This window comes from Argopecten irradians, chromosome 11 (assembly GCF_041381155.1).
Source record: "Argopecten irradians isolate NY chromosome 11, Ai_NY, whole genome shotgun sequence".
Classification (NCBI taxonomy): Eukaryota; Metazoa; Mollusca; class Bivalvia; order Pectinida; family Pectinidae; genus Argopecten; species Argopecten irradians.
In genome coordinates, this window is record NC_091144.1 from 28,785,902 (window position 1) to 29,030,970 (window position 245,069).

The following is a 245,069-nucleotide window of genomic DNA, read 5'->3' on the forward strand; positions in this document are numbered from 1 at the left end:
TGATCACTTGATGACAGTAAGTCAAATGGCTCAATCAGGTTACTACCACCCCTATTTGTACATGACCTGTTCTATCTGTAATTATAAAGACAGTCTTTGGGGCCAGAAACTTTAAAAAGACATTGTTTTTAAGCAGGATTGGGTTCTCATGTTACCATAGATATGAGCTAGTTATCCAGTTGTCAGGAAGATCAATCGGTCTCAATAGACAAACTGGCTCCACAAATTGGTTAATTGTCTTTCGAAGAAATGTCTTAAGACAGCAGATTTTAAAAACCTATAAATTATTAGCATTTGTGATAATATGTTTGTGTCTCCTTTCATTATTAATTCACCAGCAATTTTGAAAGGCTGGTTCTTCTGTAATCAAATATGAATCCATATCCATTGTTTTTTTTGTAGATATAGAATACTCAAATTAGGTTTTATCATAGCATATTCCACTAAGGAAGTGCCAAAATAAAATGTCTGTTGCAATATAAGTCCATAGGGAAATGATTGTTTGACAATTCTGACCACAAAACATCAATTGCTAAATAAATTTGAAAGGCTTGATTATATTGACTTTTATTTGACTAGAAATTAATACATTTTTTTGTCCTCATTTATCAATTTCAAATCAATCTCCTAAGAGTATTTCAAATCTATAGATCTCCTAAGAGTTATTATTCGGTATTATACATCCATTGGCTTTGTTCTCTAATACAAAGGAAAACAAGTTAGATCCTCTATCCTAAGGCAAAGATGCATCATGTCTGTGATGAATTTCAGCACAAGTATTCTTCACAATAGGTTTTGATTCCTTTTCAGCAATAGATGATGATTAGTTGTCAGGATCAATAAATGTTAAGAACAGTTCTTCAGACTTGACCAATCTGAAAGATTAATTAAAACAGAATGTTGTGTATAGCAAAGCATGCAATTATAGTTATGTAACAATACCATTGCATAAGCCATACTTTCCAATCTGAACAAAATGTTTAGAAATAATGAAACTGCAATTTTCACAATGGCTCTTCAAAAATCAGATCACTGAATTAAAAAGGAGTTGCTCAAAGATTTTATAGTTTGAAGTCACAATTAATATTGAATGTCTGGGTTTTGGTTCACTTGAGACTTAACATCATGTATTCTTCATAACAGCTACAGCAGTTTTACAGATTCCCAAATCTAGTGAGTGCTTTTCAGATTATACATTTTAGATATGTTTATGGATTAAGTCTATGGATTAGGTGAAACTAATAGGTCTAATGTTAAACCTCATAGGGGAGAATGGAGAAGATTGAGATATGATTGGTGATAAAGGAATCTCGTGCATCCAGGGCATGGTCTCTTTGAAATTTTTTAATTTCCTGTCAGTTAAGAAAAACCTATGTTGAACTCAAATACAATATACATTTTCATGAATTAAAAATAATTGTAAATTTATCTAAACAAATATACAATTTCTTCTTTAAATCTCTGTCCAGCCCTCTTTATTTGTCACAATCAGATTACATTTCCGTCTCTGAAATCGTAAGTAAGTTCTTTGTAGAGATCAGCAGTAATTGTATGCTATCAAGTGACACCAGTGTTTGTCAATTTGGAACCTTTAAAAGCTCTAAGGTTACTGACCAACCCCTTGAAACCCTATCAAAGTCAACCCTATAGACCGTTCAGATGGTGACGTGAATTCCAATGGTACTAAGTTTAATTGACATTTGAAACAGTTTCTTAGTCCCTCCCCCCCACGGTATTTCTTGACAAGTTTTGTCTTTGTGTAATTTTTCTCCCAATTATATACATTTCCATCATTGTTGAATTCTTTTAAGACATTTCTAACTGTATACAAATTTTTTCACTTATTTGATTCTTGTATACTGTGTTAATGTAACAGTTTTTGTAAGAATACATTCTAAGTTTTAGGTTTCTTGTTTCGTACGCCATTCCCTTCATTGGTTTGTTCAATGAAATTTGAGAATTGTTGCTTTTCATCAAGATAGAGAAACCCATTTTTCTTACTTTGTAAAGAACATGTCATATCAAAATGTTTCAAGCAGAGAACCAAATTAGGATTTTGGTTATTTTTCTAGATTGTGTAGAATGGGTGCTAAAATTGAAAAGTTATGAAGGTTATTTTAGAACCAGATATCATTCTAACTTTACTAAATCATATGAAGGGCGTACATCTCAATAGGAATCAATCACTTTTGGCAAGTTCTGTTACCACTAAGGTGTTCTTGGTATGTATAGTCTCAAACTTTATTGCAATTACTAGTTAAAAAACTGAAATTTTACTGATTTACTGCCTTCAGGACTTTGCCTATTACTGGTGTTGTCTCACTGACTGTGGGCGTTATCATGAATTGAAGGTTGAGTAAAAAAGAGTGAGGACAATATTCATATGTTAATTAATTACCTGCCAGATGTTTGCGTGGGTTCTAAAATTTTAACTTTGAACTCTCACATTAACCTTGATTATATACCTGACAGTAGTGTACAGCACAAATATCATGGTCAAAGAAATAAATGTCATTTTCATTATGACATTAGACATTTAAGTGTGGAAATTAATTACACGCATATGACGAAAACAGTTTTTTTTTCATTGGTATTAAAAAATAAAAAATATTAGAAGACGGAAATGGTATGATTTCTTTCTCGTTGAGGAGTGAAGGTTAATTTCTTCCCCTCAGTTTGTAATTAAGGCTACTTAGAGCCCTGACATCATAGTAAGTAAGAACCACATGTCGACGTAGAATGCCAAGAACGCAATGTTCCTAGCATAAGCTGTAAACAGCTGTAGAAATATTTACTACAGATAGTTTATATGTATGTCAATGAGGTGTTTGGTGGGGGCGAGGAATTTCTTTAATTTACACAGGAGTAGAAAGGTTATCATAGGATTACTATGTTATTTCAACACCCACAATTTTGTCAGTACGTCAGAGTTTTTATTGTTCATTTCGCAATACACCAGTTGTTGGTTTCAATTAAGTCATGGAGTGTGTTGAAAAAATAAAAACTGGGAGGGTCATATTTAAATTTTTATATTTATTTGAATATCTATTATCTGATTATAGAGATTTCTAGGATAAAAATTAAGTCTCTCCCAGCAAATAAAGAGTTCCTGAATATTTGATATACAGAAATATAAAACCAAGTGAATGAAGCTAACACAGGACCATGACACAATATATATTCACATAGATTCCAAACTATAACTAAGATAAGACCAATCAGATATCTGAAATTTCATAAGTGCAATTCACAGTCAAATATACAGTATCTGTAAGGACTGTTGGAAGACCACCCAAAGGACAAAGAAAAGCTGATATATATAACCAAGTGGTTTTTAAACATTATATGTCAAATTGGTCATTTCAGTCCCTTAAGAAAGTGGTCTTATGGAGCAGGTGGTCATTATACAGAGGTGGTCAGTAAGACAGGTTATGCTAATATAGCGTATGATAACATGTAGGAAATTGTTGAAATTAGATTACAAGTGAATTTAAAATGAAGAATCATCAAGCAAATTGCATATGCCACATCTATATCATAATTAGATTATATATTTGATTGATAAGTTTTAAATCAAACTTTGACAGTAAAGTTTACCACATTGCAGAAATTGACATGATTAATGATAGTTCTCATGCATGTTAGAAATATCATCAAGTTTACATTGTGATGCTTAAAAAAAACACTGCATTAATTACTTACTGTTTCTTATATCATATTCTATCAGCAATAAGCCCCCACTAAAAATAAGTCCTCACTCATCAATAAGCCCCACTCAACAATAGAATAAGCCCCCACTCAACAATGAGTCCCCACTCAGCAATAAGCCCCACTCGACAATAAGTCCCCACTCAAAAATACTTCCCCCCACTCAACAATAAGTCCCCACTCAGCAATGACAGCCCCTGCTCAACAATAAGCCCCCATTCAGCATTAAGCGCCCACTCAGCAATAACTCCCCACTCAACAATAAGCCCCCACTCAGCATTAAGCCCCCACTCAGCAATTAGCCCTAACTCAACAATAAGCCCTTACTCAGCAATAACCCCCAACTCAGCAATAAGCCCCCACTCAACAATAAGCCCCCACTCAACAATAACCCCTCACTCAACAATAACCCCTCACTCAGCAATAAGCCCCCACTCAACAATAAGCCCCCACTCAACAATAACCCCTCACTCAACAATAACCCCTCACTCAGCAATAAGCCCCCACTCAACAATAAGCGCCTACTCAACATTAAGCCCCCACTCAGCAATAAGCCCCCACTCAGTAATAACCCCCACTCAACAATAAGCCCCCATTCAACATTAACCCCATTCAACATTAACCCCTCACTCAACAATAAGCCCCCACTCAACAATAACCCCTCACTCAACATTAAACCCCCACTCAACAATAACCCCTCACTGAACATTAAGCCCCCACTCAACAATAAGTCCCCACTCAGCAATTCTTGTTTTTATGTCCTGTTAATAGCCAGGGTCATATAAGGACGTGCCAGGTTTAATGGTTGAGAAAAACCAGAGTACCAGAGAAATACCACCAACCAGCAGTGACAGTACCTGACAACTGCCCCACTTCAGGTTCAAACTCATGACCCAGAGGTACAGGGCTGTGATATGCTGATCTTAACAACTTAGTGAGCCACCACTGCCACGATAGCAATACAAGTATTGAGATAGGGGAAGTAATTTAGTCTATGATGTGATTAGAATTATATACTGTTTGCTGAAATATTTTTGCTGAAGTATATCTGGATAGAAAAAGGATTTACAATGATTAAACGAGAATTCTGTAATGAATTTCTCACAAGAACAGAAGGAATGTGAAGGTTGAACCAAAAAATATGATGAGAATTTTCGAAAACCAACGAAAGAAGTTTATTGCTAGGTATTGTTAATATATTCCGAATACATGCTGATTTTGCCAGAAAATATATATCAGGGCTGGGACCCCTCTGAAAGAAAATTCCTTCCTCAAATTGTTTCACATTGAAAACATTTGTTTTATTATGCTCAATGTCTTTCAGGTTATATAACAAACAGATATCTCATTACCGCATTCTTTACCATAGTAATTTTCCTATCGTGATTCTGAAGCTGTATAAATACATACACAGTGCATGAGGAATAACCAAGTTCTCTGTTTGTATAGATTTTTATATAATATCTCTCTGATGAAGTGTTCTATAGCAGTGTTTACTGTCTTATGTTATATTCAGGATTTACGTTTGGCTTCATCAGTACAACGATTTTCTGTTGTAATGAGATGAGAATGGTTCAGATTCTTAGCACATGTATTTTAGACTCAAATGTTTAGAGGACTTAGAGTTTTGACTTTGTTCACTACTCAAATTTTTTAGTTAGTTAGTAAGTTGATAATAGCCCAAGATTATAACTCTATACTTTTTTGACAGATAATGTTCTGTCAAAATGTCTTAAACTGGTGTCAGGACCAGAGTATCAATCTCAGACTAGTATGTTAATAGTTTATTGCTTACATCACTTCCAAACATTAGAAAGCTCAAATTTTGAAGTTGTATTAAAAAAACATATGTTTGCTACCTACATGACTCTGCCTATTGCTAGACAATGTCTTAATATGCTGCTGTATAAAGTTTGTGCTCTAATTACGATAACAAACTAGTTTTCTGGCTTTGGGCATTCTTTTTGAACATTTTTTAGAGAACTGTGTGCCTGGTCCTAAAATTGTGTATAGAATGAAATAAGAGTAAAGAAAAGATGTTGTGGCCAATTTATGTTTCAAACTCAGGACCTCCAAACAAAAGGAGGATATAATCAGGATGCTTTACCACTTGAGCTACATACTTTCAATGTCATCACCAAACAAACCAATCCAGAATTGTTAAAACTGTCTATAATTTTCAACTTGCCACACACATGGTTCAGCAAGGAGCAACTATTTTGGAGGTCCTATTTACTTCAAATTCCAGTAGATGTGTAATTATAGCGTAATCCTTTCCTATTATAGACTGGCATTGTTATTGGTACATACTGTAGATTAGTATTACTTTCTAACAAATTGAATAAGTCCATCTGTGACCTATAAGAAAAAGATTTTCTGAAAGATAACTTAGTTATACAGTTGAGGTACAATGGTGACCTAGGTTGAACACTAACTGGACAAATTAGGTGTCCTTTTATAACCTCTCAGACTGTTTAGACTGAGGACGATGTTTATACACAATTACAACAGACAGATTTAATCTACATGGGTAAGCATGGGAAATAAAACAACAAGCAAAGCCTGATGTCCGGCAACAAACACCAGAGGCCATGATATTTATGTTACCAATGCTTTCTTTTACAAGTTTGAATGTTTTGAATTCAATTGATTTCTCACAACACTGGAGGCAGTGAATTTTTGTCTGATGCTTAGTGACTATACATTTCCTGTACTGACCATCCGTTTGTCATGAGTGACCGACATGTGGTCAGGTTTGACCTTACACACGATTTGTTCTATTTGTAGAAGGTATATTTATCCACATTTCTGGGCTAGCACACCTGAATACATCTGTGATCTACTTGAGTCAACAGCACTCTATATTCATAGCTTTTCTTTATATTTAAGTGTTGTGGGATCAGAATGGGTTGACCAGCTCATTTGATAAAGCATTTGCTGTTTGAATGTCCCAGGTTCGAAGCCTTGTCTGGTTTCTTTATTTTCTTATCTCCTGCTATAAAACTTGAGGTGGAATTAAATACCCACGATGATGGTATAGGGTTTTGTGTGTCTTTAAGAGCAATGACTTCGAAAAATGAGCGACTTGAGTGTAGCAGGATTGGACTGAGAATTAGTCATTGTAGACCAGTTAGCTCAATGGGTAGGCTATCATATTTGGAGGTCCCGAGTTCGAACCCTGGTCAGGTGACTACACTTGCTCCATTCCTGTTGCATCAATAAAACTCTCACTTTACTATGATTTGCTATCCCATCATCCCATCATACCTATATAACTTGTTTTGTACATCTCATTTTGGTTCCTCCTCTAAGATGTAAATGGGATTGCAGTCCGGTTGTTTTTACTCAAAAGTTATTGAGTTGCAGTGGCTAAATTGTTAAGGTATTCCGACACATTGCTACTAGTCCTCTACCTCAGGGCTTCGAGTTTCAGTATCCTGTGTAGTGAAGTTGACAAATACTGACTGTAGGTCTGTGGTTTTCTCCAGGTTCTCTGTAGCTTTTCTTCACTTCTTGATCAACCTGAAACACTCTTAAAGGACCTACTAATACGATATGGGATATGATATGACATTTTTTTCTAAGGTAATCCCTTGTATTCTTCCCTATTCACATACTCTTGAACACACATTTTATTCAACACCTGAGTGCCTTTTCCCCAACCCGACTCCACCCAATCGATTAGCAATTCTGTCCCAGTATTCATCCCAGAGAGAGTTATACCCTCACTGGTACATAGAGTTGAACATGAACACAATCTGCACTTTTAATGTACATGTGTTATTGTGCAAAATTCAAAGAAAATTTGGATGCTTTGAAGCTAGCTAATTCTGTAATCAGATTGAGAAATATATACAGGAAGACCCATTTGATGCATGAAAAGATAGGACCTTCTAAGAATTGTGAATGACATGAAAAACTTTGTTAATGTTGAAGGAATTAATATTCAAGTACATTATGTAGTTACAAAATGCTAATTTTTTTTTTCCAAAATTGTTATATGCACTTAATAACGTTCATTTAATAATCAAGTCAATTGGAATGACTTGAGTTGGGGTTGAGATTATAAATTAGAAAAAATAAAATTTACTAAAAAAAGACTCAGTTTGAGTTGAGTTAATGAGAAACTTTCTATCCATGCAGTTATTCATACATGGAATATTATTACTTAAATAATCATTCATGATTACATTTCATTGACTCCTATGACATTTCAGATTGTGGGTCAAGGTCATTTAGGTGAACAAAGAGACACGGTAGCCACTAGACCAGTGTGATTTCTATGCTGGATGCCAATAGCCAAGCTAAGCTAGAGTTGCGGATGTGCTGTGTGTTTTTTTTTTTTTTTTTTTTTTTTTTTAGGGGGGTATACTTCAGTGGGATAATACAATAAAATGGGTAAGAGTTTACACTATCACAAAGAGACACATCATACACATACTATAGCCTCCCAAAATATACAGATATTCTCATGAACACATTGGATACAACATAAGGCATAAATAAAATAACCAACCAACTTGTAGAGTTCTTTAGAAGGGATGGATTAAAGGAAGAGAAGACACTATCAGACAAACAAACTGACGCCACACCTTAGGATTTACGTCCAAATTGTACTGTAATGCACCAGACGAACCAATAACAATGCGTATATGTTTGTAGGGATTAATGGTCATCCCGAGCTCTATAGACATTGTGTAGGCAGAGAATGTGTAAATATACAGAACTGCACCTGTATAGGGATCTAAGGTACATTTACCATTCACAGGATGATCCAATTGACTATCTGTAGATCTTATAATGTATCGTAAACACACATGGTCAGCTACAGGCCACTGCCCCACGGGAGGGGGCAATGTTAAACCTTCATCTGTTCTCAAAGTTTATTACTCTTTAGTAATCTGTAGGTAATATGGCTGAAGGCTATCAAATGGACTATAGTTGTGGTCTGTTTCGGGGATTCTCCTGTTCTTTATTTCCTTCCAAGATCAGTTTGATTTAAGAATGCCTAGTTGAAAGTTTCAGTAACTTGTATCAATTAGCCATTGTTAAATGGTAGCACACAGGTGTTAATATGGAACAAAATTAAATTCTGTTGAAAACATCCACACAAGCAAGTGTCAGTTTGTAGTAAATAGTTCTTCAGAATCTGAGAAACAAACTGGTCTTTGCTTACTTGTTTGTGACTTTAGATAAGTCACTGTGCCCTTTTTGCTCCAGATGACATGTCGTTGTATCCTCAATGTGTTGAATGAAGTAACCATCAAAAACAATAGGATCCAAAAATCAATCAGTCAGTTGGTGATAAAACTAATCGGCATTTACCAGGTATGATAATTGTCTGAAAAATCAAACTTTTACAATGTCAATGAATAGCAACTTCTTATGCACTGCTCTTGTCTTTAGTAATCAAAAAATTATTTTATCACAGCTCATTTTAGTCCGAGACAAAATATTTACAAGTTAAAGCTAACAATTCATGAAACAGAATCAGTTCAAAATCAAAGAAAACTGCACTGATGCTGTGCACCATGTAGATTTTATCTTTCTGGAAGCTAATTAACACATTACATAAATTGAAATGAGATCCTGCAACTGTAGTTAGAATTTAATGTGCTCATATTGCTCTTTAACAGTAGCGCTGATTAATTTTAACACTAACTACGAATTTTGGGAACTTGTCCAATGATTATCTTTGGTATATTTCCTGTGTCTCTGACTTACATATACTAATGATGATTCATATAGTGGGGAAATGGCTCAATTCTATATTAACTTAGAATAAATAATTTATTTCAAATTTATTTTAAAGTAGTCAAATTTTTTTTTGGATGCAAATAGACTATATTTTTTAGGATTTCTTTTTCTTTTCAAAATTGGTAGTTTTTTTATTTTTTTTTTAATCATGCACATGCAAAATAAAGAAAAGAATCTGCTTCAGACAAATAATATATTCAGGAGCTTATGGTTGGAACTATTGTATCAATTCCAATTTTCAAATTGGTCTTTAAAAATTGTAATCCCAAAAACTTTGATATTGATCTGCTGTTTTAATTTTGGTTCATTCTGGAATCATTTTACACCAAGTTTAAGTTTCCACATACCAGTCACCACATGGCCTAGATTTAAAAACTTTTCAAGTAAAAAATGTCAATTTTGTTTTACATTTTTAAGTTACATAATAATAAAGATTTTGAGTGAAGTCTGTGCATTCTGTTTCAAGAGATCAAGCTAATAATAAGGTCAATGTACATGTACAGTGTACACTAAAACTGCATTCATTGATATATATTTCTTTTCACTATTTACCCTTAAATTCATATCTGTCAGAAACTATATGAATTGTTTTTCCTTACAAGAATAATATCTGCTATCATATTTATGAAAATACAGATAAGGCATCCTGTTTTTTTGGCATATGGTTGCCACTCGCTGGGAAAAATTACAAATACAGTCAAATGATCAATGAAAGTGGTAAAGTGCAGGGAATACTTAAAGGTCATTTATTCAATGGCAGCATTTTCTTCATTTCAAAAATCAGATAATTTGCTTCCTGCTTAAATTTACATTACTTTTTTTACCAAAATTACCATGAATATTCTGGTGTATTTTGAGTAACTTTTGCACGTCCTTGAAAAGGTATTCAAGCATACAGTATCCATCTGTATACATGATTATCAACACATATCTAACACAGAAATGTACAGTGAGATGTTTCTCCGTGTAAATAGAACCTACTGCAGCTGCTGGGATGTAGACCGAGATGAAGAATAAGTATTGGAAGAGAATTTTTGTGTAATTGTGGACATAACTTCATTGTGCGTAGACATTTTGTTAACAGACGTTGTAAACAGGTGTCAGATAAGAGAGGTAGACCGGTAAGTGAGATACATTAACGAATATGAAACTTTGTTTAATCTGTACCATTAGCTTTATTCCCCGCTGCACCTAAATTTTTAAGTTACGGTTACATTCTTAATTAGCTAAACGAACCTAAATTTTGTGTACTGTTGTCTCTTGCATGGCATTTCATTGACACACATAAAAATATTGCATTATATTTTTAGCATACTTTTCTTTAATATAACTATACATGATTTTGGTAAGTTAATAAAGCTTCTGACATTTTTGAATGTAACATAATATCTTACTACAAAATCGTAAATTCAATGATCACTTGGCAATGCTATCTCGGAGATGCAAGCAAGCAAACCTTAGGAACAACATTCGAATGGCACCTTTTGACCTTTGCTGCTTGTTTGAACATAATTTCTGTTGAGTGTATCGTAAGTGAAGACAAATTAGATATATCAATTTCTCCAACTGCAATAGTACACTTTGAAACTTTTTAGAAATTAATTCCTGCACAAGTGTATATCGGTTTGTATTCATCTAAATTACAGAATTTCTACAGAATCTTGTTTCAGTTCCAAAAAATGCTTTTTGTGAAATGTCATTTTTTTCCTGATGATACACGGAAATTGGGTTGTTTATAGGCTGCAACCAGAAATGAATACGTGCATCTCCTAATTTCAACTGAACGTGAATTCTATAATAACTTTAACAATAATTTCCATAAATGCAAACACCCTTGGAGAATGTTGGAAAGCAAAGTTGGTAAATGAATCATGCATTTTTGTTGTGTAAATGAAATTCTTAGATGCTGGAAATGTGTTAGTTGATGTATAGCTTTTGATAAAAAGATACGTCTCAGAAATGTTTGCTCTAAAAATCATCAATTTCAAACAAATTTTAAACATTTGTTCATAGTGAAGAAAATGAAAATTGTTGTCAAGACTGTTATAAATAATTGTACATCCTGTTTATGATAAAAATTTGGAATTTTTCAGTTTTAATAAAAACATACTCAACTGATAAGGCAAGCCATTAGGTATTTTCTTCCTTTCGAAACCGATTACTTTTATAAAGTGAAATCTTGACACTTAATTTCACAGTATGGTTTTTAATGATTCAGCGACTGCCACTTCCATAGGCTGCACTTAAAATTAGAACGGAAAGTTCACATCCGCTAAGAGGGAGGCGCCTCGAAATATTTTAAGGAAGTGGTATGGAAAGACTTAATTTGTTTTGTTAATAACACATGGCTGAGTACAGATTGGTATCATTGTGAGTGAAGAAAGAGTATGTAAAACAATGTGTTAGTAAAATACAGTACAACTAAAGAATTGTCAGTCTAACAGTTATGATGTTTAGTAACTTTCATTTGGATTATGTATATTTGGGAAGTATTGTAAATGTATTACAACATTTAACAGGGTAATGGTGGTAAAAGATCCTCTGGAGTGAGGGAATCTAGGGAACACTTGCCCTTCTTTTTTGGAAAGATTACCACAGCCAACCATCTCTGGTACGCGAGTTGTCAGGTACTGACCCATGGTCGGTGGCTTTCCTCCACCAATAAACCTGGTACATCCTTTCATGACCCTGGCTGTTTATAAGATGTTAAATTAATAAAAATCTGTTTACTTCTATGAAACAAGATTCTTAACTGTTGCATCTTATTTCGCATATTGTACAGAAAAATATACTGTGGCCACATAAAGACACATATTTTGGTGTTCAGGGTTTAATTTTTAACAGTTAAACACATGCCAGGTTTTAAAGGTGCAAAAAAAAGCAAATAAAAGCAGGTAAAAAAGCTCTTGCCTTTGGTCAGTACTTCACAACTGGCCCTCGACCTTCAGGGTTTTGAACTCTTGAGCATTCAGGGGGACTACTAATGTTAGATTATCAGGACAGTCCTTAATCCATCCTATAGAGCTATGAGCTCTTTTCTTTTACTGAATCAAACTGATCCGCAAATTAAACTAAAATGAAGCAGAAAGTGTTTTCAATCAATAAAAAAAGAGATATGCAAAAACATGCAAGATTTGCTTAATTGCTTATACAATAAGTATACCATGAAAAAACCTGATACAAAAAATTTGTATTGTTACAGTTGATTAATAGCTTTTGTTGACCACCACAACTCCACAGTAATTGAAAATAGACATTTTTTTTCATTACACAAACAAAAAGCTGAAACCTGACCTAAACAATATATCAAACCCATTTGTTTCTCTTTGTATGTTCCTTATTGGGTTTTTAGATAACCACAAACCCGTTCAGGTAAATGGATTTGGGGTTAATCTCCTGGTCGTGCTCCCTATTAAAGTTTACCTGTCAGTTGGTAAACATCGGAAATCCTTAACAATTCAAGGACATTTCAGGGCGAAAATCCCTCATCACTTTAATTCCCTACTTTCTATGTAAATCAGAAGGTTTAGTTTAAATTCAAAATTACCGGAATAAATTTAAAATTCTATGGAGAGTTAAAGTTATATTCCATATAGCATTAAACTTTTTTTTATTTTGTGTATTCAGGGATTTATTTGGAATATTTCAGGGCAGTTTTGACCAGTTAATGACCCATATCTTTTATATTGTAAAGCTGGCGGAACTGCTATTGAGTTAATACCTGATACCCTGATTCTGATCTTTTGTCATGGTATTGATGCCACAATTCAAATAGCAACATTCTCGGTTGTTTATTGTCCAAACAAAATGTATTCAGTTTGGCTTTTTCACAGGGTGTTTACATTATTATGGGCTGACAGGTAAAAAACATTAACCTGCCAGTCTCGTATCCAAATCCTTGCTGACGAGCTGCCACCAATATTGAATAAGTGATGTTTTGAATGTTAACATTTATCATTGGTGGAAGTACCTGTTCCCAGAGGTAATTTAACAAAAATGATTGAAAAAGTCATACCTGTATGAGAAAGAAAAGCATAGATTCTTATGGGGATTTTTCTCCAGTGTTAATGATTGTTTCCTTTTTTTCTTTAAAAAGCAACAAAAACACTAAAAACCTAAACATCTAGGTCGAAAAAGCATTTAAGTTTGCAGAAGGTTTTGAGCTGATAAGTTTACAAAACTGTGACATTTATATCTCTTAACAGAAAAATTTACAGTTATTTTTCTCTAAAGTTTTTAGCACTTTAAATGAGGAAAAGGGTTCCTGTGTTAGCTAATTAACAAGTAACCCAATGGCCAAAGTTTACACCTCAAAGACTCTTTAAATCAATTGATCTCAAATAAATTTGCATATTAGCATCACCAGCGGGGTTATAAAGACCACCACAGTCTCTCAAACGTTTGTATGCTAGTTAGGTTGAAGTTTTAACAAAGAAGCTTCTAATTTTGTCCGAATTAATTTAGAATTGAATTAGAATTGCATATTTTCATTTCAGAGTTCAAAGAAATCAAATATGAAAATTTTGACTTAAATTTTATGTGGATGAAATATTCATTTGATAGCAATAAGGCTTGAAATTGCATAACAAGTTTAGTAACACAACTGTTTATAGGCTTTTGTGGTATTTTTCTGCCTTTTTTTTTAAAACTCGCAGGAAATTGAATTCCTAATCAATACCGTAACTTCACAATTAAGATTCTTGGATAGACAGAGGCAGATTTATGTGAAGATGGGACAGCAAATTCTAGCACTTTTATAGCGTGCACCAGATGGGAAAAATTAAAATTACAGTAACTTTAAAACATAGACTTTGTTGTGAATGTCAAATGAGACCGAGGGGGGGATGAGGGGAAGGGGGGATGGGAGTAGGAGGCGGATGGAAGGATGTGGATGGTGCTTGTAAAAGGTAACATTGTGTTTCAACGTAAATTTTCAGCTAAAGTTTCTCTCAAAACTCACTTTATTCACAGTCTTATTGACTCTAAATAAAAGGCAAACCTTTTCATTGCTTTCAAAGGTTTAAGAAAAAGACATCAAATTATACTGATAAGTTATAAAAAGGTATTTATTTCACATTTGAATAAAAACCTTATTGGATTATTACAAGCTGTCTATGATACTCACAAGTGGATTTATTGAAAAAATCTTTTTGTAAAGATATATTTAATTAAATCATTTAATTCAAATGAAATGGTAATGTCTATTAGATGTGGTCGACAAGCACAAACAGTTGGTGTCCTCGGATTGTTTTGAACCTTGAATAAAGATAACGAAAGCATTATTTGCATGGTCATTTTCATACCTGATCAAAAATGATCATTCAGGTGGAAATTTGAGTCAGCTGTGCTATTTTTAAGTATAACTTATCAATTAATCATTAAAAACTTTGGTTCTTTGTTAAATTTTTTTATTTTATGCATGCATTGAATGAACTTTTATTTCTGAGGTTCAATTTTTCAACCTAACAAGACTTTGTTCCTCATAGGAAATGCTATTTTCATGGATTATTGAAAAAAAAATTCTAAAAGTTTCCGGATTTGCAAACAAATCTATAACTTATTTTAGCACCTCATGAATGCAACACCGCAGGATATATTTATATAGGAATGGAATCAATGTTAAATAAAGATCTAATCTTTTTTTATGAATGAAACAGTCAAAATTTGAAGGTATTACTTAAAAACAATTTTCTGGTTGATTTATAGCCGTTTTATCCGACACCTAGGGTGCCGTTAGCCCTCCAAGATTTTCTTGGTTTCATGATGTTCGGAGATAAGGAAGCACCTTGTACATCACGCTTACACAGAGATACACCCGAGCCACTTTAAATGTGTCTTCACCCCATCCTTCGCTCAGATGTATACGTAAGATTAAAACGTTTTTAAGATTATAGCTTTTTGGTGCAGATTAAGGTGACTGATACTAAGTGTAGAGTAACAAGACATATTGAGGTTTATAAACATGTATTTACATTTTCACTGCAACCCTGCTATGTATGCAGTTGGCTGTGTTCAGTGGATGCACTGCCAGCCTTTTCTTTTGACGTCATTATCATTGTGACATCAAAATTGTCTTGTCGGCGATCATGGGAAACGGTTGTTCCAATATTTGACAATGTATATATTATAATATAAAAAAATTAAACCCAAAAACTTTGCTTCAGTACTTTTGCCATTCTTAACAAAACAATGTCGTCACAAATAGCGCAACATCACAATGTATACATGTTTATATAACAATAACATGAAGTTGCTCCAATATTTGACATATAAATGTCAATATAGTGACACATTTATTCATTATCGGTACAAAATCTCCTGAAAGGATCTTATAAAAACATTATTGAATATAAAGACATGCATTTATGAGAGGATGAATTCCAGCTGGACAACAGCTGAAATTCAACATAAAGCACTAAATATAGTGTGTTTCATTAAATTTGCCATTGTCTAGTTGACATTCATCCTCTCGTTGCCAGCTGAAGGCAGTTCAGTCTTTAGATACAACACTTATTGGATGTTGTATGTGTTATTTGAGGGATGAAAAGTTTCAAAAATATATATTGTGAAAAAAAAGTGACAGCTTCATTTTCTTACAGCTAGAATTAGGGTTCATATCTCTTTGACGGCCAATTCCAGTATTAATTGCAATATTGATAACGAATTTGAAAATATTCCATTCGCAATTATATAATTGGAGTTGGCATTCCTATAGATTAGAAAAGGTGAGTAGTGTGATGGAATCAGAGTTATATGCTAGTGTTAATGCTATGAAAAAACACCCAACCCCCCCACCCCGTATCTCTCTTTCTACCCTCTCTCTCTCTTTCTCTTGTTGATCTGAAATTGGTGAAGGCCATTATATATGATTTCTTATAATTTTTATATATGTTGTTGATTTAGTGACATGTTTATCATCAGTTTATATTCTTGTCAGTATATAATATTATTATAAGACAAACATAAAAAGTTATGAATAGGAAAATGTATTAAAAGACAGTGATCGAATCTACAAAATCTGTCAATCACTTGTAACATAGAAATTATCTGTATGTATCTGGTATATTCTATACTATTTATCTGGTGTAGCTATTGTTCGGGTTAGGAGGCAATGCCAGATATTGTGTGAAAATCTCTCATAAAAACACATTTTCCTCACTAGATGCTGCCAAAATCTGTGCTTGAACTGTAGAATTTTGATTGGTCGCTTTTTTGACCTTGACCTGTGTATAATAAAATGCATTCAATCTCCATGGGATCATTAAGTGCACATATACACAGCACTATTTACATGTCTGTAAAATCCAGTGCCAGCATTTTGTCATTTTTTACAGATATCGGAATTGATTAATCAAAAGTGAATGAATATTTAGATAAAAAAAGCAATGTGTCTTATCGCTGATCTGTTACTACCAATTACCTTCGTAAGTTTTGAAATGGAAAAGAAACAGAATTGGATAGGAGACAGTTTTGTTATACTGCTAGTTATATTATCTGATCTTTGGGGCTGAAAATTTAAAACTCTTTACAAAAATGTAGCCATCAAAAGTTGTCATTTTTATCTCAGATGGAATCATCACACTATGAGCTAATGAATCAAAGTACCTCTTTTTGTTCAATTTTTTATCGAAGATTGCATCCTGACAAAAAAAAAGGCCAAGCAAACTAGTTTCTAGTTTTGTGTCCTCTACAGTCCATTGGACATCCAAGAATAAAAAGGTCAAACAAAGTAGTTCTTAGTTTTGTGTCCTCAACAGTTCATTGGACAATAATTTATCATCGGAGAATAAAAAGGCCAAGCAAAGTAGTAAGTAGTTGTGTGTCATCTTACAGTCAACAAGGCATTGGAGAATGAAAAAGGCCAAGTTAAGTAGTTTCTACTTGTGTGATAGGTATTGTGTGATAGGTATTGGTGAATTAACATTTCTTTAGTTTGGTTTCCCAAATTCTGAGATATTAAAAACATTCTTTTTCACTTTTTGCTCTGATATATATGAACAATCAGAAAAAGAGATTCAAAAGAATAAAAAATGCATAGAATTATCATTTTGATGCACTTCTAATTTCTAAAATGTTGAAATATGAACAGCTAAGGTCATTTTTTGATATCTCATTTTTAAAAGAAAGAAGAAAGCTGTAAACCTGGAGAAATATTACTAGCTTAGATTTAGTTACATGCCATTACTGCCCATCATAGGATTCAAACTGGAAACCCAGGGGTGGAGGGATACTGGTTATATAGGAACACCTTAACCACTCAGCTACAAGGTCTCCTTGAAGAACTTAGGAAGCATATATGATTGAAAAATGTGGAATTGATCAAGTTGTCATTTAGTTATATAACAAACTACATACCATCTCAGATTTCAGGATATAGATAAGATATGCTTTACTTTTCCGGGATCAGTCAAGGGATCAGTCAATACGATAAATAACACATCTGGTACGACAAGTAACACACAACACCATTAGACCTGCTGATATATAGAGCTGTTCTCATACCAAACAAATCACTTGAAACTAATTTAGATCATGACAACAGTAAGAAAACTTAAAGAAATACCTCTTGCTCAGTTTTGTTTCCAAAAACTTAAGCTAACTGTTGGTCAGTGGTTTTTCAATTTGTACTGTGGCTTTCCTGCAGGCAGGATGTAAAGTAAACAAACAAATTTCAGTATCAAATTAACCTTATATTGATATTGGTCCTGTTAATGTGTTTCTAGATTTTTAAACAAACGTCTTTGTTAATGAGTTCACTGATTAAGGCATGTTGATCCATCAACCTTAGTGAAACTGAAATAGAAGGTGCATGTAGAAGTTTCGTTCATTCTCATATCTGAAAATTGGTAGCCCTTCATCCCAGTTTGCTACAAGCCTGATAACAGAAGTTTTTAAAAGTAAAAGGCATGAATGAATAAACCATAAATATATCCATGAGACCAAGAAAGTAGGTCAAGGTTATTGATTTGAAATATTTAGATATTCCTGCTTTATAGCAGTTTAGTCTGTTGATGTTTCATTTAATGGTAATTATAGAGCATAATACACCAATGTATTCCACTTAAAATGTCTAAGTTGTGTGCATGCTTACCTTCACTTTTTAGCTGTTGTTTTAAATAAATTTTAAATTTAATAACTGTTTATCTTTAGATCATGTTATAAATATGTTCTTTCATCTTTCGTGTAAGAGTGTTCTTTTAATAGGTATGATTAAATGGTTACATAATTTTAGACTGATGTTTTATATCAAGTCTACAATCTATGAGCCAATACTCAGACAGATTTATAATATAAAAGACTTTCTGTTCTTTTCCTCCCGTTGTTATTTTCTTTAAGTGACATTTCAATCTCAGAATCTTAAGTAAACATTTGAATTTTCACTGACCGAGTTTTTGTCTCATGATCTGCCACTGCGCTGGAGTGAAGCCCACAGTTGCCTTGTAGTAGCTGGTGGCTAGCTTGGTAACGAGTATACAGTAAAAACTACCGAAGCAGTCACCTTTGTATAGCAACCATCTGCTTAATAAGACCATTTTCAAATGGATAATTTAGATACACATTGACCAGTGTATTAAGACCACTTTTAGTAGTTATATATACAGTAGTCTTTAATAGACAGGTTTCCGCATGTAAAAGGAGCGGGTCGGTGTGACTTGTAAATAGTGTTAAATACGGTCTCTATTTCTCAGCTGACGGAGCATGCTTCTTTGGCTCAGTCTCTGTCTCTCAGCTGACGGAGCATGCTTCTTTGGCTCAGTCGGTAGAGCCGTAGATTTCCACGCCGGAGACCCGGGTTCGATTCCTGGTCGGGGCACTCAACAGGAATGTGTATTTTCCCTGTTCTTCTACACGCATAATATTTAACATATAAGGCCTGAAATGTCTGCCTACATTTGAGAGCCATATAGATGTAAACTGTTTTCATATAGCTACAGTGTTGTGTGGAGAATTTGTTTCCAATGGAAACAGACAATTTAATTCAGACAATGAACAATACACATTAGGTTATGTAAGGCCTTTGAAAATGTTCCATGTTCTATGAGGTTAGTGTATGAATGTCAAAGGTCATTGACATCAAAGTACACTTTAAAATGTCAGATATCAAACTTAATGAGGAATGAACTGAACATGAAACAATTCATTCAAAGTCTGTGCTTTGTTACTAAATTACACAAAACGAGAGTCTCTACGTGCATGTATTGCAACATCCGGCCTAAAACTTCCATATGTAATTTTGTAAATATAATCTGTGCAGCATGGATGTGACTTGAAAACAGGACAAAATTAATTGATGATATATTAATTCGTACCAATATAACAAATATGATTAAATTGATGAGAAATGTGATTTATGTCTTAAACTAAAGGTTTGTGTGTGGGCGTGAAAAAATATGATTATACAACATAAGATAATGTGATAGAGTCTTAAACAAATGGTTCATGTGTAGATGGGACTGTGGTACTGCATTGAACTATATACATGAAACCTTGTAAAGTATTTTTTTCAAGAAAGACCAAGTACAGGAATCGTGAAATATGGAAGTTATCAAAGGAGAACATGTGCTAGCTCTTTGGGAGGGGGAGGGGAACAAGAGGAAGGGATTTAGTCTATGGAGGAAGGAGGAGGGAGAGGGGGAAATGAAGATGGCAATAAGAAGTTAAGCCAACAATAATTCACAGTTCCTAGTCAGTTTATCTACAAATGAATTAAGAATGCATCATAAAAAATAAACATAATTTTTTATGGAAATATTTAATTCCTGTTAATCTTTTTTGTGATACACTACGTCTGGTTTGTTTTGTAGGATTGCTTCATATTTGTCAGTCAGAATACATCGCATACAAAGGTTGTAAAGCAAACCAATATCTGAGAGAAATTCTATGAAATTGACAAACATAAAAAGTCAAGATGTTGGGGGACACTTTATGGAAACTATTAAATACTATTTAAAAACAGTTGTTCCGGAAGAGTACATGTTGATGTCAATAAGAAGGTTGATCTTACACTTCCTGTTTTCCTTATTATGCCACTTGAAAAGATTTTATTGAGGCCAGAGTACTAATGAAAAGTGAACCGAGCACTCTGAACTGTAGAACATATTAAAGCTTAAAATGACCTAGATTTCAATTGAGATACTCAGGCTGATGAAGTATAAAAAAAAGTGAAAGAGAGAAAAAGTCTAATGAAGATATTCAAATACGAAGAAGATTGCTTATTATTTCTAATGTGCAATCACACTGTCAATAAGAAAGCAATACTGTAGTTGACAATTAAAACATACATGTATTTGTTTGGTTTAAATCCAAGAAAAATCATGCAGCCATCAAAAGAAAATTTCTTCTACCAAAGGTGAGATGACAATGTACTGATGTCCTTGTGTTCATCCTGCTCATACCTATATGTCTTTAACAAAAAAGCATCTGGTACAAATTATAGAATTTCAAATCCATTTTTATTTTCAATTTCTCTCAATACCAATATGAGTCTTATTTCAGTTTTTGTGGGTACCCCCAGGTTTATGTGTGATATATGACAGCTATGGTAATTCATGGCATGCTTAAGAATGACAGTTATTCCAAATGAGGTATTGTTTGTCTTAAGGTCAAGGTCTAAAAACCTGAAGTGCTGACAAGCATATGATTTGACATGCATGTTTTATAAACAAATTTGGCACTTCCTTAATACCTGATGGAAAGAAAACAGAATTATGACTCAAGATATTTCTAGAGTTCATCGTAAAGGTGATAGTTTTCGTATTCAGTTTTTACAGAAACCCTTCAGATGAAATCCTATCATATAACCTATAGATTAACCCTACACTTCCGCAAATCTTTCATTGGACGAATTAATCTTCTGTCAGATTTTGACATGAACGAGTCGTCAACAGACTTAATTATGACGCCACTACCTTCAAAGATTCAAAAATGTATACTCTATACATTGGATTATATAATTATCACCAATGTAAACTTTCCTCGATGAAAAACAATCTAGAAATAGCTTCAGCTCAGAAATACGAACAAAGTTCCAGATGTTTTCTTCGGTTATAGAACACTTAGTATATACCATTAATGTCTTCCGTCAAGCATCAACGTTTTCTGCTATAAACTTCTTCAGAGAAATGAAAAGTTCATAATTTTAGAGGCTGCTGTAGCAGAGTGGCTAAGGTTTCAAACGCTCTACCACTAAGTCTCAATTTCTGGTTACAGAACCACTTGTGCAGTACCACATGTGGCAACTTGCTATATTGACCTTGGCGTTGTGATTTTTCTCATGGTACTTCGGCTTTCCTCTACTATCAAGCAAATCATGGTGCATTTTGAAATTACCTTGACTGCAACTAGACAGGGAATGAATACAAAATAAACCCCTTCATTTACACTTTCATAAAAAAGTACACTTTTTAAAACACGTTCATGCATGCATATTCTCCAGGTTTCACAAACTAGAAAACTGTATAAATACCACTGCTTATTACAAGCATATGTTTCATGAGAGGTTTTTTTTCTCTCTAGAACGAAATCTAAGCTTACCCACAGACAGCACATTTCTGAGAGATCCACTTATTTTGACACAAACCGACCAAAACTTCTTTGAAACTCTATCTTCATATGAGAATTCGTAAATATGGTTTGCATTGCCAGATTTATATGTATTACATATAGTCTCTTGTGTCGGATTCTATTTGTGCTGTAGTGAATCTGACTAGTTGGTTTTTTGTTCTGTTTGTTTAGATGGTAGGCCAGCTTGTAAGTGTTTCTTTGCATTTCTTGCCATCTTCTAAAAATTTCCAAGGTTCCAAATTCGACATTTGTTACAGAAAACCGTTATATACATGGTGCTTTTAGTGCTATTGTTTTTTGAATAGGAAAGTTCAGCACATATTCATACAAATGTAGCAATATCTTTATAAGACATTTAAATTGATTCAAATTGACCAAAGATAACTGGTAACTTTGAATCATAATTTTTCAGTCTTTCAGAAAATATGAAGTTGACCTTTCCAAAGGCACTTGTACTTTCTGATTAGATGAAGTTGACCTTTCCGAATTAGATAGACCATGCATTTGGATTTTCTGAAGTGATGAAGTTTACCTTTCTGATAGCAGATCATTTCGATTTTTTGAAGACAAACTCTTTGGATCCTAGTAAGACAGAAAGCTTTACCTTGAGTTAAATTAAAGGCAAAAAGTGTAATCCCTTTGAAGGCGGAATGCTCTAATTCATCTTTAAAAAACTCCATTGTATTTCTTAAGGCAATAAGAAAATAGGTCTGTGTTAAACTGATTACACATTGATATTCCTTTTGAAGACAGACAATTATAATCCTACAGAAGACTGATGGTTGTAGTCCATCTGAAAACAAAAAAGTTGCAAACCTTCCAAAGACAGACAGTTGGAGTCCTTTAGAAGACAGATGGTTGGAGTCCTTTAGAAGACAGATGGTTGTAGTCTATCTGAAAGGATAAGGTTTTAGTACTTTTACAGGTTAACAGTTGCAATTGTTCTGAAGACAGATTGTTTCAGTCTTTTTAAAAAAAAGAAAACTGTAAAAGCCCTCTGAAGACCAACAGTTGCAATCCTTTGGAAGAGATACTTTGTGTTTTGGTAAAGAAGTCCTTTTTATTTGTGGATGGTCATCTTTAATAAGTTGATAGATAGGCGTTATCCTTAACTAATCTATATATCAATTGAGTTAGTATTGCTTAAGGTGCATTAAATGGAGAGCTATTTGTTGATAGAAGAACCTATATTCCATATACCAGGTGTATGTCTGCAGATGAGAATACCTTTTTTTCCCATACTTCACATGGATATCCCGTGGTTGCTAAGGGAAAGATATCTCTATCTTACATAGGGGGGGGGGGGGGTGTTAAGAAACCTCACATGCGCTAGACAATAATGGGACATCATCAATACATGTGGTGTAGCCGCAGCATGCATTGTCGATGACGTCATAAGTTTTAATGCATAATGACGTTCCTGTGATCATGATGCGATAAAAAGCGATGAAAAAACAAGATTTTCATAATTTTTTCTAATAAGTAAGGGAGAAAAAGAATCAAACATGGTCTTGAACCCTCGATAACAGGGATATCTCAACCTTCACGAAAGATTTTGGTCATGAACCCTCGACAAGCCTCGGGTTGACCAGCCAAACTCTTTGACTTGGGTTGAGATATCCCTGTCCACTTGACAGAGCCATGTAAGATTCTATCAATCCCAAGCAGTTCATACACAGCTAAAAGGACATTTAACCTTTAATAAAAGGAGGACTATAAAAGAACAAAATCATTAAGATGATAAGAATAAAAACTTAAACTTTATTTTCGATAACCCAAGTACAAAACATAGACACTAATTTGTTTTACAATGGGATGGCAAGGACAAAAGACATAAAAATCACAGGATATGAAGAGCTCTTCATCTGGCTCAGAATTCGGTCGGCTGTGGATGATAATACCTAAACAGTATATAATCCGTAGATTATCATTATATCATAGCTCTGAGCTCTCGGGGAACCCATCAAGTACCATACCTACGAGTTTGTTACCGGGGTGTGGAAATATATAAAAAGTTTTTCCATTTAGTTTGTGCTTACAACTCATTAACACATGAAGATAGAGAGTTTAAGAGGTCTGGTAAGGTATAATGGCTAAAACAGTGATAGAGAAAGCCCAGGCCACTTGAAACACTGACGCTACATGATCCAAAACTTCCAAACTACACAGACCAGTGCAAACAGCTTACTTTCCAGGGTTTTATAAGGCGTTTACATGGTTTTATGGTGGAGTTTACGTTTTTACAAAGTTTTGAATGAGTTCTTATGGATAATGATGTAGAATTAAAAGCAGTTTTAATGTTTTAGACATATCCACAAGATACAATGTGATCTTACAGATATATAAAGATTGTATCCTACCTGTAAACAACAATTTATTGGATTTAGGTTCACTTTGTTTTGCATAACATGAAAGTGCTTTCATTATTTACAGAAAAAACTTCATTTTTATTGATTCAATGAAGGAATAACCGACAATATGAAAAGTATTCAATATTTAAAAAAAAATCCCTTTTATTCCTTGCAATGAAGGATAAAATAACAATATTGTTGGCCTTGAAATGTTTCTTAACAGAAGGAATCAGATTGTTTTACTTCCTAAGTTCCATAGGATCTGTTTTACAACAACAGCCGTATGCATAATTTGATTTCCGATAAATAATACCACATGGACCTTGCGTAATTTTCTCTACACAAAGGATACTCTAGCTCTTTGGTGTTTCATCAATAGTAGGGTCAGATGATTGTTAGTTTATAAGGTACTGATGGGCTTCATCATCTCTTTTCCTCAATCAATTGTTCCCACATGTACCCCTACCAAAATTTGTCCAGAAATCCTTCCGCATTTACGCATTGTAATTACCAAAAGAACAATTTTATCATACTATCTTGAAGATTTAAATTGATCAAAATATTATTAAATCATAACATTTGTTTGGTTTTTCATTCTCATTAATTTATATTCTAAATAAGTAATCCTTTATACCTTGAAATTGAAGAAAACATTGTGTTTATCATTTGTAAACCTAACTAGACTTTAGGAGATGTTCAGAAAAAAACTCTAAGGCTTGTTTGAAGTTAGAAAATGTTCTTTATTCAGGTATAATACACATAAAAAAAAACGTAATCAAAAGAAAGGCTTTCCTCTGGCTACTTTGTATTATCATCTTGTATTTACATTGAGTTGAAAACACAGAGAAAGACTTGCTCTTGTAGATTCTAGTCTTAGGTACCCCATGTAATCTTACCTGTTATATTCTTCAAAGTAAGCATAACTTATCAATACAGAGGTTTCGAGATCCCAAAACAATGTGAGTAAAGTACAATTTACCATCAGTTAGTCTCACCTTCCATAGATTATGACGTCACAAAACTCACATCAAAAGATGACGTCACAATCACTGGAATTATGGGACTAATCAACAGTAAATTGTGCTTTACCCTAGTCGTTTTGGGATCTCAAAACCACGCTATTGTGCAAAAGGGGTCGCGATGATATGTAGAATGAAAAATATCACTACAATGTTAGTAAATGTACTAGAATAAGATAATAATAGGCGCTGAAATGTTAAATATTCTATAAACGGCTTGTTGAAATATTCTGGATTTCCTCAACCTTCACAAATAAACCATCATCTTTTAGCCATTAACATTCCCCTTCATGATGCAGGTGTGTATAGAAATAAAATCCCTATTTGGCATTTTTTTCATTTAAAACACTTTCAAAAAGAAAAAAAAATAGATTGAAGAGTAACCTTGGGCCGATGTTTCCCTACTGAGCTGTTGCCATGACAACCTTTATGATGTATTCAGTGGACATTGTATGTTAACAGTAATTGTGTGTGTCAGTCATTGACCTTCCATCAGAATTTGGACACTTTCATTATCACCGGGTGTTATAGCTTTCTTTATTGGCAAAGGTTGGGGATATTAAGGTGGAGATAACTCTTGAGGATCAAGGACTTCCCAAAATTACCTTCTTTTCTCGTGAAGTAGCGGCCACGGAATGTTAAAGACTAGTATTAATGACTTCAAATGTTCGCTTTGTTGTTCATGGTATCATATTTTTCTAGTGACAAAACTGGGCCCTTGTTCAAATCTAATCCTTAATCTTGCATTGAGCTTTCATATGTAACCAATAATATTTTGAAAGTTTCCATTTAGTTAAGAAATTAAAAGAAGAATTCATGAAAGGGGCAAAAGCAGTTCTTCCATGGTGAAATATCATATCTTCAATTTTGAAAACATTATTTAAAGCTGAGCATTGATCATCTAAAAACTGTAAGGTAAGGAGTAAAAACATACTAAAACATACTACTGTAGTTCAGTTTATAAGTTCTGCAGTTCTTCCATGGTGAAATATCATAATTTTAAGGAAAGATAATAATTTCTCAAAGGTCTTGTTGGAGCACAGATTTTTTATAAACATGGAAAACCTACAATCCATATGACCTACTAAGACTTGTCCTTGTTATAGGATAGTAAGTGCTTTTTGGTTTATTGGCAATTCTCAGTTTTCTTGAACTCTGATCCTAAAGTCCTTTGGGATATAATGAACACTTACGCTGCTCATCTCCAGGACTTCTAAGGTCCTCCAAGACTTCATAGGTATACCAAGAGGTGTTAACTCTATTCTACATTCCATTTCCTCATCAACAAAGTGGCCTTGACCTAATTGGACAAAACTGAGATCCAAGGTACCTTAAGGTCAAAAGCTTATACACAGTTAATTTACAGTAGAACTTTAGAACTTTTTACACAGTTAATTTACAGTAGAACTTTTTAGATCACAAAAGCATCATGTTTTTGTAACATTGGATTATTTTGGTTCTTTTGACTTACCTGGCATACAGTTAATAATTTTCATTATTGTGGAATGAAAAATGTGGAATAGAAATCTCAGACAACAATTTTTATCTTATAGGATTTTCCTCTGACCCGCCTACATTTGTAAGTGTAAAATGATATGGCAGAATATTCAAATAAAGGAGTCAGAATGTGTGACTATGGAGACCAGTGTGTTTAAAATGCTTTGCTATTGATCAAATTGTACAGGTTTAGGAGGTAGACAAAAGCTAGAATACCTTAATAAAAACCACAGACCTACAGTCAGTACACGGTAACTGTCCCAAGTAAGCTTCAAACTCAAACCCAAGAGGTGGGGGACAAGAAAAAATATGTTGGAGCAGGAATCTTACCCACTGGAGCACAGTTAAATGTCCCCGGATAACACAACTGCAGCATCAGTGCATACTCCTAGTCTGCTTTAATCATGCTCATAATATAGCACCACAGCTACTCAACTCTAAAATATTTTTATTTGTTTTAAAAACTCTTTACTTTGGAATGCTATAGGTTTGTCCCTAGTGCCATGCATGTTTCATCGCTCCCATTGGCCACTTTTGTTCATAATGCAGTGTGTACCCCAAGGTTCTTACTTCTGTAACAGTTCGCATCTGCCATCATTAAAATTCTCAGTTTAAGATAGGAAGTCTGTTTTTTGTTAATTTTACAAACAACCACATATTTTTGTTGATGTCACTTTTTTGGGGGGAGATGAAGAACCCAAGGTTTTTGCTCTTTCATTGCAGTCTTTGTGTAAACTGGTGGTGTATTTCAGCTAATATTTCAAATTATGCACAAGATTTGAGTCTTGATTGAATTTTTTTGTTATTTCAAGAACAATCTGCCATATTTCATGTCCGCGAGAGTGAAATTCTTTTTGTAGGGGGAAGAATACTTTTTATGAAGAATTAGTTCAATATAGCTCAAGAGAATTTTTTAGGAAAATCTTGGATCCAGATTTCTTTCTATGAGCCTGGAGAGTATTTAAAACTATTGTATAAATTTTTCCATTTATAGCTTCTAATGTCATATCATTAAAGCAAGGACGATATCAAGTTGATGCTGTCGTCATTTGGATAACATTTCCATCACTTAATCTCTGCCATTTGTTTATATAAGTACAAGACATTTGTGAGGTATTTTTTTTCAATTCAAGTGCCTTTGCAGACGTTGCATCATGTAAAAACTGGACCTCGCTTCCTACCATTTAGTGCACTGCATGCTGTTCTATCTCAAATGGTAATATGCTTAGACACTCTCAACAGCTTGATAAAATAGTAGCAAATGGATTTCAAGTTTGAAATTGGCTCTTTTTACTTTTCTCAACAATGATAAATTTGCAAAATACATGTAGTGTATATAATTATTGCTTTATTAGTCATTTTGAGATGAATGCTTCATCAATGTGTTAACCACAATTCAAAATTTCATTTATATCTATGGATCTTTAAACCATGCCTAAATGATGTTTTATGGGTATGTAACCAGCAATCAATGCTTCATTAATCTTAAAGCCACACTATACATAACTAGCAACAAAAAATCAAGTTAGGATTCGACCCCGATATTGTCAGCAATTATAGATGAAGTTGAAATTAAGTTATATCAAAGAATATTTATAATGATTTCTTAATAACTTTGGTTCAGCAGTTGTTGAATGTCAGTACTTGTAAACATGCCTTCATTTTAAACTGGTTGCCGTTGAAGTTATGGAAAGTTCTTGACTTGTTCTCAGAAGAGTTCAGACAGACGTTACATATAGTTACGGTAGTCACATGATTGTTCTCGGCAACGACGTTACAATGTCGACTAACTTTGGCTTGTTTGACGAAATGGGACCCACCTAGCGATGTTCAATATTTATTCGATTTTTATCAAAAGTTGCCGAATCATTATCACTCAACTTGACTTTGATTTAGACCTGTCTCTGCATGATTTACAACAGGATTTTTTTTTCAACATTCTTCTAAATCATGAAGAAAATAAGACCGATACAAATATTGGGACTTTTAAGTTAATAATCGTTACCACCATCAATCAAGAATTTATAGCCCATATTCTATTAATCTTATCATTATAAATCCATTGCTCCATTAATTTGTAGGCCATTAAATGATATTCCATTAATCTGGTATTGATAACCCATGAAGCTCCATTTTAACATTACATCATCAATCCATGACTTATTAATCTGTTAACCATTAATCCATGTTCTGCTAATTTGTTATTTTATAATCCATGCTCATTTTATCTGTTAGCCATTAATTTGTTTTAAGTTAATGTAGAGATTTGTTAATATTTCAAGTGAGCTTGCATGAACCTGTTCTTTAGAACAGTAACATCAATATCTGATAATAATTCACTCTGCGAATGAGGTTGTATTTTGATTTATAGATATGCAAATATGCATCTTATGCAATATATTGTTTTAATTGATATATTGGTTAATATGATTTAAGTGGTATTGTTAATTAACTCAATATTTGCTGAGATATTGTTTATAGTGGATCACATGTGCAGGCTTTTCTTCATAGGCTACAGGTGTCAGGGGAGATCAATTTTACAAAGGAGACAAAGTGACAAGAATGACATATATAGGTCACAAAACAGCCATATGTGATATTAGTCAATATATTTATCATTAATTTTTTGAGAGAAAATATAAGATTTAATTTTACTCGAAGATGTTAATATTTATCCAGAGTTATAATGTCTAGAGACAACTTTCATCCAACATCTAAAAATCTTTACAACACACAGCACTGCCATTGTTAGACATGAATAGAGGATTACTCCAGCCAGTGCTTTCCTTCAGCGGATGCGTATTTTGATATAAAATATTAAAAAAATCAAAGACAAACTTGCAACTTTAAATATGATAATAAACATTTTAATGAGATTTTAATGAATTCTAATTCAAAATTACGATATTGTAATGTTAAAAATAAGCTTTAATGATTCCACATAGTGCACAGTCTCTGCAGACACTTGAAGCTTTAATTTAAAACAGAATTGGAGAGTTGTTGGGGAAGAGGGAGGAGAAAGTTTTAGCTAAGACAAACAGCTGTTCATACAAATGGCTGATGTTTACAGGACAAGTGTGCTGGCACCATCCCTCATGTGGCACACAGGAAACGGGATTGTCAGCATGGTAGAAAAGTGAGACTGGTCTGGGTAGAGAACCCCATGTGGCACACAGGAAACGGGATTGTCAGCATGGTAGAAAAGTGAGACTGGACTGAGTAGAGAACCTCATGTGGCACACAGGAAACAGGATTGTCAGCATGGTAGAAAAGTGAGACTGGACTGAGTAGAGAACCCCATGTGGCACACAGGAAACAGGATTGTCAGCATGGTAGAAAAGTAGGACTGGTCTGGGTACTGTGAGTAGCCACCTGCGGCAACTTAAAACAACAGGATTATCAGGATGGAAGGAAATTAGGACTGAGTTGAACATGTGGTAATAGAATAATAGAACTGCCAGAATTTTGGAAAATATAGTTAAGATTAGCTACATTTAACTGATGCACACAGAAAACCAGAATTGCTAATATGTTTGAAAGAATGGATGGGACATATTATATAATAACTATATGAAAACTTGGATGGTCAGCATACTAGAAAATCTCTATATTTATCACACAGGAGACATGCATTGGTGGTAATTGCTTCTCAATGTAAAATTGACTTTCAATACAAAGAAGAGACAAAAATTATGAATTAAGCAATGATGATAACCCTCACGGTGGTTGAATAATTCTTCTGTTACATTTTCCATGATCTTTTTAATGATTGTGTATTCTGTATTCCCTGTCCTTTTTTAAGATCACCTATACATATTTGTGGTAAAGGCTTGTTAGATCTAGTTTCACACCATGCCTGCCTAGCTGCCATAAGTTTCCTTCCACTGTAAACTCGACAAACTTACAGTAAACAATGTTCCTTAAGAATTGCTGCCAGAAATCTCTACTAAAAACTTTCACCAGTCGTTTTTTTTCCTGGTGATGTTATTACCAGGCAAAAACTTGAATGATCAGCGAATACAACTCTCTATTGTTCAATGTATACTACAATAATACTACTTCTTTTTTCTTAATGATTTTTGGGGGAAAAAATTACCAAAATCTCTATAATTTGAGTCGTGTATGTCACACTCTGTATTGAATTATCATTTGGTATTCTCAGGATTTGTAGTATACCCATTAAGAGAACAAAGTGACATGTGAATGAAATTAGGTCAGGTACAAGCTTCACCAGACTCACGGAGTTATGGCCCTTTGTAGACTTTATGTATAGGGGTTCATAGGGCACATGTAATAAATTGTTATGCTGTCATTTAAGCAGCATCTGCATTTTCCTTGCAACTACCACAGTCTGCCCTTATTTAACAATGTTAAAAGTAGCACATGATAAAAATAAAAACAGCAAAGACACCAACAGCCAAAAAAGCAGCCAGAATGTGTGCTTACTAGGTCAAATAAGGTAAGAAGTTCCTATGGACCTGTAGATTTAGAATTCAAATTGAATTTAAAGCTGATTTTAGTAGGAATAGCTTATAAATTATATTGAAACTGGATATTTCTGCATTATTTCTCCAAGAAAACCTGCCTATATATAAACTATGAATCAATAGATTTTATATTTTCATAGAAATGAGATAGAGACATAGCTATTTAATGAGGTTTCATATGGTAAACAGTTCTTAAACATGTACAGGTGATATATTTACATATTCTCCATGCTTTCTAACTGTCATAATTCATTTTTACTTACAGGTCACATGTGCCCACATTCAAATGGGAAAAACATGTAGTAAGTTTAAATATTAAATAATAAGTAAATATTATTCATGAATTCAGAATTTCATGTCAGTTTCAATGACGTTAATTTGAATCAGTGTGGCAGCATGGCTTGTTATGACGAGCTGGATTTGAGTGACAAAAACAGTTTTGAGTGACGGAACCATCCTAGGGGTCAGAGGTCATAAAAGGTCACTCATAATGAAGATAAGTGTTCTAAGGCTGGCCAGTTGAACTTTGTCGTGAATTATTCATAAATGTCACTCAAATTTATTTTGTATTCTATCCTTACAACTAGGGAAATCCACAGTGGTTTCTTTCACTGTATTTTGGTATCCAAATGACTGTACAAAGGATTGCATTTATATCAGAACTTTTAAAAGTCCCTACTATACTGTGCTTCAATCTTTGTGCTAATAAAGCATCATTGTTTGTATACTTCCTTACTTATGAATATTGTTCTGACAGATCTCTGGGATCACTTACTTGTCTAACATGGAATGAAGGGAGGTGGTATATTAATACATTGGCTCGCCAGCCACTAGTTCTTTATCTCTCACCGTGGACATAACTTGACCAAAGATATGAAACATGGAATACCTGTATCACCTTATGCTGATAATTGCAGCGCAGTGGCATTTGTTAATGTGACCTTGATATGTTTTAGGTGTCACCTTAATCATGTTTTAAATTGACAGTAATTTGCAATGCCATGCATGTTATAAGGTCACTTATAACATTTTCAAACATCCATATGCAAATAGGTATATGCCAAGGTGATAACATTGATCCCCATACTTTTGAGTCATTACAGAACAGTCATACAAATATTTCACAAAGAAAATAAATTTGGTTGCAGCTTTAATTATCATTCAAACTTTTTTTTTCTCAGTTTTGTTGAATATATAACCATGGAATATTAAATCTTCTCAAAACCTGTCAGTATAATTAATAAAAGTGTCAGATGTAAAGAGAGATAATCTTTTCAGCATACACTTTGATTTGGTTCCATTTATGCATAGTGTGTTTGGAAAATCAATGTCAGAAGATGGTTCATTTTATCCCCATTTTCACTGAAAATTTCCTTTTTGCTCTCTTAAAGAACTGTAACAGATTTCAATGAAATTTGGTCAGTAAGATGTATAATGGGATTATCGAGGCCATACTGCTTACTAGCATCATTCTTGCGTGATTATACATATTAATGATGAATTCCAAATCTAAAAGCTTTGAAATGAGGGATATTACAAATTCCTCGAATTTGCATGATGGAATTGAAAAAGAAACTTTTTTTGTGTACTTTTCCTCTGTGTCAGTACAGGATTATTCTGAGCTAAATTCGTCCACTTATACCAATGGAGAGCGGATATATTGTCTTTCCATGTTATGTTTAGTTTCTGCACCTAGAACCTCCTGTCCATGGAGAGTCTTATAATTAGGAAGTACAAGGGATATGCATTATGGGATAGCGCCACACTCCGCTCTAGAATTATCTCTTCAAGTGTCCTATCATTTCTGTGCAATGGAATTTGCACAAGATGCCTCGAGATTTGTTTAAAAAGAACACTTGCATCGTTAAACAGTCGGCGGAATCATCAATGTGGAATCTGCTCTTAAAAAGGTTCAAAATCTAAATTTACAAGATTTTGCTTCAATCATTTCCGGAGTTAAAGCTCTGAACTTATTTTTGCTTGTGCGTAAATTTGCATTTACAATTATTTGATGCAGTGAAACTGACAAAGATATATATATTCTGTCAAAAAAGAACATAACAAACTCGTTTATAGCTATTGAGCTAAATAATATATGCATTACTTTATACATATTGATATTTCAAAAGTTTTTAATTTAACTTATACATCTGTACTTAAGACTCTTAGTTTCTGGGTTTCGCTTTCTTCAAAGGTATGTATCTTGGGCATTCATCGTCATGTGACTTCAACTATTGCACACAAAAACCTTTAATAGTCAACAGAATTAGAAACAGTTCATGATGAAAAAATGCTCTATACTTCACTATCTGTAGTTTTAATCAATTTCTTAATTCGTTGAAATGACACATTTTATAAATTTGATACATTAACATGAAATATATATATATATATACCTACATATAAGTGTAGTCCTTTTCCCCAAAATCCAGAACTAAAATAGGTTACATTGATTAAGTGTGATAGCTATTCAAGCTTGACACCCTCTGGAAAACTGCAGAATTAATTTGATGTGTCAAATTAAGCTTTTACTTCTTATCGTTTTATAAACTTTATACGAAACTAATTACAAGGATAGGATGTTTCCAGTAGGATTTATTAGAACGGAATTAACATAGCTTTGCTGTTCATGGTGGTGAAATCACTGGTCTGTACTGGTTTGAACTGTTCCTACCAGTCAACATTTACTCTAGGTTTTAAATAAGTGACAAGCAGAAATACTAGATTTAATTATGATATTGATGTGGAAAATTGTCTTTAATCTTGGTATTAAAAATTATGAAATAGAAAGGTTGAAAAATTATCAAAACTGAGGCTTAATGTATCATGCTATTTATTTCGAAATGGCCTTTAATCTTGGTATTGAAGGTTATAAAATAGTAAGGTTGAAAGATTTTCAAAACTGAAGCTTGTATTATTATATTTATCTGGAAATTGCTTTTAATCTTGGTATAGAAAATTATGGGAAAGAGAGTTGTATGATTATTGTACATGTATATCCTTTGTTTAAATATATAAATAAGGATAAAGCAATTTAATAGAAAAAAAAATTGACACAGGCTAAAAGTATGTATGAAAACATACAAGATAAAAACAATTGTCACTAACATTATACTAGTAGTCATAAATATTAAGATTAGTAATAAGCTACAGGTATGCTTTATAAGAAGTATATCACCTTCAACTTTACAGTGACCTTGACATTGAATTATAGTCTTTGAAGTCAACATTGATCTGTTGGACCTAGAGAAAGCTGTTAAGGTTTATATGTGACCATCTGTGTTTTCATAAATCTTATATTTCATTGATTTGATAGGAAAAAAGACAGAAATTTGTAATTGTTGCTGGAGTGTGCAAGACTCCTTTTCTAAAGCTTACACTTGATAAATGTAGTTGTTTACAGTAGAAATTCTTCATAACTTCTTTACCTGTACAAGGAGGAGAAGGGGATGTTACTATCCCACAGCTGACCTAAACACCCACAGATACATGTATCAGGGAGGGGGAGGGGATGTTATTATACCCCGGCTGACCTATATAACACCCCACAGATACCTGTACGAGGAGGGGGAGGGGATGTTATTATACCCCGGCTGACCTATATAACACCCCACAGATACCTGTACCAGGGAGGGGGAGGGGATGTTATTATACCCCGGCTGACCTATATAACACCCCACAGATACCTGTAGAGGGAGGGGGAGGGGATGTTATATCCCCGGCTGACCTATATAACACCCCACAGATACCTGTACCAGGGAGGGGGGAGGGATGTTATTATACCCCGGCTGACCTATATAACACCCCACAGATACATGTACCAGGGAGGGAGGGATGTTATTATACCCCGGCTGACCTATATAACACCCCACAGATACCTGTACGAGGGAGGGGGAGGGGATGTTATTATACCCCGGCTGACCTATATAACACACCCACAGATACCTGTACGAGGGAGGGGGGGGAGGGATGTTATTATACCCCGGCTGACCTATATAACACCCCACAGATACCTGTACGAGGGAGGGGGAGGGATGTTATTATACCCGGCTGACCTATATAACACCCACAGATACCTGTACGAGGGAGGGGGGGAGGGATGTTATTATACCCCGGCTGACCTATATAACACCCCACAGATACATGTACCAGGAGGGGAGGGATGTTATATACCCCGGCTGACCTATATAACACCCCACAGATACATGTACCAGGGAGGGGAGGGATGTACTACCTATATATGTACAGGAGGGGAGGAGTTATTATACCCCGGCTGACCTATATAACACCCCACAGATACCTGTACGAGGGAGGGGGAGGGATGTTATTATACCCCGGCTGACCTATATAACACCCACAGATACATGTACAGGGTGGGGGAGGGGATGTTATTATACCCCGGCTGACCTATATAACACCCCACAGATACATGTACCAGGGAGGGGGAGGGGATGTTATTATACCCCGGCTGACCTATATAACACCCCACAGATACCTGTACCAGGGAGGGGGAGGGGATGTTATTATACCCCGGCTGACCTATATAACACCCCACAGATACATGTACCAGGGAGGGGGAGGGATGTTATTATACCCCGGCTGACCTATATAAAACCCCACAGATACTGTACGAGGGAGGGGGAGGGATGTTATTATACCCCGGCTGACCTATATAACACCCCACAGATACCTGTACGAGGGAGGGGGGGGATGTTATTATACCCCGGCTGACCTATATAACACCCCACAGATACCATGCCAGATACTGGAGGGAGGGGAGGGGATGTTATTATACCCCCGGCTGACCTATATAACACCCCACAGATACATGAGGGAGGGGGGGAGGGGATGTTATTATACCCACGGCTGACCTATATAACATCCCACAGATACCTGTACAGGGAGGGGGAGGGGATGTTATTATACCCCGGCTGACCTATATAACATCCCACAGATACCTGTAAGGGAGGGGAGGGATGTTTTATACCCCGGGACTATATACACCCACAGATACTGTACCAGGGGGGAGGGATGTTATTATACCCCGGCTGACCTATATAACACCCCACAGATACCTGTAAGAGGAGGGGGAGGGGATGTTATTATCCCCGGCTGACCTATATAACACCCCACAGATACCTGTACCAGGGAGGGGGAGGGATGTTATTATACCCTGGCTGACCTATATAACACCCCACAGATACATGTACCAGGGAGGGGGAGGGATGTTATTTTACCCGACTGACCTATATAACATCCCACAGATACCTGTATGAGGGAGGGGGGAGGGATATTTTTATACCCTGACTGACCTATATAACATCCACATATACCCGTATGAGGGAGGGGATGTTAGTATCCCAACCCTGACCTATATATCATCCCACAGATACCTATATGAGGGAGGGGGAGGAAATGTTATTATACCCTGACTGACCTATATAAAATCCCAATATATACCACGTACGAGGGAGGGGATGTTAGTATCCCAAACCCTGACCTATTAATATCATCCCACAGATACCTGTATGATGAAGGGAGGAGGGGATGTTATTATCCCACCGCTGACCTATATAACATCCTGAACTCCCAGATACCTGTACAATTTTTGACAGATGGTAATGATTTCTTGTCTCTACACTTACTACAGCTGATCTCATTACTACTAGTAGTATAAAACCTGATGGATTTGACCTTCATATAGATATATCATATAGACGTATAGTAGATACCTGTAGATTACCTCCTATATAATCCTTTGCCCAGTACTAGACCCAGCTGTGAATAGGTGCCTATAAACTTGATTCAATTTAAGTTGTTAGTACACACAAATATTTGCTGAGTAATCAAAGCATTCCTTTATTAATGTCCAACATGTTTAAAAATAAAATGCAGGAAAATATCAGGATGTTATGTGCATCATATCATGGATAAGTAGAAATCATTGGATCTGCTGCTGGAATGCAGAGAAAAGTCCTGCTGCGATCAGGATCAGGAAGAGTGTTTGTACTATGAGGGTCATTTTTACGTTGTTTGCTGCCAAAAGCTGTCAGGACAAATTATACATGTGCTTACCTGTTAAATGGTTTAGACGTTCAGTTATTGCTCACTTGGACGTCTAGTCAGTTTTCAAAGGTCACAGCCAGTTGGTGGTCAGTTATCCACGGTCATTTTGTGTCGGTTTTCTAGGTCATAGTCATTTTGTTTCAGTTGTCCAAGGTCATGGTCAGTTTGTGGTCATTTGTACAAAGCCATGGCAATTTGTTGTAAGTTTTCCAAGGTCATTGACATTTTATATTTGTATGTGCAAGGTCATAGCCAGTTTTTGGTCAGTTGTTCAAGGTCATGGCCATTTGATATCAGTTTTCCAAGGTCATTGCAAGTTTATGGTCAGCTTTTTAAGTCATGGCCACGTCATTGGTCAGCTTTGAAGGTCACAGATAAATTGAGATCAACTTTCGCATGTCATTATCTGTTTATACAGGTCAGCTTTTCAAGGTTTTATACATTTGGTATGATCAAGACCAAGCTTTCTTTAGTATGACAATTTCGTAATTTATTTAGGTCAGTCAAGGATTATGAATATATGAAATGAACCACAAAGTCTGATAGGCTATGACTATTTTAAGGCTTTGTTGAAGTATATATAGAAATGTGACAAATCTAATGATTTATTTTATTTGTTATAAAGTGAGCATGACAAAAAGCATTACTAATAGAATGGCATGTTAATTATTTCTAATAATACAACATAGGCCTCAGATACATTTCACAATGTACCAATTTCTTGTATCCATTGCATATCAGGTTTATATTACCATATACAAAATGTTACTTTCAAATAATTAGGATGTAATTTAATGTATATTTGAACTATTAATATAATGCATTCTAGACAAACTCAAACAAGAAAGATCAGCTCTGCAGGTATTATGAAAACATTCTTAGACCTTTGTAAGTTTTGGCTTAGCCAATCAGAAATAATGTCATTTGCAATCTTTGATTGGTTTAGAGTCTACTCTCCTATTAGTCTGTTTCATTACATTAAGGCCTGGTATTTGTGTGCAAAGTTTAATCCATTGATGATGGCAAGTTTGTATGCCTTATATTTTATTGTAGTCTTGGCCTCATTGTGAAATATATTCTGATAAGTCATCCTTGTGCTGGACCATCAATATATATATATATATATATATACCCTGTATATATCATTGTGTGTGTGTTCCTTACTAATTCTCCTTACGAAAGCATTACAAAAGTTAAGGAAAGTCCCATAACATAAAATTTTATTGTAAACTTCTAAAATGCTTTTCTATGACAAATTTTGAATTAAGGGATTTCCTTAAAGTTAAGAAACGTCGATGAAACTGGAGCCAGGTCACCTGTAACAAGCTGACAAACATCATATTTACAGTCTGAGCCGACAATGTCTTGAAGAGTTGAATGATAAGGGCTAATGAGAACAAGTCCTGGTGATGTTTATGTGGGATTCTCCACTGGTTTATTTCTGTCAGATATGGAGATCTGACCCCGTTCAGTTAGGGGACAAGTTAACCCAGCGTCTCTATCATCATCTTCTGTCTCTATAGAAATGTTCTTGGTCATCATAATATTGTTCTAACTCTTGAACAAATGCAGAAAGTCTTAGCAACAGAAGGTTTCCATCAAAGTTTCCTATAAATACTAGTAATATTAGGGTTTAATTTTTCGGATGGTTTATTTTCAATATATTAACATTCTATTAACATCCAGGGTCATGTAAGGAGGTCTTAGGTTTGTTGGTGGAGGAAAACCGGAGTACGCTGCAAATTCCTCACATGGGATTCAAACTCACAACCCATGTCAAGACATCTTAACCACTCGGCCACCACGGCCCCTTTATTACCACAATTTGCAAAATCTCAACACTATTTGTAATTTAAGAAAGAAAGAAAGAAAGAAAGAAAGAAAAAAGAAAGAAAAAGAAAGAAAGAAAGAAGAAAGAAAGAGCAAATCAGTCAATGTTTACTAAAAGATAACTTTTTCAAGAACAATTTATGCAGAAGGCACTTTTGGTAACTTCTTCAAGAAAGTACTCAACAAATCAAAAGGCGTTCTTCAACTCATCCGATGAGAACTTTACCAAATCAGCCAAGGATCAAAACACCAACATCTTCAATAAGCTAAAAAAAACATGATTAATGCTTTCTTTTATTATTCCAATTAGCTCACAAAAAAACACCTTATTGGACTTGTTTCATAAAATGATACTCTTTTAAGTTATATCAAAGATCATGCAAGGTACTCAGGACATGTATTTCTAGCATGACACAAAATGTAGCCCATGTCATGCATAACTAGGTGATGTTTACGTAGTTATAAACTTAGACAATAAACAGAATGCTGTAGTACATTAGAGTACCATAGAAGGATGGACAGCTGTCAAACTAAATTTGGTAACAAGAAACTATTGTTCCTCTTGTGTTTTATGATGTTTCAGCTATAAAAATAAAATTTATTCCAACAAAACTGTAAGGTTGTCGCTTGAATCTGTGATCTAACCACAAAAAAGTATAGCCTTACTTCCTGTGTCTTTTTTTTTTTTTTATTTCTGAGAGCTATAATATTTACTTTACAAGTATTTGCCACGATATGAAACACATAAACTCTGTAGATGTGTGAATGGTACCATTAAGAGCCCAGTTAGATAAAAAGGAAAAGATAACATAGATGGTGCAGATCTATGAATGAAACTACTGCATACAGCTGTATATTTTGTCCTTCTTAGATTTCTTAACAAATATTTAGGCTCAAAAGTTCAGAAATCAAAAGGAAAAGACAGTCTAAATTGGATATCAAATTACATTAGTTTGAATAAAATCTATAAGGAACAAAATAAAAACAGAATTGCTTTATTCTGTATTTGTATATTACAAAGTTATCTGTCCTTACAGATAGGTTTTGATTGTTGAGTCATGCTTTGACGAGTGTCACATTTTCAGAGAAATTTAAAAGAATTTTGCTGCATTTCTGGTGATCTACATGCAGTCATTATAATGATATTGGTCTCAAAATAACATTGTAATTGTTTTTGTGTGTGGAAAAATTCATTAATACATATTTATTTCAATTATTGTTTATGAAAATATAACCAGTCAAGAAATAAAAAAAAAAAACATATTCAAATGAACACCTGAGAATTCCACTTAACTGACTGAAGGTTGTGAACTTTGGTTCAAGTACCGAATGGCAGGTGCCAATTACAAGACCATTTCATCTGACAAGTCAAATTCTCATTTTAAGATCATAATTTGTAAGTTTGACATTAATACATGTTCTTTAATTCTCAAATATCTGATATATTTTTCTCACATACTGTATCAATTACTATAGAATCTGTTTCTGTTGATTGATAATATCATTTTGTTGCATTTGCATTCTACAAAAGAATTGACGGGCAGTATTTCAGCAGTTTCCTTCCAATTCTTTAAACAGGAAATGTGCTACTGATTTTAGCATAAGTAATGAAATAGTTGACAGACATACAGTATTCTTCCTGCAGTTTAAAATCCCTCCAATTCTTTACACAGGATATAGTACCAATTTTCAGCATACATATAATGAAAAGCCAGGCTTGTTGGTGTATTTTGGCGCCATTTAGAAGTGATGGACATTTCAAATTAGTGTTAATCTGTAGATATTTTCCGCTATAAACGGAAATGTCAGAGGAAGTTTGCTCTATACACATTGGATAAATGACCTCTTGTTGACCTTGGCACATATGTCACATGGTCAGCTACCTGTAAATCCTCCCTGCCACATCCTGTTGCCAAGGGCAACCATTTTGTATCCAAGCAACAGTGCTTCTGCAATAATGAGTCCAGTGTCATGTTGCATATAGTTATTCATAGCAATATATATAATCATAAATAAAAGCATCTTAAGACAGTGTTTCTGTGTCAAGTTGCCAGTAATAATGTATTAAGAAATAACAAATAGAGAATTTTTGTGTGATCTCGGGGATTATTTAACACCTGGGGCTACTAAGAGTGTCGTCAGAGCAATAAAATACAGAGATACATCTATACTGGAGAGGCGGGACCTGGAGGGAAGAACAGGATTTTGTTGAAGGGGTCAGGAAAAAAAACTTATTAAATACTGTTGACATGTAAATGAATTGGGTTTATAATCCAGGAAGCGATATATTTCAGGTGTCAAATTCATCTACTGGTTTTTATTCTACTGTATCTACAGTGAACTTGAAAGTGTTGTGAGAGCTCAAGCTAAGGCCATAACAGTTTGGTAAAATTTAGAAGCATGTAAAATTAATAAAATCTTATATACATGCATTTATGTTGAAAATAATATTGATTGTTAATATTACTGTATGGTGACAAATCAGAAAGTTTGTCATAAAATAGTGCGAAACAGTAATGACTTTCATTTTGGATGTGGTGATACGTATCAACTATCAAGTATGAAATTGAAAGCATTTATAAGCAGCTTAAAGGCATGGAATTATGTGGTTTTCTTGTAGTGTTTAACCGTTTCTTTTTAGTGAAAAATGTCGATAAGTTATATTTCCTGCTCAACATTACCCATCATATCATTAGAACATCTGTTGCTTTGTTATGAAGTGTTTTTGGGTTTTTTTCCTTGACCTTCGTGACATTGCATCACTTACAGGTGTTTAGTAAATACTAGCAACCAATTTTCTCCTTTTTACCTTCAATTCTATAATAGAAATAAAATGGCCTTGCCAATGCTAAATTCCAAAGCTCCATATTTTTACTCTTTAAGTTTCAATGCAGTTCAAAAGAGCGGAAGCGTGAGATAATTTTTAAAAACTTTTGCACGGTCATTTATCTTTTTGTCACGGCGAGTGACATCAAAAGATCATAATCATCAAAAAGACGGATATTGTATTAACACACTGAATATTCAATATTCCATACCACAAAAATGGCTATGATATATATGACTGGGTTTTTCCCAAACATTGCATTAACAGCTTTATAACTTGCAAAGATCTTAAAAGTGATTCGCTCAATTTTGCTCTCTCATCATTTTTCACTTATTCAGAAAAAATGACAATGAAAAGAGAAAAAATATTATCATGCAAGTTCAAAGTAATGATTCATAACTTATAAAAAAGTAAAAATAAAATAAAAACCAGATTTTTAAGCTAATCGTACAAAACAACAGATGCATTCGAGTCTGTGTTGTCAGTGTTACGGTGAAGAATTCAGTTCTTTCCCTTATCCTTATTGGTATATAGAGCATATTTCTATTATGAGCTAGGCCTTTTGTGATGGTTATAAAGCTTTCAGAATGGGGAGATATTGTAAAGTGAAGGTGTCGGCCAACTTAAAACAGGATGTGTGTGTTATTTAGAGGTTTTCGTTCTGTTGTGTTCTTTCTGTGTGAAATGATATATTACCTTGTAAAAATCTATCTGCTGCTACTGGATATGACATGGCCTGTTGACTCTGTAATCATGAAGGATGACATCATGTGTACTGTGGTATGATAAAAAGATAATCTAAAACAATTAGCTGGAGGTGTTACCTGTTCGCTAGACATTATTATTAAACTTCTTTTCTCAATAAAAAATTACTTACAAATTCAATCACTCACCTATGCACTCACTGTATTCATCACCCATACCTATTCACTAACTCACTAAAACACTTACATACTCACTTCATAATCATACACTCACTCACATCACTCACCCACTCACTTGCACACTCACTCACTCACTCATTCACTCACTCACTCATTCACTCACTCACTCACTCACTCACTCACTCACTCACTTGCTTCACATTCACTCATGACTTACTCACTTTATTCACTCACTCACTAAACTCACTTACTCACATAACTCGCTCACTTTCACTCTCCACTCACACAATTTACTCACTCACTCACTCACTCACTCACTCAATGAATCAATCAGTCAATCAATTAATCAATCATTTGCTGACTCGGGTGTTCACTCACTCACTTACTGTCTCCTTCATATGATTGTTCACTTACCCACTCAATCAATTACTTATTTCTACTTCAGTTGTACACTCACTCACTCACTCACTCACTTATTTACCCAATGCTCCATAGCTCTATTGCTTTTTCATTCGTTTACTTACTCATTCAAACCACAACGTACTACTCAGCTTGCATCTATATACTTGAATGCTTACTGAGAGACTCATTCACAGCTCACTCATTCTCTATTTGATAGCGTTGAAAGACGACTAGCTGATTAAATGAAACTCACTGTACAATATGTGTCACTAATATATTATCAGCTCTCTTAAATTACTTTTATTTAATTGAATCGGTATCATTTTACACCTGAATATCAAACACTTTATTTTTATCTCTCACTTCTAGAAATAAGTCAGGACAGAAATAACAACAAATCAAGAAATTGATTGTTACAAAATATTTTTTATTGCTCATTGGCATTGTGAAGGCTGAAATTTGCTACAAATATCTTTCAGAAATCCTTTTAAAATTCCATTGCATGCATAAATTAATGTCTTAATTTATGGATTTTTTAAATCCATAAATGTTCAAGAAACTATTAATTCTATTTAGTTTATTGAGATTGAATATCTCCAACTGCATTCCAATACCTATTTCAGTGTTGACTTCATTGAAGCCTCTACCAGATGTCTTCTTTTCAAACATTTTTTCTCATTCGAAATGTCAAAACATTCCTTTCAGTGCCCAGGTATCAGACAGGGTTCTAATCTGCCCCTTTATCTGTTAGTGGTTCGCTTTGGCCCCCAAACTCATTCTTTGTCATTGTTTGTCCCCAGTACCCGTGACCCTACTTTGTCCCCTTAACCACATCAAATCTATACCCCACTACGCTCACCCCCATCAAATACCATTTCACGTCGGCTCAACAGTCTGTCAACAGTCATGTAATTCTTTACTTGTCAGCTTCTAGCGTTATCCAAAAAAATACTCATATCAATGTTTATGACTGCTCAAGGGTGCATGACTTCAATTTTATCAAAATTTTTCTGATAAAAAATTGACATTTTTTCAAATTCTTGTAAATATCTAAAAGATGAAAATAAAAGTTACCGTTACCATACAAAAAAATGAGAATCCTAACATTCTCAATTTTTTTTTATTTAATCATTTGTTTTGTAAGTTAATATTTTAGGTCTTTCCTCTTATTGTTTTATTTCATGCAGTGGTATTGTTGCTTTTTAAGGCAGTCTTATTTGAGAAATTGATAATTTAATAAATATTTAAAAAAAAAAAAAAAAAAAAAAAAAATGAAATATTATCAACAAGAAATGACTTCATGCAGTTGCCATGTAAGTTAACCAGACATGGAATTAAAGGGTTTAAGTCAGACCCTTATCAGCCTGGATGACTCCTAGCGTACCTGTATGTGTACCCGAGGTCTGAAAACTAAGAGGCCACGCTATAGTAATCGACAATGCACCACAAGTGTCAGTGTCAACATTATTTCCGTGACAACAGGGGAAGGCCACCCCTCTCCAAAATCTGTAAGCACAGCCCCACACAATCTGATTGGTCGATCACTTATGCACAAAATAGGGTCAGATTTTGTTCCGATTTAAAATTCTGACATAGCAACAAATAATATCTGTAAACCATGCTCTACGCTTTTGATTAAGATCTTCAGGGCGAGTCAGGGATATTTAAATCTCTACTTTTATAGTGTTACACAATTATTTGACATAAAATCGTCAAGGTAACATTTGAAAGCTTAAAATCTTTATCTATTTAAATAGTTTCTCAAAAATATTTGTGTAGTGTATCAACTTTCGTGACGAATGCCGTACTCTTTTATAGTTCCAAATAGCAGGTGTTATGTAACTGTATTTAGACGAATAGTTTCAAATTTAAAACGGGACTCTAGCGGTTTTACACCTGACACTGGTACTGATAGGACACATATTTGATTTAAAAAGGGTTTTTTAAGTCTGGGGTGTTTTTCTTACAAAAGGTTTCGTGTATATTGGCCTTGCGTTGTCTAACAATAATCTGAACCACCTTCAAAAGTGTGACGAAGGCATAAGTGACGATTTTAAAAATTGTGATACTGTGAATTAAATCTCCAAATTAGTACAATGCAGATCTTGTTCACTATACATGCAGATCTATTAAATGCTCCTATATGATTAAGGCATAAAAATGTACATGATGCTGCTTCAAGTCGTATAAGGGTACATTTGTACTGTAAATGTGAACATTTTCGTGTGCTTAATATTTTCGCTTAGTCATGAAGCTTTCAAATTGATAGCAGTGTATACATTTTACGTCATGTTTATCGAATGAAGTTTTTCACATGTTCTTGCAGATAATACTGTACTTAGATTTAAATACCTTAAAACGAAAGTGAAATAAGCCAGAATTTCAACACAAAAATAATTCCTTTTTTTAACCATAGGCAAAATTAATAAATTTGATGATCTTCTTTTCAAGCTTTTCTGATCTTTCTGTTTGCCTATATTGATCTCACTTCTGAAGAAAACTATGTTGGCCGACACAATTTGCTTGCAATAAAAGTTTGAAAGTTCTTGGTGATATAACTTTAAATGGTTATTGCATTATTTTCACTCTAAATAGCTTACAAATAAAGTCTTTCTGCAATTCATTGGGATCCCCATTGGTCATTGAAAATGAAGAGTTCAGTACTTATGTTCCAAAATGGCACCGTTCTTTGGCACAGTGATTATAACAAAGAACTTCAAATTCTAGACAACCAAAATGATGAATCTTTGTTTTATTGTTAATTAACAAACTTCAATAATCTGCTACACAAAAAGACAGGTGTTTTGATTTTTTCATCTTGTTTGTCTGTTTTCAGAATCTAGAAACTTTGATGCCATTGTTTTGTATTTTCTATTGGATATATGGTTCTTTGTAAAAGCACCTAGGTTTTCCCCGAATTGAGTTGTGAATCTAGATTTACAGAGCAGTATTCAAGTTATTGAATTAACTAGGAGTGTCTATATCTGTAGTCAGGTAAACTCAGGTGAAACACAGGTGTATATACCTATACACTTGTGACTTGGTAACATATCTAAATATCAGAGTTTTGTGGCTCCATAGGGAGCTAGCTAAGCCTCACACACAGCTCCTCGAGTACCTGGCCGAGTACCTGCCTGGTGCTGATACCTGGGCAGCATACACCTGGGATGGTTTTGACACAGGTAAAACAACCTGACCCAGTGTCTGTATAGGAATTCATGTTTACCCCTTCTATAAAGTACTGTTATAATCCACCCATTGTCCCCTGGAAACCAGCTGATGAAGTATATGGAAAGGACATGAGGCCTTGCAGAAGGGAAATTTTATTTTCACATTTAAAAATTTTAAAATTTTAAATAACACTTAAAATGATCAAATTTTTTAAATCTTTTTTTTATGGTTTAGAATTATCTTTAATAAGTATGAAGAAATATATTTGATTTTTTATCTAATATTGCCTTGCTAATTGATTTTAAATGTAAATTTGTACCCCATTTGATAGCCTCTTTTACAGGTAAAACTGTCTCACTCAAATAAATTCAAAATCCATCTGTGTTGATAAAAGAGAAGAATACATGCCAGTGAATAGACCCAACACCGTATAAAGTTTCTAGTTTGTTATCTTAATAACACACCTTTACACTTATAATTTACAGTTTTAACTCCTCAATTACTGCAGTTTGAATATATTTCTGAAATATCCATTTTTCTGCTATTTCCCCATAAATATACATTTTTATTTAAAAAAAGATACTTTTTAATATGCCATATTTTATAGAAAGCTATAAATTATTTTAAGGGCAATTATTTTCAGTTAACAAGACTCAGCTGATCCGTTACAGTGTATTTGTCTAAATCCCACATCATTGATAATAAAGCACATCTTCATCACAATTGATTGATTGAGAGACACTATAAATGGATTCTAAATGAAAATAAAATCTAATTTCAACAAAACTAGGTTTTTTTGTAAAGGAAAGACAATATTTGTGTTACCGATTTTTGATACAAAGAAAGTTCAGGAACTTTCAACTCTGTGACCCTCTGGTAAAGTCAGTAAATCTTTTTCTCTGCTGAGGATATCCATTCATCATATCTTAATGCCTCAAACTTAAAACAGATGAAAAAACCTTGCCTTGTGAACTTTCAAAAATTGGATCAAATATGTGGTATATGATATATATGGCCATATGTCATTTCAAGGGGAGACTACTTGTTGAAATATTTCACTTAATTATAATCAGTTAAGGTATGTTATGGTACTTTAGAGTTTTCATCATATATTAACTTTTATTACAGAAATTTAAGCAAGTTAATCCATTGGTGATTATACCCACTGAGCTAATGAACTATGGTTTATTTAGCAAATTAATTATTTGTCGTAAATTTTAAAGAGATTGTCATTCATATAAGTTAATATTACCCCATAATTAAATTGCTCATAATGTATTTTTCTATCATTCTCAAGAAAAAAACACAAATCTAGCTATATGTATTGTTAATGTTAATGCAATCTTTATATAATATTGCAGAAAGAGGCCCCTGAAAATGATGGATAAAACACTTCCATGAACTAGGAAGGGGAGACAACTTGTAAAGGGTGACAATTCTGCATACAGACATTGTCTTCATGGTGGGTGATCAAGGAACTGATACATATGGGGAATCCTGGCTTAATTGTGATAGTTTTATTAACAAACTTCCTTCAATATTATATGCATATGCAAGAGGTAATGCCATGCATCACAAACTGTTCTGTGTATCACTGTTTAGAATATCTATAAACAAATAATTATATCTTTATGGAATTAACTGATACAGCATGTCTTGCATGCCTGTGCACATGTTGATGGATGTTGACCAGACCAATTACTCACACCATAAGGTTCCTTCTCCAACAACTCACCAAGTCAATCTGAATCTGTAAGTCGATACTGTTTACTATAGAAATCCCTAAGGTCTTTTTAGGGAAGATTTGTACACAGAAACCCTAAGTAATATAATCAGCTACACTTTCTAGTAATTGATCTGCCTGAATTAAGGATCACTGATGTCTCCCGTATTGACAGCTTACAGAATCACAATATCAATAACCAAAACCCATTTTTTTCTTCTAATAATTAAGGATATAAAAACACATTATTTATATATTTGAATGGAAGCATAGATGATGATCGGAGTATATTAAATCAAACTTTTTCATGACTATTTTAATTTTGGAAGATTCTTCTTAACATCACAACAAGTCATGAATTAAACCAACAAGGCTTTGAATGGTGATGATTCTGATCAATCAAGAATTAATTAGAAGATATTTAATTAAAGAGAAATCCCTCTTTACTAATGTGAACCAACAAAGATTTAATCTAGAGCAGCCTTAGTGATATAGCTTTGAAATTAAATGCAAATATTTTGAAGCAAGTATATGAATGAAGTCAAATTTTTTTCTTGGAAACTTCATTATTGAGTGTTTCAAATTATATGTATTTAAATATTTGTTGCAGTTAAGATTCATCGGTGTGCATCCCTCGAAACTTTCATATGTCTTTTAAATCATCCATGATTTATCCATGTAACAGTGGCCTCAACTTTCCAAAGCAATTTATATTAATTTAATTACTAAACAAAAAGAAAAAATCAAAACCCATTAGAAATTAATATACATGTGAATATATGAGTTAACTAATAAGAAAGTCAGAAGTGCCTAAAAGTTGCTAAAATTTACGAGGATAAGCTTTTTGCATAATTATCCCCATTTTTGTGGATGAAGAAATCTGTCAGAACTCGGTAAGATTCTAGTGAAATTTAGGGTTTGAGAGCCAGGGGCTATTGACTCTGTATAAGGGGCCAGCTGGCAGCCATTTGTCTGGGTTGACAGTAGGAAATGGGACTGTCCTTTAGGGTTAGAGAGGATATTATGTTGGATCACATCCTGTAAAACAGCACAGGAAGTTTGTGACAAGTAACCAACAGTTGCTCTCTTACCTCTCAACAATTGTTTATATAATATACTTACTTTCCTGACTAAATATTGTTCTATTTTTTGTGTGTGGTGTATTTTTGTTTTAACTTAATTGCTGTTAAGATATTGTAACTATTTTTAAAGATTTTTTTTACCATTTTCAAGATGGCACTGAATGGTCATTCTTCATTGTCAGTTGAATTTTAATTTCTAAAATGTTTATGTTAGAAAGCTAATTCTTGATTGAAGTAAGATGTTTTTAAAAGATTTTTTTCACTACCTTTTTTTATTAATTCCAATTACTGTTTTTTGCTGGATTTTTTTTTTTTTTTTTTCGTTGTTCTGCCAAGCAAACCAAACAAATCTTTATTCTGCAATTGATTTGTTTATATTTTCCTTTATTTTTTTCCATTCCAATAAATTCATTGTAAATAATTTCATATGATATAATATTGATGAGATTTTTAATACTAAATTATCCCCCTTGTTTGAAGGAATGTGCTTCAGATTGAGACAAAAATTAACAAAAAGCCAAACGTTTGTGACGGCAAGAACATAATGGAAACATTATAACTGCATATTTAAGCAACATTTGACACATACACCAAATGTAGTAAAGCCTCAATGGAGCCATTTCTAATTAAAATCGAAAAATTTGTGAAAAGATTTTTCTAGAGACTCAGGTTGGCCAGTCTACAAAATAAGGCTTGTAAGGGGGGGGGGGGTATTCCAGAGATCCAATAAAACTAAATCAATCCTATGCTGATAAGATGGAAGCATTAAATTGGGTAACTGGATATGAAATATCAGGTAGCCACCAGGGGCAGGTAATATTAACTCATACAGCTGTACTCCACAGTCAGATGTATCTTTACTGGAAACATCATCTGATGCAGCATCCAGCCTGGAAAGTTGTATAATATACAGCAGAAGGTCTAATACCTCAGCCTCTCTTACAGTAATCACTGGTATATATATCTTCATTACCTTTTTACATAATCTGTTATTCTTATCAAGGGCCACATCATGAGATGATTAATTATGTCAGCATCTGCAGCCCTGGACCAGCTAGGGGTCTGTAGGATGAGGCGGTATGGATCCCTGTGGAGGTATCAGTGAGGGGTGGCTATGATGAGGCTGCCTGTATCCCTATGGGGTGTATTAGTGAGATATGTGATGCAATGTCAATTAACACACTATCATATGATACCCCATCACCTTGAGTAAGCCACTTCAGCTCCCCCCCCCTAAACTCGGTCTCCGCCATCCCCCACCCCCCATCTATCATTTATCATACCTAAACCCCTATTATAATATATAGAGACTTCTTCCGTTAGTAAGAAACAGAGCTGAGGCCTATATGTTTTCATACAGTTGAATCTAGTAACAACCATCAACCCTCTGTTCTAAACGAGCAATTCAATTCTTATTTGACTATTAACAATTTAAACATTGTACCAAAAAACGGAACGGATTTGTGACGGAAAATTCATCCAAGCAAAATGGAAAAAATGTCAATGTTTTTCATAGTGATCTTTACATATTTTATCATGACAATTATTTAAGACTGATTTCTAAATGCACTTTATGATCTCATGAACCTCATAAGTAAAGGTGTTGAGAGGTATTCTGGTGCTAATAGCACTTACTAGTGCTTTATATGATTTCTAAGTAAAGGTGTTGAGAGGTATTCTGGTGCTAATAGCACTTACTAGTGCTTTATATGATTTCTAAGTAAAGGTGTTGAGAGGTATTCTGGTGCTAATAGCACTTACTAGTGCTTTATATGATTTCTAAGTCATGTTTGAAACCTAAATTGGAAAGATGCCGGGTACTGATTGTAGGGCAGTGGTTGTTCTCCGAGTACTCCAGCTTTCTTCCACCTTCTTATCCTACCACATCCTCTATATGAACCTGAATGTAAATGAATGTGAAACAACCACAAACCATTTAGCGTTATAAGGAAAATATCATGTTTAAACCTCCACACCAATGTCACCAAATAAAGTATTAATTTCATGTGTGGAAAAAACAGAAATTGTTGGTAGATTATTATCGCATTGCGGTACCTAGGCTAAGAGCATTCCTTGTTTGAGGTCAAAAGTTAATTAATTATTTGGATCAAACACAGGTATGAACTTGATCCATTAATGATTATATATCAAAAATTATTGCTCGTTACAAAACTATACATGATATTAATTATTAATTCTGTGTGGTGAATGTGTTGCTATGAATTTAATTAGCATTCATGTAAATCCATAAGAAATTTGTCAGTCAAATTATCAATCATGTTTTATGAGAATTTTGACAAGTTAACGATCAACTGTTGACAGGGGATCTGATCCGAATATTTTTCAATCTTGACTTTGATGACAAAACGATAGAAATCTATGCCTCAGTTGTATTTTTAACTGCTTCAAACCGTGATCCAATACATCTATATTATTCACTGAACGTGTTACATAATTTATGATAATTATATTCACATGTAAAATTCATTAATCAGCAATATTTGCACATTGTACCACTATATTATTACGTTGCAGACAGGATTTCACATTGAATTTTTTTATCTTATTCATCTGAAATTCCCGGGGCTAACAGAGAAAGTAATTGCTATCAAATTATTAAGGCATTCAGGTGAGATGTGCTGTGAGATATGCCTGCATCACTACATGTGTGTATACGAGCCCCCTGCGTATGATGACAGTTTTATCTGTTTATCTCCGGGATATCTGATTTTCCACAGGTGATTATGTGCCGATTTAATACCTTTATACACATTTGTTTCCCTTAATGCCTTTTTTTTGCTCCCAAATTTTGCCATGCTTTCGAATATTAATAAGACCTCATATACAAAGAATTATAAAGAATTAATATCTTGGAACTTTTTTTATATAAATTAATCCCTTGTAACATTAATGTTTTATTTAATTCTTAAATTAAACAATTTTATTGCAGACAATTTGAAGGTTGTTGACCCATCCCTTTAAGTCATAATACTGATCTATTAGTCTTTATATATGCCTTATAAGTACAAGTTACCTGTGTTAATTATTCCATCTTTGCTTATTACAGAGTTATCACCCTAGCAGATAGGTATCGCTTGTGACATGATTACTCCATTGAGTAAAAATACCATTGTTTTGCTGTTTGTTTGTTGTTGGGTTTTTTTCAAAAAATAATGATGTTATACTAAAAAGAAACATTGCATAAAAATCAAATACTTACCTTCAAGAGCACATAACTCTGTAATACACAAAATTTTGTTATTTATGCAAAAAGGTCTCACTCTTCTGAAACACCTGGTCTATATTTTCTATCATTGATTTTGATTTGCTTGATTGTTGATAGTTTAGCTCTGTTGTCTCCTACAAGCATGTATATAGATATAGTAGTGAAAGCTACAATAGTACAAGTTTAAACTCCAAAACCATTTGCATTCAAGATGGCCACACATCCTGTTTTAATGACATTCATAACTTCGTGTGACAACTTTGATGAGTATAAATGTGTAGGGCATCATTAGATGTGCTGCCACTTCAAATCTTTAAATGAGTACCGATGCACATAACTCTGACGTTAAACATGAAAAATTGGTTTGATTAGTTTATCGTCCTATTAACAATAGGTTTAGATGGTGGAAGAAAAACCAGAGTACTCAGAGAAAACCACTGACCAACTGCCCCAAGGGGATTCAAATGGGTCACAGTTATTTGAACTTGAACTCCAGTTTTGCATTGCCATTTAAATCTGATAGTGGAAAAAAATATCATGGCCCAATTTCTTAAACATTTATTTAACTTCATGAACTCTTTAATCTCAAATTCTCTTTAGGAAACCATTATAGAAGTTGAAAAAATATTATAATGCTTTTCTTAAAAAAAGATTCAGCATCAAGTTCAGGAATTTTTTTAAACAAAAGGAACTTTTATGAAACTTGGGTCACGGCTGTTAATAGTTTATGAGATTATGAGGTCTAGGACCTCATTGGTCAATAGGTCACTGTGCCAGTTTAAGTCTGCATGAATAGCAGAAATTTAAGTACATATGTATGTATTAAAAATATTAGTTTAAAAACAGTATATGATTTATAAAATCAACAAAAGGTCAAGTTAAGGTCAAACTTGACCTCTGGTCTCTTGACTTGATGACCCTGTATGAGACCCACTTGACATCACATTATACATATTAATCATATAAATACATAGATATTAGAAAGTCATGCATTGCTGTAAAGTATGAGCCCTGCAGGACTCCACAACAATAGCCCTCTGTCCCTGTATACTGTTATAATGTTACTTATAACACCTCTCGTCCAGGAGTGTCACGTTCCCCTACAGGTAAGTTGTGCTGACACTAAACCCCTATATCTAGTTTCAGGACTTAGATATTGAAATATTAACCTTTCATTTGTTAATATTGATCTATCAAATATAATAGGGCAGGTACTTGGGTGATAAATCTACACCAGCTGATTTGAAAGATAATATTTGTCAACTGTTCTTAAGGGATTAAAATATGACACCAGTTTGTTAGCATTTTGATATAAAACTAGCTAATTGTTTTCATATGTCATAATTTTGTTACATCATAAACCATTTACACTGCGGTTTTGAAATATATTTGAAATATACAGTAATCATAATATTGTAACAGGGGGAAAATGTAAGAAAAACTTTGATTGAAAGACGAAACTCTATATGGATAAGGGAAAAGTGGTCTCTATAATATATGTAGCCCATTGGTATTTATACACAGGTCAAATTGTGTTATAGATGGCCATTGTGGGTGGGGGCAGGGGCTTAGAAAATGGTCTTAATAATCAGGTGGTCTTTATACAGAGGTAATCGCTAATTAAGATTTATTTTATTTTGAATTATGTCCTGTAAAACAGCATAGGTCATTTAGCCGGTAGATGAAAGCCGGAGTACCAGGAGAAAAACACTGACCTATACAAATCAGCACCTAGCAACTGCCTCACATGGGTTTCACAAACATGGCTTGACCAAACTTGTGACCCTCTATAGTCACAAGAAAGATACTCTAATGGGACCTTAGGATACAAAAAAAAAACTTAATTGAAATTGGACAGTGCCAACATTTTGACGGTGCTCGTTTGACCATCCCAAGTAGCCATTTTGTCTGCTTTACAGGAAACGCTTCCCTCAATTCAAAGGAAGTGTCTACCACCTAGTAATACAAACAACACTTTGAGTTTACAGTTAACAGGTAATCAGTTAGCACCACACATGTCACTGAAGATGTGCCATAGAGGAAAACTGTTATCTGTAATTGAAAAATGATGTATTGTAAAGAACTATAGTTATAAAGAAAAAGATTAGCAGATGTCAGCACTAGGAAATAGATAATTATCTGCATCCAGTGACCATTTACACCTAGAGTTATCTGCCCTTGGTGGTCAGTTTGTGAGTCCTTTAAGATGAAGCTCTAATGAGTTGTTAATTTTCAGGAGGAAATTGACCATTGACACATTATTTTGATGTCAGGGATGTTGTCTTTGATCATCAGTACTCTTTGGATAATCCGTTCTCAGAAAACATTTTGCGTAAAAAGGAAAAATCTAACTAAACCATCTTTCAAGTATTCTATGCTGAATTAAACAAATTACCGACAACTTACAATGCAGTTATACCAGGATATAAAATATTGTGAAAATTACTCTGAGAAAATAAATACAACAATAGAGTTCTTCAAATGTCCCAACAGTTTACCACAGGTATGCCACCCATCTTTTGGTCATGATTTTGAAACTTGGTCAGCTGCTATGTACTGACCATAGGTCAATTGTCCTAGTCAAAAACCTTTCAATTCCTTATAAAAGTTATTAAATGACCTTGTGTCTCAGGGGATGAAATATATAAACTGAATTACCATAAGTTGTTAAGTGAAACTAAAACGAAAATATGGCACATAGTTATCTACCCTTGATGTCCTAACAGGAAGTTGTTTATTTAGTTCATAAATCTCGAAGAAAACAAATTACATATGTACTTGATAAAACAAATTGTTCAACAACTAACACAGGATAGTCTTATGATATATAACACTTATTAAAATTGATATGCATGAAGTGTGTTAAAACATCTGCTACCAAGAGTTATCTGCCCTTGAGGTTCTCAACAGGAAACAAACAATTCACACAGTTCAAAGAGCATAAGATAGAACCAAAAATTATCTCCTATGAACAAGTATTTAAACAAATGTGCCTTGCTCTCCGTTGAGTTACTGAGAGTGGAAGCTGATGAGACTAAAGAGGGCAGTTGATACATCTGATATAAGTCAATACACAGTCCCCCCCCCCCCCCCCCCCCCCCCAACCAACCACATCCTTTTTATGTATAGACTTTGATTCGGTACCATTTGTATACAGTTGTACTCTGTGGATGGCTTTAATGAAGCTGAAGCCTTTGTATAAACACAAAGATAAATACAAGAACAGTTCAACTAGCTTCCTCTTCGGGGTTCTTCCGAGTTTGGAACTCTTTGGTGTGAAGAAAACAAGATTGTAAACATGTGTTTCATATTTTCTGATGTCTGATTATTTGCTAACTAAAATTTGTTTTGTTTGAAATTTCCTTACTCATTCTCCAATGAAGCATCTAATTTGTATGACACAATTTTAACAAAGTGTTGTGCCGGCGTAAAATATGGTTTTCATTTAGATTTCTGGTTAGTTTTCCTGTATGAATCCTTTTATGAATGAAAAAATAATCTTATATGATGTGGAAGAAGGATATTGTATGTATATTAAATTAAAGCAATGCCTGTAAATGGCACACAATGAGATCTTGTTTTAATTACATGTAGATGGTGCTTGGATAATAATACATCAATATCGGTGCAGATGGTTGCTGTCTTTGACTCGATCAGCTTCCGGATTGGATCAAGGAAATATCCACCCCCATTTATTTGAAGATTTTCATAAAATAGAACTATAATATGTACACAGAGAGCCCTTCCCTGTCTGGTGCAAAGTGTGGTCAATTATTACAGTACTACTGAAAGATATAAACATGCCAGGGGGATTTTGGTACATGAATACATGTAAGCTTTGCATGTCGGCCCAATTAATGGAAGAGCATGTTATATGCATGCAGATATTAAAATATAGATCTTACATCAAAGGTAAATACTAATCTATTTTGATTCAACGAAAAGGCCTTTGAAGTCAGTAACTGATTATTTGGTTTTTCCTAAAGGAATTTCTTATTGAAAATGAATGCTTTTTCTACAGTTTGATTTATTATTGAAATTTAGACTATTATTCTTTAGAAAATGAAACCGTTTAAAATTCAAAGCTCTTCCAAAAAATTATCAGAATTGGTAAAAATTTTATTAGACAAAAGTTTAAACTGGCTTGTCTATTGACATTTGTTAAATTGATCATGATGACAAGAAAATGGTTGTGTATGTTACAAATGGTGAGAGATCAAGAAAGCTCCCAACATAAATAAAATCTTTTCTGTAGGAAGGGTTTGTCTGGTGTGGGTGTGTTTTGGCGCTCCTCGCCAGCTAGCCCCTGGCAGCAACACTACAGGATGAGAGAGGGCCAGGGGTGTGACGAGAAGCATATGGGCAACTTCATTATACTTGTATAACAACTGTTTTCTGTCCAGGCATAACATACTAAGGATGTACAATTCAGATGGGATATTGCTCCAATCTATGAAGAAAAATTATAAGCAACAGATATATTTACACATTGACCACTCCTTGGTTCTATTTTGGATTCTAAGGGTCAGAAAGGCATACCGAGATCAATTTCCACACTCCTGCCCGGCTTTCCAGAAAGTCATTACCACATTACATATTATATTTGTAAGATGGACTAGATTTATATTATTAAGTATTTCCTGTAAATTTGATGCGGTTTCTCCAATGTGTCAATCTGTTTCCGGAAAAGGAAATCAGAAAGATTTTCATTCTTGTTAACAACTCTTCAGCCTTGTGTTTAAGTGACCACTTGTATTGTGTTTAGCTATATATTTGATTATATTTGTAAGATTTTCTCATTCTGGACTTAAAATACCTTATTAGATTTTCAGAAAATATTTTCATTCTTGAAAGCAACTCCTCAGGTGTCTATCTTTAAATAATGACTTATAGCTTGTGTTTATACATGCAGCTATATATATTTGATGATACTTGTCAAGTTTTCTTATTTTGGACTTAAGATTTCTTATTACATTTTCAGTCTCTAAGTCCAAGATTCCTTGTCCAAAAAGCTGCTAAATCCACGTTTCCTGGTCTGAAATTTTTGTTTATTTTTGAGATCTTAGTTTAAAGTCACCCATTCAAACTCTACACCTTTCTACCCAAGGTTGTTGCTATTTGTTGATCTAAGGCTCATGGTCATTCCAGGGGTCAATTCCAGCCTCAAGCCAATAGAATCCCTGTTCAGTTATTCCAACGCACCTTTCTTTAATTAAATCAATTTCTATCAGGTGCCATGATTTCAAATCAAATTTATCTCCTGAAAACATGGTAATTAAATTACATGTAAATCTCCCTTTTTCTAGTTCAAAAGCATCCCTTGATAAAATTTTGATAAGATTTTGTAATTTAAAATCTTTAATTTCATTGTATCTTAATTTTGATTTTTTTTGAGATTTTACAGCAAATATTGAATGTTCTGAAGTTTTTAAATCAGCTTTCAAACAAAACAAGAAAATTATATTGCAATTTTTTTCTTTTTAGTTTATTAATAATATGTATCTTTAATGGATATCGTCATATTTTTTTTTTAACTGATTAAGTTCTAGTTAAATTACTAATAATATAAGGTTTGGCTTGCTGGCACAGTACTTTTCTTCAAAGCCATTCTACTCATTAAAGAATTGCTAACTGAAAAATGACAAGAATATTTGTGACAGATCCCTTTTAAAGGTTAGATTCACCAAAACTTCTGACAATTCAAAAGAAGCATTAAACTTTATGAGGTCTGCTCTTTCTTTAATATAATGTTATTTCTTATTTCCTCTAATATGTCCAAGAAAGCAATTATAACTTTATTTAATTAAGAATTTAATGCCTAAAATTTCCTCTGTACTTCTGGAGTAAAACAATTTTATTAATTATTGTTTTTCTCAAATGAAACTTATACAGAAAATTAGTTTGGTTGATGTGACTAGAGGCTATTAATCATGTCTGTGCTAGTTCACTTTAAATATGACTATAACACTGGTAGGAATGACAAGTGACTGCGGATTTGACATGTAGTTTCTGCAGAATGACCCCAACTTTGTTAGGTTGACAGGATGAATATTTTGCCATTATTTGACCAGTATGGTTTACTTTATCAGTAGTATGAAATTTATCATTCTTTATCAAAATATACATACATAAAGTTAATTGATGTCACTGATACAACAGTAACTTACTTGTATATAATAAAAAATAATATCCATTTAAATAACAGTTATCTCTAACTATTCAGAGAAAAATCTCAAGTTGACCATTACAAAATATAATTGTTTTTCTGTTGTCTACTTAGCTATTGTGGCTCATTTTTTACCCATAACAGTTGAGGGACTCTATCGTAGCTAAAGGCAACAGACTTTTACCTGACACCTTGACAAATTATACCTAAGGACATAAAGGTGCTAGGTAATGTGAAGATCAGGAAATGAGATTTTAATCTCACCATTAATTAAAACTTAAGAGAAAAAATTATTTTGGATGTCTCCTAAGTAGAAACCAATTCAATTGCACTTGGAATTTTCTTGACAAGAATCTTCCTGACATTAATTATTTGATTGTTTTAAAAACAATTATATAAATGAGACTTAAGAATTTGTAGAGTATTTGAAATCTAACTTGTATATACATGTATATGTAGAGTGGATAAATTATTTAAAAAAAATAAGCAAATAAATAAAAAATGATAACAATGTTGACAATTTTTTAATGAAACCATAAGCAGTAATTGTTTGTTTCCTTCGGAAATTGTTCATGCAAAATCTTCAACTTTTCTCTTTTTTTTTATTTCTAAAGAAAATTATCCCTAATCCACTTATTGTAATTTAGACACCTATGGTGATTTTACAAAAACCCTTGTCAGACTGTGACAATGCCATCTACAAATAACTGTATTTTTCAATTAGGAAGTTAACACGTTTTTATTGAATGCTATCATACCGAACATCCTGTGTTCAGAAAATAGCTGTAGGACTTTTTTAAGCGAAGCATAGTGACGTCACGAGAAATCTTTTGATCCCAAGTTTGAAAGTCTGTCACGTGATCCCTCCCCATACACACACCGATAGGCTAGAAAGTTGGATGCTTCAGTTGTGATACGGAGAAGTAGAGTGCGCACTGTTATGGGGATTTTAAAAAGTGTTTTGGGAATATTAACAACGTGATTTACACATATATTTGGGATTTACGAAAGTTTAAGGTAAGCATTTGTAACTTTTATAAGTTTAAATACGCAGAAATAAATAGATATCTTGGAAATTAAAGGGACGCTAATGTGATATAAGCCTACTGGAATACCCGAATGGCTGGGCGACGAACCATGTGGCTAAGAGTAAGAAGTTGTAGGGGGTTATCGTCCCAGGCAAATTCCTGGCAAGTTTGTCTCTCTATTATCATATAACGTTTGACAACAAATTAGATTAAAATCTCGTCTATTTCTACAGTTAAGTATGTTTCGTTGAAAAATCTGTAGTTTCGCAGGGTGCGTGCTTGCTATTTGTTTACAAGTTTGTGTGCATGTTTCAGGCATAGAATTTATGAATACCTGTTGTCGCGGAACGTTTGAATAGTCTGTTTCTTTTAAGAATTCAAAAATTATCGTTGTTAGTAACAAACATATCTCTGTAATATAATCTAGTATGTCGATATTTTACACAAAATTAGCAACAAAATTAAAAAAAAACCTTTTAATATCCCATCCAATTATTTTCGCATAGGCAGGTGCGCGTTTCGTATGAAATAAACACTCTGCAGCGTTGAGCTTATTCCCTACTGACATACGATATTTCCTCTCGATAAACTAAAGCCAAGACATAGCTTATGATGAAAGTTATATTCTGTCCCTCCGCACCCCTTGACACAAAATGGGGCTCGTGTGACTGTGATCGACTTTTTGTTATGCTGATAAGGCTTCAGGTATGCGGTACGCGTTTGCACGTTCGACCTGTCAAACGATATGAATAAAATTTAGCATCAGTTTATGTCTGAATTAATTGTCGCCGGTTTATAAGCGATTCGTGATTAACTTATCATGGTATCTTGTTTAATTTCAATATTTTTCATGGGCTATCATACTTGCGAAAGGCCCTTGACACCGTACAAATTCCCGCGTTTTTCGCGACTGACCATCACCCCAGGGCATCCAGGTGACCGATTAAATAGAGATTAAAACGACAAGCATTGGTCAACTGGTCAATGATTGGCTCCAAAGGATTTTGTGATCTTTTGTTTGGACAAGATTACCTGCAGACTGACCATTAGTGTCTTGATAATTAGGACTATTTACCTGTAAGAAAGTGGTCAATTACACACCTAGGTAAAGTAAAAGTCAATCACTAGCCAGGGAGCTTTACTCGGTGGCCAGAATCACAGGTAACACTACAGGTATTGATAAGAGATAAATATAAGTGGGCTTGTTAAGTTGTTTTTGATACTTTATTATTTCATTATATTGTTTAGTTGCAAAATGTCTTGTAATAATTGATAATTTATTTTAGTTCCTGGTATAATTACAGCATGCAGAGTTGGTTATATCCACTTAGAAAAGTCAGGACTTATCCTGTAAAAAGGATAAAAACTTTATTCTTGAAAAAGAAATTATGTATTTATCAAATTGTGTAATTGTTTTCATTAGTTTTATATTTTGTAGATTTTTTTTGGCGCAAAAAGTAATTGGATCATTTAATTGAGTAGACATTTTTTTAATTTTGTCTAATACATCATTTGTTTAAATTATTATTAATATAACTATTAATTGGCTAAAGGAAATGTTTTTGTTGACCAATAATTCAACAGATTCAATGAAAATTTGAGACATAAGATAACTTTGCTAATGACATGAAAAGATCGAAATTAATACTTTTGATCTTAAAAAGAGTAAAATTGCTTAAAAGACAGAAGACTATAAAATTCCCTCCAAAATATCCAAGATGTCAGATGTTTTAGATTACACTGACCAGTAGTTTCCCTGACCCTATTTTGGACAATTGTATGGGAGTCGGTAGGCCCTTTATGTTGGCCACATCAAGTGGTCAATCCCAGCTGTTTAGGGTCATTCTCGCCTGTATGTTAAAAATTCTGTTCTCAGGGGTCTAGATTTCCATGTGGGGTTGACTTCCAACTTGACTGTGTATTTTAGCCAATCCCAAACTACATCCATGTGGAGTCCCTATGACCCACATCAGATCTATATCATATAAATTAAGATAAATTACCTTTTAGATTTTCCCTTGGTACATATTTTGCTACACAAACGCATGCTTTTCAGTTAAAATTTTAATTCTAACCATCAAATATAGCAAAGAGATATTTCCAGTAGTTATTGTTGCTGTGAATTCTTCTGACAAATAGATATCTTAAAAGCAATTAGTATTTTTGCTTATATTTGATATCACATTGCAATATCTCCATTTAACTTGATAAAAAAAAGTTGTTTACTGTCTAAAGTTTAAAAACTACAATAAAGGATAAATTTGTCATATAAATCAGTTTTAAATGTGAAGTTATCTCGGCCACACAAAACCATTCAGCTCGTTGGATCTCAGCATTCACTTCAGTGCCAGTAAGACAGAATTTGTTTATCAGTGTAGAATGTAAATTGGCAAATTAAATTAGCACTGTGAAACAGTATAGACAGAATCCTTAGCCTTGACTACATACACCTTTAAAAAGTGATTAAATAGTGTGTTATCCAAGTTTATCAGGATCATCAACAGATTACAGACATAGAAGTATACCCCCAACACAGTGCAGGAATTTTCCCAGTGAAGATCAGGAAAAAAATACTCAACCCTCCCCATGAATGGAGGTTGAAGTTGCTTTAGTGCTATAGTGTAAAATCTGTTACGACAAAGTAGATCATGTGGAATAATCTCGACATCTAATTTTCATCATCCTTTATCCATTTCTGATCTGAATAGTTTTACTATGGTCATGTGTATGAGAAGTTTCGCGAGATTTATTGATGTTTTTTGATGGCTACCTTGAGTGACAGATGTAACATCAGGATACAGATTTAACTCTACTACCAATGTACTATTATAAGACTTACTCACATACTCCTATAGCTACAACTGATTTATACACATGAAACTTCCAGATAAAAGGAAACAGATCTTTATGATTACCTTTTTTTTTCTCACCAACACAGCGCCGCGAGTAACTCAATAATGGTGTGTCTCTAGTATGACACTTCTGTGTGGCACAATGAGTCATCCTTTCTGTTTCATTTAATGGTCAGAGAAGTAGTAATTGTAAATTACTTTACATTGTTAATTGGTTGAAATTAGGCATATAATTATTTATCTTGTTCGGAGAATTGATTTTCTGTCTAGCTCCCATTACAAGTAACCCAGGGGTGAAGTATTTCATATTGGATTTGGCCTATTGATTATTGATGACAAAGTGTGATGTGACCTATATCAGCTAGTGGTATTTTTCTACTGGAGCTCAGTCTGGGATTCAAGGGAGCAAAGTTGAATTTATCACTACTCTCGCGGTTTCATAGTACTACAGCAATGTTGTGAGCTGTTTGGACGATTTCAATGGTAAAAATTGTATAGCTGAAAAAAACGCTTTGATTAGCAACATAATGTTGTATAGGAAATTACTTCTTTAAAGAGGTGAGTTTTTGCTTGAGGTATCTTCACGGAGTTTCAAATTATTTTATATATATCCTGTACTTTTTAAACATTTATGAAACAAATGAGGTGCAGATATTTAAATTCCTTTATTATCCTGCATATTTGTCAAAAATAATTATATGTTTAAGATCATTATAACAAACGGTTTATAGTCTCCATTCAGTATAGTGTTTCAATTTTAAAGTCAGTTCATATGCTTATCAAAAGATGTTTTCATTTAAGTCATTTTTGAAGACTTTATAAGGTTAAAATTGAATTTCAGGATGTCTATTCACTTTATGTGCATTTCCTGTCTGCTATAAACAAAAGAAAATACTTAACAAAAAACCTTTTTAAAGCGTGCGGAAGTTTTACAAACTGCTTTATTTGTTTACACAGATATTGTAAATTCATTAGACAAATTTGTCCAAGTTTTGATTTTTATGATAGCAGTTATTGATTTGCTATGTGAATTTCAGTTTTGTTTCGAAAGCTCCATTACATTAACCCTGGGGACAAGTATTCTAAAATATTGATTGGCTATTGATTTGATACAGAGTGTGACTATAGCTTGATTTTTACTGGGCACTGGGATCAGGAATCAAGTGATTTAACACTCCGCGTCTTCTAGTACTACAGCAATGTTGTGAGCTGTTTGGACGATTTTCAATGGTAAAAATTGTATAGCTGAAAAAAAACGTTTTGATTAGCAACATAATGTTGTATAGGAAATTATTTCTTTAAAGAGGTGAGTTTTTGCTTGAGGTATCTTCACGGAGTTTCAAATTATTTTATATATATCCTGTACTTTTTAAACATTTATGAAACAAATGAGGTGCAGATATTTCAATTCCTTTATTATAATATAATGCATATTTGTCAAAAAATAATTTTATGTTTAAGATCATTATAACAAACGGTTTATAGTCTTTGATTCAGTATAATGTTTCAATTTTAAAGTCAGTTCATATGCTTATCAAAAAATGTTTTCATTTAAGTCATTTTTGAAGACTTTATAAGGTTAAAATTTAATTTCAGGATGTCTATTCACTTTATGTGCATTTATAAGGTTAAAATTTAATTTCAGGATGTCTATTCACTTTATGTGCATTTCCTGTCTGCTATAAACAAAAGAAAATACTTAACAAAAAACCTTTTTAAAGCGTGCGGAAGTTTTACAAACTGCTTTATTTGTTTACACAGATATTGTAAATTCATTAGACAAATTTGTCCAAGTTTTAATTTTTATGATAGCAGTTATTGATTTGCTATGAGAAATTCAGTTTTGGTTTCGAAAGCATCAAGTGACAACGTTAACTAAAAAGATTTATCTTCAGTTCATACATATTTTTATTATTACAAATATCCCAGAATGTTAAAAACCTTATTATTTGACTACACCTTAAGGAGACTGACTGAGCTATTTTACTTTAGCTGATATGTTTGTCATGAAATATTGCATCACAACAAAGGAATCTGAAGTAATACTATTAACTTCAGAATTTCATAACCTTTGATCACATTGATTTTATATTTGAATTTGTCTGATACCTAGACAAGACAAAGAAATTTTAGCATGTACGTTACTACGTTGTATTTTGGAATATAACCGAAAGTATTACAGGGGAGTGAAAATAAGATGTACTTCTGGTTTGTTGCCAAACCTAGGGACAGTACAGGACGAAAGGGGGGAAATCAATCACCTTAAAAGAGTACATGTAATCATTGATGATGATGTAATTCTTCAGAATGAAAATTATCAGGTGGATATATTGCCATCACGAGAGACATCATTTAGATATATATAGAAGTAATAACCATTGTTTTGGTGACATTAAATGATGCCATAAGCATGAAGTCATCACTATGACAACATCATTTGTTGTCATGGAGTTATCACTATGACAACTGACATCAATTTGGTGGCATCATCTTTGTTGTCATGCATGGAGACATCATTTTGGTGACATAGTTGTTGTCACGTAAACTTTGCAAGAATACAGTAAACAAGGTACCAAAGTCCTTGGTGACACCATTAATGGTTGTCATGGATACATTACTATGGTACATGACATCATCATTTGTTGTACAGTATAGAAGATGACCTTGGTGACATTTGAATACATCATTGTCTTAGTCACACCACTTTAGAATAAAGTTAGTGTTTACCACACTAACATCACAGATGTAGAAATTTTGATATTCTTGCACATGTATATAGTATAAATATAAGTATCTTAATAAAAGCTGGTAAGTTTGTTTTCAGCCACAAGTCATTCTAAATTTGACCAGCCCTATAATTAAAGATATTTGGTTCAGTAAGTGACACTATGTGTGGTGAAGCAAGCATCAATCTAAACATTTTTTTATACACTCTAGTAAATGTGTTGCCATGCTGGAATGTCTTCGGTCAAGTGTACAGTTGGGTACAACCATATGTTAGAATTACTCACACCTCATACTTACACACCCCCAGTAGTACACTTAACCAGCTCTCTCATCATAGCTGACATGGGATTTACCAACAACTCTATTTCGCCTAGTATACGATCATTAGGCCTAGGATGGTGGTTCTTTAATTATGTAATTATTCATTTTGACACAGAGGTCATATAATGTCGGTAAATTCCGTTGGACAATTAGGTAGCCTTAAGCCGCTATATTTTTTCCTGTGCATGTGTAAATCAACTCTTGTGATTTAGCTGCTCATTAGTTGGTGCAAAGTACTCAATTAAATGCCTTTAATTGATCTGATCATTACTCCTTATATTGCAGGTCATTCCTGGGCATTGTGATACAATTCGAAATGAGAAATATTTATATTCTGTAAGCACGGATCGTTTTCTAAAAAAGGACTTAACCCCTCGCATAAAGGAGATAGGTTTAGATTTTAAATTAAAAAAAGAATTAAATCATCTATCTAAATTTTGGTGTGTGTATTCAAATATAGTTGTTGATGTGGAAGTTTTCATTGATTCGTCATCATCGGAGTTTGACAAATAACAATCATGAACCGGCGTGGTAGAACTGCTTCGACGGACAGAATTTTTCTTCTTCTCTAGATTCTGGAAATATTGGATACACAGCTGATTTCGTGGAGTCAATAAAGACGGGAAAGGATGTGAAGCGAACGCAATGATTAACTGTGTTTTTATCACAGAGGAGGAACGTATGAGCCTAATACTGAAATAGTGTCAATTCGTGGTCAATGGGCACAACAGCTTTGTATATTCTGGTAGAGATATTGGTATTGGGAATATGCAGTGGCAGACAACAACAACCAACAAAACCCAGTAATTATCAATTATCATCTAATTGTACAATTGGCTGGCAATTTCGTTAGGCTATATTATATGCACAACATTCAACTGAAGAAAAAATACCCTTGCATTACTATGCCCCCAAAAAAAAAATACAGCCTTGACCCAACAAGCACCCAGAAACATGTTCCCAAAGCCCCCCAATACACACAGCCAGCAGCACCCCATGATCAATGTCCGAACCAATATCCACATATTGTCTGTTGTGTTCATCTTTAATATATTTTTAATGTTTTTACTGTGCTAAAATCAAAAGTCATTGAACATGTTGAAGGGACAGATAGTTTCTCACAATTGAATTTATTCAATATGCATGTTAACCAAAGTTTCCAGATTTTTCAGTTTCCTCTCGATATTTCTTAACTGTATACATTATTGTCAGCCAATTTTGCTTTGAGAAGCCCTGCCCTGATATTCCATAGATGATGTAGATTCTAGAGCATGCTTTAGGGACAGAGAGGTCAGAAGTGTAGAGAAGTTCTTCAGAATCCAGCTGTCATGTAACTTCTTAGTAGTGTATTGTCACTCGTGCATATACACCAACTCCTAAGTCAAAGATTCAACAAGTATGCAAATTATTGCTGGAGATCGTATCACAAAAGCCACATATTTGTATTGTAAAGTCTCTGAATGCTTTGGTAATTACATACAAATTTTCGTATCCCAAGATTTGGAAGGCACATTTTTGCTTACATATTTTTGGAATACCTGAGGTTCTGTGTTATCTTTCTATACCCGATGAACAAGCAGGAACGGGGACAAAGTGTAAGACAAGTTATGTACAGCACAGGCCAAGACTGAAACAAAATATCGCCATCGAACCTATCTAACAAATGGGAGTTAATGCTGAAAATAGCTTAATGTGACTTGTCACCAGAAACGCTTATCTGTACTGAAGTGTATATATGGTAAAGTTTGTATTCACATGGGTCAAAACAAAGGTGTGTGTAGGTATTCGGGGCTGGTCACGCTCTGCCGAACATCCCGAATACCAAGACACCCCTTCAATGGTACAATATTACACTAAGGACGAGGATCATCTCCATCTCATACGCTTCTCTCTATAGCCAACACACAAAGACTTCAACACAATCTTTTAAGGAGCACCTCGTTTTTGTCCGTTTCTGCTCTGTTTAGTTTCCTCGACAACAATGGACTTATTTGTCATGGACATGTCTAAAGTAAAATTTGAATTAGTGATTTTCAATGCGTACCTTAGCAACTGAAATTTAAACATGAATAGATACACGTAGCCGGATCAGGTGACCCATATCTCTTTTAACGAGTCCTTTAAACGCAATCCACAGCTTTGTGCATACTTCCACCATGAAACAGTCTCAAAAGTCTGAAAAAAGATCCTTTATAAAAGTTTTAAAGCTCAAACGATAATATTTGGAGTAACACACAAAGATGTTGTTTTATTGAAATACCCATACTTGTGAAAAACTCCCACATTTGGTAACAAACGATCATGAATGGAGGGGGATGCAGTCAAACCCTCGATAATTTTGGTAGATATATCCCACATTTGCATCCAAGTCAAATATGTTCCACATTTTCAAGTCACATAAACTTCCTTTAAGGAGATCTTTTTACTCCATCAAAACTCAAAACTTTTAAAATGGTGACCCGATCAGTGAAGAACTCGAACATATATATCCTGTGTTGGAGAAAAGATTTGATAGATACACTCCGTTTCCAGGTGCGTTTCATTAGTATTAAACATGTTGGGCGGTTTCGTATGCATGCATTTCTTTACATTTCTTAAATTTCTTGATATTTGAGCCAGATTTATGGTTTCGGCATCAACATGTGCACAGCTATGTAGTAAACGTTTTATACACATTGCTAGATTTATATTCATGAATTTTATGTTAAACCGACCGACGTAGTATACACTATAAAAATAATTTCATTCCAGAACATGTTACAATGGAGATTCAAAGTCATTTAGATGTTTTGTTGTTATGATGATATAAGAACAAAATACCTGAAAAACAAAAAGAGTACCTCATTAGAGTTCTTGTGTGTTGTTTCCAAAATGTTAATAGTAACAAATTAAAAAAAATTAACCAAAGAAATAGAAAAGAGGAGGAAAGAAAATAGAACTATGATTTTTGATCAAAAAGGAGTTTACTTCAGTATGCATTGCAATATTGCCCTTTTGTCGTTTTCTGAATTTTTCATCTCAAAGATATATACGATCTCCAGATTTCATTGTTTTCTCTTCCTGTTGTAGCATTGATAGAAGTTCTGCAATTCTTTTGAGTAGTATACATGTGAACCAAATAACCACCTAATTTACTACAGCATAAATCGGGAATTAATTCAAGAAAAACTTCCTATTGGATCAAAAGCATGCCTTTTACTAGATCCTGAATCTCAGAGGGAAAATCCAGATAAAGTTAGACACTAATTTGAATATTAGACGATATTTTGTGAGAAGTAATAACAAAGGCAAGGCCTTGTGTTCCCACAAAGGTTTGTAGCGGTTTTCATCAAGGCTTCTGTTTGGGGGTGTATCAGTCTGTGGAAAAGAGGAAGGAAGTCTACAGAAACAAGTCCCTTTAAGCGATTCTAGACTACCAATACACAAGCTTAATAACTTCTAGCCCGCTTTACAGAATTACTTATAAAACAGCTATACCAGGAAAAAATCCTTTCTTAGAAAGTTTACCAAATTGTAATTAGTTTTTGTTTTATTCAAGTCATGCACATGATTGATATTGGTTACAATATATATGATTCAAATATAGGTAATGGTTTTATGTATTATTTACTGAAATTACCTTTTTTTGACATTGATTATCTATTTTGAAAGGCCCACCAGAACTTGAGGACGCGAACAAAACGAATGACCTGAAAGTATATGAAGGAGATAAAGCACGATTACGATGTACTGTGAAAGGACACCCGCGCCCCTGGATTAGATGGACCAGGAATAACCAAAGCGTCTCTCCAAAACTAGAACCTAGGTATATATCTCAATTTTCTATGATAATCTCTAAAACACATCTATTCTTGGAATTTCTTGATTTCCTTCAATTCAGAACAATTGTGAAATTGTTTCAAAAATAGTTTGTTGTCAAGCAACTGAAGACTCGAGTCATGCTCATAAACCTGAGCACCAGTTAGTTTTTGTCTAAACTCAAAAGTCTAAGTTTAAATAAATAGTGAATTTTTATAAGATTTTTTACCAGATTTTTATCAAATTTTTCACAGTGGCTATAGCTCTCGACCACAATGAATTCAAATTCCATTTAGGAGCTTTCGTGTTGTTAACAAACTCTAATTTTCTATTTTACGTACCTAGTACACACACATAGTGATGCCCTTCCTCATAATGTCTGTATACTAAAAGCACTTTACAGTTTTGAGTAAGAATGGAGAAAAACACACTTTTGATAATTAAGATTTAAGATATAATGATTTTCACTACTTTTCGTTACAGGTACAAATTCAATAGAAACGCCCTTGTTATTGATAAAGTTCATCGTAACGACTCCGCAGTGTTTTCCTGTTACGCATGGAACCGTCACGGCAACGTCTCTACAAGTTTTTCTTTAACAGTTATCACAGGTATGGTATAGTACTGTGTGGGGTGTCCATGCTTTCATCAGGTGTGGTATATGGAATCAAAATTATTCAGATACATAAATATTCAAACCTGCCTAAGCGACCACCATTGTATAAAGACCATTTGCTGAATAAGACCAATGTCTCAGGGTACCAAATGGTCAATTTCTACACAATTTGTCCCGTGTATGAAGACCACTTGGCTATACAGACCATCTGCATTTCAACTGAAAGAGGTCTTATGATTACTGGTATCTTAAAACTTCATGGAATAACTTTTTTGCAACCGCTCCATGTCCATGATTGGTAAAAAGTTAAACAAGATCATATTACTGTTGTGATGTCTATCACCAAACATATCCTTTCTTATTGAGATGACTTAAAATTAACAGAAGTTCTAATCTGATCTTAAGTTAGGATCTAATAGGAAAACTCTGTGTCTGCTCAATTCATGTATCACATATTTCTGGAGGGTTTTTTTTAACTTAAAAAATTCAATTGACGAAAAGATAAAGCTGGGTGGTAAGACTTTGCCTCTAATATTTAAATATAGCATCAGTGAACTGAATCAAGGGGGAATTATCAAGTGTCAAAGTCCATAATGAAAGGAAATAAGATAACTGTATCAGCAAAGGTTGAGACACGAGACCGTGTGGGCTTGACTAGTAAAGAAATAACCACACGTTGACTACAGCAACACCATTCGATTTAACTCGGCAGCCGTCAGGCCAGTTACATTCAATTACAGCATCAAAACTCATTTCCCTTCATAGTATAGCGATACTCACAGTCTGCTGTAATTTTCTATTGTTTGAAGGTTTTTACAAAATTGGTTGGGAATGAGAGCAAAGTCTATATGTAACAAGTATATGGGTATCTAATGTTTTTTTCGGCTCCACATTGATAGTAGAAGGTCGAGCAAGGACAGTGCAAGTCATCTCTGGTTTTTATCACCGATTTTAGTGAACATAAAGCCCTGTCAGTTTGTTTAAACCTTGTATGCAGTTCCATTTAATAATAAATTCTCACATGCAAATCATGAGTGTGGAGATAAAAATGCAATTTAATTTGAAAATAGTTTTAAAAAGAATTTGTATCCAATACATTAAAACTGACCCAGAAGAAATATGAATTAATACATTTAAACTATCACTTTTCACTAAAATTATTCAATAGTGACGTCAAATAGTATATTAATACTTATATTAATAGGGTGAAGAATCATCTTCAATACTGTTGATATATATAAACCGAAGGACAGAGATAGTGTTAATATATGAATGGAGTTCTTTAGAACTTGCATATATGAACTAGTGATAATTTTAATGCAGGAATAATATTATATGAAAAGCATGATTTATAATACATTTTAAGTTAAAGATATGAATTTAAATTAAAGGTTATGTTAGAATTTTAATGAAGAGATGATAATTCTGCTGAAACTTGATAAACATGATCGTTTCTGTCGTAGCTTTTACAAGTTTCAGCATAATTTACACTTCAGGAGTTACCATAAAAAGAAAACTTGGAAGTGGATTTAAATTTTTTTTAAATTTGAGCCATTAGAAAAGTATTTTTTGTCACATTAATATGGAAAATTCTGATTTTGTCCTGATGTCTTAAAAACCTGGTTTAATTTATACCCAAGTAAAAAGTTGACACTAAAATCAAAATCAGACAATGAAGGTTGTAACCATTACATATTTTACAAAGGGCTATAAATGGAAGCTTTTAAACAGGAAGTTGAGATCATCTGTACCGAGATGTTTCTGCCTCACCCAGCCTCGGTTCACAGACTTTCATAACTCATTATAAACATTTGTTTACAGTGTGAACCCATTTGTTAGGCTCTAGTCTGTTTGGAGCCTGGTAAATTAGGCTCTGCCATATCCTAAATGTGATATGAAAGGTGGACTGTCCACTAGAAGTGTGAAGGACTTTATAAGCCTGTTTTAAGACTATAGATCTGAAAATGCAGGGTGTCACCTACAAATTACTGTAGGCCCTTTGTAGAGATGAGTGATAGTTTGGTCCTCAAAGGATGGCAGAATTTAATCAACTTTAATCCCTGTTAATGTCTGACATGGTCGTTAGGCGTGATTCAGTCATAATATCAGAAAAAGTGTTCATTTGAAGTATTTTAGGCGTATCAAACAATTAAACTTGTAGTTGTATATCAAACAATGACACTGTTGGTCAGTGTTATTGTACCCAGGAAGACATCTACACAGGAATACATTACAAACCTGTCTATAATGAACAAAGCGAACATGGTCTTTACAGCCAAATGGTCTTTTGACTATTTTGGGAACACGAAAAAGTGGTCTTATCAAGCAGATGGTTGCAAAGGCAGGTGTATTTCAGAATAAATATTCAGTGATAAACAAGTATAACATTTAGGGCCATGCACAATGCATACCTATCCTCATTAAAGGGTACTCTTATCATACTTACTGTAGTTTTTCATTTTGAAGGTTAACAAAAATGTTTTTGATTTTGCAGAGGAAGAAGAAGAGCCCGCGGAACAGTCGTATGCCTTCTCAAAATGTAACAAAAAGGAAGAAGGTACATATACAGTTGTAGCTGTAATAATAACAGTTTAGCTAAACTTGAGGTCCTATTATCACGGAGGTCCTGTAATCGGTCTATGTACCGAGAAGATGAGTATTTAAACTGTTTGTAGAAACAACACGCATAGGGAACAGGTAGTGAGGTCTGATCTAAAGATGATGATCTTTCCTAGGAGGTGTATTTGTTTTCTTTAGATTGCGATACTCCTCCTGTAATTATTTCACCAGAGTCAGTAAGTGGCTCCAGTCTCCCTCCCCAATATCTCGTTAGCTGTATCGTTGAGTGTCTGCTGAGAAAAAATCTCTTCTCTCCCAATTATCTATAGATTATTGCCAGTTTCTGAATCACATTTGTGGTAAAAGTAAGTTATAATAGTCAAAAGAATATAGGTCCCTAGTCGGAATCTCCACCACAATTATTTTAAAAAACATATTGGGAAGGAAAAGATCTCAGAGTGTATATTTCTGCTGGGCTCACCCGATATCTTGAACGAGATGTATCGGGAGCATTTGTCTTGATAAGGTACCATAGAATTGTATAAGGTGTCATCATTAAGGTCTGACAATTTTGTTAGAATTCGCCCTTGTTAATGATAAAGAGCAAGGGTTACATAGAAGAGATTCAAATCTTGATACTTCGCAGTTGGTGTAGCCTAGGGTGTATGATACGTCACATGCAACATAGTTTTACAATGGCCTAAATTTAGAGGCCAATCTAGGCACATGGTGTAGAGAAAAATTATCCATTAGGTAGATAAGCATTATCTCTGAATTTCTGATGTAAAAAATGACATCACACAAAACCGTGATATAAATTACATGCAGATGTGTTCTCGTTGACTTTGCAACATTTTAAGTTTTAACTACAAGCCCATTTTTTTGGCCATACATGTAATATAATTGAGATGAATACAAAACAATTTTACTGATGTAATATCTATTTCACAAATATACTACAGTGATATCTGAAATGTATGTTTTATAATGGAGATATATGAGATGGATGACATTCAATTATATAGCCATTTTTCAACATTATGGTTTTACATACAATAATGTAAAGGATCTGTTAAAAGGATTAGGAAAGCAGCCCCAATTCTGTATGATTGAAATGACTGGGATTTCCCGACAAATGAAACTTTATATTATGTAGTTATTCTTAGGTCAAGTTATTTGACCTTTAGATGTTAAAATTTAGGTTACACCATTGGGTTACATTATGAATGTAGACTTGTGTGACAAATGAATATAAATACAGTATTGTATCCAGTTTTTTGACAAAGATAAGATTCGATATTTAAACTAGTCCATATAGTAATGAAGGAATACAAACATGACATGCAATCAAGTCTTGACAATCATTTAAAGCACCTTATGTGAACTTATCTGGTATTTTGTACTTATCTACTGTAATTTGATTAAAATCACAAAAGAATCAGGAGTTTAAGTTGAAAACGAAAATTTAAAGTCCTGTTTTTCAAGGCTTGATTTAACACCCAACCTTGAGAAGCGGAGGGTCGTAGCGTCCTTTTCAATCTGCTTTATACTGAGATAGTTGTTTAGTGATATTGTTTGTCGTAAATAGCCACCGGTTTGTAGAATTTAGTACAAACAAATGCAGTGATAAGAGAGTATGTTCTGGACGGTAAGGAGGGGAAGATTTTCTCAGCAGATTAGGATTAGATCAAGGAGAGGAGTAGGTTATTGAGGTGAAGGATTTTCTAGAGACAGCTAAACAATGCCTAAAATATCATTTTACACACACTTCTTAAAGATAGATTAAAGTATGCAGACAAACAAATCCACATTTAACTTTTAGCTTGGTTCTCATAAAAAAAAAATGAAAATACTGTCTTTGTCATAATACCAATCTCTAGCTTGTGAGAGATTCTCCAATTCAAAATTTTAAAAATGTTAAATGGTTTAAATGATCATATTAAATTGATTATCCAGAAGCATTAAGGTCCTCCTCTTTCATATTTTCACATCTGTTGATTCTATTAATTTTGTTCTTGATTTCCTTAATTTTACTCCCTATATAGTTTCACTGACAAATCTGAAAGGATGAAACAGCTGTATGGTTCATTTCAATGTCTGTATTCATCCTTTCCAAATGTCATTTACACTATGCTATTCTTTTTTCTAATAAGTCTGGACAGTCATAATTTGTTTGGAGAAAATATAAAGAAAAAGCCCTGGTTTTATCATTTGTTATAGCTGTATGTGTGATGTATTGAAATGGTCCAGCTGGTTTTTCCCTCTCAACGAGGAGCCGGTGTGTGACTCATTATAACTCCAACACAGTTTGAGTTTAGAAGACATCTAAACCTTTCAAAACAACTTGACAGTTGTCACGAGAAACACAATCTTCAAGGAGTGGCCTGTGGTCTCGAAAATATTTCTCTTCACAAACAATTGTCCCAGTTGCTATAGCAATTTTGTAGTCATGGTATTTAATCAGGTAAACTCCACAAACTTAATAAATTACTCAGCCCTCACTACCTGACACAGGTATTTTATCTCAGAGAAAAATCTTTAATTAATTGAACATTAATAGTTAACGCTGAAAGTGTAAAAGTTTTTAAGTCCAAATAAAAATTGTGTGTAACGCACATTTGGTTTTAATTCTTAAGTACCCTCATAGATTAATGCTAAATCTACAGATTTATGGGATTAAGCTAAAAATAACTATAATATAACTGATTTGAGGGGGAAAATCTTGATTTTCACATGATGCAATAAAATTCAATTTTAGCAGGTAGAAATTTCACACTCTATAACTACAGGGTTATAATTATTATACCTGTGTATGATTCAGCAGTTTGTTTATAGAATAAAACTTTAAGGACCACGACAATGTCCTGTGAAATCACTAAAATATCATGCCCACCAAAATTAGCCCCAGTATGGTACCTTCTGGACAAGTGTTTGGTAGAGGGTGAAAAGTCATATATAAGTGGGAAATCAAGATGTCAGGTTTCAATTGAGCGTGCTTGACCATATAGCTCTGGTCCAGATATATGTCAAAGGTGAAATGAGCCACATGTGGTGTAGTAGCCCTGTGTTACTTTATCAGAAATCGGTTCTTTGTGTGTATGTGTGAAGTGTGTACCCTGTTCACCCATATGACCCCCCACCCCTCTGTTATTCCCCTACTCCTCTCCCTGCCTCTCCCCTTAACTCCTCTACCCAGCTTCCCACAGCCCCTCTAGGGAGTCAGTAAGTATATACAACATCACAGTAGGGGCCAGGGGGCTGGAGTGTCACAGTAAAGCTTCCAGCCCACACTGATTTGTACCATATGGAATCTGGAGAAGTTTGGAGTCACAAACACTTAGGATGCACCGGGATTCCTCCCAGTCCCGGTTACAGAGTCTTCAAGCATCAGTGCAAAACTTTTAATATGAAAAGTGATGAGGTACAATATTTCATATTTACTGCCCAAGTTTTTTTGGCAATTTTTTAAAATTTTGACACGAGGAGTGAGGTACAACATTTTATATTCACTGCCCAAGATTACTTTAAAATATTTCTAAAGATATATGTAGCTGGAATAAGATGAAAACATTTCTGAAATAAATAGACACTGGGAACTTCTTATTAGGCTTTTCGGTATAATTACCTAATTGCATCTGGTTGAATAGTTTTCTTTGTATAATCCAAGTTCACATCTCGTATATGTTAGTCATGTTTTAACTAAGTGGTCTCAAAGATCTGTTTTAATATAACATGAACAATGAGTCAGCTTTATACATCGTTTTAGTTTTATTAACATGTGTTTGTGTGTCATTCCCAGTAGTAGATGTTAACTCTTCTCTGGGCGAGCTGAAAAGTTGAAACTGGTACACGCATGAAATATGAATATTTTCATTTAACAGAAGACCAAATAGACTCCAGCAAATTTCTTCAATTCTTTTATAAATATATATTATAAATCACCCCGTCCTACCCCACGTGCACACCACCGCCAATCTCCAATTCCAATATCCTATCATCACAATCACACAATAAAATAAAGATATAGATATAAATTTATTAGTACATGGGTTTTGGTTTTTCAGCTAGGTGTTTCAGTAAATGATTTTGATACTTGCATATATATCAGCATTTTCCTAGAAGTTCTATAACTCGCCTCAACTTCAGGCTGATAGATCAAAATTATATCAGTTTGATTGACTCTTGACACAAAATGAATGACATGACATTTCAGCTGAGGGATCAGCTGAGGGGTATACGAATCTAAGAACATATAGACAACTCCACTCTATAAAACTACAGGTGATAGTGCAACAGGTCCAATGCTGAATATAGAAGTTAATTTTCATTGCAGAGGCAACATGTATTTATATTCAATTTGGTATCAAGAAAAAGGCAAAGTATGTAAATTTATTCTTTCGTGATGCATCAAAGAGATAATTGTAAATTTATGTGACAGATTTATGTTCACGTCACCAGAATTCCTGTTCCTCCCGATATAGTGGTTAGGAATCTCATAGAAGGTTATCGCAATAGGCCAATACACAAAGGCTACTATTATACCTTTTTGTGGTCCTTAATACTGAAATTACCATGTTCTGTCTACAAACAGATTAACTGTCGGTGTCTGTACTCTGTTTTCCATATTCAGAACTGACAATTTGAATTTTGTCAGGTCTGTAGTAAGGAATATATGTTTGGTAAATCTGACAGTTTTTGTTGAGTCTAAACGCTCAAATAAAATATAAGTAGGAATCTGACAATTTGAATTTTCTCTGATGTTCAAATAAACTTACAAAGACACTGAAGTGTCAGGTTTGTATTGGAAATACCACTGTAGGGGTGAAACCTTCTGATAATACTGTATTAGATATATCAGGAGCTATCATAGATTCAATGATGCAAGGTTACACTCTTAGTGATAACAGAGTGTTTAAATATATCATTTGTAGAATTATTCATGACATGCCATTTTCATACAATATATATATATATATATATATATATAACAGTATACATGGATTGACATTTTCCATTATAAACAAAAATCTTAGCAGTGGTAGAATAAACAAAATTTAAAACATTAATCTATAAAGTATTTAAAAACAAAGAACAAAAAAGCCAGTCATTTCTTCTTTATTTTTAGTTACATGAATAATACCAGTTATTCACTTAAATGAACCAAGCATTTAGTGTCAGTTTCAAGAGTCTAGATTTACTGGCTGTTGAAAATGTCCAGCTGTACTCCTTTATTGGTGTTTTTTGGGGAAAACGCCAGACACCTATAACAAAAACGGTTGACCTCCGACCTCCAGCGTCTCCTCGACACAGATCCAATGTTATGTGACCTGTGTACTAGCTTAATTTGCATTGTGTACGAGAGCGGAGATGAAATTAAATTGCAATGAGCTAAATTAAATCTGACAAGCCAACAATTAATACCTAAATTTGGGGCCTGCGGAGCTTCACCCTTCGGAAAGTTATAGGGACCTGTTAAATGTTACAGCGTGACGGGGCACGATGTAAACAAGTGTGAAAATAATCCTAAAAATTAAATAACTTTGATTTTGGCACATATCTTGTAAATCCTAACACTAAAGGTGCTAGACCCCAGTTTCATCATGATCATCGTTCCTTTTTTGAACTAAAGAAAGCAGTTTGAATCCTTAACTTAAAATTTTTAAAAGGGTCCATTTGAAAGCGTTACAGAAGTTAAGCAATCTTAAAAACTTTTGATGAAACTGCGCCCAGTTGAAGTGCATGTATCTTGAATTGATTTATTTTCATACTTTTTTCTGTAAAACTATAAACTGTCAGGTTTTTTTTGTAGCATTTTCAATTTCATTTGTAATTGCAGGGGCACCATCATGGAAGCCGAGCAAAGAAAATTCTCGGTGGATTGCACGTCCTGCGCGTGCCCCAGTGGAACTGAAATGTCAGGCGTGCGGAAACCCCATCCCGAACATCACATGGTACAAGAACAATCTGTATATTGACTCCAGTGTAAAGGAAGGCAAGGTAAAGGTCATCGCCATTGACGACTGAGGTCAACTCATAACTTGTGTGACAGATTTATCAGTTGTTATAACAATGGAGCGATATGTTAGACTAAATGTTTATTGAAAATGATAATAGGCTAATTCAGTAATTGGTTATTGAAAAAATATAATTGTTTTGGCCAGATCAATATAGGTTTGAGATCCATTTCAATTTAAGGGCATTGTTGTTTATGTTGAATAACACAGGTGTGCAGGGTTTCTTTAGAAGATTTCAAATAGCCATCTGTTTAAGTACATACATCAAAATCATGACTAGTTTAGAGTAGTTGGTCGTAACAAGAACTTTTGTACAAAGATTCAGTTTAAACTGCCAAAAAAGGAGGGAAAGTATTCGGACTAGCTAACAAAGGATGTAAATGTTTAGGAAATTAGATTAAAGGTTATAGGAAATGGATATTAGTGGAAATATGGTAGAGTCTAGCATGTGGTGTCCATATAAAAACAGAAAACAGGCTTGAAAAGATTGGTTAGCTGAACAAAACAAAATTAGCCAAGATTTGGCATGTCAAAAAAACTATATAAAGGTTTGAGCAATATTACCTCAATTACTTAATGAATTTAGTCCAGCGAAAGGGAGATTAGAAAATTTTAATTAAAAGATGGCATTGTGTCAATTTAAATTTAGAAAGCAAATTTGTATCATATTCAATATTATATCACTTAATGTGGTGAAGTTTGCCTTGATGGGAAAATATGGCCATGTCTAATTATTCTGTGTAGAAATAGTTTTTAGAAAAAGACAGAAAAAATAAACTTGAGAATTTAAACCTGTCATAAGATACTTTCAAGATCTGAAGTTAACACCTTGGTGCTGGGCAGGTTAACGAGTGTCTCGAACCCTGTAGCTATAATCTAACCAGGCTTTGCTAGAGGTGCCACAAACAGCACACGAGACTGGATAGGTAAAGCACACGCCACAGGTCGAGAGAAAATGCAGACCCACCAGCCTGGACAGCCAAACCGCCACCACATGCACACGTTCTCCTGTGCCACTCCAGGCTTATGGCTTTAAATATTGCCATATGCCAAAAAATCCAAAAATATAGGGAGCGATCTGACAGAGACTAGGGCCTGGGTCTAGTCTTAACCCCGCCAGATCCTCGCATTTAATTGGATTTGGCATCCACATTCAATCACTTTCCATAATCCCTCTTCTCCACCTTCTTGATTCTCCCCAACATACAGCCTTGTATTGCAAGGTCTAGTGAGGAGGACCAGCCATAGTCACAGGTGCAGCGTCCATACCTTGTACACTATACATTTACTCTTCTAGGTGTTATTTTGGCGCTGAACTGTGAAGGAGGATAACTTCTCAACAATATATTTACAGAAAGATATGAAATGAAAAATGAATATTAATTATATGCAGTGTACTTTTAGCTTTTAGTAAAAGCTAGACACTTAAATGGTAGTTGAATTCCTGTTACAGACATAAAGAGACACATTTATTACGAACAAGAAATTATATAATCTTCTTGTTTGAGTGTACTATTGAATGAAGTACACTTTTAGTTTTGTTTCATATAGATGCACATATAAATACTTCGAGAAGATATAAAAAGATCTCATAATTTGGGTCCTTTTCATTTGCTTACACATATTACCAAAAAGATTTTCAAAATTTTTTTCTAGATTGAATTTTTGAACACATAGAAGAAGAAAAAATCCTTGATAAAAATATATGATTTTCTTAGGTTGCTAAGTTTGATTTGGATTGCTTTGTTGAATTGAGTTCCTTCGGTTAAGTTTGAGGTACCGGTGCTTAGTTTAGGTGTTTTAGACCTGGGTATATGGTAAACACACAGAGGCAAACTGTATACTGACTGTATCTGTGTATATCCCTGATCTGCCATACAAAGTTATAGTCTGCCTGTACACATCTTAGGTCTGGCCTCACCAATTAATCAGGCAATAAAGATAGCATCAGATGGAAACATACTAGAAATTAGGGCCTCATTAAACTACATGTATCAATCAGGACTGACCACTGGTCAGTTGTGGTCAAGCAGGAGTGGCCTATAAGTCCATCAGCAGGAAGAGTGGTCTAGTGTTACTTAGATCATAACAAATGATATAGGAAAGATTGATAATTATAACTTTCCATAAAACTTTAAATCAGATAACTTTTTCTCTTGTTAGAGTGTTTGTCATGAACATAGATCTAGAACTAATGTTGCACTTTAAATAAAATGAAAACTGCATGTGATTTGTACATTCTACTTACATATTTTAAATTGTCAATGTAAAGTTGGGAAAAAGTTAATCTTTACATTACATCTATTCTGTCTTGTCAAGATTTTATCAGAGAAGATTTTAATTGTGATTGTGCATTTTACATGAAATATTCATCCATTTTGTTCCGTTTGATTTTCAGTACCAAGTTGATGGTTACAAGTTGAAAATGACGGATTTGACCACGGATGACAATGGCAACTATACATGTGTGATACAGAATAAGCATGGCAAACTTCTGTGGATGTACATGCTTGAGGTTATAGGTAAAAAAAAAACTTACAATTGTGTCACTAGCTAGCTATTAGAGCCCAATAAATCTCCGATATTTAAAAATAGTTTGTGATAAAGTAAGCCGTCAGTAAAAAATTCAGTTTACATTCAAAATTTTGTTTTTGGAGTTTATTCCTACTCAATTGTAAAGAGGAAAAAATGGACATTGATCGAGAATTCGGCTAAGTAATGAATCTTATTGTTAGATTAGAAGTCTACCAGAGTGAAAGAGAGTAAAAATGTATCGCCAAAAAAAATCCAAATTCCTCAGTACTGAGTGTGCATTGTGGTTGACATGTGGAAGTGAAAGGAGTTTGATGCTATGATATTGCCGGTGGTTTGAAACAAACACTCATTATAGTAGATATCTGTTTGTTACAAAAAAATGGGGCGTCTGGAAATAGTTTTCGAAATAGATACAAAATACATTTCAAAAATGATGAAATCTAAGTTTAGATCTTTACTAGCCAAAAAATTTTTTATTCATCAATAGCTATTTGCTGGATATGAATTTTCTACATGTTCATCTAGAAATTTGATTCCGTTACAATTGTATTGTCGTTTTACCAGGATTACTGTACAAAAATTCCTTAACTATTACAGTTGTATATATAGAGTCTAGATCTGAGAGGCTCAGTTACCATTTAAATATGTTGCTAGAAGAAAATTTTAATTTAAATTCATTCAGTGAACCAAGAAAGTAGGATGAGGGGAGTGCTTAAAAGTAATTCTAATTTTTTTTTTCTTTGAAATGTGACAGCAGCGAAACTAATGAAATGTTTAAATTCTTTAGGAGAAATGTAAATATTGAGTTAAGTGGATGATGTTAATGGCAGTGGATAGGAAGCTATCAGTACTGATCTCCATTACCAGGCTTTACACTGCTGAAAAGGTTCTGTGTGAGAGATGTGGCAGATACAGGACTAAACAGATAAAGAATGAAAAGTGTGAGGCTTTCTGCCTTGTTTAGAGAAGTGTGAGCTATTCTCCCGGTTTATAAGGAGTGACCAGCAGATAGAGAGAGAGCAGCAGCACTTAATGTTTGTTGTAGCATAGTACGATGGAATCTCACGCTTTCCTTACTCCCTCCAGTAACGGATTCCACAGTAGACATTACTGTAATTGGTCACATAACTGATAAATCAATTTGTCTATCACCCTTCTCTCTCTCTCTCATAAATCACCAGCTGATAATTCCCCATGATTGTCTGCCAATCATTTATTTCTCAAATCTTCTTCTGCATCCAGCACTGCATGGTGCAACCGTTTTTTTATCCTAACTCTGAAACTAGAGTTCTCGCTCTCACCTACTCCTCATGCTCGAGTCTACACCTCCCCCATGCTATTAAAAGAGCCGGGAAATTATTTCAGAAAGTCACCCTCTGTCTGTTTGTAATTAGCAGAGAATTCTGTAGGGAAGGCATTAAGGTTTTATTTCCTATTAAATGCTGTAAACTTAGACTTCTTGTAGGAAACCACACAGTATAGGCCTTGTTAGACTCTGAAAGACATCCGCATCTCGGCAGACCTAATTCCCTTCACTAAAAAAATCTTCAGGAAGATCATCTTAACTGCTTAGTACATTAGTTATTCAGATAATTTAGAACTAGTGTTTTTATTTAAGGCCTTGGTGTGTCTTTTTTTCTTGCTGTAAAGTTCATCAGAATTGTTGAAGAACATGTAAACTCTCATTGTTTTTATATACACACTAAACCCTATATTCCTCATCTGTAAAATTAAATTTTTACTTGAAACTTGGATTGAATACTGGTAACTTTGTTGTAGTCAACTCTAATGTTGTTATTGGTGTACTGAACAATTTCAAAATTGCTTAAATTATCTATGATGAAGTTTTCAATTTGATGATTTTAATGACTTGTTTTGGAGTTTTTGGACTGATATGATAATCTTAAATTACATGTCCCTTCTGAAAATTCCTGAATCATTTATTTTTGAAAAACAATTTCAATAGAACATATTTGATTGGCAACTATGGAATTATATTATATTGACATCTTTTGGAAGTTTTGAATATGAACTATTCTACCAACCATTGAGATGAAGATTTGAATTTAAGGAAGCTAGAAATTTCACAAATTAAATGTTATACTATTACAGATCGAAAGGTTCAAAAGCCTGATGTAGAAGGCCCAGTAAACACTACAGCTTATGTTGGGGAAAATATCAAACTTCATTGTAAGGTGAAAAGTGACATCCAGGCACATATCCAGTGGGTTAAGCACTATCAGATCAACGGTGACTACCGCAAACCCGACGGCACGCCATATGTCCACGTCATACAGGTATGTATCGTATGATAATCTAAATGTAAAAACTAATACAATTGAAATCAATTACTGTCTGTAATCAGAATTTGCTAGTATTGATAACATGCAAGTGTCAATTTGTACCAGGAAATGTCAGAGAAATTTTAAAAATGATTGAAGTTCAGGATTTATGTAATTTAACTACTCGCTGTATACCAATATCAAGCAAGAATTCATATTGGTTGGCGAATTATGGTTATCATGCACTTTCTATGAAAATATTTTTTATTGGAAATTTGAATTTGAATTGATCAAAATTATCATATGTATCAAAAATTTCTATTAAAATTTCATTTATACAGAAGCTATGATAAGTATAATCACCCAGCTTTTTTTGCTTCATATGTGAAGTTTTCAGTTTTGACTAAACATAATCTACATGAAGTTTATGATTATAATAAGGCCTTTATTTAGGTTTGTGGATTTATAAACTAGTGTAGAATGTACGTTTTTGGTTGTATCTCACAGTAAATTGGCCTCTTTATCTCAAAACACCCTGTATTTACCTACTACATTTTATGAATTTTGAGTGAATACCCATAAAGTTTATACATTATAGTGATAAGATCTGTTTTCTTGTGTCGTTTTCAGGGTCGTAGGGTATGACAAGTTTCAATACTATGCATCAATGACAAAATCCGTGTTGACATGCCTGACTGCATAAATGTTGTCATTTGAAAATACCATGTCCTTAATTATAGCAATTTGAATGCAACCGTCACTGAAACTATGTGTGTGTGTCATATTTTACATATGTGTACTATTTGAGTGTGTGTGTATCGTGTTTTACTCCCCAAAGATTTTTGAAATGTTATGAGAAAAGAAATGCATGTATAAGAGATTCCCTGTACTGTACCAGTCTGTTGTGCGTTAGTGCTTGTATACTTGTTTCCACGACGACATCCCGTTAGATTTCCTTTCACAGAATTTTGACCAATTTAATAAATTTGCACCATGTCGCTCCAGATGAGGCCATGCAGTTCAGTTTGATTTATCACTGCTGGCATAGCATGCGATTTCAACAAAAAAGAAAGTTTTACTGAATTTGAGCAGATAGTGTACAAAGGGAGATAATCCAGATCCGAGGACCAGAATGAAAAAATCTTCAGAAATCCTGTTTAGTTTTTTATCACCATTGATTTGCATGTTTTATGTGACCCTCTCACTAATTATGATTATGACGTATGGTCTAACAGCAACTTTAGTCGAGATTTTGTCCAGAAATCCCACCTGGCTGATGAATGCTTTTGATGTTGTGACATATGAATCCTCTTTATCAAGGAAGAGATTTCCATCTGCATCCTCTGTCTAAATTCATTGGTTTTGTCAAAAAGTGTGTTGCTTGCAAAGTAAATTTTTGACACATTTGCAACGAATAGATAAATCTAAATTTAATTTCAAATGATTTAATTAATAAATAAAATGCTTTTGAGGAGTATGCAAATGGAAATCTTGCCGATTTAAAAATTAAAAAAAAACAAATATGTTCATGTAATGTATTTGAGTAGGAAATATTAAGAATAAGAAGTTAGAAGAAAAACTGATTTTTTTTTGCTTTGGAAAGACAAAAAGAAAAGCTGCAAAATAAAAATTTATCATGAACTGTAATTTAAATGTAGATTAGTGTTATTGTTGTTTCTATTTAATGATAAGATAGGATAAAAAAAAATATTCCAAATGGCTGATTGTCTCCCTTTATAATACCTGCAGCAATCCACATACAACATGACAAATCCAGAGATACTGGAGATCCTGAATGTATCCAAGTCTGATCGAGGCTGGTACACATGTCTGGTGTCTAATTTTGCTGGGAGACGATTTGGAAGTGCTTGGCTCACTGTGGAAGGTAGGGTGATGTTGGAGTAGTGTGCAGAATTTTAAGAAGAAGTCAGTAATATAAGTTCAGGGAAGCAATGGATGAAATTGTGTGTATATGAAATTGTATTTTAAGTGTATAGATGACCATGAATAATGAAAAAACGTAACATCTCTGATGTTGATGACAAATTTTGAAAAGGCAGAAAATGAAATATTGAAGTATATAGTTGCAATCTCTGTCATTCTATCTTTAAATCTTGTGTATAAGTTATGGAAATGTTTTTATACCCAGAATGTGGTTAGTTTTAGTTCAATTATTCAAACACTTTTCAAAAAGAGAACTCTGCTAAATACCAGTTATATAACTCTATCATGGTATTGCTTACAGACGAACGTCCCGATCTCCATGGTAATGAGAGTCATAGTAATATGAGACATGCGCAGGAGGCACCACGGAGCACATCTAAAGAGTATACCATCATCGCTGTTGTTTCTGTATTCTGTGTTGTCTTCCTCATCGTTATCATCCTTCTCATCGTCGTCTGTCGTCGCAAATACAATTCACGAGGAAAATATGGCTGTGTGAAACGAGTCATTGTCCTGAAAGCTGTAAGTGATCATTTGTTAGATTTTAATGGTAACTTTGTATTCCGGTTAATCTTGTATGTAAAATTTGTGATATTTATTTATTTATTTAAAGGCAGTCATTTTTGTTGCTCAAAATTTTTGCAATTTTTATTTGAAACAAGAAAATCAAATTTCAAGAAATCGAAATTTTGTGATAAGACTGCGAGTCTTTATGAATTAGTATTACAAATTACTAAATATTTTGATGGTGTATTCTTTACAACTACAACATTATAAAAATGTCTTCCTTGCAAATATAATTGGCTATACAGTAGCAAACTGTTGAAAGTTCATTGAATAATTGAAGACTAAAACCAAATTTTACATATCTATTCTTGATTTTTACAGAATGAGATCTATTATCCGGACAAGGCCTCTTTAGAGGGTCAGCCCCTAGTAATCCCACAAGTTCGTATTGAAAACTCTACACGCCGACGACGTTTATCATCTGACCTGACCTGTATGTTTGAGTATGACCTGCCATTGGACAGCAAATGGGAGTTCAACCGTGATAAGTAAGGAATTAATTAAAATTATCCTTTGAAATTATATATAAAGTGGAAAGAAAAAAAAAACAAATGTCTGTTTTAGTTATATAGTAATAAAGAATTTGTGTGACCATGTTCCTGGTGTATGTCTGTCTTTTATTCTCTTTTATGACCAAGATAGATATATAATTATCTAATATTATTTGCAGATTGACATTGGGCAAACCTCTTGGAGAAGGAGCATTTGGCCTTGTGATGCGTGCAGAAGCTGTCGGCCTCAAATCATCTCCTCTCACCTCAACAGTAGTTGCTGTGAAAATGTTGAAAGGTAAAATGACTAAAGACAGAAAAGTTATTTAGCTGTCAGCGAATATTTGATCAGATTCTATTTATGAAAAGAGGATAAGTTAGCTTAAGTGCCTAACAATGATAGAAGATAGTAGTTTGTTGATACATCTGCTGATGCTATATATCTGGCATTGGGAATGCTGAAGGGGTATAAGATTGCTTAAACTTAGCATATTATCTCATTCTTTTGATTAATCAGTATAGATATGGTTGTTCAACAAATTGTTTAGGTAATGAAGAAATAATGATTTTATTCTCTTGTTTTAATTCTGTAAAATTTGCCTATTATAACTGGTGATGTTTTGGTTATTACAGAGGATGCCACAGATCGCGAGTTGACGGATCTAATGACCGAGATGGAAATGATGAAGCTGATTGGAAGTCACAAAAACATCATTAACTTGCTCGGATGTTGTTCACAAAATGGTGTGTTGAGAAAAACATGTTTTCTGTTAAACAAGAATACATACTTTTAAAACAATTGAAGCGAGAGCTTTTGAGAATTATGAAATAAAGTCTTTATCAGACAATTCAAAAGCAATTATAAGAAAATGTGAAACAAGAGAGTTAGTCCTGAAAGCATGTAACCATGATAAATACTTGCCGCAATATACCTCTCGACTAGAAAAACTTCTCTTTAGTTTTGGTTATGATCCACAGAACTTATAACGTTGAGTATTTCCGTTCTAGGTCCCCTTTATGTAGTAGTGGAGTATGCTCCACACGGAAACCTCCGAGACTTCCTGCGGGCACGAAGACCCCCAAGTACAGGCTATGAAAAACCCAATTTGGACTCAGATGACCGAGCCCTCACAGAAAAAGACCTTATATGTTTTGCTTACCAGATAGCGCGAGGCATGGAGTACCTTGCTTCACGTCAAGTGAGTGTCGTAATAATAATAATGCTTCAGGTTTTTCTCCGGGTACTCCGGCTTTCCTCCACCTTTAGACCTGGCACATTCTTGAATGACCCTTGCTGTCAATAGGACATTAATGAAATCAAACCAAGCCAAAGAGTTCAACAGAATCAAGATAAGTGCAAATCAAATATATCTCAATTTGTAATGTCTCACATAATTTTGTGAAATCTATCTAAAAGAAAGATGTGTTGAAGATATGTTTGAAATTCTGTGCCTTTTGTCTGTGATTCTTATTTTCTTTGTTCCTGATTCTAGTGTATACATCGAGATCTAGCTGCCAGAAACGTCCTAGTGGCAGAAGACCATGTCCTGAAGATTGCCGATTTTGGTTTAACAAGAAACATTACCAATGTGGACTACTACAGAAAAACAGGAGATGTAAGTCGTCTTGTTGTTGTAGAAATTGCCTGATTTAAAATTAGAGCACTGATTTTGAGTTTACAACAAGGAAGACAGCGTGTAAAAACTGCACATATTTCTGTGTTAATCTCTAAGAACTGGAAGTTGATCTAGGGTGATACAAAAAGCTTTTTGCATAGTTCATCAAAATTTCAGTGTCGTATCTGGTAGTGGTCAATCTTGAGTAAAAATGTTAAGATGTAATATTTCTTCCCATAGGGTCGACTGCCTGTGAAATGGATGGCTCCTGAAGCTCTGTTTGACCGTAAATATACTTCTAAGAGTGATGTGTGAGTATACAAGTTTGGCTTTATTTCGTGAGAATAATATAACTTTGGAAGATCAAATGAGAATTCATATTGTACATGCTTTGAACCAAAACAAGTTTCATAGATCTTGTACATGTTAGGCAGTTATTTGAAAAGAAAAGATATTGAGACTTTTCTTTAGTTTCTTTATCTTTAAATTGGTTTACTAGATATTAGGACTTACAATAAGTTACAACTATTTCTGTGTACTGATTAAATAGTCAGAATATTCCATAACTGAGGGAAAAGTATCCACTTACTGGGATATATCAACTGTATCTTAGTCAGTCAAAGTATCCACTTACTGGGATATATCAACTGTATCTTAGTCAGTCAAAGTATCCACTTACTGGGATATATCAACTGTATCTTAGTCAGTCAAAGTATCTACTTACTGGGATATATCAACTGTATCTTAGTCAGTCAAAGTATCCACTTACTGGGATATATCAACTGTATCTTAGTCAGTAAAAGTATCCACTTACTGGGATATATCAACTGTATCTTAGTCAGTAAAGTATCCACTTACTGGGATATATCAACTGACTTATCTTAGTCTTACTGGGTCAACTGTAAAGTGTCAAAGTCCACTTACTGGGATATATCAACTGTATCTTAGTCAGCAAAGTATCCACTTACTGGATATATCAACTGTATCTTAGTCAGTCAAAGATCCATATGATTATCCTTAGTCAGTAAAAGATCCACTTACTGGGATATATCAACTGTATCTTAGTCAGTCAAAGTATCCACTTACTGGGATATATCAACTGTATCTTAGTCAGTAAAAGTATCCACTTACTGATATATCAACTGTATCTTAGTCAGTCAAAAGTATCCACTTACTGGGATATATCAACTGTATCTTAGTCAGTAAAAGTATCCACTTACTGGGATATATCAACTGTATCTTAGTCAGTCAAAGTATCCACTTACTGGGATATATCAACTGTATCTTAGTCAGTCAAAGTATCCACTTACTGGGATATATCAACTGTATCTTAGTAGTAAAGTATCCACTTATTAGTCAGTAAAGTATCCACTTACTGGGATATATCAACTGTATCTTAGTCAGTCTAGTTCCACTTACTGGGATATATCAACTGTATCTTAGTCAAGTCACTAATAGTACCACTTACTGGATATATCAACTGTATCTAGTCAGTAAAGTATCCACTTACTGGATATACTGTATCTTAGTAGTAAAGTATTCCACTTACTGGGATATATCAACTGATCTTAGTCAGTAAAGTATCCACTTACTGGATATATCAACTGTATCTTAGTCAGTAAAAGTATCCACTTACTGGGATATATCAACTGTATCTTAGTCAGTCAAAGTATCCACTTACTGGGATATATCAACTGTATCTTAGTCAGTCAAAGTATCCACTTACTGGGATATATCAACTGTATCTTAGTCAGTAAAGTATCCACTTACTGGATATATCAACTGTATCTTAGTCAGTAAAGTATCCACTTACTGGATATATCAACTGTATCTTAGTCAGTAAAGTATCCACTTACTGGGATATATCAACTGTATCTTAGTCAGTAAAGTATCCACTTACTGGGATATATCAACTGTATCTTAGTCAGTAAAAGTATCCACTTACTGGGATATATCAACTGTATCTTAGTCAGTCAAAGTATCCACTTACTGGGATATATCAACTGTATCTTAGTCAGTCAAAGTATCCACTTACTGGGATATATCAACTGTATCTTAGTCAGTAAAGTATCCACTTACTGGGATATATCAACTGTATCTTAGTCAGTCAAAGTATCCACTTACTGGGATATATCAACTGTATCTTAGTAGTAAAGTATCCATACTGGGATATATCAACTGTATCTTAGTCAGTAAAGTATCCACTTACTGGATATATCAACTGTATCTTAGTATCAAAGTATCCACTTACTGGGATATATCAACTGTATCTTAGTCAGTCAAAGTATCCACTTACTGGATATATCAACTGTATCTTAGTCATCAAAGTATCCACTTACTGGGATATATCAACTGTATCTTAGTCAGTCAAAGTATCCACTTACTGGGATATATCAACTGTATCTTAGTCAGTCAAAGTATCCACTTACTGGGATATATCAACTGTATCTTAGTCAGTCAAAGTATCCACTTACTGGGATATATCAACTGTATCTTAGTCAGTCAAAGTATCCACTTACTGGGATATATCAACTGTATCTTAGTCAGTCAAAGTATCCACTTACTGGGATATATCAACTGTATCTTAGTCAGTCAAAGTATCCACTTACTGGGATATATCAACTGTATCTTAGTCAGTCAAAGTATCCACTTACTGGGATATATCAACTGTATCTTAGTCAGTCAAAGTATCCACTTACTGGGATATATCAACTGTATCTTAGTCAGTCAAAGTATCCACTTACTGGGATATATCAACTGTATCTTAGTCAGTCAAAGTATCCACTTACTGGGATATATCAACTGTATCTTAGTCAGTCAAAGTATCCACTTACTGGGATATATCAACTGTATCTTAGTCAAAGTATCCACTTACTGGGATATATCAACTGTATCTTAGTCAGTCAATTGAATGACTGAAAAGTGTAAATGAATTTGATTATCTGAGTTCTGGAAAATTCTAACAATACTAATTAGTTTCTGTTGTAATGTTTTCCCAATTTCTAAGATCACGTTTTCTGTGCACAGGTGGTCGTATGGTATTTTACTGTGGGAGATATTCACACTTGGCGGTAACCCGTACCCCTCGGTACCTGTGGAGCGGCTATTTGAGCTGCTGAGAGAGGGACATCGAATGGAGAAGCCACCATATGCCTCTATCGAGATGTACGATATGATGAACGAGTGCTGGGCACATCATCCCAATCATCGGCCGTCATTTAGTATGCTGGTCAAAGAACTGGACAAAATCCTTACTCTTCGTGCTAGAGAGGTTAGTATCAATAAGATATGTTGTATTGGTAGGCTTCTTGGGTTAAAGAGACAGATTGGAATTACTGAAGAACATAGCTTATGTATATAGTTCAAGATGTTCGTCTGTTCAAAACAACATGACATCATTCAACTTTTAGAAGTGTACTTTACTAATAGTTTCTTGCATTGGTTTCTTTTCAGTTTCAAGAGTATCTAGACTTGGAACCAGTTGAAAGTAGTCGGAGTTCGGACTGTCGGACGTCAGACAGTCAATATTCTTCCATGTCGCGGAGCAGTAGTAGTGTTGATGAGAGTGAAATAACCAGTACAAGTAGTAGTGGAAACGACTCAGAAACGGACTGTGTGTAGTCAAAGATTGATGACAAGGACTCGTGAAACATGTGAAGAAATAAGGAAATTTCTATATTTTGTGTTATTGATGTTATAAGGAGGCGGACAAGGCAGCAGAGCAGGGCGACATCAGCTGTATATTAAAGTGATTCGCACAATACCGGACAGTAGGGAGCCTCTGTCACTTACAACGTATGGATGGGACGAGAGCGGAGCACACGACCAAAGAGTGGGTGTGTGTACAATAGTGAACCTGTAAGTGGCAGGGCAAGACATTATACCTATCTATGCAAACAGTGTGCCAAGTGCCAGGAGGTCGGACAATTTCACCACAGACATTTGATTTCTTCAGAGACAAGATGTTTATAATATTGTTTGTGAATGTGCTTGTATGATTATTTCTTACAATACGGAAGTTCCAAGATGTGAATATTTTTGTAATGAACCAAATCGAAAAGGATTCTTGAAAAGTGACTGTGACGCTGATATGCAGGGCGATCAACCTTCAGGAACTACAACAGACTGTGGATGAAACGTACAGGATGCATTATTTGTTGTTTTTACTCCAGTTATAGCTGTGTGCTACACGGACTGCTAATTCACCAAGACACATCGGGTAATGTGCTGGTGTAACTATAATGTCTCATGGTCAGGTGGGGACAGAACCGCGACACGTCTTGATACCCGACCATCTTACTGTGTTGTTAAAATGACTCTTTAACAAGTGTATAGTTGATTATGTTGTGAAATCCAGCCAGTATGTCTTAAGACTTGTTTTTTAATTCTCATTTCAAAACTGAAATCACGACTTGTGACTCTTTTATTTTCGTTATCAACGACCATCCACGATTATATAGATGTTTGTGTTGATGATGTGATGGAATTAACGCACATGTAACAACAGCATTAAATCTCCACCAGTTATCTGTACTGTCCACCTACATGTTGACAGATGAATCGTTTATCATCATAAGTTAATTATTATTCTTTAATGATGGACACCACAGGATTTGAATCAAATCTCCACAGTTCAGTTATGTTTATTGGTAAAAATTCCAAAAGTAAACAAGAAAAATTACAACTGTAAATATTAGGCAATATTAGCAGAGAATATTTCAGAACTACATGTAGAACTGGAGTTTTTTTTATCTAGATACGCCCATACAGTATATAAAACTTAAACTTAAAAGTGTCACAATGAAAAACGGATTCCACCTTTTGGAGATTTTAGAGATCCCCAGCACCTGTAGTCAAAATTATGAGTGTTTTTGATACAAGCCCTTTGGACCTTTTAGTGGGGATTTTATTTCGGTTCTGTGGTGTCCACTTTTTCATCCTTTAGAGTCTGTTCCTTGGTAACGTAGATAAAGTTGTTTTTTTCTGCATCAGGAAGCTTCTAAGGTTCATTCCAAGGGAATATATTAATTAAGGGGCCATTTTTACCAAAATGGCATCTTCTTTCCATGAAAAACAAAAAGGATTTCATCACTATTTAATTCTATAGTAAACTTCATTTCAATGGATGTACCTGTTATGGTGATTCATGATCTGAATGAATAATTCATAAGCGCTATGTAAATATCATATTTATGTATATTTGAAATGTCAGATGAATGTTATTATTTACAATGCTGCCAAGATACATATTGTGTTTTCTGACTAATGATCATGAGGAATAATAATTTTATCTCTTAAAGGAAAATATCTGATTTTGTTTTAGTTTTCTCTGATTTGACTGAATCTTTAATGTTTTATTTAACTTTTTGAACATTTTGATGAAATAATCGAAGCTGCTGGAAACTTTGATGAATTGAGCCAGTCAGTGTTATAGATAGCCTTGTTATTGCCGAATAGGGATGTTGATATAGAGAATTAATAATTGTTACTACAGGTGTTTTGTTTGTCAAATTTTTATATGCTTTTAGAGAAGGTTTAGATAAGCCTTATATTTTTTATTGGTATTGATTAACAATAGTTATAAATCATGACTTAAGCTCTGACCATTTGTCAGCTTTTGAATTCAAAAATTAATTGTTGACCAATTTTATTTAGAATAAGAATAATTGTAAAATGCACTGAATTTTAATTATTTGTATTTCTTACTGCCAAATTAATGACTTTATTATTTTAGACACAAATCATTTTACTACCAGTGGTACTGGTTCGATATTCCCCACAGAAGTGGAAATGTGTTTTAAGATTTTTTCTTCTAAGGGACATAACTCATGTCACTGCCAGTTTAATGTTTTGTTTGAGAGCAGTATATTGGTCATGTTGGTGCCAAGTTTGTGTTCATGTCAACTTTGATTTTTTAACAGAGCAGTTTGTTAGAATAACAAGTTCTGCTTTTGTTGTATTGAAGCTAAAATTTTATGTATTTTTTTAAAACAAGATTTAGCATAGAAAAAAATATACATATGTACAAAATATTTTGTAGTGATTTTCAGATGATGAGTAAAATTTATTCTTTGGTTATGCTTATGAATGATTCTATGAAGAAGTAGTTGTTAATAATTGTACTTTTCTATTATTCTTAAAACTGGTTTTATTTTTCATAATCGATTGACAATCGAACAATGTGTTCTCTACAGTATAAATTCTGTGTTTGGTTTGCCATGTAATTTCTGTCTAATAGTCATTAATATCTTAGAAGTTTACATTGTCTTTCTGTTTGGAATTGATGTATATTTTTCTTTTTTCTTCAACTGGCAAAATCAGCAATAACTATCAAATCATACATCAGCTGTGACATACAAAAAGTTGAAATTGTAATATTTTATTGTTTAACAACAAAACTAAAATCACATAACTTGCTCATGGGAAAGAAATCCAAAATTTAACAATCAAAATCATACAAAAATCATTTTATCATAAATTCAAAGTTACATAGCTCTATGTTTAATATATGTGAATAGATATATTGCTCTTTATACAAATTCATCTTAAATCTGGGTACACAAAGGAATTCCTCAGTCCTGTCAAATGTTGGGTACGATAGTCATTTATTGAGGTACTGTATTCAACATGTACAACATGTCTTATAAACTGGGGCCAGCAGGTTCAGAGAAATAACATTTCCTCATTTGCTGACTTTATAGTTACCAGTAGTAAAATTCTGAAGTTTACAAAATTTCTTGATAAACTTTATTATTTTGCTTATTGAACAAGTTCACCCATCATGGCAACTGTATACACAGTCCACAGAATCTCCAAAGAACAAAATTGTCACAGCTAATGAGGTTTGAGTACTCAACCATGTCACATGATTAGTTTTGATATAGGCTATTTGTGTAATAATTGTTTGTTTTTTTTGTTTTATCTCCAGAATGTGTTCATATTTCAACTGCAATAACAAATAAGTGTTCATTCAGCTGCATTACCGCTCATAACTTCAAATGATATTGCATTTATAGAAAAAGTATCTCTCTCGCCTTTAAAACTTTCTCAAGTCAATGTGTTCAAATGGTTATTAACTCAAGACTTTTTAACTTTTGTTTTTTTGTGAGATGTAAAACATTAGATATCTTGTTATGCTTTTTTATATAAATTTCCATTTGTTGTTAGTATATATGCCTTGTTAACTTTTTATCAGAGTGTGTGTCTGTACTACGTACCTACATGTACATGCCTCTCTCTACCAAAGTGTAACAGATAGTGGAAAAAGTCAAACTATAAAAATAATTCAGTAGTGCAAAGGTCAATCTAGATAGGCCAGAGTTCAACAGAGTAGCAAAGGTCAGAGATCAATTAAAATAATTCAGGTTTCTGTTTACATTCTACATACATACACAGTTTATATTTTAAAGATAGAAAAATCAATTAAATATAAAAAGTCTGCATATTTTAAAATATATATATTTAAAAATATATATATATTATGATACAACTGTAATGAAAACTAAAAAGAAAAAAAATCACGCAAGAAAAAAAAAGAAGAAAAAAAAGAGACAAAATGAAAGCAGTTTTGTCTGTGAGAAAATATAACGTCCTATGAATTATCTGTTACACTTTGGTAGAAATTGGTATGAAGTCATTAACAGTATTGCCAAATTGTTCTGTCCCAAACTCATCGAACATAAAATCACCAAAAAAGCATTTATTGTCATATCAACATCACAGCATCATGAACTAATTACATCCTTTTTGTCATGTTCGATGTTTAACAACTCCTGAATAACTTTTAAGATAACTCTTACCATAGAATCTCCATAAATCATTCACCCCTGAAATAGCATAATGGTACGATCTAGTCTTTGATTTAGAAGAGCCTAAATGTGTTTTCAGGGGTGAATGAGTTCAATAGGTTAGGCTTTTCAGGGAAGGGGTGTTTATATAATTATGAAGAAATGTAAAGCTTATATCTATGATGGAATCACTGAGGGGCATTACAGAATATTCTCAAAAATAATAATATATGTAATAAAAATCTGAATGAAGAAAACAAATGTTGATCAATGAAATAATTCAATTTGAGATTTGTGTACATATTTAAAATTGTGAATAACTCTATAATGAAATTCTCTATATAGGAAGTGCTACGTGTGTACAAGTTGTTGAGTTGTTGGAGGTCGTTGTTGAAGGTCGTACATGAGATGGAGGATGTGAGACTTTACTTATCAGAGATGTTGGTGGTAACAGTGAAACTCTGTAGACAGTGTTGCATTGTATATTAATTAGGGGAAATAAAGATTCCAGCAAATCAGTGCAAACAAATTATTCTCTTTTGTTTTCTCTCAATCATACCAACTACCGAATTGGTGCAAACAAATGTTGTGGCCAAGTGGTTACACTGTGGAGATGGTAAACAGAGGTTGAGGGCAGGGGACACAATTCCTGCATCCCCTTAAATAAGGGAACGTGCCACTAGCCATCCATCACCACCTCAGGGCTGCAGGCGAGTGGGGCAGTTGCTTGGTGATAATCACAGGTAGTTTGATTTTTAGCTCACCTGGCCCGAAGGGCCGGTGAGCTTATGTCATGGCGCGGCGTCCGTCGTCCGTCCGTCCGTCCGTCCGTCAACATTTCCTTTAAATCGCTACTAGTCATAGAGTTCTGCATGGATTGTAACCAAATTTGGCCACAAACATCCTTGGGGGAGGGGGAACAGAACTTGTATAAATTTTGGCCCTGGTCCCCCGGGGGCAGGAGGGGCGGGGCCCAATAGGGGAAATAGAGGTAAATCCTTTAAATCGCTACTAGTCATAGAGTTCTACATGAATTGTAACCAAATTTGACCACAAACATCCTTGGGGGAGGGGAAACAGAACTTGTATAAATTTTGGCTCTGGTCCCCCAGGGGCAGGAGGGGCGGGGCCCAATAGGGGAAATAGAGGTAAATCCTTTAAATCGCTACTCGTCCTAGAGTTCTGCATGGATTGTAACCAAAATTAGCTACAAACATCCTTGGGGGAAGGGGAACAGAACTTGTATAAATTTTGGCTCTGGTCCCCCGGGGGCAGGAGGGGCGGGGCCCAATAGGGGTAATAGAGGTAAATCCTTTAAATCGCTACTAGTCATAGAGTTCTGAATGGAATGTAACCAAATTTGGCCACAAACATCCTTGGGGGAGGGGGAACAGACCTTGTATAAATTTTGGCTCTGACCCCCCGGGGGCAGAAGGGGCGGGGCCCAATAGGGGTAATAGAGGTAAATCCTATAAATCGCTACTTGTCCTAGAGTTCTGCATGGATTGTAACCAAATTTGACCACAAACATCCTTGGGGGAGGGGAAACAGAACTTGTATAAATTTTGGCCCTGGTCCCCCGGGGGCAGGAGGGGCGGGGCCCAATAGGGGAAATAGAGGTAAATCCTTTAAATCGCTACTAGTCATAGAGTTCTACATGAATTGTAACCAAATTTGACCACAAACATCCTTGGGGGAGGGGAAACAGAACTTGTATAAATTTTGGCTCTGGTCCCCCAGGGGCAGGAGGGGCGGGGCCCAATAGGGGAAATAGAGGTAAATCCTTTAAATCGCTACTCGTCCTAGAGTTCTGCATGGATTGTAACCAAAATTAGCCACAAACATCCTTGGGGGAAGGGGAACAGAACTTGTATAAATTTTGGCTCTGGTCCCCCGGGGGCAGGAGGGGCGGGGCCCAATAGGGGTAATAGAGGTAAATCCTTTAAATCGCTACTAGTCATAGAGTTCTGAATGGAATGTAACCAAATTTGGCCACAAACATCCTTGGGGGAGGGGGAACAGACCTTGTATAAATTTTGGCTCTGACCCCCCGGGGGCAGAAGGGGCGGGGCCCAATAGGGGAAATAGAGGTAAATCCTTTAAATCTCTACTTGTCCTAGAGCTCTACATGAATTGTAACCAAATTTGGCCACAAACATCCTTGGGGGAAGGGGAACAGAACTTGTATAAATTTTGGCTCTGATCCCCCAGGGGCAGGAGGGGTGGGGCCCAATAGGGGAAATAGAGGTAAATCCTTTAAATCGCTACTTGTCATAGAGTTCTGAATGGAATGTAACCAAATTTGGCCATCAACATCCTTTGGGGAAGGGGAAGAGAATTTGTATAAATTTTGGCTCTAGTCCCCCGGGGGCAGGAGGGGCGGGGCCCAATAGGGGTAATAGAGGTAAATCCTTTAAATCGCTACTAGTCATAGAGTTCTGAATGGAATGTAACCAAATTTGGCCACAAGCATCCTTTGGGGAAGGGGAACAGAACTTGTTTAAATTTTGGCTCTGGTCCCCCGGGGGCAGGAGGGGCGGGGCCCAATAGGGGAAATAGAGGTAAATCCTTTAAATCGCTACTAGTCATAGAGTTCTACATGAATTGTAACCAAATTTGGCCACAAACATCCTTGGGGGAAGGGGAACAGAACTTGTATAAATTTTGACTCTGGCCCCCCGAGGACAGGACGGGTGGGGCCCATTAGGGGAAATAGAGGTAAATCCTATAAATCACTTCTTGTCCTAGAGTTTTGCTTGGATTGTGACCAAATTTGGCCATAAACATCCTTGGGGGAAGGGGAACAGAACTTGTATAAATTTTGGCTCTGACCTCCTGGGGGCGGGAGGGGTGGGGCCCAATAGGGGATTTATTACTTGGCATTACAAACCAGGTGAGCGATACAGGCCCTCTGGGCCTCTTGTCTCCAGATACCTTGGCTTTCCTGCACCTCTGTAAATGGACAAATCATTCAAACTGACTGTTACAGTGTTATAGGACGTGAAAGAAAATAAACTCAATCCTTAACCTGCAAACAAATGAATGTCAAAGCTCAAAAACCAGAAATACATTGAGGGCATTCCGATATCAAAGGTGCAAACCAGAAATACATCGAGGGCCTTCCGATATCAAAGGTGCAAAACCAGAAATACATTGAGGACCTTCCGATATCGAAGGTACAAAACCAGATATACAACGAGGGCCTTCCGATATCAAAGGTACAAAACCAGAAATACATTGAGGGCCTTCCGATATCAAAGTTACAAAACCAGAAATACATTGAGGACCTTCCGATATCAAAGGTACAAAACCAGAAATACATTGAGGGCCTTCCGATATCAAAGGTACAAAACCAGAAATACATGGAGGGCCTTCCGATATCAAAGGTCAAAACCAGAAATACATTGAGGACCTTCCGATATCAAAGGTACAAAACCAGAAATACATTGAGGACCTTCCGATATCAAAGGTACAAAACCAGAAATACATTGAGGACCTTCCGATATCAAAGTACAAAACCAGAAATACATTGAGGGCCTTCCGATATCAAAGGTACAAAACCAGAAATACATTGAGGGCCTTCCGATATCAAAGGTTCAAAACCAGAAATACATTGAGGGCCTTCCGATATCAAAGGTACAAAACCAGAAATACATTGAGGGCCTTCCGATATCAAAGGTACAAAACCAGAAATACATTGAGGGCCTTCCGATATCAAATGTCAAAACCAGAAATACATTGAGGGCCTTCCTATATCAAAGGTACAAAACCAGAAATACAAGGGCCTTCCGATATCAAAGTCAAAACCAGAAATACATGAGGGCTTCCGATATCAAAGTACAAAACCAGAAATACATTGAGGGCCTTCCGATATCAAAGGTACAAAACCAGAAATACATTGAGGGCCTTCCGATATCAAAGGTACAAAACCAGAAATACATTGAGGCCTTCCGATATCAAAGGTACAAAACCAGAAATACATTGAGGGCCTTCCGATATCAAAGGTACAAAACCAGAAATACATTGAGGACCTTCCGATATCAAAGGTACAAAACCAGAAATACATTGAGGACCTTCCGATATCAAAGGTACAAAACCAGAAATACATTGAGGGCATTCCGATATCAAATGTCAAAACCAGAAATACATTGAGGGCCTTCCGATATCAAAGGTACAAAACCAGAAATACATTGAGGACCTTCCGATATCAAAGGTACAAAACCAGAAATACATTGAGGGCCTTCCGATATCAAAGGTACAAAACCAGAAATACATCGAGGGCCTTCCGATATCAAAGGTGCAAAACCAGAAATACATTGAGGACCTTCCGATATCGAAGTACAAAACCAGAAATACATTGAGGGCCTTCCGATATCAAAGGTACAAAACCAGAAATACATTGAGGACCTTCCGATATCAAAGTTACAAAACCAGAAATACATTGAGGGCATTCCGATATCAAAGGTAAAAAACCAGAAATACCATGAGGGCCTTCCGATATCAAAGGTACAAAACCAGAAATACATTGAGGTCCTTCCGATATCAAAGGTACAAAACCAGAAATACATTGAGGGCCTTCCGATATCAAAGGTACAAAACCAGAAATACATTGAGGGCCTTCCGATATCAAAGGTACAAAACCAGAAATACATTGAGGACCTTCCGATATCAAAGGTACAAAACCAGAAATACATAGAGGGCATTCCGATATCAAAGGTCCAAAACCAGAAATACATCGAGGGTCTTCCGATATCAAAGGTACAAAACCAGAAATACATTGAGGGCCTTCCGATATCAAAGGTACAAAACCAGAAATACATTGAGGGCCTTCCGATATCAAAGGTACAAAACCAGAAATACATTGAGGGCCTTCCGATATCAAAGGTACAAAACCAGAAATACATTGAGGGCCTTCCGATATCAAAGGTACAAAACCAGAAATACATTGAGGGCCTTCCGATATCAAAGGTACAAAACCAGAAATACATTGAGGGCCTTCCGATATCAAAGGTACAAAACCAGAAATACATTGAGGGCCTTCCGATATCAAAGGTACAAAACCAGAAATACATTGAGGGCCTTCCGATATCAAAGGTACAAAACCAGAAATACATTGAGGGCCTTCTTATATCAAAGGTACAAAACCAGAAATACATTGATGGCCTTCCGATATCAAAGTTACAAAACCAGAAATACATTGAGGACCTTCCGATATCAAAGGTACAAAACCAGAAATACATTGAGGGCCTTCCGATATCAAAGGTACAAAACCAGAAATACATTGAGGACCTTCCGATATCAAAGGTACAAAACCAGAAATACATTGAGGGCCTTCCGATATCAAAGGTACAAAACCAGAAATACATTGAGGCCCTTCCGATATCAAAGGTACAAAACCAGAAATACATTGAGGGCCTTCCGATATCAAAGGTACAAAACCAGAAATACATTGAGGGCCTTCCGATATCAAAGGTACAAAACCAGAAATACATTGAGGGCCTTCCGATATCAAAGGTACAAAACCAGAAATACATTGAGGGCCTTCCGATATCAAAGGTACAAAACCAGAAATACATTGAGGGCCTTCCGATATCAAATGTCACAAAACCAGAAATACATTGAGGCCTTCCGATATCAAAGGTACAAAACCAGAAATACATTGAGGCCTTCCGATATCAAAGGTACAAAACCAGAAATACATTGAGGGCCTTCCGATATCAAAGGTACAAAACCAGAAATACATTGAGGGCCTTCCGATATCAAAGTACAAAACCAGAAATACATTGAGGGCCTTCCGATATCAAAGTACAAAACCAGAAATACATTGAGGGCCTTCCGATATCAAAGTACAAAACCAGAAAACATTGAGGGCCTTCCGATATCAAAGGTACAAAACCAGAAATACAACGAGGGCCTTCCGATATCAAAGGTACAAAACCAGAAATACATTGAGGACCTTCCGATATCAAAGGTACAAAACCAGAAATACATTGAGGGCCTTCCGATATCAAAGGTACAAAACCAGAAATACATTGAGGGCCTTCCGATATCAAAGGTACAAAACCAGAAATACATTGAGGGCCTTCCGATATCAAAGGTACAAAACCAGAAATACATTGAGGACCTTCCGATATCAAAGTTACAAAACCAGAAATACATTGAGGACCTTCCGATATCAAAGGTACAAAACCAGAAATACATTGAGGGCCTTTCGATATCAAAGGTACAAAACCAGAAATACATTGAGGGCCTTCCGATATCAAAGGTACAAAACCAGAAATACATTGAGGGCCTTCCGATATCAAAGGTACAAAACCAGAAATACATTGAGGGCCTTCCGATATCAAAGGTACAAAACCAGAAATACATTGAGGGCCTTCCGATCTCAAATGTCAAAACCAGAAATACATTGAGGGCCTTCCTGTATCAAAGGTGCAAAACCAGAAATACATTGAGGGCCTTCCGATATCAAAGGTACAAAACCAGAAATACATTGAGGGCCTTCCGATATCAAAGGTCAAAACCAGAAATACATTGAGGGCCTTCCGATATCAAAGGTACAAAACCAGAAATACATTGAGGGCCTTCCGATATCAAAGGTACAAAACCAGAAATACATTGAGGGCCTTCCGATATCAAAGTACAAAACCAGAAAATACATTGAGGGCCTTCCGATATCAAAGGTACAAAACCAGAAATACATTGAGGGCCTTCCGATATCAAAGGTACAAAACCAGAAATACATTGAGGGCCTTCGATATCAAAGGTACAAAACCAGAAATACATTGAGGGCCTTCCGATATCAAAGGTGCAAAACCAGAAATACATTGAGGTCCTTCCGATATCAAAGGTACAAAACCAGAAATACATTAAGGCCTTCCGATATCAAAGGTACAAAACCAGAAATACATTGATGTCCTTCCGATATCAAAGGTACAAAACCAGAAATACATTGAGGGCCTTCCGATATCAAAGGTACAAAACCAGAAATACATTGAGGGCATTCCGATATCAAAGGTACAAAACCAGAAATACCATGAGGGCCTTCCGATATCAAAGGTACAAAACCAGAAATACATTGAGGGTCCTTCCGATATCAAAGGTACAAAACCAGAAATACAATGAGGGCCTTCCTGATATCAAAGGTACAAAACCAGAAATACATTGAGGGCCTTCCGATATCAAAAGTACAAAACCAGAAATACATTGAGGGCCTTCCGATATCAAAGGTACAAAACCAGAAATACATTGAGGGCCTTCCGATATCAAAGGTACAAAACCAGAAATACATTGAGGACCTTCCGATATCAAAGGTACAAAACCAGAAATACATTGAGGGCCTTCCGATATCAAAGGTACAAAACCAGAAATACATTGAGGGCCTTCCGATATCAAAGGTACAAAACCAGAAATACATTGAGGGCCTTCCGATATCAAAGGTACAAAACCAGAAATACATTGAGGGCCTTCCGATATCAAAGTTACAAAACCAGAAATACATTGAGGGACCTTCCGATATCAAAGGTACAAAACCAGAAATACATTGAGGGCCTTCCGATATCAAAGGTACAAAACCAGAAATACATTGAGGGCCTTCCGATATCAAAGGTACAAAACCAGAAATACATTGAGGGCCTTCCGATATCAAAGTACAAAACCAGAAATACATTGAGGCCTTCCGATATCAAAGGTACAAAACCAGAAATACATTGAGGGCCTTCGATATCAAAGGTACAAAACCAGAAATACATTGAGGGCCTTCCGATATCAAAGGTACAAAACCAGAAATACATTGAGGGCCTTCCGATATCAAAGGTACAAAACCAGAAATACATTGAGGGCCTTCCGATATCAAAGGTACAAAACCAGAAATACATTGAGGACCTTCCGATATCAAAGGTACAAAACCAGAAATACATTGAGGGCCTTCCGATATCAAAGGTGCAAAACCAGAAATACATTGAGGACCTTCCGATATCAAAGGTACAAAACCAGAAATACATTGAGGGCCTTCCGATATCAAAGGTACAAAACCAGAAATACATTGAGGACCTTCGATATCAAAGTTAAAAACCAGAAATACATTGAGGGCTTCCGATATCAAAGTACAAAACCAGAAATACATTGAGGACCTTCCGATATCAAAGGTACAAAACCAGAAATACATTGAGGACCTTCCGATATCAAAGGTACAAAACCAGAAATACATTGAGGGCCTTCCGATATCAAAGGTACAAAACCAGAAACACATTGCGGGCCAATGCTCTGATAACAGAAATAGGCCTACATTGACAAGCGACAAGCCTCATCATCATCACTATTATTTTTATCATCATTATCATCAGAAATTCATGGACAGAAATCATCATCACCATCGTAGTCGTCATCATCATCGCCACTATTATTATCATTATCACCATCGTCATCATCATCATTACACACCATCATCACCATCATCATCATCAGATATATACGGACAGAAATCATCATCACCATCGTCGTCTTCATAAACATTATTATCATCATCATCATCATCATTATCATCATCATCATCATCATCATCATCATCATCATCATTATCATAAACCATCACCGTCATCATAACAATCACTATTTTTATCATCGCCATCAGTATCTCACCACTAGACTATATATAGCTACTCATTGTCAACATATAGGCAAACAGCGTCACCGTGAAACTTGTCCACAGTACGGCCAAAAGGGTATAACTCTAGTTTAAGTTTTAAGACGACTTCAGACTAAGATGGCTGCCTCCAGTGCCAACCTAGCAAGATTCAGCGAGATTGGGAAGAAAATCTTGGCGATCGGACGAAATTACAAGTAATTCAGATGTAGTTAATGTGAAGCAATGTAGCAATGATTAATAATGAATATTTGATCTTGACTGTCAATCGATTAGTTTGCCATAAACATAAACTTATTATGAGGCAAGGCTTGTTTCTCAGCTCTCCGACTGATCAGTCAATTTCGGAGGAATATCTCGATAATGCGATGTACGTCGTAATAACCCGGCCAAATTTCATTAATTGATATTTTGTGACAATATTGTTTACTGGTTGTTTTTAAGCAATGGATATTTAGAAACAGAAGTTACTCTGACCATAGTCAGATAATGAAATCTGATATGGGCGTTTTTGACCTATATATAGAATGTTTTCTTTTACCTGTAACTTTATATACAGGTAGATATACGATACCTGGTGTAGTTATCCTCGCATAAAAATCATATCAGGGCTATTCCTTTAATGTTGATGTGATTCAGAGATAAATCTATATAAATTATTAATACAAAAAGTTCTTTTTTCAATATTTGTAATTAGAATTGAGGCAGTTGGCATAAAAAATAACAACACAATGTCACGTGAAGGCACCTGGAAAATTACCAGATTTTACTTGAGTACTAGCCTATATACAGATAATCTTGTTAAAATTAGATGCTCTTGTAGCGGAAAAGATATTACACCTCGATCTGAGGAAAAGATGTCAGAAGTGTACTGTACATAATATCTTTTTCGCTACAAGAGTAGCCAGTTTAAGATGAAGCTTCAATGTCATAAACTTTATATTTATATGTCAATGTTTGGTGTCTCCGGTTCGCACATTGATCACGCTTTGCATATAACATTATTTTACTCCCAATGTTTATATAACAAGTCAAGATGGCTATTATCTACTCCAGATCGCATGTTAAAGAACTAAATAATCCAATCCCGAAGAGTCCGTTGGTATTCATCAAGCCCACCAGTGCCTACGTTTTCGAGGGCCAGCGAATAAGGGTAGGTACAACAAACAAACTTCACAAGGTAGGTAGAGAGTTAACAACAGTTAAAAAGGTTAGGTTTAAATTAGCTACTGTTGTAGTAGAAAAGATAGTCAGAAGATTCAGTCAGAAAGTGATATCTTTTCCGCTACAGCAGTAGCTGCGGGGTAAGTGTAAGTCAGCTGTTACTGAATAGCTGGTTATTTATGTGGGAAATATATTTTTGGGATTTCAAGAAACATTTTCTTTGTGACTAAGAAAACCAATACAGTGAAAACTGCCTATAAAGACCAACCAAGAGACTCAGAGCACATTGTATTGAAAATGACCATTTAGGACCCTAAGAAAGTGGTCTTTGTACTCTAGGGTGTCCGATCACGTATGATCTCTACACCCCTGGACTATCTCATAGTTAAGCTGGAGGCAATAGAACAGGTAATTTAGTCCTTTAATATACATCAAAAGAGCCGTATAACGGTACACTGATTGACTGTGTGTCTTCGAAGAAAATTTTTTTTGCAGGCCTGGCCTGTGATAAGTTCAGATTTGTTCCCCTGACCTTGCAAATCAGTGAAACAGCTATTGGCACCAAAATGGCTCCTTCGATCGTATGCCAATGGGACAACTTGAATCTGCAATCTTAACATTAGTCCCAATCAAATCTTTCAGCTGGCTCAGATTAATTGACAATATTGAAATCTTATGGACCTCCAACAGACAGTCTCTCTATAAATTTATTGAACATGCCAACGCATTCCAAAATTCCATCGAATTCACTGCCGACATATCATTAGATACCAATATATTTCTAGACACTAGGCCCACCTTAGTTGAAGGAGCCATTACTGACTTGTATTCCAAACCTACTGATTCTCATCTATACCTCCGTCCCACCAGTTGTTACCCCTCGCACACCACGGCCACCAGAGGCATTCCCTATTCACAAGCTTTACGAATCCGTCGAATAGTGTCCGACAATACCACCTTCGAACTCCGGTGCGAAAAGCTGAAATGCCACCTTCTTCCTAGAGGATACAAATCGCATCTGATCGACCAAGAAACCGACAAGGTCCGCGCTCTAGATAGTGCCAATCTTCTCATATACAAGTGTACCAAACCAGAACTGCCACTCAACGTGTTCCCTGTTTGGTAACATTCCATCCTAACTTACCACATCTCCATTCTATCCTTACGAACCACTGGAAAAGCATCGAGTCATCAACTAAACTTAGGCGTGTTTTCCCAGAGCCACCGCTACTAGCCTACCACAGACCAAAAAATGTAAAAGACCTTGTAGTGAGCAGCAAACTTCTTCTTGCTCCTGCTGCACAAACGGGTTCATTCCAGACATGCAACAATAAACGGTGCATGATGTGTCCTACACAGCATCCACAGACACATTTGAATGTGCTATCGACAACAAAGCATACAACATCCGACAGAACCTGACGTGCAAATCCAGCAATGTCATCTGCCTCCTCTCGTGTACGAAATGCACCATGCAATACGTTGGGAAAAACGACGGTCCACTCAACATCAGAATCAACAATCACGGCTGGTCTATCAAACAGAACAAACCTCACTATTCAGTTGCCAGACATTTCAACTTACCCTGGCATGGTTGGAAAGACATGCAGGTGATTGCAATTGAGCACTGTTCCTACTGGACACAAGCCAAGCTTCGATCGAGAGAGAGATTTTGGATTACCTATCTACAGACCCGCTATCCCGGGGCATTAATGAACGTTAAATGTATATATATTGCAAATTGACATCGATTGATCACTCGCTTTTCAATTGCTATTACCTACTTCCACCATTTTCCCGTTCTTTTTTTTCTACGCTTTTTTTTGTCTTTTGCATGTGCTGCCCGGCAAAATGCGACTAAATTTAGGACTTTGCTCCTTTGCATACGCACACCGAGGAGATAGACCACTAAATTTTCATCCTATACAAATGAGCACTACATATTTCAATTTCGCCACACATTTGAAGTCACATGTGGCAAGCTCTCCAGCCACCGTTCATATTGTAGCATTCTGCCGAACAGCATGGCTACTTTTTGGTAGATCCGGCCTTCGGCTGCCACTTGCCGAAGGATTAATTGCGCTGCACTGTGCTGTTAAATATTTGTCGTCTTTCATTGTCCCGTTTTACTGTTCGTGTCATATTATGTACATGTAATCGTGTTCCTTTTGTGTGTCTTGGTGAAGGGGCAGATCGTCTTGAAAATTTGACATTTTTTTTGTCCACACGGTTGGAATTACTTCTTTGTCCCAAAGTTTTACTATGAGATAGTCCAGGGGTGTAAAGATCGGAAGTGATCGGAAACCCTGGATTATCGAGGATGCGGGGGTGGATGCTATGGCAGGTTTCATTGAATACATGTATAAATAAGTTTTACTCAGAAAATACTGCCTATGGTAGTATTGTAATGACAGATCCAAATGTAGACTCTTTGGGTACAAAATGTATATAATGTAGTGGAGAAAGCCTTCGGAGAGTTCAGGTCCACTATATAGAGACACATGATAACCTGGTACTATTGATACTGTGAATGCGTTGTAAACGTGTATTTGGAGTAAGTATGAAAGAGAAATGTTTTACATGAATATCAGTATGTGTCAAAAAGAAACTGAAAACCAATCCTGACACTTTATCCTATAGTCTATATTGTGATATATATTTCTTCCTTCCAAATAAACATATAGGATATTTAAAAAGACATCTTTATTTTGAATGTTTACTGTGCAGTTGAAAATGAACATTAATTTATACTCCACAAATGAATATGTTCCTTGCCAACTGGATTAATACATGTTTTATTGTGTACTACAGCTACTGTAGTTTAAGCACTTAAAATGAAGATCAATCCTCATATTTACATTCCTGTTTTGGTTTTAGACAGAATGAATCTGTAACTATGATCACCATGGTTACTAGGCTAAATAGACTAATGTACATAGATATCTTTTACATATATATTTTTAAATGGGATGAAGCCCTTGTTTAAAAGATTTTTTCCTCTTTTGAAAGTTTCCACCTGGCTGCAATGAGCTCCATCATGAAGTTGAGCTGGGAATTGTAATTGGGAAAGGCGGCACCAGCATCTCTGAGGAGAATGCAATGGACCATGTCGGCGGATACGTTCTCGCTCTGGACATGACTGCCAAGGATCTCCAGGATTACGCCAAAAAGAATGGTCATCCTTGGGAACTTTCCAAATCTTGGGATACATCTTGTCCAGTCAGCAATTTCATCGAGAAGGACAAATTACCAAATCCAAGTAACCTTGACCTCTGGCTTAAGGTCAACGGAGAACTGAAGCAAAATGGAAACACAACTGATATGATTTTCCCCATTCCATTCTTGATCAGTTTCCTCAGCAAATCTTTCAAACTGGAAGAGGGAGATGTATTGTTGACTGGTACGCCATCTGGTGTTGGTCCAGTGAATGAAGGGGACGAAATCCAGGCAGGGTTGTCAGATATCATATCTGTCAAATTCAGTGTGGGTGAAAATAAATAATTTGAATGGAATTCAGTGTGAATGCAATCAGATTTTATTGATTTCCATTTAATTACACTGGTGCTTTAATCGGAATTGAACAAGTACATTACATAATTTAAGATAATCATAATCACGGGGTTTATAATTTATTATTTTCACTTCATATTGAACGGAGAACTATCTGATTTTGTTTTAGTTTTCTCTGATTTGACTGAATCTTTATGTTTTATTTAAATTTTTGAACATTTTGATGAAATAATCGAAGCTGCTGGAAACTTTGATGAATTGAGCCAGTCAGTGTTATAGATAGCCTTGTTATTGCCGAATAGGGATGTTGATATAGAGAATTAATAATTGTTACTACAGGTGTTTTGTTTGTCAAATTTTTATATGCTTTTAGAGAAGGTTTAGATAAGCCTTATATTTTTTATTGGTATTGATGAACAATACTTATAAATCATGACTTAAGCACTAACCATTTGTCAGCTTTTGAATTCAAAAATTAATTGTTGACCATTTTTTTTAGAATAAGAATAATTGTAAAATGCACTGAATTTTAAGTATTTTTATTTCTTACTGCCAAATTAATGAATTTATGATTTTAGACACAAATCATTTTACTACCAGTGGTACTGGTTCGATATTCCCCACAGAAGTGGAAATGTGTTTTAAGATTTTTTCTTCTAAGGGACATAACTCATGTCACTGCCAGTTTAATGTTTTGTTTGAGAGCAGTATATTGGTCATGTTGGTGCCAAGTTTGTGTTAATGTCAACTTTGATTTTTTAACAGGGCAGTTTGTGAGAATAACAAGTTCTGCATTTGTTGTATTGAAGCTAAAATTTTATGTATTTTTTTTAAAACAAGATTTAGCATAGAAAAAAAATATACATAAGTACAAAATATTTTGTAGTGATTTTCAGATGATGAGTAAAATTTATTCTTTGGTTATGCTTATGAATGATTCTATGAAGAAGTAGTTGTTAATAATTGTACTTTTCTATTATTCTTAAAACTGGTTTTATTTTTCATAATCGATTGACAATCGAACAATGTGTTCTCTACAGTATAAATTCTGTGTTTGGTTTGCCATGTAATTTCTGTCTAATAGTCATTAATATCTTAGAAGTTTACATTGTCTTTCTGTTTGGAATTGATGTATATTTTTCTTTTTTCTTCAACTGGCAAAATCAGCAATAACTATCAAATCATACATCAGCTGTGACATACAAAAAGTTGAAATTGTAATATTTTATTGTTTAACAACAAAACTAAAATGACATAACTTGCTCATGGGAAAGAAATCCAAAATTTAACAATCAAAATCATACAAAAATCATTTTATCATAAATTCAAAGTTACATAGCTCTATGTTTAATATATGTGAATAGATATATTGCTCTTTATACAAATTCATCTTAAATCTGGGTACACAAAGGAATTCCTCAGTCCTGTCAAATGTTGGGTACGATAGTCATTTATTGAGGTACTGTATTCAACATGTACAACATGTCTTATAAACTGGGGCCAGCAGGTTCAGAGAAATAACATTTCCTCATTTGCTGACTTTATAGTTACCAGTAGTAAAATTCTGAAGTTTACAAAATTTCTTGATAAACTTTATTATTTTGCTTATTGAACAAGTTCACCCATCATGGCAACTGTATACACAGTCCACAGAATCTCCAAAGAACAAAATTGTCACAGCTAATGAGGTTTGAGTACTCAACCATGTCACATGATTAGTTTTGATATAGGCTATTTGTGTAATAATTGTTTTTTTTTTTTTTTATCTCCAGAATGTGTTCACATTTCAACTGCAATAACAAATAAGTGTTCATTCAGCTGCATTACCGCTCATAACTTAAAATGATATTGCATTTATAGAAAAAGTATCTCTCTCGCCTTTAAAACTTTCTCAAGTCAATGTGTTCAAATGGTTATTAACTCAAGACTTTTTAACTTTTGTTTTTTTGTGAGATGTAAAACATTAGATATCTTGTTATGCTTTTTTATATAAATTTCCATTTGTTGTTAGTATATATGCCTTGTTAACTTTTTATCAGAGTGTGTGTCTGTACTGCGTACCTACATGTACATGCCTCTCTCTACCAAAGTGTAACAGATAGTGGAAAAAGTCAAACTATAAAAATAATTCAGTAGTGCAAAGGTCAATCTAGATAGGCCAGAGTTCAACAGAGTAGCAAAGGTCAGAGATCAATTAAAATAATTCAGGTTTCTGTTTACATTCTACATACATACACAGTTTATATTTTAAAGATAGAAAAATCAATTAAATATAAAAAGTCTGCATATTTTAAAATATATATATTTAAAAATATATATATATTATGATACAACTGTAATGAAAACTAAAAAGAAGAAAAAATCACGCAAGAAAAAAAAAAAGGAAAAAAAACCAAAAACAAAAAAGAGACAAAATGAAAGCAGTTTTATCTGTGAGAAAATATAACGTCCTATGAATTATCTGTTACACTTTGATAGAAATTGGTATGAAGTCATTAACAGTATTGCCAAATTGTTCTGTCCCAAACTCATCGAACATAAAATCACCAAAAAAGCATTTATTGTCATATCAACATCACAGCATCATGAACTAATTACATCCTTTTTATCATGTTCGATGTTTAACAACTCCTTAATAACTTTTAAGATAACTCTTACCATAGAATCTCCATAAATCATTCACCCCTGAAATAGCATAATGGACCGATCAAGTCTTTGATTTAGAAGAGCCTAAATGTGTTTTCAGGGGTGAATAAGTTCAATAGGTTAGGCTTTTCAGGGAAGGGGTGTTTATATAATTATGAAGAAATGTAAAGCTTATATCTATGATGGAATCACTGAGGGGCATTACAGAATATTCTCAAAAATAATAATATATGTAATAATTCTGAATGAAGAAAACAAATGTTGATCAATGAAATAATTCAATTTGAGATTTGTGTACATATTTAAAATTGTGAATAACTCTAGAATGAAATCCTCTATATAGGAAGTGCTACGTGTGTACAAGTTGTTGAGTTGTTGGAGGTCGTTGTTGAAGGTCGTACATGAGATGGAGGATGTGAGACTTTACTTATCAGAGATGTTGGTGGTAACAGTGAAACTCTGTAGACAGTGTTGCATTGTATATTAATTAGGGGAAATAAAGATTCCAGCAAATCAGTGCAAACAAATTATTCTCTTTTGTTTTCTCTCAATCATACCAACTACCGAATTAGTGCAAACAAATGTTGTGGCCAAGTGGTTACACTGTGGAGATGGTAAACAGAGGTTGAGGGCAGGGGACACAATTCCTGCATCCCCTTGAATAAGGGAACGTGCCATTAGCCATCCATCACCACCTCAGGGCTGCAGGCGAGTGGGGCAGTTGCCTGGTGATAATCACAGGTAGTTTGATTTTCTCCAGATACCTTGGCTTTCCTGCACCTCTGTAAATTGAAAAATCATTCAAACTGACTGTTACAGTGTTATAGGACGTGAAAGAAAATAAACCCAATCCTTAACCTGCAAACAAATGAATGTCAAAGCTCAAAAATCGGAAATACACTGAGGGCCTTCCGATACTAATGCTCTTACTCCAGAAATACATTGCTCTTACTCCAGAAATACATTGATGGTCCTCTGATATCAAAAGTACAAAACCAGAAATACATTAAGGGCCCCTGATATCAAAGGTACCAAACCAGAAATACATTGAGGGCCTTCCGATATCAAAGGTGCAAAACCAAAATACTTGAGGACCTTCCGATATCAAAGGTACAAAACCAGAAATACATGAGGGCCTTCCGATATCAAAGGTACAAAACCAGAAATACATTGAGGGCCTTCCGATATCAAAGCTACAAAACCAGAAATACATTGAGGGCCTTCCGATATCAAAGGTACAAAACCAGAAATACATTGAGGGCCTTCCGATATCAAAGGTACAAAACCAGAAATACATTGAGGGCCTTCCGATATCAAAGGTACAAAACCAGAAATACATTGAGGGCCTTCCGATATCAAAGGTACAAAACCAGAAATACATTGAGGGCCTTCCGATATCAAAGCTACAAAACCAGAAAAATACATTGATTGAGGCCTTCCGATATCAAAGGTACAAAACCAGAAATACATTGAGGGCCTTCCGATATCAAAGGTACAAAACCAGAAATACATTGAGGGCCTTCCGATATCAAAGGTACAAAACCAGAAATACATTGAGGGCCTTCCGATATCAAAGTAAAACCAGAAATACAGAGCTTCAGATATCAAAGTACAAAACCAGAAATACATTGAGGGCCTTCCGATATCAAAGGTACAAAACCAGAAATACATTGAGGGCCTTCCGATATCAAAGGTACAAAACCAGAAATACATTGAGGGCCTTCCGATATCAAAGTCAAAACCAGAAATACATTGAGGGCCTTCCGATATCAAAGGTACAAAACCAGAAATACATTGAGGGCCTTCGATATCAAAGGTACAAAACCAGAAATACATTGAGGGCCTTCCGATATCAAAGGTCAAAACCAGAAATACATTGAGGGCCTTCCGATATCAAAGTCAAAACCAGAAATACATTGAGGGCCTTCGATTATCATATCAAATGTCAAAACCAGAAATACATGAGGGCCTTCCGATATCAAAGGTACAAAACCAGAAATACATTGAGGGCCTTCCGATATCAAATGTCAAAACCAGAAATACATTGAGGGCCTTCTTATATCAAAGGTACAAAACCAGAAATACAACGAGAACCTTCCGATATCAAAGGTACAAAACCAGAAATACATTGAGGGCATTCCGATATCAAAGCTCCAAAACCAGAAATACATTGAGGGCCTTCCGATATCAAAGGTACAAAACCAGAAATACATTGAGGACCTTCCGATATCAAAGTACAAAACCAGAAATACAACGAGGGCCTTCCGATATCAAAGGTACAAAACCAGAAACACATTGAGGACCTTCCGATATCAAAGTTACAAAACCAGAAATACATTGAGGACCTTCCGATATCAAAGGTACAAAACCAGAAATACAACGAGGACCTTCCGATATCAAAGGTACAAAACCAGAAATACATTGAGGACCTTCCGATATCAAAGCTCTAAAACCATAAATACATTGAGGGCCGTCCGATATCAAAGCTCTAAAACCAGAAATACATTGAGGGCCTTCCGATATCAAAGGTACAAAACCAGAAATACATTGAGGGCCTTCTGATATCAAAGGTACAAAACCAGAAATACATTGAGGACCTTCTGATATCAAAGGTACAAAACCAGATTTACATTGAAGGACTTCCAATACCAGATTTACATTGAAGGACTTCCAATATCAAAGGTACAAAACCAGAAACACATTGCGGGCCAATGCTCTGATAAAAGAAATAGGCCTACATTGACAAGCGACAAGCCTCATCATCATCACTATTATTTTTATCATCATTATCATCAGAAATTCATGGACAGAAATCATCATCACCATCGTAGTCGTCATCATCATCGCCACTATTATTATCATTATCACCATCGTCATCATCATCATTACACACCATCATCACCATCATCATCATCAGATATATACGGACAGAAATCATCATCACCATCGTCGTCTTCATAAACATTATTATCATCATCATCATCATCATCATCATCATCATCATTATCTCATCATCATCATCATCATTATCATCATCATCATTATCATAAACCATCACCGTCATCATAACAATCACTATTTTTATCATCGCCATCAGTATCTCACCACTAGACTATATATAGCTACTCATTGTCAACATATAGGCCAACAGCGTCACCGTGAAACTTGTCCACAGTACGGCCAAAAGGGAATAACTCTAGTTTAAGTTTTAAGACGACTTCAGACTAAGATGGCTGCCTCCAGTGCCAACCTAGCAAGATTCAGCGAGATTGGGAAGAAAATCTTGGCGATCGGACGAAATTACAAGTAATTCAGATGTAGTTAATGTGAAGCAATGTAGCAATGATTAATAATGAATATTTGATCTTGACTGTCAATCTATTAGTTTGCCATAAACATAAACTTATTATGAGGCAAGGCTTGTTTCTCAGCTCTCCGACTGATCAGTCAATTTCGGAGGAATATCTCGATAATGCGATGTACGTCGTAATAACCCGGCCAAATTTCATTAATTGATATTTTGTGACGGTATTGTTTACTGGTTGCTTTTAAGCAATGGATATTTAGAAACAGAAGTTACTCTGACCATAGTCAGATAATGAAATCTGATATGGGCGTTTTTGACCTATATATAGAATGTTTTCTTTTACCTGTAACTTTATATACAGGTAGATATACGATACCTGGTGTAGTTATCCTCGCATAAAAATCATATCAGGGCTATTCTTATAATGTTGATGTGATTCAGAGATAAATCTATATAAATTATTAATACAAAAAGTTCTTTTTTTTTCAATATTTGTAATTAGAATTGAGGCAGTTGGCATAAAAAATAACAACACAATGTCACGTGAAGGCACCTGGAAAATTACCAGATTTTACTTGAGTACTAGCCTATATACAGATAATCTTGATCTGAGGAAAAGATGTCAGAAGTGTACTGTACATAATATCTTTTTCGCTACAAGAGTAGCCAGTTTAAGATGAAGCTTCAATGTCATAAACTTTATATTTATATGTCAATGTTTGGTGTCTCCGGTTCGCACATTGATCACGCTTTGCATATAACATTATTTTACTCCCAATGTTTATATAACAAGTCAAGATGGCTATCATCTACTCCAGATCGCATGTTAAAGAACTAAATAATCCAATCCCGAAGAGTCCGTTGGTATTCATCAAGCCCACCAGTGCCTACGTTTTCGAGGGCCAGCGAATAAGGGTAGGTACACCAAACAAACTTCAACAAGGTAGAGAGTTAACAACAGTTAAAAAGGTTAGGTTTAAATTAGCTACTGTTGTAGTAGAAAAGATAGTCAGAAGATTCAGTCAGAAAGTGATATCTTTTCCGCTACAGCAGTAGCTGCGGGGTAAGTGTAAGTCAGCTGTTACTGAATAGCTGGTTATTTATGTGGGAAATATATTTTTGGGATTTCAAGAAGCATTTTCTTTGTGACTAAGAAAACCAATACAGTGAAAACTGCCTATAAAGACCAACCAAGAGACTCAGAGCACATTGTATTGAAAATGACCATTTAGGACCCTAAGAAAGTGGTCTTTGTACTCTAGGGTGTCCGATCACATATGATCTCTACACCCCTGGACTATCTCATAGTTAAGCTGGAGGCAATAGAACAGGTAATTTAGTCCTTTAATATACATCAAAAGAGCCGTAAAACGGTACACTGGTTGACTGTGTGTCTTCGAAGAAAATTTTTTGCAGGCCTGGCCTGTGATTAGTTCAGATTTGTTCCCCTGACCTTGCAAATCAGTGAAACAGCTATTGGCACCAAAATGGCTCCTTCGATCGTATGCCAATGGGACAACTTGAATCTGCAATCTTAACATTAGTCCCAATCAAATCTTTCAGCTGGCTCAGATTCATTGACAATATTGAAATCTTATGGACCTCCAACCGACAGTCTCTCTATGAATTTATTGAACATGCCAACGCATTCCAAAATTCCATCGAATTCACTGCCGACATATCATTAGATACCAATATATTTCTAGACACTAGGCCCACCTTAGTTGAATGAGCCATTACTGACTTGTATTCCAAACCTACTGATTCTCATCTATACCTCCGTCCCACCAGTTGTTATCCCTCGCATACCACGGCCCACCAGAAGCATTCCCTATTCACAAGCTTTACGAATCCGTCGAATAGTGTCCGACAATACCACCTTCGAACTCCGGTGCGAAAAGCTGAAATGCCACCTTCTTCCTAGAGGATACAAATCGCATCTGATCGACCAAGAAACCGACAAGGTCCGCGCTCTAGATAGTGCCAATCTTCTCATATACAAGTGTACCAAACCAGAACTGCCACTCAACGTGTTCCCTGTGCGGTAACATTCCATCCTAACTTACCACATCTCCATTCTATCCTTACGAACCACTGGAAAAGCATCGTGTCATCAACTAAACTTAGGCGTGTTTTCCCAGAGCCACCGCTACTAGCCTACCACAGACTAAAAAATGTAAAAGACCTTGTAGTGAGCAGCAAACTTCTTCTTGCTCCTGCTGCACAAACGGGTTCATTCCAGACATGCAACAATAAACGGTGCATGATGTGTCCTACACAGCATCCACAGACACATTTGAATGTGCTATCGACAACAAAGCATACAACATCCGACAGAACCTGACGTGCAAATCCAGCAATGTCATCTGCCTCCTCTCGTGTACGAAATGCACCATGCAATACGTTGGGGAAAACGACGGTCCACTCAACATCAGAATCAACAATCACGGCTGGTCTATCAAACAGAACAAACCTCACTATTCAGTTGCCAGACATTTCAACTTACCCTGGCATGGTTGGAAAGACATGCAGGTGATTGCAATTGAGCACTGTTCCTACTGGACACAAGCCAAGCTTCGATCGAGAGAGAGATTTTGGATTACCTATCTACAGACCCGCTATCCCGGGGCATTAATGAACGTTAAATGTATATATATTGCAAATTGACATCGATTGATCACTCGCTTTTCAATTGCTATTACCTACTTCCACCATTTTCCCGTTCTTTTTTTTTCTACGCTTTTTTTTGTCTTTTGCATGTGCTGCCCGGCAAAATGCGACTAAATTTAGGACTTTGCTCCTTTGCATACGCACACCGAGGAGATAGACCACTAAATTTTCATCCTATACAAATGAGCACTACATATTTCAATTTCGCCACGCATTTGAAGTCACACGTGGCACGCTCTCCAGCCACCGTTCATATTGTAGCATTCTGCCGAACAGCATGGCTACTTTTTGGTAGATCCGGCCTTCGGCTGCCACTTGCCGAAGGATTAATTGCGCTGCACTGTGCTGTTAAATATTTGTCGTCTTTCATTGTCCCGTTTTACTGTTCGTGTCATATTATGTACATGTAATCGTGTTCCTTTTGTGTGTCTTGATAAAGGGGCAGATCGCCTTGAAAATTTGACATTTTTTTGTCCACACGGTTGGAATTACTTCTTTGTCCCAAAGTTTTACTATGAGATAGTCCAGGGGTGTAAAGATCGGAAGTGATCGGAAACCCTGGATTATCGAGGATGCGGGGGTGGATGCTATGGCAGGTTTCATTGAATACATGTATAAATATGTTTTACTCAGAAAATACTGGCTATGGCAGTATTGTAATGACAGATCCAAATGTAGACTCTTTGGGTACAAAATGTATATAATGTAGTGGAGAAAGCCTTTGGAGAGTTCAGGTCCACTATATAGAGACACATGATAACCTGGTACTATTGATACTGTGAATGCGTTGTAAACGTGTATTTGGAGTAAGTATGAAAGAGGAATGTTTTACATGAATATCAGTAAGGGTTAAAAAAAAATGAAAACCAATCCTGACACTTTATCCTATAGTCTATATTGTGATATATATTTCTTCCTTCCAAATAAACATATAGGATATTTAAAAAGACATCTTTATTTTGAATGTTTACTGTGCAGTCGAAAATGAACATTGATTTATGCTCCACAAATGAATATGTTCCTTGCCAACTGGATTAATACATGTTTTATTGTGTACTACAGCTACTGTAGTATAAGCACTTAAAATGAAGATCAATCCTCATATTTACATTCCTGTTTTGGTTTTAGACAGAATGAATCTGTAACTATGATCACCATGGTTACTAGGCTAAATAGACTAATGTACATAGATATCTTTTACATATATATTTTTAAATGGGATGAAGCCCTTGTTTAAAAGATTTTTTCCTCTTTTGAAAGTTTCCACCTGGCTGCAATGAGCTCCATCATGAAGTTGAGCTGGGAATTGTAATTGGGAAAGGCGGCACCAGCATCTCTGAGGAGAATGCAATGGACCATGTCGGCGGATACGTTCTCGCTCTGGACATGACTGCCAAGGATCTCCAGGATTACGCCAAAAAGAATGGTCATCCTTGGGAACTTTCCAAATCTTGGGATACATCTTGTCCAGTCAGCAATTTCATCGAGAAGGACAAATTACCAAATCCAAGTAACCTTGACCTCTGGCTTAAGGTCAACGGAGAACTGAAGCAAAATGGAAACACAACTGATATGATTTTCCCCATTCCATTCTTGATCAGTTTCCTCAGCAAATCTTTCAAACTGGAAGAGGGAGATGTATTGTTGACTGGTACGCCATCTGGTGTTGGTCCAGTGAATGAAGGGGACGAAATCCAGGCAGGGTTGTCAGATATCATATCTGTCAAATTCAGTGTGGGTGAAAATAAATAATTTGAATGGAATTCAGTGTGAATGCAATCAGATTTTATTGATTTCCATTTAATTACACTGGTGCTTTAATCGGAATTGAACAAGTACATTACATAATTTAAGATAATCATAATCACGGGGTTTATAATTTATATTTTCACTTCATATTGAACGGAGAACTATCTGATTTTGTTTTAGTTTTCTCTGATTTGACTGAATCTTTATGTTTTATTTAAATTTTTGAACATTTTGATGAAATAATCGAAGCTGCTGGAAACTTTGATGAATTGAGCCAGTCAGTGTTATAGATAGCCTTGTTATTGCCGAATAGGGATGTTGATATAGAGAATTAATAATTGTTACTACAGGTGTTTTGTTTGTCAAATTTTTATATGCTTTTAGAGAAGGTTTAGATAAGCCTTATATTTTTTATTGGTATTGATGAACAATACTTATAAATCATGACTTAAGCACTAACCATTTGTCAGCTTTTGAATTCAAAAATTAATTGTTGACCATTTTTTTTAGAATAAGTATAATTGTAAAATGCACTGAATTTTAAGTATTTTTATTTCTTACTGCCAAATTAATGAATTTATGATTTTAGACACAAATCATTTTACTACCAGTGGTACTGGTTCGATATTCCCCACAGAAGTGGAAATGTGTTTTAAGATTTTTTCTTCTAAGGGACATAAAATTCATGTCACTGCCAGTTTAATGTTTTGTTTGAGAGCAGTATATTGGTCATCTTGGTGCCAAGTTTGTGTTAATGTCAACTTTGATTTTTTAACAGGGCAGTTTGTGAGAATAACAAGTTCTGCATTTGTTGTATTGAAGCTAAAATTTTATGTATTTTTTTTAAAACAAGATTTAGCATAGAAAAAAAATATACATAAGTACAAAATATTTTGTAGTGATTTTCAGATGATGAGTAAAATTTATTCTTTGGTTATGCTTATGAATGATTCTATAAAGAAGTAGTTGTTAATAATTGTACTTTTCTATTATTCTTAAAACTGGTTTTATTTTTCATAATCGATTGACAATCGAACAATGTGTTCTCTACAGTATAAATTCTGTGTTTGGTTTGCCATGTAATTTCTGTCTAAAGTTATCAATATATTTTTTGTACAATTGTTTGAAGTCATTAATATCTTAGAAGTTTACATTGTCTTCCTGTTGGGAATTGATGTATATTTTTCTGTTTTCTTCAACTGGCAAAATCAGCAATAACTATCAAATCATACATCAGCTGTGACATACAAAAAGTTGAAATTGTAATATTTTATTGTTTAACAACAAAACTAAAATGACATAACTTGCTCATGGGAAAGAAATCCAAAATTTAACAATCAAAATCATACAAAAATCATTTTATCATAAATTCAAAGTTACATAGCTCTATGCTTAATATATGTGAATAGATATATTGCTCTTTATACAAATTCATCTGAAATCTGGGTACACAAAGGAATTCCTCAGTCCTGTCAAATGTTGGGTACGATAGTCATTTATTGAGGTACTGTATTCAACAAGTACAAAATGTCTTATAAACTGGGGCCAGCAGCTGGTTCAGAGAAATAACATTTCCTCATTTGCTGACCTTATAGTTACCAGTAGTAAAATTCTGAAGTTTACAAAATTTCTTGATAAACTTTATTATTTTGCTTATTGAACAAGTTCACCCATCATGGCAACTGTATACACAGTCCACAGAATCTCCAAAGAACAAAATTGTCACAGCTAATGAGGTTTGAGTACTCAACCATGTCACATGATTAGTTTTGATATAGGCTATTTGTGTAATAATTGTTTTTTTTTGTTTTATCTCCAGAATGTGTTCACATTTCAACTGCAATAACAAATAAGTGTTCATTCAGCTGCATTACCGCTCATAACTTAAAATGATATTGCATTTATAGAAAAAGTATCTCTCTCGCCTTTAAAACTTTCTCAAGTCAATGTGTTCAAATGGTTATTAACTCAAGACTTTTTAACTTTTGTTTTTTTGTGAGATGTAAAACATTAGATATCTTGTTATGCTTTTTTATATAAATTTCCATTTGTTGTTAGTATATATGCCTTGTTAACTTTTTATCAGAGTGTGTGTCTGTACTACGTACCTACATGTACATGCCTCTCTCTACCAAAGTGTAACAGATAGTGGAAAAAGTCGAACTATAAAAATAATTCAGTAGTGCAAAGGTCAATCTAGATAGGCCAGAGTTCAACAGAGTAGCAAAGGTCAGAGATCAATTAAAATAATTCAGGTTTCTGTTTACATTCTACATACATACACATAGTTTATATTTTAAAGATAGAAAAATCAATTAAATATAAAAAGTCTGCATATTTTAATATATATATATTTAAATATATATATATATATTATGATACAACTGTAATGAAAACTAAAAAGAAAAAAAAATCACGCAAGAAAAAGAAAAAAAAAACACAAAAAAAAACAAAAACAAAAAACAAAAAATAGACAAAATGAAAGCAGTTTTATCTGTGAGAAAATATAACGTCCTATGAATTATCTGTTACACTTTGGTAGAAATTGGTATGAAGTCATTAACAGTATTGCCAAATTGTTCTGTCCCAAACTCATCGAACATAAAATCACCAAAAAAGCATTTATTGTCATATCAACATCACAGCATCATGAACTAATTACATCCTTTTTATCATGTTCGATGTTTAACAACTCCTTAATAACTTTTAAGATAACTCTTACCATAGAATCTCCATAAATCATTCACCCCTGAAATAGCATAATGGTACGATCTAGTCTTTGATTTAGAAGAGCCTAAATGTGTTTTCAGGGGTGAATGAGTTCAATAGGTTAGGCTTTTCAGGGAAGGGGTGTTTATATAATTATGAAGAAATGTAAAGCTTATATCTATGATGGAATCACTGAGGGGCATTACAGAATATTCTCAAAAATAATAATATATGTAATAATTCTGAATGAAGAAAACAAATGTTGATCAATGAAATAATTCAATTTGAGATTTGTGTACATATTTAAAATTGTGAATAACTCTATAATGAAATTCTCTATATAGGAAGTGCTACGTGTGTACAAGTTGTTGAGTTGTTGGAGGTCGTTGTTGAAGGTCGTACATGAGATGGAGGATGTGAGACTTTACTTATCAGAGATGTTGGTGGTAACAGTGAAACTCTGTAGACAGTGTTGCATTGTATATTAATTAGGGGAAATAAAGATTCCAGCAAATCAGTGCAAACAAATTATTCTCTTTTGTTTTCTCTCAATCATACCAACTACCGAATTGGTGCAAACAAATGTTGTGGCCAAGTGGTTACACTGTGGAGATGGTAAACAGAGGTGAAGGGCAGGGGACACAATTCTTGCATCCCCTTGAATAAGGGGATGTGCCACTAGCCATCCAACACCACCTCGGGCTGCAGGCGAGTGGGGCAGTTGCCTGGTGATAATCATAGATCTATGGATTTTCTCCAGATACCTTGGCTTTTCTCCACTATAAATTGACACATCCGGGCTGTAACAGTGTTATAGGATGTTAAAGAAAATAAACTCAAACCTAAACCTGCAATAAATGAATGTAAAAGCGCTAAAACCAGAAATACATTGAGGGCCTTCCGATACCAAAGCTCTAAAACCAGGAATACATTGAGGGCCTTCCGATACCAAAGGTACAAAACCAGAAATACACTGGGGCCTTCCGATACCATTACCATAGGTTCAAAACCAGAAACACATTGAGGGCCTTCTGATACTAAAGCTCTAAAACCAGATATGTATTGATACCAGAAATACATTGAGTGCCTTTCGATATCAATGCTCTGAAAACAGAATGCATTGAGTGCATTTCGATATCAATGCTCTGAAAACAGAAATTTATTGAGTGCCTTTCGATATCAATGCTCTGAAACCAGAAATACATTGAGTGCCTTTCCATATCAAAGGTTGAAAACCAGAAACACATTGAGTGCCTTCCGATATCAATGCTCTGAAAACAGAAATACAATGAATGCCTTTCGATATCAATGCTCTAAAATCGGAAATACATTGAGTGCCTTTCGATATCAAAGGTACAAAACCAGAAATACATTGAGTGCCGTCCGATATCAAATGCTCTAAAACCAGAAAAACGTTGAGGGCCTTCCGATATCAAAGGTACAAAACCAGAAATACATTGAGGGCCTTCCGATATCAAAGGTACAAAACCAGAAATACATGGGGGCCTTCCGATATCAAAGGTTCAAAACCAGAAATACATTGAGGGCCTTCTGATATCAAAGTAAAAACCAGAAATACATTGAGGGCTTCGAATCAAGCAAACAAAATACAAGGCTTGATATCAAAGTAAACCAGAAATACATTGAGGCTCATATCAAAGTAAAACCAGAAATACATGAGGGCCTTCCGATATCAAAGGTCAAAACCAGAAATACATTGAGGCCTTCGATATCAAAGAACAAACCAGAAATACATTGAGGGCCTTCCGATATCAAAGTCAAAACCAGAAATACATTGAGGGCCTCCGATATCAAAGCAAAAACCAGAAATACATTGAGGGCCTTCCGATATCAAAGCTCAAAACCAGAAATACATTGAGGGCCTTCCGATATCAAAGGTACAAAACCAGAAATACATTGAGGCCTTCCGATATCAAAGCTCAAAACCAGAAATAAAGAGCTTCGATATCAAAGTCAAAACCAGAAATACATTGAGGGCCTTCGATATCAAAGCTCAAAACCAGAAATACATTGAGGGCCTTCGATATATCAAAGCTCGTATCAAAACCAGAAATACATTGATTGATACAAAGGTCAAAACCAGAAATACATTGAGGCCTTCCGATATCAATGGTACAAAACCAGAAATACATTGAGGCCTTCCGATATCAAAGGTACAAAACCAGAAATACATTGAGGGCCTTCCGATATCAAAGGTACAAAACCAGAAAATACATTGAGGGCCTTCCGATATCAAAGGTACAAAACCAGAAATACATTGAGGGCCTTCGATATCAAGTCATACCAGAATAATTGGGCCTTCGATATCAAAGAAAACCAGAAATACATTGAGGGCCTTCCGATATCAAAGGTACAAAACCAGAAATACATTGAGGGCCTTCGATATCAAAGTAAAACCAGAAATACATTGAGGGCCTTTCGATATCAAAGTACAAAACCAGAAATACATTGAGGACCTTCGATATCAAATGCTCAAAACCAGAAATACATTGAGGCCTTCATCGATATCAAAGGTACAAAACCAGAAATACATTGAGGCCTTCCGATATCAAAGCAAACCAGAAATACTGAGGGCCTTCCGATATCAAGCTCTAAAAACCAGAAATACATTGAGGCCTTTCCGATATCAAAGGTACAAAACCAGAAATACATTGAGGGCCTTCCGATATCAAAGTACAAAACCAGAAATACATTGAGGGCCTTCCGATATCAAAGGCTACAAAACCAGAAATACATTGAGTGCCTTTCGATATCAATGCTCTAAAACCAGAAAAACGTTGAGGGCCTTCCGATATCAAAGGTACAAAACCAGAAATACATTGAGGGCTGTCCGATATCAAAGCTCAAAACCAGAAATACATTGAGGACCTTCCGATATCAAAGGTACAAAACCAGAAATACATTGAGGCCTTCCGATATCAAAGTTCCAAAACCAGAAATACATTGAGGGCCTTCCGATATCAAAGGTACAAAACCAGAAATACATTGAGGGCCTTCCGATATCAAAGGTACAAAACCAGAAATACATTGAGGGCCTTCCGATATCAAAGGTACAAAACCAGAAATACATTGAGGGCCTTCCGATATCAAAGGTAAAAAAACCAGATTGATACATTGAGGCCTTCCAGATACATTGAGACTTCGATATCAAATCTACAAAACCAGAAATACATTGAGGGCCTTCCGATATCAAAGCTCCAAAACCAGAAATACATTGAGGGCCTTCCGATATCAAAGGTCCAAAACCAGAAATACATTGAGGGCCTTCCGATATCAAAGCTCCAAAACCAGAAATACATTGAGGGCCTTCCGATATCAAAGCTCCAAAACCAGAAATACATTGAGGGCCTTCCGATATCAAAGCCCCAAAACCAGAAATACATTGAGGGCCTTCCGATATCAAAGTCAAAACCAGAAATACATTGAGGGCCTTCGATATCAAAGTCAAAACCAGAATACATTGAGGGCCTTCCGATATCAAAGTCAAAACCAGAAATACATTGAGGGCCTTCGATATCAAAGTACAAAACCAGAAATACATTGAGGGCCTTCGATATCAAAGTACAAACCAGAAATACATTGAGGGCCTTCCGATATCAAAGTCAAAACCAGAAATCGATATCAAAGCAAAACCAGAAATACTGAGGGCCTTCATATATCAAAGTACAAACCAGAAATACATTGAGGGCCTTCCGATATCAAAGCTCAAACCGAAATACATGAGGGCCTTCCGATATCAAAAGTACAAACCAGAAATACATTGAGGGCCTTCTGATATCAAAGCTCCAACATCAGAAATACATCGAGGCCTTCCGATATCAAAGGTCAACCAAAATCATTGAGGGCGATATCAAAGCTCCAAAACCAGAAATACATTGAGGGCCTTCTGATATCAAAGCTCCAACATCAGAATAATACATCGAGGACCTTCCCATATCAAAGCTCCAACATCAGAAATACATTGAGGGCCTTCCGATATCAAAGCTCCAAAACCAGAAATACATTGAGGGCCTTCCGATATCAAAGCTCCAAAACCAGAAATACATTGAGACCTTCAGATATCAAAGCTTTAAAACCAGAAATACATTGAGGGCCTTCTGATATCAAAGCTTCAAACCAGAAATACATTGAGGGCCTTCCGATATCAAAGCTCCAAAACCAGAAATACATTGAGGGCCTTCCGAAAACCAGAAATATATTGAGACCTTCAGATATCAAAGCTTTAAAACCAGAAAGACATTGAGGGCCTTCTGATATCAAAGCTTCAAACCAGAAATACATTGAGGGCCTTCCGATATCAAAGGTACAAAACCAGAAATACATTGAGGGCCTTCCGATATCAAAGGTCCAAAACCAGAAATACATTGAGGGCCTTCCGATATCAAAGCTCCAAAACCAGAAATACATTGAGACCTTCAGATATCAAAGCTTCAAAACCAGAAATACATTGAGGGCCTTCTGATATCAAAGCTTCAAACCAGAAATACATCGAGGGCCTTCCGATATCAAAGCTCCAAAACCAGAAATACATTGAGACCTTCAGATATCAAAGCTTCAAAACCAGAAATACATTGAGGGCCTTCCGATATCAAAGCTATAAACCAGAAATACACTGAGGATCCCAATAACAAAACTGCAAAACCAGAAATACATGGAGAGCCTTCCGGTATCAAGGCTCCAACATCAGAAATACATCGAGGACCTTCCGATATCAAAGCTCTAATAACAGAAATATGCTTACCAAGGATTTATAAGTGAGAAGGATTCGTGTCTGTCTCTTTACATAACTAAACACCACGCGAGACGCCTATGAACCGGGAATAAAAACCGTTTTTCTCAACAAAAACTTGTCTTATCGAGTCAAACGAAACACCATTGTAAAGTTTGTTAAATTTCACGACGTTTATTACTTGCTTTTAAAGACGGAATATTTAGGGCCTTATGTCTTAAAATTTTCGTTAAAAAAAATAGACAGCTCATGAAATGACAGCACAGCTTCCAGAAAGTAAGACGGTAACCCTCGCACCCGCAAGCTACATCAAAGGCTGCGCCGGCGGATATCAAAGGAAAATCAGTCGTCGCCCAACGCCACGGTCAGTGCACATACACAAAAGCGCCTGCTTTGGACTTCCCCAAAACCCAGTGTGACTTATCCTTCTCATATACGTCCTTGATGCTTACATTGAAAAGCCTTCATCGTCATTATCATTATCATCATCATCATCATCATCATCATCATTCATCACTATTTGTATCACTGTCCTTATCATCACCATCGTCGTCGTCGTCATTATCATGATGCATCATCGCCACTACAACCATCACCAACACCATCATCAGAAATACATGGATAGAAAACATCATCACCATCGTCGCTGTCGTCATTATCATCATCATCACCGCCACTTAATTACATCATCATCATCATCATCATTATCACCACTATTATCATAATCATCACCATTATACACCGTCACCGTCATTATCATCTCATCAGCATAATCACTATTTTTATCATTGCCATTAGCATCTTTCACCACTGGACTAGGCCTACTCATCATGATCATCGTCAACATAGGCCTAACACGCCACTATCAAAACTTGTCCACAGCACGTATACGGCCAAAGGGGAATAACTCTAATTAAGTTTTAAGACGACCTCGGACCAAGATGGCTGCCTCCAGTGCCAACCTAGCAAGATTCCGTGAGATTGGGAAGAAAATCTTGGCGATCGGACGAAATTACAAGTAATTCAGAATTAGTAAATGTGAAATAGTGTTACAGTGATTTATAATGAATATTTTATCTCGACTGGCAATCTGTTAGTTTGCCATGAACAGCAATTTATTGTGAGGCAAGGCTTGTTTCTCGGTTCGCCGACTGATCATCAACTTCTGCAATGTGAATATCGTTAAGCCGTTCTATTTGATGTACGTCGTAATCACCCCGCCACATTTCGTTTACTAAAAAGATATTTTGTTATTAACGGTGGTGGCATTGCATACTGGTTGTTTTCAGCAATATCTATTTAGTACAAACAACTAGAAGTTACTGACCGTATAGTCTGTAGTCGGATAATGAAATGTGATAATCTGATATGGGCGTTCTTGACCTATATATAATGTTTTCTTTACCTGTAACTTTATATACAGGTAGATATACGATACCTGATATAGTTATCCTCAGATCCCAAACATATCAGAGCTATTCTTATAATGTTGATGTGATTCAGAGATAAATCTGCATGGGTACTACATGTATTCCTTAAATTACTAATAGATTTTTTTTTCATTATCTGTAATCAGAACCAAAGGATTAAGCAGTTCGCATTAAATTAAAAAAATGAAACACAGGTGAAGACACATGGAAAATTTAAAATAACCAGATTTTACCTGAGCTCTAGCCTATATAATCTTTTTAAAATTAGCTACTGTTGTAGCAGAAAGATACTACACCTCGATCTGAGGAAAAGTCGTCAGAAATGTACTGTAATATCTTTTCCGCTACAACACTAGCTAGTTTAAGATGAAACCTCAATGTCATAAACTTTATATTCATATATTATTGTTTGTATCTACATTTAATTTTTGGACTGTCTCCGGTTCGCACCTGACAAGCTTTACATTTTTTACTCCCAATGTTTATGTAAAAAGTAAAGATGGATACTTTCTATTCCAGATCTCATGCTAAAGAACTGAATAATCCAATCCCGAAGAATCCATTGGTATTCATCAAGCCCACCACTGCCTACATTGTCGAGGGCCAGCGAATAAGGGTAGGTAAACCAACCAAACTTCTCAAGTTTAAGAGTTAAAACAGTTAAATAAGTTAGGTTTAAATTAGCTACTGTTGTAGTAGAAAAGATAGTCAGAAGATTCAGTCAGAAAGTGATATCTTTTCCGCTACAACAGTAGCTGCGGGGTAAGTGTTAGTCAGCTGTTACTGAATAGCTGGTTATTTATGTGGGAAATATATTTTTGGGATTTCAAGAAACATTTCTTGGTCACAAAGAATACCAGTACAGGCAAAACTGTCCATAAAGACCACCCATGGGACAAAGAAAAAAGTTTTTTTTTTCATTCCAAAAAGAGTTCATGATAGACATAAGGTATTAAAAAAAAAATCTTTATTTTGGCTGTGTACTGTACAGTTGACAACAAACAAATATTCTATGCTCAACAAATTAATATGTGTTTCGCCAACTGAATTATACTACAGCTAGTGTTGTATAAGTAGTTAAAATGAAGAACAATCCTTATACACAATGTATTTACTACTTGGATATTAGCCAAAGAAAAGAAAGCTTTAAATGTTATATTATGTGGGATAATTATACATGATAGAATGTTTTGAGTGAATTGCAGACTCCTCTTTGACTTTAATCATTTTTGATCATTTTACTTGCTCCATTGACTCATCAACTTTATACTATTTCTTTAATTTTTCTCTAATTTTCAAAGTTTCCACCTGGCTGCAATGAGCTCCATCATGAAGTTGAGCTGGGAATTGTGATTGGAAAAGGTGGAACCAACATCTCTGAGGAGAATGCAATGGACCATGTTGGCGGATACATTCTCGCCCTGGACATGACTGCACGGGACCTTCAGGATTACGCCAAAAAGAATGGTCATCCTTGGGCACTTGCCAAATCTTGGGATACATCTTGTCCCGTAAGCAATTTCATTGAGAAGGACAAAATACCAAATCCCAGTAACCTTGACCTCTGGCTCAAGGTCAACGGAGAACTGAAACAAAATGGAAACACAACTGATATGATTTTCCCCATTCCATTCTTGATCAGTTTCCTCAGCAAATCTTTCACACTGGAAGAGGGTGATGTATTGTTGACTGGTACGCCATCTGGTGTTGGTCCAGTGAATGAAGGGGACGAAATCCAGGCAGGGTTGTCAGATATCATATCTATCAAATTCAGTGTGGGTGAAAATAAATAATTTGAATGGTAATTTCATGCTCACTGTGATTGCAATCAAATTTAATTGATTTCCATTTAATTACACTGGTGTTTTAATCAGAAATGAACCTGCAAGGACATTACATTATTCAAGATATTCACAATCACAGGGTATATATAACCGGAGACCAGTTTATCTTTTCACTTCATAATGCCAGTATATTGTGAAAGGTTGCCATTTATAAATCATGATTTGTTGATTATTAATATGATTCTTATAAAAAGTCTGCTGTATTTGTTACATGTTCATGTATAAATTATATTTAATGAAATTCTAAATAAAGTCAAAAATACCAATTACAGTGTACATGTTAGTGTTGATTTCGGTGAAATTGTTGTCACACCTTAATTCCTCCAGTTTGAGAAGAGCCATCATCTGTTGTCCAGGGGTACTAACACTGTCATAATATTCACCACTGAACAATGTCATAGTAAAACTGAAGGCATTTCAAGAGAAATTAATTGATCAATCACAGGCCTACCAAGATTTCCTTTGGAGATTATGTTGAGAGTGAAGTTCAACTTAAGCCATACAGTCAACCAAAGTGTATTGTTACTCAATTCTTTTGATATACATCAAAAGACCAAACTACCTGCCTAATCACCTGTTGTTGCACAGAGAACCTCCAGTTTTGCTATGATATAGTCCACAGGTGGATATTTTGGCAGTGATAGTAACCCATGGAATATCAAGGACGGAGAAGAGTTCACTATGCAGATTGTAAGTTTTAGAACCTTGATAGATATGAGGGATCAAGTGTCTCTACAACAAGTACTGTAATATGGCGTATTAGCTAGGGCTTTTCATGACAGCATATAATTATAACTGCTAGACTCCCCGATGGCTTTGGATAAACTTCTCTTTAATTCTCATGCAAAATCAAAAACAAGTCATACATATTTAGTAGTTTATTTGGCATATATATATTCCATTCATGTCAACAAAACTCACACTTATAAAATAAAACAATCTTGATCAGTCTAGCATACTGGAATACATTAATCTATAGATTTCACAAACATGTGCACGTCAGAGACAGCATCTTCAAAATATTGTTCTAGTACAGGCAGTTTAAATGAAAACACCTCAAAATATTGTTCTAGTACAGGCAGTTTAAATGAAAACACCTCAAAATATTGTTCTAGTACAGGCAGTTTAAATGAAAACACCTCAAAATATTGTTCTAGTACAGGCAGTTTAAATGAAAACACTCATTGTTCTAGTACAGGCAGTTTAAATGAAAAACCTCAAAATATTGTTTTAGTACAGGCAGTTAAATGCATCATATAATACACATGTGTCTGAGTAAAACTATACTTCATAGAGAATTCTAGATGTTCATTAGTTTGTACTTGTCAATTAGTATATAATTGGGTAAGGAGAAAATAAAGTTGCCAGACTGGGGCTCAAACTCGGGCCACTAGGAGGATACTCTATCATTGAGCTACCAGGTCCTTGATGATTAATTCAGTGCCGTCCTGCTTCACTCCTCCTTCCGGTATCCAAGAACCTTATACCACCACAGTAGGTACTTTGCTAGGTGCAAAGTTTGTAACTGGAGAGGAGAAAATGAAGGGGACAGACAGAACAAAACACTAGCCGGAAAATCTACCAATTGAACTACCTGGTCACCAATGATCAACACAGTTCAGTCCCGCTACAAGATAACTTAGTAAAACAAGGCTATATAGAGGGAGATTTGTGGATTTGGAAGACCAGTGTTATATATAAATGCATTATCAACTGCAGACTATCAGTCTGAAATGATCACTGGAGTTCTGAAATATTCAACACAAAATGCTCTCCTTAACAGATGCCTGCAGTTCATCAATATGAAACTGACTTTATTAGCTACTTACTATCAAATGGACATTCTACACATACCCCAACTTCGCTAGCCTAGGAATACCCTTAAATTGCTTAAACATTTCCTCGAATTTCAGAAACAGATTGATTTGGCAAGATCACATTTGCAAGAAATGTACCGTAAAAAATTCTGGCATAGTGAAATAAAGGGAAATAACTCTGATATATTCCCATGATATACAATGTAGCATGATTAGTTCCTGATAAATAAATTAATACAGAAAAATCGTAATACCAGGTACACTAAATGATTAAATGATAATATGTATATGATAAAAAAATAAACACTACAAAAATTTCAATTGAGCAAATAAATAATAAATGCCAACAATCAATTACAATAGAGTATACATTAGTATTCTGGTTAGCCACCAAAGAAGTTCCCATGGAATGGAGATCTTGGAAACTGATTAATATACAATATTTATCAATACTTTTGTTAATAACCTATTCATCGTATTCAACCCAATAAGCATCCCCTCCCATATAAGTGGCCTTCCCCTTTTTTAAACCTCAATTTCACTTACTCAAATTAAATGCTCTGACTGAAAATTTAAAAATTTGATTTCTTTGATTTCTTTTTCATTTTCATTTATGACTTACTTTGTACAATTATTTTATGAAAGGCTGGTTCAAGTTTGGGCGCTTATTGGATCAAATACAGTACATTCAATGCAAAAGTAATTTCACTCTGGTCCATGCATGGTCACTATCCATCAACAAAAAAAGAACTTAATATACAGCATATTATACATATGTTTCTTTGATGATACATATATATATTCAACAAACGATTGACTCTAACTACCGTATGTCAAGTTCTTAAAGGTGAAAAAAATCTTTGCTTTTCTAGCTGAAGGAGAGCATCCTCGGTAACCCAGGCGATGTATACACTAACGTTAAGTGTAGCGTAGTGTAGTGCGATCACCCATGGGTCTCCGACGATGGAAGGAGAGACTCCTTTATCTATTACAGGCATGTTTCTTAGAAAATTACTATAGGTTTACAAAAATATTAAGGATCTAGGCTGTGATCTCTGAAGCACCGTATTTCACTACTAATAAGACTCCTGCCATACATAAGACTCCTCCCACACATAACACCCCTCCCACAAATAAAACCCTTTATCCACAAATAAGACCCCTCCCAAAAATGAAATCCCTCCCACTAAAACAAAATTCACCACTTCTGAACTTTATTTATTCCCTGGGTAGGAATCTCAATTTGCAGTGAAAAATGTAACTTCCTTACGGTGGATATGATTATATATGTTTTTGATATCATTTAAGGAGATTTACAAATTGACCTTGACAATCAACATCTGACCTTTAACCTCTTATTCTTAACATCAGATTCCAACATAAATTCTTGACTAGAAACACTGTACACTACTCTACATTCTTATCAGACTTAGGATAGGCTATATTTGTATTATTCACAACTTGATATGTTACTTGCATACATATAGTAATTTCCTTCGTCACTCATGTTTCTAAGGTATGTTCGTGCAGTACATGTATCTATACATGCACTTCAATAGTATCACTCTCTACCAGCACAGTGGCATATTTAACACTCTTAAAAAAATGTTCTCCTCAAATATCTCTTAAATAAATAGAAAAACATAAAATAACACAATTTCACTAAATCAGAGTGAGATCCAATATTACATATACATTAAAATGATAAATCTTGAGCTCAAAAATCTATACATATGTAAACTTTGGTACCTACTTTCATGGACATATGAACACCTACCCATAAATTCTCCAGATGATTAAATAGGAATCTGACTATCATACAGATGGGGAAACTAGATATTCTAAGTGCATGGCATATGAAATAAAACATTAACATCTTGAATCTAATTATTTGATCAGATTCAATACAATATATTCGTCAGGGTATAGATGATATGTAAATTACTTTAATGTATACATTAATGTGTACGGTATCTGATTTTGTCACAGACCTATAGGACAATACTAGAGGTATAGACTCAATTCATCCTTGATGGCTGAGGATGTGTATCACTTATGGTTTGTGGATTTCATCAACATTTCACTATCATAATTGACATTAACTAATTACTAGACATGGGCTTTCTACTGGGCTTATTAAAGGGAAAGAGCTTACAACCAGACATGGTTTATTACTGGGTATGAGGTTAATATTAGACATGGGCTTATTATTGGTTAAGAGCTTTATACATATGGGCATATTCCTAGACATGGGCTTATTACAAGACATTGACTTATTACTAGACATGAGGTTATTAACTGTGTACAATCTTTTTACTATATGTCATGGGCTTATTACTGGGAATGAGCTAATTAATAGACATAACCTTATTAGTAGACATTGGCTAATTACTGGGTTAGTCCACTAAACCTGCCTATATTATTAGGCTTTTCATTTTTTTTCTTTTTGCCTAATATATATTAATAAAAAAACCAATTTGATTTAAAAAAAAAACCCAACCTAATAATAAAGGCAGGTTTAGCGGACTAATTACTGGGTATGAGCTTATTACTAGACATGACTTATTACTAGAAATGGGCTTATTTCTAGACATGACTTATTACCAGACATTGACTTATTACTAAACATGGATTATTACCAGACATGGGCTTATTACTAGACATGGGCTTATTATTAGACAAGGGTTTATTACTGGGATTGGGCTTATTTTTCGACATGACTTATTACCAGACATGGACTTATTACTAAACATGGATAATTACCAGACATGGGCTTATTATTAGACATGGGTTTATTACTGGAAATGGGATTATTTCTAGACATGGGCTCATTATTAGACATGGGTTTATTACTGGGTATGAGCTTACTGCTAGACTAATACATACATGTACTCCAATGTGAACAGATAGTGAAATTTTACACTTACACAAAAACATACATGTATAACATCACACATTACCTACCGGTATACATATCTAGTAACAATATATTATTGTAGTACTTCAGACTACATAAACCATTGGCACTTCACTTAAAATGAACACATATCTTTACTCAAACAGTACGGAGACCATCACACAGCAGTGAAGTTAAACTTCTCATAAGTAACAAATTTAATAAATTACATATTTTCAGCCTTTTTCCATAACTAACAATTTCAAACATATAGTGTATTTTATATTTACTGTATTTGAACCAATAAGTACCCCTGTCCCTATAAACAGTGTCCTCTACCACTTGTTGAGGACTTGGTTTCACTTACAATGACTTAAATAAGACTGAAATTATGAGAACTGTATAGGCTTCTCTGTTTGATTTATTTTGTAAATTGATTAATGGTTTACTCTTGTGCATTAATTGTGTGAAAGATTAGTCAATATTTGGTCCTCCCCTTCATTTTCATTTTTTAACCACTGCTTATTGGGTCAAATACGGTATATATATTCATGGATTAACTATGTTAACGACACATATAACTCAAATGTGATAACAATTATAAACACAAATACAGCTGTACAAATCACTTATTCACATCACACATTCTATATCAAAAATTCAGGTTTAACCAAGTCACCACAACTTCGTGCAATAATGATAGAAATTAAAGGAAAAGTTCATCTTTTTAATTTTTCATAAAAAATTCTTAATTCACTGAACATGATATGACCTGTAAGAATTTGAAAATGTACTCTTAAATCAGAATTCATATATTGTTTCTCTACACTGATTTACAAAATTAATTGCGATATCTTCATAATCAATGGTAATATTCATGATTTCGGTCAATAATTTTCAATCAAAATTATGTATTGATAATAATTTAAATCTAAAACATATAACTTCAAATGATTTTAAAATTAATGAAGTCTCATAATCATGATTTCTTTGCAATGATTTATTTTTATATTATTCATTATTACTTTCACAGTTGTTTTAATGATTTTGAATTTCATTAAACTTTACATGATTTTTTGATATTCATGATTTCTTCCCAATGTGTTAAATATTTATGATTTCTTCATAATGTGTGAAATATTCATGATTTCCCTATAATGTGTTAAATAATCATAATTTCCCTATGTGTTAAATATTCATGATTTCTTCACAATGGGTTTGATACTCATTAACTCCCTTTTTCATCACAATAATAAAACAATCATGACTTTAATTATTCAATACAATTTAAACATACACATTTGCTTCACAACTATCCTAGTATTGATGATTTTCTACAATGATTTTAATACCTGTTAATGACTATCACAAACTTCTTTTCATAAAACTGGAATGATTTTTAGATACACAAGCTTGTGTGGTGGGATTTTCTCTCTCACCCAATGAGATTCAGGAGTCTGCTAATGAGATTCATGTAGGACAACATTTTCCTGAGATAACCAGACGTCGATATGTTGGGTGTACGACAGTTTGAGCATCATCAAAACTTTGATTTATTTTTGTGTTCTCAGGTATCTAGCTATCTATTTTTTTGCAACATATACTTACGCTGATTTCACAAACCTTTGTTTTATAACTTGTACTTACTCTTTAAACATCAGATAACTCTGCATCTGAATTTGTTCAAGTTTATGCAAGTCTAGATCTTTACAGTGAAATATTTCACCAGGACATACAGCAGCACGGTTTCTCATGACCTACTATGTCATTTTGTGTATTTGCATATTACAGAGTTATCTGCCCTTGCAGATTTTTCACGTCGCGAGTTTGCATTTTACAGAGTTATTTACCCTGGCAGATTTTCACGTCATGTGTTTGTGAAGGTATCATCAAACTTTTCAGATAAAATGGAGTGAATTTCACTCACATATTAATGTCATCACAATGAATATCTATCCCCAAGGGAAGTAACTCTGTGATAGGCAAAGATGGAATAATAACTTTAACTTTGAGTCTGTAATTTAATATTACAGGTATATAACTTCTGTAATTCTTTTCTATAAAGGATTTTAAGTTAAATCCTTCACCCCTGAGTGTTAATAATGGACTGGTCCAGTCTTTGATTTAAAAGAGTCTAAATACGTCTTCAGGGGTGAATAAGTTAAGGAGTTAGCTCAAGTTCAAGGAATGTTGATGAAACTGGGCCCAGTTGTCATTGTGTTCCTACCTAAGAAATGTGAAGAGATTGACGTATGTCTCAAAATAAAGAGTTATACCCTAAACAGATATATTCTCAATGTCACCAAATCTTCTACAATATATACTACATATCATAACTGTGTGTATATCTGAGTACATATTTTTTTTTGTATTTGCATGTTTCGGATCTATCTGTCCTTGTGGGTAGGTATTGATTGTTACATCATGTTTTTGTGATAATATTGTCATATATTTCAAATAAAATAAGCCAATTTACTTTAAAAAAATTGACCTCACAACTGATACCTACCCTCAAAGGCAATAACTCTGTGATAAGCAAAGACAAAATTAAAATCCTATCGTACAGAAAATACTAAATCACTAAATCTTGTGTACTATTGGATGATTTTTCTACAGTAAAATAACTTATTCCATTGTGTGATAATCTTGCTGCTTTCCATTTACGATAAATTAGAATTCCGACGACCACAATAGCGAGGAGGGACACCATAGGTATGATGATATACACAATCAGCATTCCATTCTCGCTAGATGTTTGGTTTTCTGTAGATTGATGCTCTGTAAAACAATGATAACCTATTAAATTACTGTTCAAGGAAAACATCATTACATCTATAACCTTTTGAAATTAAGTCCAAAGAAAACAAAATTGGAACCCATTAATTAATGTCAAAGAACATTGATAGATTGATGCTCAAAAAATCAATTAATTATACTGTAACCAATTAAATAATTGTTTATAGAAAACAAGTTACAAAATGTATAACCTTTTGAAATAATGTGCAGAGAAAGCAAAGTTAGAATCTCTTCATTATAATGTTACAAAAAACGAAAGTAGGCTCAATTACCGCAATGGCGATGAAAAACGTAACACGCGGTTATCAAACATACAAAATGACGCTCGCGACGTGCCGACATTAAGGTAAGAGGCCCGCGGCCGATTTAAACGTTTTCATACATACATTTAATACAAAATATGTGGGATTTTTCCACTGAAACTGTTTGCAATGACATCTGACAACTTCAACTGTCACAAAAACGTATGTGTAAATAAAACAGTAAACTCATTCAAAAGCTTTTTATTTTCACTTTTATTTCATATAACGTCATATCCGACGACAAAATGGCGGCATGTGGCATACCTATAGATACATGTATAACATTTAAATTTATAATGTTCAACAAAATGAAAATTAAATTTCAATGCTGTAATTTCAATCATCTTACAAATCTTCACCATTTCTAATTGGGAGAGGTTGGGAGAAGTTTCTTTATACCCCCGACAGGGGTAATTTACATGTAATTTTACATGTGGGACACTTCTGTGTTTTACATGAAATCTTTGCACATTCTAACACAGTAACTGTAGCATGACATCACGACAACAATGCAATAACGTCACAAGCACAGCTCATGTTTGACATCTTAAAACTCTTACCCCCTCAGACTGAGATTCTCCTGTCTCACCCCAAAAGTGGTGAATGATTCTTATAGGCTTACAGCAGCATCTGTAACTAGTGGTTTATACTTTAAACATACCTGGTTCAGATGTGATCCACAGCCAGGTGTGACAATGTTCCACTCCCTCGTTAATGATAATACAAGTGTATAAACCCTCGTCCTCATGTGTTAGACTGGGTAGGTAAAGCTCAGGTGACTCTTTGGTGTAGGATACACTCGACTGTAGGAGGAAGAGAACAAAAACATGGACTTAATAATTATTTCAGATGTTGAATTTGAATCAACCTAAAACCTGTACAGCAGAGCAATATCAATTCCGAACCTTCATATTGATCATGATTTTGACTTCATCGAATCACGATAACTGATGACTTTGATTTTAATATTCATAAAACTTTTAATCTTGACTTTCATATCAAAAACTGTCAATCCACTTCACCTTGACTTTCACATTGATAATGACCTTGACCTTCAAATAAGCAATAACATCGCAATTGACCTTCACATTGATAATGACCTCGACCGTCAATAAGCAATAACTTTAACTTCACTTTAATTAATACTTTTTATTTAATTCAATAAAAAATTTACATTTAACCTTCAAATAATTAAACATCAAACATTCAGTATACACTCAAGTAGAATCTTCTTCTTTGATTTTGCATAGTTATAAATTCTAGACTAGGAAACAGAATATGGTTACCCACATGTGAGTCCTAGGCCACCTGGTATAAAGCTTCCTTATGCTTGGGTCACAATGATCGGCCGATATTCGGGTAATCAGCAGTACACTGCTGGTTTCGGCCATTTTTCTGACTTCGGACAATTCCGATAAAAACATATGTGTCACACATCATTTACATAAAAAGGAGGCCGTGCGGTAATAAGGACCAAAGCATTACAATAAGGTATAGCATTATTTATAAAACCACTTACAATTCATAGTGATTCTTATTCTAAACAATAACTATAACTGTCGCCAGAGTGGACGACTAATACCCCCCGCTGCACAAATTTAGCTCCATTAATAGGGGACATTGCAGAACCCCAGATTGTTTAGGCAACTCACATAGTGTTCTGACAGAACTGTGTACCAAATTCTAGGAGAAGTTCAACAGACACCCCGATTCCAGTGTACCACTGGGAAAAAAGGAGAATTTTCTGATTGAACATGACTTTTCAGCTGAAGACTTGTGACATTGTGTTTCATCATCATATTTTGACTGTCATTGTTTATTGTGCTGAGTCTTCCCTGAACTAGAAATATCTGAGAGACAAATGCCATCACCTCCATATGCATTTGACAGACAGGACGGAATGAGACATGTTTAACACTATCTGCCCCAATTTCCAGTTAATTAATCTAAATAAGCATAATGTCATATAATGTACACAGGACATTAAAAACTCCCAAGAGTTTTGCTGAAAATGAATTTAAGATTTTACACACCAATATTGGTCAAAATTACTGAAATATCCCAGACCATGGGTGACCATCTGCAAGGCCTAAATACTCCTTGGTCCTTAAAGATGCATTTAGATTCCATTTTGGAATTTGAGGGGTGAACAAGTCAATGAAAAGTCTTTTGAGACCCTCTGTAATGAAGCTAACCTGTATGATAGTATCATTGGTGATCCTCTGGTCAATAGAATCACGTTTGACCCATGACACGTATTCTGGTGTGTCCTGGTCCAGAATGAGGCTACAGACAAGTTTGATAGACTGTCCTATAGAAGCTGTCATGTTGGAGGGGACGATGGTCGGCAGCTGGTCATCCTGCTGATCTTTGTCCTCTGTAATCAACCCAAGGTCAAAGGTAGAGGTCAGAGGTCAAAACAAAGATATCATTATAGGCTTTAAAAAGGTTACATATATAGCCCCTGCAAGGGATTTTTGTACCTTTGGATTACGAATCAAAGCAGATAAAATTGATAATTTTCTATATAAAGCGGAGTAAATTTCTTGGACAATTAAATATTGCGAAAATAAATTGCTGCAAAACTGTTAAGAATTTAGTTAATTAGAACTGAAGAAATCTATCTAGAAAGAAAACAAAATTAATATCCACAAAAATGTTTTGGGTTTAAAAACGTGAAATGGAGTCACAGCAAAAATACGTTAGTTTACAGTATACAACGAATATTAAATCAACCTGGATTTTATATTACATAAGTTATATAAGTTATAATGTTAACACAAATATTATACAATGTATAACACAAAATATCAAAGTGTACTCTAAATAATTTAAACTGTGAAGTTAATCACAAAAGACAGAGTACATTCTGATTTTTGTGATAATTATAACATAAAAAATCTTTTCAAATTATGAAAGGATAACTAAAATTAAAATTTTAAGCAAATGAAAATACTTGTTTCAAGCAAGATTTAATTAAATGTATTACCTGATACTACATTCAGTGTAAATATAACTTCCTTTTTTCCATATTGGTTGATGCCACGACAGGAATACTCTCCCGAGTCATTGGAGTTTAATGCAGAAATCATCAGGGTTGTCCGTGTTATATTGTATCTGTAATCAAAGCCAGATTATCAGTGAGTGATATGTAATAACACTGGCTTAGACATTACAGGAAACACTATCAACGTGTAGGATGCATCATATTTACAGCCGTGCTACCCCAACTGAGAACGACGCGTGTATATAAACTCCTATCGCTCTACTGCTGACTTGTATCGATGTATTGAATGAGTGTAGCTAGTTATTTATAGACTTGAGTACTGTCGCCAATCCACAGGTAAATCGCAGGCGCTCTGACTACATTAGCTGTACCAAACACAATCGTAATTGTTACAAATATCGTAAAAACTTGTGTAACTTACACACCAGTGTACTTTACAGATGTACTTTTTCATAGTACAGAAAATGCTGAAAAAATCTTCTATCGGTATATTTTTGCGCATTCAAAAATTTTGGGGAAAACGATGTCCGGGGAACCACAAATTCAATGTTATAAAGGTGGTAATTTCATTACAAAACATTCACAATAACTGCTTGAAAACTTGCACAAAGAAGTGTTGTATTTAGAAGAAATAACATAATATAATTGCACTGTGTTTGTTTTCTTTTATTGGCCACCGTAACTGAAACAGTGAAATATATCTTGCAGAACATGTCAAAAACATTGGCGGTCCGCCGTACGGTACTGACTCCGTACACATGTCAATGTCTGGAGATATTACACATGAATAGCTATCAGAACTGTTTGAAAATATTATTATATATTTACTTAAAGGCCCACTACCTTTCCGAAACGGCTTTTAATTTTTAAAATGGGAATATAAAACAAGATCGATAATTTTGTAGAGTCGCAAAAATTGTTAACTTACCGTTAACACTACATTTATCATCACCTTCTGAACGATTTGATTAAAATAAATAAAATGTTTATTTTCATAACGCGGGTCGTATTATGTTTCCCGCCGTCATCCTAAATACCACGCGGTAGTTGACTATCACTGCGCCAGACGGCAAAACAGCGAATTGACTCTCCACTGTTTTCATATGTTACGCAGGAAATCTTGCATATGTTTGGTGTCGTAACCTTATTTTAGGTCACCGGTATGCATTTTCTGATGTTATTAATGTTTTTTAAGAAACCTTTATATTTTGCTCGGGAAAGGTAATGGGCCTTTAAAATCACAATAAGTTATAAGTGTGTTTGAGATCATTAACAAACTTTAAAGAGCAATCAGATAGCAGATACATTGACTTGCAATAATCACACTGTGAGTAAACTCACTACCTGTACGGCACCAGATCCAAGCTGATGGCTTATTGTATATAAGAGTACGGTTAAAAATGCCACTAACCTTGTAGCTTGTCAGTTTTGCTGTAAAAATATTACAAACCACTTAATGAAAATTCTAAATATAGGACAGTTTAGGACCCATCTTATAATCCCACGTGTGTTTTGACTTTTTTCACACGGCCTGCAGCCGGGACATGGTATGGCGGTTCCCTACGTAATGAGCATTGCTAGATCTAAAAGGAGTTTCATATGCAATTTTACTAGAAATATGAAGATTTCTTAATATATATAAAATAAAGAAATGCTTGTCAAGTGAATGTTGCTGTAGTTTGAAGAATATCTGTTTTGTTTTTAAGTAGATACAGACGCATTGTTGACGATATATAGATCGGTTAAGCTAACTAGCCATTCAGTTTCATTAAGCTGGATGAGAGGCCGGAGCACAGCAGCCAGTACCAATTTACCTGTGGATTTGGCGACAGTACTCGCGTCTATAAATAACATGGCTGCAGTACACTCATTCAATACATCGATACAAGTCAGCGGTAGAGCGGTAGGGGTTTATATACACGCGTCGTTCTCAGTTGGGGTAGCACGGCTGTAATTCATCCACCCCTAAAGACAAATTAACCCCTCAAAAGATCAAAGGCTGGAGCAGTTCATTTAGACATTTTCAGGGGTAAATGAGTTTTAAAGGGGAAACATCTGAATGGACAATGAATATTCAATAATTTCTATGGGGTTAAGTGGGGATGCACCATATCACTGCTATTGTTTCTTCTGTGCATGGGTCCACAGTGCCTGAGTGGTTAAGATGTATAGACATTGCCAGTTTGAAGACCATGTGAGACAACTCCCTGTTAAGGATCACCTCAGCATGACCCCTGACCTAGCTAGAATCAGAACATCTCGGGACGTACATTATAACAGCTAGTAGCCATGCACCATATCACTGCTATTGTTTCTTCTGTGCATGGGTCCACAGTGCCTGAGTGGTTAAGATGTATAGACATTGCCAGTTTGAAGACCATGTGAGACAACTCCCTGTTCAGGATCACCTCAGCATGACCCCTGACCTAGCTAGAATCAGAACATCTCGGGACGTACATTATAACAGCTAGTAGCCATTCATTCCCAAGATATTCAATACTATACCGAAGATTTCATTGGCGACATACTAATTGGCTATAACCATAGGCTTCATGCTGAGGTGCCCCTGAACAGAGTTCTTGGATCTTGTATTGGAGCATATCCTAGACCATAGTACTTGTAGTGGCGCAGTATACAAGTCTAATTTTAATTAGATTGGATATGTAATAACTGACATGGCTTACCACAGCGATGACCATACTGATTTTACATTTACAAGTTATCTTCAGCAAATGTGTGCCCCTTTACCTTGAATCATGGTATCGCCACATTTGACGTCCATTTCTGAACCAGTAGAGAATGGGGCGGGGCCTTGACACCATTAGACAGCTGATCTTCATTGTCTCCCCTTCCTTATACTCAAGGTCTGTTATGGGCATATTCATCAACTGCGGTGGACCTGTAAAGTTTTAAATTTTCTTAATTTTCAAATACATATTTTTCTCCATTTGTCAATATAGGCCAACGAATTTCAAAAAATTTCAAAACACAATATCATAAATTGAAAAAATATACTGCAGAAAGTTCACATAAACTTCTTGGAAGTCTTTTTTATGCAAGAGTAGAGTGAGTTCATTGATGGAGCTTTACCGGAACAAGGACATTAAGCCCCATCAATCAATCAAAGTTCATGTCAAGTTTAATTTAATATAATAATGAATATGGTTTTAACATGTATACAAAAGATGTGTTTCAGACATGTTCTTATATTTCATAGAATGTAAAATGCAGAGATAATCTTCCTCTATATACTATACACTAAATAACAAAATAAATGCATATGGGTATATCAGATACTGGAAATATAATATTTGCCATAATTTGGTTTGAAATTTCTATTTTGGAAATCATAACTGAAATATTGAATAATACCTGATAAATCATTAGATGTTACTCCAAGAAAACAATTCATCAAATTTATCAGAATGGCAATCATGATGCCATTTGTCTTTGGTGTCATCTTCATCGTCCTTCACAAATCCTGTTCTTTCCTTTCTCTTTGTTGTTTTCCTTTTGTTTCCTTCCCCTTCCTGAGAGTTCTCAAAAATTGAGTATCATCCAATGAGACACATTATACACTATCTGAAAATAGAACAGCGCATACATAAATGTTTATATTGGTACCAAAACTACATAACAATGCCTATGAAGTAATTATATGTCCTAATTCAGAAATAAGTGGGCTATTTTTTTCTCTTCTTTTTATTGGTAAAGCAAAAATCAAAGTTAATCTTTGATTTCATTAATTTACCTCTAAAAGAGTAAGGCAAAGATTCTGCTTCAGCTACCACAAGATTTTGCCCATGAACCAATTTAACAAAACCAGGTGTCTTTTGCATACTATGACATATAACCTGTATTAAAGTGACATGAACCTAAATAAACCATGTAAATTTGAGTAAATACATATTTAAGACGTGTTCGATACCTTACTAAGTAAGATATATCAATTATTGTGCAAATGTGTCAAATAAAATAATTATAATGGAAATTCCATCTTTCTGTATTTTGAACCGACCCAGTCAAATTTTGTAACGATAGTATAGTAGTGTTGAACTTTAGTGACCTCCCACAATGCACTGCATATGTAAACAAAATGGTGGGTCAAAAATGTGGATGAAGCGAACACAAACGAATTCCGATAGAAAACAGTGTACGTCAAGAGTCAGTAACGTGCGCGATTGGGAAAGTAGGTAAATATAAATGGATCGCTGAAATGAATGAGACGGAAGCAACTCCCCACTTTATACTTCCATGATGTACATATGTGCAATAAGTCAGGAATCTCCCTTCGCAGTGCCATGTCGAATGAAAAGTCTCGTTTGACTTTTGACTTATAATTCTTACGCTAAATACAAATTGTTTTATAATAAATATGGCTTAAGCTTCATTTAATTGTCAACCATCGTAAATTAGAAAATAATCTTAAAATGTGGAAAACTAATATTTCTTGTCATATCAGCAAGTTTGTTGTTCATTATAACCTCGCTTTTGGCCAGCTTTCGTTTTGTGTTCCAAAAATTGAATATGACGGTCTATTTTTATCATTTTTGAGGTAGGTATTCCCCACGTTTTCCTGTCGTTTTAGATAACCAATCATTGTAATAAAATATTCAATAAACATCTGAAAACCATATCTAAGCATACAGAACAAAATATTTAAGGTTCATGTCCCTTTAAGATACCATCATTCAAAAGGTCCTAGGGGCATGTGCTTTTCCCTTCCGAAGTGTTCCCTTTTTTATTAAAACCTACATTTGTATATTTTAATGGTCAGTTTCGTAATAAAAAAATACTAAATATTAAAAACAAAGCTTACCAAAAAAAAAGATACTACAAATGGAAATACTAAATATTAAAAACAAAGCTTACAAAAAAAATAAAAAATACTAAAAACGGAATAAAATAAAATTGCTAATTAATTTAACGGACAATTTTCTTCTCATTTATCAAAAGAAGCTGATTTTGAATGTTTTTATTCATGTTTAATAATCAATTAATATTTTTTTTACTGTTTTTTTTATTACTACTACTCCACGTATTTCAAGCAAATATAACTTTCCACTGATGATGAGTAATAATATAATATTAATATCACAGTAAAACAAGGCCTATAATCAATTATGTATTACTCTTAGTATAGCCAGGGAATTGTAATTACAAGCAACATTTATTAGACACAATGAGAACATATATGGGGGTTAAGTCAAATGTAGGCAACTGAACTAGAACGAATCTAATGCACTACTTAAAAGTATAAAGGTCATTCCATAATTAATTAATTAATATACATTACTTGACCTTGAATATCCGGCGATGAGGCTTTCGCAAATTACATAGAAGAATTGCAAATAAAATATTGATATCTATAAAATTGATCGTATTCAATAGAAGTTATTTGTTGCTTTGCCCAAGCACGGACTAATTAAACGAACCGTGTCGCAGGGCACATGTCGGTCCGTTCCACACACACACGTGTGTTGTTTACATTAGACGATACATGTTATTTCATCATAATATTATAACTTGTCTCCAATGATGTTGTATTGAATATGTCACCTGTTATTGTTTGTTGAATTTGTGAATTCAATTTAATCCTGTAAATAAGTATTACATATAAGAACATCGCACAGCACAGTTCGTCTTACCTTTGCTTGTCACACATGCAACCGGCATCCCGTCTGTAGTCAAGAACGATAACTTTGTTTCGCACGAATAACACGGGTGAAAACTTGTAGCTCAGACCAGAGATCTGCTCAGGCCCAAGGTAGGGCGGGCACCTGCACGATAAATACTTTTTGAACGGCGCAACCAGATTAACACCCACATGGACCATTAAATAACATTTTGTTTATATTAGTCCCTTTTTATCTCAATGTAATATTGTATATTTTATTTTGAATTTATTACTTAGATATCACAACAAGGACATACAAAACGTACTGTACAAGATGATCACTTATAAATCCTTGCACACAATAAATTTGATATATTTGTAGGCCCTAGTGTTAAGTCTCCCGCGAATATATATTCACGTACGAAGATGTAAACAAGTGCACATTTTGACATGTGAATAATGATAAATACACAGCGCGAAAAACTATCAGATATTCATCCCGCCAATAGTCTCAGAAAACTGACTTTGCGAAATTTTCAGCTCACGAAAAGATCAACGTTTACAGTATAACTAGGCTGAGGAACACTTCTTCTTGCATTTATCTTTTGGTCACTCTGATCGTTTCAACTGTCTCATTTCAGTTTGTTCTGTCTTATGTTTCTTGTTAACTATGAATGCAAAATTTTGAGATTAAGATTACAGAAAACAATATGGATCCATACTGCAAAATTTTATACAAGTAACTTTGTATAGGATTTCACACAGGGATGGGATTAATAATAAATTCAATTTTTTTTTTAATCACGATATCAATTTAAGTTTTTGAACTTTTTTGAAAACAACATTTCTGAATGATATGTTCATATCTTAACGTGAATAGTCAGAGGAAGAACGCATTTCACTTAAAAAAATCATACAGCTAATGGAGAAGTTGTAGTACTGAAGGACAACACAATATGTAATGCACAAAGTATAAAAACAGAGGTTACTCTAGAATAACATTGATAGATCCGATTTCTGCATTAGGTTTTAGATCCATGACTAAACCAGAATACATTATAACGTCTTTCGCCAACATCGTTCTGACGATGTACACGTACTCCATTTTTCAAAACAAAAATGCCCAACATACAGACGCATATATCACATTACATTTTTGTATACTCATGTGAAATTTAACGATACGATTTATAACAATACGACAGATAATGGTCAAGACAAACACATGCAATAGTACCTAACAACAAATTTTGCAAGTCTATATATATAACAAACGGAGACAGAAGTTGGTTGAAAAAACCAACAAATTATTTATACAACCGGACGTTCTCAAAATGTACATAGAATACTCTATATATACTATTTAAATCTCTAATGCTTGTAACTTAATCCATGCTTTAGAAGTACCGTGTGTGTTTTTCCTACCAACAAATGCCTATGTCCATATGCAATTACTGTACCATCATATTTTTGGGTATCACGATAACGATGATAACGTCTCTAAATAGTCGAATTCTCAATCTATATCAATGAATGAATATCGATGTTGAGCAGACAGAAAACCTCAAAGGGGACTGTCACCATACGGAAATATCTTATTTCCATTTTTATGGCATACATTTACGTATTATGACAGCCCTCCATGTCTATACTGAATGACCGATCTGTAAATTAAAGGAGCTTTCATCAGGGTATGACGAGTCTGTATTTAAACATTAAGTGCAACTGACACACTCCGATCGCGAGCTCATTAACAGTAAACAATATTTTATATCATCGCAAGCTGATACAAAGACTAACATTATGTATATTGATTTTCAGTAAATGTTTATCTGTTAGATGCAAACACTGTTACATATACATGTATAGGTACTAATTTTAGGACATACATGTACACACATCTAACCTAAATGTTCTTCATGTTTTAAACCTTTTCTCAAGTTTTGCCATCGGGAGTTTGCTGTAACTTGCCCGAGTCCAACTAACAAGGTCCCGACAAAGCGTTGTTAATTTTTGGGTCGATTCGAAACCCAAGATGGCCACTAACAGTAGAAAATTACAGAAAATTTGACAAGGCGTATTGTTACAGTCTCGTGTTTTTTGTTGATTAGAAAACTTCTATTTTTTCAGATTATACTGCCTTTCTGAGAAAAAGTGAAATCAGATGGATGTGACCAGAATTCTTTATCTTGGTTTAATTTTCGTTGTTTTAATTGGTACCAGAGAATCTACAAAATTAATGGTGTACAACAAGGTTCAATCCTAGGTCCATTATTATTTTAATCTTACCTTTTATACTGTATATGATTTATCTTTAATTGTCAAAACAAACACTAAAAGGTATGCAAACTCCAAGTATCATTTTAATGGTGTTGGGGCAATATTTCAGGATGTTTACAGTCTGATTTGGATAATTTAAATGACTGGTAATCCAAAACCTGACTAGATTTGACATGTCAAATTCAATTTAAAGCTTACAGACAAAGAATAGGAACAGGCACTCGGCACCTTTAGGCATTAAAAAAAATTATGTATGATTGTAAGAAACTGTTAGACTAACGAAATTGTATTCAGTATGTTTAGACAATTTTTTTTCTAATCAAGTCCCTTGTGTGTTATGGGGGGGGGGGGTTAAACAGGATGGGCAATTTTCTGTTTTGTCCAGTTTTGTTGGAACGAAATGAAATTTTTGAATGATTTTTTATGAATTATAATGCATTTATATGTTAGAAATAAAACATTTTGAAGAACATAACTTATTGTCTGAAATAAGTCACAGTGACCTAATTTTGTAAAATGTCTAGCTGTAGCATTTCTGTTTCAGATTTCACAGGATTCAAATCGAGAGTAAAAAAATCAGAACAGTTTTATCTCACTATAACCAAGTCTGGATTGAGGGATGGCCAGCTGTCAATCAAACCATATGTGAGTACCGCATATGACTTAGCATTTTGTATAGTGTATACCAGTACTACAATATTCGTTACAACATTGAATAGGTACACACGTGTTTGCGAACACCAGGCATGGCTACATACTGCCTGGCAATCAGTCAATTGAAGGCGACACTGTCTCATGCTTTCTGATACAGTGTATTCATACTAAACGCTACCATGTTGAAATATTAAGGCAACAAGATCCTAAATAATTACCCAAAACACTAAATGATTTTGATATAATATTTTAATCACATCCAGATAAGAAATTCACACTTCAAATTGAACATGTGAATACAAATGATTTTTAATCATCGATTTTCAGCATAAATTCCAGTAATCAAACTGAAACAAATTATAAAACATAAATTAATGACTACTGAATTTATAAAATTCTTTATCAATCTTTTAAATACCCAGCAGGTTTGAACCCAGATCACAAAATGAAATTCATAACAAGTAAATGTAAATGAAAATAATACTTGATACAGTGTATATTAAATATGAAATATGACTCGACAGTAAATATATGTATATATTTATATACATGTACACTTTCTAATAGTGAATCATCGGCTAGATAAGAGCTTTGTGTTAACCCCATTTCCTTTCACTGGTAATTATCAGTGAATCGTAGGAGACGTTTAGAATTGAAGACATGCACTTCAATTAATTACATATAGAGTGACCAATATGTATAACTTAAACTGTTGATATCTAAATTTTGTAATTTTATTTTATAGTAGAATTGGGCAACATATAATTCCCTATAGTCCTGTTGTAACGATTAAATTCTATGGTATTTGTGTTATTTTATGGGCTAGATAAATATTGTATGAATATATTAATCCACTGATGAAATAAATATTCTCCAGCCATATAGCAAAACCATTATTTAATTATAATTTCACCATTGTCATTACCGTGAAAATTACTATTATATAGCAATACTTATTGATCAAAACATAGCCTAGATCCTAAATCATAGTTAAACCTGTCGATGAAAACCATCCAAGAACCGAAGTGGTCTTTATACACAGGTCAAATTTTGTTGAAATTAACCATTTGTGACCCCAAGGTGGTCTTCTTAAGGAGTTGTTTGCTAAACAGAGATGGTCACTATGGCAGATTTGACTAGAAATGTATCAAATGAATCAGAGTGAAAACTACTGATATAATCGGAGTGAAAACTACTGATATAATCGGAGTGAAAACTACTGATATAATCGGAGTGAAAACTACTGATATAATCAGAGTGAAAACTACTGATATAATCGGAGTGAAAACTGCTGATATAATCGGAGTGAAAACTACTGATATAATCAGAGTGAAAACTACTGATATAATCGGAGTGAAAACTACTGATATAATCGGAGTGAAAACTACTGATATAATCGGAGTGAAAACTACTGATATAATCGGAGTGAAAACTACTGATATAATCGGAGTGAAAACTACTGATATAATCGGAGTGAAAACTACTGATATAATCAGAGTGAAAACTACTGATATAATCAGAGTGAAAACTACTGATATAATCGGAGTGAAAACTACTGATATAATCAGAGTGAAAACTACTGATATAATCGGAGTGAAAACTACTGATATAATCGGAGTGAAAACTACTGATATAATCGGAGTGAAAACTACTGATATAATCGGAGTGAAAACTACTGATATAATCGGAGTGAAAACTACTGATATAATCGGAGTGAAAACTACTGATATAATCGGAGTGAAAACTACTGATATAATCGGAGTGAAAACTACTGATATAATCAGAGTGAAAACTACTGATATAATCAGAGTGAAAACTACTGATATATTTACCAAGGAAACTGGGGTTAAAAAGATTTTTGAATCACATGCAACCCTTGATGAGCAACCGCATACTAATATACAGTAAGTACTAATTGTAGACAAGAATGTTCTAGTGAAATAAACAAAACATAAATTTCCATGGTAACACTTTTGCCTTCAGTATTTGCCCTCTTCTAATTCTATACTTTAGCTTCCTCTCTTGCGATTTATAACTTTTCTCCTACTTCTGAAAGCCTTATTCTACCATCAAGGAGTTGGAAGATCTTCTTGGCAGACTTTGCTTCTTAGAAGCTTGCAAATCAAGTTAGCCTTGGGTGTAGAGAAGGAAGATAACTATTACAAATTCTGAACAATTTCTTTCAAATGAATTATTTGTCTATGTTTGAAAATGTTTCGTTTATTTCACAGGAAACTTAACTATATACCATTCTCTAAGTGATTGCTATTTGAATTACAATACATATATGAACATTCATAAAATTTACAACACGTCTCACCCACTATGTACGATTCTAACTTTTTTGACAGCACAAAAAAACATACATCTTTTATACTAAATTTATCAATATCAACCTTTAAAAACTAATATAGCTCCTTTTGTTACTGTGTATACATATATAGAAATTAGTAACTAATAAAACCTACATGCACCATCAAAAGTAAGATGACCTATTGAAATTCCATTCAAAATTCAAAATTCCAGGAACTATTGGTGCGGTTTTGAGACTAAATTCTCAAATCACAAAAATCAAATTCTGTACACTACTTTAACTTTCAGAGTTAAGGACAAGAAGTATTGAACGTTCTATCTTACATTCGTATATATTATATCTATGTAATATCATACAAGTCGTATTCACACCATATCCATGGGATACTTATACTGCTTAACAAAAGAACATTTACATCAGTTTCTCATTTATATATATACCTATGAATTTTATAATCATGATTTTTTGCCCATCACTACTGACTAACTTCATTGATTACCCCTATGTTAAAAGTTCTCTCCCCTTGTACAAAGTTCTCTCCCCTTGTGATGTGGGATATGTGTTCTTGGCGGCATTCCATAGTTTGATCGATGCATATAAGTATTGAATATGAATTGTGAAGTTTTAATAAATATGATAACTTATCTTTAGTGTTACCAGATTATCAAATACTTTAATAGTTTATACATACACTTTCAATTTCGATGATCAGGTCTAATGCTGAAATATTGAATTATCATTTATTGAATTCAAACTCTGTCCATCTGCTCTAAAATAACATATTCCCATCCATGAGCTAATGACTGGTCCCACTTTGGTCAACAATATTAAAAGAAAGAAGAAAACAGACATTAACAGTATCATTTTTTTCTGACATCCAATGAATGCCAAAAAACAAGTCAATATCTAACATGATTTCTTTACCCTGCTTTCAACTGCCTGACTGACAGATTTCTTTCAAACAATATAATCATGGTACCAAGTCACAAATCATCTCGAGTAAAAATCAAAATGCCAGGTCTCTCTAGCATGTATTTTTTGTCTATCTAGTACAAAACATTTTATTGACTACACTGCAGATAATTTATCGCTCACTAGGTATAATGTTGTATATACAACAACCTACCATGACAGCCATTCACACCAAATTAATGTGTAAACGAAAACACTTTTAACACCAATAATAAACAACAATATGTGTAGTACACAGGATTTAGCACTTCTAACAATTCAAATAATTCTAAATGCAAAACGACACGTTTTTCTAAAATTTTCTCCACAATGATATTTTAGCCTTCTATTTTACCTAATCTAGATATATAACTCCAGCCACAAAACTCTAGATCTGACCGTAAATTCCAATTAGAAACACTGTAATTTTGACAGCCACCATCCCCTACAGGAAGTCTATTCCGGGTATTGTTATCGCTTTTAAAAGGTTTGTATCACATTCAAGAACACATGAAGAGAATGGAGGCAGCAACATATGGAATGTTAGCATAGGATGATGGAGAGACTGCGGTGAGACATAAGATGGTGTGATATAGCCTAGGGTTGTGGTTCTATAGTTGCGTGCTATGCTGTGCTTCCGCAGCCTCTGCAGTCGCCTTCTGTTGCTGTTGCTTGTGGGCGTCACGTGGGTAATATTTTGCCAGCGTGCTCTGGGGAATTCGTTTCAACATCTCCTTAGGGAAAATACGTAGAAGTTGCCATCCAATATCTAATGTTTCAAAAATTGTTCTATTCTCGTAGTGACCTAAAAGCATGGAAAGAACAATGATTTCAGTCTTCATTCAAGTGGAAATAACCATATATATACATTATAATATGTTTATGAATTTTATTGTCATGTTCTTTTAATTGTGAATAGGAAAATATTAATTCACATAAATCCAATTTAATATTTAAGTGGGTCAAAATTAAATTTAAATTATTCAAAGTCTCACAAGCAGACAGTGCATACAATTATTCAATCAATGTTAATTTCACAGATTTAATTGAGACCAAATAAATTTTTAGAATTGTGTATACAAATGTATATTAACCCAATAAAAATGAACAGCTATACGGTAATCATCTGTTTTTAAGGGGTTAAATTAATAATCAGATATATCTCATACGAGAACTTGACAATAAATATTGGAAGTTTATTGTAAATATTAAAACTGAACAGAATGTTAATGGGATGACACCAACCTTGAGCGATGAAATTCTTCTCAAACTTCGTAAGGAATTCTAGGTATAATAAATCGTCAGGCGTAAGAGCCTCTTCACCAACGACAGCTTTCATGGCCTGTACATCTTTACCAATGGCATAGCAAGCGTACTGTAACAAAACATAAATTTGTTATATTTGAATAATGATGCAACATCCTGGAGCATATTTTGGACTGATGTTGGCTATTTACCAAAGAACACAAATTTGATAGACTGACCATATTGTATTTATACATTAATACATGGTACAATTGAGAAACATTGATTCAAACTCCAGATTACCATAAAAAACCTTTATACGTTTTAAAATTAATTTTTTTGGGGTCTGTGTAAGGCTTAAGATTGAAACTCAAATAATTCATATACCAGGTTGAGGTTCCAATAGACCTTTTCTACTTTTGCATATTACAGATTTTTTGCCCTTGTTGGTAGGTAGACCTTTTCTACTTTTGCATATTACAGATTTTTTGCCCTTGTTGGTAGGTATTGATTACAATGTCATCTTTTTGTGATTATAACGTCAAATTCTTCAAAGAAAATGAAATGGTTTTCATTCTGCCTGCAAGAGAAGAAAATTCTGTTATATGCAAAGATAGAATATTTCATAGATCAGAACTGAGAGTTAATGGATAACAAATTGGGTGTCCATTAGTCTGCAGTTCATATTCACCGTGGGAACCGGATTAGGGTATCTGCAATTACCCTAATCCAATTCCCCCCATGTGATATTGGGTGGTTATAAGATTTGGATTGCCATAGACAAAGCGCCACCTACCAGCTGATTGGAAACATCAGAGTGGTCTTCTCTTGTCATTCCCTCACCGATAGCTGACTTCATCAATCTGGACAACGATGGCAGCACATTGATTGGTGGGAAGATCTACAATGAGAGCATGCTATGGTTATTTGTTGTTTGGTAAACATTATATACATGATACACAACATCCTTGATTCACAACCTTATCAAAACCTTTTTTCCAGATGCATAGTAATTAGCAGTCAATCCTGTGACTGTTTTCTCACTTCTAGTACTCAAAATCGTTTTTTTCTTTTTTTCTTTTTAAATAAAGATTAAATAAATGATTCAACCAATGAGTGAAGCGACTTTTGTTAATATCAGTTTATATTAACAACCAAGAATAGAAGATGCTTTACTACACAAATGAATATTCTTAAAGAATGGTTTGGAATTGAACCTCAATACCTCCATGATTTGGAGACCTGGAACCTCTAATGAATGTAAATATTTTGACTTGAAAATTCTACACGTGTAGATGTGAAGACACTAACCTGTCGATTATGAAGTTGTCGATCCACATAGATCTGACCCTCCGTAATGTAACCAGTCAAATCAGGAATGGGATGGGTGATGTCTAAAACAGAAAAGCACTTTTAATACACGACGGCTAGAAGACTTTGATAAATGTATATTTGTAAATGCTAACACAACGAAAACCCATACAATAGATGGTATCATTAGCTCTCATGGAGAGTGCATATATAGGCTTTTGCCTGCAGCCTCGTCAATATTGAATCTTTTGATTTAATAAAATATTTTTGAAATGAAATAAAATGGTATCATTAATGAAGAGGCTACTGTAACAAGGATTGATTTGATCTACACAGGAATGAATTCTGAACTCAACTGTACTATAATAATATTTCTTCAGTGAATATTGTTCTATGCAATTTTTTTAAGAATAGTGATCTTTGATAACAATAGAGTATTTTTATTGTGAATATGTAAGGGTTTTCATTGTGACATCATAATGTGAATGCAATTAATATGCTAATGAACTTAGCACCCTGTGTATGTACCTACCATCGTTAGGCATGGTAAGGATGGGGATTTGCGTGATAGAGCCGTTCCTGCCCTCTACTCGACCAGCACGTTCATAAATGGTGGCTAAATCGGTGTACATGTAACCTGGGAAACCACGACGACCGGGCACTTCCTCTCTGGCCGCAGACACCTACAGACGAAAAAAAAAATATAGAAATCAAAATAAGAATAAATGTTAAATTTCAAAAAATTCAGTTATGATAATTTACCTCAATACATTATGCTTTCTGTCAGATAGATATTATTTATTTTATAAGGTTTACCAGTTCAGTCTTACATCTATGGTGTTTGGTATTTCTAGAAATCATAAAAGTTGCTAGAATGACTGACTTGAAACTGTCTACCAAACTACATTGACTCCCCATTTCCTGTCACAGGAGTTGAAAAAGAGTGAAGAAAAAAGAGTCCTTCAATAGTTAAGGGGACAGTAGTGTTGTAGAGTTGTTAAAATCTTTTAAGGGGACATTACTCCACAAGGTAATGCATACCTTGATCTTTAACATATAACAGAGAATTGATGGCTTACCAAGGACGCATTCCACTACTTACTTCTCTGAGAGCATCAGCGTAGGAACTCATGTCGGTTAGGATGACAAGGACATGTTTCTCACACTGGTACGCCATGAACTCGGCAGCTGTCAGGGCTAAACGAGGGGTGATAATACGCTCTATCCTAAAACAAATAAACCTCATGTAGAGCTAGTACTGTCACCATTTCTTCGAGAATATGAAATGCCTGTGAGCAATTCTAGGTAAAATTGGTATGCATTTCATCATTTTTAATAACATTATTTTAGAAATGTTATTTGAATGAATAAAGAGATATCAAAAGAAAATTGACCTTGCTTAAAAAGTATTTCACAACTATATTTTCTTTTCTTTAAGTTAAAATTGAATTCATCACAAGAAGAAATGGAGGAAGAAATTCTAATTTCCATCTCGGCTCAACTATGGAAAGCAAACTTACGTGGGATCATTAGCCAAGTTAAGGAACAAGCACACATTCTCCATAGAACCATTCTCTTCAAAGTCCTGCTTAAAGAAACGAGCAGCTTCCATGTTCACCTGGAACGGAAATACAAAATCATATCCCCATTAGTTAATGCACTGGTAAAGGGAGATTGAGAAATGGTGTGTGTTGGATGTTTATTAAGTCTTTGTATATTACAGAGTTATCTGCCCTTGTGGGAAGGTATTGATTGCGACGCCATGTGCATTTTGTCTCACTTTTCATTGAAAACAACATGAGTTTCTCTAAAACAAAAACATTGACATCACAATAGAAACCTACCCGCAAGGAAGATAAAAATGTATAATATGCTTAGATTGAGTAGGTAGTGGTGGTGGTAGAGGAGGGAGGGAAATGGGGCTTATTACCAGGAATAGGTTGCAAACCAGATACAAACATTTTTTTCATTATTACAAGTGTAAGATCATTAATACAAACAAATGGTTGCTGCCTGGCAGTTACTCCATGTGGATTCTGACCTTGCAAGCAATCCAGTGGTGGAGAACTGTATGTAGAATGACGGGACACTAAAATCACTTGGGACAATAGCCCTATACATGCATGTTTCAAACTTACACCCATAGCGGCAAACACAATAGCGAAGTTGTCATCGTGATCGTCCAAAACACTCTTGCCTGGGAGTTTGACCAGACCACCCTGTCGACAGATCTGGGCAGCAATCTGTAACCAGGCAACAATTTGTGATGTCATCAAACTACATAGATATGATAAGTAAATTCGACAACTTAATCAAATTCACCATTTGAACAGTTATGTGCTTATCAAATGTATAATTTACATAATTTATTTTGCAATATTTTTTTGATGTAATTACTCCCCTAACATTTGATATCTAGGCATTATTTAAATTTCATCTTTATTAGTTTTATCATAATGCTCTTTTCGTTATTCTATGCATGAAATGCTGATTTTAATCAGATATAAAATGTAAAAGCATAACATTATACTAGGGTAGGATATCTAAAAACTTTTCGGCCTTGAATATAAATATATCTAAAAAACTTTAATGGGACTAATTCACAAACCACGTGAAGTGGCGTTATCCTGCTATAACGTCATTGTTATCCGGTGATAACGTCATTCCATCACCAATAGAAACAATAGTCCCGCACAAACGTTATTGGGTATCACGTGGTACGTGAATGAGTCCCATTCAAAGTTATCTAACGATAATAGTTGATCAACTATTTCACAAAAATGACTTTAATAATTAAATCTTTTTATCCTTACTTCATTATGCGGTAGACCTGCAGCAGAGAAGATGGGAATTTTCTGTCCACGAGCAATACTGTTCATACCGTCAATGGCTGATATACCGGTCTGGATCATTTCCTCTGGGTAAATACGGGCCCAGGGGTTAATGGGCTGACCTGGTGAACAAAAACAGAAAAGTCGCTATTAAAACCATCATCCATATGTTTGATTTTGCTTTACGTTCTATTAACAGTCAGGGACACTTAAATATGCTCCACTGCTGACAAACGGTATTTTTTTCACTATCAAAATATGAGCCAACGACTTGATTATTTTCTAAAAGTTACTTACTTTACACCATTACCACCATTGAAAGTTTGAGCTTCTAGTTTTACTTTAAGTTAAAAGTATAAAAAAATAATTAATTGCATCCCGTAAAAATTCCATGTCACTGTATCCTATATGGAATGAAATACTGACTGCACATGCACCAAAGGCAAAATAAATTATTTTATATCATTTTTGGTGCTACTTAGACATATATATACACGATTAAACACCAATTACTGTTCAAATGATGAATATCATTTATGCTCTGTCGGCGGTGGAGCATCTTTAATAATGCTAAAGAATGTGCCAGGTTAAGGAATTGAAGGGATGCCGGAGCACCTGGAGAAAATCCACCCATGTCAGTACATATATACCTATTGCTGCTAACCTTGCAACTTGGTTACATTAGATTCAAACTCAAAACCCTTATGTAGAGGGCTAGTGGCTATGGTGATATAAACAAAACACCTTAACCACTTATCCATACGTGTAATGTATATCCAATAATATGACACACATAGAATGGAGATTTTATAAGCTTGGTACAATTAGAAGCTTCGTTTTTTCTTTAAGCGATAATTGGCAGTTTTTATTGGGAGATTTGGTTTTTTTGCTTTAATATCAACATACCTTGGATATCGAGGAAATCCTCGGCCACCACAGGGGGTCCTTTGTCTATTGGCTTACCAGATCCATTGAACACTCGACCTAAATTCATAATAAATTTTTTTTTTACAGATATTCTTAATAATGAGAATCTATTAGACTTTTTGTATTTGTTTGCATAAAGTTGATTGAAGGTGAAGACGGATAGTTGAACTCTAAAATTACATAAGAAGCCAAGAATTATCGATTGTAATTCACTCTAGACTCAATCTACCATACTGATAATTAAAAGAAAAATCTTAACAGATAGAATATTTTAAATATCGATCTATCGAGACAAACCTCAGATATCATCTATAAGTTTTGGTAATATTACCAAGGTATGATGCAAATGTCTTTTTATTTGCTAGAACAAGGCAAATATGAGGTAACATCGTGAGAAAAATTGAAAATAAATTAGTTCGGACATCATAAAGTGGATGACTTATCCTTTATAACGTACCCAACATGTCCTCCGACACAGCCATTCTCAGAATGTCACCTGTAAACTCACAGGTTGTGTGTTTGGCGTCGATGCCATGTGTTCCCTCAAACACCTACAACATACAGAATGTATAATTACAGTATATATCTACTTCCCATAAACCTGTACTGTATCTATCAATAAACAAGAGTCTTCTTATTTGCCAATCAGTACACAGCATGACCGTGGAAAATATTTGAAATGAACTCGTACGTCGGACAAGTGCTCCTCTAGATCTAAAAGCTACTCGTCCAAACGGCATTTTCACTTTAGCTTGCCCTCAATATTTTCCAGATAATAAATAAAGCATATGTGACAGTGACTTTGTATATTTTATGTGTTATTTTGGTGGTATTCAGTTGATTGCCACCTATATAATAAGTGGTAAACGAAACATACATTTTATAATATAATTTAAGATCCAGGTCATAATCAGCGTCCGATGGACATGTATGCTGTCAACATTCAATTTTCCGACAGCCAAATCCACTCGTCTGGGAGAGCGGATGAGTACATTTCCCCAGCCCTGCACAGTCAAACCTCGTTAACTCAATATCGGTTGGATCCTTGATATTCCAGCAGTTACAGTCACTGTCATAACCAGGGGCGTAGGAAGCAGGGGGCAGGGGGGGGGCAACTGCCCCCCCCCTTTCCCAGGACGGGGGGGCAAACACGTCTTTTTGCCCCCCCATTTTCGCCGACTGAAATTTTCTAAAAATGCTTATTTGAAAGAAAAAAGGGTCCTCCTGCACATTTTTCGTACTTCATTCTAGAAAATTTTCCGCTGCGCAGCGCATTTCCTAAAACGTTCAAGCACATAATGTCAAACCTTAAATAGTAAAAATTCAATACACACAAACTAGACTAAAAATGTCCATCAAGGGATTCTATGTACTATTTAAAAAAATGTCTCTTAAAAGATGAATTTGTTTATATGTCTTAGCGAGACAATTAATTCATTTTTTATGTCACACAACAATGTGCCGATGGAGTAAAGCCTGTATATTCAGATCGAGTAGGGTTGCATAATGTTATGACGACACAATTATCATTTCTAAATGCAGGTAGCTTTAAATCGAAAAATTACCATGTTAAGAACGCTTTATAATCATTAAACTTTATCGTAAAACTCATCTCAGCCATTCTAAATCGTATTTTTTTTTCGCGGGGGGAGACCCCCGGACCCCCCTGACACCAAATTCTCGCGCCTTTGGGCGCTCGCAAATTCATCAAAATGCATCGTAAAACTCATCTAAGCCATTCTAAATCATATTTTTTTCCCGGGTGAGACCCCCGGACCCCCCAAACACCAAAATCTCGCGCTTTCGGGCGATCGCAAAATCATCAAAATACATAAAACTCATCCCGGGGGTCATCCTCAGACCCCTAATAAAACACGCGCCTTCGACGCTCATACGCTTATTTGGCCAATTTGCGTATTCGTTAATTTCCTTTTAGCGACCCCACTGTCTATAAATGTGTACAAGGATTAAATTTAGTGATATATGAAAAATGTACATAAAGCATATATTATATGGTTGGGAGTTGAATTAATCTCCTCCTGTAGGTGTGGCGGGGGGGGGGGGGGGGGGTTACAAAATATTGAGACCTTTGCCCCCCCATGACATTTCATCTTCCTACGCCACTGATAACATCTACCAAGTCATAGCAAAACTGAAGTTTATTTGTGCAACGACAGATGAGACAAGCAGTTTGGACCTTTCATTCATGTACATCAAAGAATAGAATGATTGTATACTGTATGGCTTTGAAGTTAGGCATATTCAAGGGAAATTTGAAGGCCTGTGATTGGTAATTTTTCTCTCCTAATTAATATATATGCCTTCAGTTTTGCAATGAGATATTCTACAGGTGGATTCACAGCAGAAAATAACCCCTGGAGTATCAAGGATCTTGGATCACAGTATCACCTTGAATTGTAATGTACTCCAGTTTTACTAAAATATATTGTGAAAAATTGATACTTTGAATTAAATACAGTATTCAGGGTATTCCAGTGAAAATGTTATGTCGGCCATTTTGATGACTACAAGTATGATGTGTACCCCATCATCTTCATAAATCTTGCTGGAATATACAGGGATATAAATTAGATAAGGCCTCGATTTCTCGCCACAAAAGTGATGACTTAAGTCAAAACTTAGTTATTTCTATTATGTAATCTGAGTTGATAATTTTAGTTTTAAGTTGGCTTTTGACTCAAGCTTAAATTTGTTTTGAGGAATCGGGGTCAGGATTAATGGTTTTGACAATTTATACTGTATATCAAAACTTTGTGAAATATCTCGTAAGACAGGTTGAAAACTTTCCTATCGTATTTGTCGTAATTTTGGTAAGTGCCCCTCCCCTTTTCTAGAGAAGAGTTGAAGTTGTAGAAGCGCCCCCATTCCATGGCTTTTACAACATGTGAAGACTCTAACATCAGCATTGTATCCCATATTACATAGTTGTAGCTGTATAAGCGTCCCCATTCCATGGGTTTTACAACATGTGAAGACTCTAACATCAGCATTGTATCCCATATTACATAGTTGTAGCTGTATAAGCGTCCCCATTCCATGGGTTTTACAACATGTGAAGACTCTGACATCAGCATTGTATCCCATATTACATGAACTTGCGAGTCTTTTGTAAAATCACGACATAATAATGCATGCATCTTAATTGATAAAAGTGTATGCATTCTTACTGTAACAAGATTGATGCACCATGCATGAGTACAGAAAGATTTAAAATATGACTGACTTTTTTCGTCCACAATTTACATTTTGCTTCATTAATAAGCGGCGGCCCCCTCATTTTGTTAGAATTATTTAAGCACCCTGGGCGCTAATAACGACAAATACTGTAAGTAAATCTGACTCAAATTGTAAAAGAAGACTGCATTATTTATTCATACTGCTGATATTAAATGTTTGTAGAGTGTGCATGCAGCTGATGACCGGAGCTTGCATAGCATGATTACCTCGTATATATCAATACGTGACCTTCAGAGATAAAATACAGCGAAGATATCAAAATTTAGAACAGCTCCCTAAAATATATATAACCTCTAAAAGGGTACCTGGTTTTAAACACAGGTATTTATTTAAGATCTACATGGCCATATTAAGGAAAATCCCCACGTACCTGACTTTAAGTTTAGGCTAAGTTTGATAGGGGCAGGTCACACGGTCAGGTTGCTGGGTATGACAAAAATTTTGTGAAGATAACAAAAGAATTGAGCCGTCATCAGGAGATAACAACCCAACCATACCTTAATCTTTTCACTCTAAATTTTGTTTATAAGTAAGATGAACTTCAGATTGACATAAATACCTTAAAAAGATCATTTTCACTCGGCTTCATAGTTGGATGTATTTTTAAGTAAAGTAATTTTCTTTATCATTTTTTTTCAATATTTACATATGGATTTTAATCATGAAGCTGACAATGCTTTTTAAAATACAGCATGGACTCAATACTTTAAATGTCTTCTATCTGAAGCATTGTCAGCTTAAGGAAAGTTGTCTAGGAGTGTTAAATCAAATGGATAAAATCATGGAGAGGCATCCTCTTACAGATCATGAAGACCTAATGTGATAAAGTGCTGTGTGACATATACTGACTGTCCTTGTCTAGGCTCGCCTTACACTTTTAAAGTCTTCTAGTTCTCGAGGCACAAATGCTGAGAGAGACAGTCTGAGTAGCATTATATAGGTCACACTGATCGGTCAGTTAGCTGACCAAGATATGATATTATTATCAGTTACAGTTTGTTTATTATTCAACAGATATCTCATGCATGTGTGTATTAGAAGTTGTTCCTAAGGATGAAATAAGGATTGGTACAAAGAGTAAGAAGTATATAGATTTTTTTTTTTAGATTTTTGAATGAAGTCTTGGATAAAGCCCACCTGATTTTAAATTTTAATTACCAAAGTATCTAGCATTATAAAAATATAACTTGCATAGAAAATTACAACATATTGATAAACAAAGTCACCACCAAAAGTTATCACCACAGCCCAAAAAGCATCTATTTGATTAAAATACCCTGTAAGTAGCTGGTACAGTATTAAAAGAAAGAAAAAACAGAAAAGATACATATGTGTAACAATAATATCTTTAAGAGGTGTCACTCTGGGAAGGAAATTCTAACTCCCTGGCTGGACGATTTATATAAATTATGTTACCTGAACAACAGCCTTTGACCCGCTGACCTCCAGCACCTGTCCACTTCTCTGCGATCCATCAGCCAAGGTCAACTGCACAATTTCAGCATATTTGGGAAACTAAACATAAAACATATAGGGACTATTAATATTGAGATATAATACAGAAACACTTAACATGGAAATTGATCATTTAAAAACTGAAGGAAAACATATCAGGTATTGCACTTTTTATAATACAAGAATTCCACAGAAGTGGATGTGTCGCCTGCACAGCATCATAAAAAAATAGTTATTTACAGTTGAAAATATTGTTAATAATTAGGTGAAGTCCCCTACCGATAAATCTTGCAAATATTGATGGGTTTTGAGTAGTATCCAACCCATCTAAGATCTCATTGATATAAAGCAATATTCCAAATTTGGTTGAAATCGGAAAATAAATACTAAAGTTGTCAAGTGGGAACCATGTTTCGAGGATTTTAAAGTCCCGTAACTCTTGCAAATATTGACGGATTTTGACCAATATCGAACCCATCTAAGACCTCATTGATATAACCCAAATTTGATTGAAATCGGACAATAAATACTAAAGCTATCATTCGGAAACCGTTTCCAGGACGCCAATGCTGACATAGTGACACCTAAGTGTCGCCCTTGCGCTGCAGGCGACACAAAAACCAGTAATATGTGTTGTACATTTAAACAATTTAATTCAAATTAAACAAGAGGCCCATGGGCCTTAACGGTCACCTGAGTTAGAATATATAATGAAACAAATTAAAGACATATAAACACTATATGCTGGTCCTTGAAGTTGGTCAGTGATTTATAAATTTCACTTTTTAGACTATGAAGAGTATTTGCTTCCATCAAACCTGTGAACTTAGAGGTATTTTTTGAAATTTTAATAATTTTGACCCTTTTTGGTCCTGCCCCTCTGGTCCCCCAAGGGGTCCTCGAGGACGGATATGAATGTTAAAATGCTATATCTTAGGCTAATAATTCTTATCAAGTTTGACTAATTTCCTACGAAAATTGGGCAATAATGTTCACAAATATGTTTTTCCTATATAAACTAAAGTAAACTTGACCCCTCCCCGGAGGGTAACGTGAGACCCCAAGGTCATATAATTCACAATTTTTATAAAACACCTTAAGACCTTTCCATCTATAATTATTTGATTCCACTATATCCAGAATTTTAGAAGATTTTTGAAGTTTTAGCCTACAGTACTTAATGCGTCTAACATTCCCTCAAACGCGTTTTAGATTCGTTTGCGTTTCTTTCGTTTAGTTTCGTTTGCGTTTTGTTTCGTCGAGCGTTTTTCGTTTGCGTTTCGCGTTTTCGTTCGTTTGCGTTTTGATTCGATTTCGTTTGCGTTCGTTTGCGTTTTGATTCGTTTTGGCTTTCGTTCGTTTGCGTTTGCGTGCGTTTGCGTTCCAATTCGTTTACCGGATGTTATTCATTCATATTTGATTAGGAATGGTTGACTGTGCATCTGTTGCCTAAACTAAAAGTGGAGTCAAACAACGGTGTAGGCCGATAAATTTACGTGTTCTGGACAATGTAGTAAACATACACAAATAAATTTTAAAAAATCCTTTTGTATCTAGACATTAATTACATTTGATACATACACACATTGTTTGATAGTAAGGATCATTTGTATACCTTTCTGCAAGGTCTTATATAGTACTAGCTATACACGTGTATGTGCACAGGGGGACAGGTACAATATACACTTGTAACACCCGCGGGGCTCGATAAAGTGGACTGAAGGATTACAGACAGGTGTGAACTCACGCCACAGGACGCCGTACTGCTGGTCATAATATATATATATATATAACTCACTGGTGCATACATTATAAAAAATTATATCCGACCCATCACTGTTAACATTCTAATAATAAAACAACACAATTAATAATATCTCAACCATCGCTTAATAAGTATTTAAAACGAATACTTTTTTGTTACATATTCTATGTGAAATTAAGAACGTACCGAAGTCAATAGATATCAAATCATAATTGACTTATATATAGAAATATATACATAATCGTCCAACACGAACTGACAGTTGATACATGTACATTCAACTGTATCTCTGTATTTACACGTATTCGCCATTGATATAATTGATCATGTGTTTTATTGGTATGTTGATGTAACAAAACACACGAGGAATAAAACACCATAGAGCTGGTTTTCTGTAATGACTAGAATAACACAACATTGTTGTTTTTGTGGTATGCTTTATATACATGCACGGGGTCACGTACGCGTATTATACACCGTAGCCTAAATAAACATGTGAGTGGTCGTCCGTGTCTGAGGCAATCAGTGAGCCATTGTTCATGGGTGACTGCACTTGACCAGGTGTGATACAAGTTGACACAAAATCAAAATATGCCGCTGTCAAATAACAAATGGTATAATTGAAAGCAGGTAAATCGAGATGGGGAGTGGGGATGGAGACGGGTAGATTGTTGTACATGTGTTGTCCGTGAATTATAAAGCAAATTTATATAAGACCTCCAAATGGGTCGGGTAAATGCTACAGGTGAGTGTCTACATTGATATCTATATAACGGGTACGGGGACCTCCTCTAGAGTCATATATATACATGTAATACGTGTATATAACTACCTAACCGCTAGACCTAGGGTTTATACTTGCAGTAGTCAAACGTACATGTTCGCAATACCTACACTGAAATAAGAAGTTCTTCTGAAGTGTTTTCTTTTCTGAAACTGATAATTTCTATAAAACAGTACTAGTATGTGTGACAAATTCAGAGCAGACTTATAGATACTAGCATTGATTGAAGACTATTTGTACACATGCATGTTTTATAATTGTTTTTAAAATCTCGCTTTATAAGTTAAAAAAAATGTATTAATGCTTGGATATATATACGTAATCACATACTTATTGGTAATATATTTATAAAAATTGCATATTTTCTAAGACAACATATATTTTTCATAATGATAAATCGTACTAAATCAAAATTGTGAACGTAAAATAGACATCGCTTTCAGAATCCGGATCACTAAGCTACCGGAGTCCCGATCGACATTTATGATTGCATTCTGGTTTTCCGGTCACGCTTTCACTTCGTTTGCGTTTTTCGTTTTTCGTTTGCGTTTTTCGTTTTGCGTTTAGCGCTTGACGAAACGCGTTTTTCGTTTTACGCTATTCGTTTTTCGTTTGCGTTTTTCGTTTTTCGTTTGCGTTTTCGTTCGTTTTCGTTTAACATTTCGTTTTCGTTTTGCGTTTCGCGCTCGTTTCGAGGGAATGTTAGACGCATTAAGTACTGTATCTGACCCTTTTTTTGCCCCGCCCTCTGCCCCCAGGGGATCGGCCAGGACCAATGTGGATATGATATTAAAATGCTATCTCAGGCTAATAATTCTAACCAAGTTTGACTCATTTCCTATGAAAATTGAGCAAAAAATGCTCATTAATGTGTTTTTCCTATATAAACAATAGTAAACTTGACCCTATCCCCAAGGGGAAACGCGAGACCCTAGGGTCATATAATTCACAAATTTTGTAAAGGACCTTAAAACCTTTCTATTTATGAAAAGTATTTGATTCTACCATTTCCAGAATTTCAGAAGAAGATTTTTGAAGTTTTAGCCTATTTGACCCTTTTTTAGCCCCACCCCTCTGCCCCCAGGGGGTCGGCCAGGACCAATGTGGATATGATATTAAAATGCTATCTCAGGCTAATAATTCTAACCAAGTTTGAGTCGTTCCCAATGAAAATTGAGCAAAACATGCTCATAAATGTGTTTTCCCTATATAAACTATAGTAAACTTGACCCCCTCCCCAGGGGGAAACGCGAGACCCCAGGGTCATATAATTCACAATTTTTGTAAAGGACCTTAAGACCTTTCTATTTATGAAAAGTATTTGATTCTACCATTTCCAGAATTTCAGAAGAAGATTTTTGAAGTTTTAGCTTATTTGACCCCTTTTGACCCCGCCCCTTAAGTCCCTGGGGGTCAGTCATAAAAAATGTGTTAATAGGATTAAATGGCCATCTCATACTGATAATTCTGACAACATTTGACTCATTTCCTATTACAAATGACCAAATAATCCGCAAAAATGTGTTTTCCCAATATAAACTATAGTAAACTTAACCCCCTCCCCAGGGGGAAACTAGAGACCCAAGGGTCATATAATTCACAATTTTTGTAAAGGACCTTAAGACCTTTCTATCTATGAAGGGTATTTGATTCTACCACATCTGTGAGTAGAGAAGAAGATTTTTGAAATTTTACCCAATTTTACCCCTTTTGGCCCCTCCCACAGCCCCCTGGGGGGTGGGGACCATATAATTCACAATTTTGATTGGCCTTATGCCTAAGAAGGTTTGTGCAAAACTTCATCGAAATTGCTTCAGCAGTTTTGGAGAAGAAGTCGAAAATGTAAATTGTTTACGGACATACGACGCACGACGGACGACGGACGACGACGGACAAAAGGGGATTAGAATAGGTCACTTGAGACTTCGTCTCAGGTGACCTAAAAACACATATCATGAGCACAAGATCAAAATAATCACTTTGAGAAAAAATTAAAAAAAGACTTTATTGAATTATAAATAAAACATTCAATGTTAATTGACACTGTGATTTTTCACCAATACAGTATAAATACACCTACCTTGACATCGTCCAATATAACCAGGGGTCCATTTACACCCGATACTGTTTTGTAGGCTGAAAAATTAATTAGATAATGATAATTTTATATCAGTATGTGATACATAACTACACACCAGCTGTTACAAACTTACAGCACACCAGCTGTGGTTTTAACACTTTAGATACCACCCTGCAGGTGAAACATCAAATTTCATTTCTATTAACAGTAAAGTCATATACATGTATCGTATTTGACCCAATAAGACCAGTTAAAAATGGGAAATAAATGGGAGCTTAATGGAACCACATTTGGAGTTTAAATACCATGTAAAAATTAAAGGCATCATATATGATTCTAGCATAAATATGGCGTTTTCAATCTCCTAATATTGAAGATGGTAGTAAATGCTTGTTGTATAATTCTGGACTGATCAAATTCAAACTTGATGTTTAATAGGGATCATAAATATTTATAGCATATCATGTACACGTCGACAATTTATATTTATTTTGTATTACTCTTCTGTTATATTTTTTTGTATAATATACAAAAATCTAAGCAATTTATTTTTTGTAAAGTATGAAACTATTTAAGGGGTATTCATGAATATTGAATGTTGCAGTGAACAAATCTGCCAAAACCATCTACATGTATATAACTTCTAAACCACCGTAATGCGCCTTTCAATTTAAAAACTGAACAGGACTTCACACTAAACGTTAAGATGCATGTTATAAAAGCAGCCTATGGAAAATCCACCCATAAAATGGATGCACCTTAGCTTCATGTATACGTATCTTTCATAAATTTCTTGGATACATAAACAGATCTGTAAATGAAGGATTTGTAGATGCATAAAACTGATGTTTAAACTGACAAAAAGTAAACTTTATAACGTAAATCTGTTAAACTGAGGAAAAGAAGAGTTTAGGGACCATCCTTCTCAAAGGTTTTATGATCTAATATATAGGGATTGGATTTCGTTTTTATGTTAACCATGCTTGTATGGAGCAATTCCTCTAAGAATATATTCTATGGGAAACGTTAGCACAGAGGTGATGTTTACATTTGACATCCATCATTTTTAATAAAAATGAAAGCGCTTCACGTCGCCCCGGTCGGGATATTTTCCCCGTTTCTTTATACAATTGTTAATTTTAAAAATGTTTGTATCATATATAAATATAAAACATATATGTATTGTTTACATTTTCCCCAAATTCTAAGAAAAACAGCAATATACACATAATGTTACGTCAAAATGTAAACAAAGCCATGTGTTTCTTTTAAAAAAAGTAGCCCCTTTACGTTGCATAGAATATTTTCATACGCAAGTTCAAAGTTCAATGTTACCATGCAGTTATGGTAAACAAAATCGACTAGTACTTACGTATAGTGATCAAGCCTAGCAAGTGTAAATATAGAAGTATGAATGACTCAGAAGCCTGTACTTAACCTTAGGGCCTGTTATATCGTAGATCATATATAGATCCTGTACATTTACACCTATTAGAGATTCCACACTTCCTGGAACAGCTAAGCTTCAGGCAAAGTCATGATCACATATTCTGTGATATTGAAGAACTAAGATATAATTACATAAAATATTGATATTTTGTCTATAATGGCTAATGGGGTTAGAAACAAAATATAATTGTATTGTTTATCCATCAACTAATTTACTACACTCTTCAAAAGGATGACGCTTTTAAAATGAAATCAAATTGAAACTAAACCCTTAGATGGAAACATTTGATCATCAACTTATGAAGTATATATTGGGGTGTCCAAAACACACTTGACTTTTACAAATTATGATAAAAGTCCCAGAACAAAGAAATATTGAGGGTTATTTATATGGTCGAACAATCATATTGTCACTAAATATCTTACTAATTTATATCTTATTGAGCATAATTTTGTCAAATATTCTATGATTTTGTCTTTTCTAAGTACCGTATTTGCCCAGGACACTTAAAAATTGGATAAAAATGAAAAGGTGCTAATAAGTCAAAATTATTGCAAATTTATACCGTTTTATGTAGTTTTGGTCCTTATTTATGCCTGGGCAATTGAAATTGAGGCCTCAAAAAGGGGGAGGGGCACTTATAGGGACATGGGCGCTTATTGGGTCGAATACGGTAATATAAGGTCTCCACTGTACAGCAATGCCAGACCGGTATAGTAGGTGATTGTCAGAATCTCTTCATGCGAGTCCTTGAGACTATCTTAAATGTTTGACGGTCCCATAAACATGTAGGAAATATGAGGAAAGAGATATCAGAGCTGATAAAACAACTCTGAGAGTCAAAAAGACAAAACATATGTCCAAAATTAACAATTAGATATTCATATATATTACTTATTAATATAAGTAAAAAAGAACCGTGTCCATGTGATGGTTTCCATTTTCATAATAAGATTTCAGTGATATACTGCTATATGCAGACTTTGTACTCTACCCAGATTGACAAATATTAAGGCATACACAACATCTCTCAAATCACCATACCTCAAACATCTTGCTTAAAGATGCTCCACCGCCGACAGAGCATGAATGATATTAATCATTTGAACAATAATTGGTGTTTAATCGTGTATATATATATGTCTAATTAACACAAAAATAATATGAAATAATTTATTTTGACTTTGGTGCATGCCCAATCAGTACTTCATTCCATATAGGATATAGTGCCACGGAATTTTTTCGGGATGCAATTAATAATTCGTTTTTATATCTTTAACTTGAAGTAAAATTAGAAGCTCAAACTTTTCAATGGTGGTAATGTTGTAATGTATGTAACTTTTGTAACTGAAGAAAAATACTAAATCATCTGCTCCTGTTTTTGATAGTGAAAAAATACCATTTGTCAGCGGTGGAGCATCTTTAATGACACTTTTATTTATCATTAGCGATTAGGAATGTGAAGTGGGACTAATGATGACGTCTGCATACTCACCAGATGGTGGGACTAATCAATGGTTAATTGAACTTTACCCATGTCGTTTTGGGATCTCGAAACCCCCGTATTGTGATCACATCCTATATGTTAAAGGTAACATTGACCAGAGGTTATGAAGGACAAATCAGTTGTAAATATAGTACCTTACTGACATGGTGTTTTGGTCTTGCGAAACACCTGTATCAGTCTTTATTTTCATAATGAGTGTACGTAAATAAATGTAAGGAAATATAAGATTTTCACTCTTATACACATCATGTATATGCATCATCATATCCTGGCAGTAATATTACTGACAACAGGATACGAAGTCAAGTGTTTTTATCTGCTATACCCGGCCCTTATACAGTACCGTTATAGTAGTGTATATATACACACCAAGGACTATATCATACTTTATCAGTTATTGACTTAACATGGGATGTTTAATAATCAGAATTACACTTCTATTGAGATTTCACCCTCTACCATATCTAAATATAGTATACAACTACTGCAAAGTTGAATTGTTTTAAAAACTTCCTTGACAGCTTTACGTTGTCCGAATTTTACATAATACACATGGGAAAGAAATTCAAATACATGAAATACTGTTTACTGAGTATTTCATGTATTTGGGAAAGTTATTCAAGGGAGGTTAAATTTTAATATAAAATAGATTTACAAATGTTTACACAATCTGATTAGCAATTTCTCAAATATCCCCCCTTTTTGGGGGTGAGGGGATTGAAACAATTATTAACACAATTGGTGAATATCAGATAATTAAACTCTTCAAACCATTTGAAGGATTAGCATGAGCACATTTTTTTATCGGAAAACAACTAATTAATAAATTAAATTAGCTATATTTAATTATATAATCCATAAGAACTATCTTCCATGATTGAAGATTCTTTATGATAACATATCTACTAACCCTTTTAGAATTCTGATGGATCTAGATCTTATAAGATAACACTCCAATGATGATAAGCTTGTAATTAATCTCTGAAGACTGGTTGGCATTATTAATTAATACCAGCTCAATAAACAGTGTAGATAACATGGCAAATAGCCTCGAGTCCCATTTCCTAAAATGCCATTTCTATTTCCGAGACAAACGCTCCAATGAAGTATTCCGGTGCTATATTGATTAAATCACGATGGAGCATTTTTCATCACACAGTCTCGGGCCTTCCGCTGTGTAGACTAGAGGGTGCTCTATTGTAGATTCGAGAGATCGCAAGATCAATACAAGAGCTTTATGACAGTGAAGCTAAGTCCCCCGTTATTGGTATGGGACACTACTGAATTTTCCGTTCTCTCTCAGTCTGACTTTTGTCTATATACAAGTACATGTTTGTCTTGAGAGTATTGCAAACTATTGTCCTTAAATACAGCTGTTGTTTTTTTTCTTTAATTAAGGCCCAGAGGGCCCGTAAACATAAGAGAATGCTTGAGCACTTGATCGAGTGTCCAACACATCTTTGTTCAGGATTATAACAGCTCAAACAGGAAGTATCCAAGTCCAAGTAATCACTACACACTTATTTTAATGTTATACTGAACAAGTCACCCACTTCGATCAATACATATGTACTAGCTAAATAACAAAGCATGTGGATATGAAGAATTCACAAAGATAATTTCCCTATATCTAATTCTTTAAAGTGCACTTGCTGGACCGTCCTTATCCTTAACTACACAATATACTGATATCTGACTCCGGTTTAACTCACAAAAGCAGATATATGTCCGTATAAAGACATAAATGCCCCCTCCACTATATGACATCTAATTGGACACAATCGGACACGACAGCTAGGATGGGAAGGGGTGGGACATGAGCGACACAGGTAAAACTACTGCCCTATATTTCAAGGTGATAGCTAATAAAAATGCATGTTTACATTAGAAAGATTATAAGACCAGGAGCTCCAAAAGAGTGAGTGTTACTGATTAACTGAGTTGTCTTTATCCCTGACAACACCAAAGACTATATAGCTACCAGTTCAGAAATTAAACATTAAAATAGTCGTGCCTTAGAATTAAAATATCTATGAATCTATCATAAAGCTCTAAAGGTAAAATTCAAGTTTCACTTGATACAAAACTCAAACAAAACAAGCAGATTTAATTTCTTTTGTCGATGTTGATTATTTGTCTTTCATAATTTATCATCGATCAGAGTAAAGGGAGTTGGTTGTATAGAGGTTTGTTATTTATATATAGTGTTTACTAAACGATACAATTTGAGTCTGGTACTCATGATTAGCTAACAGATTGTGCTAGCTTCTTTGTCTCAATTCATTGATTAAACCCATTGCAATGCCAGGTACGGACCGCTGGTCGGTTGTTTTTCTCCAGGTACCCCATCCCAGTTTTCCTCCACCAAAAAACCTGGCACATCCTTATAAGACCCTAGCTGTTAATGAATTGATGTTAAGATAATTAATAAAACCCCAAACCCATTGCAATCTACAGACACTCTGTAATAAGTCCCCACCACTTTTTATGAAGTCTTTTTGAACTGAGGTCAATTAAGTTCCCTCTTTATTTTCTTGTTTGCTAGTAACTTCCATTCAGAAAAGCATTGATATCATTATAATTAATTACATATCAATTATATTCAATATGGACAAAGTTTTACAATGAAGTTAATATTTAATGTTCAGCAATCAAAATAAATTTCAGAATTGAATCTGAAGGGCTAGAACAGAAATATTTTATCCCTGAATAAAGTATATTAATTATATCATATCAATGGAAAAATGATACCCAACAATATATAGGTATTGAAATAAATTTGAATGACATATAAAAACTGTTATGCAAGTAGCTTATTTTCACACATCACTTTTTTCTGGATTGACAGATTATTAATATTTGATGCTTTGTGAAAAACAAGGAAGCATTATTATAAACATTCCATATTCTTGATTTTTGTACACTTTATCATTAAATCTACCTAGTAGCTAATGCTACCATACCAAGGCCAGTGTCAGGTTATGATGTCTGAATTTTAGTTGACACATGTCTGCAGGTAATTATATTGAATATGTAGAGATAGGCAAATTGTGTTTGTTGGTATATATATATATCTTACTATATATCTAGTTGCGCCTTTGAGATCTATTGGTCTGCCATCCAATTTAAATATTGCACAAAACTGTACATCATAACCATCTGAATTTCACCTGTGTTGATTAAAATTTTGAAACCTACATACAGACACGCATACGGTATTTGACCCGATAATCGCCAAGACAAGGGTGGTTAACAAATTGAAAAATGAAGGGACACTTTTTTTAGCTTATATATTTTGATATAGGACCAACATTACTTTAAGCTAACTTTTCACAAAATTTTTACACAGAGTAAGCAATTGATCAATTTACAAAAGAATAGCAAAACCTACACACAGTTTTTTTTAGTTCCAGTCTGTATTTGTCAGCATAACTAAAATTGAGGCCTCCAAATGGGGGAAGGGTGCTTTAAAGGACTGTTTTTGGCAATTAGTATGCCAATTTCCAACAGAAGAGGAGAAAATGTAGCAGCCAGACCAAACTTAAAACCTGAAACCTCCGAACATTCAAATACCAAGTCACCAACTGATGAGCAACCTGTCCAATCCCACTACAATCCTCCCTTTTTAAAGTCTTTGGCCTAAAAGACATAGGAGACCTCTATACCACCAATGTGTGTGTTTTAGTTGGGCAACAAATTTGTAACAGGAGATTTAGAGGAGATAATGTAGCAGCCAGACCGGGATTCGAACCCAGGGACCTCCAAACACTAACCAAATGCTCTACTGACTGATCATGAGCTATGTATACGTATACCAGCTGGTCATTGATGATTGACCTAGTCCAATTCCACTACATATCTATATACACTGAATATGGCCTATATTTTTAATCAATTAAATGTTCATATGTGAACTAGCTATAGAATCTGCCAAAGTAATTATCAAAATTTTGATAATTTCATTATTTTCTAATATTCTTTAATATCCATCATCATTCATGTACATAATGTAGAAATTCCTTTTATTTTCATCCAAATTAATTAATTGATTATTATAATTTTATCGAACATATTCCATTTTAAATACTCCATTTGCTAAGAATAGACCTACCTGGTATCAATCTTCTACACATTATAATTACCATTATTGTATGTCATAGACCATAAAGAAAAAGATTTGTTATAATAATTAAGAAATTAGTGACATTATCATATTACATTTGCCAAAAAACAGTGCAGATAATTCATAGATTAAAATTAATGGGTTATTACTTAAAATAAACATACACATGTATTCGATTAAAAACTAGAAAATGTCTTAAAAGCTTCTTTCTGAATACGTTAAAGCAGAATCGTGCGTTTCTAACTCAAGGCAATCATATATTCAATCTTTATATTTTTAGTAACACAGTAATATTGCTATCCAGAGGTCTATATTCCTAACATGTAGCACGAGTGACATAACTTATCTATGCATGTTCTCTGACCTGTCTAGGTAGAAGATTTTAAAAGAGGTCAGTACCGTGAATTCCGATGCTACCAGGTACAATCTACCCCAACACGTAGCTTATCATCCAAATTATGTCACATCGCCGGTCGCCAGCTGACCGACAGTCAGAAAAGCGAAACTTGTAACCGTGTATATCAAAAAACACGACGTGGTTATGGAAAATCTAGAAATAAATTAAACATACTTAGTCTTGGTTGTGAGATGTAATCCCTTGTAATGGCGAGTTTGTGTGTATTTCGTGCTGCAAGCTCATCTAAAGGTCCGTTCAGAGAACTCATATCCACCTTGCTTTTCGCCATCTTGAAAGGTTATTGATCATGTGATTTTACATGTCACGAGTTCCTCCAAGGGGAGTAACTCGTGACAGACTTGATTCTCTATCACGGCTTTCTATGTTCATCGATATTTCGGTGTGTAAAGGTGACCTTCAACGAAGCCGCTCGTATTGATTTTTGTTCAGTAGAATGGTAAAATAAACTATTTTTGAAAAATGCATTAATTTAGAGTTATTTTGAATTAAACTGTCAAAAATGCGTATTCTAAATAAACGATTTTTAGCGTAATTTGTAACACAAATTACTTTTTAATCGTTGAACCGTGATTATGTTTTTTTTTTGTTTTTTTTTTTAAAATGTCTATTTATATCTATGCTTCATGTAAGCATGCTCCTATAATAAAATATAGAATCATTGATTTCTTTATTAATTACATGTGTACATGTATATTTATAGCTAGTACAAACAAAATTAGCATTAATTTTATTTTTGCGTCGTTGTTCATAAATTACCTTAGTTTAAACATTATTTTATTTGAAACATAATAATTCACGAGGTACACATAAAACATAATAAGGATTCAGAAAAAAAGCGTTTACACTTATGTTAATCTGTCTAATCTGTGTAATATAAATTACCTTGCATATTTGATAAAGCATGCATTTAATGGTTCTTAGTTATCAATTTATTCAAATTAATAATTTCCGATCGCTGAATACGTCTTATGTCCTTTGCAAATGTATAGAAGTACAGTATAGACTATAATTCAATTTACTAAACAAAATCTCTTCTACGAAAGCGAAACTTTTGGCGTTAAATTACGCGAGAGTTTTAAACAATAAATTTTGTTTTATGATGTTATACCAACCCCGTTTTACAAAACAGGAAGTCTTTATGATTATTTGAGGTGATTGTAGTACAGTGGCGTAGGAAGATGAAACGTAATGGGGGGGGGGGGGGGGGGCAAAAATCCTAAATATTTTGAACACTCCCCCCCCCCCCAGCCGCCGTACCTTCAGGAGGAGATTAATTCAACTCCTAACCATATATGCTTTATGTACATTTTTCATATATCATTAAATTTAATCATTGTACACAGTGGGGTCGCTAAAAGGAAATTAACGAATACGCAAATTGGCCAAATTAGCGTGAGAGCGTCGAAGGCGCGAGGTTTTGGTGTTTTAGGGGTCTGAGGGTGAACCCCGAGAAAAAATATTGTAATTTAGAATGGCTGAGATGAGTTTTACAATGTATTTTGATGATTTTGCGAGCGCCCGAAAGCGCGAGATTTTGGTGTTTGGGGGGTCCGGGGCCTCCCCCGGGAAAAATATTACGATTTAGAATAGCTTAAATGAGTTTTGATGAATTTGCGAGCGCCCGAAAGCGCGAGATTTTGGTGTTTGGGGGGGGGGGGGGGGGGGGGTCCGGGGGTCTCCCCCGGAAAAAAAAAAAAAACGATTTAGAACGGCTGAGACGTATTTACGATATATTTTAATGATTATAAAGCGTTCTTAACATGGTAATTTTTCGATTTAAAGCTACCTGCATTTAGAAATGATAATTGTGTCGTCATAAAATTATGCAACCCTACTCGATCTGAATATACCGGCTTCACACCATCGGCACATTGTTGTGTAACATAAAAAAATGAATTAATTAATTGTCTCGCTAAGACATATAAACAAATTGATCTTTTAAGAGACATTTTTTTTTAAATAGTACATAGAATCCCTTGATGGACATTTTTAGTCTAGTTCGTGTGTATTGAATTTTTACTATTTAAGGTTTGACATTATGTGCTTGAACGTTTTAGGAAATGCGCCGCGCAGCGGAAAATTTTCTAGAATGAAGTATGAAAAATGTGCAGGAGGACTCTTTTTTCTTTCTTCCAACACTAATATTAAACTGGTGTTTCTAAAAATGATCCAAGTCCATATGCTATACATCGACCTCCGCATGACCATGGGATTAGTGGATTTTTTTGTGTTATACATTTAGATTTCCAACAATAAAATATCATAAGCTATAAGCAGTAACTCGAACGTTTAGATAAAATTCATTATACATCAACGGATTTGTTAGAAAGTATAGATACGCATGGTCATTATTTAGCAACAATCTTCAATGTAGATACATGAAAGAGAAAATTTGCTTCTTATAAGTTGTGTGTAAAATGGTAATCAGAACCTATTCTAAAATGATCATGAAAATGATGTGGATGCACGTGAGTACGGGAGTATGAAAGTTATTAAAAGCAAATCAATCCTAAATCTAAATCAATTGGAATTAACCAGTTTTCAATATTCCAAATTAATTTTGGGACTCTTATCTATGAAATCATTACGCCATTATCGCAGTCAATCAGAAGCGACGTTACAAACGACGACGCCATTTTTTCCTGTACGGGCTGATAAAGGCAGTTTGTAAGCTTATGAAAATGCTTGTTACAAGCAAAATAGGATTATTTAGGAATATTTCCTAATGTGCATGTTTGAAAGTTTTGTATTACTCACATTATATATAACACTCCGTAATATTACATCGGATGCTTTGTAATAAAAAAAAATCATTTAAAAAGTCATAAAAAAGGCGGTAGCATGATTTTGAATGTATGATTAAAGTACTGATTTATTCTATATTGAAAGTTTACTATTGGAATATTTGAAATGCAACTTTCCCTCTGGTTTTGTTTCTGAGTCGTTTTCGTTTATACAGTTGGACTGGTTGGACCGTACCGTTATGTAGAAGTACATTGTTATTTACTTTAAGTTATTATCTTAATCCTCGTGGACTTGTGTGTAGAAAAAAGTTGATATCGGCCTAAGAGGGCTTCGCCAAGGTTCGCATTAAAACAATATAAAATCATTAGATTTGTCATTATTTCATAGAGGGACAACTGCAAATGTGAGTCTAGCCAGTCAAACCGTATAAACGAAAATTAAACAGCACTTTGACATAGTCACAGTAGATGTACACTTTCGGTATATTTAACTTATATTCAACATGGTATACATTTCTGATCTAGACCATTAAGAGTATAGATTTCTAAAATGGTTTTCAGACTGGTGGTGAATATATAAACTGTATAACAAACCCCTGTGATTCTGCTGATATCAAACTTAAATCCACATTTTTGCGGTCGATCATGATCATGAGAAATAAACTTTGTGCAGAGTTTACTTATCAATATACATTAGAAAATTGTGCCAATCTTTACATGGATTTAAAAAATAGATACATTGAAATAAATAGAAAATATGCAGTAGTGAGAAAACAAGGATTTACTTGTATATACATTTTTAAGTCCATATCTAACTGTAAAAGAAGAAATACTTAAGCTTGAAGGGACTGTCCGGATAAAATGAAGTCTCCGCTTTCAATTTTAGAAGGCTGTCAGATATTTCCGGTGAAAATGGCGACCCCCAGTAAGTAAAAACCTGCTGAACGAAGAAACTGATTGTATAATCTTACCATTCATTTATTTGATGTCTTACTAGCTTATTGGAAATATTGATTATATATTGACTACATGCTGCAGTAAAATTAAATAGTTTAATAGCCTGTTCATTAATGAGAATAACAAAACTACGATTCTGATTCGTGCACTTTCTTTTGTTATTACGCGGGATAAATTAAAAGTTATATTTAATCTGCATCGCACGATAACGACTCTAAACTGCAGTCGTTATATTTTTGTCTCATATTTGATAAACAGATCGTCATGTTTGCTTGCCCACTTCCTTCAGAGATCGGGTCTAATCTTATCCCATTATCTGCTTATTATAATAATTAGGCTACTGTACACAGGTTGGATATAATATATCGACAGTCCATTCGGCACGCAACTCAGCCACTCATTAGAGTGGTACGTCAATTTAACATATGGAGAAGGGCAGACCGAATGCTTGTACAGTATTACTACAAGCATGTGCTCACCTGTCGACAGTTTTACCATCTTAAACACACTTACAATGTACGCACTGAGGCTCCATCTCGTACCAACATACATAATGCTCCTTCTCAGTGTATACATATTGTACTGGTCATTTATGTGTGATGAAGATTCAGTGTGGTTATCTAAATGTCACAAGTAATAATTTTGTTTGTTGTTTCAGATCAATTAACCATTTTTTATAACATAATTGGTCAAATGTTGTAAATCTTATACAAAATTATGGCATTTATTTTCACTTTGATTTTTTATTGTGCTTTTCAATAAAGTACATATCTTTTAGTAGGTAAAATGTTTTAATTTGTTTTTCTTTAGAATTCCGCCATCAGGCGCCTTTAGAAGTGTGGTCTTTGAGAGAGAGGCTTGCATTAGCTTGTTCTGTACTAAGGAGTGGTGACCAGAACTGGTTTGTGTTTTTATTTTTCGTTGTCTATTATAAGTGATGAGCTATGGTAATATATACTGTACAGACATAGTTTGTTTTAACAAAAAAGGTGTATCCAATTTGTAACTGAACTACAATGCATATTTCATGATTGATACATCCATTATGTACAACACACCGTAATCAGAAATATATATGCAAATTACTAGTGGTGACTATTGCCTACGATTTTTAACTATTCCAATACTATTGGCAATTTTGCTATCGGAGAAAACACTATTGTGATACTTCAACTATTACAGACTTCAATTGCAATAGTATTGCTGATAGCATTAATTGCATTCTGAATTCTATAAAATTCCAGTTGATGAATTGTCCACCGTGTTGAACATCTAGTGCAATGTTGCTTGGCACTTTGATTTTTAACTACATATATGCTCAAAATACTCCATTTTCATTTTGATAATATTGAATATAATATAAAATGGTAATTGAGATGGAATACATTTAATCGCTTTATGAAATAATTATTACTATTTTTCGATTTTACAGGGTGTCTGTGAGCAGAGCTATCAGGCCATACGGAGAACCTAATCGGACACCAGAGAGTTTCTCTCAGAAGGTAATTCACGTCTAAACGATTAAAGACAAATATTTCTCCCATACTGGACAGGTTGATCCCACAGTTGCTAGGGAAAAATGATTCTGTCTTTCACCAGGGAAGGGAAAAGACAGCTTACACACTCCTTTTAATGACATCATTTTTACATGCAGAGACTCTTGTCAAGGATGTCATTGATTTTTCAAGATGCATTGCGACATCTTTGTGATGTTGTCACTATAGAAAAATACCTTTAACTGAATTTTTCTTTACATTATGAGAAAAAAATAATCAAACATGGTCTGTCAACTATTAAGTGGACAGGGATATCTCAACCCCTGTGAAAGACTTCTGGCCTCCAGCCCTCTGCAAGCGGGTTGACTAGTCAAAATCTTTCACTCAGGTTTAGATATCCCTGTCCACTTGACAGACCCATGTAAGATTCTATGTATTATTTACCTGCTATGCATTGCTATGTTAACTATCATCCAGATGAAAATGACATGTTTTGTGTTTCTTGTAGCATTTCTATATTAAAGAAAAAGTGTTAAACTTTCTGTTTAAATTGAAGCACTACTTCTATTTTCTGACATCACCAAGATCTGTCATATCCATGTCTTACAGAATTGTGCCCTCCAATATGCGGAACTACTTGAAAAAGCTGAAACCCCAAAGTAAGTTTGTGAACTTCAGGTAAACGCTTTCTTCAATGCATATACATGTATCTCAATTATGGGTTTTCTTTAAAAATATCAAAGAAGTGGTCACTTTCTTATATACAGGTAAAATATATTTTCAGTTTGATGGATCAAAAAGGACCAATTTCAAACATGTGACTTCAAAATCAATATAGTTCATGATATCATGATAAAAATTTAGTTATCCTAGTAGGATTACAAAAGTCCTAAAAAATGAATAGAAAATAAACTACTGTATTTGACCTATTAAGTGCCCAATTAAGGTGCTTAAAAATTGAAATAAAAAATGAGGGGCGCTTATAACAGAACCAAATTTGGACTTGCCTTTCATGAAACAATATTGCACAGTAAGCCATAAACCTATCTGCAAAAGAAACCAGATGAAGAAATCTACATAATTTTCATATTTTTAGTCTGCATTGAATTGAGGTTAGTGTAATTGAGACTTCAAAAAGAGGGAGGGGCGCTTATATGGAATGGGGTGTTAATGATAATAAGTTTTTATTCCTTAATTTCAGACGTAAGCGTGGTGATAGAGGAGAGATTGAGACACCTGGCATACAGATTATTCGTAAACTTAGCATCGAAAGGATGGAGGAGCTCAAGAAAAAAGTCACAGAACAGCAACAAAGATACAAGTAGGAAAACTAGGAGTTCTGTATATAGCAATAACAGTTGGAGTATATTTAGCATTCCTTAAAAAACATTTTGTGACATAAAAAAGACAAGAATCTCGTTTTAGATGGTTTCGTTTTGGAGAACTGTGTCTCAAGTGGCCTCCTTTACTGATAACTGTATAAGTTGTCATGAATCATCTGTGATTAACAGTTAATTTCAATAAGTTGATAAAGTATGATTTACTGTCTATTAGTCCCACTGACTAGTGATTGCGACGTCATATTTCGACATGATTTTTGTGACGTTAAAAGATCGGACAAATCACCAGTAAATTATACTTCAAACATCCAAATTCTCACATTATTACTGTAAAAATCCATTTTTAGTTAAACTGAAGATATTGCTTTCATATTACAAAAAGTGTCACTATTCTATATGAAGAGTAGAACAGCTTTTACATCAAGTTTCTTTAGATATATAGAGAAATAAGTTTGTTATGCTTTAAGACATAGATATAGGCCATGGTAGGACACCCAATCGGAAATCAAAATTAGTTTTAGGGTTCCATCAGTCAACAAGTTGGCCGACAGTCAACCATTTTGGATTTTGATAGTTGAAGTTTAAAAACCATAGAAATGATCCCTCATTATATCGTCGGACATAGATCACTCTTTGGTGGGTGCCAAGATCCATCTGGTATCTCTTGTGGAAAAATATGGTGGTTATTGGATTATATGAACTAACTTTGTAATGGATAAACTTCTGTGTGGAAATTGATATTGTCTGATCTTTATCAACTTGTTATATAGATACTGTATATGACTGTATTGACAGGAAACTGAAAAAAGAAATGGAAAGTATCAGGTCTGGTCAGATGGATGACAAACTAGGAGAAATCTGGCAACAGATGCAGATGTAAGTGATTTATGTTTATCTTATCAAACTATTTCTCATATCATTATTCTGTTATTCTGTATTTGCATATTACAGAGTTATCTGTCCTTGTGGGCAGGTATTGATTGAGCGAGTTCAATCACTGACTATGGTCATGCTGTTCCATTTATTGAGATGTTCAGTAAGCTTTTGATTTAAATCATAAACCTGTCTATAAAGACCAACAAGAAACCAGAGAAAAATGGTCTTTATAGCCAATTGATCTGTATAGACAGGACAAATTGTGGTGAAATTGACCATTTGGGGCCCTAAGAAATTGGTCTTATTACGCAGGTGGTTTTTTTTGACAGTGACCCGAAGGGTCAGGATGACCTATAGTCGTCATGTTTCGTCCGTCGTCGTCCGCCGTGCGCCGTGCGCCGTGCGTTAACTTTTCACATTTTGAACTTCTTCTCAAGTTCTACCAGTGCAATTTGGCTGAAACTTGCATGAAATGATCCTGACATGGTCCCGACAAAGTGTTGTTGTTTTTCGGGTTGATCCGAAATCCAAGATGGCTGCCACAGCCACCATCTTGAAAAACACATTTTGAACTTCTTCTCAAGTTCTACCGGTGCGATTTGGCTGAAACTTGCATGAAATGATCCTGAAATGGTCCCAACAAAGTGTTGTTATTTTTCGGGTTGATCCGAAATCCAAGATGGCCGCCACAGCCGCCATCTTGAAAACACATTTTGAACTTCTTTTCAAGTTCTATCGGTGCGATTTGGCTGAAACTTGTATGAAATGATCCTGACATGGTCCCGACAAAGTGTTGTTATTTTTCGGGTCGATCTGAAATCCAAAATGGCCGCCACAGCCGCCATCTTGAAAACACATTTTGAACTTATTCTCAAGTTCTACCTTTGTGATTTGGCTGCAACTTCATCTGCATGAGATGATCCTGACATGGTTCGACAAAGTATTGTTACATCTCTGGTTGATCCCAAATCGAAGAAGGTTACCATGACACTATATCTAATTAAATTCCTACATGTTAAAGCCCTTGGGCCTCTTGTTTGAAATAAGATTTGTTGAAGGAAATAGAAAATGATCCTGACATGGTCCTGACAAAGTGACACCATATGAAATTAATTTTACTATTGCCAAGGTAGTCAGATGACCGTTAAGGCCCTTTGGGCCTATTATGCAGGTGGTTTTTTTGACAGTGTAGGATAGGTGGGAATGATTGAGAAAAGTATATTAGATTGTGAATGTTTCAGTTTCAAAGTCTGTCTTTAGCTTTCACTTGTAATGACAACCGTAATGAATCTTTGTATGATTGAAAATAAAAAGTGTTAATTGGATAATAACTTCTTTGATTGAGCGGTTGCGGTGGCCCAGTGATTAAGATGTCCAGACATGTTACCACAAGCCCTCCACCTCTGGGTTACCAGCTCAAATCCCATGTAGGGCAGTTGCTAGGCACTGATCACTGGTCAATGGTTTTTCTCTGGGTACTTCGATTTTCCCCCACCCTAAAACCTAGCAACGTCATTACATGACGCTGGATGTTAATAGGATGTGAAGCAAACCAAACTAAACAGAATCTTTGACCGAATGTTTCTAATGTATTGACAATTACATGTTTCTATTATTAAAACACTTTACCAACTCAATTGATTTTTTGATCATGGAGATTTTGCTATAAACGTGAATTAAGCTTTAGCTGGCATATTTATGTCATATTTTCACAGGGAGAAGAAGGCAGCAGAGGAAGCGAAACAGATGGAAAGGAAGTTAGCAGAGGAGGCTGAAGGTCAGTCAGTATAAGATCTCATTTACCTGATACCTGAAAAATCTTAAAAGTTACAGAACTTTCCTTACCTTCTCGCATGCTTTGCTATGGAAATTTTAAGTGAAACGTTTCCTATAGTTAAGATATTTTGATGAAACTGGATGCTAGTTTTTCCTTGAACAGGAAGCAAATGGGATTATCTGTATTAAATATATTACTTATTCAGGGGCAAATTTCGAAAGGCAATAAATAAAATGGTCTACATTTATATTTACTTATAAAATAAACCTCATGATTTCTGTAAAATCCTGTGCTAATAGGGTAAGAAAATTAATGGGGAAAATTTCTTTATTGTTTATTTGTGTCGAAGAATAAATAAATTTTTAATTTCAGAAATGCTTCAGAATAACAAAGATGAAATAAACTTAAAATTTCAGAAATGCTTAAATTCCGTCTCATCCAGATCTAGCAACTTCTGGGATTATATTATAAATTTAAATTAATTTCTTTACAATGATATTGAAAATATTCTCTATAACATGAGTGTTTTTAAAAAAAAGAGATGATAAAAGTTTCAATTTCATAATAAATATTATTAGTAATTGAAAACAACTGTTGGTATTGCTGTTCAAGCGTTTTTGTCCTGGTCGTCATCAGCCAGGTCCATCCATCTTCGAGGGTTTCAACCCTTATCCTGGATTACACTGCAGATGGTGGGTCAGTAGGGGTGATTAGTTCCTAATCATCGGTGGTTGGCTTCCATCTACTGCCACATTTGTGCATCTACTGCACTATTACTTTTACATTTTTGACCATTTGTGATTTTCCTTTTGATCTAATTTAGCCAACAAACCACGCAAAGGAACCGTGATGCAGATATTTGCTGAACAGGGAAATACTATGGTGGATGTGGAGAATATCAAACAAGAGCCCAGTACTGAATCAGCTCCGCCTCAGGTGAGAAATTCAAACTTTAAATTAGAATGAAAATTTAGCTAAGAAAATTCCAGAACATATTGTCGCATGGACAAAGACAATAATGAAACAATATTAGAGGGTGCTGGCTACTGTGACAAGCAATATTATCTGAACTCATTCACACCTGAAGACACATTTGGACTCTTCTAATTCAAAGACTGGAATAGTTCATTTAGAATTTTCAGGGGAGAATGAGTTAAAATAGTCTGATAAATATGATTTACTGATGCATGTTATGTTATACATTTTTTGTATTTTGGTTTATATTTAAAAAAAAAATGTAAATGCGGTGTTTTGATTGGTTAATATTGAGTGAAAATATAAAAACTGATATTTTCACTCTGTGGAAAAATGCCACATATATTTTCACCATAAAACATTTCACTGTGAAAAAAATAAATTGAATTGTTAAAACTTAATTCATCTTCACAACATTTCAATTACTCTATTGATATGTCCACCCTAGACAACTGAAGCTCCTTCTGGCTCCTCGGTCAATCCGGCATTGAGTGTAAAACCTGATGTGGCTACACCTGTAGAGGACAAGCCAAAGTCTAACCCGTCAGAACTGTTGTCATCTCTTCTACAAAGTAAATACTACACAGCCAACCAACTGGTATGTATGGAATTCCTAGTATATCATAGATACTATACATATTTTTGTGGAGATTTCGATAGACAATATTACGAATACAAAAATTTGATTCACAAAATAATAAAGAGCTGGTTATTTTTGCTGGAATGATAATTTTGCGATTTCGTGGGACAAAATTACGATTACAAAAATTTTATCTACAAAATACTGTATAGTCAGTTATTTTCGCGGGGATGATATTTTCACGATTTCGCAGGACAGTGATCATGAAAATTTGATCCACGAAATAATAAGGAATGGTTGAATCTTATATATCCCGAAAGACAGATCACGGAAATTTAAAATAGTTTTTAATAAATGTAATTTTCTTGTTTTAAGTTAAAACTGCGAAAATTTTGACCGGCATAGATAACCAACTACACAGCATATCCTTGTGTACTATCCATCTGATGATCTCTCTGTTTGGTTGTTCTTCTGGTGGTGTTATATTATAACATGATTGTTATTTGTTTTGAAGTCAAAACCATCTATTTTAAGTGCAAATTTTGTAACTCATTTGCTGTGAAATTCGTATGGCATACAATTAATGCAAATTTTTAGTCGTCACGAAAAAAATGTGCTTTTTAGCAGTACATGTGTACATTGTAATTATCAATTTTTAATCTTCCTTAAAGCTTTTCTTACACATTTTAGTAAAGCATTTATTTTTTTGTGAGAAGTAGAAAATTATTTTTTCTTATTTGTTGGTACAGATATATTCAAATATTTTTTGGCTGCATTTTTTCAGTCAATATTAGAATATTTTGTATATGATGTTATAGAAAGCGGAGTTGGAGCAAGCCCAGCAGGCCAACAAAACTGCCACACAACAAGTAGTACCAGTGAAGGAGGAGGAAGAACGGGCATCCAGTACAGAAGATTCATCAACCTCTTATGGTAATGGCATTCACAGCCAACTCCTCTATAGTACAGTGACGATTTACATCCTTTATAAATAAATGGTACTAGAATGCTGCAAATTTACTGATATAATGATATCCAGGTAGGGAGGCACTGATGCACTAATGAAATAAGAAGTGACAGAGGGGTGATGGTTGGTGGGGCGGAGGAGGGCTAAAGGTGGAGGGAATGTTAGAAAGTAGTGAAATTTCAGGGATAAGAATAAACTTCAAGTTCTCATCAATAATTCCTCTTTTGTACAAAAATGCAAATTGATATAATATACCTTATATGTTATTTATCTGTCTGACAATCCCGAAAAAGTCAGTTTGATAAACAATGGGCTGGTCATTTAGAATGTTTAACAAAACAGATTGACTTAACAATTTCTAATCTCCTGAAAGTTTTGGTCAAATTTGATGTCAAAAATCTATAACGAATACTGGATAAATTTTTTGTTGCTGTATTTTCAGTTACCCCAACTGTGACAAAACTGCAGGAGAAACCGGAGCAGGTAGAAGAGGACTCAACACAGGTTGAAATGGCAGGGATTGTAACCGACCCTACTTCTATCACCACAGACGACCATACACAAGGTATTACCCCCCTCCCAATCCCTTATGTACGACTATACACAAGGTAACCCCCCCAGGTAACCCTCCTCCCCATCCCTTATGTACGACCATACACAAGGTAACCCTCCCCCCCATCCCTTATGTACGACCATACACAAGGTAACCCCCCCCATCCCTTATGTACAACCATACACAAGGTAACCCTCCTCCCAATCCCTTATGTAACACTATACACAAGGTAACCCCCCCATCCCTTATGTACAACCATACACAAGGTATATCCTTGTAACCCCAACCCCCCATCCTGACCATACACAAGGTAACCCCAACTCCCTCATCCCTTTTGTATGACCACACACAAGGTAACCCCTCTCCCCATCCCTCCTGTACGACTATATGTATTGCTTTCATATGAGAAATTACAAGTTTTAGTATCAGTCTAGGATTTTCCTTACCTCAAGGAATAAAACTATTGTCATCACTCAAGTATATGATTTTACATAGACTTGAGAAAGAAATCTGTGTGAGAAAGTGTTATGGTGCCGAGCCCTGGTATCTGACTAGTTGATATTGTGGTCATATTAAATCAAACATTGATGTCACTATTTTTAAGTTTCATAGAGGAACGAATCTCACAGAAATTTGAGAACAATTTTCTTTTTCCTTACCTGATAAAATTGAAAAAATTATGACATCAATTCAATGCTTATGATTAACTTTTGATACTTCTTGATAAAATGAAATATGTCAAAATAAAAGAAAAATCCAGACTATTTTAATGTAATTATTGAAATTTGACGGAACCATTTCAGATAGAAGGAGATATCTTCACACATTTCAGTTTGATTTGATTTAGGCATTGTAACATTTTTCGTGGTTTGAGTAAGGCATTGTAATATTTTCGTGATTTTACTTAGGCATTGTCATATATTCGTGATTGCAGACATCATGGTGTCGGAGGAGGTTGTTACTGAGGAGGAAGAAGAAGAAAAGACAGAGGTGACTACGGAGGACGATGAAGACACTCGTGACTCCACTATTGATGTTATGAGTAAAGACGATGAAATGTCCATAGCCAAAGTGGAGGACATACCAGTGAGTTTGATGTTAAGGCGTACTATATTGTATAACCTGGAAAAAGACACATACTTATTGTAAAACAAAGTAGGGATAATAAGAAGATAATTATGTCGTTACATATTTCAGAGTTATCTCCCTGCAGGAAGGTGTTTATTATAACATCATAATTTTTATGAAAAAAATTCACATTGTTTCCACTGAAAACTTACTACCAATACCTGTTGCCACAATCAATATCCACCTGCATGGGCAGACAACTCTGTAATATTCAAATACAGAATAGTTTATCAGATTGCTTTTTACCGATGTTTACTCTTTAGCAAATATGATGTGAGGTGATGTTCTGTGTCATTTAACAGATTCACTTTCCTCTCAAGTTCATATCTACTTTCCTGATCTGAAATTCATTAGGATTCAATTAGAATTAGCAATAGTGACAGTTTTAAGGATTAACTTTTGTGAGGTTTTTTTCAAAATTACCTATTATTGTGTTAAAAGCCAAAACCATAAATGGACTTTTGTCACAGGTGATTATTGATCTGGAATCTTGAAATGAAATCCTTGTCAAACTCTGTCTTTAAAATCGATTTGACTTTTAATTTCTGTTAAGATTTGTTCAAAGTTTGTATGAGCATTCTCAAATGATATTTGAACTGTGTTAACTATTTCTCATTCCTTACAACTTCTCGTTAATTTAGGAAGACAGCACGGAGTCTGCCGATGTCAACAGCTCCAGTTTCATTAACGTGGACGATGAAATCTCCATCAAAGAAGAGGAACCACTCTCTCCTACCAGTAGTGTCTCGTCTAAACTGAGCGAGTCTGACACCACCAGGAATGTTGTGCGGAGACGTGGTAGAGGTGAGTATTATTGCAAACCAACTCATTTACACAACAAATTAATTTTGCGTTTTCATGCATATTTACCTTTTATAGTGACTTCATATCACGTTTTCATGAATAATTACTATTTCACATCGACTTATTTTCGTGATTTAGACTCAAGTGGTTCTTACGTACCATTGTTTGATGCATTTTCGCGGCAATAAATTTTCATGATTTCTGATCGTCCGCGAAGTATGTGAAATTTAACTACATATGAAAATAAGTTAGTTTACAGTAAGCAGTATTAGAAGGAAGAAATACACTGAAAAACTGTCTTAGTGACCACCTCTGTATAAAGACCACCTGCTTAATAAGACCACTTGAACAGAGTCCCAAATTATCAATTTCAAGACAATTTGACCTGTGTATAAAGACCACTTGGCTATAAAAATCTTTTTTCTTGGTCCCTTTGGTGGTCTTTATAGAAGACACATTTGACTGTAGTGCTAATTTAAAAGTAAAAATATCTGCAGCATGGGAATTTTGTGCTTGTTTTGTTTTCATAAAATCTCTGCAAATATGCCCAACGCCATGTGCGTACATCTTACAATTCTTGATATGGGATTAATTACACTTTATAGATGCACTTTAAATGTAATTGACATCTTGTTTGATGATTTGAAATATTTTCTGTTTAAGGACGATCACGAGGAGGAAGACGTCCCTCCAGGAGACCTAGAAGGGTGTTACATGTAATACTTAAAAATTAATCTCATTATCTCCAACAAAAATAAAATTTTGCTTCTCTATTTTTGCAGATTTCCCTTGCTAAACATTTGTAATTGTATAATTGTTTCTAAACAATGCCTCCTTTTCCCAAAGCAAAAACAATAATGTAACAGATATCCTGATTTTTCTTTGAAATTGGAAAAAATTTATAAGAAAACCAATTGTTGGTGGTCAAAAGTTTTGGTACATTGTCATAGCTTTGGGTTTTAGGAAGATGATCGGAAGGACGATACAATGTCTCGTCTTAGTGACGGAGAAACAACGGAGGATGAAGATGACCTAGCCTCGAGTTCCTTCAACCAGCCCGGGACATCAGGAACGTTTTCTGAGTCGATACCAAACAGCCCACTGTCTCACTGGTAAAGATTATAACACAAGTTTTATTAATAAATACATATTGAGTTCATACTTTATCACATTGGAATGTCTGTCAAAATTGGTTTGATGCAAGTTGCTGAGGTTGTTTTGAACCAATTTTGTCACAATGTTTAATATGGATACATATGTATATATTCTCAACAATACTGCACAGGGATATCAGGTGGTATAAGTATGTCATACACTTTTGAAGAGATCATGGCATCTGTAACAAAAATTTGCCTGGTCATTACTGGAAAAGTCTTATGCTAACCAGCCATATTTGGGTTGAGATATCAATAATTGTTTTACTGCCCCATTGTAGATTCTATAAGCTTCCTATATGAGTCTGATAATTGTTTGATGAAACTTCATTAAATTATATATTTCTAGTAAATGTGGTTTGTTGTTTAATTAACAGTAGTGACACAGAAGATGAGAAGAACTGGAAAAACTGGAAGAAGTCCATCATGCTTGTGTGGAAATCAGCAGCCAGTCACAAGTATGTACAACTAATTTAACAATAATATATCTAGACTGATGACGAAAAGGAATTGATAGGGGAATACTAATGTACACGGCAGGATCAACAGTCTAGTTATCAAATGTATCTGAGGATAAATAAGTATGAATGCAGCTAAACTAGCTGGTATCCTTACTAGTACTTTTATTACATAAATGGTATCAAGCTACTTCGAACTAGTAGATGCAATGTAAACATTCATAATAGCGTTAATGTTATTATGAATAAAATTACCTGATATGTATAGAAAAAAAGAACTTGGTATTCAAAACACAATATTGAACGGAAGGCACTAGTACTTCTTCTAAGTGAGAAAGTGATGTCTTTTGTAATATGTCTCAGTACTATTATCTATGTGGAAAAATTGTTTTCAAATGGAAAAAATACCTATTTCTATCCCTTATTACATAAAGATCTGGATTACCCGGGTAAATGAAATTTATGGAACTGAACAAGTCCTACTGGTAGCTTGCCTAATGAAAATCATTGTATATTGTAGGTATGCCAACGTGTTCATGCATCCCGTCACTGAAGATATAGCTCCAGGTTATTCAAGTATTGTTTTCAGGTAAGTGTTTGTGACTCATCGTTAACTCTAGGCTACTATTGACCCATGACTGGTTGTACCGGTGTCACCGGTATGGACCGGTGTCACCGGTATGGCTACTCTGTTGGTTCTTGTTTTGTAGTATGATAGCTAAAATAAATGTAAAAAAAATATTGTTGAAAATGATAATTTATTGATAATCAGGATGAAAATGAATACCTACACTCTCTTGTACCTCAAGAAGTTCTGTAACAGAATTTGAATAATTCTTTATCATTTTGAGCCCCTACACATAATTATGATTTGACTTATAATTATGACACACTTCCCCCCTTTGAGGCCGTAGTTTCAATTACTTTGACTTAAATACAGACTTAATCTATTAAAACTGTGTGTAGGTTTCGGTAATTGATTTATTTTTTAAATTGATTAAGGGCTTACTCAGTGCAATAAAGTTGTGAAAATCTATAGCCCAATTCTGGTCCTATCAATTGCCCCTTCTTTTTCGATTTGGGCTGGGCTCTTATTGGGTCAAATATGGTATGTAAAGAGAATTAAGATCACTCTTCATAAAATATTTTTTGTTTAAACAACAAAACTTTGCTTTCATAGACCCATGAATCTGGGGACAATCAAGAAGAATGTGGAAGCGGGTATCATTCGTACGACAGCGGAATTCCAGCGTGATGTAATGCTGATGTTTACCAATGCTATCATGTATAACAGCTCCAACCACAATGTGTATAAGATGGCAGTCGAGATGTACCACGATGTTATGCAGCATATTGAGGTATGTAAATATCATCTTTAGCTCATTCAACCCTGAATTTCATAATGGAGTGGTCTAGTCTGATTCAAAGAGCTTAAATGTAACTTTCGGGGTGAATTAGTTAGTGTCTATGATTGCTTTGTGTTGAAATAAAATTTGTCAAATAAATTGCGGTTTAAATAATTCACTATGTTGTATTGATTATGAAATTCGCAAAAATAAACTGCAAACAAAATAAAGTCGATTTCCAGTATATTATATTTAACATTGGTGAGAGGGGAAATTACACAAAACTTCTTAAAAGGAAAATTCTCCTATATTCATTTATATTGAAGAATGAAATGACAGAGAAATACTTTCAAGATAATGCTTGTCAAGAAAAAATCGTTAAAGGGAGGCTACTCATGATGTTGGAGCAATTTCTTAAAGGGAGGCTACCGGTACTCATGATGTTAGTAACTCATCTACATTTTCTTTCCTTCCACAGCAATATGTAAGCACACAGCTAATGGTCCAATCAACTGACACAAAGCACTTGCGTACAACACGACGAGTAGACAATAGCAGCGATAAGGTAATCCGTTGTATTTTCATCCCACCAACTCAATAAATCCCACCCAACCTCCACCCTTGTAAATGTGGAGTTTCAACATTCAAACTATGATATTTGTTGCAACTTATACTACCAGGGAAAAAAACCTTTTGGCTCATCATTTCTTAAATGCATAAACAAGTCTTATTTCGAAATAGGTTTTTAGAAACTAATAATTCATTGTAATTCATTTATATTTTCATTATTTAGTACACTGATAATTCATTTATTATTTCATTATTTAGTATAATGGATTAATTCATTTATAATTTCATTATTTAGTATAATGGAATTGAATTACAATATATCTTTATAATGTACTGTATAATGATGCTGATGAGGCTGAATTCTGTTGTATTTGCAGGAGGAAGAAGCAAAACGACGTAGACAATCTACGGACACACACATTCACACTGAAGGCGGAAAAGCCAAGAAACGAAAAACGTGAAGAAATGTGTAATGGGAAACAAAAAAAAATCCTGATTAAGAGAAATATACATCCTTCGAGTTACTCAACCCATCATCATACTTGTTCATTGTACATTGAACAAAACACTTGCCTCAACATATTTGTCACAAGTTTAGGGAAATATTATGGGATCAATTTACCTTGAGACAAGGACATTCCTATCTTGCCGACATTTGTGATTTCAATTTGAATTTTAATGAAGGAATAATTGAAGAGACTTGAGTTATCTCTGTGTATTCAACGTTCTTTATTCAAGATACAATTGACAGATGTATATACGACTCTATGGTATTTACTGGCTGTTCATTTATACAAATTGTTTTGTGAAGGCTGCACTTTCATTATTGAAAGATGATTAATTTTGTGTGTGTGTGTTTCTCTATACAGCTTTACACACACAATATCATATGATCATTGCATACATAATTCGAAGAATTAGAAGTCGATTGTAAATCAGATTCTAGGTAAATGAAGCCTCAAAATGATTGATACTAGAAATATATGAACAAAGATTGACACCAATCATTATTTTGATCAATGTTTTATATGGTGTATTTGTGGTTGGAATTGTAACAATCTCAGCAAAGCAAATAAAATTAGAATTACCATGAAAGTTCTGTATATTTCTTAAAACACACCTCAAATTAAAAACGCTTAACACAGTCATTTATCCCTTAAATTGCATAATGGACTGGTCTTGTCTTTGATTTAGAAGAGCCTAAATGTGTTTTCAGGGGAGAATGATTTAATTGTATTAGACCGGACAATTCTTCCCACTTCAGATAAAATAAAATCTTACGATATTCAAAAATAACTCAATTTGTTCCGACATATTCTGAAGGGTAAAGCATGCAGACATTCATTTCAATGAAGTTTGCTTGGCAATGCAGACGTAACATATTCACAGTAATTTGTGCCCAAGATGTTAATATCTAGATTTCAAAAAAAAACCCAGTAGTATTAGATTCTGTAATTGTAATAAAAAATGTCTAAGAGATTTTCAAAATTGATTAAATATTTCTGAACTTCAATGCATTCCCAAAAAGACGAGTGATTGTCTCCCTTTCTAGAGCACATAACATACAGTGACGATTATCTGAGAGATGATCAGTATGTAAACAGTGAGGACTTGGAATCTGAAGCCTCTGAAGTTTAGTATTACTGGTAGACATGAAAAATATAATGTATATAAGTTTCTTGATCATAATCAAAAGGTTCCCCATTTATATTGACCAGTTATAATAACACCAGGATTTATAAGTGAGAAGGATTTATAAGTGAGAAGGATTCGTCACGGTCTCTTTACACCACTAAACACCACTAAGCACCACGCGAGACGCCTATATACCGGGAATAAAAACAACAACATTTTTCTCAACAAATACTTGCCTTATCGAGTCAAACGAAACACCAATGTAAAGTTAAATAAATTTTACAACGTTTAGTACTCGCTTTAAGGACGTAAGATTTAGAAGAAATGTCTAAAATTTTCGTTAAAAAAATATGACAGCTCATGAAATGACAGCAAGCTTCAGAAAGTAAGACGGTAACCCTGGCACCCGCAAGCTGTATCAAAGGCTGCGCTGGCGGATATCAAAGTAAAATCAGGTGCCGTACTTGCCTCAAACCCATTGTGACTTATCCTTTTCATATACGTCCATGTAATAACAGTAACATTTTTGACAAGCACTGTAAAAATCTTGGACTCCACAGATAATTCTCAATACATTTTCAATACTAAAATGAATAATTGGGTAAAAAAAATTTTTTTTAGTACATTTACGTTCTTCAGATACTTTTTAAAGTTATGAAGAAAACTGTATCATATCATTTGTGGGAGAGAGAATTTATCTCGAACTTAAATTCCGAAACGGCTTTTGATTTTTAAAATGCAAATGTAAAACTCGATAGATAATTTTGAAGAGTCGCAAAAGTTATTATTTTACCGTTACTAACACACTTATCATGACCTTCCGAACAGTTTAATTAGACTGAACAAAATTTTGATTTTCATAACGCGGGTCGTTTTATGTTTCCCGCCGTCGTCCTTAAATACCACGCGGTAGTTGAATATCACTGCGACAAACGACAGAACAGCGAAATGAATCCCCACTGTTATCGTACATATATATTACACAGGAAATCTTGCATATGTTTGATGTTATAACCTCATCTTTGGCCATCGATAGATATTTTCTTTTTTTTCTTTTGGTATTTATGTTTTTAAGAAACCTTTATATTTTGCTCCGGAAAGGTAGTGGGCCTTCTACAGTACATTTTTTATATAGCCCGATTTTTTGCCTTTGTCTATGCGCTCGGGTAGTCCTCCCAGTATGTCCATGTGCCATCAGCTGAAGACTTCTAATGGTATTGGTGTATGATGACTGTATGCATTTATCTTAATTTCTCTTGGAACATACGTATCCAGTGATATTTACTCCGAATCATTACTGTCATGATACGCTGGGAGTACTTTATGTCGAAGACACTGAGGAACAGCAGCTTGAAATGTAAGTCTCGTATGTAGTAGCCTTGTGTTTTTTTCCTTTTTTTTTCTTTTTCTTTTTGTTGTTGTTGTTGTTATTTTTAATTTTCATTTAAAGATATGAAATTATATACCATCGATAATTTCGAAGTTATATTATTCTGCAACTATTTTCCTACCTACCCGTAATGTTGTTTGACTCAAAATAACATCAAAATATTGACATTGCTGAATGATGTAAATCACACAGAGAAATGGGTTGGTTTGGAATTCTTCAGGGAAGACTGCTTAGTTTGCTTATGTATTGATTTTGTTATCATAATCTCTTCATTGTTCTGGGTATCGATAGGCTTAATATTAATATTTTTGAACCGTGTTACTAAAAGAATAAAAAGATGCAATTCATGATTGGAATATTTAACTTCATTACATTCAAAAGTCTTCGCTAATAATATTATAAACTGTCCCCAATCTGATTAAAATACAGATCCTTATCATCACTACGTTGGATAAGAGGGGTAGTTATGAGGATCTGTATTTCAATCAGATTGAAACTGTCCCGAGGTTTGTCTGATAGGGTACATCTGATCGCGTCTAAAACCTTGTCGTTAGACCGCTTCAGGAAGTTGTTTGGAGCAATATCACCGATATCAACCAGTCTGTTAAATATAATACTTGTGGGTTAGCTAGGATTAATGATGAACGCTTAGCCAACGTAAAGTCATTCATTTCTCCCATACTTCACAGGGATATCCCGTGGTTGCCAGGGAATAGATTTCTCCCATACTTCAAAGGGATATCCCGTGGTTGCTAGGGAAACGATATCTCTATCTTACACAGAGGGGTGTAAGACAGCTAACACGCGCTAGACAATAACATGACGTCATCAATACATGCGGTGTAACTGCGGCGCGCATTGTAGATGACGTCATTAATTTTGACGCATAACGACGTTCCTGCTATAATGGCGCAATGAAAAAGCTGGAAACCAATTGGAAATTTTCATTTTTTCTACTAAGTATGGGAGAAAAAGAATCAAACATGGGTCTGTTAACTGGACAGGGATATCTCAACCCTCGTGAAAGATTTTGGCCGTCAACCCTCAGCAAGCCTCGGGTTGACCGGCCAAAATCTTTCACTCGGGTTGAGATATCCCTGTCCACTTCACAGACCCATGTAAGATTCTATTAATCTCTATCTAAGGGGGTGTAAGACAGCTCACACGCGCTAGACAATAACGTGACGTCATCAATACATGCGGCGCACATTGTAAATGACGTCATCAATTTTGACGCATAACGACGTTTCTGCGATAATGGCGCGATGAAAAAGCTGGAAACCAAGTGGAATTTCATCATTTTTCTGCTATGTATTGGAGAAAAAGAATCAAACATGGGTCTGTGAAGTGGACAGATATATCTCAACCCTCGTGAAAGATTTTGGCCGTCAACCCTCGGCAAGCCTCGGGTTGACCAGCAAAAATCTTTCACTCAGGTTGAGATATCCCTGTCCACTTCACAGACCCATGTAAGATTCTATTATTCTTCCGTTTCCGACTCGGTTTCGTCAGTGAAATCGTGAGTCAAGACAGCTAATGCTAATATTCAGGAGATTCAAGAACAATCCCAAAGAAAAGTCGACGCGGCTATCAATGGTTTCGCTGAGACCAAGGCTAACTTATAATTGAAATAATGCAACGTGTCGAATTGCCAATATTTATTGTATCGGTATGGGTTCGTCCTGCGGATGTTCCATTCTAACATATATACATATGTATTCATTTATAATTTTAATTAAACATGAACTCAAATAGTTTTATTATCGAATATGTGTTAAATGTATTCTAAGCTGTGAATGTATATCCCGTAACTGTTTTAAAGTACGTGCCGTTGTTGTAAAGTGTAATGTTTTTATGTATATTAAAGATAGCTATTGTTTGGTTGAATGGACTTGTCTTTACTCCTGTCTCAGACATAAACATGTCATGAAACAAAGTCACTGCCGTTACTTGTCCTTCGGCCAAGGCCCCTCCCGAATTCCGACTCTTTACACATTAATACCGCAACAATTTGGCATACAAAATCATACGTGTTCTAGTAATGAACTTAGAACACGTATGACTGTTCATAGGCAACAAACAAGAACGGATTCTCTACGTAATTTGAATGTCAATAAGCATATACATGATTGTGCAGGTGATCAATTTAATGTTATACCTTTATATCAATTACATTCTTCAGACACTGTTTTGTTGGAAAACAAAGAGAATCAGCTAATAAAAATATTAAAACCAACTCTCAATAGGCCATAATAGAAAATGGCGCAACTTCATATTATTGTTATGTAAACGTGTGTACCTTGTGACGTTACGGTATTTGTGACGTCACGCTATTTGTTCTTTGAAAAATAAACATATTCCTGAAGAGCCATCATATGGTGAATGTACAAGAGGAAAGTCGTTGACTTTTATTTTTTATATATATATATATTATGATAAATTTAAAGAAAAATCCTAACGGACGAAATCTATAAGAGTTATTGTTTTTTTTTTATATATATATATATAATCGAAAAATATAATTTTATGTCAAAATCTAGGTCAAGGTGACCTAATTTTATAAAATGCCAATTATTTTACTAATTGATGCGTCGTTATCTACCATTAAATGTATTAAATGTCATTGCAGGATATTATTTTATTTAGAGTACACTCAGATTTTTGTGTTATCTCCATAACATAAAAAATCTATTCAAATTAATCCTTATAATTCATTTTACTAAAGATAATCTCTTCAACATTTAAAATTCATTTTGGGACTCTTTTGTCTATGAAATTATTACGCCGTCATCTCAGCCAATCAGAAGCGACGTTACAAACGGCGACGCCATTTTTTCCTTTAATGGCTGATAAAGTAAATTTTTAAGCCAATGAAAATGCTCGTAACAAGCAAAATTGAATACAGAGGAGAAAGTAATATCGTCCTGATGCCTGTAACTACAATGGATTATTGCAAACGTAATCATGTAAGTAAGATACCTTCACTTTATAATATACAGCTATAACAACCGAGGTTGTAGTCAAACTGCTATCTATCATGTCACATACAACATGGGCCGCGATGGGAAAATGAGATAAACAACAGGGATATTTAAATAAATGTATTTAGTTATTCGGTGTTTCATAATTTTCATCATCTTGTAACGCAGGTATATTAGTTAGCAGAATTATGTAATTCGTTATACGACAGCTAAGTGTCAATAATTACAAAATACCCTCCTCCATGCTCCATGCTCCAGGGGTTACTATCACTGATGGATGTCGCATCCATCCCTGACTATTTCATAGCACAACTGAAGGCAACTCAGGAGTGAAAATCTGAACCACAGGCCTGCAAAGATTTCCTTTGAAGACTACAGAGAGACTTCAAGGCCACACAATCAACCACAGTGTACCATAATACGGCTCTTTTGATGTACATCAAATGACTTAATTACCTGTTCTGTTTTGTTGCCTCCAATTTTACTATGAGATAGTCCAGGGATGGATATAACGTTAGTAAGTAATAATAACAGCTGGAGTGTCGAGGATGACCTGCCTCTTGTAATGACTGACTGTATATACACTGTACATGTGTTTTGTTCATGGTAGGTAGCATTTAAATGTTTACCAAATAAGAGACATTAAAGCATTTGTTGTCATATTTTTGACATGCAATTTAATATACATTGGGTGTTCTAGCATGATATGCATGATAGAAATATGCTTGAACACCCAATGTATGTCACACAACAATGCATGTCAAAATATGACAACCAATGCTATATTTACATTTAAAGTTGTCATAATTATCATTTAAAAATAGATAAAAAATAAAGCATAAAAAACTTATACAAAGAGAAAAATATCAGTCGATGTGCTGTCATTGAGCCTTTATTCAAATCAAAATCACTGTACAGACAAACCCCAGTAGAAGGTGGAGGAGGAGGGGGTAAAACACCTTGGAATTTGACATTTTCTACTGTGTCTTCTTGGAACGCGGCCATGCGTGTTTTTAACAAGAGTATTACAAGAGTAATTCATGCACTTGGCTTTCAAAGCGCGAGTAGCGCAAGGGAGATAACTCCTAAACAATATGTGGTAACATTACACTCCCCTCCTGGCATGACTATGCCACTATAATATCAATATACTACGCATGACTATATGCTACTACAATATCAATATACTACGCAAGACTATATGCTACTTCAATATTGATACTACAAATGTCACTTATGTTATACATATTAGACTATCACTCAAACTTATGTATCAAAGTCTCAATGAAAATTTTGATCGCCTGAGATCACCAACAAAATTAACAGTTAGTCACTTGAAAGAACGACTAAGCGCGTCACAGGGCGCACATAGTTCACTCATTTTCCGTCCTTTGTAATCGCGATTTCTACGGATCGAACTCTGCCGTCCTCACTAGGAAACACACGATCCACAAATGCTACTGGCCACTCGTTGCGACAGACCTGGTCATCCTTCATCAGCACGATGTCGTTTTCCTTGATATTAGGAACATCTGACTGCCACTTTCGTCGTACTTGAAGTGTATGCAAGTATTCTTTCTTCCAGCGAGACCAAACTGCATCTTCAAGGTGTTGAACTAATTTCCACTGTCGACGATACATGTTCTTAGTGTCGACTGAAAGATCCATATCATCTGTACTTGTAGGTTTCTGGGTAAGAAGTAGATTAGGAGTAAGCACTTTAGGTGCTTCTGGATCTGTAGAGATGCCTAAGAGTCGACACTAAGAACATGTATCGTCGACAGTAGAAATTAGTTCAACACCTTGACTATGCAACAAGTGGGCGAGAATTGACCACTGTACAAACCCCTGCTAGGAATGTTACTAGCACTTCATGCGAAAGGTTTTTATTGATTACTTCAAGAAGCATGGAGTCTAAAGCTCGCCGCGAGACACCTATGAGGCGCTCCCAGACATCGCCATGATGCGAAGAATGAGGTGTATTGAAGATCCACTTAATCTAGTTTTGGAGGAGGAAATCCTGAACTTCTCTGTTTTCCGCAAAGATTTCCTGTATCCCTAGTTCGCGTGCTGCCCCTATAAAATTTGTTCCTCTAATCACTTCTGAAGTGTTGCACAGGGCCTCTCAATGCAATGAATCTTCTGAGTGCATTAATAAATGAGCTTGCCGAGAGTTCTTCAACAGCCTCTATGTGAATTGCCCTCACGACTAAACAGGTAAACAGTATGGCCCAGCGTTTCGACGTGGCAAGACCTCCACGAGTACGACGAGATACAACGGTCCACGGGCCAAAGGTGTCAATTCCGACGTAACTGAATGGAGGTGCCATCATGGTTTAAACCGCAGGTAAGTCGGCCATTTTCTGTAGGACAGTCTTTCCACGTAGCCTTTTACATTTGAAGCAGTTATGTATAAGTGAAGATATCAGTCTTTTTCCACCGACAATCCAGAATCCTCCTTCCCTCACAGCACCCTCTGTGATGTGTCGTCCTTGGTGGTGGACGTTCTCGTGGAAATGTCGAATGAGAAGAACTGCAATATGTTGATTCTTTGGAATTATGATTGGGTTTGAACTCATCGAGAAACATTTTGTCCTATTCAGTCTACCCTCTAACCTCAATATGCCTTCTGTATCAAGTACTGGACAGAGCGACAAAATAGAGCTGTCGGCGTGGAGTTTCTGTTCTTGTTGAAGACAACGAATTTCTTTTCCATAGGCTTCCTGCTGAACGCTCCTTATTATTATCCTTTCTGCTTCCTTCACAATGTCAAGGTCATTTACGGTAGAATCAGCTGTCTGATGTCCGCAACGACGTCTTAACGCTACCTTGAATGAGACAATCGAAATCACAAGCTCTGGCCAATTAGAAATTCTTTTGAATATGTCAACTTTTAGAGTTGAAGCAGTCGTGACATGCGTTTTCGAAGTTACAACTTCTGTGTACAGTTCCTTGTCGGTTTCGGACTCGATGAGAGGAAAAGATTGATGGTACGGATGGAAGTCAAACTGTGTAGGCCCACTGATCCAAATGGAGTGTTTTAGTTCGTTTGCTGGTACGGTACTTGTCGCCAAGTCAGCAGGATTACTATCTGTTCCAACATGGTTCCATTGGTCCGGATGAGACACACATCTGATCCTATCCACTCTGTTTGAAACATAGACATGGAATCGTCTTTCTTCATTGCAGATATATCCGAGCACAATGCGACTGTCTGACTGTGTAATACTTCTCTACGTCAAAGTTAATGTCTAATTGCTCCTTTGTAGCTTGTGCTACCTCTGTGCCTAGAACTGCGGCACACAGCTCCAAACGTGGAATAGTATGACCTTTGTGGGGTGCCATTTTAGCCTTTCGTAGTACAAAACTAAGTTTTTCAGAACCGTCACTCCCAACAGTCCGCAGATAAGTGACGGCGCCAATAGCTTCCTTTGATGCATCACAAAATGTGTGTAACTCTGTGGAAACACATGCTTTCTCCTTTACTTGATCATACCTTCTCGGGATGTTGAGTAACCTCAAGGATTGTAAAGACTCTGTCCATTCTCTCCATATCGATTCTAACTCTTTTGGAAGTGGATCATCCCAGTCACAGGGGAATGACATACAAGATCTCAGAATAAGTCTGCCCTTGATTAACACCGGAGCGACAAATCCAACTGGGTCAAAGAGACTGTTTATGGTTGAAAGTACACCTCGTTTGGTGTAAGGTTTGACCTCCGATGACACTCGAAAAGTGAAGGAATCGGTATTCACATCCCAAAACAGGCCCAAACTAGTTTGTGTAGGTAAATCATCCTTGCAAAGATCCAAGTCCTTAACCTCCTTCGCTAATTCTGAACGATCAAAAAAGCCCGCAGAACTGCTGGTTCATTAGAAATAATTTTGTGAAGTTTGAGTTTTCCATTTTCCTGTAGACATGCCTTTGTCCTTTTCATCAGACTTATAGCCTTTTCAGTATCATTAAGAGACACCAATCCATCGTCCACATAAAAGTTCCTATGTATGAACTCTTGAACATCCTCATCTGCCTCTTCTACTACTTTCCGAAGTCCGTAAGTGGCTATGGCTGGTGTCGATCCATTTCCGAAAACATGACGGGTCATCCTGTATTCTATCAACTGTTTCTCAAAGTCATTGTCCTTGTACCAAAAGAACCTAAGAAATTCTCAATGTTCTGGTCTCACCACAAAGCAATAAAACATATATTCTACGTCGGCAGCTACTGCGACAGATCCTTTCCTAAACCGCAACAAAACTCCAACAAGGTTGTTTGTCATGTTAGGACCGGTTAAAAGAGAGTCGTTCAGCGAAACACCTTTAAATTTGGCTGACGAGTCGAAAACGCCTCTAATCTTGTCTGGTTTACGAGGGTGATAAATACCAAATAGAGGGAGATACCACTTTTCCTGTTCTTCTGGAGTACTTGGGACTACTTCGGCATGACCTTTCTCGATAATACCTCCCATCAATGTGAACATGTCCTCCTTTTTCTTACCGTCTCTTTTCATGCTTATCTCCAGAGACCTTGCCCGCTTCAGCGCTGCCTCGCGATTGTTTGGAAGTCTTTCCCTAGGTTCTATAAATGGCAGTGGTGCCGTCCAACTACCCTCCTCGTTTTTCATGAACTCTGTCTCCATGATTTGAAGAAATTTCCTATCCCTTACAGACAATCCTGGTTTGTTTTCGTCTGGTGACTTTATAAAGATAGGACTCTCATTGTTAACTTCCATCTTGTTATGACAAGGGTGTAAGCAGGTAGGCCTCCCATTGGCTAGTGTGTTAAGCTTGTTCACATTTACATTTTCAGTTTTGTGAATGGCACCCAAACAAGTTTCCCAACAACAATCCATCCAAGTCGTAGTTTCTGGGCAAAAGGTGAGCCAGCTTTGCCTGTACGTTGGTCCATGATATGGTGGACTTCTGGAAGATCACGTCCAATAAGAAGTGATATCTTAACCTCATCCCTTACAGGTTGAATCAAATTTGTGAGATTGTTTAGGTGTTTGTAATGTTTTGTAACCTCTGGAGTCGGTATCTCTTCCCGAACGTCTGGGATTCTGTTGCACTCGATGACCTTTGGTAATCTAGTTTTAAAGCTTCCATCCATAGACTCTATCATGTAATTTGACAATCGGCGTCCAATATCCATGCGGGTCCCTGCACACGACGACATGGAATACTCCAAGGCAGGTCTGTCCTCCTCAAAGTGATCAAATATACATGAGCGTCCTAATATGCGATTGCTTTGATCATCAATCATGACGTAGACAGTTAAGTCTTGCTGATGTTTTCCTTTCGGATATAACTTCGCCATCACAATTTTTCCACAAGATTTTGCTAGTGACGGCAGGATTTCCACAAACTTGAGTACAGGAGGTCTTGATGTCAGTAGGAGTAGTTTCCTTTCCACTGCTCTCCCCTCCATGACTTTTCGAGACCCAAGCTTTCTTTCTTGGAGGTTGCTTTGACTTGGTACTATCATCTTGAGATGAAACATGAAGAGCTGAAGGATGGTCTGTGACGTTACAAAGCTCACAGCGCACTGATGCAGTGCAGTCTCTTGCTAGATGTTTCTCCATTCCACAGCAGCGGAAACACAAGCCTTTTTAAACAAAAAGTCCTTCCGTTCACCTATAGGTTGATTTCTGAATGTCCTGCATTGGTTCAAAGAATGTTTTGTATTGTGAATAGGACAGAGTGTTTGACTAGCTGAGGTTTCCTTGGTTTCTGATTTCCGTACTCTGATATTTGGACGAGCAGTTTTTGTCCTCGCATTCCCAGATGTGCCTTCATCCTTCTTGGTATCTGTAGTAGAGTTATCATATGTGAAACTAGGATCATTTCTTACAACAGCTAGGTCCCTGATAAACACTGCAAAGTAGGAAAAGGGTGGATACAAAACCTCCCACTTTTTCTTGTATCTTGTTGCTTCTGTGGTCCATTTTTCTCTGAGAAAGATAGGTAGCTTGTTTACAATAGGCTTGACCCCAGATGGACTGTCATAGTAGGCCAGAAGTATGGAGTACATCGGATCATCCTTCAAGGCATTGATCTCTGTTACCAAATCAGCTAGATCGTAAAGTTTATGAAGGTCTTTACCAATCCTCTGGAAGTTGACCAATCTTTTATCAATGGCTGCACGTACCATTTCTGGACTGCCGAAACGCTCGTTAAGCCTATCCCAGATCATCTTCAGACAAGACCTTGGGTCGCCTGCCTTGGCTGCGCGGAGTGCTTGAGCTTGTCTTGATGATTCAGGTCCTAACCACTTGATCAGAAGATCAATTTCCTCAGTAGCAGATACTTCTATCTCTGAAGCTATATTCTGAAATGTGGCTTTCCATGAGGCAAATAACTCAGGTGAATCATTAAAGGCTGTAAGCCTGGACAGAAGTAGGTCCTTCTTAACCATGAATTTCGCAAATTGTGCACACAAATCCATCATTTGAGTAGGATTGTTTCCTGAATCGATTATGCCCTGTGTCCCAATAGGTTGACTTGATACGTTGATTCTTGCAGGCAGTTTTGGAATTTGCTCTGTTTCCGCAAAATATTTATGTTGACCTTTATTTGTTTCAGTAAAGTTTATGTGTTGACCATGGTTTGTTTCAGTAAAGTTTGTTGGTTGACCGCTGTTGGGGTCATTGAAGTTCAAGCATTCCTTAGTTGTAGTTTCTTCTACCTTTGATCTGTACTGAACATCTTTGCCTGCCTCCTGATGGATTAAGTTTTGCTTATCAACATATGAATTAACCCGCTCTTGAACAATTTATCTTGATCCAGATTTTCCTTTTGACAGATCTCTTTGTAATTGCACATATCATACATTGCCCCAAGTTCTCTTTTGGCTACCTCTGCATCTCTTTTTGCAGCTAACATTGAAAGACGAGCTTCCAGTTCCATTTTTTCTTTCTTCAATTGAACTTCCAAAGCAGTAAACTATAATTTTGCCCTTGCTCCTTCTTCTTTCCTTTCTGACTGGATTATCCATGCCTTTGGATAGCAGTGTAGAACTGTAGTCAGTGTCGTATATGTAGATGTCGTATATATCATGGTGTTTTACTGTGCTGTCATTGAGCCTTTATTCAAATCAAAATCACTGTACAGACAAACCCCAGTAGAAGGTGGAGGAGGAGGGGGTAAAACACCTTGGAATTTGACATTTTCTACTGTGTCTTCTTGGAACGCGGCCATGCGTGTTTTTAACAAGAGTATTACAAGAGTAATTCACGCACTTGGCTTTCAAAGCGCGAGTAGCGCAAGGGAGATAACTCCTAAACAATATGTGGTAACATTACAGTCGATGAATCAGCCTATGATTTGGCGGGAAATACTAGGTGCCACTGGATTCCGGTATATTGTCATGGACAACCGATTAAACAATAGCAGTAGATGAAATAGTCTTATCGATAAACCAGATATACAAAAATAAATAATACACTTCAATCTATTTTTAATATTTTAATTATAAAAAAATCATAATGATCAATTTAAAGAATATTTTAACATTTTTCAGTAAATTCTCCCACTGACTTAAACTCTTATTATGGTATTAGTACGCCAGAGCATAAATGACAACGTTAATATTGGAAAATAACACACATTGAGCTTAGTAGCAACATATCGGTACTGTGCAGTGGCAATGTAAATATATACCAGCGATGAATTTTTCAAGTTTTACTCGAATTCCAATTTTTTAAATCAGCGAATCTAAGATGATAACTTTTGTAAGGATTTAAGTATCTGTATAGTCCCGCCTACTCCCTTATCGGCTTAATTGCCAACCACCCGGGTTTTTAAGTAGGTCGTGTCCGGCCTTTAATGGTAAATAGTGTTATTGATATCGTCAGGCTTGAAAATGCAGGTACAAATAGTCTTAAAACATTGGAAAATACAAAAAGAGAAATTGAATTATTTTTGCAACCCCCCCCCCCCCCTCCACAAAAGGTAAGAATAAAACATGGATCATGGATCTCCCTTGTAAGTAAACTTGTTTATTTTTTACAGCGCATCGGGTTAGTCCTCATAATCTTCATGGTTGGCACATATATCGCTGTTCGAAATACTGGAAAGCATGATACCTTTGGCATTGGTGCAAGTTTACTGGACAACCAGATAAATAACGACTTGACTGATCAGATAAGAAAACAAGAAAATTGGATGAATAGCACCATACCAACCGTTATAAACATTACCGATATCAAGTATATAGTCGTGTATGACTGTAGTAAAGCAAGACCAGGGACTTGTGGAGGTTGGAGCGACAGAATATCGGGTATATTATCAACATTTATAATAGCCGTTCTTACTAAACAACCATTTCTTGTTAACTTTGATAAACCTTGCATCCTTTAGGATTATCTCGTCCCAGCTACTTTCGATTGGCGGTAAAATGCATCGATATTTCAAAGAAGAAACACGGCATATCATAATCTTATTGACTATAGCTCCAATAAAATAAAGAGTTTTTTTGACTGGAAGCAAAGATATTAATACCTACTTTTCGAAGGACGTCAACTTCATTCGTATGAACTGGAATTTTACGGAGTTTTTCAGAAAAAGACCATACATTGGAAGTGAAATTCCATGGCTGACAAAGCTAACTTATGCTGACATATATAAACAAATGTTTGAAATGTTATTTAAGCCATCACCTTTGCTCGACCAGGCGTTAAAGTAACAATACCGGACACAACGATCTCGACCAAAGTTAGCATGTGCCCATGTACGTGTTGGCGGTAATCCGACCATCCCAGGAGATTTTAAAAGAGAAAATAAACCTCTGGAAATTCTCTGGCAATATTTTGATACCTTAAACAAAACTGAATACGACTTGTTCATCGCTTCTGACTCTGAGCAGGTAAAGGACGCTGGAAAGAAGCGTTACCATGGAAACATGATAGACACCGTCGGGAAGATAACCCATATTGACAAACAAAGTAAGACAGATCCAAACGAGGGTTTCCTGAAACAGATGTTAGATTTCTACACTTTGATCACGTGTTATAAACTAATTATTACATCAAGTGGGTTTAGTATTTTGGCAGCATATGTCCGACAAAGAGACGATGGGCTGTACTGTTGGCGAGGACGAGACCTCAGACCGTGTTCTAGATATACTGTACACAATACGTTCCCTGGTGAAATCCTGGCCCCTGCTTCTTAGATATCTATTCTATGATCAGCGCAAATCAATACAAAACAGTGGTCTAATACACGCTAGCATTGATTATGTGCATAATGTAATATACGTGTATAATAATCTAAATTGTTTATGTGTGAACAGCTATTGTTATTTTGTAGTATCAACATGTATGTGTATCTGATTACTTTCAAAATGTCACGTAAGTGACTTTTCCGGCTTTGGCGTTATTGTAAACTACCTCGTATAAAGGAAGTATTAAAGTGAGTACGGAAATGCGAGGACCTGTACATTAACATACAGTTGATTTATGTATATTCATTGGGCGCGTTTAAAGGCCCACTACTATTTCGAAACAAAAATAAAAATTAAATTGAATATATTACCAAGACATGCTGTCAGATTATTTTATTGGAGCTATAATCATAAAACTGCCCGTGAATAAACGAATGTCGCTGTCTACTTTAAGTTATACAAATAACTCGATTATATCAGTTATATCATAGGCCTAACCTCTATTTATGAAACTCTTATAAACAATGATGATTTACGACAGACATATCAAGAGACAGTAAAATACACAATAGAGACATTAAATATGCAAGTCTTTGATCTCACAGAGTGTGCTGTAATGTGAAGAAGAACAAAACATTCATATTGATTCAGTGCGAAAAATGCCACGGAATCGATAAAGCATATAAATATTAATTAGAAAGCTTATGGGAATTCCAAATATTGACTTAGAGGAAACTAAACAGAAGGAGTTGTGCTTAATTCCAATTCCATACCAAGGGGCATACACAGATTTTGGTAAGTTTGAATCTGTGCGGTCTTTTCCCCCAATGACAATGGGAGTGGACATGCGGACGTGAATGAATATTGCTTTTAAGTTTTACAAAAATCTACATGTGTGTTTTTCTAGATGGATACTTTGTAATGATCAATTTTTTCCGAGTTTACAAATGATGAAATGTATATGCTATACGATCGTTTCATAATACAGTTATTTAAATGCTTTTTTGAAACAGGCATAAGCGGTAATTTACCGAAAGACTGACTACTTTTGTAAGACAAAAATAGGATTTTCTGGGAAATATACTGCACTTTCATAATTCATGCACAATTACAGTTTAATTAGCGGGGTGATCTAGGGCGATTTATAGAGGGAATTTCCATCGATAGATGGTACGAAAGATGCATAGGAACAAAGAAATGTAACAAACAAAACAAAAAATGATGCACATATGCATATTTTAATCAATATATAACTGGAAAAGATCGTGTCTGAAAACCATTTAAAATATATTTTGACATAATGAAAAGCGTTTTTAGCTATGTATAGATATACAAGTAAATTGGTAGTCCCTTCAATGGTTTAACCATATATAATATCAATCTTACTCTTTGTTGTCATGACACCGATCCCATCCCAACTCATTGTCGATTAATTAATCAGCCTTTACCTTTAGCTAGGACGCGGCCTAATTTAACGGAGCGTAGATTTTAGAAACTGAGGTTAACGAGTATTGATCCCAGCTGTGATATTTCACTGACAGAATAAAACAGAAAGCCTATCAATCAATAGTTTAATAAATAATTTACAGTTGTTTAATGCCGTTCCGAGGTGTTGGGACCAACCTGCTGAACTGTTTCCCGAGGCCGGGGGCCGAGGGAAACAGTTTATAGGGTTGGTCCCAACACCGAGGGGAAAAAGTTTTGACTGTTGACTGAAAAGGAATGAAACAACGTTAACTGTTTTGTTACCTGAATCGCAATCTTAAACTTATCTCTGAGCTTCTGGTGAGAAAGAACATCGGTATAACAAAGGTTTCAAGGTGCCAAAACGACCTGGATTAGACCATCGATTAGTCCCACCTTCCGGTGAGTATGACGCCACGAAACTCACGTCAAATGATGACGTTATGATCACCGGATGGTCGAACTAATCAATGGTAAATTGTATTTTACTCACGTCGTTTTGGGATCTCGAAACCCTCCGTAATTACAATGTCAACAATAAAGCGCATGCAAACGTTCCGCACCAGTCAGTATAGTCGAAATTACTTTATTTACATTTATATACAGAGTAAGTAACAATTAAAGTTATATATTCATTAACTGAACGAATATTTTGACCGGTTAATTTTTCATCAGTAATCTATTGAAAGCCGCAAGTTTTGATTAATTAAGTTGTGGGACTTCATTAATAAAAACTTATGATTTTCAATAGATTACTGACGAAAAATAGCTGGTCAAAATTTTAGTTCAGTTATTGAACATATAACTTTTATAGATCATTCCTACAATAAAGCATGATGCCTTATAAACAGTGGTTACAACTTACAATACATACATTGTGCCACGTAAAGGTTCTTGTTTTCATACTTTATGTACGTTTGATAAAACATACCTGCAAAAGTCCCTTAACAATTACAAATAAAACTGGACAAATGTGAAATGAAAGTGTAGAACACAAATTGACTTCATAGCTTGATCATAATTTCTCATTTCAAAGTACCATAAACGTAAATATGATTTTTGGCATTACTGCCAAATTTCTTTTTGAGCTTTTATTGTCTGTGTAAAATTAAAGACTATGTATTGTAAGTATTGTTATTCTCAAGATATTGGAAACTTTTGGTAGTGATTAACATATGAAAAACTCTTCTTGATTCGTCAGTGTGAAAAATACGGTACATTTTTCACCGGGGTAGGAAAAAAATGTTTGCAAACTGTGTGAATCCGTGACCAAATTAAAAAAAAATAGTGACATCAAAGCTTATGATTAATTTTATAATCTATTTCATAAAATAAAACCATATGTACCATTCAAGTGATTTTTTAAGGAATTATTTTTTCCGAATTAATACGCAACGTCAATGTCTCTATTATGACGTCACGATAACGTCGGGATTTCGCACCATTCTCTTATTTTTTGTAGTGGTATGAAAATAAATTGGCCAATGAGAAAGCCAGATTTAGTATAAAAACAAAGAAAAAATAATTACATAACTTTGGATAATGTAAAATTGAAAAATAAACTTAAGGACAGAAGAACCACCTATGGAAAAGAATGTCCATTCGTTTTTGTCTTTGACTTCATAAAACCAAAACATATTGAAAAAATGCTAATGATTTAATTTGAATAACACAGTAATTAGGCATTAGGCAATTTCATGCTTTTGCATTACAATAAAAGAAAAAAAGAAAATCATAAATCGACCTATTTATAAGGCAATAAAATTGCCAATCAATGCCTGTTGTGAAGTCAAATAACGGAAAACATGTCAAAATGATAATAAATAATAAATAGGATTGTCACTACTAAACCTGTGTTCCAGATTTTCTCCAAAACCATTTTGACCCAAAACTCCCAAAAACGTATATAATACTTTCCTATTTTAAATAATGCAGAAAATGAAGACGGAGCTTGGTAGTTTTCATTTATATTCAGATGGAAATCCGTGAGATAACAGTTTAATTTTCTGCCAAAAAGAATTTACAGATGCTTAATTTGTTTATGTTGTATTTCCATTTGTCTATTTTGTCATCTTTTTATCTGAAACACTTCGGATTCAGTAAAAATGTAACCCATCAAACAAAGAAGGAGTGTCAATTGGGGCTCTCTGGTAGCCATGACCGGAAGGCATGATTTTTTGTTTACAGATGCCAGGAGATTAGAACATCATGATATGATATGTCATATATAAGGTCAGGTCGGAGTCAATTGTGAGTTATGGGGGTTAGACAAAATGGTCAATTTTCTGTTTGGTCCAGTTTTGTTGAACAAAATGATAATTTTGAATGATTTTTTTATGAATGATTATGCATTGATATGTAATATATATATACACTTTGTATATATAAAATCAGAAAATATAACTTTATGTCAAAACCTAGGTAAAAGTGACCTAATTTTGTAAAATGTCAATTATTTTCCTATTTGATGCGTCATCATCCATTAAATGTATTAAATCTCATTGCAGGATAAACAGACAACATAGAAGAGCATGTAATATCGTCCCGGCGCCTGTAACTAACAATGTATTACTGTAAACATAAACATGTAAGTATGATATTTCACCGTATACAGCAGCATCCTCGATACTCCAGGGGTTCCGATCACTTACGATCGCTACACCCCTGGACTATTTCATAGGCAGCAAACCTGAACAGGTAATTCAGTCCTTTGATGTACATCAAAAGAACACTGTGGTTGACTGTGTGGCTTTGAAGTGGGCTTCGCTCTCTCTGTAAACTCCAAAGGAAATGTTTGCTTGTTTGTGATTTGTCAAATGTTTTCCGCTGAGCTGCCTTGAATTTTACTATGATATAGTCCAGGGGTGTAGATATCGTAAGTGATCGTAACCCCTGGAGTATCGAGGATGCCATATCATATACAGCAATAACAACCGAGGTTGTAGTCAAACTGTTATCTTTTCTATCATGTCACATACAACATGGGCCGCGATGGGAAAATGAGATAAACAACAGGGAGATTTAAAAATATGTATTGAGTTATTCGGTGTTCCATAATTTTCATCATCGTGTACCTCAGGTATACTAGTTAGCAGAATTATGTTACTCGTTATGCGACAGCTAAGCATCAATAACTAGAAAATACCTTCATCCATCCTCCATACTCCAGGGGTTATTATCACTGATGGATGTCACATCCACCACTGGCTGTGTTATTGCACAACCGAAGGCAGATCAGGAGAAAAAATCTGAACCACAGGCCTACAAAGATTTTCTTTGAAGACTACAGAGAGACTTCATGGCCACATAATCAACCACATTGTACCGTTATACCGCTCTTTTGATATAAATCAAAGGACTTAATTAACTGTTCTGTTTTGTTACCTAAAGCTTTAATATAATATAGTCCAGGGGTGGATATAACGTTTGTAAGTAATTGTAACACTTGGAGTATCGAGGATGACCTGCCTCTTGTAATGACTTACTGTATATACTTATGGTGTGTGCATGGTAGGTAGAATTTAAAATGTTTATCAAATAAGAGACATTTAAGCATCGGTTGTCATATTTTTGACATGTATTGGTGTGTAACCTACATTGGGTGTTCTAGCATATCCAGTGGTGCGCGTTAGCTTGATATGTATGATAGATATGCTTAAACACCCAATGTAGGTTACATACCAATGCATGTCAAAATATGACAACCAATTCTTATATTTACATTTAAAGTTGTCATTATCGTTTAAAAATAAAATAGATAAAAAATAAAGCATAAAAAACTTATACAAAGAGAAAAATATCATTGAATGAATCAGCCTATTTGGCGGAAAATACAAGGTGTCACTGGCTTCCAGTATGTTGTCATGGGCAACCGACTAAACAATAGCAATAGATGAAATAGTCCTATCGATAAACCAAAAATACAAAGATAAATACAACAATTCAATCCATTCGAAATATTTCAGTTAGAACATATTTTCATAATGATCAATTTAAAGAATATTTTAACATTTTTATTTCAGTAAATATTCCCACTGACTTAAACCCAGTGTTTTCGTAACCTCTTCAGTTTTGATTATGGTATTAGTACGCCAGAGCCTAACTGACAATGATAACATTGGGAAATAACACACATTTGGCTTAGTAGCAACATACAGGTGATGTGTAGTGGCAATGTAAATATGTACCAGCGGTTGATTTTTCACGTTTTACTCGAATTCCATTTTTAACTCAGCGAATCTAAGATGATAACTTTTGTAAGGATTTAATGTTAATGGTTAAACTAGTGTTTTGAAAATTCAGGTACAAATAGTCTTAAAACATTGCAAAATACAAAAACAGAAATTGAATAATTTTTGCACCCTCTCCACAAAAGGTAAGAAAAAAATGAATCTAGATCTTCCTTATATCTAGGTTTAAGAGTAACGATTGTACGTTTGTTTATCTTTACAGCGCATCGGGTTAATCCTCATAAGCTTCATGGTTGGCATACATATCGCTGTTCGAAATAAGGGAAAGCATCATAGCTTTGGCATTGGTGCACGTTTACTGGACAACCAGATAAACAATTACTTGACTGATCAGATCAGAAAACAAGAAAATTGGATAAACAGCTCCATACCAACAGTAATAAACTCTAACAATATCAAGTATATTGTGTATGACTGTAGTAAGACAAGACCTGGGGCTTGTGGAGGTTGGGCCGACAGAATGTCGGGTATATTATCAACATGTATAATATCCGTTCTTACTAAACAACCATTTCTTGTTAACTTTGATAAACCTTGCACCCTTCAGGATTATCTCGTCCCAGCTACTTTCGAGTGGAGGTATAATGCATCGATATTTCAAAGAAGCAACACGGCATATCATAATCTTATTGACTATAGGTCCAAAAAAATAAAGAGTTTTTTGACTGGAAGCCAAGACATCAATATCTTCTTTTCGATGGGCGTCAACTTCATTCGCATGAACTGGGATTTCACGGAGTCTTTCAGAAAAAGACCAAACATTGGAAGTGAAATTCCATGGCTGACAAAGCTAACTTATGCTGACATATATAAACAGATGTTTGATATGTTATTTAAGCCATCGCCTTTGCTCGACCAAGCGTTAAAGGAACAATACCGGACACGGCGTTCTCGACCAAAGATAGCATGTGCTCATGTACGTGTTGGCGGTAATCCGACCATCCCAAAAGATTTAAAAAGAAAAAATAAACCGCTTGAAATTCTCTGGCAATATTTTGATACCTTGAACAAAACTGAATACGACTTGCTCATATCTTCTGACTCTGAGCAGGTAAAGGACGCTGGTAAGAAGCGTTACCGTGGAAACATGATCGACACCGTCGGGAAGATAATCCATATTGACAGAAGAAGTAAGACAGATCCAAACGAGGGATTCCTGAAAATGATGTTAGATTTCTACACTTTGATCACGTGTGATAAACTGATTATCACAAATAGTGGGTTTGGTATTTTGACAGCGTATGTCCGACAAACAGACGATGGGTTGTACTGTTGGCGAGGACGAGACCTCAGACCGTGTTCTAGATATACTGTACACAACACATTTCCTAGTGAAATCCTGGCCCCTGGTTCTTAAACATACAAAAACAATGGTCTAATGAACGCTAGCGTTGGGTATGTGCATTATGTAATATATAAAAGCAGTTTCTGACTTTTTGCCATCTATTTATCAAAATTATATCAAAGAGTATGAAATATTTATCTGTACACCAAATGACTAAATTACCTGTTTTGTTCTGTTGCCTCCAATTTTACTATGAGATAGTCCAGTAGAGATCGTAAGTGATCGGAACCCCTGGAGTATCGAGGATGAGTAATACGATTATCCGAACCACAGGGCCTCGCTACTAATGATGATATATATAAGATAGGTCACGTCTATTTACAAAATAGACGTGACCTATCTTATATATATCATCATTAGTAACGAGGCCCTGTGTCCGAACGTTTGCGGTTTACTTAAACTTAAACATTACTTCTCATGTGTGTTGATCTAAAATAATAATTTAATGATTCTATAACGCTACAATTCGGTTGTATGTTCTGTATATGTATGTTATTACGAACGGCAATATTCTGTATTTGCATATTACAGAGTTATCTTCCTTTTGTTGGTAGGTATTGAATGTGACGTCATGTGTTTGCGGGCGCGACGTCATAATTTTCGTGATAGTGACGAAATACTCAGAATGTAAATACATATAAATCATATACATTAAAATATAGTAGATAATCTATGTATAAAATATCCATAAAATACTTTTCTTTTTAAGTTTAAATAAACATAAATTATAGCTTTGAACTTTAATAACCAATAGTTTATACCTTTCATTGTAACAATAAACCTTATGAGATAACATTTATTTTTATAGATTTGAAAAACTAACTTATGAAACAATGTACACGTTGTTATACTTTAAAAGCATTGATGTAACTATTTTTTAACTTCATCTGGGTATGAAAGAAATTTTGCTTGTAAACTGTGTGAATCCGCGTAGCATCAATGCTAATAATTACTTTTCAGAATATTTGATTACATATCATACGTTTCAACGTACGATTCCATTGATTTTCCAATGGATTATTTTTTTCTAAATCAATACGCAACATCGACGTATCTATTGTGACGTCATTATAACGTCGGGTTTTCGCGCCATTCTCGGATTTTATCTTTTCTTCATCGTGTATGAAGATTAGGTATCTGCCAATCAGAGAGTCTGATTTACTAGGAAAACAAATACAAATCAATTATGTGCATATGACACTTAATACATATGTATTTAGATAAGGGAGATAACTCTTATAGCTACATCATCAATACACTATATGGTCATATCATTAAATTAGGTTATGGAACTTTCTAGAATATAATCATGTATGTTGATTAAAAAATAAGAATCCAGAATGCTATATTTCTAGAAAGTTCTGTGTGTTTATTTGTTTACTATTTTTACTTCTAGAAATAGAAGGTTCTCCAATATTCTTGTATTAGGGTTTAGCTATACATACCCCAGCTGTGCAAGGCTAATCAGAACTGTAATGATACCTGTAATTAGAGCTGTGAAGAATTGTAGAGAACCATATTCGATTCTATTGGGAGAGCTATTGTGACTTTATCTGTGGATTGTTACATCGCATTGTGTGGATTTATTCATATTGCCTGGAACTTTACAAATTATCTGTGGACATCAATTTACCTTGTGGAATTGTGAACATTATTAATTCGGAACCTGAAAGGATTAAGAACTTTACCAGGATACTCACATTCAGATAAGTAACACTTTAAATTCTCGTGTTATTGTTGTACCACAATCAATTACTTCAGATATTGTAAACTATCTTTATATATAAAACTGTATATATATATATTTGTTTTTCGAATTCAGCTGCTGGTTTCAAATTTCTGTTATTCTTGCTATCTCTGAATAAAATGGTATATATTATTAAATTGCTTTTTTTAAAAATTCAGCTGCTGATTTCTAATTTCTGTTATTCTTGTCGCAACAACGTATCTATTCTTCATTACAAAATTTTAGACTTAAAGGACTTTAAACTAGAATATTAAAGTTTGGCTAATCACCATTTCACGATTTCGCTTCAACGGTTATCTTATTCAACCAATTACTAATACATTGTAATTTCGTGACATTTGGAATTATTCGTAAAATCGCGAAAATATCATCCTTGCAAAAATAACGGGTACACATTATCTCTTCATGAATTGCGATACGTGTTTTGCGAGCAATCTAATTTGTTTACACCTAAAAACTATTGTTATTTTGTAGTATTAACATATGCATGTAGGTGTATCTGATTGCTTTCAAAATGTCACGTAAGTGACCTTTCCGGTTTCGGCGTTGTTGTAAACTACCATGTATAAAGGAAGTATTAAATGAGTACGGAAATACGAGGACCTGTATATCTGATTTAACATGTACATGTAGTTGATTTATATTCATTGGCCGCGTTTAAAGGCCCACCACCTTTTCGAAACAACTAAAAAAAATGATAACATGAAAAAATAAATATCGATGACCTATGATGAGGCAAAAACACCAAAATGCAAAAAACAAAAGGTTTGCTTCGTAATCTATGAAACATTGAATATTTACTAAGGTGGTTTGCAGTCTAGCGCACGGACAATCAACTACCGCGCGGTATTTAGGACGACGGCGGGACACATAATACGACCCGCGTTATGAAAAATAACATTTTATTTATTATAATTTAATTGTTCAGAATATGATGAAAAGTGTAGTATGTATTAACGGAACGTTGAATCACCAATATCGTTTTACATTCGAATTTTAAGAATTAAGAGCTGTTTCGGAAAGGTAGTGGGCCTTTAAATTTTATAGCACGGGGAGTCATTTGAAATAATACATAATATTGAAAAGAAGTAATGCCTAAATAGAGTATAACGTGAACATATGACGCTCGAAATCATATGTTGATAATTATTGTTATGAGATGATATATTTCTGAGCATGTTATCAAAAGTTCGTGTATTTGTGAACATATAATCAACACTTAGCCTGTTTAGTATTTATTCAATTAAGTATGGATATGAACACGGTATTATGCCATATGTAGGGGTGACTTTTCTTAGAAACATTAAATAAAATGACCTTGCAATTTATCGTTGATATTTTCATGTGAATATAAAAGTAAAATGAGATAGATTTCTTAAACAGAAAATGACAATAAACATACCGAAATAAAATGAAATCATAGTTCAAAAACGTTGTATTAAATAAGAAATGTGATGTTGAGATTGAGGGCGTGCCTGTCCAAATTTGTAAAACACGATCCTGGTATAGAGATAAGTCTAGTATGTGGGAAACAGGATGAGCACGGTGAGAAATATTGCATCCTATGTAAAATACTTGGTACAGGATACTTAGGTTAAACCGAGGTAACGGAAGACTATACTCAGTTTTGTATAACATAAAAAACTTCCTTGTTACTGGTGATTTAACTTCTAGTCACAGCCAGAATAAATATTGTTTGATGAAGGTCAGCAACATGAAAGACATTTGGTATCGTCTGCTTATTCTTCTTTCAATGGCGATATCGTCAACAAACGGGGCGGATCACAATTCAGGTGAGTATATGCACTGACTTGATACAATTAAACTGATAAGACAATGATGTGAGTACAGTGACATTGTCATAATATGTGTTGTATACACGCGAAATTTTGAAAATATAATGATATGTTAAGTGATGATAACGAATTGTGATGTGTAGATTTAAAACAAGTAACCATAAATTCACTGTGGAAGCTGGTAGATGGAAAATAGTGAGCCCTTGGTAATCCGACACCATTTATCAAAGCCTCCGTCTGGATTACGAATTTTCATTACTGCCTAATATTGTGTTCTTATATTATATGTAACGTATCGGTAATCCGTTCCCTAATATTTTCGTCCGGACTGTGAGTTTTCCGGATTATCGGTGTCCGGATTATCGATATCCGCATTATCGGGGAATCACTGTTATACGATATATTAAATAAAACTTGTCCTTACTGTGATACTAGTGATATTAGTGATGAATTTCATTATCTATCAAAGTTCTCATTTTTTTGACGTTTGAAAAAAACCAAGTAATATTATACGATAGCAAATATTGTTATTCACAGTCAATAAACTCTAGAAATATCAAAACATTAAGACATTTATAAGAAATTATCAAGGTTCTGCTTAAGAAGGTATGTACAGTTTTCTCCTTCAATATTGCATTTGTCGAATATTCCATTGCATGTTGCATATTACAGAGTTATCTGCACTTGCGGGTAGTTATTGATTGTGACGTCATATGTTTCGGAGCGCAACGTCATACGTTTCGGAGAAAACGACGTGAATTGCGCTCACAAAATAATGACGTAACAATCGATACCTACCCGCAAGGGAGCTAACTCTGTAATATGCAAAGACCGAATAGCGAGTATGAACACCACTATATATACAAACCGCGGCGCTGTGGAAATCGGACCTGTCATGGTGTTGCAATATATTACATTATTGACTATGATAACATTAATTAAAAAAAAAACCATTAAATAAATTATATTATATATTATAGTTATTTTAAACGTTTTTAATCATATCTCACTCGTATGGATGAAATTATATAGCCATTATTTATTATACAGATGATTGATGAGAGAGGTTGAGGCCAATGCCGGTCTTGATGCATAGTTAGGCGAAACCAAGTATTGCGGTTTTTCAAATAAACCAATTCAGGTCGCCACTTTGAATAGTGTAATTACACGCATTTTCAAATCGAACATAGATATGAGATAATAAAAAATGTTAAATAAGGTGACATGAAGTCTTCAACTGAATTATTTTTTCATCCCCCACTCACAAATTGCTTAGTAGCAACTGTAACTTTCGTCATTGACTACTTCAGTATCATACTACATTGTATATCGCATATTAGTAGCATCCTTGGTACTCCAGAGGTTGCTATCACTGACGTTATATTCACCCCTGGACTATCTCATATTAAAACTGGAAACAGTTAAGGAGAAAACAAATTGCCAATCACAGACCTGCAGGGACTTCCTTTAAAGATTACAGAGAGTCAACAACAGTGTATCTTTACGAAATTCCTTCGATGTACATCAAAAGATCAAATTACGTGTGCCTTCTGTTGCCTAGTTGCCCAGTTGTTTTACTTTGATAAATTCAAGGGGTGGATATAACGTCAGTGATAGTAACCCCTGGAGTATCGAGGATGCTACTAGTATGAGATATCGGTTAATTCACGCCATTCATGGAGCATCAGAGATATTGATCGATGCTCCAACAAAAGCAACATCATACAATTACTCAATCTTAATGTATGACAAAACCCTCTGATACTGGAAAAGTAAACATATAGTATGCTCTTATTTGTGCCGAGTACTCTGGCTTTCTTCCACCTCCTTAACCGACACGTCCTTAAATGTCACTGACTGTTAATAGGACGTTAAACTAAACAAACGAAGCCAAACAGCTGTTAAAGTCAATGAAAAGTTACCGTACTGTTATTTTGTTTGATAAAGGTTGTTTATTACACCACTCAGAAATCACAGTTTTAAGTAATAACTATTTCCTAATTAGCCTTATATTATAGTCCGCTAAACCTGCCTATATTATTAGGATTTAAAGAAAGCCTAATATAGATATATTAGACAAATTTAAAAAGGCCGAATGATATAGGCAGGTTTAGCGGACTATAATTAACTGTGTACGAAATTCAAACCACCCAACAGGAAATAATGAACTCACTTTCAGATTTATTTTCCAACACAAATTACTAAGACGAAAATATGGTGTAAAACGCATGGGAACTCGGTCTTCCTAGCGGATACTTGTATTAAGTTTGCCCTAAATCCAGTTTACTCTGAGTCGTTTTGCCCTAAATCCAGTTCATCCAAAATCGTTTTGTCACAAATCCACAAAAATAAATGACGCCCAGCATCAGTATTTTATCACATGAATGGGTTTATAATTTGTATGATTAAGCCTGTTAAAAGGACCGTTCTGTTTTCAGAATTATAGATGTATTTGTCCATGCTTTCTGAGTCTATTTTTTACTGCTTTTAGTTCGACTGGTGAACGTCGGCCCTCGAAAACGTTCGGGTATGGTTCAACAATTTCGGAGTTCCAAATGGAAATCCTTATGTGGAGGGGTGTGTTGGACAAACCACAATGCTGATGTCACCTGCAAAGAATTGGGATTTGAGTATGTATTCTTTAGCATAGTTCGTAATATTCAATAATAAATGCAATAGCTTTCACGTCAGGTGATTTTTTGTTTGAAAGGATATAGAAAATACTTCTTCTGCAATTTTGTGTTAAGTTTGATCGTTGTTTTGTTTTATGTTTTGATCTAGAAAGGGAACAAAACCTGACGAGGAATCTGAAATAACCGATGAGGTCACCACGGGAAGATACAACTGTAAAGGTTCCGAACATGCGTTAAAAAACTGTTCTGAAATTTCCCAGTGTAGTCAATGCAAATATGGAGCGCAAGTCATATGTCTTGGTAAGAACAAAGTCTTTTATTGCATTTATTCGAAATCGAATGGAGAGACATTTATTTTATAGTTCTATATAGTTATAACCATATAACTGGCCCGTCCAGCCATGCCATACGGCCATGTCTGGACACACGTACTAACACTAGTTTGAAGTCACAGGTTGTTATGACGTCAATATTAATGAATGACGTCACACGATTGTCTCTAGAACTGTAGACGTTACCTTCAAATCCGAATGGGATTCAACTGTTTTATATAAGACGAAATTAAAAGTTTTACTTAAATTTCTATTAATGAAAGTTATATGATGAACAGAATCATTCACTTGTAGCTATGGAATATGAAATGTATCAAACTTGTTTAAAGCTTTGATATGCCATTCGCCTGAATGACGTCACGATAGAGACTTTGACATTGCGTATTGATTCTGAAAAAAAGATTCCCTTGAAAAATCACTTGAATGATACAGTAAAACATATTTTATTTTATCAAATAGATTATAAAATTAATGATAGCATATTGATATCACAATTTTCTAAAAATTTTATTAGGTTATGAAAAAAATCATTTTTTCTTATACTCCGATGAAATTGAAAAATAGGTGGCTGGGAGCGGCAATAATATTGCAGTATAGTCCTTTGCGTTCACAAAATAATACATTACACGCTGTAATAAATTATTCAGGAGCGTTCACGAAAACTGTAGATTAGTCAGTAATAATTGACTCTTGCGTTCACACGCAATACAGTGATGTATCTCTGCGTTCGCACTCTGATTACAGGCTTCATGCTATTGTGTATTATTTACAGCTCTAAGCTCAACATGAAAATTTCATCGTGATGTCACGTCATGCAGTGCATGAAAAAAATTTCCATACCAATATTTTTTACCAGAGAATTTTGTTGAATGAGTTTGAATTCTCTTCATTCTGAATGGAGCTGTACAAGAGGCAACATTGGCAGACAGTGCAGATCAGATCTTTATAAAGTCAAACTATCTAGAATGATTGTCAAATATCCATTAAGGAAGTTTATTTTGTGTTATATGTTTAACTTTAACTGCTGTTTATGTCAAAAGCAGACAATTCACTTGGATATAACTTCTCGGTAATTCACAAGATAATGAGGATTAGCATGAAAAGAGAAATACTTTTGAATATACCGCTCTACGTTATGAAATGAAGCAATAACAACAGTTAAAGAATATGATTTGTCTTATAAAAACCACAATAACAAGATTTAGTGAATTCTAAAGGAAACTGCATGGAATTAAGTGAAAACGGCAAAGTGATAAAAAGAAACTTGAGTCTTTTTTTTTCAAATTTGTCCAGTAGGCTTTGTGTGAATCTTGGATAAGGAATCACACAATTAATCACTCAAAGTGTTCAATTTCGGGAAACGTGAAAATTATGTCTTATGTGTATGCATTCAAGAAATGAAGTAATTCAAAAACAGTGAAATTATTGGGATATCAAATTTAATGAAAGCATTCAATTTTCAAAGAAAGAAAGTGCATGTTTCAACTAAAAATCAAAACATCATTTTAGGAATGCCTGTGCTGTCAAAAAACATGTTGTAAGGAGTTTGGATTTTCAATACAAGGAGTATTTTTTTAGCGTTGTGGTTGATATAATTTGGATTTAAGCCGATGTCTACGAATCAATGTATTAAACAGAAAATATGTAATAATATATATTATTGAAGTCTTGTATTATTACATTTATATGGAATTTAATTTGATTTATTTGTTATTTATCTGTCTATTCACAATGCTGCACGTAGTTTTGCTCTCTACCTTTCACTGTACATTAATTTACCTGGACCTGTAGATTAGTTGAAACTAATCTACAGCTACAGGTAAACTAATGTACAGTGAAAGGTGTACTTATCTACAGACAAAAACAAGTACTTGAATAAAGTCCAACTAAACCACGGGTGACAACAAAAGATGACATCATAGCCATGTTTTAACTTAGTAAATATGATACATATTAGTTTCTGTTACAGAGGAATTGATATGTGAATAACAAAGAATTTTCTCATGTGAATAATTTCAGATTTTTTAAATGAATGTTTCTTCATCATATTGATGTATTATTTTAAAGTTGTATTGCTGCTAATTTCACTGTAACGATATGTAACTTAAACATTTGATATTTAAACATTGACATGTAACTTGATGATTTAGCCTATAAGAGAGCCGAAATCTAGGAATCATATATTCCTGGTTTTGAATAAAGGGCCTTCAATCACCCGCCATGTTCAGTGACTTCGGGTTTTGTCGGATTCCTAATCGTATCACGTGACTGACGTTCGACACGACCTGCACGTGGTGAGCCAGGTAACTAGCGTAAGCACACATGTGTTTGTTTACGTTTTCTTTCTGGCTTATATGAGCAAATCATGCTAGTATATGTCCACAGATTGAGTATTTGAAACATCCAATTTACACATTACCGTAAAATGTTGTGTGTATCAAATATTGTAATGTGCGAGCATTATTTTCTTTGTAGATAGAGTCTGATGAGGTCGACCACAAATTTTGTTTATGAAAAATTGTTGATATTTTCTCTTGGTTTCACAACTCTCGTTTTACTTCGAGATTGTCGCGACGATGTTCGGAAGAGTTCGGAATGATTCGGCATCTTTCGAGCCTATTTTTCACGTGTACACGTAAAAAGATTTTTTACTTTTATAATTAAAGATACTTCCAGTGCTTCAACTTTATAAAAAGTGGTAAAATTAGAAAGTATGAAACTCAGGCAGACGGAGAAAAATGTGTATAACACTAATACAGTTTTCACTATGACAATAAGAGCGAAAGTTATAGACCATACAACTTTAAACTCAGCCATGATCATTCATATACGGATGTTGCCACATGTAGAATAGAACTTCGATAAGGCGAACTTCAATTAGTCGAAATATCGATGTCTCGGACATATCTTTCGTTAAAATAAAAACAGGATTTTTTTTTCTTCATAGTATATACTTTTACTTACCTTGATAATACTATTTTATTTATAACACATGAGCTAGAGAACCGATGTATGAGTCGAATGAATAGAAATCTACATAACATTGTATTTATAAGCATACTTTTAAACATTACAATTCAAACAACTTTCCTAAAAACTCATACCAGTGTTGCACGATAATCAGTTTTTCTGCTTCGTTACAAGAACGTGTCACAATTTATTAATGAAAATGAACACAACGATAGGTCACTATGTGCAGACGTGGGATGTCTGCTTCCGGATGAAACATCTTTTTAGGCCAAAAAATGTCTGTTTAGGGTTACCGGAGACCAACCCTATTTTTTTTACCCCCGACCCTAATTTTTTTCTGTTTTACTCTAGGCCAATCTGATCTGTTAATTACCTTCTTTCTTAGTCAAATCTCCAATTATTCATTGTTAAATAAAGAGTCTAGAGTAAAAGACACTTAATGTTTTAATCATTTGATAGATAGGAGCTATATAATATCTGTTTAGTAAACAGCTCGTGTATGCTAACAAATCTTTCGTACAAAGGTGTGACCAAGTCAAATCAGTAGCTTTCTTTGAAGTCAACATTGTTTGCGCTACACCACATGGAGTCTAACCAATCGAGGTAACTCCCAGAGATTTCATTGGCTGTCGTAACAGAATGTTACAACATTTGAGGGAGGAGTCTAATCCGGACGCTTGAAACGCAGTTCACTGTAAACCGATTATTCGAATTATTTTATGTGTCGAAGTAAATAGGACAGTCCATTTATATAGCAGTTAACGGTAAATTACCTCAGATGAGTCGAACGAAACATGTTACTGTACTGAAAATAAGTTTTCACTCCTTCGGCGGGTCAATGAGCTGTTGAATGTTGATACTAATGTGATCAGTGTGAGTACACGCATATAGATATGTAGACACGTGTTGATATACTCTTATACACACATGTAGATTTATACACACGTATATATATATGTGTGTCATATATAGGTTGCCTCTCCATCAACGAATTTCTCATGATCATGTAGTTGGCATATACCGACCCGAGCAGAATACTAAGACGCTCATCTCATTATGTTAAATAATCTACTACAGAAAATAGCTTGCTTAAACACACACCTTATCACTATAATATCGTATGTATATCGTAATAAAAAGTATCAGATTATTTAATTTCAGAGTGTCTGTCTTTGAAAATGACAGTTCTGTGATTAACTGATAGAGACTCGCTGCCACGACTCTTCCCAGTAATGATTAATAATCTATGTGTCCGGCACCCTGTGTATTTTAAGTAAGATGACTGCTAGCTTCTATGTATCAGTTCAAAATGTGACACATTACTTGTTAGCAACAATGTAAACCTGACAAATTTAAGTGCAATTAATCTTCCTACACGTACAAATCTTTACAATTTTCTGACACTGATCACATACTATTGGCAATTGTAAGGCAAATATAATTCATATGTTTATTGCAAACAGGAAAAACAAAATATTATCAAGTGATTAAACGTGTCACCTTTTGAACAACTGTTCCTTCTGAGGTGTCCTGCTCAGAAGCCTAATTTCGTAAGATTGTATAGAATATACCTTTTCTCACAACATTCATTTACCCCACATACAAGATAGTCCACCCTGTAAGAAAGTTTATGCCATGTCTGTCGCATACAAGGGAGTAAAATGACCGCTATGGTTGCCGAACAATCTACGAAATAACAAAATGGAAATCGGTTGTTATAAATGTTATTTATTACTGAATTCTCACTTCTTTTTCAATAATGATATATAACATAAACATGTTATTGACGTTATTCGTTATCAATTCAATTAGTTTGGAGAAAAACATTTTTAACTTGAACCTCAAAGGTGGGGTACAAAAATTCAAATGCGTCTGAATGGCAAGTGTAATACATGTAATTAACAGAACACTAAAGAAGAAAAGTTAAAGCACCCGTTAGGATTTAACGATTGGTTGAAAGTGATGTGTATGACTAGCATATATCAATTAAACGTATATTGTTTTGATTTACCATGTAACTCATGTTCTTTAAAATCATCATCAGGTGCAGTTCGCTTAAATGATTCTGATTCCCCTGGAAACTATAGGGTCGAGGTTTTCAGACAGAACAGCAAGCAAAAATGGAGATGGGGAGGTCTATGTCCGAGATGTTGGACACCAACTAACACCGATGTTGTTTGCAGACAGTTTGGGTTCGGGTAAATATTCTTATTACAAAACTTCCGGAGATTGCACATTTTCGATACTCCAGGGGTTCCGATCACTTACGATCTCTACACCCCTGGACTATCTCATAGTGAAATTGAAGGTAGCTCAGCGGAAAACATCTGACAATCAATCACAGGCTAACAAAGATTTCCTTTGAAGACTACAGAGCGAGCGACGCTTAACATCAAAGCCACACAGTCAACCACAGTGTACCGTTATACGGATCTTTTGATGTACATCAAAGGACTAAATTACCTGTTCTGTTCTGTTGCCTCCAGTTTTATCACGAGATAGTCCAAGGGTGAAGAGATCGTAAGTGATCGGAACCCCTGGAATATCGAGGATGGAGATTGCAGGAATCGTATTCTTTTCTCCCAGCTTCTTTTTAGTAGTGTCCATATAGATGCGTATTCTACATTGTTTTTTTTAATATACCTCTACTACTTTTTTCCCAAAGCAATCGCTCAGCTTTGTGTTAGTTTTTCGAACTAACACACCCCTGGAAGTTAGCACACACCCGGACTCGGCTATTTCCGTTTAACCAATCAGATTCGCTCCGCCTCGGGAAAGAGACAAGTCTCGGGAAACCAGCAACTTGCTATATCCCTCAAGCCCATACTTTAATTGTATATAGTTGCAGGTTATATCTTGGATAAATAACTGCAATACTACTCTCCGTATAGCCGGCTATTTTCACGGGTCAGACAAATGCGATTAAACTTGAAACGGGAAAAGTATATCTTAGCGAATCACGAGAGTGCATATGATGTATATAATTCCATTATTTGTTTACTTGGACCACAAACAAGGAAAATTAATTTTTAGCTAATCAAATTTTAGCGATTTGGCGTCAAGGGTTTATATTATAATTCAACCAATGCCAATGATCGACTACTCTCCGTATAGCCGGCTATTTTCACGGGTCAGACAAATGCGATTAAACTTGAAACGGGAAAAGTATATCTTAGCGAATCGATTTGGCGTCAAGGGTTTATATTATAATTCAACCAATGCCAATGTCGTGATCTTATGGAGGACCCGAGAAATCAAGAAAACATAACCGGCTATACGGTATTTTGCTGATTAAATGTTTGCGACATCACTTATAAAATGTCTCGCGAAATTATTTCATTATTTCCCACGATAATTACCGGATATATAGTAAAATTCCTTTTTAATATGTGGGAGTATTATGTCCAGCTTTTAAATTTCGATGTCATAACCACGCGAATTCCGGTTATTTTCGCGGACTAAAATTTTCACGATTTGATCTAAAAATGAGAAACGATTTAAATTTTCTCAATATGTCGCGGATCAAATTTTCGCGATCATAGCAATGTCCCGCGAAAATATCATTAATGTTTGCGTGGGACTAATATCTCCAGTGGTAATGGACCGTAACTCTGTAATCGTCCCGCTGAAATGACGTTTCCGCGGGATATCATCTTATGACGTCATTCTATCACCAATAGAAATAATAGTCCCACACAAACGTTATCAGGTAATCACGTGGTACATGAATTAGTACCCTTTAGAAAATGAGTTCCGTTCAATCAGCCGTTATCAGATATTAAACTTTGTACAAATAGACATATGATTGAAATAATACATACATATATACATGCATACATACATACATACATACATACATACATACAATACATACATACATACATACATACATACATACATACATACATACATACATACATACATACATATATACATGCATACATACATACATACATACATACATACATACATACATACATACATACAATTCATACATACATACAATTCATACATACATACATACATACATACATACACACATACATATGTATAATATGATATAGTATAATATGATATGATATAATATAGTATGATATAATATAATCCCCCTCTCATCCGAGTATCTCTGATATGATGGATGAGAAGGATTCTCTGAAATAAAACCCGAAGGCTATAGGTGCGTGACACTGACGTATAAAAAAATGTTGTATAAAAAGTCTATCCGAAACATCCCACACGCTTCTTAAAAGACAAAATTTGTTGACAATCTAAAACTGATAGAGGTGAGTGGGAGGGTATTTTAACCCTCCAGCCTTCGGGCTTCATTACAGAGACTCCTACCCCTACCCGGCTTAGACATAGACCGCATATCGTTCAAATAGTAGCTTTGTACCGTACAAGCCCTACAGACCTGTTGAGCTACCAGTCATGCACCTGACTGACAAAAAAGCGTGTGGGATGTTTCGGGTAGACTTTTTATAGGACCGGGGTCAAGCACGGGCTACCTAGGGTCAGCTACCATGATTGGTTGGATATTTTTAGTCTTTTAACGTCAGTGTCACGCATCTATATGTTGACATAGTGCAATTTTAACCCGAACTGCCGTAGGGCGAGAATGGAAGAGAATTATGTATTGGTATACTCACAGTGTTCCTATGAAATTATGACTTTATTTCGTGTCAATAGATCCAGTAAAGTTAAGGACACTTCACACATGCATTCAAATTCAACGATATGGGAACACGTACAGATAAACTGTACTGGCACAGAGAATCATCTCTATGATTGTAATAAGACTGAGGGGCAGTCATGTGAAGGATGCGCAAGTCAAGCCGTCACAGTCCAATGCCCCAAAAAAGGTAAACATTTAAAGAGGATACACCACTGACGAATGATATTTTTTGTCAATAAAAAACCAGGATAAGACGATTTACTATTTTCTTTCAGTTACAAAAGTTACTTATTTACATTATTACAAACATTTAAATGTTTGAGCTTCTGATATTACTTCAAGACCAACATATTAGAAATAATTATTTGCGCCCAGAAAAAATTCCATGGCACTCTCTCCTATATGGAATAAAGTAGCGATTGCGCATGCATCAGAAGTTAAAAAAATATTATATGTATTTTTCTGTCCATTACACACATATATACACGACTAAACACCAATTATTGTTCAAATAATGATGATGTTGAATCGATAAAACTATGGATGATATTACGCAAAACCGCTTTTCTGGTCGATTTAACTCACTTCATTAGTCTTGCATGCACTGCATTTGTGTCATGAAGGTATTTTACCAGAGAGCAGTCTTTGTATTGAAGGCAATTGCTGTGCTTTATCAAATTGTTGTAATTTCTGTCATGCCTCAGTTTAATAGGTGATTAGGCAAGCACGTGTTAACATGTTCAAATCAATATCAAATTAATTATTTATAGATTCTCCACTGCCGACAGATCACACACGATATTTGAACAATAATAATAAAAAGTTTTAAAATAACCTGATTTGCTTTTGGTGGATGCGCAATTAGTACTTCATTTCAAACAGGACATGGATTTTTTTCGGGATGCAATTGATTTTTTTTAATGTTTTTATCTTGAAGAAAAAGAAGAATCTCAAACTTTACAATGATGGTAATGGTGTAAAGTAACTTTTGTAACTGAAGAAAAATACTAATTCGTCTGGTCTTGTTTTTGATAGCGAAAAAATATCATCCGTCAGCGGTGGAGCATCTTTATAGCAAACATTACTAGCTTTCTAACTTCTCCCTTCTTTATGTCTACTTGCCATATTTTGAGAAGCATAATGAAAAAAAAAGATACCAAATGATAACTGAACTTCTGAAAATTATTTGGCTCATGAAAGCCCAAACTATTACTACCAAGCCCAAACTATTACTTTAAAAAAGATATCTTCATCAATTCAGAACCCACTTACCACGAGAAGTGTGAGCCTGAACATGACTGTAAGACAGGTGAATTACATTGCATAAACAATCGTTGCGATTGTGTTACCGGTTTCTACTGGAATAAAGAGGAGAAGAGTTGTACAAAACGTAAGTTTATCAGTGAATATTTCATTTGAGTTTTATTTTAAGAATATTTAAATTCTAACTTTTTATTTTATAATTTATAAACGATAATGTTATCTTTTCTTCAATTTTGACTATATATGATTTTTTCGATAGTTTTCGTTTTTAACAATTTCATACCTGTAATAATATGCTTTCAGGACCAAGTTACAATCAATCTTGTACTGATACGACAGGCTGTTTTGGTGATCTTAGTTGTCAAGGAAACACATGTAGATGTAATGACGAAACCCTACTATTTTGGAATGGTAATGAAATGAATTGCACAGACAGTAAGTACATTACTTAACTTATTTTTTCAATATCGTGTTATAGGTATAATAAAAAATTCTGAAATATCAATAAACTAAATCTAAGTCATGTTTAAATAACCAAATACAAAATGAAATTAGAAAAAACCCGTTAAAAACAAATCTTAAATGAAAGTTCATCTCATGAGATGTTATGAATCAACGTGTAGATATTATCGGTATGTAAATCCCTAAAATGAATCAACGTGTAGATATTATCGGTATAAAAATTGCAAAAATGAATCAACGTATAGATATAATTGGTAAGTAAATCGCTAAATTGAATCAACGTATAGATGTTATCGGTATGTAAATCGCTAAAATGAATCAACGTGTAGATGTTATCGGTATGTAAATCGCTAAAATGAATCAACGTGTAGATGTTATCGGTATGTAAATCGCTAAAATGAATCAACGTGTAGATGTTATCGGTATGTAAATCGCTAAAATGAATCAACGTGTAGATGTTATCGGTATGTAAATCGCTAAAATGAATCAACGTGTAGATGTTATCGGTATGTAAATCGCTAAAATGAATCAACGTGTAGATGTTATCGTATGTAAATCGTAAATGTCAACGTGTAGATTTATCGTATGTAAATCGCTAAATGAATCAACGTGTAGATGTTATCGGTATGTAAATCGCTAAAATGAATCAACGTGTAGATGTTATCGGTATGTAAATCGCTAAAATGAATCAACGTGTAGATGTTATCGGTATGTAAATCGCTAAATGAATCAACGTGTAGATGTTATCGGTATGTAAATCGCTAAAATGAATCAACGTGTAGATGTTATCGGTATGTAAATCGCTAAAATGAATCAACGTGTAGATGTTATCGGTATGTAAATCGCTAAAATGAATCAACGTGTAGATGTTATCGTATGTAAATCGCTAAAATGAATCAACGTGTAGATGTTATCGGTATGTAAATCGCTAAAATGAATCAACGTGTAGATGTTATCGGTATGTAAATCGCTAAAATGAATCAACTGTAGATGTTATCGGTATGTAATCGCTAAAATGAATCAACGTGTAGATGTTATCGGTATGTAAATCGCTAAAATGAATCAACGTGTAGATGTTATCGGTATGTAAATCGCTAAAATGAAATCCACACGTGTAGATGTTATCGGTATGTAAATCGCTAAAATGAATCAAGTGTAGATGTTATCGGTATGTAAATCGTAAATGAATCAACGTGTAGATGTTATCGGTATGTAAATCGCTAAAATGAATCAACGTGTAGATGTTATCGGTATGTAAATCGCTAAAATGAATCAACGTGTAGATGTTATCGGTATGTAAATCGCTAAACTGAATCAACGTGTAGATGTTATCGGTATGTAAATCGCTAAAATGAATCAACGTGTAGATGTTATCGGTATGTAAATCGCTAAAATGAATCAACGTGTAGATGTTATCGGTATGTAAATCGCTAAAATGAATCAACGTGTAGATGTTATCGGTATGTAAATCGCTAAACTGAATCAACGTGTAGATGTTATCGGTATGTAAATCGCTAAAATGAATCAACGTGTAGATGTTATCGGTATGTAAACTTCTCATCATCTTATTGTAGAGCGCAGCTACAACGGAAGCTGTAGCAATGATAAGTCTTGTCAAAATGGCTTAGTTTGCAAACGGAGTCTATGCAAATGTCAAAACGAAACCACCCTATTTTGGAATGTTGACAACGGGAAATGTGATGAGAGTGAGACAGTTTAATTATTTCCCATTATCAATATTTATTCAGATAATGCAGTATGTCAGGAGGCAGAGAACGATAAATATCTGTAATGATGTATTCTGATTGCCTTTTTTATTTTCATTTGTGCATGATTAGTCTTATGAATGAATATAAAATAACTTTTGCATATAGAACATTTTTATGCACGTTTTTGTACCTCCATAATTTGTACGTACAGCCCAGTAGTTAAGATCTTCCGACATAAAACCACAATTGCTCTAACTCTGGGTCATGAGTTTAATTTTGAATCCGTGTACGGCAGTTGCCAGGCACTGGTCGATGGTTTTTATTTGGGCACTTTGGCTTCCCTTCACCATCTAAACATGACCGTTCTTAAATGTCCCTTGCTGTTAATTGTTAACATTAATCAAACCAAAATTATATATACGGTATCATATTTTGTTAATTGAATCCTCTACTGCATGTTGATATTGTTGCCCTGTTGCTTCACATTAGGAGGGGAGTTTAACACGACATGCTCCGACAGGACAAAGTGTATCATTGGTTTAACCTGTACTGAAAATCACGTTTGTCGGTGTGAGAACGAAACAAAGTCATACTGGGATAGTGATAGAACTGCATGTACTGATAGTAAGTTCAGTTTTGCCTCGTAATGTAAAATAAATCGGCTTGCTTGTACATTTGCATGGAGTGATATACAAAAATTAACAAAATTAGACTGTAGACTGTCGTTAATTAATACATATATGTCGACAGAATATGTTGATAAATTCAAAAGTATAGCGTATCGACAATTCAATTGCCTGACTATCTGGATTTGATTATTGTAGAACGTAGTTACAACCAAAGTTGTGACATTCAGGAGTATTGTCAAAACGGTTTGCGATGTACCATAAATATCTGCCAATGTGAAAACGAATCTAGGTCATTTTGGAACGCCAACGAGAGGAAATGTGTTAAAAGTAAGTCACATAAATACCTTTGTGATAATCTGATAATAATAGACAGCTCATCAATCATTCCATACTATTTTTTGATAACATCAGACAGTATATTATGCATTCATTCTTCCGTGACTGATATTAGATATATATTATGCATGGCTTTTGTGTTTAAACGGGTAAATGGTGCATGACTTATATTCTTCTTTTTGTTTTGATAAGATAATCCAGCAAAGAAAAAACTTCAAAGAAAGTATATCTTAAGACATTATTCTTGAATATTTAAACGCTCTCCCTCTCTTCCGGAGCCGTTCGCACAGGTTACGTTGGAAGAACATTTTTACAATTTCCAGGGACATTGCTGGGATCGTGAAAGTTTTATCCGAGAAGTTTAGGAAAAAGTTGAATTATATACCCTTAATGTCAATTTGTAGATATTTCAAACCGTTCAAATATAGTTTTCTCGTTTTTAGTAAAATCGCGAAAATTTACTCGTGTAATTAAACGGCTAGATATACGATATTTTGTTTGTGTAAATGAAGGTCACGAGTATTTCAAATGTTCCGTCATATTACAATTCGAATAGCATGTTAAGCAGTTACAAGGTACTGACGATAGGTTTGAGATTGTTCTGCGGGCACTCCGGCTTCCATCTTTCTCATAAACCGTAAATAATAGCGTTTGTCAATAAGACATAAGAATAGGAAGTAAATATTCTAATGTATTATTGGTCCTTTCGAATATTTGAATGCACGCTTTTATTTTTTTTTCATATAAGATATTCAATTTGTAAAAATATGTTTCTGTAAAATGAAGTTAATTCTATTTTATTTATTTACAAATTAGGGCAAGGTTTCAACATGCCATGTACGAACAGGACAATGTGTATCCATGGTTTGATCTGTTCGGAGCGCCATGTTTGCAGATGTGTGAACGTCACAAGTTCATATTGGAATAGGGATAAAACTAAATGTATCAAAAGTAAGTTTTTTTTTTTTTTTTTTTTTTTTTTTTTTTTTTGAAATTTTCATTGGATCTTGTTGTTGTAGATGTGAGGTTGAGTTGGGGATCTCGCTCTAGGACTACATGGTCTCGGTTGTTTATAGCACAAGAACACATCTGTTTCAGTGCCAAGTCTTTATTTTCATTTAATACTTGTCTTTTATTATTAGAGATTTCCAATAAAGGAGAATAACTCGTGTAAGTTAGCGTTAGAATAATCTCCCTTAGAATATACTGAGGAATATAGTGTTACCAATATATCCATTTATACAACATTGTGGTACGTATGTTCATGTTGCATTGGAATTGATATTAGGTAAAAAATTGCGTCCAACCGCCATCGGAGCTGTTGTTGATAAAATACGAGTAAAATGTCGTCTGATTGGAGACACTGAAAGAAAAAGACTTATTCTTACACAAATAAAAAGCGAAATTTTAGTTTCATGTAATATAACAAATATTAAAAAATTGTGTAATGATAGATACATGCACATTAAACAATCTCATGACAATCGTAGGGGTTATATAGATTTTAAGAGTTTTACAACGTTTTGTTGATGATATGGTTGTAGGTTTATGATTCAATTTTAGACAATGATTAAAGTAATTTTGAAAATAAGGAACATAAAATAAATAAATACATATAAAAGCATGGTGATCGTATCTAGGATCCGGACTTGGTGAAAATTGTACATTAGACATGAACGAAAGCTGTGAAGACACTTTGGAATGCAAAGAGAACAACAGTCTAGGTGCTGTCTGTATGTACACGGACGGTATCCCGCCAAGTGGACAGATTGCGGAGCATCAAGGAAGTAAGTACGCCAACAGAACACCATTGTATAAGGTAGACTAACTTATTACATAATTACCAATTCATTTTACTTATTTAAGCATTGATGTCACTAGTTTTTAATTAAGAAATTTTGTTTTCAAACTGTGTGAATCCGCGTAAATCTATGGCTGATATCCAATCCTATAACACCTTTTTGTCAATAAAACATTTGGAAAATGAATTATGAATTGAATAATTGTCCATTCTTAATAACGTACCTATTATCTAAACATTAAGACGTTTGCGAGATCGCAAAACGACGTGGATAAAGTACGATTTACCGTCGATACCATCCGAGTCCTACCATCCGATGATTATGACATCATTATTTGACGTTATTTTTGTGAAGTCATAATCACCGGAAGGTGAGACTGATCAACAGTAAAAATAAATTTACCCACGTCACTTTGGAATATTGATACCCTCGGATTGTAACCCCTCTTTGTTCAGACTGCCAGCTGCTGAATGAGGAATACAGTATTTTCTAAACAGCTTATCCAATGATATTTAATTTGTATAGAATTCTATGAATCTATGAAAGAAATATTGCAAGTACATGTGCAGAATCTCTATGAATTTATTTTAGAATTTATTTAGGAAACACATACGTTATTGAAAAAAATACCATTCACTCGCCCATTCTCCATGTTGCTGTATTTATAACATATTTATAACACGTATTTAGTAAATAAGCTATAAACACTTTTCTTAATGATGTTCCACTGCAAACAAATGGTATATTTTCTCTATCAAAAACAGGAGTAGACAATTTAGTATTTTTCTTCAGTTACAAAAGTTTCTTACTTTACACCATTTCCACCATTGAAAAATTTGAGCTTCCTATTTACTTCAAGATAAAGATATTAAAGTTATATGTGCCATATTATTCATATTCACGAATCAAGATTTAATATGTTTTTCATCGCCAAAAGTTATTAAATTTTAAAAATTTTACTTTCAATGCATTTTACGAATATTAGCAGTACTGTCTAAAATCATTGTATGTTCATCAATAGTGAAGCGAAATGAGTAGCTTCGGTCAGATCATGAAGCCAAATTATGGTCTACAATTTCATTTCACATTTTACAGTGTTATTAATAATTGTAAAGTGATTTCTGCAGGAATTTTTCATGTAAAAATACCAAAAATACAACAATTTTACAGTACATAACTTCTGTGTTGTAACTAATGTTTATAAAGCAATTTTCACGACTTAATTCATCAAACCTTATGGTTTTAAAAAGATTAATGAAGAAACATTTACATGTCGAAATTTCGACCAGTTACGGCACATAAAACTTAAAAATAATTATTGCATTCCGAAAAAAATCCGTGGCACTATGTCCTATATGGAATGAAGTGTACTGATTGCGCATGCATCAAAACGAAAATTAATTATATTATTTTTGTCTTTATTAGACACATATATACAATGATGATGAGTAGCGTTTAAGGTCAGTCGGCTGTGGAGCATCTTAAATGTTCGTCTACTTTGAAATAAAATTAATTAGATTCCCTTGACATTAATTAGTGGCGGCGGATACTTATTTTTTTACTTGTGTTTATATATGTATTTTAGATAAAATAATTTGAAAAACGATGTTTATTTTTGGCTCTGTGGAGTACTGGATATTGTTGTGATATATTTTTCAGAGCACATCATGTGGCTGATAGTTGGTGGGGCTGCTATCCTGTTGATCATTCTAATAGTCATTGCACTTTGTGTGATTAAGAGGTAAGTTCTGGTCGGTCATTCGAATTGGGTAACTCAATAAGCCAACGAACACCCAGGAGAAATTGTCATTTATTAAGCGTCTTAACTATTAAATATCATAGTTTCTCATCATCTTATTTTCGTCCAACAGTAACTTTCTTTGTTAATTCATTTTTAAACCATGTGTTTACATATTGATACATTCAAAGCGTTAACCATGGAAGGAGCAGAATCTTTGAGAAATACAATTTGGTGGATTCGTTTCCGATATTCTATCGTGTAACATATACATTTGTATATGCATAGTGGCGACTACATATAAATATTGATCCCTTTCCTATCGTCTTTAATATATCAATTTAGCTAAATACCTAGCACAAAAAAGGAAGTCACGATGCAACCAAAGTTATCAAAATCTGATTCAGATACATCTACTTACAATCCCTTCGTTTGATAAAGATCTGACGACATCCCATTAGATTTCGCACTGGCCTATCGAATCACTACTTCCAGAATCACGGAAATAGATTTAAAGGGACGAAAAAATTTGCAAGAACTGTCAAAATCATTTTCGTGTCTAGTCGCATAAGCCAAAGTGCACACCATAGCGTAATGTATAGCATAGCCAGGTGGAGAAAATGCATTGAACTGAAGTACATCGAGTATAATTAAGGTCCCCAGAGCGTTACTCCCAATGGGATGTTGCCAGATCCTCTATGTAACGGAGTGATATATTGTAATAAGACTGTCTTACCATACTTGTAAAATGTACACATTAATGTGTTGCAATCGTTCTTTTTCCTTTCAAAATTCTGTCTATCATGTTTGGTATATCTTGTAGGAGGAGGCGGAATACTTACAAACGAGGCCAAGAAAACCCCAATCAACAACACAAACCGAACCAGTTACTCTACAGTGAGGCCGTTGGGAATGGAACTCACGAAAATGACGATGGATTACTTTATAGCATAGCACCTGGTGACGCCACGGCCCAAGGATCACAAATAGAAATGGCGGAAACTAGTGACTATGGTTACGGTGTTTTAGGCGGCAAGCGCGTGGAGAATGATGCTGACGGAATGTATTCGCACACGAAACAATGGACCAACACAGGAGAATACGATATGTTTGTTAGAAACAACAGAGACAATGAGGTTAATGATGTTAATGATATATATGATCACGCCCGAGGCGTTCCGCAGGAAGGCGATTATGACGAATTTCAGAAGAAATGATTTCCCCTCATATCACCCTATGTTATATAGAGTTTGCCCATGTAAGATAGCTATTTAGGATAAATCTATCTTACATGGCATTTCACGCGCGCGGATTAATTTGTTACATGAAGACAACTGTTGAAATATGCCATCTAGGCCTACCTGTTGCACAGGGGCACGTAAATGCTGTTAATATATATAATATTTTGATCATGTGTGCATCGTATCCTATTAGAATATGACGTACATGTATATCTACTAGGCGTAATCATTAATGAATATGTTGCGTGCCCCTGTGTCACGTGTAAACCAGTTAGGCCTAAGTAAATAAATGACCTACTATCATGTCCCGTACTGTAGCCTGCATGTTTCTGTTAACTTACTGACAACACACACAAATGCTAAATGATTATAGAACTCTGAATAATAGACACACATTTATGATTTCAAACATTCTGTCGAACATGAAAACCACATATTATAGTTAACGTACGTTAGCCTACCATCTGAGCGAGAAAAGTCCCCCGCTTCGCTTCTAAACAAGAATCACGTTTGAATACGTACAATCCTGTATCACAACAAAGGTCGGATACTCGTATCGAAATCATGTTCGCTGGATCCCATATGAACAACTGTGAAAAATGTTGATACAACAAAACAAGCTCCAAAATCAAAACATATCGTCTGATCATGGTGATCGAGAGCGACTCGGAGTAGCCTTGACCGCCAATATATGAATAGAATTCCGACGAAAGTCGTGACGTCACGTATGACGCAGTGCTTTGACTGAAGTGACAAAACAGTGAAAATTACCGCTACGTTTCTTCAGAATGACAACAATGTTGTAGTTAGAACTGAAATACATGTAACACACAAAATCAATCTTTTCTCTTTGATTGTTTTTTGTTTTGGATATTGGCGCTATATATTTCGCGGATGTACGCAAACGTGTACGATGTGATCGAGTACAGGAAAAAAGTCGGTCAGGCCACGAAATATTTTTCCGAGTATTATACATTCACCCAGATAAGATACAACAAAATTATCTTATTTTGTCCGCAAACTTTCAGTTTGCAAGAAACGGGTATGCTTTTTAAGGATTTCTTATTGTTTTAGCATAAAATTATGTAATAAAAAATCCGAAAAAATGAAGTAAAATGAAGGACCGGCAGGTATTTTAACGAAAATTTGGTAATGATATGAGAGAAAAAGACTCTTTCATTATATACACATGGAGGATAGGGGATATTCCACCCTTGGGGTCAGAAAATGTGGTAAAGCCTCGGGTTTTACCACATTTTCTGACCCCTCGGGTGGAATACCCCTATCCCCCATGTGTACATATGAAAGAGTCTTATAATATTATCATTATCTACATAAATGTATTGAATACCTATGACCAGAATAAAATATGGATGAATTTTGACAATATTCAATCATACCAAAGCGCGTCTTCGATACAGTGTCGTTATGTCAACCCCTGGATTATCTCATAGTAAAACTGAAGGCAGTTTAGGAGAAGTAAAATCGACCAATCACATGCCTGCAGAGGTTTTGCAGGGAGAGCAACGCACACCTTCGAAGCCACAAGTCAACCACAGTGTACCGTTATTCGGTTTTTTATGTACATCAAAGAAAATGTCGCATGGCTGTGACTGGTCAGTTTTGTCTCCTGAGCTGCCTCAATGATATATACCAATGTTGGATATAACGACAGTAACCCCTGAAGTATCACGGATGACCCGAGCGATTCAGCAGGTGGAATCCTTTAATTGAATTTCAAAGAAAGCAGTGCTAATATCTTCAAAGAATTGAAGATTTGTTTTTACATTGATGGTTTCATGTAATAAATATTTGGAGATCTATTTTTCTTCGACAAATATAAGGTGATTTTCTTAACAATCTTGATCAAAGAATAGTACAAATCGCACATTCCACCATACACAATTTTTATAAGGTTATATTTGGCTTTAATACTGCTCTATTGTTAATAACTATATGTATTATACAGATATTTTTTGCATTGTTATTTTTAATATTTAAAGCAATGCTCATTTAAATGTGTTTGTTATGGTATTGATTTGATACTGTTATGTTATTGTAAATGATAAATTTATTAGAACAGCTTGTGATGTTTAAATCATATAAATGTACATATCTTTGATATCGTTATTTTATATCGGTGGAGACTGATTGACGTCTTTTCTCACATACTAGAAAGAAAAAGAATTAGTGGATAAAGGATGGAGTATTTCAGGGGTTCCTAGTAAACTAATGTCAAGTTTTAAGATTATTTGATCTTGATTTGAAAAAAATGTCGTTAAACTAATCACAGAGCATATATGTGCAATTATGGTTTGGTATATTCGTATACAATATATTTATGTCAACATTTTTATTTATCTTTTTTACATACATGTATTTCTGAATTATTTTTCATGATTGCATACTATGATATGTAAATCTAGAAATTCATGCAAATGAAGATATATATAATGAGAATTGATCAACTGAAGATAGATGATGTATCCATTTTATTATCGATATTCTTTGGGGTTCTATCGCTGTCTTTATATCCACCGCTGGAATAGGTCACTGCGAAACTGAAAGCATTTCAGGAGAAAAATCATGACCAATCACAAGCCGTCAGAGTCTTTTTTGAAGATAATGTACACTACATCGACCATAATCAAAGCCACACAGTCAATCACAGTATGTTTTTATTCGATTTAAACTACTCGTCTCATCTGCTGTCGCGCATAGTGCCTTCAGTTTTTCCAATAACATATTCTAGTGGTGGATATAACGACAGTGACTCCTGGAATATCGAGTACGCCCAGACGAACAATTCAAAAGACCGCCAATGAAAAATTCCATTTAATGCTTTTTAATATTATGCTCGGAAATCCTAGGTTGCAATAAATATTTTAAAAATTTAATCATAGCTTTGGCATCAAACACTGATATTGTACATTTTGTTATATTGATTTGCAGTACAACATGTACTGATAACTATCTAGAATTTCTTTGTTTTTATTTACGTTCATCCATCGTACTTCCTCGATGCTCCAGGGGTTCCGATCACTTACGATCTCTACACCCCTGGACTATCTCAAAGTAAAATTGCGGTATGGTCTTTGATGTTGGGCATCGCTCTCTCTGTAATCTTCAAATGGAATCTTTTCAGGCCTGTGGTTGGATCAGCTGTTTTCCGCTGAGCTGCCCCCAATTTTACTATGAGATAGTCCAGGGGTGTAGATTCGTAAGTGATCGGAACCCCTGGAGTATCGAGGATGGATTACATTTATAAAATTTTGTATTTTATATCATGTCATATCCTTGTGCACACGTCCAACAACAAACTGAATGTAGTGTCTTAGCTCACTTGGCCTGAAGGGCTGTAGAAGTTTATGCCATGGCGCATCGTCCGTTTGCCGTTTGTCCATCTTATGTTTATCATAGGTTTATATAGCTTTATAAGTTTCATAGCTTTATTATTGATAAAAAATCATTGTTACTAAAATGTTATAATCATTGGCGTTAAAAATATTATGAGGGAATTTTGATATAAAATAATAAGAAGATATTCCCCATCTTTTTATCAAAACTACTTTTTGGCCGGTTATATATAATAATGATTAATGCCGAAAATAAGTCATAAATGATATCCAATAATAGCATTAGCATATAAACAGGTCATCACATAATCATATCAATGGTTAATTATCTAGTAGAAAATTGATATATAATTTCTGACCTAGCTTAGCCCTTGTCTCGTTGATTGCCTCATCTTTATGGTAAACCTGTGTGATCACCCACCTCTGAGTAAAGACTATCTGCTTAATAAGACCAATGTCTCAAATGGTCAGTTTCAACACAATTTGTCCTGTGTATAAAGACCACTCGGCTATACAGACCATCTGCTTAATAAGATCACTTTCTAATGGGCACAAATGACCCATTTCAATACAATTTGACCTGTGTATAAAGACCACCTGTTAATAAGACCATTTTCTCAAGGTCCGTAATGACTCATTTCCAATAAATTTCCCTGTATATAAAGACCACTTTGTAATAAGGACGTTTTAGTCCCTTATATGGTTTAATAGACAGGTTTACTTTTTTATGTCTTGAGTTATAACCTAATTACATGTATATGTACATAATATGGATCTCATATTGTGAGTGTGCTGTGAGTATTAAAGATGCTCCACCGCTGACAAGTGTTTTTGTTTTACTCTGTCAAACGGATTTGTATTTTTTTTGAGTTACAAATTTTACTTCTTTACACCATTACCGCCATTGAAAAGTCTGATTTTTATTTATTTTACTTTAAGATGAAAGTATTAAAACTAATTGATTAAAAGTGGATGAAAAGATGAACCCTGAATTTTTGGACGTACAATCATTTACCTTGCCAAAGCCTGCACTGGACAATAACAGCAGAAGCTGCTCTAGGTATTGATAGAGTGACTGAATTACATATCTGATCAGTTCTGGAATATTAAATGGTTTACCAGACAGCTCGACATCATTAAACTGCACCACCAGTTGATCTATTGAACCTAGTAACTGCAAGTTTACCTACTCTGAGTAGACCATGAAAGGCTAAACAAAAAGGCAACTGTAAAAAGTTTTGCTTCAAAATCATACTTACAGACATATTTTAAAGAGTTTGGGAAAGACATCAACATTTCTACTTTTATTTGGGCACGATAATCCTTGGACCCTTTACGCCTTTTGCATACATATAACCATTTTTTTTTCACAATGAAATTGCTTGTATGGTCAGTACTATTTACTTAGCTTCATGAAAAAATTCAAACTTCCCAAGTAAGTCTTAACTGTTGAGCCCGCTGTATTGGTGCTTCCAGATGTAGTACAAAATTTATGATATGATGCACTTGTGGATGCCAAACTGATGGATACTTAACAGTTTTCCTAAACTAATTAAATGCATTCAGCGCATTGTCATTAGTTTGACCTGGTGTTCCGAGAAATAGATGAGTTTAAAAACAATGAAATTCAAATCGAAAATTCTCCAGAACCTCTATGGAATTATGCAAGGATATGCCTCGGCAACTGTGGCGGCAGTTTTCGAAACTTCTGAATGTGAAATCACGACAGTGCATCAGCAAAAGAATTCTGTAGCCCCTGAACATGAATAGATTTAAACTGTATGTTACTCTTCAAGGAGGTTTAATACTAGAGGCCGAATTAATTTCAATCACCCTGTTTGACTTACAAGCCTTTTTGTTCAGTATTTCTACCAGTGCTTGATTATCACAAAGGAAAATCACATTCTTATTCTTAAAACTATCCCCCCCCCCAAATGACCATTGCTAGTGCAATTGGAACAAGCTCTAAAAAGGTAATGTACCGAATCAAATCCAATTTTCTCCAAGCAAAAGGCCATTGCAAACAAACCCACTGATTTTGATATATTGCGTCACCACCCTAAGTCTGGGTTACCTGCACTATCTTTATACAGCTCCAATGTTGTGTTTGTTGTCCCAATCCTTGTCTGGTTTAAAACACGACCCATTAAATGAGGAGAAAAACTGCAATAACACTTCTAAGTCCTCCTTCAAAGCCTTAGTGAGCCTTATGTAATGAAAAGGATTATATGACATGGACTCGTAAAGTCTCCTACAAAAAACTCGAGCACCAGGAATTGCTTTTGTACAAATTGCTACCTTTCCTGTCATAGACTGCTTTCTTTT

General features: G+C 34.8%; 11 protein-coding genes and 1 pseudogene across 18 annotated transcripts; 9 read left to right on the top strand and 3 right to left on the bottom strand.

The window, feature by feature from the left end:
* The first annotated feature begins 67,989 nt into the window (after positions 1–67,989).
* LOC138334530 (fibroblast growth factor receptor-like 1) lies at positions 67,990–78,685 on the top strand. Its single transcript, XM_069283186.1, has 5 exons — positions 67,990–68,029; positions 69,340–69,493; positions 69,970–70,097; positions 72,597–72,659; positions 78,498–78,685. The coding sequence occupies exons 1-5, from the start codon at positions 67,990–67,992 to the stop codon at positions 78,683–78,685; spliced, it is 573 nt and encodes a 190-aa protein (XP_069139287.1).
* On the top strand, positions 78,524–96,426 carry LOC138335216 (fibroblast growth factor receptor 3-like). The gene is made up of 13 exons (XM_069284195.1): positions 78,524–78,658; positions 81,074–81,197; positions 83,323–83,507; positions 85,242–85,377; positions 85,738–85,958; positions 86,325–86,491; positions 86,674–86,792; positions 87,128–87,238; positions 87,503–87,693; positions 87,988–88,110; positions 88,351–88,421; positions 91,138–91,381; positions 91,564–96,426. The coding sequence occupies exons 2-13, from the start codon at positions 81,101–81,103 to the stop codon at positions 91,729–91,731; spliced, it is 1,833 nt and encodes a 610-aa protein (XP_069140296.1). The 5' UTR covers positions 78,524–78,658; positions 81,074–81,100; the 3' UTR covers positions 91,732–96,426.
* An 8,199-nt stretch (positions 96,427–104,625) lies between these two features.
* LOC138335217 (oxaloacetate tautomerase FAHD1, mitochondrial-like) lies at positions 104,626–112,388 on the top strand. The gene is made up of 3 exons (XM_069284196.1): positions 104,626–104,738; positions 105,598–105,694; positions 108,715–112,388. The coding sequence occupies exons 1-3, from the start codon at positions 104,662–104,664 to the stop codon at positions 109,204–109,206; spliced, it is 666 nt and encodes a 221-aa protein (XP_069140297.1). The 5' UTR covers positions 104,626–104,661; the 3' UTR covers positions 109,207–112,388.
* A 2,639-nt stretch (positions 112,389–115,027) lies between these two features.
* On the top strand, positions 115,028–122,824 carry LOC138335218 (oxaloacetate tautomerase FAHD1, mitochondrial-like). The gene is made up of 3 exons (XM_069284198.1): positions 115,028–115,167; positions 115,987–116,083; positions 119,099–122,824. Exons 1-3 carry the CDS (start codon positions 115,091–115,093, stop codon positions 119,588–119,590), a joined length of 666 nt encoding a protein of 221 aa, XP_069140299.1. The 5' UTR covers positions 115,028–115,090; the 3' UTR covers positions 119,591–122,824.
* A 5,110-nt stretch (positions 122,825–127,934) lies between these two features.
* LOC138335220 (oxaloacetate tautomerase FAHD1, mitochondrial-like) lies at positions 127,935–130,591 on the top strand. The gene is made up of 3 exons (XM_069284201.1): positions 127,935–128,064; positions 128,996–129,092; positions 129,778–130,591. The coding sequence occupies exons 1-3, from the start codon at positions 127,988–127,990 to the stop codon at positions 130,267–130,269; spliced, it is 666 nt and encodes a 221-aa protein (XP_069140302.1). The 5' UTR covers positions 127,935–127,987; the 3' UTR covers positions 130,270–130,591.
* Positions 130,592–131,183: 592 nt separating this feature from the next.
* LOC138335219 (fibroblast growth factor receptor 2-like) lies at positions 131,184–146,843 on the bottom strand. Of its 2 annotated transcripts, none has more exons than XM_069284200.1 (8): positions 146,787–146,843; positions 144,511–144,720; positions 143,887–144,037; positions 141,121–141,248; positions 140,327–140,508; positions 138,793–138,934; positions 131,537–137,811; positions 131,184–131,375 (listed from the first exon to the last, which is right to left on the bottom strand). In XM_069284200.1, the coding sequence occupies exons 2-7, from the start codon at positions 144,602–144,604 to the stop codon at positions 137,606–137,608; spliced, it is 903 nt and encodes a 300-aa protein (XP_069140301.1). In that variant the 5' UTR covers positions 144,605–144,720; positions 146,787–146,843; the 3' UTR covers positions 131,184–131,375; positions 131,537–137,605. The 2 variants fall into 2 exon arrangements, with proteins under 2 accessions (XP_069140301.1, XP_069140300.1); XM_069284199.1 differs by having other exon boundaries at positions 131,184–131,459.
* Positions 146,844–149,920: 3,077 nt separating this feature from the next.
* LOC138335221 (V-type proton ATPase subunit B) lies at positions 149,921–176,396 on the bottom strand. Its single transcript, XM_069284202.1, has 14 exons — positions 176,262–176,396; positions 168,611–168,666; positions 163,943–164,041; positions 159,726–159,819; positions 159,248–159,325; positions 158,324–158,463; positions 157,649–157,753; positions 157,031–157,128; positions 156,613–156,736; positions 156,043–156,193; positions 155,511–155,593; positions 154,996–155,100; positions 154,200–154,329; positions 149,921–153,759 (listed from the first exon to the last, which is right to left on the bottom strand). Exons 1-14 carry the CDS (start codon positions 176,374–176,376, stop codon positions 153,566–153,568), a joined length of 1,572 nt encoding a protein of 523 aa, XP_069140303.1. The 5' UTR covers positions 176,377–176,396; the 3' UTR covers positions 149,921–153,565.
* Positions 176,397–176,469: 73 nt separating this feature from the next.
* On the top strand, positions 176,470–194,994 carry LOC138335222 (bromodomain-containing protein 8-like). 2 transcript variants are annotated; one of them, XM_069284204.1, is made up of 21 exons: positions 176,470–176,487; positions 179,739–179,777; positions 180,620–180,710; positions 181,242–181,311; positions 181,915–181,964; positions 182,507–182,626; positions 183,441–183,521; positions 185,237–185,298; positions 186,122–186,234; positions 186,722–186,871; positions 187,672–187,786; positions 188,263–188,385; positions 189,308–189,459; positions 190,143–190,305; positions 190,969–191,021; positions 191,269–191,417; positions 191,837–191,917; positions 192,438–192,506; positions 193,098–193,275; positions 193,742–193,828; positions 194,211–194,994. In XM_069284204.1, the coding sequence occupies exons 2-21, from the start codon at positions 179,765–179,767 to the stop codon at positions 194,292–194,294; spliced, it is 2,004 nt and encodes a 667-aa protein (XP_069140305.1). In that variant the 5' UTR covers positions 176,470–176,487; positions 179,739–179,764; the 3' UTR covers positions 194,295–194,994. The 2 variants fall into 2 exon arrangements, with proteins under 2 accessions (XP_069140305.1, XP_069140304.1); XM_069284203.1 differs by lacking the exon at positions 176,470–176,487 and having other exon boundaries at positions 179,545–179,777.
* A 7,181-nt stretch (positions 194,995–202,175) lies between these two features.
* LOC138334531 (uncharacterized) lies at positions 202,176–203,945 on the bottom strand. The gene is made up of 3 exons (XM_069283187.1): positions 203,783–203,945; positions 203,069–203,675; positions 202,176–202,986 (listed from the first exon to the last, which is right to left on the bottom strand). The coding sequence occupies exons 1-3, from the start codon at positions 203,943–203,945 to the stop codon at positions 202,176–202,178; spliced, it is 1,581 nt and encodes a 526-aa protein (XP_069139288.1).
* Positions 203,946–207,820: 3,875 nt separating this feature from the next.
* On the top strand, positions 207,821–209,008 carry LOC138334532 (uncharacterized; annotated as a pseudogene).
* Positions 209,009–209,620: 612 nt separating this feature from the next.
* On the top strand, positions 209,621–216,320 carry LOC138335785 (uncharacterized). The gene is made up of 3 exons (XM_069284950.1): positions 209,621–209,794; positions 212,971–213,050; positions 214,916–216,320. The coding sequence occupies exons 2-3, from the start codon at positions 213,027–213,029 to the stop codon at positions 216,068–216,070; spliced, it is 1,179 nt and encodes a 392-aa protein (XP_069141051.1). The 5' UTR covers positions 209,621–209,794; positions 212,971–213,026; the 3' UTR covers positions 216,071–216,320.
* A 1,659-nt stretch (positions 216,321–217,979) lies between these two features.
* Positions 217,980–243,569, top strand: LOC138335224 (scavenger receptor cysteine-rich type 1 protein M160-like). 6 transcript variants are annotated; one of them, XM_069284205.1, is made up of 14 exons: positions 217,984–219,598; positions 222,093–222,231; positions 222,383–222,534; positions 227,581–227,734; positions 230,223–230,395; positions 231,470–231,598; positions 231,775–231,906; positions 233,508–233,639; positions 234,132–234,266; positions 234,467–234,598; positions 235,424–235,558; positions 236,248–236,394; positions 238,069–238,150; positions 238,971–243,569. In XM_069284205.1, the coding sequence occupies exons 1-14, from the start codon at positions 219,505–219,507 to the stop codon at positions 239,362–239,364; spliced, it is 2,130 nt and encodes a 709-aa protein (XP_069140306.1). In that variant the 5' UTR covers positions 217,984–219,504; the 3' UTR covers positions 239,365–243,569. The 6 variants fall into 6 exon arrangements, with proteins under 6 accessions (XP_069140308.1, XP_069140306.1, XP_069140310.1 ...); XM_069284207.1 differs by lacking the exon at positions 234,467–234,598 and having other exon boundaries at positions 217,980–219,598; XM_069284206.1 differs by lacking the exon at positions 233,508–233,639 and having other exon boundaries at positions 217,988–219,598.
* Positions 243,570–245,069: the final 1,500 nt, after the last annotated feature.

Bases quoted from the DNA above. Each gene is read 5' to 3' on its own strand.
- LOC138335785 (XM_069284950.1), top strand. From the start codon at position 213,027: ATGTATTACTGTAAACATAAACAT. The intron at 213,051-214,915 runs GTAAGTATGATA...TTATCTTTACAG, and splicing joins ATTACTGTAAACATAAACAT to CGCATCGGGTTAATCCTCAT.
- LOC138335219 (XM_069284200.1), bottom strand. From the start codon at position 144,604: ATGAAGATGACACCAAAGACAAATGGCATCATGATTGCCATTCTGATA. The intron at 144,038-144,510 runs GTATTATTCAAT...AAAACTTTACAG, and splicing joins AACATCTAATGATTTATCAG to GTCCACCGCAGTTGATGAAT. The intron at 141,249-143,886 runs GTAAAGGGGCAC...CTTTGATTACAG, and splicing joins TGGCGATACCATGATTCAAG to ATACAATATAACACGGACAA.
- LOC138335224 (XM_069284205.1), top strand. From the start codon at position 219,505: ATGAAGGTCAGCAACATGAAAGACATTTGGTATCGTCTGCTTATTCTT. The intron at 231,599-231,774 runs GTAAGTTTATCA...ATATGCTTTCAG, and splicing joins GGAGAAGAGTTGTACAAAAC to GACCAAGTTACAATCAATCT. The intron at 236,395-238,068 runs GTAAGTACGCCA...TATATTTTTCAG, and splicing joins GATTGCGGAGCATCAAGGAA to AGCACATCATGTGGCTGATA.
- LOC138334530 (XM_069283186.1), top strand. From the start codon at position 67,990: ATGAATGGAGGGGGATGCAGTCAAACCCTCGATAATTTTG. The intron at 68,030-69,339 runs GTAGATATATCC...CTATTTTGAAAG, and splicing joins TCAAACCCTCGATAATTTTG to GCCCACCAGAACTTGAGGAC. The intron at 72,660-78,497 runs GTACATATACAG...TTGTAATTGCAG, and splicing joins ATGTAACAAAAAGGAAGAAG to GGGCACCATCATGGAAGCCG.
- LOC138335217 (XM_069284196.1), top strand. From the start codon at position 104,662: ATGGCTGCCTCCAGTGCCAACCTAGCAAGATTCAGCGAGATTGGGAAG. The intron at 104,739-105,597 runs GTAATTCAGATG...TATCTACTCCAG, and splicing joins GCGATCGGACGAAATTACAA to ATCGCATGTTAAAGAACTAA. The intron at 105,695-108,714 runs GTAGGTACAACA...CTCTTTTGAAAG, and splicing joins TCGAGGGCCAGCGAATAAGG to TTTCCACCTGGCTGCAATGA.
- LOC138335216 (XM_069284195.1), top strand. From the start codon at position 81,101: ATGACGGATTTGACCACGGATGACAATGGCAACTATACATGTGTGATA. The intron at 85,378-85,737 runs GTAGGGTGATGT...TATTGCTTACAG, and splicing joins TGCTTGGCTCACTGTGGAAG to ACGAACGTCCCGATCTCCAT. The intron at 86,492-86,673 runs GTAAGGAATTAA...TATTATTTGCAG, and splicing joins TGGGAGTTCAACCGTGATAA to ATTGACATTGGGCAAACCTC.
- LOC138335218 (XM_069284198.1), top strand. From the start codon at position 115,091: ATGGCTGCCTCCAGTGCCAACCTAGCAAGATTCAGCGAGATTGGGAAG. The intron at 115,168-115,986 runs GTAATTCAGATG...CATCTACTCCAG, and splicing joins GCGATCGGACGAAATTACAA to ATCGCATGTTAAAGAACTAA. The intron at 116,084-119,098 runs GTAGGTACACCA...CTCTTTTGAAAG, and splicing joins TCGAGGGCCAGCGAATAAGG to TTTCCACCTGGCTGCAATGA.
- LOC138335222 (XM_069284203.1), top strand. From the start codon at position 179,714: ATGAAGTCTCCGCTTTCAATTTTAGAAGGCTGTCAGATATTTCCGGTG. The intron at 183,522-185,236 runs GTAAGTGATTTA...ATATTTTCACAG, and splicing joins ATCTGGCAACAGATGCAGAT to GGAGAAGAAGGCAGCAGAGG. The intron at 187,787-188,262 runs GTAATGGCATTC...CTGTATTTTCAG, and splicing joins AGATTCATCAACCTCTTATG to TTACCCCAACTGTGACAAAA.
- LOC138335220 (XM_069284201.1), top strand. From the start codon at position 127,988: ATGGCTGCCTCCAGTGCCAACCTAGCAAGATTCCGTGAGATTGGGAAG. The intron at 128,065-128,995 runs GTAATTCAGAAT...TTTCTATTCCAG, and splicing joins GCGATCGGACGAAATTACAA to ATCTCATGCTAAAGAACTGA. The intron at 129,093-129,777 runs GTAGGTAAACCA...TAATTTTCAAAG, and splicing joins TCGAGGGCCAGCGAATAAGG to TTTCCACCTGGCTGCAATGA.
- LOC138335221 (XM_069284202.1), bottom strand. From the start codon at position 176,376: ATGGCGAAAAGCAAGGTGGATATGAGTTCTCTGAACGGACCTTTAGAT. The intron at 158,464-159,247 runs GTATGTTGATAT...TTTGTTCACCAG, and splicing joins GGATTTCCTCGATATCCAAG to GTCAGCCCATTAACCCCTGG. The intron at 156,194-156,612 runs GTAAGTAGTGGA...TTTCGTCTGTAG, and splicing joins ACGCTGATGCTCTCAGAGAA to GTGTCTGCGGCCAGAGAGGA.
- LOC138334531 (XM_069283187.1), bottom strand. From the start codon at position 203,945: ATGACCCGTCATGTTTTCGGAAATGGATCGACACCAGCCATAGCCACT. The intron at 203,676-203,782 runs GTCTGATGAAAA...TTGATCGTTCAG, and splicing joins TGATACTGAAAAGGCTATAA to AATTAGCGAAGGAGGTTAAG. The intron at 202,987-203,068 runs GTATTACACAGT...TGTTTCAAACAG, and splicing joins ATTAACTTTGACGTAGAGAA to AGTGGATAGGATCAGATGTG.